Source organism: Vanessa atalanta, chromosome 2 (assembly GCF_905147765.1).
Source record: "Vanessa atalanta chromosome 2, ilVanAtal1.2, whole genome shotgun sequence".
Taxonomy (NCBI): Eukaryota; Metazoa; Arthropoda; class Insecta; order Lepidoptera; family Nymphalidae; genus Vanessa; species Vanessa atalanta.
Genome location: NC_061872.1, coordinates 89,557 through 377,914, shown reverse-complemented (window position 1 = coordinate 377,914; position 288,358 = coordinate 89,557). Strand labels below are relative to the sequence as shown.

Genomic DNA, 288,358 nt, shown 5'->3' with positions numbered 1-288,358 from the left:
AGCCGCTTGAAACATAAAGAAGAAAGCATATTTATCTTAATCTCTCAAGTATGCACGCCATGCTTGTGAAACTATTATACATCGAACCGGGAACATAACAGACCACTGCACCACTCAACTCGTGGCCCCCTTTACGTGGTAACGGTGTATTAGTGCTGGTTTTTGCTTGCGCATGCGCCGAAATGCTGAGGAATGTAGCTCGCAATAAAATGACTATAAATAAAAATAGCGTTATTTTGATCAAAGTGGTAAGTTGTATGTTATTTTTTTGTCGCATTATCGGAGATGTTTTACAGTAATTATATCTAAGATTATGAAAACACAATCAGATATGACAGATCAATAAATCGTATCATAAACTTATTTTATTTTTACACACTTTTTGTCTCTCTTTCGCTCACTTTATATTAAAATTTTAATGTATACTATATACTCACACCAAAGTCGCTTATCGCGTTTATTCATTTGTTTGCTTAGGTTTATTATTTAAGAACCTTAATAAGTTTCGACATTTTAAAAATCCATTAAAAATAGTATCTGAAAACACCATAAACCCATAAATTATTTTGGAATATTTATAAAGTAGTAGAGTCTATTATAGTAGTAAATAATTTATTTTGATTTTATATTCGTATTCATTTATAGATAACGTTTTGAACCTATATTTACTACCCGAAACCTAATCATTGTTATCTTAAAGAAGTATTCACCCATTAGAAGACCTAGCTGCTTGTACTCCAAATAAACATTTCTAAACATCTATATGTATTGTATTTACCAAAGATACACTAAAATATAATTTATAAAATAATTCATAATGAGACTCTTATTTTTTTTTATTTAATTATTGCATATATGTAAAAATAAAGAAATGCTTACATAGTGACGCGTTGAAATCTTTTCGAGTTGCTACGACGGTTACGTAGCGCTGAATATTGAAAGAAAATCGTTTTAGTCTTTGAAATTCCAATATTCCTTTACCAAATATTTTACTATTTGTTTTTATTAAGAACTTAAGTTAATATTAATATAATATTAAATCAATTTGAATGAAAATAAAAGTAGTATTAAATTTAGTATTGTTAATCATAAACAATACAAAATTTAATTACGCCACAACTGAAGCAACGAATACAAACTAAAATTAATAATAAACTCCCTTTACAAGTAATCCATATACACTTTAATATTTAAATTGTATAATTTTCTAACAACCGTCTGTGTAACAAATGTTTAAGTGCGTTTTAATGCAACTCATGTATACGACACGACACGTATACGACATTATTATTTACTTGTGATGAAGTAAAAAAATAATCTTCTCTTATATATTACAAACAACCTTCTACATTTCAAGTATATTTAGGTACTACATTAATAGTGTAATGAAGATGTCTTCCACGGTTGCTTATCTCAAAACAGAGTAACCAACGAGGTACGTGTAGCGTACGAGTGTACGTGCAAACTCTAGTGCACTTTATTCTATTGCGAACGTACAAATTTCGATCTTCTACTGAGAAAATATAAGGAAATAAATTCTTTTTTTGACTATCGGAAGCAATGGTCATTACAATTTGCAGGTTCGTGTGTCATGCGAGTACAGAGAATCGTCGATTCTCTTATAGAGAGAGTTGTTAGCTTAAATTATTAATAATTTATTTTAAATTAATTCTTACATTAGTACACTTTAAGTATATTTATCACTTCGATTTGTTTTAAATTTTAGATATTAATGTTTGCATACATTATTCAAGACTTTCTTTTATTAATAAATAAAATAAATATTCACTAAACATTCGTATTTGTATATGTTTAAGCGTTCTTATCTTTCGTCTTGAAATCAAAATTAAATAAAATTTTCGTCGCTTAAAAATAAACGTCTAAATATTTAAATTGTTATTTTTTTCTTTTAAAGTCAACATAAGTTAAATGTTGTTACGGTTAAATGAATGTCGGCAATAAAAAAATACCTTTGTACTGTTTCACTTTGGCGTAAGACGACCAATCTACTCTGCCTATTTAAACTCCTTACCACCAGCTAAATAGAGTTCAAAGTCGCCTAACTCGTAACAAATTTGTATTTAAAACAACAATGTTACACCTTCATAAACAAGTCTCTTATAACGAGAGTCATATAGTCGCAAATGGCACGAATTATTATTGATAAGTTATTGTAAATGATTCTATTAACGGTGGAAGTCAATTGGGCTTTCGTCATGGCCCTAAACTGCAGGTGCTATAAAATGTAAACAAACAGAAGTATCGTCTTTTGTTATATATTACTTTTGGCGTATTGTGCAGCTTTATTAATGTTATCTTTGGTTGTCGAAAACGTTCGTCCCAAAGGGTATTTATAGAACTGTAGGTGCAGTTGCATGTTTGGTTATGCCAATTATGACGACACATTTTTTTTTTTTAATTTAAAGGTACGTTTTTCGATATAGACAATTTCGATCTGCAAAAAGTTAAAACATAAAACCTTTGTTTTTTTAGGCTTTTTTATATTTAAAATATAAAAAAAATAATATTTATATCGAAATTTTTAAATGGATACTGTACAAAAAATGTCAATGGATGCCTCCTTTGACGTTGAATTTACGCGAAACCTACGAAACTTTCTTGGTGGTAGAGCTCTTTGTTAGTTGGTCATTCCTCATATATTCTAGCGTTAAATACACTACTTAATATTGTTTTAATCTTGTTTGAAGAAAGAATGAGCTAGGAGCCAGGGACGCAATGGACATTAATATTTATATTAATGTCTATTGCATCGATATCTAACCGCGATGGGAACCACTTGAGTTGCCATTCCGACTACATATATTCAATACAAATAAAGCATAAAAAACACCTTTACATAGCAGGTTAGCCAGCTAATCGTGAACCATCGTTGTTATTAGTTGATAATATAATTTATAGCTTCTCTCAATAAATATATCCGTTATTATAATTGTATCCGTTATTAATGAATGAAGTTGTTTACTTTGCAGCGTGTGTGAAACACAGTCAGGACGCGACACCGACTACAGACAAATTGTTAGCACGTGTATAATATTTCAATGAAAAACTCCCATTGGATATTTTTTTACTATCTAGTGCACTTTTGTTATTTTGAAGTTCGTTTTTTTAACGTTTCTTTTTATAACGTCGTATCTGAAAGTAATAGTGCAAATTATAAAATTGTAAATGTTTTTTTTTTTTTATTTTGAGAATACGTTTAAAATGAATATGTATGTTATTCATTTTGATAAGCATTAATAATGTGCGTCACATCACTTGAACTAAACTTATCGATTGTCATTAATCGAGCGACGGTAAGCTGCTCTACTATATTTTAATTATATAACGACTAAATATTTATCTTTACATTTAATTATATCATACTGATAAAAAAAGTCTATAAATACAATATAATATTAAAATCGATAAAAAACATCCTTCAATGACGTTCCAATAAATATGGTGCTTTATTTTCTTGGGCGTCATATCAGTCTCTCTGGGTTTGTACCAACCACTCATCACATAGCACCAAAAAGCAATACATTGTGTCGTTGTATTCCAGTTTGAAGGCAGTTGAGAAAGCCAGTGTAACTACAGACGTAAGAGACTTTACATACTAGTGCCCAAGATTGGCAATATGAGAAATGGTTATTCGTACGACGCAAATGTCTACAGACAGTGGTGTTCTTCTAAGTTTAAACTATCTAAATCTGTTTACCAATCGGTCAATCGGTAAGCAAACATATGTCCAAATATTATTCGTATATTTATATTATAACACACCTTGAGAGCGAACTTTTCGCCGCTAGGCAGCTTAAAAAAAAAAAGAATTCAACGTCATTTTTAGCACGCTTGTATATTAACTAAAACGAGGAAACAAAACTAAAATGAATATATTTGTGCCTTATTTATGGTTGTTATTTACGTACAAAACGCGCAACATACGTTATCGGGTCTGAAGTTTTGTTTTTCAAAACGTCAGTGCAAGTAAAACGGTAAAAAATATTCGTAATTGAAACTGCACACGTATGCGCAGCTTAAGGTATTATCAACGCTCACGGTTTTCTTTCCGAAATTGTATTTGCACAGTCGAGACTTATTTCTAACCGGGCTATTTATATTGTGCATATTTTTAAAAAAATCTTCCTTTGATAGTATCCAGCCTTTAATTATTCGCTGGAAAAACGCATTTATGCATTTCCCCCGCATGAAGCGGGAAGGGGGTTTGGACCTCAGTGGCATCCGAGTGGCGGAATACACACTAAAAACCCTGCGGTTCCGTCTCCGTCCCTTCAAAGAGCGCCACGGGATCGCTTGTGCATACAACCGTGACGATTGCATCCGGCATGCCCCAGCATCTGTAACACAGTACATAGTTGCAATAACATTGGTGTCCAAACTGAAATTCATTACTTAATCCATTAATTTACGGATGTGCGGATAAATCCAATGGGTTTTTGCTGCATCGCTTTTAATACAGTGGAACATCAAATGAAGTGTATATTTATTTAAATATTATTATATTTAATTAAATAAATTTGTTTTCTACAGTAGAGCTTCGGTAGGTTCGGTTCGATTTAAGTCGATCAACGAGACGTATAAAACATATGAAAAAAAATTCGACATTTAACAATTGTATAAGGATCTAATTAACTTTTGGTTTCTTTAATTGAATTTAAAGTCTGTTCGAATGTTTCGTTTCAGCAGTCGGTCGACAATCGACTTGTGTAGATACGGCCGAATAGTGACAAAGTAATTGATGTTTTAATACCTTATTAACGCCTACTTCTTTGTATTTCAAATAATTCCGAGCCTAGTTTTGCATATGACGTGCATACTATCTGTCTCGCTTCGAAGACTGCGCGGTATGGAATGCATGCGACCACTGTAGCGACGCAAGAACGCTTCAGAAGATGTATTCTCTAGACGCGGAGTCGTTAAAAGCAATGTAGCGTATACATCTTACGCCTATTGGCATACTTGATCAAGTGCTATTTCTAAGTAGCGCTAAATATCATCTTGTTTATCCGCTTATTAACAATGAATTAATCGAGAATGAAAAAAAATATATAATACACCACACGCTCACCGTTTATTCTGTCACAAAAATTACTTGCCCTTCTGGGTAGGTACCACCTACTCATCAAATGTTCTACCGACAAACAATACTCAGTATTGTTTTGTTCTGATTCGTAGGGTGAATGTGCCAGTGGAACTACATTCATAAGAGTCATAACATCTTAGTTCTCAAACTTCCCATCTTAGTCCCTTAGTTGGTGGCGTTTTATTGTTTTATAATTAACAAAGCAGTGTTGTACTGATTTGTTATGTTTGTCATTTAGTTATTACTTCATATAAAAATTGTTGATGATTTTATATTCGATTTCAACGATATCTACCATTTAAAATAACTCATTGTGACTCAGTAAACATTGGCTCACTTGACTTTCCATTTTCTTTCCGTTCCCACCCTTGGTCGTGAAAAAAATCTACTATCAGTTTTATTGGAAATTTATTTGCTAGCTGATTACGATTCATATATTCAACAGCAATCTGATGACTCACGGTCAAAGCCACGCCTGCGCCATTTCAAGTTTCATTACAGTCAATCATTTAATAAATAATATTCTAATCCGTCAATATCAATGATCTCTAAATCATATATTTTTCTCGAATATATACATATATAATTTAATGCCTTGCTACGGCATTTCTAATGTAATTTAAAATTTAATACTGTTGAAAGAATTTTATTAAAATGACTTGAAAATTTGAAACAAGTGCGACCAATACGCGAATGGAACCAACCCATGTGAAATTGAAGTGTGTAATTGTGTATAATGACGGAACCATCTCAACAATCCCTTAATTAGTGACAACATTATGTCACTTAAAACAACACTCGGTTAAAAAATACAAAAACATTTCCTTAAAAAGTCCTTTTCAACTCGAACACATGTTCATCTATAAGGCGTAAACGTTGTGTCACAACATTCGGTAAGATCATTGTCTTAGTGATAATTATTTTGTCTTTGTATAAAAGAGAGTTCGATTATGAAGTTTTTTTTTTTTTACTTAAAACATTTGGTCTAAACACAATACTTTAAATGTATTTTGTACAAAGTATGTATGTTTTTTTTTTATTTATAAATAGTTAGTTGGGAACATTTAAACTCATTTATTACAGTCGGTGTAATTACATACAACAAACATGCAATACATATTGTATCCTTCAGTTATTCTACTGGTTTGTTGGCACTTTATTACAATCAAAGTCAAAAATCTTCATTCAATATAGAAGCATTATTACTATATTACACTTAAGTACTTATTCAGTGACAAAAATCTGCCACCAGTGCGGAAAGAAACACCTCTGATCTGAGAGAAACCGAGGAAAGAAACGGAGTCTTAGTGAATAATATGAGCGAAGTTGACTGATCTTCTCGCTCATCAGCGATTTTTATATAAAATAAATATTTACTTATTTTTTTATTACTGACTGACAACGCACGGCCTAAACCGGTGGGTCTAAAAGTACTTCGAATGTGACATACTTATTTTTTTTATCTGAAGTGTGTAAAAGTAATAACAATCGTATAAAAATAATAAAGTGCATCGTTTTTTGCATGTAAAGCTATATTTGATCTTGAAAAATGATAACAGTTTTTAGTGACTTGCTTCTCACAGTGAAACATGAACACTACTCAAAAATTCAATCACCACAGATATATGAAAACTCTACCTCTAGCTGTTTTTTGTACGTCGGTTAATAAGAGTAATTTGCGTATAATTTATACTTAAACATTAACCTACTGACCGAATTTCAAGGCGGCTAGTCTCAAAGCCTAGGCTCTGCGCAGGGGATTATATCTATGATGTGTGCAAACACCGTCTATGTTTCCGCACACTCTCTTTTCCTCACGCTCATAGTTCGGAGACCATGAATGACCATTGAATAAATCATTATTTGTGTAAACTAGCTGCAATATAATGACGATTGTTAAAAATGGCGGAAGAAATCGACTGGACGAACTCCGAGCTTTGGAGTTTTCTGCGTATTACGATATATAAGGGATCATGTAGTTGGCACATATAATTATAAATAAATATGTATAAATAATTACATAATTATACCTGGTATATCTGTGACAACCCAAATAGGCCACTGTTACCCTATATTGGTACCAGCTTTCCGACTCAATGAGATCGCCGCGTTAACCTTAAATGCAAGTGGAGCGAGCGACCCGGTTTCAACAATTCGGAACCAGTAACTACAATGGTATTGTCGCGTTTTTTGGACCGCACGCAGTCTAAGAAGCATTATTCTTGTACTTAAGACATAGGTAAGTTTCTTGATTTTTGTTTTCGGATGTAAGTTACACGACTGCCCAAAAATGGAGCGTAATGTTTTCAGGGTTCTTATACGTATGTGACTATATTCCACCATAACTTTTAAATGCACGAATAAATTTTGACGTTACATCATCAGCAGGAAAAAGACTTTGATTTTTTACTTGTTCGATTTATGATTGTCGTATTTTTTATATCAATAATAATAATCACATTTCGGTTTTCACGGATGATACGTAAAAAATAGTCTATTTTAGTTTTCTTTCTTATTATATTTCGAAATCTGCAATTAACGTGATTTTTACTTCAATCACAACATGTTACTCACTTACTTGATAATCGTAGTTTGAAATAGTTATCTCAAAGCTCCCTGGATCCCTGGAAAATAGTATCACTTTTTGATTACGAAAAAGTAATGTTTTTAGATTTACAATTTACTTTATTTAAATACGCTCTTATGATTTTTTATGAATTATATAAGATTAATGTTGTAATGCAGGTCATACCGAAAAGACCGAAAGGAAGTTCAGTAATTTTACTCTTTTATTGTCTTCAATTTGATTTATACATCGCGAAAAATTAACAAATACTATCTTCACGCTTTTTTACCATTTATATGTATTTACAATCTTGCTTAAAGCTGAGTGAATTGAAGTTTGATCCTCCGTCCCATTGCGTTCGATGTATGCAATACAATAAGATCTGACTTCCTTGTCGAAAAAAAACATTTTCGTTACGCATAAACATCTAATATTTATAATTAGACACACGCACCTTGAACACGGGCCGACGTTGTCCCATTGCTTGACATTGCCTATTGAAACATTCGGAACATTCAAAGTCTTCACGAAAACAGTAGTGAAGTAAACAGTTGACATTGTCGGTATAAAAAATCGATATATTGTTTAGAATAAAACAAAGAGAATTCAGAGCTTTGTGCAATTGTAGAGCACAATACGGCGCGAGCGGGAATAATTGTACCTGAGTTTTGTGTCGTAGCGTGTGGTGCTGATGGCGACTGTCAGGAGCTGTAGTGAAGTATTTGCCCTTTTTCTACTTAACTAATCAAATATCGACAGACGTGCTGTTCGTGCCTTTGGTGTACCCTGTTAATTTTTTTTTTATTTAAGGTATTTTTAAATTCCTATTGTTCCTATTTCGTCTATATTTTTTGGCATTTTGCTGACTATACAAACTTTAATTAGACTTTAATTTTGTAAAATTTTATTGGCTGTAGGCAGTTTTCTGGTTATGTTTTTTACACACAGGAGTGTAAGTTTAACTTGTACCGTTGTAGCCTAGCTGAGCGACGATGTCCCGGTGATTAGAATACATAAATCTTAACTAAAGATTACGGTATCAAACTGAGGCAAACATTACATGAAATCTCTGTTCATATGCTTAATTAATAAAAATTCTACCTATCTATGGTAGAACTGCTAAAATGCTGCCACACATGTATCACCAAACAGCATCAGAGCAGACAATTGGTGGAATAAGCTCCAAGCCTCGTCTTCAAGAGGTCATGAGGTACCACGATGTCTGCTGTGGGCCCAAAAACGTGCAAAGCAAATGTCCTAAACTCAATTTCACGGCACGGACAGCTGCCTGTGGAAGTTTTTTAGCTAAAAAATAAAAAAAATTACGTTATGTCATGTCAAACTGACTCGTTCTGAAAACGTTTCAATAAAATACGCACCACGTTTAACACAACTTCGTGTTTTTTTTTTGTCAGACATAAATGCGTGTAGAGTAAGGTGTCCAGATTACTGACTCTCCGCATCACAGTCGTACTTGCACAAAATTTAGACAAAAAAAAAATCCTTTACAAAACCACCTGCCGAGGTAATGTGTCTGTTCAATCGACAACCAAAATATTTACCTCCATAAAAGCTACTGTTTTATCCAGAAAGCCTTTTGTCTCATTGTCGAACCTGTCGCCGCTGCACTTGCTTGATTTGAAATTTATTGGACACCTTTATTGCAACAAGAAACAAACTAAACTGACTCTTAAACACAATGAATACGATTCATATTTAAATAACACTGACGACGTAATATTATTTCTATCTATGATTTTGTAATTGAAAATCGACTTTACCTATTATATTTAAAGTCGATTTTTCAATTAACAATTATCGTTGGAAGATTCTTTATAATACAGATTATTTAATCACGCTATAATAGACTCTAATTATTTATGTATAAGGTCTACAATTAAATAAACGATGAAACATATCCGTGCTGCAGTAATAATTCGTACTTGTACAATAATTTTTGGACGAGATAGAACAATAGCAATTCGGTAGCTCGCTTATTCTAGGAATGGTTAAGATCAAGCGTAAAATCAAGTTTTGTTGTATGTTTTTATAAGGAATTTATACCAGGTAAGCTAATACTGGAAGTGTTGCCGTTTCTTATAACCAGAAGTTGAACTGTGACAGATATAAAATACACATAGCTAAAACCGACGGCCGTTGCAGCAGAAAAGTCCTCGAGTGGCGACCACGAAACGAAAAACACAGTGTCGGCAGGCCTAACAAGGCCCCTGGTGAGGGACGCGGGAAGCGACTAGATGCGAGTAGCGCCAGATCGGCTGATGTGAAGGTCTTTGGGAGAGGCCTTTCAGTCCAGCAGTGGACGTCTTCCAGCTGAAAATATGATGATAATGAATCATAAAATACTTTTTTTTTAATAATAAATAACACGAATATGTAACAATTAATAAAAGTCCGAGCTTTCGAAGTGAGCCAGTTTAATTAAGGACTAAGGACAAAACAATAGGCGGTACAATGACGGTATAAAAAGTTGTATACACTTCTAACAGTGCCAACATCTAGGAGCGAAGATTGCCGTCAGAGGGACAACTTGCACGTGATCATTCCTAATATTAGTAGTTACTAGTTACAAAGGATTTACTAGAATAAGTTTATATAAGGTTTTATATTCTACTTGGTGTTAAGACCGAATGCAAGCGAATCTGAGCCGGTAACACCTACTTATATCATATTCTAGTTGTATGGTTGAGTGAGCCATTGTAACAGGCACAACGAAGATGATGTCTTAGCGCTAAAAGTTGGTTTCGCAATGGCAGTTAATATTTGAGTTATATTTAAACATATGCACTAATATCTATGTGAGGTGGTGACCAGTTACAATCAGGTGGCACATTCGTCTGTGCGTCTAAATATTATAATATAAAAATAAATAAATAATAAAAGAACGAATCAGTGAAATTTGAAATGAATGAGTAAGCGGGATGACGTCATAATATATCAGCAAAACCTAAAACGATATCGAGATTTTATACTTTTTTGAATACATTCGAATAAACAAAATACAGAAAAAACTATTAGTATAGCTAATAATAAAAGTGATCCATTTTTAAGCAAGTTTTGAAGCGCTAATTGATCAATTTATTTTATTTTGTTGAACCATATCCAAAAGAACTTGTAATTATTAGTATATTTTATGTCAAAATCGCAAAACAAATCAACAGTTCAAATAATAGTAATACATATCTACCTAAAGAGTAGACGCTAAATAATTCAACTATTCAGACAGAGGCTAACGATATAACTAAGGCTAATTTTTAATTGAAATTCAATTAATTTAAATAAAATATTTCAAGATGGCGAAAAGAGCTCATAGGTCATTTGGTTGACAATATTAAGTTAAGCTTTTCTAAGCACATTATCTATAAATCATCTTTCTCGATTCACGAATTAAAAGATTAATGAGCTATAATGCCTCGGCTAACTATTATTTCATAAATTTATATTTTAATTAAAATGTATATGTAATGTTTCTATGACGTTGAGATGTTTTAGTACAGACGTAGTGACTGATATAAAAGTATGAGCATAAATTATTTCGTATACTTTCTTTTCACAATTTTCATATTTAATATGCTACTAGTGACACCTGTTGAGAATTACACGTACTAGCTTATACGCACGTTTTTCGTGTGATAGCTCCATAGTTCGTACTTGTGATGGTAGATGGCGCTATAAATTAATATATAAAAATATATTAAATTATAATTTCTTGATTTAAAATTATTGTAATATTAATATTATTAATAACATTGAAACAAATTCAATAAATGACCTTGATTATACAAAATAAATTCTTGTTATTTTCTCTTATATATCATAGATGGCACTACTAGTTCTTAAATTTTATGTTATGGAAACAAAATATATTTTATCTTTATGGTAATTATTTGATCAATTTTGTTACTTTTGCTTGTATATCGTTCTAAATAAACAGAAAAAGTTTGTTTGGAAAATCGACTTGGAATTTGAACGTAGTTTTTTGTTGTTACCCTCCTAACGCAATTTTTGAATAAAATAACCCAAAATTCTCATTGGGATCTGATGTCAAGCGTAAGAAACATGATAATCATGAAACTGTCCTATCCTCTAGATTTGTTTTAAAATAAAAGAAGACTTTGGAACATAAAAACTACAGCTTTAAAAGCTAAAGTTAGTTATGTTAGTTTTAACTAAATATTCAACCTTTCATTATCCTTTTGAATATATAATATTGAATCCATATTAAATTGTATTTTTTAATTAATTATTGATATTCTATAAATTAAAATTTCAAAATAATTAAGGTCATAATGTTAATAATTCGATTCTCAATTTTCTAATCTTAAATTAAGTTATGTTTAGGCCAATAGATGTCATTACTCTACCCGTTACATACCAATAAGACAGTTCACGTTATTTTCTGTATTTATCTGTCAAACTATCGTAGTAAGAAAATATCTGACTAAAGGCTTGATATACCGTTGAAATTAATATCGTATATAAATGTACTCACTCTGTTTCATATCCATTTCTAACTCTGGTAGTCGTAAGAGACGTATTTAAGAGTTGTTCGCGTTAATAATATTATCATTATCTAGCGTGTTAGTTCAGCAAAATATCATGAATTCATCAGACTATGGGTTACAGTAAATCCATTCCATTGTAATTATAAACCTCCTATCACGGCCTTAAGTAAATGGAATGAAGAGTTTAAAAGACAGTAACAGCGTGTAAATATATAATAAGCTCTTTTTTGCACTCCAGAAGTAGATTTGAATGCCACCCAGCTGCTCTTCACATGGTTGGTAGATACATATGGCAGAATTTGAAGAAGGTTTCTTCTTTATCGCCTTTCTAGAAGTTTTGATACAATGGCCCGGGTTTGAACCCGCAGTTATTTTGCCAACAAACATCATTACTTAGTAATGCTATGTTGCCTTTAAAGTGATTCAGCCAGTTTAATTACAGCTACAATAAACATATCATCTTATTAGATACCATGGTTAGCGGCGCACTTCCGGCAATCACGTATTATCACCACTGACCGTCTTGTGGCCCATTTTCCTGTCTCTCTTCCTGTCAGAGATCTATAAAAAAATCGCTTGTAATACAAAACCTACTTCCTCGATTCTGTACAAATATAATTACAAAAAAGCGGTTATATTCGATAAAATCTGTACCAATTAGTCGTTTTGTATATAGCCCGTGAATAACACGAGTAACGTCCGTTACCGAAATATTTGAAGCCAGATTAAAAACTATTTTTAATTATTCGAACAACGAATCCAAAAGCGTAAATCCGTTTTTAGATTTATCTCATAATTTTTTTTGGCGAAATTATATCCGAATGATACATACTATGACAGTTAGACTGAAAGAAACAGTTAGTTCTTTTTTAAATTGGATTTTATATGTGTGATGTTCTCATTTCCGCCGCGACCAATCTCAAGGGAGACTAGATAACCACGAAGGATATATTATAGGGCACAGATGTGTACGCAAAAACAAGTGCACTCTATTTCCTCATTCTAGTTATCCGATGGTGGATTATGGACCGGAAAGAGTTCAGGCACAGCACCAACGGCTTAACATTACTTGCAAGACACAGAAGTGTACAAAGATCCAACATCCAAACTCTATATTGAGATTTTCTTGAAAGTGATTTGAACCCAGGTTCTGCGGCCCCTTTACCCACTAGACCAACGTGGCAGTTATATAAGTGTGTGTTACCAATGTATGAAGCACAAACCTCAGGCAAACATTACTCATTTATGATTCACTCCTTATTTGCGACAATTACACATGTTACACGGTGATTAAGGGATTTGTCGAATGTATTACTAGTTCTATCATTTGTTTATAAGCTAAATTAATAAGATTAGATTGTATGAAATTATGATAAGTACGCTTCTAGAATGATATTTGACATCTTATTAAAAATGTGAAGACGTCGATATACAAGAAACTAATACCAAAAGATGCAGCACGTTTCGGATAGAACGATTTAGCATATAATACATAGCTGACAATCGCCTGGCGGTTTAACTGTAAGATGAATAGGTTTGGTTTAAATTAGTAAGATTTTTTTATGACGTAGGAGATATAACCACCTGGTAGTAAGTGGTCACATCCATAGACATTGGCCCTATTAATAGTATTACTTGATGTACATGTTATTCCCTTATATCTGTATCCTTACACTGGCTCACTTACCCTTTAAACCAAAACACTAAATTATACTAAATATTGATGTTTATACACATATCTGATGAATGGGTGATACCTGCGCAGACGGCTTTGCACAAAGCCCTACAACCAAGTAAAAGTATTCTATTAACGAATTAATTTTATTATCATGTTGTTCTATATATCTACTGTTCTATTACATAGTATCAACTCATCATCATTAAACACTTTAAATTCTGTAAGTGATTAAACTCATACGACATTTCTTAAAGTGAATATTTTGAGCTTGGCTAGCTTCGAAGCTTCGGAAGTAAATATGAGATATAGTTTAACCGTGATGTTCCGTTAAAAGATTCCGGACAGTCGTGTCCGGCTATACTCAACTGTGAAGGAGTTATTATTATGATGGAGGTGTTATATATGCCGACATATGTGCCCTCTTTTTCCACTCAATCTCATATTCTGATGAGACGGCAATGCTAAAATGTCAGAAAGAGTCCAAGCTTCACAGGCACGGGGAAAAATAAAATAAATAATAAGTAAACTGCAAATCCAAGCTGCAAATGAGAATAAGAATTTATTAACGAAAAATGCTATAACTTATCATTGCTTCGACCTGATATGGGAAAGCAGAACCTTGGAATCCGTAGCTTTTTAAGATTTTCGCCATGAAATAAATAAATAATGAACAGTATTTAATTTAGAATAAATATATAGTTGATCTAATTCTAGTTAAATAATCAATTTATTAAAATTAATATTAAAAGCGTTCGAATTTTCACATTTGTTACAAAGTAATGTAGTTACAACAACGGTTATACTCTGGTTCTATAAAACGCGTCTACAATTACAATGCGTTGTAAAATAATTGGTATTCTTTTATATCTAAACGGAACATCAGTAACGCTCGAATATCAAAGTATAAGATCTCATAAAATTAATTTTGTACGTTAAGTTTAGCAATTTGTAATGTAACCAGAAGTTGGTTTATAAAATACGAAGAAATTAAAAAGTAAGCTGTAAGAGGATCAATAACATTCTAGGCTTCCTTGGCCGGGAATCGAACCAGGTCGTCGCTATGGCGACAGAACCACAACACCACGGTATACATAAATCATGCACCGAAGTACGGAGAGAAGGTACGATGTACCTATAACTGTGCCCTTTGTAACTCAACGTACAGGATATTAATAAGGGAATACTGTTTTATGACAATACACTTATATAAATAATGTAAATGTGTTTATTTTGAATAAATGTCAGGCATATGCTTCCTCGTTTCCGTAGCGGAACAATGTGTAAGTTGAATGACTTTTTGGTTCAAAGGAAAGCTGAAATTTGAATTCAAATCATTTTGACGATTCATTTCCAAGACGAACTCACTAATAGTTTTTTGTAATCAAACGTGTCTGTATATTTATTTTTTAAATCCATTACATTGATGACGATGCTCGCCTGACCGATTTCGGCCACGGCGGCTAATCTGAAAGAAGAACAGCCAACTACGCAGGACATATTAAAGTGCAGAGGTGTCTGTGCAAACACAGGTGCACTCCCTCACTCACAATTCGACACAACCGGAAAGAGATCCGACAACACAGACTCCGGACTTAGCATCTTTCGTTAGAAAAACCCAATATTTTTTATCGGCCCGAAATGGGCTTTGAACCCATATCAACCCCTCGAGATCTGCAGTTTTAGCCACTAGACCAACGAGGCAATCAGTCCATTACACTATTATTATAGCTAAACTCTACAAAATGTCCTTAGTTTTTATACTCGTAGAGCTATAAGCTTACAGTAAATAGTGAAGAAAATTTATCTCATCTTCTTATTGGAAAAGTGCCCTTTTAATATATTTTTATTAGCTTGATCTGTATGAATCTATACAAAAGATCCTTTAATTTTTAATTTTGACTTAACCATCTTCAAGAAAAATGACGAACTTAAAACGTAATAATTACCAAAGGCAATATAATATTTTAATATTTTTTTCCTGACCGGGATAGCCCGGATACCAAGAATATAGAAAATACTGGTATTACAGGTACTAAGGTAAGTGTATTCTTTCGCGTGTTTCTTAAGCCATCATAATATTTTTATATTATTTTAATGAAACAAGTCTAAAAAATTATTATTCATACTGGAAATCCCGTGTAGCTACTCACCACCACAGAAAATCGAGGTAACAAAATTTAGTCTCCTCGGTTCAGTTCTCAAGATGACAAGTTTTAAAAATTAAACGTAATTATTATTTCAAATGGGCTATTTTTGAGAGCACGTGCATTTCTATCAAAGATTGCGAGTTAGCAAAAAAAAAGCAAGGGCTACTAAATAATATTAAATTTATATTAATATTTTATAAAATAGGAAGGCTGACGTTAGTTGTCACTGCCGCATATAGAAGCAACTAACTAATCCTGGTAGGTACTACCCACTCATCAGATATTCTGTCGTCAAGCAGCAAAACTTGGTATTGTTGTGTTCCGGATATAACATCTTAGTTCCCAAGGTTGGTGGCGCATTAGCGAAGTAAAGGATAATAATAAATTTCTAACAGCGCCAATGGATATGGGTGGTGGTGACCACTTATCATCAGGTGACCCATTTGCCGGTTCACCTACATATTATATAAAACACTTACACATACATCACTTACTTGAAGTCGGAACACAAGTACTGTATTGGTGGTTGTAGAAAATGTGATGAGACCAACTCACACAATCTTGCACGAAACCCAATACAATTAGACTGTGATCAATCTTTTCTTATATTAAAGTTTCGCACAGATGCTAATGTAAGCAATAACTTACTTTAATCAAAATTTCGATCCAACGGGGAAATGCAAACAAGATAAGATAAAGTTACAGGACCAAGTTTCTGACTGCAATGTAAATTCATCCTTCTTTGCAAGTCATATATTTAATGCTTATCTATGTATATCCAAAATACAATACTATACATGACTAACAGATTACCGTGACTCCTCCGTTTTAATATATTCTGACTTCTAATTAGCGATATCAGACCTTCATTTTCAATTTTATAACGATAATTTTAGTCGTTTTCATATGACGAAGTAACAGACAGATAATAACATGTATTCTTATTGGATTTTTTATGAGACCAATGTAACAGTTTGATGAAAAACGTGGAGTTATTATTTATCAATTTTCTTGTAGGATATAATCATTTAATTGTATATTTATATAATATGTCTTAGTTTAAAAATATTTAATAATAATAATTAAATGGGTAATTCCACCGTTTGTGATCCACACCGGCCATAAACTTTGGCGCTGCGAGAAATATTAGCCATTCATTACAGGAGGTACCAATCCGCCATCAACCTTGGGTGCTAAGATATTATGAATCTGAACCTGAAAATCTGTTGTTTTCTAGTGAAAAGTTATTTTCTTGTGACCGATATAATTATATTGTTGTCCTTTGACTTCCATAATTATTATAATCGCAAGGGAGACCAGCAGGACTCCGCAGGACATATTATTCTGCACAAACGCACTCTTTATACCCTCACTCTCATTATCCAATCGGACGGAAAATCCGACACGACCGGAAATAATTTAGGCGCAGGACCAAAAGCCTTATCTGAATTACGAGTCATAGCACTGTTACTGAGAATCTTATTATAGAAAAACTCACCCAGCAACCCAGAAATCTAGGACATTGGGATCTGTTGACTTCCAGGCAGGAGACATAACACACATATATAACTACCATGACTGTATTTGTAGATGTTGAAAAGAGTAACTACTGAGTTTCTTACCGGTTCTTCTCGGTAGAATCTACATTCCGAATCGGTGATAGCTTTACTTTATATAGTTTGTTAAATGACGATTCAAAAGTGCTTGTAAAAGCCTACTTGAATAAAGTACATTTTGATTTTGATTTTGCGACCTTGTATCTGCCATTTTTAGACGCACGACCAGCAGTTTTACGTCCTTTCTTTTTATCTAGCCACTAGGCCAACGAGGCAGACGTTTTCAGACTAAAAGCAAAACATACAAGTTCGATATAAAGATTCAACCTCATTTCAGAGTTAGCTCACACCGATATCGTAGATAACTTTTTATACGAACTTTTCTATGCTTTAAAATGAAACTTATTCGTTCGAATCCGAAGCTCGTCGAAGTTTCTCGTCGAAGTGCAAATAAATCGTTTCGAAATAAGTAATATGAGAACATTTCTATGGAATCGTTTAAGTTTTCCTTTCACGATTTACAATTTACATTTTATGTAGTGAATAGCTTGGCGTACCCAAGTTGAATGTATTGATGACGATGATGAAGAAGGAAATCTGCTAAGAGATATCGACCACTGCAGCAATTTTCAAAGGGGACCAGCAAAGTTTGCAAGAGATATTATTGTAAACAAATGCGTGGAAACCCAGCTGTAATCTCCTTTATCTCTCATAATTAGACTGTACACAATGGTCACATGAAATTCAATTATTTTATCGGCAATTACATATTGAATTATAAAACACCAAGGAAATCTTCACATGAATCACAATGCCGCCGTCTATCACCTAATTAATCAGTGATTAAACTTTGTTCTGAACCGACCTGTGACACTTTTCTCCCCAAACAAAGGACACAGAGGGTGTGAGATTTGCGCGAGCCACTTTTACTGGTGACGCTCAATCGAACAAGGTCAACTACCTCTTAAGAGGGATATACGTCGCATCCTGGCGACAGAGGGGCTGCAACGCGATTTGCGAGTGCTGATTATTTTAAAAAACTCATTAAATGTTATAATAGCCATTCGGCGAAAATTATCTTAAGGTTCCTTTAGTGTTGAATTATTTAAAATTCCAATGTATAAAAAAATATTGTGTCAAAAGGCATAGAAAAAAGCTATTAATACCAAATTCAGAGAGTACTTGCATATTTAATTGTTTTGATATTTTTCTGAAGAAGATGAAGTGCTGTTTATGATTAACATATATTTCAAGTTTTTTCGCTAACAATTACCGAGACAAACGAAATCAATGTTACTCAAATAAAGCAATTTCACGTGTATCGCCTTACAGCGTTTAGTTAATAACTAACACTACACTGAAACATAGATATTATTAAAATATATTATTATCTAAAACTTTAACGTCGGATATACTACAAATAGTTTCTTTAACTTTTTTTTGTATACAAAATGATTAATAGATTAATTAATTGTATAGAAAAAAAATAATGACATTAAGGAATTTCAAGATTTCGTCTCAAGTCGGTAGTAAGCTATAATAAGGGTCATATCGCTGTTTAATTTATCATTCTGAGCTCATTACTCCGCAAGTACAGCTATTATTCCGTCAGGACCAAGGATAAAGGTAATTTAACGTCGATTTCTCAAAAATTGCATCGGAAATTGAATGCCAATTATGTTTTAACTGATATTTAATCGTTCGTTTAAATTATAGTAACCTCACGGCCGTTGACCCCACGGACCTTTGTTAATTCTGACAAGGTTCAATTATAAATGTGGATAAGATTCCCGCAGAGGACTCCGAAATGTCATTTCATTATAAATAATTGAACTCCTTGCAAAGTTCACATCCGACGTAAAAAATCTGTTCTCCTCACAAAAGGTGAACGCTTCATTATTTATGAATATTCATTTTTTTGCAAATTTGCAGATATTTTTTCTGACATAAAGTAATCTGAGTAACTCTTTGGTTTGTGATGATGTCGTATCAATGTCGGTAACATCATCCTCAGCGGCCCCAAACCACCGAGTGGGAGATATTGAGTATTGTGCTCAAGTGTGTGCAACGACACAGATGCATCCACTTTCATAGTTGAAACAGATGAAAATCACAATCGTGAGGACATTTCGACGTATGGATGGTTTCGATTGAGACGGAACTTGAAATATTTGAGCTGTAGAGGTTTTGATTCTCTCTGACTGATTAAGACAGGTGAAATAAATAAAAATTCTGCTTACAGATAGTCCGAGAATACTTGTTACATTATAGGTGAATACTGCCTAAGATTTTGACTTATTGGATGATATTGTCATATTGAGCTCCGTAATATTGTTTTGATTATATTATTACCGTAAAAAAAGCTGGTCATTGGTCAGTTCTTCTCACTTACCAACTTACGTAATAATCGAATCTGAACTGTTACAATACAGATACGCGCCCGGTGAAGGACCGCCCTAATAGCTTCAAACGGCTAATAGTATAGTATCCAGTTGATAAGAAACAACTCGTTATTAATACGTCCCTCCCAAAGCTAAAAATTCGAGTAATAGTATAATTTTTGTGTATATTATATATAGTATATTTCATTGGCTATAGACTAGCAAGTCTCCCTATCGTTCTTATATAATGTAAAACTTTAACGGGAGTGCGAAGTCAGTACCAGTCGTTAGTGTAACAAAATTGAACGTAAATTCGAAAATATCTTTTGAAACTGGATGTTTCGAACTCGTATTCATCGAATTTGATTTTCGAGGACGGGTTTTTAAAATTGCAAACGAGTTTTATTTTGGTACTAAACTTTGTTTTTTGATTATCGACGCTTTATACTTCAGGTTTTTTATTTTATATTCGTATAGTATTTTTATTTTTATAGACAACTGTCTAGATAGTCTAACGGCTAGCTTGTAAAGGATCATGACATCACACGTTTTAAATCCCTGGTTTAGTTCATATAAGCGACTGAGTTTTTCTATCAAGACAATGTTGTAGTATCCCAAAGTTAATCTCATGTCGTAGGAAGTACGTAATCTCGGAGCTTTCTCTGATTTCGAAATTTAAGCTCCATCGGAGTATGAGAAGCAATAGAGGTGTGCATTTGTGATAAAAAAAGATGAGGTCGTTTTTTGTACTTATATGACTCTTTATTCTATTAAAGTAGGTTAGTAGGTGGTGTTGCTCATGTTTAAAAAAAAAAAAACATATTTTGCAGACTTCGTTACAAGTTGTTTTAAATAGTATAAAATTTTAAAGCGGTCACGCAGGCGCGCGTGCGCTGCACTCACCCGAAACAAGTGACAGATGTCATTTCGGTTACAAACATTAAAGCATATCATTGTCAGAATTAACCTGCTAGTTAATGTACTCGAAATTACTCTTGTGCCAACGTGATGATAGGCAAGTGATATAACTTCTTAATTCTATATTAAATCTAAGATAAAAAAATCCAATAAAAAAATTAAACCATTTTAAACACGTTGGTTGTCTTGCCCATTAAAAATTAAAAATTAATGAATTTTTGAAATTTTGAATGAAAAACGCTTACGTGTTCTAAGGTCTGATTTAGCAACGTTTCCATATGTAACGTCTCTAATGCGGGAATGTTTAATAACTTTCACAATATCTACTGGGTCACGCGTTAGTTTTTTAATGTAAACATTTTCACAATTACAGTATATTTTTGTTAATATTCGTTATTGATCAAGTTCCCTAGAATTTGTACCAGAAAATATAAATCTTAATCACATTAAAATAAAAAATAAATCCTAAAACACATATTGTTTTTTTATAAGAAAATGTTAAAAGTATACAATAATGAAATACTCAAGTATAACGGATTGAATTATAGTTATAATTATTTACAAACCCGTGCACCGTATCAAAGACTTCACGCAGATTTTGCACAGATTATTTCAGACAAAGTAAACTTAGCACGATACAATGTGTGTTTTTAATAATTTATAATAAAAATTTTTAATAATCGAAACGATGCACTCAAATTCGACTTACTGGATCTAAGTTAAGTATTCGTTAAACTACCAAGATATTCACGGGTTTTTATTTAAAAAAAAAATGAAAAACTATGAATCCTAAAAATCATAAAATAAATTTTGGCTTATATTATTAAATTTTATTAACATTAACATCCTGTAAATTTCCCACTACTGGGCTAAGGCCACCACTCGCTTTTGAGGAGAAGGTTTAGAGCATATTTCACCACGCTGCTGCAATGCGGATTGGTGAAATACACATGTGGCGGAATTTCGTTGAAATTAGACACATGCAGGTTTCCTCACGATGTTTTCCTTCACCGCCTAGCACGAGATGAATTATCAATACAAATAAAGCACATGAAAATTCAGTGGTCCTTGCCTGGGTTTGAACCCGCAATCATCGGTTAAGATGCACGCGTTCTAACCACTGGGCCATCTCGGCTCAACTTTACAATTGATTTTAAATCAATTTAATAGTAAGTTTTCAAGTCACCAGAATACGTGGCGTGCATTTTTACCTGTGTTTATACAATATATATCTATATTTTTTCCATGTTTGGGCCTTTGTTACCTAATAAATAAAGCTATTAATATTATTACAAATGCTTTAAATTTCTGAAAACAGAATTATTATATTGGTTAGTTCAGTTTAGAACATATTTTTTTTCTAAAATGTAAATTGATTTCTGATGAGATGTGGTCGCAGTTAAGAAGCAAATCTAAAAAAGGTGTAGTGTGTTGCAACCTATAAATACCCGCATTTAGGCAAAGGTAAAAAAAAGGTATACATAAATATTACTAACTAGATGACGCTCGCAGTTTCGCTATCGTTTTAAAGGTTGGTTATCTGGTTTTAGGTATAAAAGTATCCTGTTTCCTTCCTGGACTATACCAAATTTTATCAAATTCAGGTTGAGTAGTTTGGCGAAAGAGCAACAAACAGACAGACAGAGGTACTTTCGCATTTATAATATTAGTACTGTGTCATCAGATGTTGCTTCAGTATGGGTTAATGAGCAGCATTTATTCATACTTTACTGACACATGGAATCTCTTACGATGAAGGGAAAACCTTCGCCTTTGAGCCCGAGTTGATATAAACACACATTAAGCCAGTGAAAATTAAGTAATATTTGCTCTGATTAGATCCAACGATTCTAGTTTAAGATCAAGATTTTCTGTTCAGTGTATGTGACTTAAAATAATACTTATTATATGTGAATTACAAGTGATAAAGCTTCCTAGAATAAAAAATTCAACAGCGCCTAAATCTGAAACCTATGATTGTCATTAACGTTTATTAATCTAATTAAGTTTAATTAAAACAGATCGTAATTCGTAAATGACTGATCGTTGTAAAATGAATCAACTATTAATTAAATCCCTAATCTTTTGTTTGAATTCAAGCAGAGGCTACGGGTGCCAATGAACTGCTGAAGGCCGAAAAAAATAATGTTACGAATTTCAACTTGACATCATTATATTAACACTTCGTAAACGGAAACCATTATCGATCAGAAAATGGAATTAATTGAAATTCTTTCGTTTTCCGCAGTAAATGTATCATCATTATGAGAAAAAGAATGTTCCTGCTCGACACATTTAGTACTTGGTAATATCATTTTTAATTACATTTAAGGAAAGCCCTGAATTAAAAATAAACCATGTTTTATAGCTGCCTGAGCTGTCGGTACATTAATGTATACTCCTATTAATAACTTAGTAATATTGTAATAACATCCATCGCGGTCCATCTCAGCCTCTGTGTCAGAATCTGCTGTTTGTCCTAAGCATAGTTGACAACATTGCCGTACTTGTATGTAGATGTTTATCATTTTGTTTCGTTGTATTCGTGGTTTAAGTTTTTTTTTAGTACAGATTATGCTAAATCTTATTTTTTTCATCTGCAAATACCTCTGCCGTAAATAATCATGTTCTTAATCTTATTGAATATTTACAATACCTAATCATTTGCTTGACTGTCAGAGTTCATGTTCAAATAAATTAAACATTAGCTTGTGTTGGTTGGGCTTAAATTTTATTTTATTTGTACATTCAATATGATCAGACTTTTTAAGATGTAGTATGGTCCCAGTTGTCAAAAATGGAACATGTTTAAATAAGCAAGCAGATGGAAAAATATGCCACCTGATGGTAGATGGTCACACTTCACATAGACGTTAGTGTTGCAAGAAATATTCACAATAGCGTCGCGAATCTTGGGAACTAAGACTTTTGTCCAATGTGCTAGTCGGTAAACTTTTCTAGCAGTGTTTTACCCCTACGTTTTATCTCGTAACAAAATGGAAGCATTAAAATTGGTGCCCAATCACTGGAGACAAAATATAGTAATATAAAAAAAAAAAAAAATCCGAAATGTGAAGTTCCGTTTAGAATTTGTCCATTAAAACAAGTGTTACAGGTCCTCGAACTACGTTTTGAAACATAGTTTACCATGCATTATATACTTTGCGTTTCTATTTTATCTCTCTAAGTGATAACGTATATATACGGTAACATAATGTCACGCTAATCGAATACTCAGGTAATTGACAAGTTATATCATGTTTGGGTTTGCAGTTAGCGAGTCGTGTGTTCGTGTTCTTTGCACGGCGTAGATGTATTTGATGATAGGATAGGTATCTTAAAGCAATCGTGATCTTTATGATTTGATTAATAGACTGTATATAAACATTTTTTCCTCATTGATTATGAGGTCCTGGACTTAACTCTGTGGTAGAAAGGTTAAAATTTTATTGGATTTTTCCGAGGAGATTTACTCAGAAGTTGATATTGCTGACAATGTCATGCCTAGAAAACATGTAAAGCCGTTGGTCATTGGCACCTAGATAAGGTGGATCTTCTTGTGGATTTGTACACTGTAACATATCTTGCAAGGTTTGCTCAGTCTCAGTTGTGAAACACCTTCGTGGTCGAAATCGGCCAGAAGGTTATTATCATCATAAAAATATCTTTCATTAATAGAAATTAGTAGACTAGTTTTAAAGGCCGGCAAAGCATCTGCAAGCGCCCCGGTAGATGTCCATGGGCAGTGGTAGTCACTTTCCATTAGGTGAGCCTCCTGCTCGTTTGCCACCTATCACATAAAAAAAGGTATTCGTAAATAATTGATTAATGTAGAATTCGTATAAAAGTGTAAGTAATCAGTTCCTCGTCGGTTATTTCGGTAGAATAATTGGTACTTACTTATTAACTTCACCAGTTCTGTCCCTGATTGCAATAATATGTTTGTAGTGACTTGTTTTGAGCATTTTCCTAGAAGGATTAGATTCATACATTTAATTGCGCAAAATTTTTTTATTTTATTTTTTTATTTTTACTTTATTAGGGAAACAGAGTTAAGAGAGACGGTTTTGACACAAAACCGTCTCTCTTAACTCTGGTCTTATCCCTAGATTGTTTTTTAATAAGCCGAAGGCTCGAAGAGGGTGCTGCCGATCCCGTGGCGTCGAAGGCCAATTAGTTTCGAAATTGTTGATAAACAATTTAATATTAAGCATAGAATTACAATATTTATTTTTGCCAATATTTCAGGAAGAAAACGGAAACAACTTCAATATCAGTGGTGGTATTACCATCGGATGGTTTATTTAAGAAAACAAACGCCACTCATTTAACTAAAATTTTCATCAATAGTCGAGAGAGACATATCAAACTTGTCCAAACTTCTGTCTTCCTATACTCATACTATTCGAACTAAACCTGTTCCGTCTGAATATTAATGCGTCAAATGCATTAGGTATTCTGAATATGGTGTCGGTTGTTGTCTGATAAGGCGTAGACATTAGACAATACAGTCGTAACGAAAAAAAGTGAGTCGTACAGTCATTTACGATTGAATTATTAATATGTTTATTCAATAATATTTATGTATGTAAATGCTTTATTTTTATTCGGCTAATATTTTGTTGATGTCATTTATGATGTGGTAGGACTTTGTGCATGGGTAGGTATCATACACTCACCCATATTCTACCGCCAAACAGGAGTACTCAGTGTTGGTGTGATCCGGTTTGAAGGGTGAGTGAGCCAGTGTAACTAGAGGCACAAGGGACATAATACCTCAGTGCCCAAGGTTGGTGGCGCATTGGTGATAATATGAATGCATTTCATTATTCATCTACATACTTATTTTCTTATGATCTATATTATTTAAGTCATTGTAATTCTCATTAGCAATGACAAGGTACCACTGAAATTCAGTGACACATATTGAGTGGTTTAACTATTTTACGCATAATTTATTAATACGAAAATCACTTGTATAGTGTCTGTACATTATTTAATCAAATACTATTAATAAATAAATATTCATTAAATTTTTATATCATATTCTATGTATCCGGCTGTTGAGGATTAATAAATAATCTTTTCATAGTGACGTGCTGCGGTTTTGCAAGAGTGCTATTTATCGATCAAGAAAATTATATGATATAAGTATTATTTATCTCATTTATGTATAATGATGTTTCTATCAGTGAAACATACATATTTTACCTCTTTATAATATTAATATACCTACATGTAAAATATATATGTCGGAGGAGCAGGATGCCGAACAGTTGGGTTCGGGGATTGATCCGACATTTGGAAGACTATGTGAGCGTGCAATGGAGATATTCACAAAATAAGACGTATTTAATATCGTCTAATCACTGTATTAATTGATTCAATAATCGTACACCAGAATAATATCAAAAGATTACAATGATTCATCTCGATTAAAAGCAAATGGGTTTGCAAAGAACCATCGCATTTCAATCCTTATCAAAACATAACGACTCGCGTTGCCATGACACTTACAACTCCATTTGGGGTCACCCCCTCTTAAAAGTAAATCAGCCAACAAACATTATTGCCAACTATTCATTAATTATCCAAATCAACAATCAAAGTAATCTCGCCCCTTTATATATTATAGTTATAAAAATCGTATCTACTTGGAGCTGTTACAACAGGTTTAAATGATATTTACAACTGTACATTAGTTGAAAACTAAATCCTAAATCTTATATTCAGATTTACCAAATTATTAAACAACCGATTTAATAATCGTTAAATTATGATAGGAAATACCTGACGAAAGATATAACTTGTATAACCTGATGCTGATAAGGAAAATTAAACAAAATTCATTTTTTAATATTTATTATGTTTTAATATTTTCTGCACTACAGACGAATGAATGACCCGAGTAATAAATGGGAAGTGTATAACAATGGAATGTGTAAGTACCTAATGATCTTTTAAATATACAAAACAACTACATACATTGTAAATTTTATCTTAATTTAACGACATGCTACAAATGCGTATTTGAAGAAAAAGACATAATGGTCATCCAAGATAAATATAAAGACATATTAATACATAAAACTCCGATATTTTAATATCCTTAAAATAAAGTTTTATATTCTATATTACAATATATACAAATATCTAAATCAATAACATATCAACTAGATAACTAGATAAAGTACATTCAGTACCCTGTTATTTACAAATACAAAGTAGTGTAAGCTAAGTCTTAGTATAAAATTAGTATAACCGTGCATTAATGTTGCTATAAGTGATGAAGGGTTCATCCGCGACGCTTAGACCATGATCGTGTTACCGATAATACTCTCTTTGCCATCAAGAAGCTCAGAATAGCCAGATTCATCGCTGCAGGCGCTGTCGTTGTCGCCGGTGTTTTTAAAAACCTCTGTCTCCGTGCTCGAGTTCAAACTATCAACGTCAGTCAAATTGTCGATGAGAGCATCAAATTTGCCCTCGAAGCTATCGAGTATGCCGGAGTCAGCTCTCAGGGGCGGATAGGTAGATCGTCGACGGAAAGCGTTCTTCTCACCAATCGGCACATGACTTACTTCATCTGAAGTAACCGTGCTCGTTGAATCACTACCATCGTTAATAGCATGAATGGAGTTCGTGTAGCTCATGTGGTTTCTCATCGATGCACTTTCGAAATTGCGTATTCTCTCAAATACCGGTACTCTTTCTTCGTCACTATCAGTTTCTTTGTGCTCTTCCTGTGAGAAATGTGAAGGAAGCGATGACGGCTCCGCGTCAGATGAGGTGACCGTGCTCGCCGTCTCGCACCCTGAAGAAACCGACCCATCGTCGCTATCAGTGACGAGGTAGTTACTTTGAGCTACAATTAAATTCTTCCTCCCCTGAAACATAGCAGCATCGTTTAATTCGATCGTCTCTTCAATCGACTCCAGTGTTATTAATCTCGATTCCTCTTTTTCGTTATTATCTTGACTAGTTTCACTATGAGATTCCGACTCCTTATTTAATTTACTTTCATGAACAAGTAAGCCAATTAATTTATCGGTCGATTCTTCCTTGCTTTCTTCGGAGTCTAATCGCATTCTATCCATTACGCCTTCGGGGCATGACAGCTTACGTGGAGATTTCATCTCTTGTCGTCGTCTATCTAAAGACTGTGACGTGGTAAGACCCATTGTGAATTGACATTCCTTCTTTGAATTCATTTCTGCTTCTTCTTCATCTTCCTCAGAACAGAGTTCTTCGATGGCACCAAGCTTAGGAGCAGACTTTGATCTTTCAAGAGGAGGTCTGTAGTTCATGGCGCCTACACTGAGTAGTATCTTCCTACGTGGCATACTTGGATTATCGTAGACACTGTTAGCGAGACTCAGCCTTGCGTTCTGTTTTGAGATTCTATCCTTTTTAAACTCGACTAAGGCCTGTTTGAGTTTTATTTGAAGTTCCTCGGTTATTTTCTTTGATACGGTTTCTTTGGTGCAAAGAACAGCGTGACAACGGAGTTCATGTTTTAGTTTCTTCCCCTCGTGGCGGTACACCCAGCAGAATAATTTAGGGTAGTGTGGCGGACTAGCGCAGTATGTGATACGGTGGGACCAGTATTCGGTGAGCCCGTGTTCTTTGGTGAAACCTTTGAGGCCGGAGTTTGTGACGGATAGTTTCATCACGACGTCGGGCTTCGTGGACTGTTGGTAATTTCGCCATAATGTAGCAAGTGGCTTCTCAATGCAACTCTCACCTGCAAGCAAGAAAAGGAAAAATTTTAATATAAGACATATTACATTTGCCACTCGTCCTAACATTAGTATTGCAATTAAGTATTAATGTTTAAATTTGTTTATGAAATATTTAGGCCAAGTATCCGCGTGGGTGATGCCAACGCCTACATGATATATATCATCAGTCACTATCAAACTGATCTTAAATCAATCTACACAATTGTGTTTGTGTTATGTTCGAGGCTCGAGGCAAACATCTCGTGACATTAACCGATTGGTATCATGTTGTGGGGCGGCTGGTTGGCCGACACCCTTTGATTTCAAAACGTGCACAAATATTTGACTATATTATGATGTATGAACATTATAGAGCATGTATGTCTATTTTTTCAACTACCTATGTATGTGTAAGTGTAAAGCTGTGTGAGATCAGTGAAAAGAAAGCCTTAACCGTGGACTTCATTAACTAATATGTTTGTAAATATTGTCAGGAAAAACTGATTACAATAAACTTCCAGAAACTTCTATATACTTATTTTATCTTTTATTTTATGACCTTAGCTGCTAAATAAGTGCAACCGGGAAATGTCTTTTTTGCGCATGAGTTAGCCTATAAGAATAAAAAGTATTTAAATGTCGCACTGCTACAGTAAGGCCTCCGCTCAATTTGAGGAAAAGGTTTGGACTTTATTCAATCGCACTGCTGCAATGCGGGTGCAACATGGTTGAAACGCCTGTGACAGATTAAGACCCAGCAGAGCCTGGTTTCATCCCGATGTTATGCATCACGATCGAGCATGAGATTAATAATAAACACAAACCTATAACAATGATTTATAATTTTAAGCTTTTGATGTACTTCAGTATTAGTAGCAATGAATGTTTGCTAACAATAATAAATTAACTTTGTATATTTTTCCTAACATGAGAAGTAGACCTTGCTCATACATCGATCATTAAAGAGCGAGTAGCGTACTTACTATGATTAAGATAACAAAGGGAACCTAAAAACAACACGGCTAACAAACAAAACACATGACGTACTACGCATTAATTTATATAGTCTTCCATTTTGTTAAATGTTCATTAACAGTCTATTATTACTTCAGTAAACATGCCGTGTTTATTTAAAAGCTTTATAAACAATAAACAAAGTTATTTTTCGAATCTCGGTCTCTGTTTTTTTACAACCAAAACGTTTATTTAAATGCCTTTGATTATGGAACTAATATGTTTTCGTGTAATGACCTTAAATCGAGCTGTCGTTTTGAGGTCGTTGCTACGAAACTCATTCCTGACTAACGTACCGTGTCAGAGGGTGCGATTTAAATCCGTATAATAAATCATTAGGTACCTCATCTCACGTAAACCTTTTTTTAAATATGAGATTTAGCATTTTAAATATATGCTATAAATTTTGGAGACCTTACTAAGTTAATATACAACAATTTATACCAGAAGACTTAGCGCGTTTTGAAGAAGATTTTAGAATAAAATGTTGTTATACATTATGTAGCTGCATTTCGTAGTTTCACACGCTTTAAATTAAAAAAAAACCATTGACATGAAAAATGTGAATTTCTTTTCATATATAAAATATTACACGAGAAAAAATTAAAACGATTACTAGAAAAAATAATAAGACTATAAACAAAAAGAAGCATAAAAATTGTCCTTCCGAAAGACCTGGTATATGCACAAATAAGGAAGGCTTTGCTGAATCATATGTACTCGTAGAGTGCGCTATCTGGCATGAGAAAAATATGGATATGTCTCTCCAACATAGTCTTACGTTGTTCGTAAAGCTATAGCCTATTTCGATAGGAGAAAAAGACAAACATCCAACTTTGACATTGAATTGACGTAATATCATTGATGAGAATTTGTATTATCTGTGCACTTATGGAACTATGGATTTGTGAAAAAATAGCGTTTTAATTATATTACGTAATAGTGTTGTATTATAAATAAAGATGTATCATTCAAAGCATAATATAGCAAAGTTTTAGCATATAACATTGAATGTTTTATCTTTTATACTACTTCCATTGGCTACAGGCTATAGTATGTTAGTGGTGACTGGTCACACAAATATAATTAGTTTAAGACTGCTAGTGATTTGGTTAATCAATTCGTTCACGATAAATACACGGAAAAAAACAGTCATTTCCGTCACACACATGGCCTTATTATGTATTGCATAAAGAAATTACGGGCATACACATGTATGCTAGGGTGTCCATACCATAGCAATTATTGTAATATTTTATTATACTTTATTTTAAATACGAGAATCGTCAAGAATTATCCTTTTTCAGAATTAAATTTAAGAATTATTTTTTATATAAAAAATGCAATTTTAATCACATAATTTTATCAATTTATTTTCTGTTTTTTAATTTAGATCTAGATTATAGATTTAGTAGTTACCTTGTTAGAAAATTTTATTTTGAAATTGTTTTTATATGTGGCACGTTCATTTATTTTGGATACATACAATGCAATGCTAATAACACCGCCTGCAACTAAAATACGTAACAAATAAGAAACTTTTGTTAATTTTACTCAGACGTCACAAATAGATCGTTGCACTTAAATGTAACCTTGAAGTTTCCTCTCACCGCAACCAGAGGTTACACTTTAAAACTTATTTTGTTCACCCGTGACGTTTACGTCACGAACGATAAAGTACAAGTACAATACATACGTACAAGAAAATATTTCGGTATTCTTACTAAATAACCAAGTCTATTTTAGTGTAAGTAAGTATGGTCACCCTTTTGACGTTTATGAAGTACGTTACATCACGTGATGACGCTTGTGTAATCGTTTTCTCTCAATTTATATCTTACATACCTGAAAAGAACTTGTATAATAGTTATAGATATTTATCACAGTTTATGTTTTGCCCTTTTTTGGGATCGGAGCATCGAAACTCCGCGACGGGTAAAGCCGCAAGTCCAGCTAGTAATTAATATATAACATGACTTTATCTACGGGTAATGTCATTGTCTACATTATAAGTTGTACCTTTTTTTGCAAAGAGGCTAATTACTATTTATTTACATAATGTACCTATGGTTGACAAAAGCGTTACATTTTTACATTAACGTAGATATAGAGAAGGTTTGGAGCGTATACCACGCTGCTCCAATGCGGGTTGGTGGAATACACATGTGGCAGAATTTCGTTGAGCACTAGATGAATTATAAACACAAATTAAGCACATGAAAATTCAGTGGTGCTTGCCAGGGTTTGAACCCGAAATCATCGGTTAAGATGTACGCGTTCTAACCACTGGGCCATCTCGGCTCTTAAAACGTGACAAAAGTGTGCAAAAACGTAATTACGGTCATAGAATATAAACATTAAGAAGTTCGTGAATACGGAACTAAAACAAAGGTCACCTTGACATATTTGATTAACATTGCATCATATTAATTAAAATGTCAATTGACACTTAATTGATGTTGCTAAGACTATGTTCTCTAAATTTATCTATTATATATCTATATTTAGAAGCGAATGGTATGGAGTATGCACCTGGTATATGATCCACTTTAACCATAGAGTACGTAGATTTCGAGTATGTCGCTCATACACCATTGACTAATATTTGGTGATCAGTGCGTGGTACTCACCCGGGAGCACAAAACACTACCTTTAATCAAAAAATATTCCATTTGAAGTTAGTGCAACCGTTAGTTATAATTCTTTGACTTCACTCATAACTCACCCTGCACTTAATGGAATGAATTATGGAATATACGTACATAGGGTTTTTATCATGTTTCATCCACAAATCTATTCCATTCAGAGGTTTTCACGTCAGGCACGTTTCCATAAATATTTTTGACCCAATTTCAAATATATTTTTCCATGTTCGGCGTTAAGCCACGATAAAGCCGTGATAAAAATACAAATTATACGTAATAAATTTGGAAGACTATATAAGTGTCCCGGATTGTATAGAAATCAAAAAACAGTTGTTCAAGCGATATATATTTTAGGTATTAACTTGGGTGGCAACTTCTCTAAATACGTACAAAACTGGTTTGACATTAACCTTACCTTTCCAGTTTTTGGGAACAGATACGAGGAAAGTGTTCCCTTATTCGCAAAACTTTATTCAACATTTCTAAATCACGCTTACGTATAAGTTTCGATTCTTTTCGAGTATAACGAACGTAGTACGAAGGAGTCGGCTATATATTAGGTAATTACTAGAACAACAATGGTCAGACGTTTGCGCTTTCACTTTCATTGCTAAGTGTATTTTGACGCAGTTCAACGACCTCTTGACCACGGCTCTCAGATTACAAAGTTTACTAATAAAACTTGTTCTCGATTTTGTTTTTAATTTAAAATATCCATGCCTGGAAAAAATAATCTTCACAACATTTTGCGACTTCAATCTTTATATTTCACTTGGTGACAGTGACAGTGACAGTGACAGAGACAGTGACTTGGTGACTTTGGGCAAGCTCGTCTGGATACTTAGTGTTATTATATTTCGGTTTGAAGAGTAAGCGAGCCAGTTTAACTACAAGTACAAGTGTCACTAAATCATAGATCCAAAGTTGTCGGCGCTTTGGCGATATATGCCTACGCATATGGACAGTCATGATCACTGTTCATTACATTTTCAATTGAATATTAACATTTAAAAAAAAATGAATTTGTATTAGTCTCTGGAGGGTTTATTAATGAATAGATTATCTATCTAGTTTGTATTATAATCCAGAAAAAAATATTTTGTCGTAATAATAGACGATAAAATATGTGTTTATCATCAGCTATATTGATCACAGAAACATCAAAATCATTCAACACATATTAGCTAATATACTGAATCAAATATTCTTATCTGTGTCAGTGACTTCAGTCCAGTGTATGAATAAGCTTGATAGATAGATAGGTAATAACAAAAAAGACCCAGGAAGTAATTCGCTGCACTACTTTGAAATCATTAAGGCTTATGGTAATTTCTGGTGTCCAACAAGTTGATAATTGGGTCGGGCTTAGAGCTGACAGTCCTTGCAAAATATAGCCCAACATAGCTCGATATATTGAGATTAGTGAATGATGATTTTGAAGCAGTTTATATTTATGAATTAGCTCTCATAAAATTCTCACAAATTGATTGTTAAAAATAGATAAATATTTACTATTGTATATTAATAAAAAAAAAAACCTAAAGTATTAAAATTATAAAGCTTTCTTATAAATAAAATATAATTTAATAGAGTATAATGATACATTTGTAATGTTATATTTTTGTTGCTGTTTTATAACAATTAAGAATAATGGTAAGACGTAACAGAGACAATCTCTACTTTTTATTTCTAGATATATTTGTCCTAGAAGGCGCATCTCCGCGTTAAATTAATTGTTTTTTATTAACTGTATTTTTTTTCCGTCATTACTTGTTACTCTCGATATTTAAACGTGTAGCAGCACGAGTTCTTGATTGAATATATCTATATTCACATTTATTAATATGTATTATGAAGTATCTAATTTAATATTAAAACATATCATGTAAAACGTTGATTGAAAGCTTTTATAAGTCTTTAATAAAGTATTTAGATGCAGATTTTTTGATTTCTATGGATTAATATCCTAATTAAATTAATATTGATTCAACTTTAACGAAGTCTGATCAGTCTCGTAATTCTCTATGTCGCGCTATGTCATGCGATATATTTATGAACGATCAGCTTAAAGCAAAGGGCTGCTGGACCGGCTCGTACGCACGAGTGTAAGTGGGTGAAGCGCTTTCACCGTACCGATCTATACATACACACATTCACGCAAAAATAATTCATAATCAACTATAGTAAAAATATTATTGTAAAAATTACTTCAATTAGTGTTTTCTTTTGTTGTATTTTTATTTATTAGGAATTAAAAAATCTATATAAGATTCTGTGACGCAATGAAACGTCATTTTTAAATAATTTATTGTGTTTTTTTTTTCTTAGCTATTTTATCAAAGGCAATACAGGCAGTGCTATGAATCTATATTTGTGTGTTTTGTACGAGTGTACCGCTTGACATTATAAGAAATCAGCTTGAGTTCTCGTTGCTTAAAAGGAGGAGTTTTATAACAAGTTATTTAATCAGGTCAAGAACATCAGCAATTGTATGTATAGATTGAAAAATTGTTACAACAAAAGAGGCGTGCGGTATGGATACAGAATAATAATGCTAAGGTTCACAACGTTCATTGTTCTTTTAAAACGTACTTAATTTTCTTAAACAGAAACAGTTATTAGGAGAAAAAATGTAAACTTAATATGGAGCAGACTTCATTTTATTTGTTTATTTTCATTTGTATTCATTGCTTGGTCCTGGGGGACTTTGTACGTGTTTACGTATCCTTATTTAATTATCCTTTCTAAGTAGGAATCCTTATATTTCCTAACATAAGAAGTATTGTATAAATGAACTCGTGATATTTTTAATTCAATTTGGAATGCAAAGCTATCCCAGACACTCATTTATTGTTTATATTGGATCAAAGTATATATTTATTTTATAGCTAGAGAGGCTGGCAATTGGACTACCTGATGGTAAGGACAAGCGCCTACAAACAAGTAGGTACTGTAAGAAATATTAACCCTTCCTTTACATGGTCATTAGCTACTAACCTTGTATTTTTTTTAATGTTATAGGTGGCAAGCGAGCAGGAGACTCAGCTGATGGAAAGTGTTTACCACCACCCATATACATCTGCAAAACCAGGGGGCTTGCAGGTGCCTTTAAGAAATGAGTACGCTCTTTTCTTGAAGGTTCCCAAGTCGTATCGGTTCGGAAAAACCACCAGCGAAAGAGGCTTCCACAGAGGTTGTACGAGGCAGAAAATGACTTAAAAATCGCGCTGTTGTGGATAGCCATCAAGGTAAATACTACTAGACTAGGTGACTAGTACTAGGGTACTAGACTTTTCAAACGAAACATAACAAAACTAAGTATTGCTGTTTAACGGTAGAATAGGTTATAAGTGGGTAACCTACCTAAAACAGGCATAAAGACGTACCGCCAAGCACATTATTCAAGTATTCGATTAAGTAGCGAAGATTCGCCCAACTATATCTCATGTGCATCTTAGTTACTTTGATCAAAACAATAATTCAGCAAATATTGTACTAACGCCCACGCTTCACACGGGTGTAATTTTTGTATAAAGAAAATTGTATGATATAAATATAATGTATTCCCTTTAAAACTAAGGAATAATGTAGTCTTCTACCAGTGAAAATAATTTTAGAATTGGATCTTTAGTTCCGGAGGACCCTTACGTACAAACAAACAAATTTGACTTCTTCATAATATTAGTATATATATTCAATAGGACATGACCTCACTGCGGTTAGCGAATATTATTTATAATCACATAGCAGATATTTGTCAATAGCTTATGTAACAATATGTATATAATGTAAGTACATAAGTATATTTACATATTCCTTACAAATTAAGTAAAATTTACACTTGCATAATAATTGATGTTTAATAATAATAACATATTATTCAAATTTACATGTTCATATATATCCAGTAAATAGCACGCTTCACTGCGTCATATTTAATTTATATACAAAAATTAGAGAGATAGTGTTAATTATATAACAAACACATTAAATATAATATGTAAATGGTAACACATACTTTAATTCTGAATTATTACAAAACATTTCAACGAAAAAGCTTACAAGTTATGCTAATGTAATAAATAATTTACCTCATCTGAACGTTTCTACAAATTATTTTGATGGTTTGTTGTTGTTCACAATAATGTTCGTAAACATTGTTGTGAACAACAACAACAACAAAAAGATATATATTTATTAATAGTTTTTTTTCGAGAGTAACAAGTAATGACGGAAAAAAAATACCGTTAGTAAAAAAAAAAAAAATTTAACGTGGAGGGGTGCGCATTCTTGGACAAATATATATAGAAATAAAAAGTAGATATTGTCTCTGTTACTTCTTCACATTATTCTTAATTGTTATGAAACAGCAACAAAAATATAACATTACAAATGTATCATTATATTCTATTAAATTATATTTTATATGCGTAATTAATTACTATCTAGAGGAGTACCAGCTAGTATCAGTACCAGCCAGTAGATTAGTGACCGCCAGTACGGTTTCCGTCGAGGTCGCTCAGCCGGTGATCTTCTAGTTTACCTTACTCATAAATGGGCGGAAGCAGTTAAGAGCAAGGGGGAGGCATTAGCAGCCAGTCTGGACATAGCGAAGGCCTTCGATCGCGTATGGCACAAAGCGCTTCTTTCGAAGCTTCCTTCCTATGGGCTTCCCGGGAAATTATGCAGTTGGATTACCAGCTTTTTGGCAGATCGGAGCATCAAGGTCGTTGTCGACGGTGCATGCTCCGACCAAAAATTCGTCAACGCTGGTGTTCCACAAGGCTGCGTTCTGTCACCCACTCTGTTTCTTCTGCATATCAATGACTTGTTGCAAATCAGGAACATTCACTGCTATGCAGACGACAGTACCGTTGACACCTCATACACCGGCCGTGCTAATATTTCTCGGGAAAACGTCGAAGAAAACCGGAACAAACTTGTGTCTGAAATCGAGTCTTCGTTAAACGAAGTCTCGAACTGGGGCCGGCTAAACCTAGTCCATTTCAACCCCAAAAAGACGCAAGTTTGCGCGTTAACCGCTAAAAAAACACCATTCGTCGTATCTCCACGATTCGAGAACATTCCGTTAGCCGCCACAGCTAGTATCGGAATACTTGGCGTTGATGTTTCGAGCCTCGTTCAGTTCCGCGGTCAACTGGAAGGCAAAGCCAAATTGGCATCAAAAAAGCTTGGTGTGCTCAGCAAGGCAAGACAGTATTTCACGTCGGCCCATCGCCTAAGACTATACAAGGCGCAAATTCGGCCTCACATGGAGTACTGCTCTCACCTCTGGGCGGGTGCTCCCCAGTACCAGCTCCTTCCATTTGACCGTATCCAACGTAGAGCAGCTCGAATTATCGACGATCAAGCCCTTTCTGATCTGCTCGATCCTTTGGCGTTGCGTAGAGATGTTGGATCACTCTGCATCTTCTACCGAATTTTCCACGGGGAGTGTTCCGAGGAATTGTTTGGATTAATCCCGGCAGCTGAATTCCATCTTCGGACATCTCGACAAAATTCTAAATTTCACCCACACCACTTAGATGTCCGTAAATCCACAACAGCGCGATTTTTAAGGCATTTTCTGCCTCGCACAACCACTCTGTGGAACCAGCTTTCGCCGGCGGTTTTTCCGAACCGATACGACTTGGGAACCTTCAAGAAAAGAGCGTACTTATTTCTTAAAGGCCGGCAACGCACCTGTAACCCCCCTGGTGTTGCAGATGTCCATGGGCGGTGGTAGTCGCTTTCCATCAGGTGAGCCTCCTGCTCGTTTGCCCCCTATACCATAAAAAAAAAAAAAAACTATACATTAATTTATTCCAGAGTAATTAAATTTATTTATATATAATGTTTATCTATGCTAAGTGGTCTTCTTATTTTACTTCTGTCTCTTTCGTCTCCCTTACAGTTGCCTGGAAGAGGTCGCTGTTTTAGCGATAACTGCGTCTTCTTCCATGTAACTTATGCATGTGTTAATTGGTGTACAATAAAGAGTAATTTGATTTGATTTCGTGTTAAATGTTATACGAATTATTTATGTTAATAAACTGGCACACAAAACCACTAAACATTTCGATTGGAACATAACGATACAATAACTAATGAGCCATAACACCAATAGGGTTCCGTACATTCGTATTTATTTTTGGTAAATATTAGCAAGTTATACACGAAAGACTATAATATAGTACGTTCGATCATTTGAATTGCAAGATAGAGTGTCGCACTACAAAAGAACTAAAACAAACGAGCCAACTTTATTGCGTTGGTATGCGTGACATTACGCTTCCAGTGAGTACATTAGCGTCCGTGTGTTCAGTGGCCAACACTAACTCGAAAAACTAGCGCACAACGCATAAATAATCAAAGTATAATATTTATTCAGACAAATATAAAGTTCTCTTTTTTTATGAGATTATAAAAATAAATTAAAACTGTTTTTTTATTATTTTATTTATATGTATGTATGTATTCCATAACGGTCATGTCGTTTTGCTATTGTTGTTGTTGTTGTTTTTATATATCGACTTCCAATTGCGATCGATAAAATATTTAAATAAATATATTTAAAAACACATTAATAAATGATTGTGAATAAATACGTACAATATACATCAAAATTTATTTAATTTTTTCAACGTGTTTTTAATAAAATGTGAATAAACGTCAAATTTTAAACGACTCCACATAATTTTTTTTTCGCAGTTTTGTTCGATTGTGTAGAAATTTTTTCGTCGCCTACTACGTATATTATGTTAATAAACTCGTATACATTACTTAATTTTTACGAGCATATAATTATATACATATATATTTATTTATATATATATATATATATTATATTCAATTTTTAATTTTTCACTTTCGTTTTCTGTAGTCCGTTTTCAGTTAGGTCTTATACAATATCTGTAGAACTGACATGTTTCATCAGAGAGATACATTGAATGATTGAGCGTTGGGAAATCTTGACAATTTATTGAATTTCTAAATCTAGCAACGTCTGTGGCAAATTATTATTTTTATTATGACATGTTCGAAATGAACTGTATATACATATACAAAACAGCGTATCAGAATAAGTTAATTGACAAGCTTGACCACGCTAATTGCGTTGCGAATTGGTAAATAAACAGAAGTGTACACGAGATGAATTATAAACCCAAATAAAACACATGAAAATACAATGGGGTTTGCCAGGGTTTGCATTTCAGGTACTCTAAACTCTGGGCCATTGCGGCTCACTTTCATCTGTTTAAATTCAATTATATTACTTCTGAACCACGTGATAGCCTATTGATAAACTGTAAGTCGCGAGATTAAATCTGACGTCAGCGACTTTAACTTTGTTGAATTGTGTTCATACTTAAGTGTAAAGTTACATCCAGTCGTGAAAACCTGCATGTAGGAATATTAAATAGCAATTTGAAAATTTAACGTATTTTCACTAATCTTTTATTAAGTGAATTGTTTTACTATTTAAACAATAACAAATAGCCCCGGAATTCCCAGAATTCATAGAGCAGTCACAAGCTATCCATTAAATCAAAGCAAAAACAATTTGTTATCCGTTTGATGTATGCACAAAACTCCTAAAAACATTTAGGTCCTATATATTTTTATTTAAAACACTGCACACCAGCAATAGACCCAGGGATGTTCCGTTACGTTAGGCATTGTTAAAGTCGCTCTCGTGTGCAAAACATGATCGTTATATTAATGCACAACGTACGTACATTACGCGTTCACGGTTAGTTGAGCCAATATTATAATTTGACATTGTTCAGTAAAACCAATTGAATATTATATATTTATATATATATTCAGAATGCTTTTGTCATTACATTTATTTAGATAATTAAATGGCTAATTAAGGCTAGTTGCCGGTGACATACATATCGAATTGGAAAACGAATTGTAAAACAATTACTTTTATTACAATAATAATTGCTATATCAAGTTGTTACTTCTTAATTGAATGTTAATTATAAAAAAAACTAATTATTACAAATAACAATACAGCCTCATTCCAACGGTTAGTGGCGCATTGCTCTAGGAGCGGTGATGACCGTTTTCTTTGTCACGCATCAAATGAACTTGAGTGTGTTCACCTAGTACAAGATAATAAGCGTGTGCTAATTTAAAGTTGCATTTGAACTGGAATCTAAAGTGCACTTTGTGTTTAAATACACGTCATATGACAAGGAAAATTAGTGTTTCCTTGTATATTTTATTACACAAATATACGTAATATATATTGGATGAATAAAACGCTTCCTTATGATATCAACTTTCAAAATAAAATACCTAATTAAACAAATATTTATAATTATTTCCTTCTTGTCTTTACCCGATAAAAGACCTTCAAAATATAATTCCCAGCATACTTTTCATAATATCCTTTTAAGCCAACAGATCATGTTTAAAAAAATGTACAGAAAGGGTTGACACATCTATGTATAATATATAAATATATAATAAAATTCTAGTGTCTGTTTGTAACATTAAAATTACCGCGATTTACTAAATGCATATGTATGTATACACGGGACATATACCTAAATAAGATTTATTACAATTTTTGTTTGTCTGTCTGTCTGTTTATTCCGGCTAATCTCTGGAAGGGCTGGACCGATTTTGACGGGACTTTCACTAGCAGATAGCTGATGTAATAAGGAGTAACTTAGGATTTTTAGAATTTATGTAAAATATTAATAGTCTCGTTTTTTTATTAAATTCAATCGCGCACGAAGTCGAAGGCACAGCTAGTTTGTTATATAATTCTTTAAATAACAACGTACTTTCAACAATCAAGAGCTGACTTAGTTCTGTATACTTATATTATTTAAACGAGTATATATTTACTCGTCATATTCTAGATCAAACAGCAATGCTTAGTATTGTTGTGGTTGAGTTTGAAGGGCGTGTAGGTCAGTGTTAATAAAGGCTCAAGGGATATTACGTATTAAAGTTGTGGCGCTGTAAGGTAGGTATGCTTAATATTTCTTAAAATACCGATGTCTATGGGCGGTGGTAACCACTTACTATCAGTTGACTCATTTGCCCGACCACTTATATTGTAAAAAATATACATATGTATATATTTCTTTATTAATAACAAACATCCTTATGACCATTAATTAAGCATTATATACAATTAATATGTCAACAATTACTTCTGTTATGGATACAATTACATACAGTTTAACGGAAAAAGTGCAAATATTTTTTCATAAATAAGTGCTCAGTTAAATAAAAAAGACAGATAAACAGATACGCACGTGCAATTACGAATGCTTCTGTGCGTGGATGTATGCTTATAAGGATGTGGGAATAACAAGTGATATTTTATAGTCGATTGCTATTTATTTTACTCTAATACACTCTTTACGTATAAACTTAAAGAATTTCAATGCATGCCGTATCCTGTGGATTATGACATGAAGTCGTCATGCCCATTGAATTGGCATACATCAACTGGCTCACTGACCATTCTAATAGGAAAATAGTAGTCGTCCAAGATAGTATATATATTTTTTATGTTATTGATAGACGGTATATTGGCCATCTGGTGTTAAGTGGTCACTAATGACCGTAGACAATAGTACTGTAAGAAAAAATAATCTTTTATCAGAACATCAATGCGCACCTCCACTTATGTTACACTTTCTCAGCCTTCAAATTGGAGCAATACCCAGGATTGCTGTTTGGCGGTAGATATGTGAAGAATGGAACCTACCAAGCTTGAACAGAGCCCTACTACCAAGTAAATAATATTTATTCAAAGAGGCGGTAATTAATGCTAAGAGAGCGATCTCTGTCAGTGGACTTTATGCGGAAGCGGAAAGAAAAAAAGCATACATTATTATTTGGCGGTCTAATTAGTAGATGCTTACTTCACAGTTTCATATGAACTTGTTCGAGAGCGGTCGACGACACTTATGCGACAAAACACCCAAACAAATATACTTCCGTCTCGCTCTCTCGCTCGGTTGATAAATTATTTTTAAAAAAATCAGGTAAAAGTTTGTTATCGTCAACTGTTTGCTTACGCAAGCGACCGCGTCTTACACAATCGTGTAAAGCATATTATTCTGGTAGCGTCCATTGTTCTTTTTTGCGGAATTTCTTCGCATTGTTTTCAGTTTCCAAATTATTTTCATAAATGTAAATTACTATTTACTATTTAATTAAATACTAGGACAATGTTTATTATGTTTACTTGTACCCATTACCATACTTAATATATTGTTTTCTGATTTGAAAGCTGAGTAACCAGTGTAGCTACAAGGGGCATAACATCTTAAGTGCCACGTTTACTTTAGCATTAGCAAAGTCAGATGGTTTCTATGATATTTCTTAGTGGTAAGGTTGCAGAGAGCCTGCCAATTTACTTAAAAAAAACACATATAACATTTTAGTCTAAATGCTATCAAAGAATAATTGCCAACTAAAACATTTTCAATCCAATATGAAACCACTAATTACATATATTCTAAAGTCTAAAAATAAATCAAGGCACTTCTTTTAATGTTTTTAGGTCAGATAGAGAGCTATTGTTCTAATAAAGCTGCTCTTTTCATAGTTGCAGATAATAGTGATAGGAAACGGGGCTTGAGTGTATTTCAGTCTTCACAAACATGACCTACTTTAAACAAAACTAGAATTCAAATCAATCTCATGAACGTTATATCGATTTGAAAAGTAAGGTTATAAAATCTGTTAAAGAAAGTATGTTTACTACATTTATTATCTCTTTTAAAACGTTATTTTATAGATAACAGCACACCTTTGGAATGCAACGATCACCAGTCCGTTTCATTATTGGTAACAAAATCCTCAGATGAATCATTTTCATCATCAATCATCTGAGGTTTTTCGTTCCAAACAATTGCAATTTTTGGACAATCAACATGCAACTATAGAGCTTTTATATTGAATATAAATCCATCATAATCCATTAAATAAAGGAATGTGATGATGAGAATGAAAATAACCCGATCGGAAGTCCGTTAAAGTAATTGTAAATAACAAATAAACTCCATAGTTTTTTGTCGCTTAGCGGTACTCATTGACAATATGTATTTTATTGAATTAAATTTTGAATTATAATATTAAAATATATATATTGGATTGTGAATAAAAAAAGTAATCCAACACCAAAAACATTACGCCTACTGCTTGATATTTACATGATAAGTGGTCTATAAACTAAAAACTACCCACGGCATTCAATGTAAAGAAAAAAAAAATCTGAAACAAATGATATCTTTTATTCGTATTTAAGTTATTATAAAGAACTCACACGTGAAAGTATACAGTTCCAATAGACGTTTATTTGATCTTTAGTTTTGTAAATATTTTTACAATATCGAGGTACAGATGTGTATGTATTAAAAAAAATAGTTGTCCAGAACTCTCATAACAATATGTGGTGAATATAATACGTGATACATGTGTGTTTCTCCTTTTTCTGTCTCATTTTCGAAGAGTACGTACAACAGCACTTTCTTAAACTCATCGGTCGTGCTGGATCTCATATCATCTTATAAGAGAGTGTACCTTCCAATTAAGGTCTCTGTTGAAAATGACATCCTTAGATGATTTAGGAGAATATAATCATTTTCTGTCATCGCCATCAGTTTAACAGTTTTAATTTTAGGTTATATTAGTATAGTACTAAGTTCCATTTCTCTGTGTTATATAGCTATCACTATGTTTTTTTCTGTTTCTCTTGAGTGTTGTGTAGTTATCATTTAAAAACTCATTTGTAAGTAATACTCATGTTTTAATAGGTACGCTTAATCATTGTGGTATGTTATATGTAACTTATTAAGTTTTAATTAAAATAAAATATAATTTAATTATATGGTCTTAAATTATAGTTTATATATAAATATTTACACTTATAAGAAGATTTGCTTTCAGGGTAAATGTTGCGATAGTGTCCACACACGTCAATACATTAAAGGGAATGAACGATGATGGATTTTTGTATATAGAGTTAAATCCGTTTACACGATATCCATTACAGCCAGTCAGAAGGCGAGGCTATGTAAGGTTTGTTGCCTTTACTTAGTTTTAGTAAACTTCTTCAGGCCTAATGAGAGTCAAATTTCAAGGTCAACTTCGTTTGCACAATTCTATACGGAACGTTTCTGTATGAAACGTTTCTACACTTTTGCTCCTTATTGTAATGTTAACCATTTTATTAAAATTCGCCAACGCAAAAAAGACTAAAGTATATATAGAACCTGGAGGATTTTTATTACAGAGCATTTTGTAGACTTATATATATCATATTTGATACTTAAACGACTATACAGAATTAAAAATTGACAACAAAGTCGCATTTGCTGCGGAACACAAGGGATATATAGGTACTTGAATAGTTATAAATAAAAAGAGGAACTAGATTTAGTACGAGATGAGAGACGCTAGCCAAAAGCAGATGTTACTTTTATAGCTAAACATTTGTTTAAGCTTATAATCTGTTTGTGAACAAAACCATCACCTAATTCACAAAAACATTAAAGCACTCAGGAATTTCATATGGTAATGGGTACGATGACCTTTATGTCATCTATATGTCGCGTTAGAACAAATTTGTGTTCTAAAATTGATATAAGTAGAATTTAAAGCGTTTTCAACCCTATATTGATACGATTAAGTGTCATTTTAATTCTAATGTGTAAGTTTTTATAGTATAGGTCGCGTTCAAGTGTTATCCGTGACTGGACTTCGACATAAAACAAAATTATGCAAGCATTTTTATTGTGTATAAGATTTAACACTGTCATTTAGTAAAAAATATAATCATACCAATATTAAAAGAATAAGAAGATTTTATAATTTCTAAAGAAATCCAAACATCATTAAGATTTTAAATAAACTATTATATATAACAAATTACCTTATTACACAAATATCTAATATAATTTATGTTGTAAGTATTTCTTTTCCCCAGATTCCATCTTCTTTTTGGCTAGCTATTCTACACCAATGACTCAATGACTTTCCAACTCTGACTGACAATGAGTTCTTAACATAAATAAATATTAATTACTGAACACGGGATTTGAACCTAGGATCTCGGAACCGACAACCGATGTCTAGGCACTTAAACTAATTTATGTAAATAAATTACATAAGTCTAAATCCTTAGTATATTTACGGACTGCCGAATGCAAAAAGGGATAACGAATCCTTAATCTACTTATAATTGACATAAGAAATTATAATTACCATATTTACATCTTTAGTTTCCTACTGGGTATTAATATAAATTGTAATAATATGTGCCGCAAAACCACAAGCGTGGTTCACTTGATTTATAGAAAATCTAATTTTCCTGTTGGAGACTTGATCCCCGTTTGCGTAGGTACAACTCGTATCCTATTCTATTGCCAAACTGTAATGCTTCGTTTTGATTTAAATATTGAGTTAGTTAGTGTTAATACAGGCATAAGGAATATTTCAAGAATGGAAGCTACTTTTACGTAATGGTAGGGCTTTGTGCATGCCCGTCTGTATAAGTACCACACACTCGTATTCTACCGCCAATCAACAATACTTAGTATTTTTGTGTTACAGTTTGAAGTGTGACTGAGCCGTTGTAACTACAGGGACAAGGGAACATACCATCTTTGTTCCCGAGGTTGGTGGTGTATTGGTGATGTTAGGAACAGTTAACATTTCTTACACTGCAAATGTGTATGGGTGGTGATCACTCACCACCAGGTGGCTCATTTGTCCGTCCGCCTACAATAACATAAAAAATTGCATTGGTAACGTAAGAAATGTTGTTAATTCGTTGAATCTTCTTTTATATTGTTACAGTCACAAGGTTACCATAGCATCCACACACGTAACTCTTTAATAGAGCATTCAAATAAAAATCAAAGCTTAATTTAACGACAATCAATGTCGCTATAAAATCTCTGTAATTGAACATCTTGCGCGGGCGTCTCGTGTCAACGACACGCATCGTGAATTGATCTCGTCAGAGTCTAACAACTTTATTACTGCCCTTTGTTCCCGCAACGATTCTTTATTTGATTAAATGAAACTCAGTAAGAAAGTATTATTTTTATACGCATGGTTAAATTGTGAAATGTCACCAAAGTTTGCAGGTTCATATAAAGGGTAGTCAAACTTAGATTTCATGTTTTCGTCGTGGGTTGTTTATAGAATAGGTAGGCGGATAGGAAAAAGAGGTACCTGATTTTTAGTGATAACCACCGTCGTTAGTTATTGTGATTATAATTGTTAGCAATATTAACGGTCACTTACATCACCAATCTTTCCACTTCCACCAACCTTAGGAACTAAGAGTTTATGTCCCTCGTAGTCATACTGGCTTTTGTCTAAATTAAAGCCGGAACAGCAATACTAAGTACCTACTGCTGTTTTGCGATACAAAATTTTAAGGATGGGTGATACCTACCCACGTAACCTCTACTTATTACCAAGGATTACAATGAATCGATCGCGAGCTCGGCGGTGAAAAAAATTCTGAGTAAACCTACGTTTATCGACTAAAATTATGTCACGCTATGTGTACCAACTCTATAGACTTTTGACCCAACAGTTACTTCTCTTTAGTAAAGAACGTATAAACGTACAGCTTGAATGAAGATAGTACGCGAACTCATTAGACAATTAACATATTATATACCCGTGGTAATAATAAAACCACACAACATCGTCCATAAAACAGAGTCATTTGATACAAAATTAGTTATAATTAAATAAATCAACTTCCAATAACAACACTCACCGAATTCCGATACATTGGAACGCCATTTAAACTAGAATACCGCAGTTGGAATTTATACACGTGAATGGACAATGGTGCTTATGGACAATAGGCACTGCTCCATACCGAACGACGCATACCGACTCGACAGGTGAACCTAATATGGCATACAAGCTCGCAGATCCTAAGTTTTAAGATACAATTATATATTTTATGGGAATAATCATTGAGTTTAATTTGATTTGATTTACGAATATGATTTATTTTATTCGTAGTGCTAATATTTTTTTTTGTAATGCTATGGTCACACCTGCGCTGCATGAAGTGCTGTAAGATACGCTTTATAACAACAGTGTGACCGACCGCTTATTCCAGTAACGTGAATTAGCTATTATTAATTGGATAGATTTAAAATATATTTTCATTTTGTAAATGTATATTTATCTCTTACACGTACATACGTAGATATGAAATGTTTTTATAACACATATGAAGCTGGAAGAGTCACATATGAATATGTGTCCGTGTTTGTGTGTTACACCTGGAAGTATAATTGTATTTTTTACTTGATTTTCGTAAAATTAAGTATATATATACCTTCTAAAAACTTAGTACATGAATGCAAGTCATGTACGCATGTTATATATATATGGGTTTTCTGTTGTTCAGTTTGGGTTGTTTTGAGGATTATTATTTTTTTGTGTTTAATCCTAAGATTTCTGTATTTTTGTTTGTGGTGTACAATAAAGTGTATTAACAACATAATATGCAAATAGAATAACATTACGTTGTATGTGATTTGTGTTTAATGTTATCATAATATTCATATATCAATATATTGTGCTAATTGGAAGGGTACTTTGTATAACAAGACAGGACAACGGCTAACGAATACTTACAAAGTAGTCGCTTGCTTAAGTAACCCAAGGACAACAATATTTACCTGAAAACAAAAAAAAAACATAAATTAGAAATTGCATCCAAGTGGAATTATGCACATGAACGTCTGAAGCGGACGAGCGAATTACGCAACGATGTACGTCGCAATTAAATTATAAAGTTGCGAAACAATTTGTACGATAATCGAACAATTCGAATTGGCTTGAACTTGAATTATTATTTTGATTTACTTATGTATGTTTACGTTTGTTATTTAACGTGTGTTCGGGCATGTAACTTTATTGTTTGGGAATCGAGACACGTCTCGAAATCGTTCGTATTGCTCATTGTTAAGTTTTTATTTGAAACGTATGTTCAGGAAAGTCCAATGATCGAAGAATAATTCAATGTATTTGTTTCGTAGCTTACACTCACGGTATATTACTTTTTTGGGACGTAGTCGCAAGCATAAATACGAAGTATTTCTCTAATTATTTACAGCATTAGCGCTCGTTTTAATAAGTAATGCATTACAGAAATACCTCCACTTCTTCGAATTTTATAATATTTAATGATCACTAGAAGTATGAAAAGTAATATAAGAAGTATGAAAAGTAAGAATTATTAATGAGTGCGTACCAACGCAGAGGGCAGCCCTACCAGGTGAATTTTAAGTGTTATTAAATTCTATTTAGCAATTTATTCAAACGGTCCTCTTAAATATCATATGTTGGAGCTAAATTAGAAAACTAGGGGTAATGTAATGTACAGCATAGGATCGCACAGCTAGTTCGCTTCTTTGCAACCTTGTGAATTTTTTAATAGAATACAATAAGTCTGTGACATTAAAATTTTACATAAGTCATTAGAAAACCAAAATGGCTCAGTAGATGTTTGTAGATCTTAACCAAAATTCAAAAGTTCAAAGTCGGGTAGGCACTATTGTTTTTTTTTAATCTGTGGAACACCTCGAGAAAACTTTCATGTGTTGGATAAAAACGAAATACAGCCAGGCCGAATCGGAGTAAGTCAAACCTTCATAAGACAGGCTTTTGCACAGCAAATATATTTGTAAGTTAACTTTACACTTTAAGTAGAAAATATTTTACGGTAAAGGTATTGTAATAAAATCTAAAAATACCGTAAACTCTAAACAAATAAACATAACAACAGTATATGTAAGATATTACCATCCTCTACCATCTTTGACGATACGATTGCTTTTATCGTTCGAATAGCAGAATACTGCCTACATTCATAAAATAGCTGTATATTTTTTATATATTTTAAAAGCTCGCTTCTCACGAACGTTCAAACTTCTTACCGTACAGGTCCGATGGGGGTGATTTGGGTGCATTGGCTTTGGGCGTAATTTGGGTTGTGATCGAACCCGTGGCGGGTAATCGACCGCATCAAAGGTGTTTGAACAGAGCAAGGAACTTTTGTAAACTGGTTTTTCACACATAAAATCGCGTATAAATTGTTAGATTTTGATTCGCCTTCCACATTTGGCCAATAATTGGCTTTTGTTTGATCAAATGTTCGTTATCGATAAAAACGTTTAATTTGTTTCTCGTGTATAAACCGTATGAGTAGAACTGGCGAGTGGCGTATGTTTTATCGTGACACTAAAACATTTACAACCCAATAACAGTTCCAACGCCTGGATTGGTTTTATGAAGATTCTCTTAACGAGTTATAAACGTCGCGACTAAGTAAACATATTTAAGTTAGGGATTTTATTGGCAATGCTCTCGTTAGTAGACTTATACGAGCCCGTACGAGTACATGGCGAATGTAATTGTCATAAACACAAATAGATAAAATGGGATTTTATTTATAAGTTTTATTGTTACTCTTTCCCATCCCAACTACTAAACTGAATTTGATGTAATTTAATAGACAAGGAACGACATCGGCTCTTTTATGCCCAATATCAAACGAACAATTCCTAAAATGCGTTTTAAGTCACAGGCGATACCTAGATTTAGATGTTTCTTCTTCATTCAGGCTAGTGTTAGAAGTAAGGACTAATACAGTCAAAGGGACTAGAATCGATCTAGAGAGCCTATATAAAGTAGAGCTAGTGACGTGAGAAGGTAAAATTTTCACAAGTAATATACTATAACATAAATATATATTCATTTGAATGTTGAGAATCCGAGAAAGTACGGAAAAGACGAATAACAATACTTACAAAGTAATATCCAAAATAATTTTCAATCTCTTCCACATTACAAAACGAAGTTACCGGTATCTATTGTTTTCAGATATTTAGATATCCAGTAGGTGCAGATATTTATTTATAATTTATTTTTCAACGCGGTGATGATTGGTTTCTATTTTTAATCTGTTATTATTCAAATTATATAAATCATAATTTTATCGTCGTACAAGTCATCATTTAACATATCCTTGAAATAATTTCATAACTAAAATCTATTTTAATTATATTTTTATAAATCATATGTTTTTTTATAGAATATTTTATTTAAAAACTAATATTATAATTTATATTTTATGAATATTCATAAAAATATCGAATCGAATATAGTTTCAATTTAAATAATAAGTATAAAATAAAATACAACACACGCAAAAGTGAACTGATTCTTAGCACACTTTTGCCGGACTACCAGGTCAATAACCCGACACGGTGCCTTTCAAAATCTTCGTGATATCTCATATTTGGCAACTCGATGCAATGTCGATCGATAGTAAGCCGAGACTCATATAAATTAACTGTCCCACACTTCATAGAATATTAAAATCTTTCTACTCGTTATCTGCGACTTCATTAACTCGATTCGAGCTTAGGAGTAGTTCATGTATTGACACGTATAGAAGATTTATACATATATGTCAAGATTAAGCGGTCAGACAAATGGGCCACCTGAAGGTAAGTAATCACCACTGCCCTTAGACATTACCACTGTAAGAAATATGGACCACTTCTTAAATCATCAATGCGCCACCAGCCTTGGGAGTTAAGGAGCTATTTCCATTGTGCTTGTAGTTACACCGGTTCACTCACCGTTCAAAGCATAGCACAACAATACTAAGTATTGGCGTTTCGGGGAATAATATTTGAAGAGTGGGAGGTATCTACCAAGACTGGCACAAAGCCAGCACAAAGCCAGTAATTTGATACAAATAAATATTGTGGCTTTTATATCATTTATATTACACTCGTTATCCTTCAATTACTTAAAATCTACTCTCTAAAAATGCGAAAGTACGTACTTGTTTTTTGGTTTCCAAATACATATAAATTATTTCGTGGCTGTATGTACTTTTACCAGTAGTAGGGCTATGTGCCAGGTGTGCTACGACCCTATTATTCTAGAACCAAACGGCAATACGTTTTATTGTTGTGTTCCGGTTTAAAAGAGGAGCGAGCGTAATTACAGGCACTAGGGACATTAACTCATACCTAATGATTGGCGGCGCATTGTCGGTGTAATAAAAGGTTAACAGTTTTTAAAGTGGCACAGCTCACTTACCATAGTGGTTCAAGATCTTATCTATTTTCTGAAACATATAGTGCCGCAGAAAAAAGCACTTAACCAATATAGAACCAAGAATTGTTATATGCCGTCGTCTTAACGACTCTATCATCTATCCAATAGATTGGATCTATTCGCAACATTGAGTATAATTATACTTTATTTTATCCAATGCAAAAAACAGTCGAAAATCGTAATTATAATTTTGCTATCCAGTTAAACTCGTTTATTAAATAAAAGCAATTATGCCAAAAGATATTGTGGTAATAAATAAAAAAAAAACAATTAGTCGTAATGATCCTATTAAGTTCTTAAAATAATCGAATCGAATGAGAGACTTGATTTTGAGCGATCTGGTAACATTTCCGGCTAAGGTTCGCGTATAATGTTTACGCCTATATCATTAAAGATATACAGATCTTATATTTCGAAATACTTAATGAAAAAATCGTCCATACGAAACATTTTTTGCTGCTTACACATATGGCAGAATTTTATCTGATGTTTGTTACTTTCTGATAGGTGTTTTTATAAAAAAAATTTACTAGAAAAAAGACAAATTAATGTAATCTAACCACTAAGCTATATCGACTTTTAATAATCCCAAAAAAATATGATATTTCTCGCGAGGAATTCATTCTAAATTTTAACCAATCATCAGTCCTGCACGATAGTCAAATACTCAGTAAGAATTTTTTTCCGAAAAGTTTATTGGTCATATCAGTAATAATGTTAGTTTTAATTAGTCATTTGCAAAACACACGTCACTTTTGTAAACGGCCCCATTACAGTTTTGTTTCCACATGTAACAACAAAGAATATAATAGACACTCGTATAGAGAACAAACATTTACCCGAAGTACAATTACTCATAAGGTTACAGTCATTGGACAACGTACGTTGAATAGTCTAATTAAATTGTGTACTATTTAGTAGTTCGAGAAGATCGTTTCAACTGTACAATAGAATTTAAATTAAAAGTTGTCGATCTATCGGTAACTGTTGCATAAATCAATTAATTATGTTGATAAGTAATTGTTGCATACTTAATTAAACCGCAAGCACTCGCGCTACTATACAGTAATTAGAACCCATTTACACAATTTGTTTTTTTCAAAACTTGTATTGTAAGAATGAAGATGTATCGAGTAACTTAAACTAAACATCTCCGTAACGGCCAGTTTGACTTATTGAGAAAGTGAACCGGGTCAGTGGCGACGCTGCCTTATTGGGCGTTTTGCTCATTGCCTAATAGTTATGTAACTCGGATTGAATAACAATCTATAGACGAATGTAAAAACGAAAAAACTTGTTTTATAAAATGACTTACGAGGTTTTTATTAAGGTAATTAGAACATCCATATTAGTTACATTGTAATCCTTAGGAAATATTTTATGATTAAGCACCGTTTAAATTTTGAAATATGGATCGAAAATAGATGTTTCACATCAAAAACCTTTTAAATGTTAGATTTTGGAGCACAGACAATGAATGTCTTTGAGAGTTAAGTACTAATTCAGATAAGGCACATACCGTACGATGTGAGACTAGAATTTAATTTCATTAATGGCATCCGTCACTTTCAATGCAAAATATTGCAGCTATCAATCGCAATACTCTCCCGCCAGACTTATTAAACTCGTTACTTATGTATCAAAGTATTTTGCTTCAATAAAAGCTTAAAAAAAGAACGAGACGTTCCCTCGTCCAAAGGTCCATTCGAGATAACCTACGGATGCATCAATTGGACCTCATCATACAATGTATCCTTCGTGTCTCGAAAGGCATGAATCATAATCATTTATGCACTTGCGTTAATTACACTAAATTGTCCAACCAAGGTTGAGTTCAGGGGGTCAATGAGAATTAACATTGCAAAAGATTTTCAGAGCATTTCGGTACTATACTACACGTTTGATGAGCAGATTGTGAAGCTGAGTGGTTGCTAAATGGTAATTAAGGCTAAGGGATAATAAAATTAGATTCGTATGTAATTGTGGTATGTGGTAATGATATCAATAAATAGCGATTGTATTAATAATTGTAGATAAAGATGTATCTTATACATGACATTGTCTGCGTTTGTTCGTCTCGTTTTCTATACATTATATTCATCTGATTCATTTCAAACTTTGTATAGTGGCTGACGACAGTTGTGAGAAGGTTTCGGGTATGATCAACGTACAAGTACAGTACAAAAGGTATCTGATAATATTTACGTCAAATTGATAGAGCAAAGCATGCAGGGCATTCAATTTTAAGATTACTGTGTGAAGGGAGAGTAAGGTTATGAGATATCTCTATTCTACATTTCATTCAAGACCAGCCGTTTTGTATCTTTGAGTAACAGACATCCAAACATACAAATATTGTCTTTTGTAATATTAGCAGAATGAGATTTAAGTAATTTCTAAACTTCGCCACAGTCCGATATGAGATTTTAGTATGGTTCTCATGTACAAAATTAGTTTCACAGTCGACCTTCGGATCTCAATTCCGGTAGCGATCATTCGCACTCGAGTCACGAGCGCGGAATCTCCGTATCTGCAAGCCAAATTTGTACTTTCCTCGCCAACTGCACGAAAATAACAATGATATGGTCGAAAGTTTCGAGGAGAAATGTGAAGCGGAAGTCTCTGTCAGTGATTACTTATATTACCTTTAAAATCTTCCAATAAACGTCAACGTCACTTTTAATAGAGGATAATGATGATAAAATCAAATTCAAGGACAAATCCTATATGCAAACTTTCCGATGTTGTCAAAACATGCGATGGTATTATTGGAAGTATTCTTATATCATATTATATCGTTATTTTGATTTTTGACGCGTGTAATTTGTAAATGTTTTAATAAATAATTATAGTCAAAGTCGCATATCACTTCTTGACATTTCACGTTTTTAGCGATGAATTTCGAATTTATTCTTACAGAATAAGTCTGCTGGAAGTAAAGTTATATAAGTCTTTTGAATGTTAGGTACAATAAGTAAATTTTACGAGATCAAATCATATAAAAAAGTGAAACATTTGGGGCTGATGAATCGGTACCAGGCTTTTAATCTTAGAGCTAATGAGAATAATCTAGAAGATACATTAAAAGCTGCCATTATTTCAAATATGCGGGCGTGCGTGAGCAATACCTTACTCATTATTTTAAATTCATGTGCTGAAAAGGTCACGGTTTGTGACAGAGTTGGTGTTAACCAATAAACAAATTCTCGACTAGACTTTTATATACTTACAAAAGGCACGGAAGGTGAGGCGCCATTGACTTCCGGACCGGCGCGTGATTGTCAACCACGATTTACTAGCGACGATGACGGACAATAACACGTTATAGTTAAATAGCTAGAATAGTTAATACGTTAGAAGTACAATGTAGATAGGAACTATTCCAATAGCCTTTGAGCGCAGAGCGCACGTGACACGTATGATGCCATTGTTATGAGACTTCAAATTCTGCGTTTACTCCAGCGTTTTGTAATTGCGAGTTATAGAATACATATGCTATTAAGTTATCATTTATTGCTTCTGTGGTGTCGAATATATATATATACGTATCTACGGTACCTTATTGTTCGAAATTCGAAGCATATTCTGGACAAATTCGAAGACTTTATATTTCATAATTATAATAACTTTACTTAAAACTTATCTGTATTTTTTAAAAGCTTAAAGATTAGAATAAAGTTACTTCAAATGTATGATACTCATCAGCAAATGGTGTATAGTATAAACAATATACATATATAACACAAGTATATCTACATATTTGATCTACTTGAATAGTCGGAACTTGGCATTTGACATTATTTGTTAGCCCACTGTATGGAGCTAACGCAAATTCTCGTGAATTTTAAACTCAAAGCAAATACTTACGTGGAATAGTTTTTTCATTAAAATTAAACATTTATTCCTTCTACAACGTACGCGCATTATGTAGTACAAACTCCTCATATTTTAATTATACGTAGATTTTATACTCAGAAATATATATCAAACTATTTCCTAACTAAGTGCCCACATCCTCTTACAAAACGAGCTCCGCGCTTGAAGTATTACAGACTTCAATATTAAATGACTACAAGTGAAACTCGTGTGTTGATATCAGTATCTTGTTTTCCTCATAAAATTATATGTACATTTGTTCAAATATTCACTTCATCACGAAACATTTGCATACGCTTATAAAATTACATTTATAAATGACTTCACATTTGGCAATATCCATTAATTTTCGTTGTTTTTTTTTAATTACCAAAGAAAATATAAAAATGGATTAACTGATGGTAAGTGGTGATGTTCACCTTTAGACATTTGAACTGCAAGACATATCAGCCACTATATACACTGCAAGTGTGCTATGTATGCTTGAAAGGGTTTATATTTATATTTAAATTTGTAAATACAGCCTACGATCTATTTCATACGAAGTTGAAAAATTTGTAAACTAATTTATTATTTCGAGTACCAGTGGTCTATCTTTGCACAGGCTAGCTGCTTTCTTTCGGTTCGAATGCATAGTGGGTCAGTTTTACTAACAAGCGCAAAAGTTTTTATATTTTACAATGACTCATTAATATCTTTCGAAAAACAAATCGGAGATAACAATTAACTTATATAATAAATCAGGTAATCTTTATTCTAACGTAACGCGCTACGTCGCGTGATTTTTATAGCATTCACATAGCAACGTTACAGTTATTTTTAAGATTTCGTCTAGAACTAGTTATTGAGAAACTGTCTGTATTTCTAACGAAGCGTCGATGATCTCATTGCTACGTTATTTTGAAAGACAACAATTCAAAATAGTAGTTAACCGCTTATCGTGTGTGTGTGTTTTTTATATTAAATAATGTAGTGACATATGTCAATACCATTGTTGAGTGTCTGGTATTTACTCACCTGCCAATTAATCTACTGGCAATAAGCGATGCGTTAATGTAAGTTAAAAACGTCTTAAGTCGTATATCAAATAAGTCCAATAATAAACATTTAACATTTGTGTGTAGGGTTTTGTGCAAGCTTGCCTGGGAAGGTACCACCCACTCGTCATATATTCTACTGCCAAATGGCGTTACTTAGAAATATTGTTACCGATTGGAAGAGTGAGCGAGTCAGTATAGTTATAAACACAAGGGACCCTTTGTTGCCATGATAGGTGGTGCATTGGCGATATAAGTAACGGCTGTGGTGACCACTTACTTGACCAAATGTCTAAATAAAGTATTGTTATTGGCAAAACTCTCATAAATAAACAACTGAACGAATCAAATGTATATTTCTGTAATCAAATATATAAATTAATGACGACGAGGACAAAATGGCGTAATAAATATGGTGATAGTACAGGATCGCCAAAAGGTGGATTTAGTTTTTTTGATATCTCAAAAGATAGTTGCTGAATTATATTACCTACTTTCATTTAAAACACTTTTTTCATATTAATAGACAATGTTGTTGTTTCGAATACGATTTATGTTAATTAATTAAATTAAAATCATGCTAATGTAATTTGATACATGCTGTCCCGCTTGATGACAAGTCGCAATTGAGGTAATTAATTATTCACGTTTTCTAACGCTCGTGCCAGTTCAGACGAAGTAATATTTTGATTCGACGCGCCTCGCAGAAATAGCGCTGAGAGCATTCATACTAAACGTGTTTATATTACAGGAATATCTTCAACTGCATTATATTTGAAGTCGGTTACCAATTAATATCGATGTTATTAAGTGCAAATTTCAGAGCGAAATACTCGATATTTTATATTTATAGTGAGTCACACTTCATCCTAAATATTTTGTCTATGCTGTAGGTACGAAGTCACAGACAAACTAACAAATAAATAATTGAGATAATAACTGTTCTAGTATCCATAATAAAGTTAATTAAATAAATATATCCAATAATTTAAAAACAAAACTTGTGTGTACAGTAAAAATAAATACCGCTTCATTATATATGCTCACATAAATGTGAGTTGTACAAAGATTCATAAAATATACAAACATAAATGGATGAACTGCCAGAAATACTTCGGAAAGATTAATCAAAGCAGTTTTAAGATTCTACATTTCCTGTTGAATTTGACGCAGTAATTCAAAAATACTAGTTCTCCTATGGTCTAATTTGACGCATGTTTACAAATCAACTATAGGATATTTCGCATTAGACGCCGTAATTATTCGAAATTAATTTGTCAATATTTTGTCTTCGTTAGTTATGTAAATTTTAAATCTTACGTACGAAGTTATGTCACGAAATTATTTTAGACGCACTTTTGACATCATCGTTATTGCAAAAACTCCTAAATTCAAACAAAAACTAAGACTGTGTAGACACAATTTGTGGACACGTTCATAAATTGTGGTATGTTCTCTGAATTCGTCGACGATACGTAAACCGTTCACATTGTTTAATCTTCCTAATATTACGAATACGAAAGTTTAGATGGACGGATGTTTGCACCTCAATCATGCCAGAACGGCTGAACAGATATGCATGAAATTTGGCACAGAGATAGATTATAGTCTGGATTACACCTGAAATCCCTTTCCCCCTTTTACACCTTGGAAGATCCGCTTGTGGTAACTTATTTAAATAAAATGAATATTTTTTTAGAAATCATCTCTTTAGTGTATTATTACCTAATGCGGATTAACTTAACGTAGTTACGAACGAATGTTCTTCGAGTTTCGAGAAAACTTTGGCTAACGTCGTCATGAGATCACATTGCCCGCGGCGGGTGATCAATAAACACAAAACAGAAACAGAGGTTATAGCGCAAACAATTATGTTCATCTATATTTCTACTGTGCAGTTCGGGAATAACCTCCATGTCCGAGTTTCTTAGGATGATATTTTTTAATAAAATATTTTTTGCACAATTTTATTTCTGTGCGAAAAATTTTATTTATCACATCTAATGTAAACATTTATATCGCATCTTGCAATATATCGTAATGTTTGTTTTCAATGAATTCACTTGTTTACCTCACGTTAGTAATGAATAGAGAACTCTGAAAGGATTTAAACAAACGCCAGCTGTGCTGTTCTTGGCAGCCCACCAACTGGATTTTATAGAGCATTAACACATTGATAGAGTTTTTAACTTTCGTTTATAATATAATTAAAATTTTCACGTGTACGATTTTATGTGTCGACTATATACCACGAATCGCAGCTATGTTCACACTGGTAAACCTAGAAACAATCCTTCACGAAGTACCCTCGTTTAATATGTCCAAATAATCACAGTAGGTGCTATTACATAACATCGGTGTACGTGTGAGTACGACTTCACAGACCACATAAAATGAGTTTTACCTTATGTATTAAATATGCAATAATAAATAACAATATATGTATTTGTAACAATATGTGATTTTACATCATTAAATAAATATGAAAACTTTAAAGCCACAGTGTTAATAGTATCCATTACTTTGTTATGCGGGAGTCACATTCGCGTCGTGAACACCCATTTAACAAGGCGAATGTGAATTTGATAGATTTCGCGCCTGTTCATGCATATTCCTATCTTGTCCACCGCTCCGGGTCGGTATTTGAGTCGCGTAAAAGGCTGTGCAGGACTGAACACATGTCATCTGAATCCCAAATTGCAGTGTAACATAGTATCTATGTTTTTTTAAGACACATTAATTTAAGTTTAATTTAAGACGTAAATCAAGGCTCAGCTTAAACTATTCTACACAGAGACTTATTACTTGAAAGAGGTTTCCTTCTTTAAATAATAAAGAGGTTTACTAGGAAATAATTTTGATTGTCATGTACATGTGTGCCCCCTTAATCGATAAGTCCATATTATCGATCAGTTCAAAATATTATAAAATATAGTCACATATGTATTTAAGATGTGATCAAGTCACACAAATCAAATGAATCCGCAAAACTTGTTTATAGTTTTTTCTACTAGTAAGGTTCATTTTAGATACGATTAAGATAAATTAAACAAAACATTTTTAAAACAAAAAAAAAACGCGAAACTGTTATGTGCTATTAATGTAACACTGGTTTTGTAGCAGAACTCGTTACCAGCTGTATGACTGTAAGAGTAACAGAGGACGAGCCGCGGTCACGGCCGACACGTACCACAAGTGGTCGAGCCATTAACGACTTACCTCTTAATAAATAACGATTAGCTACAAGGAATAGCCTCTGATATTTACATAAATCATAATATCGAATATTCGGGAATTACGATATTGTTGATCGCGATCACTTCAATAAAAAAATTGTATAATTATTCATTTTTGATAACGAATATAAATGTTAAATTTAATTGACTGAGTTTTATAAAACTGTTTTATATTCTACCGATTCCAAATTGTCGACTAATATTGTATACGCGTATTTTTTTGTATTTAATCTTCATACTATACTTACATCCTAATTCCCAATACATTATATCCATAGTCCTTAATTTATAGACTTCCTCGGCCCACGCTTAGATTCGAAGCGTTTATTCTTAGTTATGTGACGAAGCCTTTATAATTGAACGAAGCAAGGTGTTCCGGTGAAATGTGCACAGAACTGCCAGCGGGGGACATCTGACGGTCACGGTCAACTTCTATCTTTCGAACCAATGAGAACGATTTATTAGCAAAATAAAAAAGCACTATTTCGATTACGTAGATTTTAACACTGGAAATAGTTTTTTTATTTCCTGGAAACCAGTTTCAATTATAAAATCTGTCATAAAACCTACAGTTGCAAATATTAATGATAGATCTGTTATTAATTGAGTCAGAAAATTATTATCAAATCAGTAGTTACGTCAATGAACATAAGGATAAATATTAACACATTTACTTGATTATGGATAGACACATTTCTGAATTTTACATACTTACAAAATGTATTCGAGTATTTTCGAGCGTCGTGCACAAAATACAGTGATAATACTATTATAGCAGTATTAATACAACACGTCCCCTCTATGACGATAATAATTACTGCACCGATTGATGTTTGAAAAGATTTTCGAGACAATGACTAGTTGTTGACTTTATATAAAATTACTACGCAGCGCGGATGTCATATATCGGCTATCGATATAAAGACGCAAAATAGTAATAATATATTAGATAAACATACATTGAGATATACTTTTAAATGTACACGGAGGTGTATTAGAAGTTTTTCTTAATTAGGTGTTTTAATCATTTATTTCATTGAAATTCATTAATGTTTTACCGATATTAATATATTAACGACACGTATTAACACAGTTAACCTCGATTATACTTTGCCCCCTTTTTTCAAGGATCTGTCACTATTTATACATTGTAGCATAGTATAAAACCTTTTTTAATTTTAAAATATCTAGGCAGCCTGATATTAGAATACCTGATGGTATGGGAGCACCATCGGCCATAGACATTGGCTCTCTAACTAATATTATCCTTCCACCAACACCAACCTTACTCATAGTACACTCATCCTTCAAAACGGAAAACAATAATTCTAAGCATTGCTGTTTGGTACCTACCCAGACCGGCTTACACAAAGTAAAGTAAATATTTATTCGGTCACATAGTTAATGTTATTACGGGGCAATTTCGTATGAATTACGTATTATGTAACTCACATGTCGTTTCTAAAATTTGTTTGATGAATTCACTGAGATCAATTCGCAATAAATTTAACGGCAAGTGCGGGTTACATTCCACGCGGGTTGCAATTTCAAGCAGTTGTGTTTGGAACATTTATTCTGATTTAAAAAAAATCGCATAAATTTAGATGTCACCATAATTTAAAAATATAAAATCATACTAATGTTATTTGATAATACGAATAAATATACGTTTAACTACTTAACATAATATTCAGGTTATATAAATATAAATACAAAATAAAATATATTATTTAAAATAGCTTAACTTAAATTTTACATAATATACCTACCTTACTAATAAACCTTCTGTTTTGAACGATGACGTCATTTAAATATAACGACGATAATATATGTAATTTATATATATACTAAATATACATAATTTTTGCCATTTATTTAAGGCAGGTTTATATAACGACTGAATTGAATCTCTTACATGGAGACATTCAGAAGACATATGTTCGAATACAATATGGTCGAATTTAACTGCAACGTTCATATATGTAACGTTTAAGAGAAACGTTTCTTAAGCGACACGTGAAGAAACTCAGTAGTTACTAAATACCACATACAATTTATCATTCTGCATCTACGAATACTAACACATCGTTAGACGTTTTTCATCATAAACCTTATAATTTGAATAGCAGAATTTAAAAAGCAATTTATTTATTAAAAGAAACCGTAACAGATTAAAAAACTTCCATTTTCATTAGTGTCTAATCCTAGGAGAATCCCTCCATTGAACTCAAACACTATTTATGAGGCTGTATTTGCAAGTGCTATAAAGTTATTGCTTTATTAAGAACGCTTTTTGATATTCCATCGAATATTCAATTAAAGATTTCAAATAGTCGATTCTCTGTTTCATTTTGTAGATATATATATAGTTAAAAAAAGTCTTATTATGAGCGTTTGTGTGGTGTGGAAACTGCATGAGAAGGAGGTTTATTGTGATGAATTGTACTCAACCATACGAGTGAAAATATCAACGTATATGATTCTACCGTATATCTTAATTGGGACCCTATACAAATACCGTTATAGTAGTAGTATTGTTAAGAAGAAGGTTCAAAGCTTATTCCATAAGCAATAATTTTGGAAAATGAGGCTTAAAGTTAAGTTGGTAGATCTCAATTCGCAATATTGATATTTTGGCGCTTTCGCTTTTCTTCCTTTCCACTAATGATACGTATGTGCTGGAAATTCATACGACGTACATGGGCTGATTTTCTCCTCTCACATCACGCGATCTTTGCTTCGCACATTCTATCTAATGAACTGACTCTTGGAATTTAAATATGCCATATATTAAAATACATAAATATAAACTTTATGTACTCATATCACATAGCCATCTATACTCCGGGGATTTGTGTGATGTGTGAAATCAGTCAGGACGATATTATCATATGGTAAACAAGCTATAAACCAGCACTATAAGATAAAGAACTTAAGAGAAGTTCATTCTATTAGGAGAGTAATTCTCTAAGCGACTTCATTGGCAATTACTATCTTAGAACTTATCGTACGAGAATGTTTTCCCGACATGTTTTTCTCCCTGTTAACAGCGGACACATGAGATGAATTACAAACACGAAGTACATTAAAGTCCTGCGTCTGTTTCACTATTCACTACCGCGCGGTTTACTTACATATTAAATTATCTTTGATGCCGCACTTATGCGCCGTACTTTTAAAAAATACTGTTTGATTCTATACGATACTGTGAGTTTTCGTATTTGTATGTTTTTAGTTAGCCATTTCTGGAATGACAAGCAATATTTAATCGTAAACAAAAATTGACACAATTCTTGTTATGATAATTTTATAGGAGTAGAGGCGCCATAGAACGTAGTTTGACATCTTTATTTGCGGAACATTTTAACAAATACCTAACGTATGTATGCTTAAAATATTTTTAAAAGATTTTAGCAATAAGTAGGTAGTTTATGTGTTTATTGTATTTTTAGTAATTAGTAGTAATGTTTTAAAATAATGTGTAATATTTTATTGACATATAAAATTAGACAATTCCGCAACACTTGGGTTCGTAAGTGTCCTACGCTAATGTTAACCAACTAAAATTAATTGTTGTGACAATAATATACCAAATAAATCTATTTAAATTTTTTTAAGATTTATTTATCGCTGTCCATACTATATATGAAATCAACTCTCAATCCTTATTGTAATTACTTTTTACAAGGTCTCCTGAGAGTACATACTTTATGTAAGTCTCTTGTTACTCAATTATCACAAACTCCCTGAACACTGAATAGTTTTACAATTTTCCACCGAAAATATTAAGAACCAGCGAAAAAATACAAATAATAAAAAAATCAAGAAAAGTTACAATTTTTTTTTAAAACACGTCAAAGAAACTAAGCTAAATTTTTAGCTAAGCTTTTTGTCTTAAATAGCCCATTTACGAACCAACGCGGGATGTACTGGGGGAATCTGCATTTGAGATACGGGATGATCTTCTGGTAAATACGCCCCATCGTATCGTACTGATGAGAATCCACTGTGAAGTGGTCTTAACACGTTTCTTTTAAACCTGTTTACCGTCATTCACAATGTCCACCGACCTTCACGGACGACTTGATGTCACTTTTTTAATCTTTTATCAAACTTCGCTAGTATCATATGTGTATTTAGTTCAAACTTTACATTTTATAAGGTATTCATTATCAAATTATTTTCAAAAGTATATTGTTTGTGTTTTTTTTAATTTTCCTTATAGAATTTAATTATATCGCTGATTACTGGATACATTTTGCTGGAGACTCAACAACAACAACAACATTATTAGAATACTTTTTAGCTAATTAATTTGCGAATGAATGTGAAATATAACCAATACATAAACGACTTTTTATAGACCTCTTTATATTTCCTCATAAACTAATCGTTGAATTAATGACGGACTTGTTTTACTAGTCACTGTAAATAAATTAAAACGACCCGTGAAATAGTTTCTTTGTGGATAAAAATATTGAGTTATCAAAATTGTGTTTAATAAATAAAAGTATCGTGCACATTTGTGCATTTAAAAATATTTCAAGCCCGCGAAGCTACCGGCATAACATTATTTGTAATGAATCACTTGCAACTTGTCAGCAACTGTTACATATAAATATCGTTATTATTCACAGATAATACTGACATTACAATATCTCTAGTAAGCACGTAATACGAATAGGAAATAATAATTCTCTCCGAGTTCAATGACTTACATGGAATCCTAGATCGAGGTTAGAGTTTAAGTATTTGCGCATAAATGTAAATGCGGGCATTCTATGTAAAGTTAATCTTTGTATTAACCCAATGCGTTCTACAAACCTTGCCCTAAGAACAGGGAAGGCTAGAAATGGTTTCGTTGGAATATAAACAACAAACTGGGGACTACTGCTATTCACAGGACTATAACAGTCTATAATTTATAATTTATATGTCATATGTATGTTAAAAATTATAAACAACCGACTTTAGTTTAAGTGTCATGCCCTTACTCAGTCACACACATATACTTGCCCAAACGACGTGAGGAAATTAAAAACATGTGGGATATTTAAAGATGTTTAGGTCGAACTCCATATGATATTTGATACCTTTTCTAATCGCGACCCTGTTCTGGGCCCTCCGATTAAGTGGTGAATGCTATGTTCCGCTCCCGTTAGGGTAACGGGAACAAATTCCTGCAAGCTATAGTCGCGTACACACTCCGACGTTCGCTGGAATATTTGCAATTTCTATACCCCTGACAATTTGAATGGATACATTTACATAAGTATGCGTTCAGCTAAGATTGTTTGAAAACATATACATTGTTATGGTTATACTTATAAACACCGGAATAATTCAAGTTGTAAATAATTACGCAATTTTTAAAAGTAATTTAAATTTAAAAGTAAGATTATTATGAAACAAAAAAGTTAATGGTTTAAAATTTTAGTATTTTTGTCGTAAACAAACGGAATGTAAGGTCTGAACGGAAAGTATATAAATGGCGTTGCTGGCACTAAACCGGCGAAGGACCATTTTGTATACGATGTTTTTATTATTACAGCAACTTTCCAAATTAAAAATTGTAAGCAATTCTGTAAAGCACAGTCGCCAATAATTTGATAATGAATTTTAGAAAACAGCTTATTATGTTATTTTTAAATTACTATCAATATTATGACGTATTATTTATAAATTATCTTACAAAATAGTGAATATTTGATTACGTAAACGCTTGTTGGTGTGCGCGCATACACGAGTGCGCCTGCTTGTGTATTTGTGCGTTTTCGTGTGCATGTGCGGATGTGTGTGATAGAAATAATAATACTATCATGTCGCAACTAAACGCGTTTATTAATATCTACTAATTGTCAAAGAGGTCAAAGGACTTCATTTGCACGTCATGACTTGTTTGCATCAAGAAATTGTCGGACGAAGAATTGACTAGAAAATGATATGAATCTACGTACAAATAGTCTAGAGGTCCAGAATCTTCTTGGTAGTCGCTGTCAAATTGATCTTATAAATGGAAATTGCTTTGAATTATTGGCGAGCGAGAATTTTACCCTTTAGACCCAAAAGGAACAAACAAGTTAGCGTTCTCTAGTGAGGACTTTCACTTGAACTTTGACAAGTAATGCTAACTCACACTGTTCTGTACTTTCACTTATCTTATACTTTGATATTCATCATTGAGACAAATTAATTATAAAATATTACGGATGATGATGCGATGGATTTTATAAAAGAAATAAAATATTAATGTAAGTTGTCATTACAAAGACAGGACACGACAAAAAGAGATCATAGAGAGAGCAACAAAATCGTGATCTTCCACCAAAGAACACGAGATTGGTTATAAATGCAGATTAATGTACCAAGTCCCTATAAATTTTAAATTTCGTGTGCTGTGAATGATAGTTTTAAAACCAGTCTTAGTTCAGCAAAAAGTGTCCATACGTCCTTGTTCTTCTGTAAAATAAATTGTTCTCGTCAGTCCGACCTTGTCCTTTGGACTCTTGTGGGACTCGTACCTTCACGCTTCATTAGAAATATAATATGACCCCGAAAATTCTTTATGAATCCGTTGAACTTGCCTCAAACTTCAATAGGCTATTGTAACTTTTATTTGGAATACCGTTAAGAATTAATTCTTTATGGAAATCGCCTGAACTAAAATTAAGAGATACAAATATATATTCATTCAGAATTTGAAAGCGTTAACTAATGACTGATTTATATAATTCGTGTACTTTACTTCGTGTACAAAAAAAGTATGCTAAAAATGCATAAATACGTCTAGAACTTTAATATACGTAAGAGTCCTACCGTTGGACTCTTGTCATAGACAAAGTTTGATTCGCATTCTTTCAAGCTACTCCATTTAGAACTAATGGATATTTCAGTGGATTTCAATAGGTGTAAGAACAACTATTCAAATCCACGTGTTCTTCTGGCCTTATGGTACATAAAATATTTACTTTGTGAATATATTTGGGTTCATGTAAGTAGGTTACTTACTCACATTAACCTCTTTGCCATTGTCCATTTTAAGAATAAACTCAAACGAAGTCACGAATAAATCTCGTTTACTTATGACTTTATTGATAGTGAAAGTGTCATTTCAACATTTTGACCATTTAAGAAGTGGAACAAGCTTAATGCACATAAATATTTATAATAATATGACAGCATTTTAATAAGGACGATTCGAATTAATGTTCTCATTATCTTAATTAAGCATGTGCCTTACCGCAATTTGCCTTATCATAATTTAACATTTAACTACCTCCGTAGTCGAGTAGTGTGTACACCGGTTTTCATGGGTACACCACTCCAAGGTCCCGGGCTCGATTCCCGGCCGAGGCGATGTAGAAAAAGTTCTTTAGTTTTCCATGTTGTCTTGGGTCTGGATGTTTGTGGTACCGTCGTTACTTCTGATTTTCCATAACACAAGGGCTTTAGCTACTTACATTGGGATCAGAGTAATGTATGTGATGTTGTCCAATATTTATTTATTTATTAGTTATATATTTACTTAATGAAAATTCTATCGAATATGTAGTTCGTGTTTATGAATATCGAAACTCGCCGCAATAGTCGATCGTAAAATTTCCGAATGTGAAATGCGATATTGACTATAACAATTGTAACACGCAAATGATACAAAAATCACGTTTGACCATAAATTGTATTTAAACATATCGTGAATAAGACACGAAGTGAGTGTTACACAGGTGGACCGCGGTTTTTTATCTGTATTCAAGTGGTTGGCGTTACCGCGTCATTTCGAGATGCGAGTGAAAGTACGGCTGCGCAGGACGCTGCATTCCGATGGACTAGTTGAGACTGTTTGAAAATATTTTACACTTTATCGCTTTAATAAATTCAAAATATATTTCATAATGGCTAAGCGTACGCACTTTCAGACTTGTATATTAAGAATTATTAAATCAAACGACACATGTTCAAATAAGCAATTTTAAATCAAGTAGTTTTACAAGGTGTATGTATATTCCAATAAGAATTAGGCGGAATTTTAATTATAATATATTTATATCATGGTGCACAAGACAGCAGCAGACAGTGCACCCATCTGTCCGTCGCACTGTCTGCTCCCTCACTTTCATAATTCGATTCGATTCGATCGGAAAGAGTTTAGCCTTTACGTGCTGTCCGAGGCACGAGGGTGTACTTCCAGCGTCCACACTCCCGGCTGTTACTGAGAATATTTCGAAATAATCTCCAATAATTTTAATCAGCCTGGGTTTAGAACTATGGGGGCTCGGGATCTACGTTATATATATCCCCTAGAAAAAGAACCTGAATAACAAAGACGATACTTTTTTTTATGGTATCGGTAGGTGGGCGAGCAAATGGGCCACCTGCTGGTAATTGGTCCCCACCACCCATAGACAATGGCGCTGTAAGGAATATTAACCATTCCTTACATCACCAATGCGCCACCAACCTTGGGAACTAAGATGTTATGTCCCTTGTGCCTGTAGTTAGTAACAAATGAGATACCATTCGTGATAAATAATAACGATTTGAAATAACAAATACTAAACATACTACTTCTATTGTTGTACCGATATTCTAGTATTCCTACAAAGGCACTATATAGCACGAGTTTTTATAAAAATACATAGAAGAAGATACATTTTGTTTAAGCGATGCGTACGAATTTAGTGACCTCGTTAATCTCATTGCGGAGCAGAGCATAAAGGCGCGTATGTTGTAAGGCTCTTTTCATACAGCGCGGTTGTGTATAATACATATTTCAAAACTAAATCTTTTCATTATAATGAAGGTTTGAGTTATTTACGTAATGCAGAGAAGCTTTACATATTTTTTCGTTTTACATAATTTGACCGACTTTAAAATGCAAAGAACCCTGATGTGTCAGAAGATAGAAGTTTTCAAAATTAACCGTAGCTAAATCCAGGCAAAAAAAAACCGTAGTAATTGATATCGTCTTTATTAGTGAAAGACAAAATAGTCTTAAAAACTTCATGATTTGTCTGATATTTTATCATATTATGTTACCTCAGTAGCGTGGTAAACAACAACCCATGCAAAGGCATTCCCAAAAATTATCCCAAAAATACTTTGCCGTCTAATGACTGGTCAACTTGTCTTGTAACTGATTTAAATGACTTTCGTGTTTATAGCAAACTATATAATGTTAATTAAATATTGTTCATTTGCGAAATATACTCTGCTGTGTTGCATTTTTATGAAGCTTAATTAAATTAAGCAATAACTGTAATTACGTATTAAATTTTGCAAACCGTATATTTAAAAAATATATCAATAAGCTTTTAGACATATACATTAATACAATTAAACTACATGTAGGATATTATAACTGGAAAATGTTAGAGCCAAGTAAACAAAACGAAAATATTAATTGCCTCTTAACATATACATAAATAATACATCATCATAATTTTGACCTGTAATGTTTATTTTAGCCATTCATCTTCCCACTGCGTAAAATGTGTAGCGGACTCCAGAGCCAACACTTGCACAGTGAATTACGATTAATTATTGCTTTTACAATAAACAAGTGCATGAAAATAACGTTACTCGCGTCAATAGACCAAATTTAAGGCGAATATAAACTGCGAAGTGCTCAGCGAAGTCTGCGAACTGCGAAGTATATACAATAATAAAATCTTCTCCGAGACGCGCTGAATCTACTGGTATGATTTTTATATATATTTATTCTATTGGTTTTATTAATTGGCATTACAAAATAACGTTTCTTCATTTGTTATATATGTATAGTATAGTAGTAATAATGTATATATGTATAGTAAACATAAGTATATTTTTACTTAGTATTGATTTCATAACATACTATTTTAGATATTTGATGGATAGTGTGTGTAGTGACGTCAAAGATTTCAAATTATATTCATGATAAACATCTTCTGCTTTTTCTGCCTGGTATTTATTAAGCCCGGCTATTGCCTGTCTACCGACTGAGCCACTCCACGCTATGCACGGTCTTTAGTATCATCCTGCGTCAGTCCATTTCCTCTCATGTCCTGCTTCTCGACATCCAGCCATTACTTCTTTGATGATATTCATTTAAATGTTAACATCGATTTAGAAATAAATCACTCAGACTGCTTATTCCCATAGGTATTTTTTCATACGTCTGATATAATTATGACAATCAATAAGCAATTGTATTTATGTATTGAATAAAGATGAAGAATTATCACTCGATAGCTCTTGATATTATCTCTGGAATCAAGTAGCTACTCATAATCAAGGGCCTCATCAATGTGTATGAAAATAACATTTATGTTTATTTATTTATAGACAGAGTTAACTTCGAATAACTTGATATTTTCCTAAACAAATAACATAAAAAATATATATATTTGTGATGTGTCTCAAATAATTATATACATGATGAAAAGTTCGCTCTTAATACTTAAAAAGTAATGCATGAAAATATGAATACGAAAAATTTACGCAATAATGAAATTGCAAAAATGTACTAACCTTTGCATATAAATGAAGGATAGAAAACCGCTATTTTTAACGCAATCGTACCCAATGAACTGCAACGCCCAGTGTGACGATAGCCCTAATCAGTGAAGCGTGGACGGTATGTGTGTCGATGCCCGTAGCAAGGACGCGCATCCAAACAAACTTCGATAAGGCGGTAGAACTCACACGCACATATTTAGACAGGTATTGACGAATTAGTCACAGTATGGTTCACTACTATTTACCTAACAGTAGTAGCAGAGAAACTGAAGTACCTCTGTATAACAATAAAGAGTAATATAACTTTCATTAGCTAGAAATAAATCACAAAATTTGTGCATAAAATACGTAATTGTGTATAAGTGGTCTGTTCATTTGCATCAGCTCTCAGTATTCCGATGGGACGTCGAGAGTTCGAATCAAACGAATTTCAAAAGTTAACGAGGTCCTTAAGTATCGTAAGCCGAGTTCCCTGACGGCTGAACGTGCTTGTTTTAATTTGTTTCTCTGTAATTTAGATTACCCTTAACCAAATTTTAGATACTGTATGTTTATGTCAAAATAATAATATTATTGTGTCATTTAGGAGTTACAGTTTTAGAATAATCTTAAAAGTTTTTATGATGTGGATAGGCGAATGAGCCAATGGGCCACCTACTGACAAGTGGTCACTGCAAGAAATATTAACTATTCCCTACATCATCAATGCGCCACCAACTTCGAGAACTAAGATGTTATGTCCCTTGTGCCTGTATTTACACTGACTCACTCACCCTTCAAACCAAACACAAAAGTACTAAGTACTGATGTTAGGCGATAGAATATCTAATGAGTGGGTGGTACCTACCCAGACGAGCTTGCACAAAGCCCTACCACCAAGTAAAAACTTGGTTTTGTTTTATCTCTTAGTTTTTTTATGATTTTTTTTTATCCATTTGTCTAATAATCTATGCAGTGAGTGGATTGTGCAAGGATTACTAAATCACAAATAACAATCCGAAATATATTATTATTCCATATCAATCTCATAAGATTCGATACCACGCCCACGAGATCGTGAGACCTTAACGAGAATACCTCTCTATCTGCAGGATAAAATGATCTTTTGGCATTCGTCGGAACGCATTTATATTCAGGTCAAGATCTATATATTTATATGCTTATTATATTTATATAGGAACCGCTTTAAGAGGATCTTTATACCCAACGATAATTTTTCAAACAAAGATAAATTTGTATTGAACATTCAATGAGTTGATATAAAAACAATCTTTATAAAAAACTAAATGTAATTTAATCCCTGTACGGACGCGAATTAATATGAATGTAGGTACTAATTTGTATTGACAACGCCTAAACTGTGAACATCGTTTCAATCTCCATGGTTTTTATAATTTGATTGTAAGATTTAATTATTGGTTATATTTGTATAATATATTGAAGTTAAATAAAAGCGTTTAAAGATGACGCGACGCTATTACTAATATAGATATTATTAATATTAAATATCACAATTTAATTATTCTAAATTTAAATTTACTTGATTTCAGTATTCGTTTTTACGTTAAATATAAAGTAAGTATCATTATTTTACTATTATTTATAAACTTTGACGAATTAAACCTCATACTGTTATTATTACAAGTCGATTCGTCCGCCTGTACTAATGCACCTGTCGGTAATTTTAGCTAATAATCTTATATTATTACGTATTATTGCATGTTTATCTTTAGATATTGCGGTCGTAGTTGCCTATAATTTATGTAATTCGTTTTTACGTCGTATATCTGTGTGCGTTGTTAATATATTAAAAAGATATATAAAACCTCATTAAGTCCTCAAGTCAATTTAATATTGTCGGTTCCCGATATTAAGTGACGGGTAATATCCTGTAACGTTTAGAAGGCTTCGATAAATGCTTGAAACCGTATAAGCTCCCTATGTTCTTTTGATGTTTACATTGCTTTTTAAATAAAACCCCAAAAGAACAAATAACCGCAAGAATAGCTTCTGTTTCAATTTAATATTGAAAATCTGATCTCTTTCGGTCACTCAGCTTATACAGTATGTGTTAGGAATTTATTTCTAATGAAATGCTTTTCATGAAAATAGTTGAAGACTAGTATAGTATTAATACTAGCGTTCTATATCTACGTGCGTCTCCTTTTGTGTGTGAGTGTGTGTATATTTGTGTGTTGGCGTGTATGCGAGTGCGTGTGTGGGTGTGTATTTGTCAGAAGCAAAATTCTGCCACATGTTTATCTAATGTGAATACTAGAGCATCGTGGTAAAATAAGCTCCTACTCTTGACTTTAAGTCGATACGAGATCTTCACGTACTAGTGGGATATTAAAACGCCGTTTCTTTAGATAAACAAACATCACCGTGACCGAACTAATGACATAAATATAAATACAAGATTACGTTTTGTTTATTAACGATTCACAGGTCATGAACACGGGCCTCGTTATCGAGATTTCCGTGTCATTTTGTATAATTACAGAAGTTTTTTTTTTATTTTATATAGTTAGAATTAAAACACACAAATGAGCCTCCATTGAAACAAAACAAGACGATTATGGTTAAATAAAGATAAAAGTGCACATATTATTGTTGTTACACGAACAATGTATCTACGAATATAATATATATTTTTTACCCAAATAATATAACAATGGCGACGTTTGCCGTAAATGATTTTGATTCAAATCTAAGATCATAATTGTTATTTAATGGTTGAAATTCATACATCATTAAGTTTTAGGTTTTTGTGTTGTGAAATAAAATTACTAAAAAATACTTGACAGTATAATTTTCAAAAATAATAATAATATTTTACATTAACCAATTTTAAAGGCTTATAGTTTGTACGAGTTTGTTTGTTGTTTGTCTTGTGTAAGAGACATTACAGCTTATAGTTAGTATTCATTGAGTTTTATAGATTTTAAACTCAATATAAAGAGACACCTGACTTGACGAAGTTTGGACGTCTAGTTAAATTCTTTAAAGTATAAAGTTACGTTGACGTGAGTCTTATGATTGTTGAATAGATAAAGTCGCGACTTAACGAAACTCACACCTAAATATGTTAGAAAAAAATGTAAAATGTGTGACTTCGTTGATACACTCACATTGTGTCTTACTTGTGATATATTGTCAACCGCATACGTTGATACGCTAATTTGATGCGTATATCCTTATAACGTAATGTTATTGAAGTCAAAGTCGCATATCTTGTCTGACACTGACGATTATCAGATGAGTTCATTCTTACAGAATAGCTTTATTGAACACGAACCAAAATAAACTCTATTTATTTAACTGAAGTATCGATATAAAATAAAATGTAATACATTGATTGAGGCTCATTTTATATTCCATTAATTAAAATGTTCTCTAATGCTGCATCGTTACGTAGATAACGGTACTGATGATAAGAGCGCTGAAGGAACTAATTACTCGCTTCTCAGTTGCAGCTTTTCATTTCGTTCGGGTTATATCTATGTACCGTGTAATCAGTGGCGATAAGCTACCTATCAATTTTACTATTAAAAGAGAACTCATTAAACGTTGGAGTAATAAGGGACTCAGAGATAAAAACTCTTAGTTTAATCACAATCGTTTAACGGAGAGCTATCCTTCTGGATTGAAGTTAAACAAATTGACTTCGCTCAGACGGTGAATATGTGAATACGTATACGTCATGTGTCATTACGTATGGGATTGACATTTTCGCGATGACCAATTTACATTTATATAATAAATTTCAGTCACAATCAGATAACGGTGCAATGATAATAAAATATATATTTAAAATTACATAAATTCATTAAGTATAATTATAAAAATATACATTGTTTTAAAATACACACAAATATCATTTATAGCATTTATTATTGCACGTCAAAAAGCGTAGACTCAATCGACACTTGTCTTAATTGTCACGAGATCCCCAATCTTAAAGCCGAGTTTGTTTCAGCCTTGATCTTAAAAAAATATCACAATCAAATAACGCTTAAACTTTTTATAATTTTTTAGTATTTAAAATCCTATTGAAAATGAATTATCAACATCCGGAAACTGATCTGACAAAAAAATCATTCAAAGTTCACGGACAGATATACGCACACGAGAAACACACATTCTATCATGAATGCGCTTATTATCATTGAAAATTCACTTGTTATTCAACGGGGTAACAATACAGCAGTCTATCTATTTCCGTACCAATGATTAAAGCATACAATTAATGCAAAACGACACTTATGTCGAATACAACAGAACACAAAACGCGCACAGTTAAACTACAAACACCAGCGTATGTTACTAAAATATATTTCAATCTATATCGTCTCTTATTTCCCAGTCAATAAAAGTGATAATGCTGTAAATTTATGAGAGCATTGCAAAGTTATGTCGCCGCTTGTAACACTCCTGATGAGAAAAGGATAAAATTTATGTGTATTTTTAAAACCTTCATTGACAAGGACCTTGAATTACTCGTATTTACCTTTTATATACTTCAATATTATCTGTACGTACAATGAAACGAATACAACTGTGGCTGTTAACGTTTATTTATTTTTTTATTGCATCACTTAATCCACTTGACGAATTAAGAAGAGTCAACTTACAATATTTAATAAAACAGCGAAAATAGTTTAGAAAAATAATAATTTTTTAACGATTTTTTTTTTATATTAGAAGGTCAGGCAAATTGGCCAACACCACCTCATGGCAAATGGTCTCTTAATCATCAACCATTGACATTGGCACTGTAATAAATATTATCCATTCCTTACATCGCCAATGCGACACCAACCTTGGGATAAGATTTTATATAGATAGGATATTACCCGTCCTCATACATATATCACAAATAAAATTACGCAATAACCCATGGGGTTGAAGTAGTTACGATTCAAGCGGGTGCAACAGCTCGTATCAGCTAGTTATCAATTTAACTAGTACGAATATTATCACGCTATTTAGATAAAAGTCATAAATTCGCCGTCGTTTAAATAGCGAATATGAATTCCTATTGAAATATTATTTAAATAAACAGTATAGATGAGGCGTTACCGTTACATTCAAAATTCAACTGAAGAACTAATAATCACTTTTTTATTCGGTTCATCCATTTTTAAAGAAAACACGATGTAAATACTTCGTGTAAAACTATCTTTATTTTTATTTAATGTACGATACGACTTGGGAACCTTCAAGAAAAGAGCGTACTTATTTCTTAAAGGCCAGCAACGCACCTGTAACCCCCCTGGTGTTGCAGATGTCCATGGGCGGTGGTAATCACTTTCCATCAGGTGAGCCTCATGTTCGAAGTCAAAGTCAAAATCAAAGTCAAAAATCTTTATTCAATATAGAAGTGTTTACACTTGCTTATTGATTGTCAAAAATCTACCACCGGTTCGGAATTTAGCACCTCGGACCTGAGAAGAACCGGCGAAAGAAACTCAGCGGGATATATTTTTTTTATTTTTTTTAACCATTTTCCATGTAGGGATAGATATTTTCCTCGTTTGCCCCCTATACCATAAAAAAAAAAAAAATTACTTTCTCCCACGGGCGCTGGCATTGCAATAAGTTAATTTACACTGGCTTAATCACGCTTCAAACAAACTCAGCTAGAAAAATAGATATTTTTGGGTAGAATAATTGACGAGTGAACTATTGACATCCACCCAAGGGGTAACATAGCCCTATTTAATACCTATGACATTTTTTTGGGGTGTGACTCCTACGATACCAAAAAAGAGCCAATTTAGTCGAAGTGAGTTTCGGTTGCTCACTGGTCATCCGGCTTATGAATAACAACGATTTTCATCATCAAAACTGCTCATTATATATCGAATTACAGTAACAGGTATTAAGTATTATTACGTATTATTTCATACAAGATATTATTCCTGTTTCGACTTCGACTTCTTAAGCAAGATATTAATTACAATCGTCACATAATCCAACTGACTTAGAAAATCAATTATGACATTTATGTGTCCATATTGATGTTAGGTTTATAACAGTTTCACGTAACAAATATCTTTTGATGATTGTAATTAAAACTATTAGTCAGGTGAACTTTTACAAAATGATAACTATCAGTTTTCATGTTTAAAAACAAGATAAGACAAGTGAATGCTCTCCTAGACGATATTTTAAGAATATCCATATCTATATTGTGCCAGTTAAGTGTAAAACTTTAGCTGGGGTATGACAATACTCCAAGAGTCCAAGAGATCAGAATGAAACCTGCGAATTCTGCTAGACGTCATATTTTATGTTTGGAGTTAGAAATAAAGAAATTAATATGATGTTCATATGTACAAGGTAGTGATAATTATTATCAGTCTAAAATAATGTTTGTTTGGAAGATTGTTATAATGTAAGCTAGGAATAGTAAATAAAAATCCGTTTAATTCACTACCTATTTTTTTGATAATTCGCCTTAAGGAAGTTGGTGTTATCTGTAGTTAAAGCTTTTATTCTCATTTATTTACGCCGAACTAACTTACTGCTAGACAAGAATGTAAGAGGGTATGGTCAGAGAAAGTTACTTCAAAACTCTAACACTTGAGAAACGTCTGATGGTTCCTGATAATATATTGGCAATGGGAAATCCGCCGAGGACGCGGCTAGTTACTATATAAGAATAATTGTACTGTAAATGAATGCTTGTTGACTTCCAGGCAGGGTACATAACATGCATATATAATTTTATTTAACTAACATGACTGAATATTTAGATCTCGAAAATGAGTAACTACTGAGTTTCTTGCCGGTTCTTCTCACGGAATAAAGTATATTTTGATTTTGTATAATGCTACTAATAGTAAAAGTATTTTATTATTTATGTATTGCATTCAATTACACTCGTCTTCGATAATCTTATACATTACTACGTTATAAAGACAGAAATCGTATTGTATTTAAATGTCTCCAGGTCTGAGTGTTCATTGAATACATTAAAATACGACATTACCACATTATAATAATTTACGTAACACCATTGTTTTGTAGATAATAAAATAAATAATCTGACCACAGAGCTGTAAATAACAAGTCGTCAGATTCCCTTTACCGGACAGACTTATCTCTGATTAAGATCAATTCGGAAGCAAATATTCCGTTCTATTAGTTACGTATACAAAGTTCTTCTCAAATCATGGATCTCATAAAAGATAATTGAATTAAAATGATTAAAGATTAATTTAAATGTAAAGCTACAATAAAATGTAGACTCTACCAATAAAAACCAACTAGAAACTCAGAAATGAGGGTAATATCTTATTTAAAAAAAAAATTAACAAATACATTTTTATATCATGTATGAGGATATATAACTTACAATACATCCAATACTCATAAATAGCCACGATACAGTGTCAAAAAGTGAGTAATTATTGCTTAGTCTAGTCCGCAAATTCAGTTAAGTACCTATAAGTAAATACGTTACTCTCTTAGCTTTGTAGTTGTTGGGAAAGCTCTAAAAATGTAAATGAACGTATACGGGGAAGGAAAATTATTTACAGTAACAAACAGTAATTACTGATACCAATTTTTGCATAGCAGTGTTATCGTATTTGAGCTCATTAAATTTGTCTCAATGAATATGTTTTAGGTATACTTCGTACTGACTTTTTTAGTCTTTTTAATTTAAATTCTTATCTCGTGACAACCTAATATCGCGTGTGGCGAGCAACAAAGTTACAGTCGGATTTGTAATACGCAAATATTAGCCAACCAGTTTGAAAAGTTGTCTTAACGTCAATGTATTTCCTTCATCAATCTAATTAATACAGAAACATCCTTTCGAGTTTTTATAGTCGAGTCGCCAGGCGTCCGTCTTTAACCGGACATGATTCTGTCGGGCTAAGTTTTTATACCTGTCTGATATGTCCGGATTTTGGTGACAGTTGAGTGCAACGGTCATTCCTGCAACGGATTCTCCCGCATTAACACTTTGTTTACTTAAAAGTAGTTGTAAATAATGTAGTAGTTATCTTGATATTTTTATATATAATTTGCGAATTTTGAAAACGTTTAAATGTTCTGTTTGGTTGATTAAACTAAAAAGAAAATAACTCAATTTTTTTCTATATATTTAAGTATGATGTTAAAATTCAAATCAAAATGATAGCACGATGTTTGAATGATGATGATGTTGATTCGAATTACCACCCAACATCAGACGAATTTTAAACCCAAAATTGAACACGTTAACATTCAGAGTGAACCCACTTCTTCGGTAGAGAATGTGTTCTAACCACTGTGCTCTCTCGGTCACATACAAGTACGTAACTATGATTGCAGCGATGGCAACATTACAAGGAGAGTGAAACCGAACTGCTATCGACAAAAACCTCGTCCGTTGACCTTACATGTGTAACAGCAGTGTTATGACAACAGTCACTCAGATCGTACTGAACAAGATTGAGAATTTATTTATCTGTCAAACTCTGTAGCTGTGTATCTGATTGGATACTTTCTTATTATTGCGATCTGTGCGTGACTTCATTTGTAAAGAAATATTAAAATAAAAAAAAAAACTAACCCTTTAATAATTTATATTTAAAATATTTTCGTTAATGTTATTGCAGAAAAAAGGTGATATATATATATTAGTATCCGGCATAAAAAGGAAGAGGTTTCCTATTCGTCCATATATTTGTTGCGCTCAAAAGAATAAACGCAAGTGACAAAACAGCTCACAACTCGTTGCGGACACCAAAATATTCAAGTCCCTGATTTAAGTGACAAGTATCACGTAATCAGACCTTTTCTGTATGTAAAATTATAGCAACAGTTTAACACATTGGAAAAAAAATGACAAATTTAATTACTATAATAAATTAATTTTACGATTAAATGCAATTGAACGTAGTTTCCTGATAGGTTACCGGTTACATAACAATCGTTAACGAACGACAATATGGTGTTTTCCATATACATAAACACGTGCATATTTTATCACAAATATTTCCGTATACGATTGATTTTAATTCGTTTATTTATTCGAATTTAAGTTAAACTTAAACATGACAAAATTCTCAACAACACAAAATATTTATATTTCATAAAAAAAAAATCTTGACTTCATGTTTGTTTAAATTTCTTGCAAGCCTGTAGATTTTACAAAGATAAGGCAGCGATTTAAACAGAAATGTTTCAGTAATGAGGTGTAACGTTGTCAAAAGCCTCGAAACCAGCCGAGTAGTAACAAGATTCGTTTTATGTATGAAATAATCAAAAATGTACTTTACTATTGTTGATATATAGTTGATTCTACCTGCATTTAAAATTGGTCGCGAACACGCCGCGGAGCGTGTCTGTGGGAGCACGCGAACAATGATGGTTGGAATGTGATACGAAAAAAAACGTGGGAGCGAGACCCATGGAACAGAGGGAGACGCAAGATTCAGTTGAGCGAGTACACTTCCGCTGTACGAGGGGGACTCAGGTGTTATTAAGAACTCCCAACAGGTTACTAAATTTAAATTTTAAATATACCAAACTCTATATTCCTAAATAATTTACGATATCCACGATGCAGCAAGTAATGTACACATATATATTTATTTGTATACTTCTGTTCTAACTAAAAAAAAAAATCCTGTAAAAATGCTGACTGATCTCGTAGAATTAAAATTCAAATATCCATTACTCACTAAATATAAAAACAGCTTTAAATAAACAACAACAAACAAAACATCTAAAATCTATACTAATGTCTTAAATGCGAAAGTTAGTCGTTCAGACCGTCTGTCTGTTACGCTTTCACGTCCTTACCACTGAACCGAATTTGATGAAACATGGTATAAGGCATAAATTCCAACGAAAGACATACAATACAGGCTACTGTTTCATACTTAACACCTAACGACTAACCCCTAAAACGCGAGCGAAACAGCGGGCGAAAACTATTTATAAACAATAAACAAATAAGGAAACAATATACATAGGATAATAAAAATATTCTCACGTAAATATCTTTTAAAACTTACATATTAAAAAAATATATATATAATTAATTATATCTTTATTCAATATCATGAAATGTTGTTTTCATGATGACTGCTGATCGATATGTATTACGTCATTAAGACATAAATATGGCGAACGGCAACTTACAAAAATGCATTACAAACATTTATATGCAAAATATCCGCATCGAATTAACACTAGTCCTCAAAATGATCGCCTGTAAAATTGACAACATCAAATATTCGATGATATTTCTATGGATCGAGTCCATTTACACCGTGAGAATATCAGAGGAGAATATATTTCCTCAATAGACAAGTACGGGTGACCTCATTAATATCACTGGCTGGCTAATACGATCGGAATCGTGATTTATTCAATTCCGGCTCAAGTTGACGACCAATCAACGATTACTAACCTAACTTTTGCAAAATGTAACGAGGCAGTTAACATTTAAATTTAGGTTGCGCGCTCAGTTTCGGCCGAGAACAAGAACAGGTCTGATTATATCAGATCAAATCGCACACATATCACACACAGTAGTCAACTATTTCTGCTTCAAGTTTCATCCAAATTCGTCCAGACGTTTAGCGAGATTGTGTAACAAACATATAAACTTTCCTAAATATTATACCAGTAGGATAAAGTTGTCAACCTGTTATACAACGAATATGTATTAATCCCTCAGGATTTTTGTTACACAATCTCGCTAAACGTCTGGACGAATTTGGATGAAACTTGAAGCAGAAATAGTTGACTACTTTCTCCTACCCTGAGCTGAGTTGGCCCAGTGGTTAGAACGCGCGCATCTTAACCGATGATTTCGGGTTCAAACTCAGGCAGGCACCACTGAATATTCATGTGCTTAATTTGTGTTTATAATTCAAGTGCTCGGCGGTGAAGGAAAACATCGTGAGGAAAACTGCATGTGTCTAATTTCAACGGCATTCTGCCACATATGTATTCCACCAACACGCATTGGAGCAGCGTGGTGGAATATGCTCCAAACCTTCTCCTCAAAGGGAGAGGAGGCCTTTAGTCCAGCAGTGAGGAAATTTACAGGCTGCTAATGATAATGCTCAACCTTCTCCTACCACCAGCATACGCTGGCGAAGTTACAAGAACAAACTTTACCAGCACTATTTGTCATTCAATAATTTTATTATTTCTTGATAAAAAATATTTAATTAATTTTAGGTTTTTTAAAGGATGTACATAATTATCATGTTCTTGGAACGAATGCTAACTGGCTGATACGATAGTGATGATCACTGCTTGTGTCGATAAAGAATCGTTTTGTCAAAATCAAAATGTATTTGTAATCTATAATCTCATATAAAACGACTCAAAGTGCTTGTAAGAGCATATTTCAATAAAATATATTTAGAATAAATAAATTTATTATTTCGAAATTAGAGAGAAAACTGAGAAAAACCGGCAAGATACTCAGTAGTTACTATTTACTATTATAAAATACGGGGTTATATTTAATAACGTTTAAGGATTCGGCAAGCTAAGTTTAACGAATCTCTCTCAAATGATATTATTGTTTACATCTCAGATAGACGGACAGACAGTGTAAGATAGAGTTCAGTTTGTAAATTTATAAGTTATTTTATAAAAATTGCGACATTTATAAAAAAGTAGATGCAGGTTGAAGTTTCAACATTAGCCGTAAAATTAAAAGTCGGGAGCAGACAATGTTTTCACCGTAATTTAATGAAATTCGCATGATGACAAATCTGTTTGTTATATAGAAGGATTATCGCAAAGATTCGCTAATCAAGTGAAGTGTATGATCAAATATTTTTATCAAACAATGTTATCTCGCAAATAAGACGCAGTGACGTGTTTCTGTCGCCTTGATCTTCAGAATTATGATATCTTCTTCTTATACTAGATAACAACAATTACTCATATACGTTATATATTAATCGAAATGGTTCAGTAAATAGATGGATCTTTACCAAAAACAGTGGGTTCTTTCGTAACATAATATCGAACATGAACTCTTAAAATGTCTAAAGTTCAGACTTGGGACGTTAGCGGACTGTGTTCAAACTGAGATGGCCCAGTGCATCTTAACCTATGATTGCGGGTTCAAGCCTAGACAAGCACCACTAAAGTTTCATGTGCTTCATTGGTGCTTATAATTCATCTATTGCTTGGCGGTGAAGGAGAACATCGCGAGGAAACCTATATGTGCCTAATTTCAACAAAATTCTGCCACACGTGTATCCTCCAACCGGCATTGAAGCAGCGTGATGCAATATGCTCCAAACCTCTCAAAAGGAGAGCAGGACTTAGCCCAGCAGTGGAAAATTTACAGGCTGTTACTGTTGATCAAACTTATTGTGTGATATAACCAAAGAAGCAGAACGAATACGATATAGAGGACGAATGTAAAACCACAAAATACATGCACACGTAATGTTAATTTGACAATGGCAACATGTACTTCCACTTATTATTTACATGTATTTACATATTCTCCGAGTATTTTGAAGGAAACTTTCAAGATCTTCCGTGATTTTTAGCATTGTAACCATTGAGTAAATACCAAGGAATCGCTCGGCTTCGCACATAAGTATTCTGAAGATATCGTGATTAATAAAAAGGTGCATCCATATTCCATGACAAACATAATCGTACTAATCACCCCGAGAAAATACCTGTCAACATGATGACATGCACAAAAACAATAGATTATGAAATGTTTTCGAGAAAGTCTTATTACAAAATTGTATAATACAAAAACTCGACCGAATAATGTAGCGGGTTCGTATATTTAAATTATTTGTTCATTTAAAAAAATATATTGAGTTTTCAGAGCAACATATTTGCCTAATAAGCGAATAAAATTATATTTATTGGTTTTGATATTCTAAAATTAATTAAAACTTTAAAGGGTTGAATTGAATGTAATAAATTCCTTACTTTGAACCCGTGCGTTAATAGTAAATCAGTCTAGATATTAGATGACATTATTTTGTATATATAATTATTACGTGTGTTTGCTTAATGGAAGCGTTTTCAGAACTCTTATCGCATTATAATCAGCTCTGTGGGATTTTTTATGACAAAAACAATACATTTTGATAAATCTATCACGATGATCAAATGTCAACATGAGCGAAAAACGTGCTCTGCTATCTTAATAACAGAACTCTTCCAACTGTGACTTTTACTATCAACTGCGATTCAGAGTACCCCGTCTTATCCGATGACCGGAAGGACCTTAAGCGAGTAGCGATTGAAGCTAATGATGCCGTTGAAATAGTACAATTTGATTCGTTGATATTTGTGATATTACTAATGTTTTGATAAATAAGTAAAGTAATACAAAGTATACCGCGTTGTTTATATATTCGGATAAGATTATGATATTCTTGTTAAGATTGATATGAGTGTGCAGGTTACAGACAATTTCTTCACCAGCAAGAACGAGATCAGATTTGAACACAAAATAATCCAATAGTGTTTTAAATAGTGTGTTAAAATTATTTTTCAATGTTATTTTAATTTTGTAAAATTCGAAACAAGTTTTCATTGCGTTTATTACTTTATATGAAGAATTTATTTTTCAAAATCAATCAATCATTAAAAATCAATTTTTATTCAATTCTACGTAAATATTCCTAAACAATGTTTAATAAATAATAATAAAAAAACAGTACATATTTTTACACTTTATCGTTGTTGGTATATATAATATAAACCGCTTTATGTTGATTAATATGCCATTGTAATTTAAATAATTTAATATTTAATTGAAAATTTAAATATATTACTGTAATCGAGATAATATTTTATTACCACTGTCGTCATCGTTAAAGAAATAAAAGTCTTAAGTATATTTAACCTAGAATTATAAATAAAATAATATTTAATAGAGTATTTAGTTTGGCTACTGAAATCTATCTAAAACCATGAAGGATCTAGCTGTGTATAACGATGAAATAATATCGCAAGATACAACTAGATTCATTATAATATGTTCAAAGATAATAAATAACATCAGATGACCCAATATTGATGACTTAAAACAGATGTGTTGGTTCAATAACGTTGATACTGCTATCAGCAACGTTTTCTTCATAAACAAACTGTTCTAGAAAATAGAGGTAATCTATTTACTAAGAAATATTCCATTGCGAATTTAACGATTATTGCAAAGCTTTATCAATATGAATATAAAACGAGAGTTCAAAATTTATGTAATTAAAATATGTAATGAAACTACTATTGTACGTCCGTGATAAGAATGCAAGATGGACAATCTCAAGGCAAGCTAAGAATAGTTAACTTTAACTTATTTAAATAAAATGTATTTACAACACAAGATAACACGCAGGATTAATCACAACGATTTGTACAATTATCATAATAAAAGATAAAAATAGAAACCAAGTAACAAGCTACTTAGAGATAGCGAAAGTAAACAAAAAAAATATCAGATATTATTATTTTATCGCAATGTGGGTCAGGTATCTTATCGTTAATAATAAATCTGTAAATGATAATTCAGTTTCACTCAAAGTTGTTTCAATTAATGATCGTGGCGTGATGGACGAAACGAAAGTCCGCGGAATGTGAGCTGGTCACTTTTCGTTCCATATCATTTATTAACAACATTCAGTTGCCAGTTTATTAAAATTCTTTATTTGACAAATTAAGAAGATAAGTTATTTCACGTGATTCATTTTTTAGAAGACCAAACGGTACGAAACAAAATTGTTTAGTAAAATCAACATTCATTGTTTTCTCATCGGTCCAATAAAAATTACCATAAAATCGTTTACCTATTCAAAAATTCATTAGAATCATGAAACAAAACTGCTCTGGTCCAACAAATATGCCTTGAACTACTTACGCAGAGTCGGCCTTTACTTCGTAAACCCTCTACTTGCATGAAGGTTTCACGAAATAACGATATTAACTCGTTTAAATGTTCAGATAAACGTGCTCAGTCTCTTTGAAAGTTATTTACTAAGAGAATGTGAAAACTTAATTTTAAATTTTATTCATCTCGTCTTTAGTTCATTTCAGTTCAATATCAAAGTACTGAACTTCGACCACAAAAAATAAAAAAATAACATAATGCAAATAAACATTAGAAGACGCAGCGAAAACATTTTTGTTAATATTAAATAACTGGATTTCAATTACAATTTGCGTTAAATGTTTGGTTAAGTTATCATATTTGCTGCACGAGTCTTCATCAAATAGGAATGTAGTAACGCTTTCGTATTTAATGATAGCAGTTAACATTGAATCATTAATTAAACAGACTCTGTTAATAAAATTAAATTGAAGATTATTATATCGATTGTAAATGAATATTAAAATCTTTGTTACCTATAATTGGCTTACTGCGTAATTATATATAATATAGCAAAAACGAATTTGGTAATAAGTAGGTGATTTACAGCAACATAACTAATGTTATTCAGGTTAAAACATCATCAAAGACAATATTACCTATCTATAATCATATTAAACCAACATTGTACTTTTTCTCGCTTGCCAATAATGTAATTGATTTATGCTTGCGATCAACTTCAGTTGAATTTATGTTATTGTTACTATCGCAGTTTGATAGCCCGGTCAAAGGTCGTGTGGTTATTACAAGGTAACTTTTATTTAACTTATTTGTAATGACTCACCTCTAGCCCAGCCGGTGAGCACGTTCCCGAGGTATGCCACTTTGTATACCGGGTCTGGTTCACTAATTCGTACGCTGTTTGTACGTCGCAGCAACCGGCCCAAACCACGAGACAGTCTTCCTATAGCTCTCGCCGTAAAGTCTTTTCCAGAAGCGCCATCCGCCAAACAGACCTCATTTGGCAAAATTGATCTTCCTTGGACATTCTCTCTGTGAGCTATCAACTTTGGAATCGTCAAGGGATTTGACTTCTTGCGCTCTGGAGTCAGGGTTTTCGCCTGATTCACACTATACACGTTGCAATTTTTCTTATAAATTTGGCTCTCTTTGGTTTGGTCCGCTCCGTAATCAGTCTTGTCGGAACTTTCAGTGTTTCCCGATTTTCCGTTTAGGTTCTCGCTTTGAGAATTGTTATTTAGAGTATCTGTTTGGCCGTCGCTGTATCGACGCTCCAAAGTCAGTCGCCTCTTAAGGAGAGATGGGTTTCGTAGCAATATGCTAGTTTCACTGGAACTTCTGTTTTTTAGTATATGAATTTTTTTCACCCGAGAGACTGCGCAGTCGACCGAATCAGTGCTAACCGTCCTTTCCGTTTTCCCCTCCTCGTCCAGGAAGCGAACTCTCAAACCGTTAGATTTGCAATCATTAATTGTTTTTTCCGCATCTTGCAATCGCTCCGGTTGATTTTTTGCGCCTCCTTCTAAGCAATGGCGTTCATTTTCACTTAGAGTTCCGCGAGCCATTTTCGCGAAAAAGACTTTACTTTTTTTTGAAAATTTTACATTCTGAGTATTCCTGCCTCGTAGAGCAGTTGCGGTCGTAACTCGTTTAAATATAAATTGTTATCTAGTTCACGATACAAAGCATTAAACCAGTCACTTCTTAGCTAACTTACAACACACACAGTAGTAACACACTTCGTCCATTAAAGAACGACACCGGTTTGGAATGTAGCTTGCACTTACTTAATACACTTGACGGTTTGTTGGAGAAATGTTTACAAAAACCCGTGCAAATAAGAATTCCTTCGGAATCACTCGGTTACGATAGTATTGCGAATGGCAGGTGATTATGATTACAACACCAGTGGATATTCCGCCACGGTTGCGGCGACGTGCGGCGCGGGCGTGCGACTCGCGCGGCTCGCGGAGGAGGTATGGCGCCGACGCGGGCGCGCGGGCGCACCACGACCGGTCACTCGATCCCGACTTTGATTTTAATGTTCCGACTTATGTTGCGGAGCTAATCCATCGTCAGCAACCTGTAGGCAAACATAAACTTTGTATTAATAAAAATTCAATTATTTTAAATTAGGTTCATCGTAAAATCAAGTAAATAGGTCTGTTGCAATAATCTGCATAAAATAAAAACGAAATTAATGTTTTCATGCTTCTCGAACACGAAAACAAGCTTAAATAATTTGTCGGTACAAAAAACATATCAATAATAGAGAAGGAACCGCTGCTCTTACAAAAACTGTCTAGCGTTCTTTAAAAAAAACGCAACATACATATTTAATGATATTATATAGAGCGGCATTTTCAATTAACATAATGACTATAAAAACGTCTAATCGTTCGATTGCAATTTAATCGGAAATTATATCGAAGTGCAAAATCTAAACTAGACAATTACTTATCGACAGAGAATGCGTTTTTCTTTGCAGATTGATTAGGAGTAACGACTTTTTTGTCCCACTTTTTACTGACATATATCGTACATGTCGTGTGACACGAAATTGGATGTATAAACTGATCGACGTGCAGTTTTTTTAATTCTTTGAGAATCCTTACAGTTCTAAAGGACTCATTTCAGAAATTTCCTACTTGACAAAGTTGACACCGAAAATTGTCAAAAATTGTATTATGATTTATTCATTGATGAAGTTATCTGTGAATAATCGTTAATTAATATTCTCATCCTCATATAAAATATTCGATATAATTTAAAACAGAAAAAGTAGTCTATGGTGTTTGTATTTAAACGCTACACACCCGTAATATGTATGTACATATAATATGTGTAGACGACAGTGGATAGTTTGAAACTTCCCAAACCATCCGCTGACGTCTACACACCTGAGCATTTTTTATGATCACTTTCGAAACTTAAAACTATAAATTATTATTACACTAGGTCTTAGTTAAAATCTTTCCTAATCAACAGTTACAGAAATTATAATAATAATCGGAGTAAATAAAAAAAATAATTTGGGCATATATTTTTAAAAAATAAGTTGGTGCTTTTACAACTTCAACCCTATTGCAGCTGAACGTGTTTTCCTTAAGATGTTGTCCTTTATTGCAAGTACGAGACGAATTACAAACAGAAAAACGCTTGGAAAATTCAATGGTGCTTGACTAGTTTTGAACTTGTGACCTTCGTTTAAAATCCACGTGTCTCGACATGGCCATCAGAATACCGACTATATGTAACTTTGTTTTTGTCATTGTAAGTAATAACACACAATTTTATTTATAGTTGTATAACCGTAATTGTTTTGTTATTCTACCTAATAAGTAGAATTTATATCGAATTCATTCCCCTTTTTAAAAAACAACTTTAAAAACAACAATTAAAAGTAGGAGCCTCTATATGAACCACTTATAATCAAAGAGTATTCTTGTGAGAGTCTTAGTGCTTATTGCCACCAAAATGCTTCAATTTTTGTCGGTAGATAAAATTTCATACGTCACGAGTTTCCTTTTACGACGTTTTCCTACACCGCCGAGCATGAGATGGATAATTCTCATGTTCGGCGTTAACTCAAATTTAACACACGAACTCAGCTTGCGCTTGGGTTTCAAGGTTTTCAGCGGACTCCAGTTGCACGTATTCTTGCCAGTCAGAGAGACTAAGATCTAAGATATCTCTGATCATTTTTTGGCTTAAACTGGGTCACTTCAAATCACAAACTATCTCTATGTAGAGATAATGTCGATCGGTTGTTCCGACGCTGCGTGAAAGAAGAAAAACTAACACACATAAGGTAGCATACAATACTAGTAGAATTATACATAAAACATGTAATTTTATATATTAACTTTGTATCATTGTACTATGTCATGACACTTTATAATTAGGTTGAAATAAATATGCATGATAATGATTATGATGTCTTCCTGATCGATTACAACAATTAATTTTTTTAAGGAATTTGAAGCTAATGCACACTAATGCTCAACAGTGTGTGCACAAACTCAAGTGCACTCTCTATTCCCTTATAATCCAATGGGACTATTTTTATTTACGACGGGAAACCTCCATAATGTGAAATCGGGTTAAGTGAGATTCTTATCCGCTACAAACACTGCGATAGCCGTCAACGTCTCTAAGAGGCTATAGGATTTTTTCGATACAACGCATCCAAGCGCATCCCCAAGGTTGTGATCTGCTCGTGAATACGACACTAATTGAGTCAGGCCGACATTTAAGTCGAAAGTCACATCACTTTTGTCTTTTTTTATATGACCTTGGGAGCTATTGCTACGTTATCAATTAAACATAATTATAGTAAAAAACGTGACTAAACGTTAACTAACTTTTATAGTATACATTTGTCATGAAATATTAATTACTAAAACAAAAAATACCAACAATATAACAGAAAATTTTGAGTGCACTCATCATCATCATCAGAGCCGTCTCAAGCTACGCTGGGGCCCTTGGGCACCCATGAATTTGGGGCCCTTTTGATCGATATTTTTTGGTTTAATTTGGTAAATTGTTGGTTCTTCGGGGCCCTCTCAGGATGGGGGCCCTGGGCACGTGCCCCATGTGCCCTATGGTAAAGACGGTAATGATCATCATCATTAACATCATCCTATTCTTTAACTAGTTTTATTTCAATCATCCTATTCCTAATCTTACGCTACTGAGCTTTCAGTATCCATCCGCTGCCAGTCACTACACTTAGCTAGCAAGCGTCGGACACTATGCTCTCCAAGGCGTGGTTTCCATTCCAGAACACATCTACGCCTCCAGTTCTCGGTGCTGCGACATATGTCATCGAAATGATGATGACGATGAATTGAAAACGCACTAAAAAGTAAAAAATAACTCAATTGGTTTTTATCATATGTGAAGTTGATGCCATGCCGAGAAATAATGTTTCACTTAGCAATTTAAACAAACAACTGTATTCGTTAATAACGGCATGTAATTAAGTAATTATAAATAATGTTCTTGAATAATGACGATTACTTGAGAGTGGTGAGTAGACCTGGTAAGTAAATGTTTAAATTACATGTTACAATTTATATAATTTTTGGCTGCGAGTTCAATCATTTAAATATAATAACAATAGTAATAGGGAAATAAATTGAATATAATTAAAATGTATTTTTTTGAAGTCTACGTAACGTGTAAAAATAATCCTGTATTATTTTCACAAGCATTTAAAAATATGTGTTTGCGTGTGTGTGCGTGTTTCGATGTCGAATTAAAATATATTATATAAGCACACATCGAAGTGTTACGGTTTTATTAAACTTATAGATTGCGTAATGCGAGTTTATCCAGTGCGTTGTTTTGAGACGAGCTCTAAAGTGCAGATCGTGACAGCGGCGTAGTTGAGCAGCTTAGCTAGGACGACACTGGGACTTGCACGGATACATTTATGCAAGAACTTTGACAACGAATATTTTTATTTGCAACGTTATTTTACGTAAACAAAAAGTAGGTAATATTTTTCTGAAATTCTGAAATAATAAAGCTAAGCAAATCATTCGTATTGGTCGAATAAATGAGATAAATATGTAATATTCAATGAAAACCCGGCTTCGCTCGGGTGAAATAAATAAAACTAAACAAATACGGTTTATCATTTACTTTTATAAACTAACAATAATCATTCTTTACACAGCTTTCTGAAGCCACCCGCAAACATGGCCACCGGTTGAACTGTCATGTCATTGTATTTCATGGATGTTGTATTGAAATATCTCGATTATATATTTTGTTGTCGACTAAAAATCGTTATATTTTAACGATTTATAATTGTGGATAAGTTTCGATCGAGTCTATGCCAGCTTGGAATTATTAATATAGAAGATATGACTGTATTCATATTAAATATATATAAGCAAATGTTGCAACATTCTCTCCGCTATGATTAACATTAATTATAAATGACAGCGTGACGCAAAGTCTAAGTACGCGCCTAGTGTAAGTAAACTCACTTTGTTAATTAGTGTTAATTATACGACGCCACATTTGTATTACAAATTACTTGCTACTCCGAATTGTATATACGATCTTAACCTACAAGATCCCGTGACTTTATGCATTAAAATGTTACATTTATAAGTATATTAACGTCATATGAAAGATATAATAAATTAAAAATTATGCCCATAAATGTCCCACAGCTGGACAAAGGCCTCTAAAGGTTAGAAGCGTATTCCATAATGCTGCGTCATTGTAGGTTGGCGGATTAATATAAGCACAAGAGAAATAGGAGACTAAGATGTTATTTCCCTTACGCCTCTGATAAAATAGCTCTTTTATTTCATAACTTAATAAAAAATTACGTTTAACAAAAAATAAGTGATTATATTAAATAAAAAAATACTTTATTTTAAAAGACTTTATTAACATTTTTGAATCGTTATTTGTTCTAGATTTAATGTAAAGCTACCAGTAATGTAGATTCTATAGAGAAGGGCCGTCAAGAAGCAGCCGTCTGAGTAGTTACTGACTCTTTTTCTGAATGAATTCGGCCAATTATGTACAATTAATTTAATAGACTCTTTAGAAAACAACGAATACCTACTCCTGGATTTTTTATCATCTATATAAATTCTTGTATTGTATTATAAGCATTGTCTAGCAATTCTAGCATTCGATTAAATGACTAACTTATACAAATCTCTACATCTAATGTCTGACCGAGAATGACACCTGACGGATCCGAGATCAAATGAACGATGTAACTGGAACTGATATTAATAATAAATTAACGATAAAACATTATTATATTTTATTTGCGAACTGACGAATAATATCATAAGCAACTGTGTAATTACGCTATGTCTTACAATAATTTTGTGCCATTAAATAAATAATAAAACAATAAATTCCGTATTGCACTCGTACAAGCCGGTTATGTTAACTTAGTGACCAACTAACAGACGTCAAGAAAGCATTATCTTTAGAATTTCAATTAAAAATTGCACGTGTAAATGTTTGTAATTAAAAATACCACAAATTAATTAAATCAGCAGTCTCGTAAGCATTATGAAAAGTAACGCTTACATAAAAATATGTGGAATTGTAGGTTGTCTAATCTGCATAAATACTGCGAGTAAGGATTTATGTAAAAGTACAATGAACGAATCGAGTATTCCACGTGTGAAATGAAATTACGTCATAATCGCTTTGCTTTGTAATTTATATGAAAATTATGTTTATAAATTACATATAGTATGTATTTGTCTGTTGCCTTCAGCAGCTTGCGAAAAACTTCTTAGTTCGCAGTGAAAGTCAATTTTCAATATTTAGTGGGAGAGCAATGTCTACGTGTAACATTTGAATGGAATATTACCAATAGTTTGTATTGTTATTGTGCCAGTTTTGTTATTCTTAGTTATACAAAAAACAAAATTATTATAAAAAAACACTAATAACCAAATTTTATGTAAAAGTCAATAAATAATTTTATTTATAAACAAACTATAAAAGTTTGTTTTTTATACATCGTCCGATCAAATTACACGAATTTATTTATTAAAATAATTACTGACAATTTTATTCATAATAACCTAAAGGTTGACTGAAAGTCATTTTTTTGCTCATACTAAGATACTCGATATATTGGCACGCGCATTTTTTTTAATAATTATACATAAGCATTGAACTCTTCTTAAGGTAAAGAATTATACTAGACAGCTTTGCTTTTTTTCATCATCATAATTTATAAAGTAAAAAGCATCATATTTTATAAAGTAAAATATAAAGTATAAAAGGTGATGCTAATGATGACAAAAAATATACAAACACTTTTGCCATAATAGTGCAGTTCACCGCCACCACACATAAATGCCATACTAAAATACAAAATGGAAATAAATTGTATTCAAGTAGGCTCTTACAAGCTATTTTCAATCATCATTTCATCAAAAACCATTGTTTAACCATTGGTTTCAAATATGAACGCGTATGTTTTAACCAATTTTTTTATATATATAATAACTAAGCTAAACGTGCTTCAACGTCTTCGCAATTAAAGAACTGCTCGATGAAGATCATTCACATCGATAGGGTTGCAAACTTAGCGTCAGAATGAGTCACTACCAACCCTCCTGAGCATCGATAGTAATAACGAGGAATCAGGCGCCACAAACAGCGACTCGGCGTTCGAAACAGCTGTAATCTGAATTTCAAAGAGTTTTCAAAAGTGTACTTAAATATGTTCCACATTTACTCGTAGATATATCTACTAAAAAAAGAAAACCGTTTGACAAACAGAAGAGAAAAGGGCGCTGAACTGTTTGTATTTGGCAATTTATATATAGATAATAATTTAACCATCTTATGAGTGTTTGGTTTATTATGTGGCCAATGTAAGCTGTGAGCCAGGTCCTTTTTATAAAATTTATGACTATGACAAAGTTAACGTATAAAAGCTATACGTATCATCAACTAATTTTGTCATAGTGTTCATTGTACGACATAGTATAATAATTAGAAAATATTGATTAATTTGGTCGATGACAATTTTCACTTTATGTATAATTTTGTGCGACGTTTCCAAAGATTTGTACGTATCGTCTTGAATCTAAAGTGTCCGATAATTTTCCTATAATTCAAGCATAAACTTATGTACGTGTCCTAATGGATGAAACTCCCATCCCCAATCTCCAACGGCTGTCATTAAGCTTTGCATTCGAGTGACTGTAATTACAAAATTCTTGATGTGATGCATCTGCGCCGTCTTAAGCAACTGTGGCGCCATTTGTGGAATGCTCTTCATTTTACAATGAAATATTCCACGAAATGATATTAACGCTATTTATAATTATTATATGAACATAAACTTAGAACGGGTACAGTTAGCGCATTAATATTTACATTCGAAATTGGTATCAAAAATGCAGCCTTGCCGAATAATTATATATCTGTTGTATAAAATATTTAAAAAAAAAATGTTATTTCTATCTGTTTATCTATTTCCTCATCTAAATCAAAATCCTGAAACGATTATAAGTTTTTGAAATTTGATACAGAGATAGCTTGGAATCTACAAGATAAATAACCGAATTCTATGACTACTAATTCTAGTACAACAGATTAAGAACGCTTCAATTACACAGTCGATCTGATTTAATTTATATCTTAGTACCTACAGTTTCTTTCTTAGTTTAGTGTTCAGAAATATTAAATCACACGTGTAGCGGATTCATTATCATAAGTCATGCCATTTGTAAATGAGATAGCAGTACTCGTCGCCGTTATATTAAATTGCTTTAATAATCTAATTAAATATATTATATATATGTATATGAATTTAATTAACGAGTTATGTAACGCTGCTTCACGTGCATGCCTTTAAAGTAAGATTACAGACACTTTTCAAACCCTTGTTAATGAGTTAACGTAATTATATACATAAATACAATTCAACTACATATATCATAAAATGATTAAAGAAGACGGCGTATGAAAAAGTATCGTGAGAAAATTTGTATTTTTTTTTTTTGTTAATTAAAGTAGATTGATTTTTTATCTGGTTCTTATGTTTTTGTTAAGCGTGGCTACCAGATTTAGAGTCGTGTTACACATATGGTAGAGTTCTATAGTTAGTATTTATATAGTTATTCAAATGCCGTTATTAATATAATTGTGTTTATTCAAATTATTATTTGTAAAATTTTAAGTCGATTAGTGATAAGTATTATATAATTAAATTATTAAATACTTTATTATGCGTATAGATATAAAACGAATACCAAAAAAAAAATTAAAAGTTCTTACATACGCTAATAATAATAATATGTATATTAAGTATCCTAGTACCTTTTAGTCTAGTTTCAAGTATTGTCATTGATTTTATATGGACTTTAATTTTGTTAAAAAATTTCAAATCGTTTCAGTCTTATCCCAGCAGTGGTTTTCTTTTAATTTTTTTTATATATTATGTAGAATTTTCCCTCTAGAAACAGACAATGATGCTTTCCTATAGCTGATTAGTATTTGTTTCTTTATATGGGGCAATAAGTAATTGATATTTTTTTCCAGCGTTTTATGTTGTTCAAACTTAAATTAACCAATTTATTTTTTTACTAAACTACTATGGGTTTTATTTGATATTCCGCTTATACAATATAAAATGAAACTATTATTTTTTACGCACACATTTTATTTTTTACAAAACTTCCATCATCGGCCAATTAAATTACTTTAAAATAAAAAAATAATACTTGAAAAACGTTAGAATGATTACTAATTCGGAAATAGAACTCGCAATCATCTTCTATCAATCAGGCCAGGTCGACACAACTAATCTTATCATCGAAAATGGGATTTCTAATAAACATAAAACAAGTACATGTTATCAATTGACTCATTCAATATTTTGATGAAATTCGTTAAAATTTGAAATGATTCAGCGGTAAGAGCACGTGATAATAAAGAGAGTTTGCACATTCAAACTCAGCGAGCACCGTTGAATTTTCATTTGTTTTATTTTTGTTTGTTATTGTCATGTTAACCTTTGAAGGAAAACTTGTTTCAAATGTAAAGGACCAACATACAGGGAACAAGTGTTTCCACCAGCATAGGGACAGTGCCTCCGCTGTAACAACGATCACGTAGCCTCTCCGGTCCGTTAGCAGACGCCCATCGCAGGCGTTTTACTCTCCCACATAGCTCGGTTCCTCAGGACACGGATGTTTTTCAAAATAAGTGTAATAGGCTCCAAACCTCTTCGAGTAGTAACTGGGGTCATTCCGTTTCCCATCTCCCATTTACTATTGGACTTAGGCCTAATTAACACACTGTTATCGTCCTTTTAACACCCAACGCAAAGAGAGTGGTTAGGGTTATAATAATTATTATAGATTTAAAATGTTATTTGTTACTTTTTAGACTTTATTGGATGTTATTGAGTCGGGGGATTTTTAAAATTTTTAATTTTACCATTATTTATTAAACAATTTGCATCGAATAAGAGATATGATTATCTCTCAATATTGGCATTATCTCTATAGAATTTGGATCGCGTTAGAGTAATGTAGGTCACTGTTATCGCAGTTCTGAAGTGGATGATTACGAAATATTTTTTTAGGTCTAGTTTTGAAGAGTGCTTCTGCCTCTTTGTTTTATCATCGTCTGTGAAAATATCACAGATATAATAATACATAAACTAGAATAACTCTGGTTTCATTAAATTCATTTGATCAATTTTATTCCAAATCCACACAAAAACATAAATTTAAGAAAGACTTTCAATATAATAGTTGTAATATTTAGTACAGAAGTGCGTTGTTTTCGATTTCGTCAACAAAATAATTTATAAATGAGTACCAAGTTGTAGATTATGAGAACAAGAAACATTCTAAAACGTAATTTCTAGTTTGCTATTTGATATTGTAACTTATTAAATTCAAACAGCCGAATTATTTGAAATAAAACTAGTTTTTAACGGATTTAATCGCATAACAGTGTTCGTGGTCACGGGCAGACTGACAGACCACGAACACTGCAAAGTGCTCGAAACGTCGGGATGTTAAAATAATTAATATACGCGAGTAAAACCGTTAAAAACTAGTTTTATTTCAATGTGTAATAATCGCGAAAATCTAAGACAACATTAGCCGAATTATTTACACAAAACAAGTAACTGAGGATATCAACCATTTTCACATCTGCCGGAAGATACTTGGCGGCCACAACCTTCTTCGGTATTTAAAATTGATCCTCGTTTTCTAACGTTATAATATATTCCTCTTAAGTAGTCAAAGTTAACAAAAAACAAACTAACTATGACAATACAAATAATACATTTTCACGACATAGTAATTCATGAAAAAAAATAAGAGAAAGTTGCTATTAAATAAATAAATAAAAAAGCCTTTTCATACCATGCATAAGTCTATAGTTATAAAGTATTTTTCTTTTTTTTAAAAGTTATATAAAATATTTTTTTGAATGTTTATGTAAAATAAAGCCAGTAAGACAGTAGCCAGTTTGTTCCTACGATCTTTTTTATGTCGTCCTCCCATCTTGTGTAAGGTCTTCCCACTCTCCGTTTACCTCATGGGCCCTTCCATGTAGAGAGAGTAGCTATTAAATATATACATTAGTTTACATACATAAACATATAATTGAACTAATTTAATGTAAATGCCAAAAAGAAAATAAGGATTACTCGCAAGAGCAGAACAGACAGTCAGTCGGAGATGACAGACCGATGTAACCGATATTACGATATGAATAACTTTTTGTATGAAACTACATTTCACTTTAAATGACGAAACTTTCGACGTATAAAAATAACAATCTTAATTTAACCGTACTCCTATTATTAAACGTATGTTTACAATTGATCTGTCACCACAAGATACATCGGTTGCGGAGGATCTATTGTCATGTACATCATGTTTGAAACATCACGATTAGCATTGTGTCCACGATCACACGTCCTATTGTGCAACATACGTATAAACTTGTTCCATTTATACATAGGCGATTATACGCTCTATCACAAAGTGGTAAAGGATATATTGGTTCGGTTGAAAGCAGTTCGTTGTATCTCACGAGTATTGACACAGCGGACTACATACAAGAGGCTTCCAGATTAGGTTTTGGCGTATATTGCTATCGGTATTGGCGTGTTTTGCCTCCGATATATGTTTTAATACACAGTAGTACCTTTTGAACAACTCGATTGATCGTATTTCTTAATGCGTATTAGTTTTATATAGTGTGTAAGAATAAGTTTACTATCAACAGCAAATCTTCTGGTGTAAAATTTCAAGGTCGAATTTTAATTTACAGGAACATACTAAGACTGTAAATGTATCATAAAACATTTATATAAATATGCGCTCTAGTATGCGTGTGTATGTGAATGTGTGTGTGTCACATGTTACTTAACAAAAACTTAAATAGTAAGCATTATAAACTCATATCATTTATACTCGACGAACGCGTTCAACGCCGGAGGCAGCCACTAGTACAGAACAATCTAGTCGCCTAGATCTCCATTGACAGTTAGCTATTGTTCTCAGCCGTGTCAGTGAACATTAACTCATCTTTGAACTAACATCATTTCCACTCATAATTTCTAAAGAAAGTAAATTACTTATCGTGTAATGTGAGACGAAGTAACCACTGTTAGAAAAATCGACGTATCTTGTGATAAGCGAAACAACGAAACATAATTATTTAACAACAGTTATCTCAAGTCGAAGCGGAGGAAGTTTTCTGTTGTAATTTTCACCTGCAGGCAGTGTCATCATTATTCAACATATTTTTTCTTCCGTTGTGTTATGATTACTTTCCTTAACTAATTTTATTTGATTATACTTATTGAATGATGTAAAATAGAGTCGTCTCAGTCTCGTGAACAAGACATTCGTAGATAATGTCGAAATATCGAGATCCACCAAATAAACATAAAAAACATGGTAAACATCCCGTTTTAAATACTTAGTATTAAAAATAACCATGTTAATTTAAAATCTTATATATAAAATAGAGCAATTTTGCATACAGTGGCTACATTAAGTTCTGACTACCGTCGGCTTGAAAATAAAATTCTCAGTCTTGGGAAGAATGAGCGAAAGTACCCTATAATTTTATTTATTATGCCCATGTCCATTTTTGTCGTATTTTATCGGTTTTCGCTGTATAATTTTTATTTTAATAATATGTTTCACGACGAAATCGCGGAAGTTTCCCCGTAAAATATAATTGTAGGTGTTTTTAGTTGAAGCGATAAACAACAGTCCGGGTCCAGATAACCTTTGACTTCCTTCATTTAACACTTATACGTAATTTCACATATTAGCGCCTTTTATTGCCAGCACTGAGAACGCGAATTTTCCTTGTATATACTATGAATAAAAATTAAACAATCGAAGTATATAATTATAAGCAAAGAAACATGTACTCATTCACGTGCTTATTTCGTTATGAATATGAATCTAATATCGGAGCTCCTATTCACAGCACGAGATTAATTTATTGTAATATTTAACATCCGTAGTTTAAAGATGTAATATGTACCGAGGTTCTTTCTATGCAAAGTTCAGGAACAAAAACTAAAAACATGATTATCACAGTCAGATAATCTTTTACATGAAAGTTCAGAATTCTCAGTTCAGTTTTTTCTCCGATTCAATGAGAAAATCTTTACATTCTTGCATTTATTATATTCGGTTTATATTTATACAATAAATATTTTTATCTTTTGTCATGTTATGCTAAATTTACCTGTAAATGATTAACTAATTATTATTTTTATGTCAATATTAATTACTCTAAATTCTCTTGGGTAAGCGTCGTCAAATTATTGACGACGCTTACCCAATACTTATTTAATTAATAGTGTAAAAAAATAGTATTTCGGATATAGTGACTAAGGTCGGATAAAGTTGAACTCTACTAAAATTACTATAATTGTCTAATCACGTTATTTTGGAATTGGAGAGGGTAGGCGGTGACTTGGTCTAGACAACTTTTTTGAGATATAGCTCATTGAACTCCTCTTGGTAAACACAGGCAAACGGGTTGGCCTTACGCTGCTGTACTCACTAACTGACGTGCATGGAATCTAGCGTGGATGGAATGAAATAATGTTAAGATGATCTTGCCCTAATGCTTCCGAAACACTGCCAAAGAGGTCGCTTATAGAGTCGGAATATAGAATATTTCTGAGTAATTTAATGCTGAGTACATCATAGAAGACGCTATAATGGTCTATATCAAAACAACTTCGTATCCTCTGGCATGTCGTATGAATTTCACATACACAAATACTATATCTGCGTCAATAGCCTGTCAATATAATTGTAGTACGTGTGTAAATAGTAGGTAATAGGGCAATAAGTTTAATTTAAACTAAGTCATCCTGAACACCTGTCCTAAGCATAATAACTACAAATATATAATGGCACCGCGTTCTCTACAAGTAACAATGGCGTTCAGAGAAATACAAAGCGCGTCATACCGGGCCAGGGCTGTACTGTTATTAAATAAATATATATATATATATATATATATATATATATATATATATTTATTTAATAACAGTACAGTAGTAGTATATATATATATATATATATATATATATATTTATAACAGGATCTGAATAAATAGGCCCCTTGATGATAAGTGGTCACCGCCGTTATACATTGGAACTCTAACCACAATGACACTCTTCCCACAAAGGAAGTCGTATTATAAGTATTTCGTTTGATAAATCTATTTGTAATTTGACCATCCATTCGTCTATACAATAATAATAATAAAACCAATAGTGTTCGATTAATCTTCAAATTTTATTATTTGATAAATATGAAATATGAAATGATTAACACTGACAGCCCTATTCAACGCGTATCCGTTCGACGCGCGAATCCATCGCACCTGTCACATCTTTTAGACACTAGTGGGTCGCCCGCGAAACTTCGCGTTTATTTCAAAGATTTTTTAGGAATTTCGAAACCTATGACAGGTTATGTTTTGATTTAATTTCATTGTAAACTGCAAGTCACTCATCTACTTTTGGTGCCAAAATGATGAAACCTTTTATAAATGAAATTTTTAATGTCAATAATTTATGTTACATGTTAGTACATTAGTTCAGTTACAATTGGAGTTTGTCGATGACAATTTACTTTAATTTTGGTTACATTTTTCATTTCTTACACAGCTGTAGTACTGCTCTCTAACCGGCCAGTATATTTTTTCCGGTCGCTAAAATGAATACTTTGTTAGATCGTAACAATTTATTAAATTGTAACAAATAATCCACTTTAATTTTATGCACAACTACGGCTGGGCTCTTCAAAATAATACTGTAACAGTTTTTTTTTATATGCAGCCATCGTCCTGGGACAAAAGTCGGCTTACGATTAATATATCAGATAATACTATATGTATTTAATTACGTCTACGTGCTACTGTTTTGTTTTTTCCCGTTATTCAAAACGACTTCTACAGATTGCTCCAAAATGAATTCTATTGGTTACTTAAGTGTTCAATAATTTATAGATATGCTGATCGTGATACGCAATTTGTAGAAATCCACAAGTAACAGCACTTAAGTGCTTACCCTAAGCCAATCATGCTTCTAGGTAGAAGGGATTTGTGCAAGGGTAGGTAGCTCATCTCATGACGTATGTCGTATCCTACGGCAATACTTAGTATTTATGTGTTCCAGTTTGAAGGGTGAGTAAGTGTATCTGCAGGCACAAGGGGTATTTTAGTTTCCAAGATAACTTCTAGTGGCAATGATAACTTCTTACCATCTACCAACTTCCACTGGTAGGCCAGTGGAAGTTGGTTGAGCTACAGATCAGCTAGAGTAACAGCTCTCCATTCCGTTCCATCGTTTTTCAAATTGAAAAAAATTGTCTGTACAGTTATTAGTGCATATTATGTACCTAAAGACGTGGTTACTTCATACATTACAATCAATTTTTGTCCTTTTTTACCGCTGGCAAAACTGGCAATATACTGTATTTTATGCGATCTATGTCACTGATAGACATTGTCACTGCGATGAATATAAGAATTTATTCACCGTCAATGCGTCACAAAAAGGCCGATACCAAGTTGTATTGTTTGGTGGTATTCATAATAATAATAATAATAATAATCTTTATTTTGAAAAATATAAGCATTACAGTAATTACACCAAGTCGCTTATATCTACACTAATTACTTAACAATTTTTTTTCTTTTTTTTAAATATTCATACTAATTTGACTAAAACATACTAAAATTTAGTAAAAATAAAAATATAATTTATAAAAAAAGTAAACAAAAATAAGCTTAAATCTATTTAGGAACTACAAAACATCTTTAAAATTCTGGAATATATAGAATTGTTTGAATATAGTATAAAAGGGATCACAAAATATGTCTACATCTCGACAACAAAGTAGTAAGTTATTTAAAAGTTTAACAGCCCTAGCAGTGGGGCTGTTGCTAGCTTGGGGAGAATGCCACATAGGTGGGTAACAAAATAATCTATGTTGCCGTCTTCCAACACCACGCATATATTGGTCGGGAACATACAAATATATGGATTCACGTACAGCAATGCTATCCACTCTATTCATTAGAATTAAATAGTAAAATTTTATATGTGCGGATTCCCGCCTAAGCTGAAGTGTATCTAAACCAACCATACCTGACACAAACATAGAAGGATAGAGAAAAGGGTAGTATCCATATTTACGTTTAAATAAGTATCTACAGAATTTACGTTGAATTTTTTCTAGCATTATAGTGTACATGGCCTCACGCGGACTCCAAACTATTGAATTATATTCTAATTTACTACGGACATATGCATTATATAATTGTTCTATTACTTGGGTATTCTTAAATTGTGATGATATTCTAATAATGAAACCAAGGCTTTTGTTAGCATCTTTGCAAGTTTTAATTATATGGTCATGAAAATTTATTTTGCTATCCATTATAACTCCTAAATCCTTGATTTTGATTACATGTTCCATTGGTGTGTCAGACAGATTATATACATTTTTAATAAGCTTACGAGATCGAGAAAAGGTGATAGTTTTACATTTTGAATTATTAAATGATAATTTGTTTCTTATAGTCCAGTCAACTACTGCATCGATATCACGTTGTAACGCTACACAGTCTTTAGTCTCAGTTACAGATAGGTACAGTTTCAAATCATCAGCAAACATAAGGCATTTGGCATTAGAGATAACACTTGGTAAATCATTTATCATTATCAAAAATTGCATAGGACCCAAGGTACTACCCTGACTAACCCCTGATCGAGTATAATACTCTTTCGATTTATAACCGTCTAGCTTAACAAACTGTCTTCGATTTTTTAAGTAGTGAGCCATCAATTTTAAGAGAGAAGTTGAAAATCCTAATACAGAAAATTTGCTTAAAAGTACATCATTATCTACGAGATCGAATGCTTTCGTAAAATCAAAATAGGCGGCATCTACTTGACAGCCAGACTTAACTTGAGTACTTATATAATCTATAAATTCTATATGATTTGTCAATGTGGAGCGTCCAGGACGAAACCCATGTTGGCAATCACTCAATTGCCCCTTTATTTGTTTATAAATAATATTATTAAGGATCGATTCAAATATCTTTCCAAATACACATAGTACAGCTATAGGTCTATAATTTGTTATATCCGTGGACGAACTCGATTTTGGGATAGGTGTTACTCGCGACACTTTCCATTTGCTAGGGTATAAACATTGTTTAATTGAAAGATTATATACATGAAGTAAGGGCTCTTCCAAAGCCGACAAGCAATCTTTTACTAGAAAGGGAGGTATGTTGTCAGGACCACAAGCAGTTGAAGCTTTTAGTCGCCGTACTGCAATTCTGAGTTCAGCAACTGTCACTTGTTCAATGGTTACCGTAGATTGGCAACCAAAGCGATTAGCCTCTTCCTCAGCTATCTTCACGTCTAACAGAGGAGAAGTATCATGAAACACAGAACTGAAATATTTAGCAAATGAATCAATGGCTTTCTGCCCCTGTATGGTTTCATTGTTATAGGTGTATGTTTTTATCTGCTGTCTAGTTTTACGTTTTTCCTTTACAAATTGCCAAAAACTTGATGGTTCTATATTTATATTGTTTTCAACCCTAGATATATAATTTTTAAATTCTATATTTATGAGTTCCTTGACTTTAGTTCTATAGTATTTAAAAAGTTCTTTATTAAACTCTAAATCATAACACTTAAACTTTTTTAAATTAAAATATTTTAATTTTATATAATATATTATTTGTTTGGTATACCATTTTGGATATGTATATTTATTATTCAGGACTATTGTTCTTGTAGGAACGTGTGTACTAATAACACCATTAAGTTTACTATATAGTATATCTAAAGCTAAGTCTAAATTTAAATGATGTTTTTCAAGTAAGTCGGTCCAGTCAATATTCGCAATGTCAACGTACAAGCTGTGCAGATCTGCTTGCCGAAAGTTCCACTCCGTGATTAAATATTCTCCTGGTGCCAGAGATGCTGGATTTTTTGCTGTTCTAGGAAGTGTGAGCAGTATCTCTAAGGGAGGGTGGTATGCATCCATGGGAACTAGATGTTCCGTATCGGACGATATTTTAATATTATTGTGATCCAGAGTAGTTAGTACTAAATCTAAGATACATCCATATTTGTTGCTAATATTATTACATTGTTGTAACTTACTATATTCCATAAAATTATTAAATTGAGATCTAACACTATTATTGCACGAATTTAAGTTGAAATCACCAACTATCAGAAATGGATATTCAGTATACATATTAATTGCATTTTCTATACATGTTAAAACATCAAGATATTGTTTACTGCTGTAACTGGGTGGTAAATATACTACACATATCATTATCTTAATATTTTTCCAGGTAATAATAGCAAACAATAATTCTTTATCATCAGTTAAGTTATCTACATTTGTAATTCTTTTTATATTATAACAATTTTTAGCTGCCAATAGAACCCCACCCCACCCGACGTCGCCGGGCCGGTCTTTCCGTAGGACACAGTATTCAGGTGGAAATAGTTCAGCGTCATTGATAGAGCTATTGAGGAAGGTTTCTGTAAGGATGACAATATCGCTAGTTATTGTTCTAATATTGTTATAAAACATATTAGTTTTCGTACGGAGACCTCTTACATTTTGGTAATATAACAATATTTTTTTAGTACGTGTAATTTTGGTATAAATCTTTTTATTCTTTTGTTTATTTCCTTTCTTTGGATATTTAAAAGTACATCTGCTATAATGACTAAGCGAGAAAAAACAGAGGACTTCTGTCCTCTATATCTGAAGTTTTAGGCCTAGGTACTAAATACCCATAATACTTGTAATCAGCCAAAATTTTACATAATATATCATTGTAGACATGTTTTAATCCCAAATTAGTGAGCTTCCCAGTTATTAACGAAAACATATCAAAAGTAACTGTGGCATTGGAATCATAGAAATATGCATAAGTGTTATTTTTAAGTTCTAAGTATAAAAGGTTATTAAATAATTCTATTTTGTAATTGTATATAGGAGCGCCACACACATACGTAGGTGTACATATAATTATGTTTGTATTCGAAACATACTGTATAGCTTCCCTTAAATATACAATCAATTCTGCATAATCATTACAAGATGCCTCAAAATCTCTTTCTCCCAACATTATAATACAATAGTCAATCATACTATAATTACGTAATTTGTAGTCTAAGTTCTGAAGTAGAAGTTTTATGTTACAGTTTGGTGATACATAACGAATATAATCAAATTGGTTGAATGCTGCATCAACAGTTTGTAATGTACCGCAAGCACTATTAGTTAAAATACATATTTTTGGTTTTCTGCCTTGTTCTGTTGTGTTTTGATGATTATTTCGTACAGTTTCAGTTACTGGATCTTTACTTTTCACGGCTCCTGTCGTAGTATGGTTGGAACAAGCAGTTTTACTTGGAGGGTAATATGAATATGAATCACTCGATGATAACTGATCGATTTGGTTCTTAGATTCGTTAAGAGATGGCGTTACTTGTACTGTTTTTTCAATGGATTTTGTTTTGTTCATAAGTTTATTTTCAGTACCAGAATAATCTAACTTGGTTCGCATTTTACTTATGTTCAACTGTTCACTGGATTTACACGAAGATATAGGCTTTCTTATATGTGTAAGTTGCTGAATTTTCAATTCATATTCACAAATTAGCTTTACCTGTTTATTATTTTCGAACAGTAGGTTTTTAATCTCGTTTTCCGCCCTTAATAACTTATCCTGAAGTGCGAACAATTTGTTTCTCATACAGTTCATGTCTTCTATAACTTTTGCGCTAGAAGAAGTAATACTTCCATTTAGTTGACGGGACGGGGTCGAGCTCATAAAAGACGAATTAGTATTATTTTCATCTGAGTACACCTCGGTTAGGCCTTCAAAAGAGTTATCTGTCGGAATGTTAGTTATGCATTTACGAATTGTTATATTGTTTCTTTCTGTCTCAGGAGAAATAGAACCTGATTTTGTCACAGGTGTACCGTGTTGTGTAACAAATTGATCCGTTTTTCTGGTTACTTTCTTGCTTAAGTACGACATCATTTTCAAAAATTTATATTTAAATGTATATCTAACCAATAAACAGTTTTTTTTTTTTTTTTATTTATTTATAATTTTTAATCGTTATTTCTTACAGAGACATCTATTTTTTAATAGTAGTAACTCAATTGTTATTCGATATATTAGTTGCTAATATCTTTATTCACTCTTAGATGGCGTTAGTGAGCAAAAATTTTTGAATAAAAAACGGATTTGGTCTATTATTATTTGAAATATGGCTGCATTTAATAATTATTCCGTTGTTTTTACACTAAACTTAGGAACACTTTGTTGTTACTATTTTTTAATTATTTTTAAATATTATTCAAGCACTATACTCACTTGTTCAATTTTAATAGGCTTAAATAAGGTGTTTGTAATCATAGGTCTTTATTTTCGTTTAATCTGCACTAATATGTTGTCCCACAATATCACTTATAGAATCTAAGTTTGTTATCACTTTTATACACAAACAACAACACTTATCGACACTTAAATATTTTTATGAATTATTAATTACAGAGACAACTTTGGCTTGTATGCACTAGATGAGCGCCAATATGATTGTGTGGCACCTAACGTACTACCCGTAAAAGTCCTAACGTAAGGATTTCTATAATAAAGTTTAATATTAATATTTTGTTTAATTTTTAATTCTTATTTTGAATATTGCCATATTAATTGTTTTCAAATGTAGATAAAAAAAAATGGAGAAATTTCATTTAAAGCTAGACTTAAATAGACAACAACGTGCAGGTTAATTCAAAACTAAAGCGTGTGACAGACGGATAAACGAGCTCGATATATCACTGTCAAACGAGTGGCTGCGTGTGACATTCATTATAATGCTATATGGAAATACAACATGCAATTTAACTATAGGTAATTTGGGAGCCGCTTCATTTTCCGAGATATAATCTCACCAGTATCTCGTATGCAGTCTCAGGATACGAGCTATCCCTAAGGTACACAGCAGATGTCTCATCACTCTTCTGAAACGACGGTCTTAGAGTTTATCCTGCGGATTGCTGCATATAAAGAGGCGGAACATTATAATATTGCAAGCGATAAATTAACAACACAAATTAGATACAATGCTGTTGCTGCTGAATAAGTCTATTTTAATAACATTGGTCGGTGGACGGGTTATTGTACCCTCTGATGGTGCTTGGTCACCGTCTATTGAGATTGGCACATCGCCAATGCGTCACCAATCTTGTAAACTAAACGTTATGTCCCATAAGGCTGTAATAACACTGTCTCACTCACCTTTCTAACTGATACAAAAAATACCTAGTATTGCTGTTTGGCAGTAGAATATGTGACGAGTTCGTGGGTACTTAACCATCAGTCTTACATCCGTCTGGAATTGAACCCTTCACCTTTTCCACTGGCTAGTTAGCCACTAGCCACTAGGTATATCATACTACTAAGCCAAGTTTAGTTAAATTACGTGGCAATCATACTTTACCCTTAATATTTACAAAAAGCAGTGTTACATTAAATCATATGGAGACCTTATGAGTCATATTACTTAGAGCACGCGACCTAACTTGACTTAAGACATATGACAAACTGCTGTATGGATTCCTATCATATGTCATCCGAGCCACACCCACTAATTGAAACACGCTATGCAGCCTACAGATGTACACAGGTGCATTTTTGATATATTGTATTCTTTCACTTAAACGTTTTATTGGTGTTTGTTAAATCATGAGGTTTTTCGTTTCGAATTCCAATCCAATTTGTCGTGATTATTTTTCGGTAATAGCTTTGCTTGGAAGCTTACTGCAAGCGCCAATAAGTTTGAAGAAGTATTCTAATTAAATAAATATACAAAAATATAACCTTGCTAATCTAAATAAAAGTAAAGGAGCAGTCCAATATTGTCCGAAAAAAATCGGCGAATTACGATCACACGCGATAATGGTTCTTATAGCGGATATAAAACCTAGTTCTTTATAATTTAATTTGAATTTTTTTATGTATTTCTGGATTTCATATAATTTATGAAGTTAGTAACTACTGATTTATTGGTAAACTATAATTGTAACTACTTATGTGCGAATATCAGGGACTAATAGAATAAAGTATATTGAGATTTTATTTTAAGCCAGTTTTCTTAGTGCACATTGATATTAAATAAAATACTAAGACGTTACATTACATTTTTTACACAGATAGAGATATGATATTGTATCCCGCTAAATAACCACAGAACTAAAATAGCTCGACAACCACTAATACAACATATACATTATTTAAACATATATATTAGGTTATTTTAAAATATAATCGTAAACTGTGGTAAATACGACATGTGTATTTCAACAGTTGCACTTTATACAATAATGGTCGTATAATTGTAACAATTGTCGTTTATATATACTACCTCTATTTATAATACCTATTTTCCCATTCACGATAAATAAGTTATTAATATCTGTCCTTATTTTTAAAAGCAAATTAATTACTTAAATTAACTTTGTAACTGAAAATTATTAAATAATATAGTAACAATCTGTAGATGTTAATATAGTAACAATTTTTTTTGGGAGGGTTTTTTTATACCACCTTATACATTATAGGCAGTCTTCGAATGATATTTAGTAGAAGAATAAATGGGGAGTGCCCTCCCCATTCAAGAATCACACTAAAAAAACAAACGTAAAGTGGAGTATTGGATTCATATAAAATCAAATATTAGCCAAGACTTGAACTTTTGGTTCGAGTATTTTTCTTAGTCTTAAAATCATAAAATTCCGTATGAATAACAAATATAAACGAATCCGTAACCTTTGGAAAAGATCCAAGTTTCAACCACAAGACTATCGCGGCTCTAAATATTTAAGGTAAACCATAATTATTTACTCGACCTAAAACGAATTTGTTATTGACCTATAATTTAATCTCTACCAAGAAGTTTATCCAAGGACACAAAATAATTTGAATAAATAATACTGAAACAAAGCTGAAAACCCTTTTTTTAGTATTGTATTCCTATTTAAATGGACAAACTAAATCTGTTAAAAATGACATTACTTCTTAGTTCCTATTCGTGACGCATTGGTAAAGCAAAGGATGGTTAGACTACCTATCTATTTTAAATCTTAAACCAAATAAAAATATATGGATTATTATTATTATATAAAAAAGTTTCGATACTATTATTAATTGTTTTTAAATTAATTACGCAACGTGTAAATGCAATCCAATCATATGCCGCCGCTATAACACCAGAAGATTCCTCCCAGAGCTTGTTTTTATATAACACGGGTTGAAACTTTACGAATTTCGTAATAATTTAAAATATAATAACCTCAATGTTATCTTTTGAATCGATTTAACACGATGACTTCATTTGATAATTATTTATGTGAATAGTAAATGGAAGGTCCATTTTAATTACATACAAACACTCAGTTTATGGCTAAATAAATATTAATATAACTATGTTTATTTACGAATACAATCGTGATTTATATTCTAGCACACATAGTCTTCATATGAAAATATATATTCCTCTGTAATCCGTCAAATATGATCACGTTGTAATATGACTTTTAGCTTCTGAATCAGTCTTATGTATCCCCAGAACACTTATCGTGGCTTCATAGAGCACTAGTGTTCCACCAACGAGTTCAAAAGCCCTGGACTTGAGTACTTCGTCACCATTTAAACGAAAACATCTACAAACTACTATTTACAAGGAAAACCGATGTTTATTTACCCGCGTTATAATATTATGATTATCGTCTGCCAAGTTAATTGTGAATTATAGGTCGCTGGATTGTTTCAATGCGAATATTGGCAGAGCCAGAAGTTTTTAGTGAAACTAAATAGCTTTAATTTATAAAAGCAACACATTCTTTAAACAGAACTGCTTATTATTTTTATTGAACTTACGCTCGATTTGAAAAAACAATGCAATTATAATTTCAAAGGTGATTTTGTTTTTATTAAAGAAATAAAAATCTTGTTTATGTATGAATGCTATAATCATAATCGTTGACAAATCATAAACATTCGCATGAGAGTATGGCCAACTGCACAGGAGATACTATGATGTATAAATTTAAAGTCCAGCCTAAAGACCAAACCCAAGTAAACAATTTCCTCATTATATAACTTGGATAGAGTTTAAGCGTAGGACTTACGTGTTTTCCGAGATACGGGATTGCTTACGCTGCCGACTTTCAAACTTCGGGCCGATACTAAGCGCTCCCACGACCTTCGTAACTAAGCTTAGCTTATTAACTATAATATAGCTTAAAGATAACTAGACTTAGTAAAATTAAATTAGGTATTATGCTCACTTGTACTAATAAATAAAGAGCCGCTTCTTTCGTGATGGCAAACCGAAAAATCTTCTAAGCCATAAAAAATAATGACATATATACCAGAATATGCAGCGCGCTTCGGAGTATACAATATTTTTGTATAAATAACGGTACTTCGTTACGTTAATAAATTTCATATTCTAACAATATACCCATATACTTAATAATCCATATAATCAATCACTAAGTCCTCTGATTATATCGATATTATATTACACAAATAAATACAAAGCTCGCTCCGTACTCCCTTAGCGGATAAACGAGTGAGCATCATCGATAAATAACAAAGCTATTCCGATACTCGATTTACTGATAAATGAAAACCATTCCATGATATGATAAATCCGTGTTCAACATATTAATTATGCGTAGCTTGAAAATTTGTTTCGATATGCTAATTAATGATGTGATTCAGCGCGGCCTATCAATAAATTTAAATATCATACTAAAATAAACATTAACAATTAAGGTTTATCGATAAAAGATACGAATATAAGTGACCACCGTCCCGTCGTCCACTTCGTGCGACTAAAATAAGAAGCTTATTCACTTCCGCTTAACACAAATACATATATATTTTTGTATGTATTTTTAGGAGTAATTGAGTTACATACACGCATAAACATAAAAAGCGTGGAGTTTGTTTCCGTAGATTTTCATGAAGACATTAAATGATTTCATTGTGTTTAATTAACATAATTTTACAATTAAATTTGTGGAATGTATAACTACATTAACTAGTAGACCCTACCGAGACGACCCTCGATAGAATCTACACTCTGAGTCGTGATAGCGTTGCGCTTGACTAAAAACGGGACAATTTGAAGTTGGTTATAAGAGTCTACTTTAATAAAAATGTATGGTTGATTGTGTATATTTTTTTTTTTATTTGATTGAAAGATGCTGTCACCTCTTATTATGTACGTCAATACGAATCCATCTAAACAAACGTAAAACTAATCGTAACGTATTCTGCCACCAAACATTAACATTGTATTGCTACGTCCACTTTGAAACGAATGAGACTAAGGGTATGTTTAACAGTAAATAAAACATTTAAAAACGATGTAAATCACACGTGCGAAAATAATTTTTCCATCTTCCTAATCGCTTGCACAGTCTTTTCCTACACTTACAGTAATTCTCTTGAAACTAACTTTGCCTAACTGATTACTCCGACTGTCGTAAAATTTTCAGCTGTAACGAAGAACGCCATTCAAAAACTTCCACTTAGTAGAAAAGTTAGGCTTTATAGATATGATCTTTTGTTATTTCATTCCGTGAGGTTTAATGTTAGGCCTATTTGATATAACCTTCGTTAAATATTATACTGTAAAATTATGTAACATTCAAATTTGAATAAACATTCAAACTATTTTTATTGCTATCGAATTTTGTTACATCATCAAATATTTAGGAATAAACCAATAACATTCATATAAAACAAATGAACCCATTCCTACGAATCCTTATCTTAATGCAGTTACACATGCAATAGTTGGATCTTATAATAGTAAATCTTAACTCTATTTCTGTGGCCATAAAGTTTAAATTCATTCGGTGATAGTATTTTCTCATCCGATTTATTAGAAAAGCGGGCAGCCGCAGATGCTCTTACAAGAGGATTTCAACTTATACGTAATAGCGTGACGTTATTTCTAGCGTAAGCGTTTATCGAAGTATTAACTTGGAATTTAACACATCTACTCAACTACAATAATAACGCTTACAGTAGAATAAATAGCGATAAAAGAAGCCTATTTAACGTACTCTATGCAGTTCGCTTCTTTCCTACATTCGTTCTTACACTTGTCAAATATAGTAGGTACCGTGACGTCATCAAATCGTCATCTTCGTATTTAAATTACTTCGTATAGGAAAATACTAGAGCCAGTGTCACAACATGTACTAGGGTCAAAACATCTTAGTTCTCAAGGTCGGTGAGGCGGTCGGTCGGTATTGGAGTTTATTGCCGCTTCTAATTTGTTCCGCTGGGGCAGTTTTTCGATAAAATAGTACAGTAAAAATATTGACAATAAACAGAATATGATATGATTAACAAAGAGTCGTATCGGAAGGATACGCCGAGAAGAACTCGTTCTTCTATCAATTACTTGGAGACATTAGTGAGTGTTTAGCGTCATTATGCGGCACGATGCGACTCCAGACACGTACTCACACTTCTCGCTATTGCAATGATGAGGCAATCAAGACTACGAGTCTAGCATATGAATTGAATTATGGCGAAGTGTTAGACGTATATGGAAACTGGTGGAAATATTTATATTTTGAAGCGAACAGACGCATTTATTTATAACTCACTCGTATTTGTTGTTCTTTGTTTAAAAATAATTTAACGCAATTGATTCTTACGTATCATTGATAAACTAAAGTAACAACCGAGTTTCTTGTCGGTTCTTCGTGGTGGAATAATGTTCCGAAGTGGTAATATCTTTAAAGTATTTAAAAGGTTCGGCAAAAGCCTACTTGATTATAGCAAATTTTGATGTTGCTGATGATTTTGATTTTGGAAATACTTTTTAAATTTGTATGAATATCTTGATTATTTTTTTTTGAGTATGTTGCTTTGTGTTTCGTAATAAGAATATAAACAAAATAATGTACTAAAAACATAAAACTGCAAAAACTATTTGCATTAAATAGCCCGTTTAATGAGGAAGTCTTATTACTCCGACCTAACTGTACTAATAACAAGAAGAATTATAAACTTGTTACATCTGCCACCCGACAAAACCTCTGTGTTGTCTCGTAATTTTTTAATGAAACAATTCATATTATGTGCTTTAAAAAAAGGATCCCAGAAAATGTTCAGAAATGTTCAATAGCAAAATAAAATAAAACGTTACTAATTTTTTTGAACGTACATATATTATAAATGTTATTAAAATTATCATAAACATCAAGTATGGCATAAAATATTAATTGCCCAAAACTTTTCCGAATAGGTGATAGACTTCATCAATACAGTAATGTTAGTATATTGTATATAAATTAAAACTAAATTATTGACATCACTAAACAAGTAAAATCCTACTATATGGTTTCAAAAATTAGCCTTGACCGTAATATAGCAGACTGTAACAATATTTATCTAAGAAGTGTATCAGCACGTTACAGTGTACATCATGACGCGTACGAAACAGACATGCATAATCCAAATGTAACGCCGGCCATAACCAGTGAATTACGTTTACATAACTAGAGCCGAAATGATCCTGAGGTGTTCTGTCGCTTTTGCTTGTAGTTACGCTGCCTCACTCACCCTTCAAACCAGAACACAATTATACTAGGTATTGCTACTTGGCGGTAGAATATATTATGGTGGATGGTTACCACCTACTAGCGGTAAAATAAACTCCAAAACCTTCTAAATGGAAATGAGGCCTTTACCATGACAAGAATATCAGTAAAGTAACCAATACAATTTACATTAGAACAAGCTATACGTGTTATATCAAATACCGAGGAAAATACAAATCAATGACTCGTAGATATACATTACATAAATTATAATTATATCTAAAATAAAATTTCCGGCTGAGCTCCTTTCGCAAGTTCTTCTTAGATATTATATTTCGAATCGATCGAATGGGTCACCTGATGGTAAGTGGTCACCACCGCCCATTGACAATGGCGCTGTAAGGATCATTAACCATTCCTAACGCCACAAATGCGCCACCAAATTTGGGAATTAAGATGTTAAGTCACCTGTGCCTGTAGTTATACTAGCTCACTCACCCTTCAAAACCGGAACACAACAATACTGAGTGCTGTTGTATGGCGGTAGAATATCTAATGTGTATGTAGTACCTACTCAGACGAGCTTGCACCAAGCCCTACCATTGAGTGACAAATGAGTTTTCAATTAAATTAAAGTCAGTATAAACAAATAATAAATATTGCATACGAATATTGCTCGTATACAAAATTATAACAGTTTTTGCGTGCTTCGTTCTAAAGTGCGTTTTTACAAAACCAAGACCGTGATCCCAATAAATTGACGAAAAGAGAACGAGGTCACTTCTACTACAAGGGGCTTATGGTTTATTCAAATTAAGGAAAATACTTTGGAAAATATGCTAAAGTCAAAATCATTTAACAGTCAGTATGTAATTACTAGGTAATCTTTCAAATCTTAGTTCGACTATTAAATATATAAATTACTAGAAGAACTAGTTCAACCGCTTTTCTATACAATACTTGACCTATTAATCTATCGCCTAAAATTTATAAGTTGCTGCGTGATTAGTGAGTGAGCCAGTGTAACTACAGGCACGAGGACAAAATTAACTTAGACCACATGGTAGTACAATGCCAGTTTACAAGTAGTTTATATAGTAGCAGTGTTTGTGTTTTCATATGTCATCAGATGACCTGTAATTAACACATCATTTAAACATCGTCACATGGTGAGTTTGTAATTAATAACATAAGATTTGGCTTAAAACATCTAGGAGTTTATCACCTATATATTTTTGGCTTAACTGAAAGATTGCCTTAGTCGAATATTTGCCAGGAGATATTATAGGTTTGTAACACTGGATTTTTTTTATGCTTCTGGGAAAGATTTTAAAGAAAACCTTTAGTGGCCGACGTGGAACTTAAACTCAGGAGGCTCACGATGTGCAGCCTGCGAGCCGCCGAAGTAACGAGTGATTGTTTGTTCAATGTACATACAAGAACTGTTAAAGATGTATTTAGAAGTAATCTCACTTCATTAAAATAATTATTCAACGTTTAAAAATATGTCACCGTAAATTATCCCTCATTCAGTATTAGTGTCAAGTATTTGAATAAAACGAGTGCCATTCATTGTACGAGTGTGTTTGTTGGCAGGGAACCGTCGCAATATCATAACGCAATTGTAGCGACGTGATTTGCATGAAAATTAATGCAGATTTATCATACACCTAAATCATGAATACTTGTAGGTACTTGTCGCTTATTTTTGATAAAATTTTATTGACTCACCGGGTCATGCCAATAGGCACGTGTTAATAAACAATACTCGTGAGAGATGCGGAAAATTTTACGGCATCTAAATGTCCAACTATATACCTTTGAGGTGACCACCAATGTAGTTTGACAAAAACATATATAGCAAAATAAATCTGTCTCAAGATATCATCGCAGTGAAGCATGAAATTTAAAACAAACACAAATTAAATGACAAACTCATTATTACTCGCCTGAATTACTTAAAAACACCCGAGATTTCGTTTACGAGCCTCATCTTTAATATAGCAGCCCATGTCAGCACACGGTGAAAGGTATAAATTAAAAACTAGTGTGATTACGGGCATATAAGATATGGCACTTTAATCCTATATCTGCTTATTATAGTATTATTTTCGCAGGAAAAACGCATTTAAGTGTTTCCTTCCACATGAACCACTCAAATAACTGATGTACTTTTAATTAAAGAATATAATGTTAAAAATAATTTAATTTACTTTAAGACTTAGGAATGTTCTCCTATACGCCTGAGCTTTACGTATTCGATTGTCTTTATTATAACAAACTATAACTGTATTGCTAAATGATTGTATTTTGAGCTAACGAATGTCAAAACGCAATTGCACACGTAACGCAATGGCGAAGACGAAATGTACATACAAATTGCCGACGAGTTAGGCGGGTCACTCATCGAATGAATAGCGATATAATATATTCTGTTGTATTTCGAATAATTAATAATTGCTGTTTTTTATTCAATTAATCATATAAAAGAAAAAAAACTCATTATTAAAGAAATAAATTTTACTTGTAAAGTAACAATATTGAATGTTTTTTTATGCAACACTAATGTAATAGTGATGTGATATTAACCTGTTTATACATATTTTATTGCAATACAGTGCAGTCTTATTGAAAAGCTACTATTTGCTGGTTTATGTTTTTCTAACGCTGCAGAAAAGCAACGAGTCGACTTGTTTTTTTAGCATGATTTCCCGGAAAAGATCACGACACATAACTGTTTTTATTATTAACTACCATTATTAGTAACCTGTATAGAAAATACATTGTACGTAAGTGAAGCGTTAGCGAGGATATTTATAGCTATGCGCAAGGTGAATGATCTGCCTTAGTGAGTGCGGTTAGACGCTGCCCGCTGAGATTTAGTTACGTAGTAATAAATATCGCTGTTGAAGGTCCATGAGGAAGTATAGCCTTTCAATGCTTTCGCCTCAGGCTTCGTAATACCCTTTAATGATACCAACACTTTCTGTCGTAACGAGATATTTTGAAGAATTCTAAAACGAGGGATTTAATAAAGGTACAACTTGTTGGGTTGGATTACTTACTTTAGATATATTTTACATAACATACGATATCTATATATCTTACAAAAACCAAAGAGAAAATTGTAAGCTGCGTGTAATGTTGACAGTTCTAGATAATTTTTATTTATGTTAAGTTACCTATTGAGCTGACATGCGCAATATTATAGTTTATTTTGTTTATAGGAAAACGAATAATTAAATTTCCTTATGGCAATTCAACCTTCATCCATAGACATTGACCCTGCAAGCAATATAATCGTAACAGTATAAATGCGCCATCATCCATTCAATCTGAGGGATGCTATATCCCTTGGGCCTGTATATAAGGGTCTAAGGAAGCTATATAATCCGGAACAGCAATAGAGATTATCCTTGTTTAGCAGAGAAAGATTTAAAACTCCGTTTACACATTTTTTGTTGGTTTACAATTTTTCTAAACTTGTTATTCAATAACTGAACTTCATAGTATTCGATGACGTATTATCACTTATTGGATTATAATGAAAGCGCATCTACTTGCATTGTTGGTAAATAATGCACCATACGACAAAAACCTTGCTAAATAACACAAACAATTTAAGGTAGTTTCTCCGTACTAGGAAAAGGGAAAAAAACATCTTCAGGTACGAATACCGAATACTACTCGGAAGTTCCAGTGATTAAGTAAATCATACAAATTATTTTCCTCAAAGACACTAATACGCAATACCGAGAGTGTTGTAATGTTAAAAATTAAACTGTCGATTTGTTCGTTTTATATAACAGATATATAGAATATAGTAAAAAGTAGAAAAAATGAAAAATACCGCTTCGGCTAAGCAGGGTTTTGTATACAATATCCGAGCTTACAGAAGAGACTCCGAGACTGAGAGAAAAGCCGAAGTAAAGAGACGCCGTTGGTTAAAATTAGAAGTAATTTATTTGCATTAAAGACAAAATACGAAAAGAAAATATAGCAAATCGCTAAATAGTTCACAGAGGTCCAGAGCGCGGCTGTAACAATATTATATGACAATAAATAGAAACTCCGACGCAGTGGGTCGTTGTGCGATTTTATTGTCTACAACCGTTTACAATAAACGACCAATGTAACGCATAAAGATTTTTTTTATCGACTTGCGAGTATCTCAAATCAAGAGACATAAGTACCATTCAACAAACGAACTGCTTTACCATAATAATCTATAGAGCATGATAACTCCAGAACTTGTTATTAAGGCATCGTTCATTTAAATCATTCGACGATTTGTATATTTAAGAACACAATTTCGTCAAAATATTTATAAAATGAAGTCGGGTGAAATAATAGTATTCTTTATGTAGATTCAAATGTTCTTGGAACAATGGTATAAAAACCTCGTCGATGTGTTCGAAATTTGAATTACGGCTTATCAGATTGCACGCGACGAATGACCATCTGCCGTCATCGAAATTGTCTTCTGCATTAAAGGTCGTGTAATATTTATAGTACAATTGTTTTGATTTAACATTTAAAAAAAACTTCATTTACTTTATAAATAACCTAACCCAACTCTATTGTTTCAGTCAGCATATATTTTTCCGACATCTTCGACACTCACGTATTCTTCTCATATTGTAATCAAAACGAACCCTCAATAAATTATACAGATAAACCTTTTTTTCATACATGACTCCTCGTTTCGAGTTTCTCCTTACAGATTAAATATGAATCGATATTATTGTTTGTAAGAAGAATTCTTTCATCAAAAATATGTACCATCATTTACTAAAGCTGTCGGAGATGTGGTTAGTACACGTACATTATGAGTAATGCAAATATAATAAAAGTGTAATTGTTTTCACTGTTGCGGCGCCTCTAGACTCGTCTGTGTAACTCGGTCATGGTCTTGGCCGATAAGTGTTTTATTATAAACATGTATATTATTTCATTACTCACAGCTTATATTTTAAACTAATTGAAATACGGTACAACAAACACTTGGGTCTGGGACCCAAAACAACATAGAAAACTAATGAAGTTTTTCTACATCGACTCGGCCGGGAATCGAACCCGGCACCGTGGCGTACCCATGAAAACCTGTGTATACACTACTCGACTACAGACAGACAATTGCTCGTAGATATAATTATGTCTGCGAGCTTGCTGGCTCTAGACAGACCTGCTCGCTGTAACATGCAGTATTAACAACAGCATTCAACCTAACACAAAGCAATATTCATGATAGAGGGCGATTCCTATGAAGCGATCCATTTTGTATGAAAAACAATTTTGTGATCACACTAATGTTGGTCTTGCACGTTGGAATCAATTCGAATTCTTTGCCTTATTTTACTTGATGGCAGAAGATCGTAAAGGCTCTTTCTGGATACGACTATATATTTAAAAAAAACTTCATCTTCATCAATTATTCTGCCAAAACAAAATAATGTTAATAGTACTGTCATTATTAATAGTATTGTTGTAAATGTCTCTGTTTGTATATCATACTAAAGGTATTTTTTTATTAATTTGTAATTATAACAATTGTGTTTCTTAAAACAATAAATAAATAAATGTCTTTAATCAATGTTTATACTTTAATGTATAAACTTATTAAATTACTTTACACAATCAACGTAAATGTATTTCTAGCAAAGTTTTAATGTAAACTCGGCGGCATAGCCTAATGTACAAGTTGACACGGCTCTCCGCACGGCCTCTAAATAACAGCCCGAAGCTAAAAACTAAAACAATTACTCCACCAACCCGTCCACTATTCGTTCTAGAAAATACAAAAGCTATTTATTTTGAAAGTTTACTGATGTCCGAATAAGCTTTGTTATTATTAGAGGTCCATTGAAACGTTTTAGCGAAACTACGAGTTGATACAGGATAAATATAAACATGTAAAGATCTATAAATACATACAATTTGATGACTAAAACAGTTTGATAAAATATATTAAATATATAATATATTGGACAACATTATATACATTATTCTGATCCCAATGTAAGTAACTAAAGCACTTGTGTTATGGAAAATCAGAAGTAACGACGATACCACAAACACCCAGACAACATAGAAAACTAATGAACTTTTGTGTACATCGATTCGGCCGGGAATCGAACTCGGGACCAGACCTAAGAAAACTTACATATTTATTCAACGATATCACCCGATTAAGCCTGTTAAGCTCTCCGTATTAAGTGATAAATTATTTTAAAAAGTAATTGAATTACAACCTACCTCAATATACAAACACAGTTACAGTAGAGCTATTCTATAAAAAGTAACTCGAAACTCACGTCAGAACACGAGCCTCAAATACCAGAAAGTGGTATGAGACGTTGACTATAATAATTATAAAACTTGTGGTACACGAATCGAAACGGTAAGCCGGTTGTCAACATTTCACGAGTGAGAGATGAAGTGAATTCTTACAAAATCGCACTGCTGGGTCGCTGCAAGTAGTTTTTAAGCATTTGTGTCCATATCATTGTGAAATGACAATGTCAATTCTCTCATTACAAAAATCGAACAGTCGAAAATTCCAATTTTAAATTGTATCCCCTCATATTATTAATGATCTTCTAATAATAATCTAATAAACAAAAAAATTGGAAGATAAAAAGGATCTTCAAAGCCCTTACATCCTACCAATCGCTCGGTCCTTTGGGCCTCATTTACATCGACTGTATAAAGTTATCACTGACCTGAATAAATTAAACAAGTAACGGGGTAAACGACCCCATCTTAGGTAGAATTAATTTAGGTAATTATATCTACTAACAGACAACTTCAACGCACTTCTGCTTACTTCTATTTACTATGTATTACATAATACTATGTGGTGTCCTTTGAAGTAGAATAAAGCAACGTCATTATAACCCTTGGAAGACGTTAAAACCCTTTAAGGATTTTATTTTATATAAAAACGATTTTATCACTACCAGCAGTGCTTCAAAGACCCATATGAAGGATTAAAGTAACCCCACAGCCAAATATCAAGATGGGACAGTGTACAAAATATATAATATCTTCGTGACCGATTTTGGCAATCGCAGCCTTTCTGGACGGAGAATTGCGAAATTTATATAGAATTTACCTGTATTAACTAATTTATATTAGTTAAAGCACTTACGCGAAAAATCTTATGTTATTCATTTAAGTATAAATTACAATTAGCTACTTATTACGGATCTTAAAATAAACGCAAATATAATTGATTGAAATATATATACACAATTATATACGTTGAAGCTTAACCGAGTACGACGTCACACTCTCTGAAGATGACCGGCGTCCCTGTAGCGTGACCTGCACGGTGAAAGTACTTTCTATGGAAAATTATAGATTATTATCATAGCATTAACTTACATTTATCAATAATTTTAATACAATGTAAAAAATAATACTTAAATACTTTCTTTCCAGGTTTACATGCACTTTTGTGGCCGAAGAATCACCGAGAAGAGTGGTCAGAATATTAGAATTTTCAATGTAAATATGAATATTTAAAGTTGAGTTGTAATTAATTGGTCGTAAGGCTTTGTTGAAGCCAATCTTTCATGAAGTGTAACTTAATTTCAAACCGTCAAACAGCAAAACTTAATATTGTTGACCAAGCCTGTATAACTATGAATCATATAGCCAATCATTTGCCTGTATGATCCATATTTCTTCTTCACGATTCCCCTTTCACTCAGCTTACATCTGATAAGTCGGTGGTAAATCTAAGAAACGAGGTTTGGAGGTTATTTCGCCCCGCCGAAGACAGATTTACATCTGATACATTTACAGGTTTCCTCCCAATTTTTTTCCTAAAAGGCCGTGTACGAAATTAACTATAAACACAAATTACATTAATTTTTTGTGTTTTAAACGCGATATCTTGGGTATAAATTCCGGTGTTCAACGACTGGGCAATCTCGACTCTAGTAATTCTATATCTCGGTGAAATACACAAAGCAAAGCTGTAGATGGGCAATTAATATATCAGTGAGTAACTAAACGCGTAAATCTGTCAACGTAAGCCGAGTGCGGAGGAGCTGATATTGAATAACTTAAAGATGCGGAGCGCTTGTGTTGCTGAACGAGTTAACGACTTCTAGTTAGTTCTCGTTGTAGCGTGCGGCCTATACGCATGATATTTAATAGTTGAGAAGTTATTTTAAACTATTAAAAAGAAAATTGCGACTGATGAATAAAAAATCTAATTATATATTCAAAGTTTCTAAAGCGAAAATCATTGTAAATATAATATTGAATACATTTTTGTATTCATGTACTAAAATTAAATATTATGAATATTATTGAATCTCCTTGTGTATTTAAGATTCAGCTGTCAAATTTAAGTCATTTATTTAATAACCCTTAATAGCACCAACGAGTCGAGTAAAATCTTATGTAAAGGATAATTTACCAAAAAAATTCGAATCAAATAAATTTTTAACTTAGTGGCTTTTAGTTGTGCCAACAGGACAATAATTTCGTCAATGACGTGACATTGGAAGATATCGCGAAGACAGGAAGCACATATACGAAGTTGATCAGTGTACTAAGTAGCACAAAATACCGAATATAATACATGAATCAGTTTAAATCCGACTGTAACTTTTAATCTCGATGTTTTCTTTCCTCTACAATAATACTAATAAACTCAAAATATTTAAAACAATCTGCAAAGATTCAAGCGTGAAACATATACCCATAACATATACAACAAACATTATTATTTATAAAACAATAACGCACTGTAGCCGAGATGGCCCAGTGGTTAGAACGCGTGCATCTTAACCGATGATTTCGAGTTCAAACCCAGGCAGGCACCACTGAATTTTCATGTGCTTAATTTGTGTTTATAATTCATCTCGTGCTCGGCGGTGAAGGAAAACATCGTGAGGAAACCTGCATGTGTCTAATTTCAACGAAATTCTGCCACATGTGTATTCCGCCAACCCGCATTGGAGCAGCGTGGTGGAATATGCTCCAAGCCTTCTCCTCAAAGGGAGAGGAGGCCTTTAGCCCAGCAGTGGGCAAATTTACAGGCTGCTAATCCTAATATGCTAATGCTAACGCACTGTAAACCATCTTATCTAAATATACTTAACATCTGAAATGCTCATGAAACTAAACTTTAGTTCAGCAGCCGTGTTACCGATTACAAAACGCCTCGTAAATCTTTCGATGGAGCGCAGCAATAGTAGTAAATCTTCTAATGAGCAAATTCTTGGAATAATATAACTACCTAGAATCTATTAAAGGAATGCTTGAAACGAATTATGACCACATTTCGTTTTTACATTCGCGTTTAGCTTTTCCTAACCAATGTTTACATCTTATTTTATTTCAATCGGGCTGGCAGACTTGCAAATTGAATACCTGATGTATGTTCTGATACATGTTCATCACCGCCCATAGACACCAAAACTCTAAGGAACATTATCTACCTAACTAAAATGTTATACTCCTTGTGCAGGTACATAGATACACTGGCTCACTCACCCTGGAAACTGGAACACAAAAATAATAAGTATCGCTGTTTAGTGCCAGAATAAGTGGATGGTATCTACGCTGACGAGCTTAAACTGATTTGAGCCCAAAGTCTTAAGGCTGACTAATCTGGCTACTACTAGTGGCTTTACTGATAAATAGGAATAAAACAAACTAAAACGCAAATATATAGGATAGCAATCTTAATGTTTTTACAAGAATCAAATGATGCAGAGGTTGAGAAATGTGAATCTTAAGCAAAGAGGTTTCAATCCGAGCTAGCGGCGTTCAGTTCATATGCTTAACTTTTTTTACTAATTCATCTTCTGGTCGGTGGTGAAAGAACACGGCCCGGGGAAACGAAGGTAGACATTAGCGCAAAAAAGCATTTTCGCGTCGATATAAAATTAAGTATTTCTTATTTCCGGAAATAAAGAGATCTAAAGTTGATAATAAAAGTAACTATTTATTAAAATTATAAATTAATTTACAAAATTTATATAAACGACTAGCTCTTGTATACATATATCATCAGAATACAATGGTGTAAAACATACCGCTCACAAAATACATACACGCTATCCGAATAGAATAGACACCCCACGAAACAAAGACTACTCATTGCGTCCCGATTCCAATCACAGTTGTGGTCACTTCAGCCACTGGAATCCAGTATATATATAGTGAAATGTGGCATCACATCAAATTAATTAAATAAAATACAAGCAAACTATACAGTGTTTTTAATGCACTGGCTAATTTATGTCTGAAATAACCGCTCGTCCTCACTTCGATTTTATACTGATACATGATAGAAACATTGGCAAACAGATTTATTCGCTGGATTAATTATTGCATACTCTGTGTATTTTTCAACGCGTTTATTTTAAAAAGGCGTCGCTCCAGCGATCTAAATTCTACCCTAATTCATTGCTAAATATAAATGAAAATGAAAAAGCCGAGATGGCCCAGTGGTTAAAACGCTTGTATCTTAACCGATGATTTCGGGTTCAAACCCAGGCAAGCACCAGCAGTGGGAAATTTACAAACAGTTAGTTTAAACAAAAATGTAAGATTTATTGATTTGAAAGATAGGAATGAGGCTCAGCTGATCTCTCAGCTCATCAGCTCATATCTCGTCATTATTGCAATTAAAACAGCCAAATGTCAAGAAAGTTTCAATGTTTTTTTTAAACTTTGACAAGATAATGTGTCAGTAATTATTATTGGTAGTGTGAACGCATAGTATAGATGTGTCATATTCAATATGTACGTATGTATGTGGTGTGTATCACAGGCATGGCAGTGTGTGTAATGTTTTTTTAATTAATTTAATGTATTTCAATGCATAAAATATAAAATTATTAGCTTTTGCACTCCATCTCGTCTTCTAAAAGTTAAAGTTTATATCAAATCAAATAAATCAAAATATACTTTATTCAAGTAGGATTTTAAAAGCACGTTTGATTCGTCATTCAACAACCGGTTCGGAATGTAGATTCGAGAAGAACCGACAAGAAACTCAGTAGTGGTATAATTTTAACTATACCAAAATTCATACCCTACATCCGCGAATTTTTTGTAAAAAGGATATCACTTTAATTAAAAAAAATATATAAAAAGGAAAAGGAGTTTCAGCTTCCTGTATTAATTTATTCTAATTATAAATGCGAAAGTAACTCTGTCTGCTACCCTTTGATGCGAGCAAACCACTTATTTGATGAATTTTGGTTTGAAGCAAGATTGAACTCTTGGAGACTTTTTTATACTACTTCGAATTAGAGCTTTTAGACTAAAAACCCCACCACCCCCTACCGCGGGTAAAAAACGAGTATAAGAATATCGTAATATTACTTCAAATATCAGTTAGAATTTAAAAGTTTTGAAGACAATATTCATCTACAAAAAACGTTCAAAATTAAAATTTTATTTATTTTATTTAAAAACAAATGTAAATATATATATATATATATATATATATATATATATATATATATATATATAAAATAGTTATAGTATTTATTTATTCAGGTAACTTAACCGATGCACAGAATAATTATAAGTGTGATTTACTACCAGAATAATTTGAATCGTTCTATGACGATATTATTTTTATAAAAATATTTCAAATTTTAATCGGCAGAGGATAATAGTATTTATATTTATATTTTGTATTTAGTAAATAAGCACATCGATATTAATACATTAAACACAAAAGAAGCACTCTTTTATATGTTACTTAAGTTATTTTTTTTAATCACAGCTTGGAACGTTGATATAAATTCTAGCAGCATTTCACCTCGGCAAAAATTGAACCAGCCCTCCTGAAATCAGTGTTGGCAATAAGGCGAGGTGTTATACTTTTAATAAAGTATTTTTTGCTATTACTCCAAGTTCAGATAAGCCACTTAAATATTTTTCCTAAAATTTAGCTAACACGGTTAGGAAAGTTACAACAAAAGGATACCAAGCACTCTTGGTATCCTCATATCATGTCAGAATATTACTTTGGTGTATCGCTGTTCGGGGTATTTAAAATCTCATTGCTCGAGACTCGCTTGGAGATGTTTTTAATGCAATTACCATAGCCATCTCTAATAGGAAGAAAGGAGTATCTATTCACTTTATGACCAGCTCTTTTTGGTATAATCTACATTTCAAACCGTTGAAAAAGTTACGATTAATAATAATAAGAAGAAGAAGACTTAACAAACGCTGCGTAGACAAACAAACGCTAACGATTTAGTTATAAACAGTTATCTCTTTCTTTACCATTGATACACCATTCGTTAGAAGCAGACACATTGTTAAAAATAAATAATCACTCCAAGCAACGTTTATATGTGAAGCTGTAAGTGATTTACATAAGAAGGATAATATCTAAATATATAATTTATATATCTAGATATTATGCTGATGGCGTGTGCTTGCAACTTAGCAACGCGTAATATCCGTCGGCCTTGCGGCTAGATGCTGCACTTACGGATGCGTTTATACGTTTTTACCAACTTCGTCGTAGTCGTGAAGAGTACGACTTTGGCATTTTTTATATTTTTATTAAGGGGTCAAAAATAAAATCAATAAAAATAAAAAAATAAAATACTCATAAGAATTTAATAATTCCTTTAAAATTGTATTATAAATATATATAAAAAATAATGAATCAATTAAAGAACTCGTTAGTCGATCGCATGCGACTCCACTTACAAAAATAATAGTTAAATATTTCACAGTCACGAGTATTGAAATTTGGCTTTAACCTATAATTTTAGTTTATTTTTAAATACATTTCTGCTTTCAAATTCTTTCAAATACTTTATACTTTGATAAGCTGTATGTATGTAGCTGCTGATGTTTACGTAGTATTTAAATATATTTGAGAATTGATTGATTTGATGATGATGAAGAAGAAAACCATACTCTTATATTTACGTGCATATATTTTAAACATAAGAACGCATCTGCTGTACAAGCGGAAAGGGATATGTGTGATAAGTAGTTCATCGCCTCCCGACGTCTACGAGACTGACATAAAAAGTAAAATTTAATCGTCTACAACATACAAGTTGTCGCCCGCGGCTTGGCTCACGCTTTAGCGGTTGGTTCTCAAGTGATAGGCATAAAAAGTAACCCATGTCCCTTCTTGAAGCCTTCAACATAACAAATTTCCTCAAATTCGTTTTCTTTTGGTCGTGAAAGAACAACAGACAGACATAGTTTCTTTCGCATTAATAATATTAGGTACACATATCAATTGAATTTTGATTTATATAAAATTATTTAAATGTTTTATTTTTATACATTAAAGAGTCGGATAAATCGCCCCAGACATTTCTCTCTGCATTTTATAAGACAAGTAGATAAAGTCAGCTCCACAAAGATTCATTAGTACTCTAATAAAGCAAAGCTTACAGCGACAAGCTCTGCAAATTTTTATACACAACGACGGTGGCGTTCTCTGTTCAATTATAAATTAAACAATGTTTTTCATAAGCCGTTTTCAAAAAAATGTCATACATATGTTAAAAATTCATGATACGTCATTGATATATAATGGACTACGGTAAAAGGAACTCGGCTCTTATTGAAGAGTAAGTCTAAGCCTCATGAAGCTTAGATCTTATTTCACGAATCTCCACAGCTGTTCGTTGGCTCCAAATATGGTAGAAAGATGTATGATGTGGCGCATTGGTAATGTAAGGAATCGTTAAAACTTCTAACGGCCCCGATGTCTCCGGGAAGTGTTGATTATTTACTAATTGGCCAATTTGCCAGCCGCTTACCAATGTTAAAAAAAAGTTAATGTGATCATTATCTCTCGCTTTTATGCAGTCTGTGATTTATAGAAAAGTGACGGAAATTTGTAAAAGGAAACCGATTCGTTTGACCACTGCCCAATGCTAGTGTTGGCTGCCAGATGATCGCAACCCGCGAGAAGATATAATGTTAATGTTGCTTCTTAACAATGAGTTCTCAAATATAAATATATTCATTATAAAATATTTCTTTACGTTTATATATTAGGCAAATATAAAAATCAATCCTAAAAGTAGGTACTGTAAAAAATATTATTACCCACTCTGAAATTCCCAGTCATAAACTTAAGATAAGAAAAAAGTTCACAGCGTCAGTCACAAAAAGTGACAATGGTCATGAATCTGACCACAAAGTTATATATAACATATAAAAGTTTAATGTATATAATATAATATCAATGACCTCGCCGTAAGATGCACTTGTAAGACAAAACGGATATTTATTTTAAATAACAAAACATACGAACTGTAAAATGAAAGTGTTTAAATCAAGCAATCTGCTGAAATTTTCTGATTCGTTCTGAAATACGAGTACTAATTATATTTAAAACAATATAAGAGCCAAAGCCAAAATTGCTAAGTACTAAAAATATATTAATATTCGTATTCAAATATCGCACGGTACCAAAATAACTTTTCTTATCATATCAATCTTGAGAAGCTGTCCGCACGAGCAATGCGACAAAAAATACTTATCTAAAGATAATCAATGTTAGATTTACGTGATAAGGACATAAAATGTCAATACACAGACCGACGGACACACCTAATAACAGGCTATTCCATGGGGGGGGAGTGAAGACAAATGAACTACTTTGACCTTGAAATATAAATGAATCTATGGATTCGTGAAAAAAAATGTCTTTTATACATCGGCGAAGTTGTTATCGAAACCTTGCAAGTAAATTATAAAAAATAAAGGGAATTTAATTAGAGAAGTATAATGTCGTATTATAAATAGAGATATAATAATCAAGGATGTCGGTAGTGCGAAATTAAGCTACCCACTCGCATAGAATATGTAAATGTAAATCTCTTGTCTTAGGCTACTGTCGCGTATAAAAGGAGAAGATTGAAAGCGTGAAGTATTAAAATCAATGTAGTGTAACGACCACTTGCGTCATATCAGTCAATAACTAGTATAACTATACTGTATAAAAGTACGTAATAATTTTATCTCGCTCCGACCTAGAGTCTATCACAACCTTCAACGCGAACAATGTCAATGGATGTTCCGACGTGTGCAACGTGCTGTGACAATAGTTCGTGACAATCACTTTGCGTCATTTACCTCACAACCATTATATATGGATGAGAATATTATTTTAATTGACTGCACGCTGCTGTCAACATTGCAATTGTATATATTTTATTGTATGCCATAAACATAAAAAATAAAGATGGAGTGGTTACCCGATGCATATATATGAATGTGGAGACGATATTTATAATGCCTTTCATTTTTTGATGTTATAGACAAGTGGTCTATCTGATGGTTACTGATCACCACCAACCATAGACAATGCACTAAGAAATATAAACCATTACTTATAACGCCAATGTCCCACCAACCTTAGAAATTAAAAGATTATTATATTATAAAGGTCCCTTGTACCTGTAGTTACACTGGCTCACTCTTCAAACACAAAAATACTAAGTATTGCTGTTTGACGATAGAACACTTGACGTCTGGATGGCACCTATCCAGATGGACTTTCACAAAACTCAGTAAACTGAACAAACTACTTAACGTCTTGAAGAAGGTTTTAGTACCTACATACTATTATAATACAACCAGCTACGCTACGCAATTTCACTCGCTTTAAATTCTCTCTATTGACGCGATAAACATTTCATGTTCTAATATTTTGTAAAATATAAGATAAAAATATTGGAAGTTCAGACCCTTTTCACAAGACACGGATTCTAATTGACTTTCGTCTAGTTTTATTACATCATCTGTTATGAAAAAGTCCCTGAATATTTGCTAGATGTTGCTTTTATAGTTTTTACATAACTGAAGGAAGAAAAAAATACTTTACACGCTTTATTTTTTATTTGTATTGTATGTGTCTTTTATTTTTTATTGTATGTGTCTTTTGTATGAGATCCTTGATCAAATAAATAGATAAACTAATGAATGGTTTCTACTGCAACTCAAGTTTTACCGTGTGTGTGTGTGCGTGTTTTCAGTGTTTTTAATTTAAAAGATTTTTTTCACAATTTCCTAAATAATTATCTCAATTTTATCTGTCTGTATGTATCGATATTACGAATCCGAAAGATAAAAGAATAACTAGATGCTTGATACTCTTCATAGTTTGTTTAATCATTTCATCAGAAAGTTTCTATCTCAATGAAGATTTGGCACGAAATGAACGTTTTCGTCTACACTGATTTACTTATATGATATAATTTAGAAGAAGATTATTTTTTGCGAAGGAACAGCCAATTTCACGAATCAGTAACTTCTGATAAATATATGAAAATGCATTAAAATCAATTGTTAAATGATTTCAAAATAATATCAATTTTCTATTCCATCGAGCGCTAATCTAATATAAGTCATTGAAACATTGTGACAGTGTGACTTTATAAAAATAAGTCAAGTAAAAAAATTGTCAAAACCTCGTATTCGTAAAGTCGGTTACGGATCGTAAACTCATAACTAAACATAGTGTTACTTATCTGTTGTTCAATCTTCATAAATATACGAGCGTGCAATTTTCTCGTTATTGGAACTATTATGTATTTATTACTCGCGTAGTAAATAATAATTACGATGAACACCTTCAGCGTGTATAATAAACTTTGCTAGAGATTATTTCGATAGTCGCAATCGCTTTCGTTATTAACTGGTTGGATGTGCGCGATCGCCTTTTTTTCACTACACGAACAAACAATGCTAACAGCAACGTCCCAATTATGCCCCTCCCACCTCTGGTCATCATTTTTTTTTATGTCATTGGTTGGCGGACGAGCATATGGGCCACCTGATGGTAAGTGGTCACCACCGCCCATAGACAAAGGCGCTGTAAGAAATATTAACCATTCCTTACATCACCTATGCACCCCCAACCTCGGGAACTAAGATTTTATATCCCTTGTGCCTGTGATTACACTGGCTCAATCACCCTTCAAACCGGAACACAACAATACAGTGTACTGTTATTTGACGGTAGAATATCTGATGAGTGGGTGGTACCTACCCAGACGGGCTTGCACAAAGCCCTACCACCAAGTGAATCATCATCTCGATTCATTCATTAACCGTCTCTCGTAAGCCTTATTATCTATACTAGACTATGTATATGATAAGAAGGTCTGGCCAGGGTTTGTCAATTGTATGCATGATGTAAATATATTTAATTTGATTAGCTAATAGAGATATTATTATTTAATTATTTATGGGATTGTATACTGTTTAAACGTGCGCAATTGTGAAGTTGTAGTCTAGGTACCCAGCTAGACACGCTTGCCCAATACGGGGCCACTGGATGTTTTGTGACAATGTTAATCTTTCATGTTAATAAATTTATATTTATTTTTAATACGAATAATGAGTTATTTTGAGGAATTCAATTCATTCAATCAGCAGTAGTCCAAAGTATGGTAGTTAGCGATTTTTGCATTCCTGTGCTTGAATAAGAACGTACAGCGGTGGCTTTAAGTACGTTTTCACATTCACAAAAATAAACCATATTGCTGTTTTTATTCTTGATCTTATTGGAATGGATCTCCAATGAATGAAATGAATGAATGAAAACTTTCTCAAGAGCAGAAAGGATTAAGATCAATAGGAAATATATGGCTGCTAGTGACTACTTACTGTTTACTGCCTCCATTTAGTTTTAGATTATATGACATACAGAAACATTCTATCACCAAAGAGTATGTGTCTTATGTGTTAACCTATTAGCAATTCGTTGTGTGTGTGCACACATTAAATAGATAGATAACAAGGATCAGCCAATAAGGTGAAATCAAATTATCAATGTATGTAAATTATGTTTTTTTATCAAATACATAACCTCAAATTTTCATTTTGTAGACTATATTTATTTGCACTAATTATACACTAGCAGTCTCTACCAGTCTACTAAGTACTATTCATAGTGAAACGAAGAATTTAAGAAAATCAAGGACAGAACTTGAATATCGTATCATTAAAATGAATATGAATTTACCAACATGACAAAAATGAACACACAACTAGAGATTTTTTTTATAAAAAGAACTCATGGGAGCAATTGCATGTCCACGTGTAGCTTCATTACAAAGTACTATAAAATAAAATCTGATTTAAAATAATAAATAATAGTATTGAAATAAAACTAGTTTTTAACGGATTTAATCGCGTATATTAATTATTTTAACATCCCGACGTTTCGAGCACTTTGCAGTGTTCGTGGTCACGGGCAGACTCGTCGGGATGTTAAAATAATTAATATACGCGATTAAATCCGTTAAAAACTAGTTTTATTTCAATGTGTAATAATCGCGAAAATCTAAGACAACATTAAATAATAGTATATATGATATTTGAATATATCTCGTATTAAAGGAAAATTGTATCTACTTTTTTTGTATAATCAAAACATAATCTTGTCACATTTCATGGCTGTGGAAAAAACTACTTAAGAGTTTGAGTCCGGCTATATGTTCATTATTCAAGGTCACTTATCTCAGGAGAATATTTCAAATGTTTGGCGCGTATTGGCCGTGATGGCTGAATGGTTGGAAAATGTGCGTCTTAACCTGCGATTGCGGGTTCAAACCCAAACAAGCACTATTTAAGCAAATGGAAGTACCCATTTGCTTAAATTGTGTTTATAATTCATCATGAAAAAATCATGAGAAAACCTGCATGTGTATAATATGATTGAAATTCTCCCACATGTGTATCCACCAACCTGCATCGCACCTTCAAACCCTTACTCCAAGTGAGAGGAGACCATTGCCTAGCTATAGGACATTTGCAATTTACATTACTTACGTTATCTTTTGACAATTTTGCATATCATCTCGATATGCGAACACACTCAGCCATGTGGCGACACATTGTTGTTTATGAGCAAAAACAAAACCAGTAATTTAAGGCCAAGCAAGTGGTAGCGACGCCTACCCTTTATTTCTCACGCATAAATTATGTACATCATCATATATTATTCAAGCAATGTTTTTTTAATAAACTAATTAAAACCAAATGACAGTCGAAACAAAGGACACGACGCGCTTATCATGGGATTGAATCTAAGCCAATAATTACATTAACGGTATTTTTTTCCACTAAATAAACAAATAAATAAAATGTACAAATTTATCACACCGTAACGTTAACGACTTATCCGCTTATAAATCAAATACTTAAATATACAATTGATACACGTACAGCCAGTGTAAAGTGCTTTTGGGAAAAGAGATTTATAATTAAGTTAGTAAACCTCATTTCCCAAAAGAACAATTTTTTCACTTCAGCCTTTCTTCCTTTCCACTGACGATATAATTCTCGGAATATTGATTTAAATAGAAATGGCATTCCTGGAATGATTTTATACTCGACAAATATCTGGAAATACGGTCCGAGATCCGTGGGTGTAACACATGAATCTTATTTCATAGCCGCGAAAGAACAACTTATTTTTTGTCTGCTTTATTAAATCAAAACAAATCAAATTCCTTTATTCAATATAGAAGCATTTACACTTACTACACTATTGATTGTCAAATTAAACACTACCACCGGTTCGGAAAAGGAAACACCCTGACCTGAGAAGAACCGGCGAAAGAAACTCAGCATATCTTATTAATCTCGTACTCGACGGCGAAGGAAAACGTCGAGAGAAAACCTGTTTCGAAGGAAATTCTGCCATTTGTGTGCCCACGAATCTGGTCTTCGAGAAGAGAGAAAATTATTGCCCAGCTGCGGAATATTTACATGTCAATTTTCTTTCTGTATACCGTCACAATAACCAAGACAAACTAGATGAGTTGAATAAACTCAATATAAAAGTATAAGCGATAGACAAGCGGTATTCACATACGAACGAGCGCTATCAACTTGGAAAATGAGTGACGACTTTCGAGATTGTCATAAAATGTATTCTCCAAGTCCACGTGGACAAAAACTCTAAATATAAAGCAGAAAAGACGCGCACAGACATCGCTAAATATAAAGTACATTACTGATAGCCAGTACAACGTCAGTATCGTACCTTTGTTTAATGCTGGAATTACAAATACTTATTGATAGTCAAAGTATGAACTATATGGTAGTTTGGATATATCCAGATGGATATAAAATATCCAGATTTGTAAATAAATCGGAGGGTATTTCAAAACTAGTGTTTTAAAGTTTATAATAAGCGATTATAGCAGTAGTGTATGAAATGCCGTTGAAATGTTCGTTAAGTTTTATTTTCGGTATGATGTCATCGATAAACTCACCAATCGTTTAGGAACTAACGAATATTTTATACACAAATGTGTCTTTACAATATATATAAATGTAAGAAACAACTCAAAACTCGTCGCGTAACAGATATAAATGAACTATCGGTATATAGACTAAAATTTAAGATGAATTTCATACTAAGAATTTACCTATAAAAGTACGGGGTTCGGGCAAAAAAACACGCACTGTTTTCGAGATATTACTTGATATTGGATTAATACTTATAAAAAAGTCATTAAACCTAAAACTCTTTAAACAAGAAAACTGGAGAATTCTCCTGACAAGTGCGTTTAATATTAGGTTATATTTTATCTTGAGACGTATAAATAAACAACATTAACTTACCATTTAATCTCAACTTGGCCCGACGCGTCGTCGTTTTCAGCGATCATGAAGCGTGCTAGCTCCACGGCGACCTCGCGCGCACTGAAACCCTGGAGCTTTCAGCTTTTAACTTACAATTTTCAGTCGTCCAGTGGGGAATGTTCAATAACTGATTGAATAGAGCTTTGTTGGAAATCATGATGCGATCACAAGCATCGATGAAAGTATTATGTAATCATGAAAATAGTATGCTCTTTTGTAGACTGAGTAATCAAATACCTCTTCAAAATGTATAATGGTCACTTTAATAAAACTTCACTTTATCCACTGACGTATTGTTCGTGCTTTTTGTGTATTCTTGTAGTTAATTTAAGTTAATTTTGATGAGAATACATGTTTTAATTTCAGCTTCCCAATCTAATTTTTGGGATGATTGATGACTTTACAAATTTTAATTGGATATTTCTTCGTTGACCTAGAATGTTGTGAAGCAGCTTTCTTACTTGAAAGGGTGTTATTAGTTTTTACAAAATGTTGAAAACTGCATTCCAGACAAGTTTGGATAATATCGTCATCGTAAGTGCCAAATATTGGTTGTAACTTATATAATTTTGATAGAAAAAGCAACTGTACAAACATGAAACCTTGTAATCGACTCCGAAAATTCAACACATCCTTCATCGTAATTGTTTTTTGAATTCCGCAGATATAATAAATTTAAATATTATATCGAAAATGGATAAAAAAAAAAACAAAACTTACTAAGTGTTATTAGTTGGTTAGTATTGATTTCCATGCAGAATATTAAATAATAACAAATATATTGGTACAGACATTCTTTTTTTGTTATTTGAATAGAAGATAAAAATAATTACTTTGTTTCTTGCTGGAATCTCTCAGCAAAATAGTGGTTTCAAAGCGTTAATAACTTTATATAACATGACGATTTAAACGTACATAAGAACCTCCTTGAATATATTATATTTTGATGTTACTTTGATATCGTTTTTATAAAAAAAAAATGTCGTTTATACATTTTATAATTTGAATGAAGTGTTTTTTTATGAACTAATTTTCTAATTATATCTTCCACGTAGGAGTAGATAGCTTAGGGCACATTTTACAGATCAACAGAAATATTTAATAAAAAAACTTATCTTATCATAAATTTTCTTTATTATTAATACGTATGCTGCACAAATGCAAGCAGTTTATTAGTATAGCAGTAAAATATTAGAATTAAATATAAAATGATTTGAAAATTTATAACTTTTATCTTGATTTAGAGCAAAGAGCAAGAATAATTTATGCAAATGAATAAAAATATAAACTTATTAGATTCGTAACTCGAACAATCTTTACGAACTTTGCATAAACAGTCTATCCTTTGTGCAATATTTCTAAATATTCATATTGTTTTTAAGAAAACTTTCTTTGATTTCATTTAAATTAAATCATAGTATTCCATATGTTGTGGAGCTGCGATAGCTCAGTGGTTAGAACACATAAATCTTAACAAAATATTACAGATACATGTTCATTTATTTACAATTTATTTCGTGCTCTTTTAAGTAAAATATATCAAAAAAACACGTATCGCTTACAAATTACAAGCTATTACTAGTTTTATATTTCGGATTTACTTATTTTACCGACACTTTAAAATTAAGTCATTCTTTGTCGAAAATCAGCTACGTGCTATTATTTATTAGGCCACATGGAAGCGGTTTCGAGTATCTTGAAACATTCTACCAAACCAGGAAATGTACTCGAATTCCAAAATTAAAGGTTAGCTTAATTACTCTGTGAACTATAATATAATTCCTACATATACCGGTACATTTATTTCGTATATTTTATGTGTCGTAGACAATGGTGAAAACATTTCTCAATCTCACACATTTGCTTGTGAAAATTGATTCTGACTCTATATGATCTTGTCGGTCTTACCCCTGGGGTGCGAATTGGGTGCTGCTTATCCTATAAAGCTGAAGATATCGCAATTGTTTAATTATCCAAGTTCCCTTTCCCTTGATTATTGCAAAAAAATTTGAATTTCGAATTAAGAAATTATGCTGTCCCATAATTTTTAAAAGAAAATTGTCAATACTCTAAGAAAACATAAGCGATTCACGAAATGAATTCATATGATTTGTACGACTTTTCTTGATTGTAGCATTAAAATATTTTTTTTTTAAAATAGTTTACATAACTGTCTTAATAAAAAAAATATATTAATACAATTTTTTTCTGACGAAGGTTCTAAAACTACATTAAATATTTGAAACAGCAAACATGTTGGTGTTGGTAAATTTTAAAATAGGTAAAAATACTCCTGAATATACGAAGTCTATATTCTGATCGTGCAATTTTATTTCACAATTTAAATGTAAACGATATGAAGCGTCAAATAACGTCGGGATGAAATAATGACGTATTTTTATAATAATTTTTCGTAAAATACTGAGAACACAAAACTCTTTTTTTTTAAAAAGTTTCGTTGGAAATTGCTTCTGGCTGTCCTTTTATTTTTAGCAAAAAAGAATAATTATGTTTTACACGTGCAAAAAGTAAAGACTTTTCAGAAACTAGCAAACTAAAGTTTAATTTCTATTTGCAAGCGTGAACCGAAAACACTTCATGTAAGGTAAGGATTTGTGGTTAGCACGTACATTCTACCGCCGTCAATAATAGTATTATTGTATTCAGTTTTGAAAAGAGAGTGGTTATAGTTGGTTGCGTATTTGCGATTTAAGGATTGGTTAAAATTTCTTACAGCGCCAGTGTCTATGGTTAATGGTCAGTACTTACCATTTGCCTGCCGCCAACCAATGAAATAAAAAATTAAGCATACGACATTGTTACGTTCCTATGACTCCGACGACACTAACGATGCCGCTGTATCCTCTCTAATCATGTTAAATTACCTGTCCTTATAGAAATTTAAATATACTTGGGTTATAAGCTTTGATTGCGTGATGAGAATCTTGCATATCAATTTTATACTAAAGACCCGACCACTATTAGCTACATAAAAGAGAGAACTTTATAAAGAAATAGAAAAACACAGTGACATCATGCTATAAAAGGCAGAATCATAAATCTTAGGAGGCTTTCACTCAATAGCGTAATATATTAGATTACAGGGAATACACTAAATTAGGTCGCTGCGAGGTCACCTAGATGTCCCTCGACAACGGAACGCAACTGTCGCCGTGTACAAGCATAGTGCTCATTTTTACACAAAGAAACAATATTAACCACGTTCGCCCACGGCCTCAACCGCCGTCTCATATTGAGGTAACCTATTCTCCTCTCTTCCCTTGTAAAGTATAACCAAAAATTCACGATGTTCGGTTGATATGTTAAGACGTAATACTTTAATTAGAATATTAAATCTTACGAAATGTTAATACGTTCTGTGTTGATAACAATCTATCTTTATAGTCTGTGTATTTTTTGTGTTACTCGCATTGTCTTTGAGGAAGACAAATTACCCTTTTATGGTGAGTGGTTACCTTTTTCCTGAGACTGCGAGATGCATTAACCATTTCTTACGACATCAGTGCGTTACCAACCTTGAAATTCAATCACTCGTAATATGGTTTTGTGGTACTAGGAAGTGGGTGGGCTAACGGGTGGTACCCATCCCGAAGGGTGAACATAAAGTCCAGTGACTTCACGCGAATAACATGTTTCTATTCAAAGGAATTCGCTCCAGTTAAGTTAAGATAGATTTAGAACATTTTCCACCACTCTACTTTTTATTTATTTTTTGATAATTACACTTATGGCTAAACCTTAATAATGGTCTAGTTTAAATGTTGGATCTTTTACGTGTAAGGAATAAACACTATGGCTCCCGCCCGTTCTACTATCTGTTTCTATACGGTAATCCGTTTTTAATAATATTATTTAAACTTTGTTTTAATTAAAAATGTTATCGTTGTTCTTTAAATATTCACTAATGCCGTGAAATTATTTTATTGTATCTGTTTGTTGTATTTCGAAAGCAACTTCATTCCAACCAGGTGTCTCGCGAATCTTTTCGTTATACTTTTTATTTTTTGTTTTATAATTTATTTTAGGAGCCAAGATAGCCCAATAGTTAAAAGATCTAATACTTTGATCCAAGATCGTGGCTTCCCTGAGCAAGCATTACTGAATTTTCATGTCCTTAGTTTATATTAATAACTCGTCTCGTGCTCAGCAGTGAAAGAAAACTTCGTGTGGATCTAAAAATTTAATACGTCTGTATCCACCGTTCCAAAGCGTGGTGGTATTAAATCTCGTTATCTTTTCAAACAGAGAGCAGACCTTCGTCCTTCCTTTATTTTCATACATTGCAAAATGTCAAGAACTGATTGAACAAGTTATTCAATTATTACTTTCCCTTAAACTTTGTATGCAACGTGCATAAATAAAATTTGTTCTTCGTTCCATCAGAGTTAGTCTGATATTGAATGTACACGACAAAGTTTCATGAACTACAAATATACAACTGAGAAAATACATTAGCAAAGCGCATTTATATTTCAAACTTTTCGACGAAAGACATCGATCAATCAACGGTTACGCGACATCTTCCTTCGTTCTATAATGCTTACACTTATCTCAATAAAATCAATCAGTATAACATTGCGAATTGTGATATATTTTCTTGGATATTTAAAAGAGCAAAGCCGTCCTGTCTCTTCGTTATTTGTTTTAATCAGACTTGAATAAAGTTTTGTTACGTAATATATTTGTTTATTTAACTCGTTTCATAACAACGTTTTAATGATACTTCTTTTGTAATAATTCTTTTAGACTTATCGTTCATTTTTCTTATTGTGTTTTGTTACGCTGTTATTAAAATATATTCCGTAAGCTACAAAAGGTATACTGTGTATTCGTATCTCCACTTTTATGTAATTAATTAATACATTTTATAACGTATCTACACCTACATAGTTACATATATTTAGTATTCCAATGTTGTTATACTTTGTTTGTTATATTTCGCCTTTGTGATACATCCTATTTTAATACTATAATAAATCCTGACTAATTATTTCGGTTGCCGTGGCTTAATTTAATCAAAACAGAAATACAACATGTTATTTACACGTGTCCAAAATGTATACGTATAATTTAGAATGAAATTTATTTTAACAAAAATGTAGGTACGTCGGTTAAAGTTTTGTAATTTAAGTTAATCTTACAAACGAAAATCATGAGTCATGAGTCTACGACGTGTCTACGATAAGGTGCTTCTGAACTAAGCGCACGCTGATTTATTCGCTACTAAAAATTCATTTTCACATTTAATAATTATACAAATTTTCGTACTATTTTAAGAATATAGAATGAAATTTATGAATTTTTAAGCAATCGGTCTGGAACTATGAAATATAGAATTCTGTTTACATTAGATCTTGAACTTTATAATAGCTTAAAGTTTGACCAAAGACATCGTTACGTTTGCGTTGTTGATATACATTTGCAATCGTAATGAATAGTGTAACATAATATGCAATGTTGTGTATTGTATAGGGTCGAATATATAGATTCTTATATTCTCAAATATTTCAAAATGCGTAGGAAAACAGAGTGAGGTACTTATATAAATAAAATATTAATGTCCTCTTATTATCGCGGTAAGAATGTGAAATCGAGTGACGCATATTCATTTCGATCAATAAATGAAATGCATTCACTTTACAAGCCCAACTGACCACGGTCGTAATGTTTGTGACGTTTACATTGACGTCAGTACATACAATAAGCGCATATTGACAGGTTTCTGGCAACTAATTGTGACCGATATCTCGGCATACAATATCCTCTTATGGTATATACTTGTATCGATGTTAGCGCAGTGAGTCCGCCCGATTGCACGCCACCGACCAACCAGTGTGTCTACCGCCAAATAGTAATACTTTTTATTTGTATATCATTCTAAACGGAGAATTTGACAGTGTGCTTACATGTACAAATTAGATAATTAGATTATATTTATTTCTATAGACAAAGTACTACTAACACTACTCATCAAATCATTTTTTCGTAAGGCAACAATTTTATGTTTGTATTTATTGTAATTTTACTTATATTAGGTCTTTACATATGAAATTAACGTTCTGTCGCATTGACTACTTTGATTTGAAATATCTCCTCTTTGGTTAAGAATTACAAATCCAAATTTATAAATTAATTTAGCTGGTACATTACAGGTACATTAGTTTTAAAAACAGTCAATAATTTATTTTTCCTCATTATTTTTTTTATTACCGCACAATAGAAAAAAATAATATCGGAATATTTACGAGTACAAGTTCTATCGTGACACCGGTGCTGCAGAAACGGCTCGAAGGATTAATGATTTGTACGACGCTGATGTCGCAAAAAAAAACACTTTACGTTTTTGGTTTTAACGTTTTCGTTCTGGAAATCTCGACCTTCAAAACCAACCCCGTGGTTGGTTCTTGGCCTTTAATAAAGAATTAAAGACTATCTTGGAAGCGGATCCATCACAACGCACTTCCGAGATAACTGCATACTTCGGGGTAAGTGATGCTAATATTTATAGGTATGTTAGAATAGTAAATTATTATATTTTGTACGCGGTATATTATTTATTCGCAATCCAAAATAATGTACCTCTTCCCACGTTTATAAAGCGATAAGGCGGCTGTTGCACCTTATGCGACTTTTATTAATCCAAATGTTAAATTTAGTTTTAAGTATTGTTGTGCAATAATTAATCGTTATTAATCAATCAAGAAATTAAAAAAAAACACATTCTCAAATAAAATCTACTAACCATTTAACAGAATACAAACCAGCGCACATGAAATAAAATTACTATTTGAGTTATTTTAATACGTCACATATAGAACTCGAACAGTAAATTACTGTTGTAAAGTGCATACTGCTAAAAGAAGTTTCATTTGTATTTCAAGTAAATATATTCACTATATTTTTTGTATCTGTCTCTGTGTTCGCGAGGCAGACAATTAATTTATTCCGTTGCCATAATTATTTATTATTGTTATTTATTTTAATCGTGTTATTTATGTATATTTGTTTTTTTATTATATTATTTAGCTTGTCTTATATTTAATTATAATTTATTATATTTAATTTTTGTCTCGATAATTTATGTCCATGCCTTTTTGGAATCCCTTTTTGTTCTTTCATGGCTCCGTTTCATTCTGATAATTAAATTGGTTGTATATAGTATATCGGTATATAATAAGACGTCAATTTCATCGAACAATACCGATAAATTATAAATAAATAAACAAATAAATATTGGCCAGCATCACATACATTACTCTGATCCCAATGTGAGTAGCTAAAGCACTTGTGTTATGGAAAATCAGAAGTAACGACGGTACCACGGTACTATAATTTTAAAGTATCTTAAATTAAAACTACTCAATTTAATAAAATTATGTTTTATAAAATTGGAATTCCTAATATAGTGAGTGATTGAATCGCCATCTATTGACCAAGTGCTGTGACAACGACAATATGTAGCTTGGAAATAGTTTGGGGCACTTTTCGGCTGATTTTTGGTTAAGAAACATTTTTAGAAGAATACAATATAGTGATTTTTACTAAAATGTGATTTCATTGTTTTAACTAATAAAATCTATTTACTTCAAGTATTTCACTTAAAATTAAATCTGTAAAAGATATTTTTGTTAATTACTTTTTCACGTAGTGGTTTAAATGTAGGTTTGGTTGAAACTATGTAACAGGTAATGATCTCGCATGTATTTCGCTTTATTCGCGATACATACGATATAATGAAACTCATCAAGTAAATAGCTTGAACGAATATGCAGATTATTTCGGGGATTGAAGTACTCCCAGGGCACAGATAAACAACAATAAAATATCTAAGTTCAAAGTCGACTCGGATGGACATGAGCACCACTTGTTCAATAATTAATTTATTATATATTAACTCAAGGAATTAATAATTAAAAGCATGAAATAAATAGATACATTGTTATTATTAATATTTATTTATAAATAATTATAGATAATATTCTCGAATCTTAATATGTTCGCCTTATCAAAGTACGTATGAATAATTTAAAGAAATATTTTTTAAATCCATTTGCAATTAATGTTTTAATAACTATTTTAGCTAAACTAAAGGGTGGACGGTGGTAGATAGATATCCAGACGGGCTGGCACATAACTCTACCACCAAGGAATATATTTACAGAACTGACATAGTTAAAAATCATTTCCATCAGAAACCGTCTAGCCACGACGTTTGAAACTAAAATAAGTCTATAAAACTGAAATCGATACGTTTAAATATTTTTGGCATAGTATAAAAGAAGGGAAACAAAATGCTGGCTTCTTCAATAGAGTCAGAAACAGATGTTACGGCTGTAGATGCGTTACCAAAAAAATATTGATAGCGATTGTGAATATAAACCGTTGTAAAACACGTTGTTCTGCTATAGAGGTGTATTAAAATTAATTAATATTACGTTTTTATTTTTTATTACATTTCGTCCGCGTGTTTTAGGATTTTTTTACACATGAATATCTGTATAAATTATAGCCCACGCGTTATTCTGGTGTATAACCTATATTATTGCGAAGTTTCTTTGAAATCGTTTCCGTAGTTTTGCGTTAAAGAGTTAAAAAACATCTTTACTTACAAACTTTCGCCTATCCAAATCTAAATCAAATTATTTAAGTAGGTTCATAAAAGCACTTCGGAATCGCCATTAAATTAATCTTTGAATAAAAGTAATGCTACCTCCGCTTTATAATATCAGTGAGGATATATATATATAATAGTGTGTGGGTATATCCAATATATTTTAATTATTTCAGTAATTTATTATGATTCATGTATTTTTGTTCTCTACACAATTGAAAATAATACTGAATAAATAATGTAATAGCATCACGATGTTTAATATCGATTAACTTGACTATCGTCTTTGTGATTACGTGTAGGCAGACACGCACACAAACTTCAAAATGACAGAAATTGAGAAGCGGCAGTTGGAATAAGCGCTCCTAATAATTTTCCCCGTTTTTTTCATTGACGCTTTTCTCCTAATGGTTGTAGTGTGATGGTATATAACCTATAGTCGATCACTACAAATGGGTATCTAAAACTGTAAGATTTTCAAATCGGTTCAGTAGTTCCTCAGATGAGCGCGTTCAGCCAAATAAATGGACTTTATAATATTGGTATAGATTTGTGACATTAAGACATCCATGCCTCGTGCCAATTTTACGACACCTCTATGATCAAAATCGGTACGACAAACATGCAGGTTGAGTGTGTTTGTATCCGCCTCTATGTTGATGATTAGTTATTTCCCGCATCGTTCAGTATAATGAAAGTTTACTACAGTTTTTAATTTACCTAACCTAACACCCAACTTAATCGATTTATATTTGACGACCTCCATGGTCGAGTAGTGTGTACACCGGTTTTCATGGATACGCCATTCCGAGGTCCCGGGTTCGATTTCCGGACGAGTCGATGCAGAAAAAGTTCAGTAGTTTTCTATGTTGCCTTGGGTCTGGGTGTTTATAGTACCGTCGTTACTTCTAATTTTCCATAACACAAGTGCTTTAGCTACTTACATTGGGATCAGAGTAATGTGTATGATGTCGTCCACTATTTTATGTAAAATTATTTTGAATCTATCGATACTTTCGATTGAGATTCTGTAACAAATTTTCGAAATTCCAATTATACAAACAAAATCAAAATCAAATATTATTTATTTAAGTAAGCTCAATAAAGTATTTTGGTAATTATCGGACTATAATGTCGCATGGTATAGTCTTTAAACTAGAGATTACCTTTGAGATGTTTTAGCGGTGTACTCTCAATAATTACACAATAAATTGACAAAAACATTTATATCTCCAAGGACAGCAATTATTTTGATACAAAAAGTGATAATTTATAAACACGTGTAGTAAATATATCCTTGTAACACAAAGCCTTCGACTTCCTGGGACAAGAAATTCGACTCTATAATCAAATTCTGCGAATCATTTTAGATATAAAGCGGATGATGTATTTAGATAATAAAAAGCTTGGAATTACTATTCATACAGAATCTAATAAATGATGTTGTAAATGAAAATTGCCTGTAATTATGATTCAATAAGATTAAATACTGAGTTTTTTATACTGACGACAGAAGATTTATATCGATTTTTTGTCACAAAATGTCGATTCAAACTTATGAGAGCTTATTTGAATGATATACTTCATTCGATTCATTTCATTTTGATAATAGGGTACGATTTATTTATTTGTGTACACGATTTATGTTGTTTTATTACATACATAGGTACCATTAAAATGTATTACAATAATAGTGCCCCGCCACCCACATCCGTGCGACACGCCTCTGATACGACACGTGTATCGTGACACTAAATGACTGTTGTTTTATAAACTAAGTACATAGGTTTCATGTACATTAACTTATTTCAATATTCAAATATATTATGAAGGAACAATTTACTCTATAGTATTATTATAAAATATGCTCGTAACAATGTTTTTTCCCTTACCTCATCACGACTAAACCAATAAACGTACGGTAAAACTTATAAATTTATAAATAATAAATAAATAAATGTATATATATGATAGAAAACCACAATTGTGAATTTAAAACTACACTTTATGGTAACACTAGCAAATATTCGGAAGACGAACTGAGTTTTTTCTTAAGACAAACATTGTTTCTATTCGTAACTGCTTTACTTTATCCATAATATAGATTTACTATCAACGTCTGCGCCTCAGAAAACTAGTATGAGTAATAGTTATAACAACCATCCTTTCAACATAAATATCATTTTTAAGATACATACCGGATTCGAATCCTTTAAAACCAAGAAGATATTTAAACACAATTTTCGTAAATTGTATTTTTTTTAATATTCAGAAATGTAATAGAACCCCTGGTATATTATACAGTATACTCCAATGTTTCTTATAAATCTCAACCTCGATAACGTATTCGTGCTCCTATCTTCGAGAAAAACAAATATGTTAATATTATGAAATATGTTACATTCATAATAGAGTTGTTTTGATTTCATACTTTCTTGGCGATTTAATCGAAAGTATGTCGCACACGCTACATCAATTTTATAAGGAATTAGAGACGCGATTTCATAAAACATTTTATATCTTACGCAATGAAAGGAAAATCCGTTCTTAGTATTTATTTCTTATATGTTACGAACAAAGATGAATGTAGTGGGCTATTGGGTATTTCGATACATTTGTTTCATTAAAAATGATAAACAATAATGTCGCAAGCGTCAAGGTTATTTGAACGATTTGTCTCTTACTATTGTGAGATGCCGGTGAATTAGGTATATTTTATAAAAATAAAACTTTTTGAGTTTGAATAATAATAAGAATACTTTTATTTATAAAAAATATATGATACAGTAAAACAAAATGAACCTATTATAATTACGAAATAAAACTACCACTATTAATTACTAACCAATAATTATGAACTAATATTTTATAAATTGTTAGGTATACTCAGTACAGTAATATACATTATAATATACAGCAAAGGCAAAACTGTTCAGAGCCTTATTCTTCTCTGCTTTATTGTATATTAATAAATGAGAAAATTTTAATTCATATGCCTTCCTTCGGTAAAAAAAATATGTTTGAATTTCACTGAGTAAAACCTAATGTTGTCTTAGATTTTCGCGATTATTACACATTTAAATAAAACTAGTTTTTAACGGATTTAATCGCGTATATTAATTATTTTAACATCCCGACGTTTCGAGTACTTTGCAGTGTTCGTGGTCACGGGCAGACGCGATTAAATCCGTTAAAAACTAGTTTTATTTCAACGAGTAAAACCTAGTTATGTTTATTAAATGTACCTACATACTCATAATGTAATAAGCTGTTTTTTATTAATAGTTAAGTCACTCAGAATTGCAATTACAGAATTAAGTAACTAAAATTGAAAACAAATAAAAAATATATAGTATATTAAGTTCAGCTCAATCTCAGATGGAAACGTTTGAAAATTTAGGAAGACTTATCACACACCAATACATACCAAAAGCCTAAACTGCCGGTGTTATCTCCATATGGAACAAGTGACCGTTGATAGCTACGAATAACCCTTGGCTAGTTTTTCTCAACTATTTTCACATGGTTACGACTCCAGCACTCCGGCTGACTCGGCTCAAACGATCCACGAAACGATCCGTTTAATTGAAGTTGTAAAACCGTGGAATTCTTTAGATGTAGTAATGAATTTATCGTTAACAATTTCAGTGTATGGATAACGCCTTCGCTAGCGCAGTGTAATAAAATTACTGCTCCATTCTCTTAGACACTAAAACGGAAATATAATTAAATGGTTTTATACCAGGGCTCCTATCGAACACTAGCATTACACGTCACTGCTTCGCCCGAATAAAGAGAAATATAAATATATACGTGTATGTACTCAGTGCGTGAAAGATTGATGACTTTATCTGATGGTGAAAAACAATGTTTTTTTTTTTTTTTAATTAAACAGCTGCTCTACTGGAAATCATAATAACTCAACACTCTTTTTGATTGCGTCTATTACCTTAACAAAACGCAAGTTCCTATTAAAGTGAAGTCTTTATATTTTTATATAGTTGATAAATAGTTCGAATCCAGTCCATTGTATTGGCTCCAGAATCCAGTATATTGGCTTCGCATTATGGTGAAAGAATTTTAACGCCATAAAATTATTAGCATTAGCATTAGCAGCCCGTAAATGTCCCACTGCTGGGATAAAGGCCTCCTCTCCCTTTGAGGAGAAGGTTTGGAGCATATTCCACCACGCTGCTCCAATGCGGGTTGGCGGAATACACATGTGGCAGAATTTCGTTGAAATTAGACACATGCAGGTTTCCTCACTATGTTTTCCTTCACCGCCGAGCACGAGATGAATTATAAACACAAATTAAGCACATGAAATTTCAGAGGTGCCTGCCTGGGTTTGAACCCGAAATCATCGGTTAAGATGCACGCGTTCTCGCCACTGGGCCATCTCGGCTCGCCATAAAATGTCCAAACTGAATTCGATTGAATAAAGGATATGTTGAATACAATCTCAAAAACAACTAGAACCTAAACTAACTAACCTAATTACGGTGTTTTTTTTGTTTAGAAGTTCTCGACCAACTTTCAGCGAGTCAAGAGATCTTTTATTAAATACGCTTCCTAAGTAAGAGCCTCCAGCTGAGCAAATATATCGTTTACTGTTGAATTTTATTTAAAATAATAAAAGATTTGCTATTATTAATCACTAGTCATATAAACACTATTCAGCTCCGAATTAGTAACTGTATATAACTATTTAATTACAAAGCTATATAAATATCAAATATGTTTTAACAGAATTTATAAAGGGAATAAGTTCTAAATTTGGATGTTTATATGTTTTTATGTACATACATACAGACATAAATCCGTCATACATAGATGAATTTGCAAAATTGTGTTGAAGTCGTTTTTTTATAAATATATCAAACCCATTTCGATGACATCATATTGATATACACCATATATCAATATGATGTCATGTCATGTCATGTCATGATATATCTGTTAATGTTTGGTCAAGTTGACCCCGTAAACATTGGTCAGATCCAATTCAGATATTGTATCAGCTTGTAAGATACTGTTTTTATACCGATTCCTCGGATGTATTTCGTCAGTTATAATGTCAAGGATTTACCTAAAACCAGTATAAACGATTCACATAAAACTTCTTTTATCTTCCATGATAGTGCTTTAGGGTCGGAGAAAATAAAGCCACGGCCGTACTATTACGTCAAAGTTGTCAGAGTATCATTACAATTTTATCTATATGTATTAACTTCGTGCTGGTTTACGATAGACCCGATCGAAACCTATCCACAATAATAAATCCTTAAAAGAATTATTTTTTAGTCGATAACTTATATTAGCGAAATTCTAATAATAAGGATATTTCGATATTAAATTCATGAAATTCAATGACATGAAGTTCAACAGGCGGCCATGTTGATGTTTACGGGTGCATTCAGAAAATGTGTTCCAAATTATAATAATAATTTCGTGCAGGAATACGGTAGGTAGAATAATATTTATACATTACATATTTGTAAATGTTTCCGAAATGGTGAGCCATTTCGGTTTGGAGCGCTTGCATCTTAACCGAGCTGCGAGTTCAAACACACACAAGCAACATTAAATTTCCATGTGCTTAATTTGTGTTTGTTTGTTTGTCAGCGGTGAAAGAGAATATTGTAAGGAAACATGTGTCTAATTTCAATGAAATTCATTCCGCATCCACCAATCCGCATTGAATTAGCTCCATGAACCTTCTCCTCAATGAAAGCCGCTCCCCTTTGCCCAGCAGCGAGACATTTACAGTCTGTTATTTTTATAGAAGATATATATATATATATATATTTTAATAATATGAAGTATTTAAGCAAAGAATGGACATTATGGCATAAAACCCTCGAGAACGCCAGAGGTTTTCATGAAAATAACAGCCCATAACTTAAGCTCCTTTTCAAGACAAAGGTTTGGAGCGTACTCCGAATCACGCATTGATGATGCATGCATGAAATAACGGCTAATATCTCTCTCAGTTGTAATATTTTCGAAGAATAAATAACTAATTTTAACAAATCAAGCAATTTATTCAATCATCTTTATATAGATGAAAGAATTAGTAATTTAAATATGTTAACCCCACGCTCCCGCCCTTAGCATGTAGGCGCTTAACTAAATATTCTGAAGGGATGAGTTAGCATTTAACCTCTTAAACACGGTCTGCTATTACTTTTGAATAGAATGTTATGAATAATCTTGATATTCTCGCACTGACACCTTGTAATTATAATTGTAATCTTGGGCGTAATTTCGTAGACTTTATGTCCCTCAATAGCCTGTCACAATTTAATTATGTAAAAAATCACAATAACAGAATCCTTGATTTAGTTTTAAGTACCTGTGAGGATATTTCCATAGAAGAAAGTATTAAACCTCTTAGTAAAATTGATTTACATCATCCTGCTTTAGATATCGATTTAAAATTAAATAAGCGTTTACTAACTATTAGAAAACAATTTGCGTCTTATAACTTTAGGAAAGCTGACTACACCTTAGTTAATGCTAAGTTATGTCAAATTGATTGGGAATTGGAGCTATCTCCGTTTAAAGATGTCGATATGGCTGTAGCAAAATTTTATGACTTACTGGAAATTATAATTCAATCTACTGTACCCAAAACAAAACCTCGTAATTTAAAATATCCTTCTTGGTTTACATGTAATTTGATTAAACTTATCGCTGAACGCAACAAAATTCTCAAAAGGTACAAACTATACAAAAACCCTAGAGATCAATTAGAACTTCAGTTGAGCAATGATAGGGTGGAGTCTTTGACAGCTTCTTGTTATCGTAAGCATATCCTAAGTATAGAAGAATCGGTTCTTAAAAATCCTAAGAAATTTTGGTCTTTTGTAAAGGATCATCGTGGTGAATCTTCAGATCTTCCTAGAGAAATGTTCCTCAATAATAAGACAGCAAATACAGGAGAAGATATTTGTAATCTTTTTGCTTCACAGTTTGCGTCAGTCTATTCCCCACATGATCAAGGTCGTATATCATATCCAGCAGATTGTTTTCCCCAATTTTGCTTAAGTAAAATTCCTTTGACCGAACGTGAAATATCTAAAATCTTAAAATCGGTTGATATTAGCAAAGGACCCGTTCCTGATGGAATTCCCCCATTATTTATTAAAATGACTAGTAAGTACTTAACACTTCCTTTAAAAATCCTTTTTTCAAAATCACTCGAATCTGCTAAATTTCCTACAATATGGAAAGCTGCCAATGTTGTTCCTATTTACAAAAAAGGCGACAAGCGTAATATCAAAAACTATCGACCTATTTCAATTTTGAGCGTTATTCCAAAACTTTTCGAAAAGCTCATCTGCCCAATTGTAACCAAATATTTCAAAAATATCCTCTCTACACAACAACATGGCTTTATGCAAAATAAATCAACATTGACTAATTTATTAGACTATGTTATAGATCTGTCTGAAAACGTTGATCACAAGACTCAAATTGATGCTATTTACACGGATTTTACGAGTGCATTCGACAAAGTTAGCCATACAATCTTACAATCGAAGCTTATGTATTACGGAATCCATGGTAATTTGCTGAATTGGTTAGTATCCTACTTAAATAACCGATCTCAACGGGTGATTACTCACGGCTATTCATCTTTTGCATTTGTTCCCACATCCGGGGTACCCCAAGGATCCCATTTAGGTCCAATACTTTTTTTAGTTTTTATTAATGACATAGTAGACAGCGTTAAATTTAGCAAATGTTTAATATTCGCCGACGATCTCAAAATCTACAGACCTATAAAAACGTTATCCGATTCTGACCTTCTCCAAGCAGATATAGACGCTCTCGCTAGCTGGTGTAATAAAAATAACATGGAATTAAATGTTAAAAAATGTCTTCATATAAAATTCACAAGACGCAGTAAACCAATATTATCTAAATATTCTATATCTGGCGATCCTCTATCCGAGGTTAATTCAATTCGAGACTTAGGTGTACTTATCAATAGCAATTTAAATTTTATTAATCATTTAGACAAAATAATATCAAAAGCTTGGAAAATGTTAGGATTTGTTAAACGAACATGCAAGGATTTTAAGAATACTCGCTCGTTGCTCTGCATTTATAATTCTCTTGTACGTTCCAATTTAGAGTATGCATCAAATATATGGAACCCATTTTATAACACTCATATCGAAAGACTAGAGCGAATACAACAAAATTTTACCCGTTTTCTTGCATACAAGGATACTAGTTGTCCTTATCGCGCTAACTACAACAATAGGCTAAAACATTTTAATATGATATCACTCAAAAGTCGCCGTGAAATCAGCGATGTTTTGACCCTACACAAACTGATCCATGGTCAAATAATTTCACCTGAACTACTTCAGCAAATCAATTTAGTTGTTCCCCGCAAAATTCCTAGACACCCAATAAAAAAACCTTTTAGAACTACAGCTTTTAAAACAAATTTAGGTAAACATGCACCCCTCAACAGAATAATTAATTCTTATAATGAATATTCTTCTAACGGCAATATCGACATCTTTGCCCAAAGCTAGCCAACTTTTGTGAAGCTCTGTAAAGATCTCATAGTATAACTTTAAAACCATTTTATTCATAAATTAAATTATGTCAACCCTTGTAGATTTTTGTTGTTGTATTTAAATTATATTTTATGTTTTGTTTAATTATCTATAGTTTATTATTTTTTTTTTAATTTTTAGTAAAGATATAATTAGGTTAGTATAGTCTTATCTTAAGGTCAATGTTGTTTACACCTGTAATGATTTATTCACCTAGATTTAATACCCTGTATCTACTGCTAAGTGAATGTGCTAGTGATAAGTCGATGGTGTAACTATTTCCAATAAATAAATAAATAAATAAATCTTGAAACGGAATCCTAAATATAACAACTTTATCAATGTATCCTCAAATAACTCAGCGCCCGCCGATCGACCTGAAAGTGGCTCTTTCGTACGACCCTTTTCGCTATTTTTATATCAATTTCTAACGTAAAGTTTACGCTTAAATGAAAAGGAAAATTGGTATTTTTGTAATTCATTCAAACCCACGCGCCACTAGCGTTTAAAAATATATACTTAAAAATACAATAAAATAAACATAAAACAACACAAAACAATTCGGCGGAGTTTATCGATTTAATACACGCAAACGATGATAGCCTAGGAGATGACCTGGAACCTGTTATTTTACACACAAAAACATTCGCACTAAGTATGTTTCAGGTTTATTGTTTGTACAAAAACATGTTGAGTGTTTTTACATTAAGTAGCGACTGGCTTTCTGAAGGGGCGTTCAAGTTTTGGCTTTAATAAATGCACTAGCCGGCTTGACTGCGTCATACTAGGATAAGGAAATTTGATTCGCAAAACATATCATCATAAGGTTCATAGCTCATTAAACAGCTGAATTGCTAACGTATGCTGCGAAGATTCGCTTCAAATGATGAAAGACCGAACAGGAAGGAATGATCCAGGAAGTTGATAAATTGCTTTGAAGATTACGCCGACATTAGACATTAGCGCAAACACTTCATACATGTCTATGCACCATTTACGTACAACGACAAAATATACGCGCGTGAACTTTGAAGATGAGCTCTCCAAAAGTTGATTGGTTCTGTGTTTATGTTACGTCTAAGTTTTTTCACATGAACGAAGTAAACAAACAAACGATGTATGTATGTATTATGCAATAGGTTTAATTTATTTACACAATACAAAAATATATGGTACTTTTCCATTGATAGGACACACATTTCAATAATTTATACTTGACTATGTATTTTATAAAAGAAAGAGTAAGTACTTAAATTGTGAATCGGTAGAATGATAAATTCAATCCTTCAACATGACTTGAATATGTTTTTTTTTATGATAATGGAGGCGAACGTGCAAATTGGCCACCTGGTAAGTGGTTACCACCGCCCGTAGAGATTGGTCCTGTAAGTAATATTAATCATTCCTTACATTGCCTATGCGCCACCAACCTTCGAAACTAAGATGTTATGTCCCTTATACTTGTAACTACAGTTGCTCTCACCCTTTCAACTGGAACATAACAATACTAAATATTACTCATAGTAAGTGAGTGAGGGTTTTGTGCAAGCCCACTTGGGTAGGTACACCCAAGTGGGCTTGCACAAAACCCTACCACCAACTGAATATTTTGATATTGATTTGAAAATGTTATTTTTCGTTAAGAAATGAATGATGATATAGACTCCACAATTAATTATATGTAACGCATAATTTGATTGCCCACTTTACTAAATTTTCTTTACTTTAGCTAATGTATGACGCATTAGAATGGCAGATTTCTATGAAACTATTGGTTGATGTCATGGAAAGTGTCCCCTGACAATAATTTGGCAAAAGACTGTTTAAGATTTTACAAGAATCAATCACGGTAAGTACCGCCCACACATCTCGTATACCACCACCACCACGAAACAGTACTTTATAGGACGTACTCTAGCTTTCACACAAAGTGAGACAATTAAAAAGATACCAAAGGATCGTGACATCTTATGTATAAAGCAATATGAATATTTTCACAGTGCCGATGTCCCTGAGCATTACAACCTGCATATAACCCATTTGGACAACGGGCTTCTGATTTTAAATTGAAAATAAGACCGACATATTTATTTTACTATTTATATGAGTTTTCGTTTTTAAAAGCGAAAAACACAGCTTGTTTGTATGAAATGTGTATTGCGTAACAAAGTTTGTCGCCTGAGGGGAGGTAGTGCCGCATCGTGACGACCACACACCGTGTGATTGATCATTTACCCGCACGAAGGTAGATGAATAAATATAAACAAGCACTTTGTATAATACTAAAAAACAAAATGTTCGTAGAAAATTACATATTTTTTGAAGAAGATCTCTGGGAAAGCCCATCTCAATCCAGGGTGTAAAGATGCAAAACACCCGTACTCTAGGGGTCCCTACCGATGGTGGTCAAGACTTGGACTATCGGAATTGGATCATAGAAATTTTATTTGGAAGGGAGGGAGGATCTCCAATACACTGCTTGCACCCGGGAAGTTATTGTGCTTAAGACGGAACTGTGTCTGGATGCTTTGAGAATAAAATTTTACGAAGAAATGAATTGCTCAATTTTTTTTATTTCAATTTTATTACATTTCTCTATATGGGGCTCTTGCCATCATCGACGTTCCTGCTCTTACTGAGCTCCGTAAAGTTAGTCGTGATGATGGTAAAAGACCTGATGGATTGGTTCCCTGGAAAGAGAAAGGCCCCTTAGGTATGTGAGGGACGCTATATGCGTTGACACGCTGGCTCCGTCTTATATCAGACAAACAAGCCGGTGTCGCTACGGAAAAATCTGAAGCGAAAAAACGATGCCAAATATTCGTCTTATGTCAAATTATTTTTTGTCCCATTTGCTGTTAAACACTTGGACCTTGAAGCAGTAATGAAAAAAGCTTCATTAAAAGTATAACACCTCGCCTCATTATCTCCACTGGTGACAGGAGGGCTGGTTCGTTTTTTGCCCAGCAGATCGGAATTGCGATTCAACGGGGAAATGCTGCTATAATTCTTGCCACCATTCCACGTGGTCAAGATTTATAGAGTACCATAGTTTAATTAATATTTGTACATATTCAAGGACTTAATGTTAATTTGAAACATATAAAGTTTGTTTAATAATTTGAAAGGGGTAACATTTTACACAACCCAATTTAAAAAAAAAATGAGCTTTTTTTTTTGAGAAAGACTTATTAGCTGAAAAACATCAGACAATTAAGTGGATAAAACCACTTATAGTAGTTATTTATTATTGTTACGTTAAAATATGACGAAGCATATTATACAACGGTTTGAAAAGTACTAGATTACTTATTACGTAAAAATATAAACATAACCAAAACAACCTCAAGAAAAACTGAAGACTTATAAATATTTTTGTTTGGAATTAGACATTTAAAACCATTTGAACCCATTGTTTCACTTATTCTCGTAATTTTATAAATATGAATAACTGTGTATTTATATGAAAAGAGGGTTCTTTCCGAAACGTTGGTAGAGTTTGAACCATTGACAAATGGAAAATGCTTTATTACAAAGTTTACTTGGATAAAATACATTTGATTTGAACTGACTCTATATTCCAACATTTCACGGCTACAATAAGATGAGTGCTATGTGGTTTCTGAAAATTATATGATAAACAGAAATAGTTTCGAGTCATACAAATCATATCAAATACCATTGTACGCAGATGTTATATATAGTATTTGTTTTTTTTTTTTAATATTCAAAAATGATTGAACTTCATACCAGTAAACGATGAAGACCGTTGAAAATAATCGCTATATTCAGTATTAATCTCTGTCAAATGTATTGAACTTATGTGGTCCTTTATTATATCATCTTAGTTAGTTTACTTATTTTAGTTTAAAATATTAATACTGAGGAGACATTTTTTTTGTATTACTGAACTGAACAACCTAATACTACTAAACCTAAAAATTGGTTTCAGTATATAGCAAACAACGGATGCCGACGTTTTTTTCTTTGTAAATTATAAAAATCAGTCATGGCATAACTCAAAAACAATTAACGTTCTTGAAAAAATATTTTCAGCGGACTGTTCTTGAACTAAATGCAGAACCTTTCAAGTCCCCGAGACATTATCTTCGAGCACGTTATAAACATTACTAACTTGTCGTAAAGTATCGTAAACATTATTACCTTAACTGTCATTCGTTAAATCAATGTAACAACATAATTTTGTTATTCCGAATAAATTATATGGAAAATACCAGAGAATTGTCTGAATACAGTGGAACTCGAAATAATAGCTTCAACTTTGTGAATAAAACTAAATGGACTCGCTAATGCAAACCACTCGTGGAGTATTAGAACATCTCAAATTCTTTGCTTGAATCTCTCGAGAAAACGAGCAAAGGTTGTTTTTGTGTGCGTCGTGGATATGGTTTGTTTACCTTCACATTTATACTAATCAATGCTGTCTGTCAATCTCTACTTCAATATACATATGAAATCTTTTTTCTCTGTGCATCAATCACTTGAAAACTACTGAATGTAAGGCTGAGACTGACCAATCAAAATATTCTTTAATCAATGAGGCTCACAAAAGCACCTTTGAATCATCATGTTACAGTATTGAATCAAATTTAAAGCTACCACCGGTTCGAAAAGTAGATTCTACCGAGAAGAATCGTCTAGAAACTCAGTAGTTACTCTTTTCCACCATTTTAACTACAGAGTATGTCGGTAAAGAGAAATTAAATTTTTATATAACCTGCCTAGAAATCAATAAATACTAAGTCCACGCTTTTTTATTTTTAATATGACCTTGTACTGATACATCGTTAATGCACCACCAACCTTGGGAACTAAGATGTCATGTACCTGGTGCCTGAAGTTAAACAGGCTCATTCATTCTTAAACCGGAAAACAACAATGCAAGCTGGTGATAAACAAAAATAGTTTCAATATCAAATCATACATGACGATAATATTTTATTGTATGTATGTACATTAAAGTACAGCATTTAAATTAGACAGGAAAGTTTGGTTATCCATGCAACGTAAATCAAGATACAAACGCCACACAACACCATCTTGTAGTTCATCATTTCGTTTTTAAATTCGCGTGTATTTTTGTTTTCGTGTGTGAATATGAAGTTACTCAATAGTTAGGTAATGAATCGTATCGTGATTAAATCTCGTTCATAGTCAAGAGTTATAAGCCTTTCAATCAATAGTTTCCTGTATAGTCATGGGAGAAATATTTAGCTTTTATTTAATACCATTACAAAGATGATACGATTGCTTTGCATATATTAATAGTTAATAATAGACGGTATCGCTGAGGCCGAGTTTATTTTCCTTATCTTTGGTTCCAACCTTATTATAGACGGGTGATACATTAGTGCTCCAGTGACGCTGGTGGCAAACCCATCCCGAATCAAACATAGGCTAGACGACTATATATTTGGTGGAAACTATTAATTTAATTATATTATATTTTATCCTGTTAATTGTTGCTTATTGATTGTCAAAAATCTACCACCGGTTCGGAATTTAGCACCTCGGACCTGAGAAGAACCGGCGAAAGAAACTCAGCAGGATATTTTTATTTTTTCCCCTTTTGCATGTACGATTAAATTATCAATCGGAATATCCATAAAACAATACTTTTGTAAGTACTTTTGGATCTCCTCTTGAGTCCATTTAGTGTGCAGATTTCAGAAAAAACATCATTTTAAATAAATTTTAATTTAAAGTAAATATAGTTGTAAAGGCAATCGCTATAACATACTAAAACTAAAGATGAAATCATAATATTAAAATGAATAATAAGACCGCGCCCGCGAGATGCATCACTCGCATGTTCCTACGCATATAGGAATGGCAAGAACAGAAGCAGGGTCCAGACAGTTCGGCCTCGCTGCTATTTTTAGTAACAACATCCTTCATCGAGTAATCAACTGAGAGGAACTAAAATGCTGCGCAGAATACACAGTTATGACTCACGAACCAAATTCAAGAAAGAGTGAAATGACATCCTGTTAAGGTACCACTTATTCATCAATTATATGACACGTCTAAACAACAATTGTGTTCCGCTTTTAAATTTTATATATACCTTAAAACATTTCTTATTTTGCAAGGTTTATACATGATTTCGACTCAGTCACTGACATAAAATAATACCCAAGAGCTGATACCTCGTTACTGACTACTTGGCAAGCGAATCACGCTTACATATTATATCTTGGCTACATGGAGAAGTCACACTACTACTACAGGGACACACTGCAATACCTATTACAAGGAAAGTGATGTTTTATTTAAACTTTTAGCAGACTTTATATTTTAGCAGAATGAATACTATCTGTTTTTAGTCGAGAAGTTGCAATTTAAGTGAATTAAAAAAAATTATATGGGTAGGGGGTGGGCAAATGTGCCACCTGATGGTTAATGATCACCACCGCCCATCGACAAGGCTGTAAGAAATATAAACCATTCCTTACATCATCAATGCGCCACTAACCTTGTTATTGTGCCTGTAATTACACTGGCTACAAACTCACCCTACAAACCGGAATACAACAATACTGAGTACTGCTGTTTGGCCGTAAAATATCTATAATATAAAGTGTTTCTTAATTTCTAGAAATATCTTCGCAACCCTTATGTAATGTATTTTCGGAAAACAAACCAACAAACAAGATGTTTACACAACTAAATACTATTTGTTACTTGTCACTGTTTCACGAAACGGAAAGTCAAATTTATTGAAAAAGTTATTTAAAAGATCGTTTACGAATATTTATCAACAACAACAACACTGATGTAGTAGTGTTGTGTTCCGGTTTGAAGGTCGTGAACGCCAGTGTAACTACTGAACAAGGGACATAATATCTTAGTTCCCTAGCGTGGTGACGATGTATGTTAATACTTCTTACAGTGCAAATTATAGAATTCTTACAGGGCAAGTAATGAGCACCGCTTCTATGATTACATGTCATTCGGTGGCCTATTTGCCAGTCGGCTTGCCTATTTTAAATTAAAAATCGCAAATTGTAGTTAGTCCACATATCTTTGCTCCCATATACCAAAGGGTAGGGGACACTTTTGTCTACCTGGTGTATGGATTGGCTTGTATGGATATATGAAATTTATTGTCCACTTACATCTGCCATCAAAATGTATACCACACAAACACACAATCAGGTCTCTTTTGAAACAACTCTTCCTTCATTCTATTTACCTTCATTCGTGACAGATTATTTTTTAGCCCAAATTTTCAATAGACCATGTTTTGTCTCGTATAATGCTATCGTATATTATTATTCTATTATTAAAAAGAAGCAGCCTTCTAATGCTATACAATACAGGATTGACGGTATAGCCCAGCAACTCTATCCTATACCACCATGTAGTTATAAACATGATTATTTTCATGCGACACCAACAACTAACACATGCCAAAAATAAAGTCTCACTTTAAACGTATAACTTACGTAACACATGCACGTGCGATTACCCAAAGTCTTCTTTCTGCGACCTTTCTGTCCTCTGTTGACCTTTGTAATCTTTATAGTTGGCGAATTATCCGTGACTCCGTGTCCGTACCACTCACGTCAACAATATTCTGTAGGTATTCTTGAGTTATGTAATATTATTTTTTAATAAGCAAATTGACTTATCAATTATTATTTTGAATATAAACATGCTTCATTGGTCGCGACATATAAATTATTATTATAAAATAAAAAAACCGGGCTGCGAACTAACAAGATTTAAATTGTTCATATAGGTTAGAAATAAATTAAAGTTCGAGTAGGTATTTTATCGGTCTGTATTCCACTGTTCGGGTTTAAAGAGTGTTTATAACTTGTTTTTATATTGTCTGATATTTCGACGGAGTGGCACCTGTATTGGCGCGCCCTGCCTCGTCAAGTTAGGAGGAAACTCGTACGCGTCTCGCAGATGCGACGTGAAAATACCCATTAGTTCATAAAGATATTATTTCGCATAAAACTTAAACATTATATTTATGTATATGGGTAAAAACTAGCGCGAGAATGTAGAGCGATTGATATTATTTTTTAAAAATAATGCATAACGTAAAGTAAGAGCTTGTTAATGTCCTACAACTGGGCTCATTGTTTAAGGAGAAGGAGCTTACCCCGCCACGCTGCTCTAATGTCGGTGCTAACCCAGGTGGATTTCGTTCGATGTAGATTTCCACTCGATGTTTTTCTTGACTACCGAGCACGAAATCTCTACTTAGTATAAAGTCGCTTTGCACCATTTATTCGCTCAGATCTTTTCAACTACGCAACGGATCTTAATGCAGTTTTCAACAATAAACAGACTGATTTAAGTGATATGTAAATTACACGCGTAAAACGCGTGTCATAGTAGTGAAAAGAAAGAATTTAAACATTTCCGAGCCGGAGGAGGAAAAACAATATTTTTATTATTTTATGTTAACTCTTCACTCTAAAAGTTGTGTATAACCCCTTATTGTACCCGTGTGACGCCGGGACGTTTAGCTTGTTAATTATTGATAAAAATTAAGCAGATTAAAACTCAGGCATGCATCGCTGATGCTTTCAGCTTTCAACTTGTAAGTTTTCGTTAAGACATATGTGTTCATGGTAGCGTTATCGCGGCTATGTCTTGGGTGTTTAATTAAACTTTGAATTTTCAATTTTTATTTATTTTTTGTTTATTTTTAAATATTGTTGCACTGGAATATTCTTAACGTAAGTACATTTTAGCGGCATTCCTTATATTGCGTTATAATCGGAGATACGCAAATGTGCCGTGTTTCCTGTGAGCTTACTGCGTATTGCGTTCGAGATTTCTAGAAATAGTTTAAAATTACTGTGTTTGCAATTTATTTCTATATACGTGTGTGTACGTCGATTGAAGAATTCATTTAAATAAACTACATCAGGTTTTTTACTGTGACTTAAATTAATTGTGGACCTGTAATTTGTTATGTATTGAATATAACTTTATGTTTCCTTTATTATTAAAAAGATTGAAATTCATTTTAATTTAAATAAACAATACTATCGGTAAGTCATGTTCTCTGGTCATTTCGCAATACGTGTAACGTGAATTTACAATTTTTATCTCTGGCTGTTAGTTTTGTAAACCTCAGCGGTAATATTAAAACATTAAATAAATGGTGTCTGTATTTCGTTCTATTCATGTACTCGTATAAAAACGAATGGACGGCAATATTATATAAGAGACACGGAATAAGTATCCTCGCTAAATTCCTAGCATTAGATACATGTCTAGTGACTTTCCAAATTGTACATCACATGTCTGCTGTTGATGAATTCTGGTGATGTCATAAGTATGATTTAAAAATAATTTACCTTAAAAATAGGACTATTGGAATGAATTAATCTTTGAATGAATCTTTCGGGTTGATGTAATGATCCAAATCTGGTATACACATTATATTTATATAATGAAAACGTAAATTTCGACTGGTTTAAGGTCCTACGACTGCGAGAGACATCTTAAGGAGAATGTGTGAAAGCAGTGTCCTGGATATCTCCTCTCCCACCCTAACAAAAAAAAATTTAAGAGTCTTTCCGATGATCCAATATTTGACCACTGGCCTTGAGCCTCCCAACGCCTGGGTTTTATGTACACTGCCTGATGGATTGAGACGAGGATGACGCTTCATTTTTTACGCTGCTTTAGTATGTGCTGATAAAGTACTTATGTGACAGATTGTAGTCTGATAGACAACACATCCTTTTGTTACGAGGGTCACCGCCGCCACGAATTATAAATACAAATTAAGCACTTGAAAACTCAGTTCTTACTTAGATTTCATGTCACGATCTTCCTTTAAGATCCACGGGTACTTCCGTTTCGTGGCGTTCGTACAAACTATATTGTAAGTTTTCTTTAATTTCTAAGACAATATGGAATGAATGTATGTATGTAATCATTCTGTCCCGACTTCACACGGGTAAAATTCATACATAGTTACCTCCCCATTGAAGTAGAAATTTCCAAAAAATCTTAAGAGTGCGCATTTGCGTCACGAAAGGGGTAACTTTGCTAAATTTTAAGACAATCGAACTTATAGTTTCAAAAATCTTATGATGTGTTTGTGATACCAAATTTAGACAATGCAATCGAAAGAAAAAACAACTTTTAAAGTTTCAATACCTCCTGGCATTTCGAATAAAATAGAAGCAACGTCATCGAATCTGTATGGTATTAGGAAATAACTATTACATAACAAGAGGGAAATTGTAATGAAGCCATAAAAGTCTTCAATTAATCCAAACGAATTACAAACACGATATTTTACGGCTGATATCTTTATAGATGATGCTGCAGCGTTACTAAGTACCGACAGTCACGAAAGTGCAGTTTTACTAATTAAACTCCTATGGTTGGACCACACCTGCGACATGCCAAGGATTTTATACTTGCATAACATTAAATTATTCGTTTGAAGGGTCATAAAATCAAGATAAAATAAATTGAAATTGTACCACAGCATTTATAGTTCAAAGAGTTCATTGCAAGTTAAATGTTATGTTGGGTTTAGAAATATCTCCCACTAAGAGTAAAGTTTGTATTTTTAAAAGAGGATATAAGCGGGATATTATATTTCTTACTTTGGGAAATGAACGTATTCAGGTAGTGAACCACGTTAAATATTTAGGAATGTGGTTGGATAGGTCGCTGAATTGGTCTAAACATATAAATGAAACTAAAGAAAAAGCTTCAAAATTTTTGAACATCCTTAAAGTTTTAACAGGGTCTGGATGGGGTGTACATCCTTGCCATTTAAGACGTTTATATATGGCCGTTGTGAGGAGTAGACTAGAATATGCTAGTTTTCTTTACGATACCAGCAGTAAAACTCATTTAAACAAATTAGATGTTATACAAAATCAATGTATGCGAATTATCGGTGGTTTTATCAGATCTACAGCTATCAATGTGATGGAATCGGAACTAAACTTACCCCCTCTAAGTGTACGTCGAAAATATTTGGCGGGAAAATTTTTATTAAAGTGTAAATCGTTAAACAGTCAAGATATTTGTTCTTTGTTAGACAGCTTAGAAGAACGGATTAATAAAAATTTTTGGAGACATAAAAAGAAACCTCTGCTTCTTCAGTTACATGAAATTTTACGAAATAAACCTATTTTTAAAAGTAAAAAATTAGAAATGTTTTCTCTTTCAACTTGGGTCAGCAATATGGATCTTGGATCAGCTGTCCAGTCAAATATTGATTATGTCACCAGAGCAAAGTGTCATTATAATCCGATTTCATTAGGTGTTTTGTGTAATCGGTTCATACAGGATCGTTATGATAATTTTTATAAAATTTTTACCGATGGTTCGAAAGACCATTCAGGTGTAGGTGCTGCCTTTTATGATGTTCAGAACGACAGTAAAGTTTGTCTTAAAATGTCACCAACCATTTCAATTATGCGAGCGGAATTGATAGCTATAGCAGAGGCTTTGTCTTATGTTGGAGATATTAAAGGTCAAAACATTGTAATTCTGTCGGATTCTAAAAGCGCTGTACAACATGTGGCTCGGTGTGCCTCGACTGTTCGATGCCTTCCGATAGCCTATTCAATCATGCAATCCATGTATGAATTAATGAATCATAATAAAAATGTAATATTGCAGTGGATACCTTCGCATACCGGCATTCCAGGAAACGAAAAGGTCGATATTTTGGCCCGAAATGCTACGATAGAAGGCGAAGATTTACATTGTGTGCCATATTTTTCAGAGTTGCTTGGCTGGTTGAAAGATTTGTGTTGGAAGCAATGGAAAGAGCATTTTGATGAAAGAGCCTTAAGCAAAGGAATATGGTACAATACCATCCAGCCTAATTTGTCACGTGGACCTTGGTTTGCCGATAGTCGTATAAGTAGGGAGAATATTATCATAGCCCATAGGCTCCGATCTGGTCATATTCCACTGAACAGCTTTGGTTTTCTTTTGAAAAAAGTCAACTCTCCATTGTGCTCAGTATGTAACCGCTTAGAAGACGTGTACCATGTGTTAGTGGAGTGTGTGCGTATCGAAGCCGAACGTAAACAATTTTTTTTGCATTATCCACAATACAATGTAAACAATGTGGGGATATTTAATAGTATCCTGGCCACACCTACCTCCAGAGAGGCTAGGCATTTATATAAATTAGTTAAGATTTATTTAGATAGAAGAGGTTGATGTAGTTTGGAACGATGGGGGTGACATGGTCATTATTGACAAAACCCTCTTATAAATAAAGATAAAAAAAAAAAAAAAAAAATGTTATGAGCTAAATATTTATCAAGCAATGCTTTAGTCGAACAGGAACTTATAAAATTGAAATCATACAATAACAAATTAATCATTAAAGTCTTTAAAAAGTAATAAAAGCAACGGAAGTAACAAAGAATAAATAGAACACACCACTTTTTATTGAAAATTTATTAATTTTATTAAAAAAATAAACAAACAAATTATTAACAATTTATTACAGTTGGCTTAACATATGCGCTATATTTTCAAAAATCTTATATTATAAAGTACTTCAAAGTAAAAAACTTTTTTTAAAACAAGTTTTACTCTTTAATTTTTTTTTACTTTTTAGTTATTAAACTCGCATTCGTATACTCAGTAAGTCTTTCCATTAGATACCCATATAATAGGCAAGTGACCTGACGACTTTATTGGTTTTCACTTAATTTTTTGACTTATGCTCAGTAAGCCCTTTCATTTGATACCCATATTGTAGGAATGAATTTAAAAAAAAATATCCGCCATCTTGGCTGTTCCACCATGCAGGATTTGGAATGACGTCACACAGTTAACCATGCATAGTCATCCAAACTGAACGTGTATACAAAATTTTAGCTCAATCGGTTAAAGATATCTGCTTCTAAATTGAGTTGCAAGATATCACCCACACATACTTACATAGCAAGTTAAATAAAAGCTTGTAAAATAATAAAGTATTGATCATATTGATGCTATATTACGAAACGAATGGCACATATCCCGCCATCAGCTCCTGTAAACGTAATATAGTCTAGTCTAGTTTGTAAGACAAATATAGTCACGTTTAAAAAAAAACAATAGACTGCGTATGAAACCTATATCTATGAATAATAATAATTTAACCGTTTACTACAAAATAATTCACCAATTCCAATGTAGCTTTCTTGTCTCCGCTCATCTTATTATCTAAATACTAACGTTCCTAGTAATATTTTCGGCTCTAATTATAGAGGGAACACTGTATAAACATATTCCGTTGTACATATTACATGTTTACATAAGTAGGTACTAATTCAATTACCTAGAACACAATCGTTATTCTAAATAATAAAAGCGCTTTTAATAATTTCCCCTGAGGGTATAAATCGCCAAAAAGGCCGTGTAATTCGTGTATTATGAAATTGAATTTTAAATATTATGTATATTGATTAGTGTATTGTAACTCGAAACCAAAGAGAAAATATATTGAAACACAATAGTCTTTATATAATATATACGTTACTAAAAAGTAACGTCTATATATATAAATTAAAAAACCACGCAAAGCGACTAATCGATACAGAAAGTATACAGAAAGTACTTATTCACTTTCGTAACTAACGGGGAACACGACGAGAGTAATCAAACGCAGGACCAACGGCTAGACTTGGTTTTCTAACATTAAGCCACTGAACATTTTGACAATATATTGCTTGTGATAACTGAGCATAATTGAGTTTTAAACATGTATTTCAAACAAAGGTGAAATGGTCTCAGAAACACACGATCGCATCTGCCCAATCTTACTTTTAATAGCTTTTCAAAAACAGTTTAAATGTTTTTATGACAGAGAAAAATATTAACTGAGATTCTTGAGATTTTATAAAAGTTTGAGCTTGAGATTTTATAATTTTATATTTTAGAGAATCGATAATACGCGGGTGAAGAATATTTTACGATAAGAAAAACCTAAACATCATCACATTTTCCGACTATGACCATGTTTTATGTTTTGGAATGAGAATAATTAAATAAAAAGTAGTTAGTGTGTTACTGATCAACTTGCTTACTTAAGTAACAAATATTACAAACATGAAACTTACAATAATATGCGCTCAAATTTAGCTATTCCAGAGGTCAGGAGATATGCCAGTCAGTTGTCCACGACGATTTGTCAACGACGGACCTCGCCTTAAAATAACAAAATTTAAATATTTTTTCTGATAATATCAACCGTAATTTTTTTTGTTTATTATGTCAAGTCTAGTAATTATTTGAAAAAAAAAACATTATGTACTCATGTTGAAAGTATTTATTACATAATGTTCTGCGTATTAATGTTTCTGCGATACTCAATCGTGCATCTGATGTACGATACAAATAATAATCGTAATCGCCGGAGCCAAGCAGCGTGTAAACGATAATAGCATACACTTAGAGCCGTCATAATTGATATAAACTGTAACTGACTAGTAAACTAAATTATGCTAAATTAAAGTAATTGTTTTATTGAGTTACGTAAGAAATAATTAATACTTTTTTAAAAAAAATTAGTTACCTGATTGTGAGTGGTCACTACTGACCATAGGAATTGGCGCTGTAAGAAATATTAACCATCCCTGATACGACTACAACCTTGGGAACTAAGATGTTGCGTCGCTTGGGTTTGTTGGACTAGAGTGACACTATATACATACATATATTACACTAGCCGTTCAAACCGAAAAACAACAATACTAAGTATTGCCATTTTGTGTTAGAATATGTGATGAGTCAGAGTTACCAAGTAAACAGAAACGCCACTTCACGCTCGAAGTTTGCAATGTACGTCTATGTCTGATATTCTGATATTTTATATGTTGTCTCTTGCCGGCTGTCCTCTGCCAAGAAATACATTATACACCAAGCTGTGAAACGCGCTGCGGGTGGCACGGGGATTTACTGCTGAACAATTTGTGGGTATTGCGCTCTAAACTTGACATTAAATGAGCTTAATGACATTATATTGATTAAGGTATCCCAGTGCATAAGTGAATCAGAATTCACCTCGTGACATATTGATTATAAAGCAAAGCGATCTTTCTGGCCGTACTGCAATTCTTCTCACACGACATGACACGTGTTTCATGCACTTATTCATATATCTTGTAACATCTTTCAAATATTATTGTATATCGTGCTTCAATATAAAAACTCTGATGAGAGCTGAATTATTCTCGGGAGGTTCCTTTACTACCGGCTCAATACCCGTTTCGAATTGATTTTATATATAAGTATAAACTTTAATAAGAATCCGCAGATTGCTAGTTAATAATTACAATATATTTTCGTTTGTCTCTGGGCCGCAATATATTCTCGTTTCAAATCACACGCTTCTAAAGACGTTTGTCTTCTAAATCTTATATTAAGGAAATATTAATAGCCTACGTTATAAAACTTATAAGGAAATACAATACATTTGTAATAAATAAAAAAGTCGAGTTTTGCATATTTATTATTTTCGGTTAAGGTAAAAACTATCAACGTTCGTGCTGCCACAGTTGACCGTTTCTTTTGGAATTTTAATGTTTAAATAAAATTTTACCTAAACTTTTTATATACCTTAGAATAATATAATAATATTTAGTCTCGCCTTTAAAATGTTATGATTAACAGATTTAATTGCCAGAGTGTCACTGATTAGGACATTATTTTGTTTGTTTTTGTTACACATCGTTAGCGAGTGACAGGTCACTCAGGTCGACGCTGAATATGCTCGTGCCCGTCACGCGTCACGCGTCGGACAAACGTGACAGACGATGCGAATATTTTAATTTTATAACATTAATACCCATCGTAGTAACAAGTGGCGTTTTTCATTAAAATAATATTCAATGAGGTAATTAAACTGGCCAGTATAAACCAGACTTACGTTTCAATTCATTCTAAATTCAATATAAAAATAAACATAATTCAAATAGGCTAATGTTAGAATTAACTCTTCCTCAATTGAAATACTTCGACAACTAATTACATATACAATTAAATAATAAATTTAAACTATATATAAAAACTCGGACATTTTATTTTCATGTGTATGGTTTTTTTTGTTTAATAATTGTAAATTCCAAACCTTCTCTTCATTAAGAGAGGAGATATTAGCCTACTAATAAGTCATTTTCATTCAGTCATACTGATTTTATATACTTATCTATTTTATTTACTTGAGTGAACATCTCACTAAGACGTGGGTATACCAACAGCGAAAAACGACATACAACCGTTTTTCGGAGTAGGTATCCGTTAAGGAAAATTTTAAAAATGTATGTTAACTTATATCAATATGGAAAATCCTCCTCTTCTAAAAATATGTAAATAAGTATTTAAAATAAAACCTTCAGAACTTGTTGCTATTTAATTTTTTTCTCTAAGCTCTCTATCTCAAGTTTTTTTTTTTATTTACATTGGAATATTTCGCAAAACAACAATAAGGTAACCCGAGGCTTATTTTAAATAAGTATTGAATATTTTTTAAAGATTTTATTACGTAGTTGATATGCGCCACCTCTGTTGGCTTAGACGGTGCGCGATGAGATGTTGTGCAGTTTGTTGAACGGATCTCTGACACTGCTCCGCACAAGAGACAAGGACTGTGAGGATCTTAACACGTACGATATTATATACATTAGACCTTAAACACAACATTTCATGATTTTAACCAAAAATTTCCAGACAATCGCTTTATTTTAACAAGAAATAATAATAGATAGATATATAACAAGAAATAATAATAGATGATATCTTATGTACACAATATGTGTACATAAACACTTAGCAGGTTCCGTATTCAAACGGCCGATGCAGTAGTTAAACAATAATCATGAATCATATGTGATTTACGAATATAAGAAAGATATTAAAATTATACAAATACATAAATTGATACAAAACAATGCATCGATAAATTCAATAACTCGCATTCGTAAAATCATGCGAAACTACTAAATCATAGACGTCGCGCGTCGGTCGGACTCGTAAGAGCACCGTGATCAATGTATCGGTGCGTTGCGTAGCGGACGTCATGCATACATAATAAGTGCTCTGGATGGTTCCGTCGGCGGGAAAGTTTATAAATAGAGCGGAACTGGGCTGCAGACGTTGTTGTGTAAATAATACTAATTGCCTGAAGGTGAACTAATTACCTGACATGGGCATTTTAAGGACACTACACTGAATGACAAAGTACACCTAATGTCTTGTCTTACTCTATATATTAAATTGCCTTGCTGCTCTTAAATTTAATTCGATCTCAGTGAGGTAGTAAGCTTGAACTCCAAGAAGAAGAAGCTACTATTGTATGCCATAACAATGACGGTCAACCTCTAAAACGCGAGCGAAGCCACTCGTTCAATATAATTTAAAACCTAGAAAATAAGATACACATACGTTATAAGTTAGACTTACACATTCTACCGTAGAATGAACCTGGATTCAAATGCGAGCGAGCGAATGCCGAGCATCAGTTCTCAAGTCTCTTTAATTTTTTTTGCAAATATTTATTGTTAAACTAAACTAATTCGTCTTCGTGCGTGTCACGCTGCCTTCTCAGAGGATTATGAGAGTGACGGAATAGAGTCCATCGCAAAGAGTGCATCTGTGTTGACGCACACATTGGTCCACTATAATATATCATGATTGGGTTGTCTAACATCATAAGGCGTTTATTCATTTCAATTAATTGATAATAATATTCATTTATGGACAGCAGCCCCGCTTGGAATTAATTAACGTTTCCCGAGTACACTTTTTAACCCATCGGTATGCCTTATCACTGGTGCCGGTTAGTACATGGACACTCGTTTATTGCGTGTTGTAACTTCAGTAGAAAAATTAATTAAACATATTTAATATCTGCCTGAAAATAAGTCTAACAGTTACTATCTAAGAGCTGAGATGACAGAGTAGTTTGGACAAACTAACGCAATCTTCGGTATAGAATTACATATTCTTTAGCGAAAATTGCGTTAGGTTAATTTAGTTCGATCTTGGAACCCGAGCAAGAACCACGGAATATTTATGTGATTAACTCGTGTTAACGCATCTCGTGGTTCCTAATAAAATGAAACATCTTGAAGTAACATGCGCGGTTGACAATCTGCCACACTTGTACCCACCAACCCACATTCGAGCAGCGAGATGGCTCAGCTCAAACGTTCACCTCACCTCAAGAGTCCCTTGTCCAGTTGTGGTAGTTTTTTTGACAGGTTGGCTGACAATATTATAAATAATCGTGTTTTAAGGTGTACTAATTTCCCATTTCATATAAAACAATAACATTGTTTCCGTTATAATATGAATACTACTTACACTGCAAAACATCCCCCGGCGAGCTCAGAGAACTGTCCGTGCATAAAAGGTATGAATAAATAGTGATCGATAACCAGTAAATAGGTATCGGTGTCACGGTGACTCCCCGTCGTGCCACACTCCCGGTGTTGTCTATAAGCCTGACGTCACCCACAGCTACGGAAATTATATAAAATCAAAACAACCTATTTTAATATATTGAATATGAAATCATATCACTACCAATTACATAAGGTTACCGTATAAAGACTTACAAAAGAAATTAATTTGACTAATAATAAATACATTCAAACATTTACTTTTATATTAAACTATTGTAATAATCTTAATATTATATAAACAAAATATTATTTAAAATATCAAGCGAGTTATTTTACATAATTACACACATTTTATACCAAGTAATATCAGAGGATAGCGGACGGATTTCTGAACGAATCAGGAGCAACTGCCGGTCCGTTACCGTAAACGGCAACGGGACGATGCTGTGTCGGCGTGGCTAGTCGGTACGCGCGCGAAAACAACTATGGCGTCCGATCTTGGGCCGACAATATAATTGTTAAATTAAGTTATCTCAATTGTTTAATAATTTTATTGATTGCTTACAAATAGTAAAGTGTATTTTCTTAAGACAGCTATTATTATTTACACGTCTGCTATAAGAGTATAATTTAAAAACTGCTCCTTGAGTTAGCCTATAAGTGTGTACACAATGTTATTTCATCATTAAATATCTTTGTAATGTAGGTAATCATCAGAAAATAGCTTCCTAATAAAACAAATAAATTTTATTATATTTAATATTTCGAAACCGATAATGGTAATGTCATATTATGACATTATAGCTTCTTTCATATTGACATATTATCTTATCAGATTACATGCATATATAATAATGTTAACATATTATAATATTGAATATTATACGATGCGCAAAACAATAGACCACCGATCGACACATTTAAGGAATGGAATTATTTATAAGTATATAGACATTTTATTGCCAATATCAGGATTGCTCATGTTAAGCGGCCGTATAGTCAAATTATTGTTCATCAATTTTCCAACCAGTATGAAAAAACAAGATGGTACACCATGCGCCGTCAATTATTTTATTTTTAAGCTAATTGACAATACAAACGAATGACGTAGGTGAAGCATTAATGTATCGAACCGTGAACATTAACTAGACGTGACTTAGACAAAATACCACAATCGAAAAATTACAGTAGACACAATGAGAATAGAATTTATACAATGGTTACCTTGAGAGCACGTTACACTCAACGTGTATGTGGTGCAGATAGGAAGATTCCCCTATTAAACAATTTATAACAATTTTCCTCATATGCAAAACACGTTACCCATAACTTCTTGGCTTTGTGACGTGTTATTGTTAAAAAAATCGAGCAGATTTTTTTATTTAACCTAATTATTTTCATAGCTTCTAACAAGCGTCGTAGCCATGAGCGATCAAATATTCCATTACTAAATAAGTAAGTAAAATTGTTGCATACCAATTACAAAATAACATAGGAACTCACACACCCAGAACTCAATAAAGTCAGTAACTACCAAACCTAAATTCATGTCACCTTGATAAATAAAAAAACAAATGAACTTGTCAAGAAAATATCTAAGTTTAAGTTAGTAATATATATTATGATTTTTTTTATTTTTATAGGTATACGAAATACTTAATAAGTAACTCCTACTAACTGTCGTGTCGCCGTGGTTTTATTATCTTATAAAATTAAAGTACCTTATTGTAAACTGAGTTTATATATATTAATTTTTTTAAAAGTACTTAGTTTGGTAAATTATTTACAAAACTTCATAATATGCCAATATTTCTGATTAGCCTAAAGGTTGACTAGTAGAAAATGTGTTCTGATATTGTGATATAGATATCCACCATATCGGTCGTTGACGATTGAACATTAAAGATAAACCTCACACCCCTGTGAACTGTAATTACGCAGCAGAGTGTAGCAGATCCCTTCAGCTCAACGTCTCATCCCGCTCGGATATTAGGCGACGGAGGGGTTGTATCGCGGTTTGTACGTATCGATCTCATTAAAAAATATTGTTAAAAAATATTTAATAAGATAATCTGCCATATAACCCGAAGGTTTCTTCAACATTGTTTTAATTAATATTGAATAAAAATAAATTATTACCAATTCAGAAGGTAATTTACATATTATTTATTTCTACTATTGGTCGCTTATAGGTCACTACGATAAATTGACATTATATTGTAATAAATGTCAAAAAAGCATAACTGCTTTTACAGTTTGACATGACGTGTGTTGTCATTGGCAGTATGTTGCAATACTTAGTATTGTTGTGTTCAGGTATGAAGGGTGCGTGAGCCAGTGTAACTACAGACACAAGGGACATAAAATCATAGTTCCCAAGGTTGGTGGCGTATTTGTTATATGAGGAAAGATTATTTTTTCTCACTGTACCAATTAGTATGGACCGGTAAAGGCACCATGGGATACCTTCATAGAATTAGAATAGAATAGAATAGAATAAGTTTTATTCGGGAACATGTACACGTATACAAATTAAGGAAATAGACAAAAAAGCATAAGAAAAAAAATTTAAGTAATCTTAACAAATCTTAAAAGAGAAAAAAAAACAACATACAATCATTAAAAAAAAACAATATACCTAAAATGATGAAAAGAAAGATAATAAAAAACTATAATAAAATATGAAAAATAAAAAAAAAACATTAGGTAATGAAATAGTATTATTAACTCTATAAAAGCTATTTCAATATTAGCTTTCCGCGTTCCTGCTCCGTATCCAAATTAAACAAGCCAAAGTTTTGATACACCTCCACGTAATTTTCCTTAAAACGCGGTACAAAGCCTTTGCATCACGTCTTAACATATAGATTACTGCTAATTGTTTTTAATTTTTTGAGTAGTAGAGAAAATGCTGTATGCTATAATAGGAAGTACTTTAACAGTGAATTTTCCGGTAACAATTACCGAAAAAAAGGGAATCAATGTGACTCAAGTAAAGCCAATTAGCGGTCAGCTTTTGGTATTCATCTATAATTTACTCAATCGAAACTGTCATGTGATACAAAATAGCTAAAAAAAAACATTTCTCCCCAATTATAGGATAAATAAATAACTTAATTAAAAAATATTAATAACGATATAGCGCCCGCCGCTCTTCGTTGCTATTAAAGCTGTTATATCCATGTTATACGACATTCCTGAAATTAAAATCTGCAGCTTCCAGCAAAATTTTGGATATATTAATCTTTACTTATTAAAATATACAAAATTACTTATTATTTAAAATATCAATAAAATTGTAGTAAAAGTCTAACTTTACCTAACATACTTAAACACCGCATTCATAAAAGTTACTACTAATACTGGCTAATTAAAACAAAAAATACTAGTAAAACATTAATTTCAAAGACTATAATAATTATAATTTGAAGAAGTAACAAAAAAAGTAAAGAACTTAAAAATTAAACTAAATTAAAAAATATATATTAAAAACTTTTCTTTACGTATATTATTTAAATAAGAATTAACTATCTAGGTGATTTGTTAAATAATTTTAGGACGATGTATAAATCTGAGACAATTTAATTTAAAAGATTTATCGGTTCTATGTCGGTCTCTCTTTAGATATCTAGTATAATATAGTCTATTTAGTAACTAAATTACTTCACTAAGCGGCCCCTGGTACAACTAAATTTAATTTAATGAAAAAAACAATATAGGAATATTGACTGGAATACGAACTCAAACTGACATCATTATACTCTTGTAACGCATTTACAGGTCCGTGTCCGTGATTCGCCTCGTAAAAAAATTAGGATTTCAAAAGACTATTAAATAACCATAAAAAAACCTACGCCTTACTGAGTTGAAAATTAAAATCATAGTAAATATTAGTGCTATTTTATTTTTACAGGCGCTACGGAATCTACTGGAGGCTGATATTATTAAGGAAAGATTTTTATTTTGGATCTTCGTAAATACGATTAGTACCGGGTCAGTATGGAAATTAGTACAAATATTGATGATAGTATTATGTTGATTTTATTTATTTCTAATATTATGTCAAAATAGTCGTAAGGGAAAACCTATGAATAGGTCCGGAAACTTTTCAGGTATGGTAACGAAACCATGCCAGCTATGCATATAGCCTATTCCAAACGAAGTAGGAATAAGGATAAAAAATGCTTAGAATTAGGTACGTATTTCATGCGATTTGTTTATAACTCAGCTAGATTGTGCACTACTAAGAGTTTATGATTAATATATCTTAAATTATAATACAATACTGTTACACATACCTACTTATGTATACCATATTTAATTTAATTACAAAATTCCTATAAGTTTCGTCGACCTTCGAAACGCCATTTTTTCGCAAATTCTATACATAGAATAATCAAGCTCTCAACCAATAATGCCATGAAGGACCGAATTAAAATTGCTTTGCGACCCAAAAAAAGGCCACTATTTTATTGTTATACTCTTGTAGTTCACGGAAACATACTTTTATACAGTTGTTAATATTATTTACCAAGATCAACTGTTTTTCTTTAACTTAATAAGGTAAAAACATCAAAGTAATCCAAAACTTTAATAGTCAGTCAAGTATGAAACCTGAAAAGTCTAACTTGCGAATAAAATTCACTCAATCTTTATTATTTTTATAGATTTCTGTTAAATAGCTAACTGTAATTTCCCTTTTTGTTAGCTCTTTAACAGCGTCTTTTAATTATAATTAACGAAAAACTAAGACTATTCATATATACCTATAATTTTGTTTTATGTCTTATATTTGGCTGTATGTCGATATTTTTTATTCGATTCAATGTGCGTGATAAGTCATGCACTTTTGAATTTGATAATTTCTTATTTTTTAAGCACTACCACTTCGATTGGTGTTTGAGATGTACATTATTTACTGACCAGCTGCTAGCAAGGTAATCGAGAACTTAGAAAAATGAAACAAAACACCAGATATCATATCCGTAATATTATAGACTATAGTATTCAGATTCTGATCTCGATATTAAAGTGTTATATAAAAAAGCTTGAGTAATATTTGTTGACTTTTAGGCAGGCTTAATTGTATTTAACTAACCTAACTTTGTGTTTTATATTTCAAATGTTGGAAAAGAGCAACAGCTGATTTTCTTGTCGGTTCTTCTGTAAAATCTTCTCTCCTTCAGTAAAATCTAAATTCAGAACCAGTGGTAGATTTAGGTTTATACAATTCTGTGAAAATTGCCTACTTAAATAAAGTATATTTCGATTTTTAGTGATACACGCAGATGAGAAATCATCAATCTAATATACAACAAAAATAAATGATTGCCATTGGCATGAGATAAACTAATTTGGATTTTCATTAGAATAAAAATACTTAAACTCCAGCCTGTTTATTTTTTTGTAGTTCTGTTTTGATTTTTTTAAGTTGTAGTTCTGTATTTGGCCAATACTTGTAAGAAAAAAAAATCATTAAAACTTCTCTTGAAAAACCTCCAGCCAGCAACTTCTAAGCTATTAAATTTAGACTCGGTAAAACAAATCTACAACTAATTATGTAGCCTATTTACATTGTTTTGCAACATAGGGTTTCCATTAGTGAAAGGACATAGAAATATTTTGCCATTAAATTGAGATAATTCCTTGTAGCTGAACATCTCGTCCATCTCAAAATATCATTAAAATATTTTTATTTGCAGTTAAATTAAATGGCAAATTATAAAATAAAAATACATAGCTTTTGGGTTTTGTTTTATTGACTTATATTACAAAGGAGTTCTTAAATCCTCGATGGATACAACATCTGAAACAATAAAGATGTGTTTAAATACAATACATTAGTAAATAAATTTGAAAATATACAGTATAAAAATCAGTATGAAATATTATCCACATAAAATTCAGGTTTCAAATGTCTAGGCATCATTTTATCACATTCATGAACTTAGAATGTTGTAAATTCTTTTGTTTATGACCATGGTCACTCAAAGTATGGTACATACTGCAAAACTCTTTAATAGTGTAGTTATTATGAGTATAATTATAATTGTATATTTAAGAAAATATTAGGAAACAAGATACACATTAAAAACATCTACTTACCACTCGTATCCTGTGTCCCATAGCCTGAGCGGGCAGATTAGACTTGAACCTAGCTCGCACACTGCCAGAATTACCATGTGGGCGGGTCACCTTGCCCCAGATCGCACGAAGCTTGGTCTTCTTGCCACGGGGACCTCCGGGAATTGGGGTCCTTTTCTTGGCTCTGTACACAAATACGCACTTCTTGCCAGCATAGAAAATCGCATCTTCACGACCGCGAGCACCTTCAATCTGTAAATTGTTTTTACTGATTTAGTGACATTATAACATCTGGTTAAATAATATAATGACAAGTTAATATCAGAAAATTTTTCATCCACATGATTGTTCAGGTTTCAAATGTCAAAAGCATCATTTAATTATGTTGTTTTAAACATTATTATATTGTCATAACAGGTTATACTCCAAAAGAGCTTTTTCATAAAATTATGAACACTCATCTATCATATTCGTTCATATTAGGCTTTTATAATAAATCCTCTACGTTAGCAAAGTTAAATATGAAATACAACAAACATAACCTCAAACAAAATATATGTATTGACCAACCTTCAACAGAGCAGTGTTTTCATGTTGGTTTCGGAGACCACGTCTGTATCCTGTAAAGACTGCCTTGGCGTACAGTCTACCGTGACGGGGCTTTGAAGACACTTTACGCACAGCCTTTGGGGGTTCTGCAGGTGCAGCAGGGGCTGCCTTAGCAACTTTCTCTTTAGGAGCCTTAGTTTTAGGCGCCTTTGCCTTAGGCGCAGTCGACGGCGCGTCAGCCATTCCTTAAAATCACCGATTTAAATTAGAAACTATTCATTTACAGGTTATGTTGACATCTCCGATAGTGAGCAAGACATATAATCTTAATGTATCTTTACGAATATAACCGATCCATCACTTAAATGTAATATAAATTAATAATAAATAAGTTTCGCATATAAATTTACGTTTATTTTAAAGGATTAATTTCATTTTATTTAAAAAAACACAAATTTATAAAACTAACCGGACACTATTTTATTAGTCGAAATGAAAGAAAGACTGTGTTGCCATAAAACTCACTGCGAGTTACCAAATTACCACGATTCCCCCATATTCAAATTGAAATCATTTTTTTTATTTTATGTTTTAATAAATTAATATTATCCATTATTTCATAGGAAAAATAATATTCAATCTTCACACGATAAATTCACTGTAATTTGTAAGAACTGTTAATTTAAGGAAAATTATTACTATTATATATCTTAGAAACATAAAATGGCAATACTTGTTTTGCTTTGATAACGTTTTGTTACTAAAAGTGATTTGAAGCCATTCATATAGAAATGATTTAATAGACTACCTAAATACATTTAATTGTTATGAATCATATAATTCTACATATTTGATGACAAATTATAAACTGACAGATGATGTTTTAATAAAAAGTTTGTTGTAATATCTGTGATGTCTTTCAAAATTATCTGATTTGGTCCAATCAGAACAGACCACGAAAAGAGACGAAGGAGAGATGGATTGTGGCTCTGTCAAATAATTAGTTTATATGGAAACCTTTAGTGCTTTAATTAATAATTAGTTCTGTTATTATAAAAATAATTGTAATGATGGACTATTTATCAAATATTAATTGGAACAAAGTCACGCCATGCCTAGTGTTGTTAGTTTTAGAAGTTTTATTAGATTGTAAGTGGCAGGTTGAGTTTTTGTAACTCGTTCGGTATTTCCATTATTTATTTTGTTTCTGAGTGAAGAGTTGTTGTTGAGTGTTTTTCTGATAGTTTCAGAGTGCACGTCACAAGCTGAAGTTAACAAGCACTTGGAGCTGGGCCGCGATTTCCTCGCTCGCGGTCAGCTGTCTGACGCACTTACACATTATCATGCCGCTGTTGGTAAGTTATCAGACCTTATTCAAAATCATATGTACACTCATCTTAGTAACATCAAATCCTAATTATAAGATAATAGTTATTTATTAATACTTTTCAACACAACAAACCGCATCGAACCCAACTATCGAAATTTTATTTATATCCGTGGAGAACTAAAATATTCTAAATCACTGTCATGATTATTGGCAAACGGCATGCAATATACGAGTTAATGAATATGAAGTACTTGTTATGTGGCAATTTTATCACCACATAATATCAATATTGTTTCTTTTTTTTTATCATACATTTTAAGAGTTTATTAATAGATATTATAAAATCATTTTGCAGAGGGCGATCCACATAACTACCTCACATATTTTAAACGAGGCACTGTCTATTATGCACTCGGCAAAGCAAAATTTGCCTTACAGGACTTTACAAAAGTAAGTTTTGTTGTAACTGATATTTAAAAGCCTAGTTGTTATCAATATATATCTACAATTACAGAGGACTGGTGCATCATAAACAAGGCTGTTTTCCTCAAATGTTAGCAGGAATACTGTAAACATAATCAGTTTTAATTATGTTTTTGTAGGTCCTGGAAATTAAGGCTGACTTCACAGCTGCCAGACTCCATAGAGCCAATGTCTACCTCAAGCTAGCACAGTACAGAGAGGCCAAAGAGGACTATTTACAAGTTGTAAGTAAAAAACATTTTTAAGTTAAAGATATTCATTTTAATATAAAATTTTTATATTATTTTTATAATGTAATTTATCTTTATCTGATAATGTGTTTTAATTATCAAGTAAAAGTTATAACTCTAAACATAATGTAATATCTAGCTTATACTTGGAAAGTCATGCAAGTGTGATGAAATAATTTTTGTTATTAACAGAAATTGTATATTATATTTTCACGTAGTAGATAAGGCTTAAGTAGTGATAAGTGGCTGTTGTTTTACATTTTAATGCAATAATCAAAATAATATATTATCTGTGAAGTTGGACAACATGTACAATGTATCATATATTAATTAGGGATTGTTGAAATTTAAGGCTCTTCGTTTTTATTAAAGTTTATATGACAAATTAAATCTAGACAGAGTGATCTCAACTATCTCATCGACAAAGTCCTTATAAACCTTCAATTTTTAAATTAATTTATTGCCAATTGAAGTTTATAAATGCTTAGCAAAACAACCTGCCATCGAATGACAGGCAAATTTCATAACCGTCTGTCTGTTCATATACATATGAGTCAGTATTTAAAGTAGCTCAGCGAAGTCATCCGGTTGGTTATAATCGATAACTAGAAATATATAAAGGAACCTTCCATATCATCAGACATACAGTGACCCGTACAACGTGGAGGCGGCGGAAGCCCTGCAGCGCGTGGACGAGCTGGCGGACGAGCTGCGGCTGGCGGAGGCGTACTGGCGCGGCCGCGACCACCGCGCCGCCGCCGAGCTGGCCACGCACCTGCTGGACGTGTCGCCCTGGTCGGCGCAGCTGCGGCAGCTGCGCGCCGAGTGCTACATCGCGCTGGTGAGGGCTGCGCGACTCGGAGACGATACCTGTATCCCGGCTCTCGTGCTTAAGGTTTTACGCGCTTTCGTATTTTCAGAACGATTTATTCTCGGCGGTTTCCGACATACGCTCGGTGAACCGTCTGCAGCAGGACTCGACGGACGGCTACTTCCGGCTCGCCTCGCTGCTCTACCAGCTCGGGCACGTCAGCGACGCTCTCAAGGTGGAGTATACGTTTCCGCGCGGTCGGTGGACGTGATGATAGATTTTGCTCGAGACTCCAGCTGATGAAAATTTTTAACAGGAAATCAGGGAATGCTTGAAACTGGACCCCGAACACAAGTCGTGCTTCCCGTTCTACAAGAAGCTAAAGAAAGTGGACAAACTGCTTCTCGACTGCGAGGAGAGAAGTCAGTCGCGCGACTTCCTCGGCTGCGTCGACAGCGCCAACAAGGTCCTGCGCATAGAGGACCAGGTCACGCTCGTCGTGTTCGAGGCGAGGCGCTGGCTCTGCAGCTGCTACGCCAAGGTGAGCGCCACCCGCCCCGCTCCCCCCGCCACCTCCCCCCGCCCCCTCCGCCGCCAGCCGGCTCAGCGAGCGCGCGTGTTGCAGGAGGAGGCGCACTCGGAGGCGCTGTCGGCGTGCGCGAGCGCGCTGGAGCTGCGGCGCGACGCGCGCGTGCTGTGCGACCGCGGGGACGCGCTGCTCGGCCTCGACATGTTCGACGACGGTACGCCCTGCGCTCTCTTTTGATTTTGAATAGCAACTCGTTCGACTATTGGCCTTCACGAGTGAGGGGTGCTAGTGAAAGTGGTAATATTCACCCTAGCGGGCGGTACTGCCCGCGACTCGGGGTTATCCTATGAAATGTATTATTTACTATTCTATGTTGATCTTGCAGCTATCCAGTCGTTTAAGGAGGCCCTGGAGCTGGAGGAGGGTCTGCAGCGGGCCAAGGATGGGATCAGCAGAGCTCAGAAGCTACAGAAGCAGTCGGAGCAGAGAGATTACTACAAGATCTTAGGTGTCAAGAGGTAAGAGATACGGCTCAATAGTCACCCAGTCGAAAGCTCAATCGACTCATCACAAAAAGTAACTCAGAAAACGATAACATCGATCAGGACGGCGACGAAGCAGGAGATAGTCAAGGCGTACCGCAAGGCGGCTCAGAAGTGGCACCCGGACAACTTCCAGGGCGACGAGAAGAAGCTCGCGGAGAAGAAGTTCATCGACGTGGCCGCGGCCAAGGAGGTACGGTCCGAGCGGAGGGTGAGTGTGGCGGCGGTGGCGGTGGTGGCGGTGGTGGCGCTAACGGTGCGCGTGCGCAGGTGCTGACGGACGCGGACAAGCGCGCGCAGTTCGACGCGGGCGCCGACCCGCTGGACCCCGAGCGCGCCGCGCCCTCGCCCTTCGCGCACTTCCAGCACGGCTCGCCCTTCCAGTTCAAGTTCCACTTCAACTGACCTCATCCTCCGGCTCGTCCCGCTGCTCCGGATGCGGTAATCGACCCGACGTCTGTTTGAGTACAGAGGCTTCCTTGCGCGTACTTATTTTTCCTCGCTTTGTGGACGTCTTTCTTTAATTTCTTACTGTGCTAAAAATTTTATTGTCGTTGATTAAAAACATGCATAATTTAAATGACGGGAGGACGGGTGTGTGATGAAATATAAGATATAATATGCTAGAAATGATTTATTTTTCTCACAGATTTTGCCAGTTACGATCGCTTAAAACTAGTCTTAAGTTATTCAGAGAAACAAAGAGTGTCAGATATTATTTATTACTTTTAAATAGAATATATTAATGACAAAATTCGACTGATAGGAAATAAATTACTTGTCATTCGAATTATGTTTCACAAAAACTCACACATATGTATGTAATATTAATGTTAACAGAACATTAGCAAAACATATACATTTATCTCATTCTTACGTTATCAACTCTATAGTTATATTGAGGTGTGTTTCCACTGAAGTAATTTCTACTTAAAATTGTTCGTGATTCTTAAATATGACTCACACCAGTTTCCGTATTATTGGAATCATACCGAACAAGTGTACACAGTAACGCCGTGTTCCTTTTACGTTTACCGCCTGAAACGTAAACACGATCCGTGTGCTTAATTCAACTGCAACTTTCCTCATGTGGAGACTCAGCTTTGCGTTATAATTCCGTTTATTTTATACATAACCTCATGTTTATTTATTTATTTCAGAATTATCATGTTAATATCTGCTAGTAGCCGTGCCTTTAATATATTATCGAATCATTAAAATTCTCATTTTTGTGTGAAATAATTTATTTATTATTATTTAAATTTTATACTAAATGGCGTTTTTAGATGTTATCGTGCATTTTGATAAATGATTGTACAAAATAAGATTATGAAAACATTCAAAACGACCGAATTAATTATTTTCCACCATCGCTTTTGATGCAAAACATACGTCGAAATATGCTCGTTTTGAAGGTCTTCTTGAATTTTGTAAAAGTTACGTCGACGCGAACCGCGTCCGCACGCGGCACGCCGACACGCCGACGTGCGGCCGACGCAGGCGGCGTGCGGCGATACGGCGGCGACTGGAGCGAACGCGTTTAGAATAGTTTCGCACACGGTTCTCTACTTTAAGACCATTTCGTATGTATATTGTAAATATTACGGAACTTATACAGGGCGTTCATTCGGGCCGTTTTCTTTTTATCTTAGAGTAGAGAATTTTGTGTAGGACTTCGGTCCGACTGTTTATAAATATTTGTTTTAAATAAGTTATTTTGTTGTGATTTAAACCAACATTGTAAATATTTTAGAATTAAAAGATTTATGATATTTATTGTTTTTTATTACGTTATCGAAACCCAAGTACTGTTTTCATGAATAAATATAAAGAATGTATAAAGTTGTATACTACGTAGGTAACGTAGTATACAACACTGTTCGGGGTTTTTGCTGTCTTCTTCTATCAGGTAGTAGTAGTAGTAGGTAAAGAAGTGAATCGATATTTTTTTTTTATCTTTAGAAGATTTTAAATTCAAAATCATTACGTTTTTACTAATTTCTGCTCAATCGTTGTCTTAATATTTTGGTTTTATTTTGGGCTCGCTGGATAATTCGTAAAATTACAATCTTTTATTTGTTAATCAATGATTCCAGTTCTTAGTGGGCACGTCGTATTTCATAACTAGGTATCTGTACTAAATTTAAAGTTACATCAAAAATTATGATCGAATCAAACTTAATTACGACTGAGACTAGAATATAGCAAAAGCGGTAAAGCTTCTCACTAACACGCGGAATTCGTAGATCCGAATACTGCGCCGCAAACACAGATAGTAAAGTGCATTAATTTTGAAGGTAATGTACTAGGTATTCTTTGAATACTACGTCACGTGCTCGGCGCCGCGGTCGAGTTCGTCGCGGGGGCGGAGGGGTCGGCGGGCGCGGGGGCGGGGCCCGCGTCGCGCGTGCTCGGCGCCGGCGCGTCGGGCAGGCGCTCGCACACGTAGCGCAGCTCGTCGGCGCAGTCGCGGCCGCGGTACACGTGCGCGCGGCGCGCCGCGTCCCACACCAGCGCCAGGCAGCGCCCGGCGCCCGGCACCGACACGCCGGTCTGATTGCCGCCGACGCCGTTTTCGTCGTCGAGCGTCAGCGGGCGCGCCGAGTGCGACCAGATCCACAGAAGGCCCGGGTTGAGACCGCCCGTCCAGTAGTCCGAGCCTGGGGCGAGACGCACGATCGATCAAAAACTCATTTCGAAACATGTAGCCGAAAAGGAGCCCCGGGTCGGTCGCCTCGTACCGTTCTGCCCGTCGGCGGAGAGCAGGTGGGCGAGCAGCGCGCGGCGCTGGCCGGCGGCGAGCAGCTCGACGAGCGTGGCGCGCAGGGCGCGGCAGTCCTGCGCGGCGCGCTTCCAGTCGCGCGGCGCGCGGCGCACGCTGTAGCACGCGGCGCCCGCGCGCGCGAACGGCGCCGGGCACGGCTCTGCTCACGAAATTACACTTTTTTATTATAATCGAGTTACCGTTTTCCGATTGTGTATTTCGCTCGTTCGATCTCGGCGACGACGAGCTATTTAAGACGTCTTTAAACAGATTATATAAAGTGTGAACTTGTAGCTCAAACGGCAGACTCTGCTGAATGGAGTATTTTTTGTACAGTTGCAATACAGCGATCTAGTGAACAGTGATATGAACGCTGACCGTGATCGGCGCCGGGCGTCGGCTGGGCCAGCAGGTGCTGCAGGCCGTCCTCCACGGCGCGCAGCCTCTTCTCCATGAGGTCGGCGCGGTACACGAGCTTCTCGATGGCGCTGAGCAGGAACAGGTCGGTCTCCGAGACGTGCTTGCGCGGCGGCTCGTCCACGCGGTCCAGCGCCTGCGGGCGGCACTACTCTCAGTATTCTGGCGCGACACTCGAGGAGCACGTCTAATGCGCTGCCGACCGAGTATCCATAGGTCGCTGCGATTTCGTCCGTCTCATCGGACGTTAGTGATTGTTGATAGACGGCTCAACACATCATAGTTATTATTTAGGAGTTCAAACTAAAACTAAATATATAAAATATAAAATATAATATATAAAAAATATAAAAAGCATAGGCTAAACGCGAGCACAGTCAGTTCGGTCTGACAAGAGCATCGTCACAATCTTACGGTACATACAAAATAAACTTTAACGGATTAAATAACAGCCTACTCTACTCACGGGCGGCGCGGGCTTCGCGGGCGGCCGGTTGACGATCTTGCCGGCGCCGGGCGGCGCGTTGGCCCACTCGGCGTAGTGCGGTGCCTTGCCAGGGGGCTTGGGGACTTTGCTGTGGGGCATCGGGCCCTGGTTGGATGCGTGACTGGAGGTCAGAGGGATGTGGCCCTGGGGCGGGGACTGATTCGGTGGCATGTAGCCCTGATTCGAGGAATATTGTCCCTGATTCGGAGGTCCGTGACCATAGTTTGAGGACATATGCGGGTGGGGTGAGTGGAGAGGAGGCGGAGGTGACAGATAAGGTGCGTCGATACGTTCCGTCACGTAATATCCTTTTGAAGATGGGAGCGCCATAATTCGACCTAAAATTTATATATACACGGTAACACAATTTATCATACAAAAGATATAATGAAAATATAGAAGAACGCGTACCATGTCTATCGGAGTGCGCGGACGTAACCCAGTCCTCCAGTGCCTGACTCCATGGTCCGAAGCCTATCGCCCCACATGTGTCCGATGCCCCTGCGTCGTGTGACAACGTGGAGTTCTCAGCATTCACCCTGGTGGTCAGCAGTGCTATAGCAATAAGTACACGTTCCATCTGAAATTGATCGAACAGACTTATTAATATGTATGTCTGTCTGTTTTAAATAGTTAATTACTTTTTAAATCGTTTTAATAGCAGAAATCCAAAATGAGCTACCGATATATTGAAAATCGCTAACCGTTATCTATTGTGACCTTCAATATAATATGAAGGCATGTGAAGACATCGAGTTACTAATCATATCAACTTTCGCTTTATTTACTATTTTCAAATATAAACTTTGGCATTGCAACTGTAAGAATTATATTATGTATAATAAGATTGTTAACAAATTGAGTCGAAATCCGTTCGTTGGTGTTTTGTCTATACTTATATATTTATAGTCGTGTTTATTTTTCTGTGAAACGATTGTTTACAAGATTTAATTTTGCCAAACATCAATAGCAATATATTGATTCATGAATATTCATGAATATGTAATCCGCTCATATCAATAATTTTAATTAAAAACAATTGAGTATCGAGTATGAGATCCGTAGCCAACATTTAATGATACTTATATCGTGACGTTAAGCGATATTATGCGTGTTCAAGTACATAATATTGTAATTATGTTAGCTCAATGTTGGAATATACAAAAATTCAAGCCTCTATACATAATAGATTTCTCTTTCATTATATTATTCAATCTTTCACTCATTCACATTCGCTCACCACTCATTCAATCAACGAACAGCTTTACTTGATTATTTAATATTCATTATTAAAAACATTGTCAAACAGTGCAGACGTGTCTTATTATACCTACCCCATTTCCCTTCAGGTTATGGGCCCAGGTCATGTTTAAAGTTGTTTAAATAATTAAAATTAATAGTAAAAGTGTTACTCAAAATGGATTCGAGAAGTAAAAGAAATATACAACAATTTAACGGTGATCGCTATAGTACTTGGAAGTTTCGTATAAGGTCACTACTAGAAGAATATGCTAGCAAAAGGTACGATTGTAGATTACTTGGGTGACACATTTTTAAGCTTTGCAAGAGGTTCTTCTACTGCAAAATCCATAATGGCCGAACTAGACAAAGTATATGAGCGGAGGAGCTTAGCGACTCAATTGGCTTTACGTAAACAGTTACTTAATATGAAACTACAGCCAGATGTGACACTATTCGAACATTTTAACAATTTCGATAATATCATTACTGAATTAATATCGGCTGGTGCAAAATTGGATGAGATGGATAAAATATCACATTTACTTTTAACTCTACCCACATCATACGATGGTGTTATAACGGCACTGGAAACACTTGGAGAGGAACAATTGCATCTATCTTTTGTAAAAACTCGTCTTCTAGATCATGAAGTCAAACTAAAGAATACCACGACGACAGAACTCAAAGTTTTACATACATCAACGAATAAATTCAAATCGCAGAACAAAATTGGATTCGATAAAAGGAAATCATATAATTATTGTAAAAAGAAGTCATACGCCGGAAATTCATCATATAAAATTTCAAAATTATATTGTGATTATTGTGGACGACGAAATCATATGAAGAAGGATTGTCGATTTTTCAAAAAGTTACAACAAAATGGAGGTAGTAGCGGCAGTAAAACAGCAGCTGCGAGCGCTTTGCAAATCAGAAACGATAACGAGGACAGTTTCGCATTTATGTTTTCAACGTGTAAGTTGTCAAATTCTTATAAATATCATATTAATAATATTGTTTTCATTTTAGATTCGGGTGCAACTGACCACGTTGTAAATAGTAAGGAATTATTTTCTTCCTACTCAGAGTTCACAATACCGATTAAAATTGGTATAGCTAAGAACAATGAAAGCATTCAAGCGTTTGGTAAAGGTACAATAAATGTCACTACTAATTTAGGTTTTCAAGGGGCGATTAATAATGTATTATCCCATCAAAAACATAAATGTAAAAATGAGAGCCAAGTTAAATATTATGATATATACCTTGGTTGTTGTCTTCAAAGACAAAAGAAGTGAGATCTAAATTTGTGCCAAGTTAAATAGTCCTTCCTGAAATTTACTTATAACTACATAAAATATAATTTCTTCTTATAACTTGGGGTAATATATTGTTGCCTAAGGTCTGACTTGGCTAGTTCTTATATGTTTATAAACACAAATTGTAGTTTGTGTTTAGAATATCGCATATCGAATATAGTTCGCAAATTGAATTATGTTTTAATTGAATTGTTATTTTACGTGCGCTATTGCTGTTGTCGACGACCCCAATGTACTTTCTCTATTTTTCCATTGGACCCATTCACCAGTCCTTTGCTGACATCAGCATGCTTGCTCGATACTGTTCTTCCAAGCAATAAGGATCCCCGTTTGTAGCGCTAGAGTGCAAACTTAAATCATTCCTGTTACGATATACATACTCTACTACAGTCTCACGAAACCTATTTTATTGTTGTATACTAGTATACTCAAACAAAAAATATGCAGTCGAATAGACTAGGCAGCTTCCATCGGAAGGCATTGAAATAATTCTTATGCCACTTGCCACTCGCTCAGACACGTCCGCGTTAAGGTTTAATCGCAACGCTCCTATCCCGCTGTTCCGGCGTCGCGTCGCGCGCCGTGTACCGAAATGCCTATTATGATTATTTTTTTAAGTATAATGATTTTGAACCATTGATGTGCGCTAAATGCTAATTAATAACGTAATAAATACGAAAGTCGGCTATACTCAAAAGTAATAAAACGGAAATATTTGGATTTAAAAAACTTAAGGGTGGTATTCAACTTGTTATATATTCACGTGAAGACCTTAAAATCCACATTAAGACCAGCTGTCATAAGTTTTGATTGCTGGTTCTTACATCATTTTTTTTATTACAGTTATTACAGGAACTAAGTATATAAGTGTTCCTATAGACCCAATAAAATGAAAAATTATAATAAAATGATAAAAAATTACCAGTTTCAGATTTTTTCCTTTATATTGGCCTAATTATCTACCTGCATGCCAAATTTCAACTTTCTAGGTCACCTGGAAGTAGGTTATAGTTTTGATCTATAGGTCAGTCAGTGATAAAAATGACGATTTTTAGACGTTAATATCTAAATAACCATTTGAGATGCGCTTATGAAATTTGGAACACATATGTATCTCGCAAGTCTCAATATATGAGCCAAATTTGACACATTTATGTCAAATAGTTTTTGAGTTATGAGGAGGTCAAAAGTGGCTCCAAATGGTTCGTGTAATATTACACACGGTGCTGCACGCCAGTTCTGCTACTAGAACTTGGCTGACACGCTACCGCGTGTCTAGATATGCGCCGGACGTGCCATGTAATTTAATATCTGTATATCGTATTCAACAAGGAGGTATGGTTGTTATATTTAAAAATAACAGTGTTTATATTAACAATAGTATCAAGTGTTTAGTATCGAGTGTTATCAGTAATAATTTATTTAAATTAGTTTTTCAAGTGCATACGCGATCTCAACATAATTTAAATTTGTCTCAAACTTCTACATCTTACGAACTATGGCATAAGCGTCTAGGTCACTTAAACAAAAATAAATTTAACATTCTAAAAAACTTAATTGATGATAGTTACCTAATTAATGATATTATGCCTAATGATACATTATGTGAGTCTTGCATACTTGGTAAACAGTCGCGGTTGCCCTTTGCAAAATCAAAAGATAAATCAGTCAGAAATAGGCCACTTTTTATAGTTCATTCCGATATTTGTGGTCCTATTACACCACCTACATTTGATGATAAAAATTATTTTATTACTTTTATTGACGATTTTACTCATTATACAGTAACGTATTTGATGCATTCTAAATCTGAAGCATATAAATGTATGAAAGACTACGTAACAAAATGTGAAAATTTATTTAATTCTAAAGTTGTTAATTTATATTGCGATAATGGCCGAGAGTACCTTTCAAACGAATTCAAAGAATTTTGTGTTGACAAAGGGATAATGTATCATTTAACGGTTCCTTACACCCCACAACAAAATGGTGTATCAGAAAGAATGAATCGTACATTAACAGAAATGGCTCGAACATTGGTTACAAGTGCGAAATTAAATAAAATATTTTGGGGTGAAGCTGTTTTAACAGCTACTTATTTAATTAACATACTACCCACTAAAACTCTGATAAATAAAACACCATACGAAATGTGGCATGGTAAAAGGCCGAAAATAAATCATTTAAAAATGTTTGGATCTACTGCATACGTTCATAACAAAGCTAGAAAAACTAAATTTGATGAGAAATCTTTCAAGTCAATATTGATCGGTTACGATGCAAACGGTTATAGATTATTCAATATCGAAAATAATCAAGTTTTTATAGCTCGCGATGTTATTTTTGACGAGTTAAACTTTGAAAAATCACGCCCTACACGTAGCAGTAGTGACAACATTGAAACCCTTTCAAAATTTAGTAAGCCCGAAATTGATTCGGCAAAGCTAAAAATAGATCAACAACAAGATTCTTTTAATGACAATTCGTTGGACGGTTCATCGAATACCACTAATTTAAGACGTAGCGAAAGAATTCGAGAATTACCCCCAAAGAAATATAAGCAAATGCACGATCCTGATTTATTTTTATCTCTTTTTAATGATACGCAATCTTTACCTACATCATATAAGAATATTTTCGATAGGCACGATTCTGATAAGTGGTTGAACGCTATACAGGATGAAATTGAGTCGTTTCGAAGCAACCAAACGTGGACATTAGTTATTAGACCGAAAAATGTTAATATTATAAGTTGCAAGTGGGTATTTACAATTAAAAATAATGAATTTGGTGAACCTACACGTTATAAAGCTCGATTGGTTGCTCGAGGTTTCACTCAAGAGTATTTACAAGACTATCACGAAACGTTCGCACCAGTGGCTCGGATAACTACTTTTAGATTTATATTAGCACTGGCAAATCAGTTTGATTTACATTTACACCACATGGACGTTAAAACCGCGTTTCTAAATGGTATATTGAAAGAAAATATTTATATGGAAGTACCGGAAGGTATTTTAGCAAGTAATAACCAGGTTTGTAAATTGAATAAAACATTATATGGCCTAAAGCAGTCGTCCAGGTGTTGGTATGCACGGTTCGATCTCATTCTCAAGGAAATGGATTTTAAGAACTCTGAATTAGATCCTTGTCTGTACATATTAGATAAAAATTGTATAGATAAAAACGTGTATATAGTTCTGTACGTTGATGATTTAATTATTACTACTAAAAATAGTAATTTATTACAAGCGTTTAAAAACAGTTTAATGCAAAAATTTCAAATGACTGATTTGAAGGACTTAAAACTATTTCTTGGTATTAGAATTCAAAGAACAACTAATACAATTTCTTTAGATCAAACAACATATTTGCAAAATGTTCTAAATAAATTTTCTATGAAAGATTGTAATCCATCGAATTCACCTTTTCCTTCTAAAATCAATTTTGTAGCTTTAAATTCAGACACTCACTATGATGCACCTTGTAAAAATGTTATAGGATGCCTTATGTATGCAATGCTTTGCACAAGGCCAGATATTTGTGCTTGTATTAATATATTAAGTAGATATCAATCTAAAAATAACGAAGAGTTGTGGAAATATTTAAAACATCTCTTACGATACATTAAAGGTACAATTAATTTAAAATTGGTTTATAAAAAATCTGAATATAAAGAGATAATAAGTGGGTATGCAGATTCCGACTGGGGAGGTGACGAGAACGACAGAAAAAGTACAACTGGCTATTTGTTTAAGGCTTTTAATAATTGTACAATTTCGTGGACCACACGAAAACAAAATACTGTCGCCGTCTCTTCAACGGAAGCTGAATACATGGCTCTCTTTGAGGCTGTGAGAGAAGCAGTCTGGATAAGGTCATTGTTAAATAGTATTTCTATACAAATAACAGAGCCTATTGTAATATTTGAAGACAATAATAGTTGTATATGTATTGCCAATAACCCCACAAATCACAAAAAATCTAAGCACATAGATATAAAATATCATTTTATTAGGGAACAAATCGCTAATCAAATAATAAAGCTAGAACCTATTTCCACAGGAAATCAACTAGCTGACATGTTCACAAAAGCGATACCCTCCAAGAGATTTATAGAATTAAGAAAGAATTTAAATTTGTTTTGAAAAATAATTCATGTTTTGTGTTAATCAAGTAAATGAAGGAATGAGTTTATTTAATAAATAAAACTATGGTTTATGTAACTAAATAGTTAGTATTTTATTTGTAAAAATGAGTAATGAAAGAAATTATGTTATGGTATTGTTATATTATATTAACTTGTATTTTTGAGGGGGACTGTTGGAATATACAAAAATTCAAGCCTCTATACATAATAGATTTCTCTTTCATTATATTATTCAATCTTTCACTCATTCACATTCGCTCACCACTCATTCAATCAACGAACAGCTTTACTTGATTATTTAATATTCATTATTAAAAACATTGTCAAACAGTGCAGACGTGTCTTATTATACCTACCCCATTTCCCTTCACTCAAAATGCGTGTACTAATTATATTCGGTAGTTCCTTGACAATTAGTGGCATAACCCACACGTACTTGGGCCACTTCTAAAGTCGTTCGACCGTCACTTGTTTCATAATGAATCATTCCAGGCACGTCGCATCTGACATAATATGGATTTTACTGTTGTGTAAAGTTTTAACCATTGACAATAACAACCACGACTACGTCATAGGCATTGTTAGATATCAACCCATTTTTTATAGAGTAGGCGCGCGCGAGTTAATGGTGCAGCAGTGATAAAACATACACATCTGTTATAAAGTAGATGTTTGTAAAAGGTATGTTTCGTCTTTCGTTTGCCCTTTGCATGATAAAAGTATTTGACACTTTGACCACCGGTGCCTGCCTGTGGCCATTAACTGATATACTTAACATAAATTCTATTCACCCCAGGCTGAAGATAGCCAACCCATCTCAATCTGGGTATGTTCTAATTCTTCTCTACTAGACTCATAAGGTTCGCCACGTATTATAAAGTATGTGTATTTTGTATTTATAATCAAAAGTAGCAGTCGTTACAGATTTTCGGCAAAAATGGTCAGGATCATCAACTTTAGGCCGAGAATTTCTTGACAGAGAGTTTTAATTTAAACACCTTTTTCAAGTAGCGAATTAAAGTTTTAGTTCAGTATGGTTCAGTTAAACCGTAAAACTAAATTAAAGTTTAAGTAGGTTAATTAAAGGTAATATTGGTTTATAGATTTAAACATTTTTTTAATTAGAGTGTGTTGCAAATATATGCAATCGGTTTTATTTACTTTTTGCAACATAGTATTTAATAACATATTTAGGTAAGTATATTCTGTATTTATAATTATTATTATACTGTATTATATGAGTATGTATTACTTATAAACGACACACATTATTTTGTTAAGTCTATGCGGGCCTTCACAGAACTCATTATACTTGAATGCATTTTTATTATTTTCCTCAAATTTAAATCTGTATGAAATATTAAAATTCGAAAATATTAAATGGAGACATAACAGTATGTACCCATGCCTACCAAGATCCAAGAAGGATGTTTGTGCGAGCACATGTTGGGGTCGCGAGGGTCAGGGCTCGTCATCGCCGCGCTTGCGTAAGAGCGGAGAAAGTGGTCGCAGCGCGCTGCGATAATAAACAAGAACACGATTTCTATATCCGCTCACTAACAGGAATTAGGTGGCAGGATTTACTTTAGCATGTATTCTGGACTTTCAAGTACATGAATAATAATAATAATAATAATAATTTGATACAGTAAAATATTGAAGTTTAAATAAATATGAGATGTTGTTACCCAGTTAGGATTTATTTAATAATACTCCAAATAGTTGCTAAATGAAAGAAACAACATAATCAGGAGATTTGAAATCTCTTGTAATAAAAGTTTACTCTGTGTTTATTTACTTCGCTTATTACTATTTTACTTATTACTAAACGTTTCCTAGAAAATAATATTTTCTGAAACAGCAGAAATATTATTTTCTATCCGAAACACTAAATATAATTGTCACTTTCTAAAAATATAAACAAGTTTTGAAAGATTTTATATTTAAATTTACTCACTCTGCAGTATCAGCGAGAAATTATAACCACATAAAATTATTTCGTAGACCGTATTCACTTTTACCGCGCAGACAAGCACACGTCAAACGTCGCGTGCTCACAGATGCTGACTGGCGTCAGGCGTGAGCCGTCTGCCGTCAGGTACGACACAGCCACACGGAGAAGCAGACTCTTCTCACTCGCAAGTGATATATAATATATATGCACAATTATTCGGTACAGTCGAAAATACAGGTACAAACCATTTTTGTCACATTACTAACATCAACTTGTACATAACGTAATTTACTATAAATGTTTGTATTTAAATTGTCAAAAAATGTCTCCAAATCTTATTGTTGTGTTCCGCTTTTAGGGGAAAAGAACCAGCGTAGTTACAGGCACAAGCAGTTCCGAGCAAGACGAGGACAAGAACTTTTACATGGGTAAGATCAGGGTATTTTAGCCTATTCCGAAGCCTCAGTGAATACGACAATTTGCCCTCGAAATCATGGATAATCTTTTTTTTTATTGACATAGGTACATATTTCATTTAAATTAATGCAAAAGTATTATATGTAAGTGCATTTATAACACATAGAAACACTCATGATATTATACTCATTCGTACTTTACAGGATATTTTTATTAAAATTTTCAATCTCAATAGATTGACATATCCAAACATATGACAGGTACAAACCGTAGCGGGTGGTTTGTGGCGCGCCGTGGCCGCTGCACAAGGGAAATACCATTTTAGTTTCCTAGGTTATTAAAATTCCCCCGGATAGACTCTTTCGAGTTTATTTTTAGACAATATGGTAAAGTGATTCCATTCAGACATTCAAAGTTCTAATAATGGCGCTAATATGACGTAGGACCCAAAGGCACCAAATAACAATCTCGCTCTACTTCACAGATACCCTAACTAACTCTTTTTTTCTGGTTATCAAATTTTATTAAATATAGAAATAGTTTTTTTAATGAAATTTTACTTTAACGTGCATGATCAAATCAATACTAATTATATCTTAATCAATTTCATATGCAACAGACTCATTCATCTCCTCGCATTGTCGCCGCGATGACACGGCACGAATAATATATATATCGTATGAAGTGAATGTTGAAGCACACGAGTCACTTTCGCAAGTCGGAGAAAGCGCTGGGATTTAATAAAACACATTTTAGTCAACAGAAGTTTATTAACGATCATTACTCATTTCGTAATTAATATATCAATCGAAATAACATATTATTAAATAATTCAAAAATATACAAGTAACATTTACAAAATCTTTCAAGTATTATACAATTAAATATTTATGAAAAAAATATTGGACCATAAAGATTCAATAGAGGTACTGATGACAAACGTTCAAACTTAAAATACTTGATATAAATTTATTTACAATGGTGCTGATTTTGCTGTACGATGTTTTTAAGGTTTTTTCATAATCCTGAAAATATATATTTTTGCCAGAACAGCAATTAAAGACAATCTTTGGGTAGGATATATCACATCAAAAAATGTAGGCGGCTAGTACAAAAATGTAAACGGGTCATCATAACACAAAAGTCGAATGGAATGCGATGACATCAAGCAATAAAAGCGAATACAATATCAGAAGCGAATGAAAATTCTCGGTGGTGTGTTAATTAATAATTTGTTAAAATCGTTACGTCGCACATGACATTGGCGAAATAATCTGTGCCCGCTTAACACAAATAGTACACACAAAAAAAATTAAGCTGCAAGTGCTTTTGACGTGATAACGATAATACTTTGCATAGCTTTTGATACTTCACTATATTATTCTATGCAATCGGATTCCTGTTTATTGAACTATGAATAATTAATAAATATGAGTAATATATGGAGATATATGGTCACTTTTTGTGTTGACCCTTTATGGGCTTGATATCACACATTACCAATCCACGCATATTAAAAAAAGCGTACAACACTATCGGCATCATTATTTTAACTCTAAAACTTTATTTTTAATAAATAAATAAAGCACATATTTAATGTAAACAGTATCTGTCCGTTACAATATTATTGTGACAGTTATAATACTCTTGGTCCAGTAATTATCTTTTCGTTTATTTTACAGCTATTTATCACTCTAGGCTGGTATAAAACTTACCTAAGATATTATAAAAGACATTTTGTATTATTTGTCTACCTATATGTACATGTATTACTATTATTGCTGCGTCATTTATGAATCTAGATAAGGTTAGCAAATTCAGGATTTGTCTAAAGAATATTAAAATAATACAAAGCTCAATATATCATCCGTCTCTAACGAATAGAGGAAAACAAAATCTGACAAATTATAAAATTTAAGATTAAGATTGATGTCAGAGATTATTTGAAGGCATTTGACTCTGGCTAACAAGTCATATTATGATAAGCTATCATATTCTATCAAATTTAGTAATTCTCTATCTGATATCCATATTATTATTCTGATATTGGCAAGTATAGTTATAGTGAGATTGATTTTACTTATTTTAGTTATTGTTAAATTCTGAATTCGTTGCCGGTGTTCCACAAGGCTCTCAAATAGATCACTTTATTCTTAATATTGTACAAAAATACCTTTAAGCAGAACGCAAAGGAACCAATTTGAACATTAATGACTATATACAAACTAAATCTTTACATCTTATGTACATTGAAACGAAAGTACTATGATAAGAAAGAGCTCGCTCGGAAATCATATAATACTCACTTTTAATACTTAAACACATCTTTTGATGTACATACATTCATCTCTCACATCAAATATGAGAGCAGTCAAAGGTTCAATAACGAGGACGGCGATGCAGGTTCGCGGATCAGATCAGATCGATCAGAAGTAAACGGTGAGATTCATGTGTTCGGCCATCGCGGAGTTCGTCGTCTCCGTCACCTCGCGACGGTTCTCGGCCGCCTGCGGAATACGAGAGGTTACATGGATACATGTTTTAAAATAAGTTTTCCCATCCCACGGAGCCAGCGGGGGACCTACTCGAGTCGTCGCTCGGCGGTGCTCACCTGCGCGCCGTCGTCCCAGCTGAGGTGCTTGACGCGCGCGGGGATGGTGGCGCTCGGCCACGCCACGCCCGAGCGCCCCGCGCCGCCCTGCAGGTGGTCGCTGAGCGCGCCGGCGCCCGCCCCGCCCGCCGCCCCGCCCGCCGCCCCGCGCGCCCGCAGCGAGCCCTCTGCAACGACCGTAACCTGTGTGGAGCCCGTGCGCCACGGTAGGCTCCGGGCCCGCCGCACTTCACACACGCTCGCAATTATACGAGTATATTGCTGCGGCGTCGAGATGTTTAGTGCGATGAGCTCCTCGGCGCGCGGCGCGGTGTAGGTTAAAAGTGACGCGTCACATGAAATTTATACTGACTGGTAAATTATTTATTCATGTAGTCGGATGTTGGTGACGCATCAGTTTTACACCCTTCTTCGACGTCTAATAAGTGGACTTCGCTCTCACCCGATGACGACATGACGACCCTCGTCTCACTCACCGGCGGGCAGCTCCAGGCTGGTGCTGGAGGCGGCCAGGATGCTGCTGGCGCCGGCCGACACGCTCTGCAGGGATCCGCCGCTGGCCACGCTGAGCGCGGCGGGCTTCTCCGGCGTCGACGATTTCACCGTACTCGTATCCTTAACCTGTCTTCTGCGCCTGTTTTATTTTATTAGTCCTCATAAAAAACCGTCACAGTCACCACGAGAAACGTCACGACCGACGCACGTTACATTACTATTCGAGTCGTAAATGTACACAACACGGACGATACGCCTACATCGCTACTTATGCTCATAGAGCGTATAGAATAACAGAGCCGTTGGGATCGGCGGGCCGTGCACGGCGCGGTACGCACTTGAGCCGGCAGAGGTACGCCAGCAGCGCCAGCAGCAGCAGCGCCAGCAGCGCCAGCGCGCACGCGAAGGCGGCGAACAGCGGGGACGCGTGCGCGCGCCACACGTGCGCGCCCAGCAGCGACTCCGGCACGCGCACCACCACCGGCACCGACGTCTGCGCAGAGCGGCCCGTTAGTGGCGTGTGCGTGGCGTGCGCGCGTGTGCGTGCGCGCGTGCGCGTGCGAGCGTGCGTGCGTGCGTCACCTGTCGCGGCGGCGAGCCCGAGTCCTGCGCCGTGGCGACGACGTGCAGCGTCGTGGAGTTGAGCGTCGCCAGCGCACCCTCGCGCAGGTACAGGTCGCCCGACGGACTCACCTCCAGGGCCCTGGAACATCATATATAATTGTGTTTTTTATAGGTGAAAAGCGGAGAAACACGTTTATATATTCCGCTGGCAAACGTCAGGCGGGAGACTCACTCGGCGCCGGGCCCGGCCAGCGTGAGGCGCACGGCGTCGCCGCGGTCGCCGTCGTGCACGAGCAGGCGGCCCAGCGCGCGCCCCGCGCCCGCGCCGCGCGCCTCGAACTCGTACTGCGCGTGCCGGAAGCGCGGCTCCCACTCGTTCACGTTCTGCACGCTGATCTCCACGGACGCCGTGTCGTTCTGCAACCGAGCACCCCGACCGGTCAGGCGCCTGCGCGACCGCACTCGCCGGACGCCCCGCACTCCCCGCGAGGGGGATACGCACCGTCTCGCCGTCCGTGACCATGACCTGGTAGCGGTACGAGTCCTCGACCTCGTAGTCGAGCGGCTTCCGCAGGAGCACCTCCCCGGCGCCGTTGATCGCGAACTTCTCCAGGAAGCTGCGCTCGGACACGTAGAACTGCAGGGGGACCTGAAACGAGGGCGAGAGTCAGGTCGGGCGCGCCGGGGGCGGGGAGGCCGGTCGGCGCCGGGCGGAGCGGCACTCGCCTGGTCGGCGGCGCGCGTGGACAGCGCGGCGAGCACGGTGCCGGGCGGCGCGTCCTCGGGCACGCTGACGCTGAAGGCGCGGCGCGAGAAGCGCACGCCCCCCGCGCGCCCCGCGCCCGCGCCGCCCGCCGCCTCGGGCCGCAGCGACACCGTGGCCAGCGCGTACCGGTCCGGGTTGTCCACCTGCGTCGCCTGCGGACGTGCGAGCGTTAGAGACGTCTCCCCCGTCGCGGCCGGCGGTGCGCGGGAGCGCGGGTCGGGAGCGGCAGACCTTGATGACGACGGTGACGGGGGTGGTGGTCCGCAACAGGGCGGCGGTGGCGGCCAGCGCTCCGCTGTCGCGGTCCAGCGTGACCAGGTCGGCGCCCTCCCCGCTGACGCTGTAGTAGACGGGCGCGTTGATGCCGGTGTCCTGGTCCGCGGCCGATATCGGCCCGGGGGACGTCTCTAGTATCGTACCCTGGATTGCGGAGACGTTATTTCGTTAAACGTTTCCGGTACTCACGGTGCTCGACGCCGGTTTTTCGTGACAAAATGATAGTTACCGGTCACGTCGGCTATTTGAGTCGGATTTAAACACGTAACATGACGTCAACTCGTCAACAAAATACTCGGGAAGGTAAAAGCGAGGGGTCACCTCCTGCGCGTGGCGCGGCACGGCGGCCACGTAGTGCTCGGCGCCGAACTTGGGGTTGTGGTCGTCGGCGTCGAGCAGCTCGACGCTGAGCGTGGTGTCGTTGTGGCGCGGGGGGGAGCCGCCGTCCTGCGCGCGGAGGCGCACCGTGAAGTTGCGCAGCGTCTCGTAGTCCAGCGGCCGCTTCACCACTATCGTGCTGTCCAGCTCGCTGAGGAACCCGACGTACTCCTGGAAACGTAGCCGTATTCGATAGCGATTACCTCTATTGTTTAAAATCACAATGCCGAACTAAACAAATGACAGACTATTATTATTATATATTCAGACTCATCTCTGCGATTGAGTAATTTCTACGTTGGAACGGTTACTGTAAAAGAAATAAATATATATCCAATTTTAATTTTTTTAGACATTCTTTATATTTCAGAAAACGATCACGAAACGGTACCGATTACTTTTTATATAAATAAATTACTTGACTAATAAACGACCGTGAGAACGACTCTCTCCGAAACAGAAAGAGAATGAAGTTTTCGCTTCCGTTACGACTTGGCATGATTAACAAATAGCGGAAGGCGCTCACGCTGGCCGGGCCGGGCAGCACGGAGTAGCGCACGGAGGCGTGCGGGCCGGGCTGGTCGGGGTCGGCGGCGGGCGCGGCCAGCACGCGCGCGCCCACGGCCGCCAGCTCCGACACGCGCGCGCGGAACGGCGCGCCGCGCCACGCCGGCGCGTTGTCGTTCACGTCCCACACGCGCACCGACACCGGGATCACGAAACTCTGCCGGGTACATTTTCGTTGCTTCACTTTTTGTCCATCGATTACTTTATTTGGCTCGATCGATCGATTAAATCAGTATAATTATCAGAAAAGATGATCGCTCCAGAACGCTCGACCGACCGGATCTGCCGTGTGTCGTCTATCGCAGCGCACGTTGACGTAGACGCTGGACGGCCCGAGCCGCTCCTCGCGGTCCAAGACCCGAAGTAGCGTAAGATTTTTGGTGCCGGGTGCCAGAGCTATAGGCGGGTTCTTCTCTTGTATGCGCAGCGAGATGTCACCGTTTAGATCGTTCGGATCTCCATTTACACTTAGTGTACCTTGAATTTCACATAAAGAAGTCGTTAATGACGAATAATATTTAATATTTAACAGTACAAACGTCGTTGAATCATTCGTACGTAATTAGATGTACATAAATAAATATTCACTTACACTACTATTATAATAAACCAATAACCACGCGTAAATGGATATTAAAAAGATGAATACATAAACAGATTTCACAATGAAGTTAGTAATATTTAGTAATTCACCTATAATGCTGCCGACGGGTGTATCCTCGCTTATGAAGAAGCTTTCGACTGCTCCACCGTTCATCAAATAGCAACGACTATCTTGGATAGCTGAAAACATTTCATTATATTAAACATATAACACCATTTATTACCTTGCAAGTTCTTCAAGTGTAGTTTTGCCAGACGGACTCTGAATTAGATTAAACCATTTCGCAATACTTTTCTAGACATCCTGGCAAAACTATTCGAGAGGCAATCCATAAATGTAAAGTGAAAATCTATCGTCCCTAACAATAACTAAACTTTATGACAATAAGCAAATAAACTACGATAATTTACAAATTTGAATTAAAAACAAAAAAGAAATATAAAGGTATATTAATAGTGATATGGCCGAGTCACGATACGAATCAAATTAATTGCGATACGAATGGGCCTCGACCGTGCAAATGTAATTGGAGCGAAAGCATGTCATGGTCTGGCGTCTACTTGACTCCCAGGAAGTCTCCCTAGACTTCTTTAGATTTACCAAACATGTCCTCCTAGCTACTAGCCAAAGATTCTTTAAACATTGAAATACATTTAAATAATATTTTATGTGAAATTTAGAAGAAAAAAAATCAAGAATAATAAGACTTATGTAAGTTGAATAATAGTTTCTCTTTCGTTTAAACAAACTTTTCATGGAATATTTAAAAAATAAAATTAAGTGTTGAATGCCGAATAATAATATAACATTTATCACTGAAAGTCGTACGAATTTTGAAGAGTAAGGAATTGAATACTTAACTATGAGAACATTATAATAATAGAAAGACTAAAACTATAGAGGCATTAACAAAGTATTAAGAAGTTGGAATCTTGATCCGCGTTGAATAGAACAATAATAGGTGCTGTCTGTTTATGTAAAGTATATGTCGTGTGATTTTAGATAAACTAACAAAAATACTGATTACATACAACTTAGCGTGATGTCGATTGATAAATGTGCAGACAATTTGAAATATGATTGCAAAATAGAGATAAACGAATAAAAATATCACTTGAGGACGTTTATAATTAAAATAACTAAATTTGATAGGAGTTTGCAATATAAGCGGTTATTGCTATACGTCAGTAAATCGTCATAGACAATGTATAGCCGCGGCACAGTCGGGTGACACATTAAATACTGCGATTATGCGCGTTGGTTTCCAGAGCATAAAAAATCATAATTGAACAAAAAGTAGGTGCGATTAATTGAAACATTTGCGACGGAGCGTTAAGTGTAAATTGCGTGATTCTATTATATATCAAAGCGTCACTTTATCTCTATAGTAATTTAATTAAAGTCATATAAATCGCAAGTCGTTGAGCGTTCGTGTATAAGTAAAACGAAACTAATCCGAAACATTAAAAGTAATTTTACTTTACGAATGAAATGGAAACCACACATTTAACTGAGTCGTTAGACCACTGATTGTGGTCAAATAATTGAGATAAGAAAGCGAATTGCACAAGCGGATCGAGTATCATTACGACAATACAAGTAATTCATATTTTCGTTACTTTCTCGTGACCTATGGGGGCATCTGCAAATAATTTGACTAATGTTTTTGTTCTTTCACACGGTCACTGTGATTAAATTGCGCTTAACTATTGACTTTCGGAAAAATGTTCTCCTTTATGTCAAAGCGTGTCTAAATTTCAATAAACTACATTTATTAAAAATTTACTAATAATTGTGAATAACTTGAATACGGGCTTATTACAAAAATGCTACATTGTATGCAGTGTTCTTTTAACGTCCACTACTGTGATAGTGATCATGCAATAACAGATACACTCGGTGCAGGCAGTTCATCATCTTGACAATAATATGGGTGCTATGGTCCTACGATAGTTACTCACCCCGAGAACGTATGGAGAGCGCTATAGCTGCGAGTGCAGGTGGCAGAGTTGGCCCTGTATATATATCACTGGTATGTTTATGTCGGGCTATTTCAATTATTGAGCAGGCATGAATCCATGTATATTCGTTTATAACTTAATTCGAAAACTATCAACGGCAGGTGCGTGGACAAGTGGGGCACCGGACGATTGTATCGCAATGAATCCCCCTCGCAACTTCCGACTTATTTAAAATTCAAAATGGCTGTGTCCATTTAAATTTACGGGGCGCAACCGATTGAGGGTTTCATACATATTTTTTAATTTCCTGTGAAAATTATTAAAATGAGACACCGTATCGGTGACCTACTGACAACAATTTGTATAAGTTTAGGTTGGTACTATTGGTTACGTTGTAGTAAGAAATTAATTATGGTAAATGAGACACGGTCTGTTGGTAAACTGTGGTAGTGTGCTAGCGGAACTTTCGAAGTAGACCCATCAAATTGGATTTGTTTTACTTTTCTACCAATCGTAACATTTAAAAATATTTAAGTGATATAATGTCATAAAAATTGAAAAAAAATAAAAGGTTCATAAAATATATTATATTGCGATAAATAAGTATGAATTTGACGAATATCGTCCACAGGCATATATTTCTATAAATTTGTTTTGTTTTGAACTAATTCTTATACAAATTTTAATTCAGTGTTTGATTTAGATTCAATACTTAATCTTGGAAATATTTGAATTTCTTTATATATATAACTAGCGACCCGGGAGTTTATTAATAAAGTAAATGATATGATATATTTATATAACTAAAACATATACCCTACATCACTCGTTTGCATCATTCGTTCTGGAGATTACCACATACATACGAACAAAAAAATAAACTTCTTTATAGTAGGTCGATTAAAAAAAAAGAACTTTTAAAAGACTATATTTACCATACATATATTTTACAATATATTGAAACGGAAAATACATAACAGCGCTATAGAAAGTAATTTATATTTCATGGCAATTGAGCAAGAGAGTGATATTTCCCCAATCTCCCCGTTGTCTCGACAAACCATCTGTCATGACTTCCGATCTAACTAGCAATGAAATAAGAAGGAAGCACCGAGTGCTATAATTTTCACTTCCATTAGACATAATAGTAATAGTAAGTAGCGGTTATTTAAAAAAAAAACAAATGACCTCACCGAATGTAATTGTTTTTTTTTTATTATAATTTAAAGTAATAGGAGACTAGATAACGAAACAGTTGTCAGGAAAGTTAAGAATTTTTAGGAAGTTGTATGTAATCACAGTTACGTCAATGTCTGTGTAAGTCGGGGTTGTGTCGCTGCGGTCCGCGGTCAGCGCTGCGGGGTCGAGTCACCGAGCGTGCTTCCGCTCCGACCGCGCCGCCTCAGCCCTGCACTCTGCACTCGCTGGATCGGTGCCTTCCTTGACATTGTCTCCGTGTCATTATCTACGTTTTTCATACCCTTTTGCCTCAATAGTTTTATAAGTCTAAGATTCAAAGTGGCAGCTCTGATCAGCTATGATCCCAATCCTAACCCGAATTACGCTTACGCAGTTACGTACGCTTAAATGAACGATAAACAGAAAAATTGGACTTTTGATTGATTTTGACTTTTCAATAGATTTTTTTAAAATATAATGTAATAAAAAACAATTTCTTTTTATAATATCTTCAAATTAATTGAATATGATGACATAAATTGGAAATTGTATGTGTCAACAACTTCGCTCGAAAGTATTCTGTATAGTCTGCAGCGGCAGCGAATTGAGAAAACAGAAGATCATTTAAACAAATCCAATTGAAAGTTTTCACCACGAATTAGTTACGGAAGTATCTTATTATTTACAGGCCGTTTGATGCAATTATAATTTGAATCTAAATAAAATGGAACCGATTTCCACAGACTTTGCGGCAAACCCAAGCAATTTATGTTAATAATCTCATTATCTACGATTATGTAACTTAATTTGCATGATCAATATTGTCGATTGGGTTTTTCTTATTTCTTACGGTAACTGCTCTAAATTATATGTAACTACAGCATACAAGTTTTTGGTAAAGATTTTTATTGACATGGTCTCAAGTAAGGCCTTTAATAAAATTTGTTTTAAGCAATTTTCGTGACGCTCTAGCGGAGGACGCAGAGGGGAGATTTGCTGTTGTATAACGGGTATGTGATATTTTAATTCAAAAGTTTGCACGTAAGATCTCCACATGACCTTGAAGTAGGAGATATTCATAATAAAAGGAAACATCACTTATTGTGCAGGTGTACAGTAAGGGCATGCTTGATGGCTCACATCCTAACGAACAATGCGTTTCCGACACGTAATTACTAATGCAATTATCGTTATCCGCAATGATAGAAAAAATATTTAATTTGGCGATATTTTATTCATTTAGGCCTTTGTTATTTAATAGGGTTGTCACTCGGTAGTAACAACTTTGTAGAAGCACTTCTGAGTAGGTACCGCCCGCTCAACAATAATTCTATCGCCAAACAGCAACTACATAAGGGACATAACATCTTAGTTTCTGAACTTTATGGCGCAATGGCGATGTAAGGGGTGGTTAATATTACTTATAGGGGGGCCCGTCTTAATAAAGGGTTCAGGGGATGCAAAAAACATGCCTCGCCCCTTGCCGATATGGACAATGCGATAATGCGCGAGGCGCTCCAAAAGGTTTCTTAATCATATTTGAGGGGAGGGTAGATCGACCAATCACAGCTTCCACCCAGGCGCTTGTTTTAAGGCGCCGTTGCTTAGGTGGTATATTTGATGGTAAGTATACCATTTGCCAGTCTATTTGCCGGCCTGACTAACTATAACTTGAAGCGGTCAATGTAAAGGACTAGCAAATTTTACATATGATTACATTATAATGTACAAACGCGCTTCAATCAAGGCTGTATAAGTGCACCCCGTGTATAATTATGAAATTAAAACCAACTATTTAATGGGCCAAACAATAGAGACCTACAAGTTTTTGCGTTATATTATGTATAGAAACCAATATAATTACATCAAAGGAAGTTGCGGCCCTGCAACAATAGCCAGCGGAGCAGATCAGGAACCCGCTACTTACCCGCGCCTGCTTACCGGTGACAATAATTATTGAAATCAATGGACTACCCTCTGGTCTGGCGTAACGTCCTATGCTGCAATAATGCCAACTTTCGTTGATTTGTAATTGACGTCGAACAATACACTGTCCGATACTTAATTTTTATTATTAACTTTACTTTAAGTCTTGCCGAGTTTCTTTTGCCTGTTTATTTCAGGTTTGGGGTGTTTCTTTCCGAACCGGTGGTAGTTTGACCATCAATAAGAAAGTATAAAGCTTCTGTTGAATAAAGAAATTTCAATTTGAATTCACGAGTAGAGACTTTTAAATAGAAGAAAATGTTGTTGGTCTGATCCAGGTTTATAGCTGAGAGTTTGCAGCCATACAACTTAAAAAGTAGACCATCGAGACAGTTAAAACATAACTAGTAATCGGCGCAATAAAAGATAATACCGTTACAAAAAAATATTATCATTCATTCCTCATAGAAAAATAACTTATTAATAAAACACAAAATAACCGTTAACGAATATACTCGACTTTCGTTTGTTTTTTTTCATAGCTATTGACGAACGAATTACGAATTAAAATATTAGAAATAATAATGGAAAAGAAATCTCGAGACATGAATATTTAATACGTATATATATACGTTTTTTTTTTCAAATATATTAAAGAAACAGTCATTAAAAATATAAAATAACTTATATTTCGTCACGTGCAAGTTTTATTAGCATTACCGTTATAACATCAGGAAGTGTTAGAGGAGCGCCATTTGTTAGAAGAAAAATACGATTTTAATATATTAAAACAGGTAATATGCAAATGAGTTCTACGGGCGGTTGGTTTGTGGCGCGATGTCCTGCATATTACGTATTGCAGTATAATCCTGTCGTGATAAATCCCCTACACACCTACCGAACTGTGTTATTAAAATCTAACTACATCGCGTTGATTTATTTTCAGACTTCTTTCTATTACGTCGCTTAAATTACAGCGAGCACTTTCAACTTTTTCATTATTGAAAACAATATAGTTTCCGAACGTTTGCGAAATTCTCGACGTTGCAATTTTTCGCTTATTATTTCCTCATTACGAAATTATTTACAGCACCTTAGAAATACATAAGCAATGATTTCGTTTTCGAAGCAAACTAAGTAAGCCTTAAGTCTGTGTAACCCGATACACGGTACATCGGCATTGAAATGTGTCGAGACTTCGAGAGTCGAGAGTGACCTCGTTGTGTAAACGGAGTGAACGGCCGACGATCACCCCCGGGGTGGCGAGGGTGCCGTGATTCATGCGGCCCACGTGTTAATTATAGCATGAGATTTTTGTTTATAACCTGCTAAGAGGTTTTATCAACATTATATGGGATTTCTCAACATAATAATATTGGCAGCTTCCGTAAGTTTTTTTACGGATTCAAGTTAAAGCTTAATCCGATTGGTTCAGAACTCTCACATATTACTATACATTATTATAATATTAAGACGCATACATATATCATATTTTATATATTTTTTGATCAATTACTTAAGCTCAATCAAAGGAAAAAAAAGGCGAAATTATTTATATAAATATATTTGCCAAACTGTATCTCAGTAATCTAAATCAAAATATGCAACGAATTCGAGCGACCTCAATTATAATTCTCTCTTCTGTACCTAATGTTATGTACCTACCATTAAATATGTCAAGTTATTTTGAGCAATATTCACGTATGCAACTGACATATCGCTCGTTCCAGATGTCTATATGAATACGATTAATCGATTACTCGTAACAAGTGACCCGACATAAGTGTTCGTGGCGTGCGGTAGGCGCTGGCGGCTAGAACCAGTAAAATATACTACGACTGTTTAGACACCGGCTCGGCAAAGCAGCAATAAGAACAATGGCCCGCCAACAAATGGCCTATTACAATGTCCGACTGTCCATTAACGGGGCACTTTTATATCGATCTCTCGCGATGTTAACAATGTACCAAACACCGAAATCTTTATTTTATGTAAAGTAACATGTTTTATTTTGCCTTTGTAATTGTAATTATCTTTGAATGAATGTTATTTGATTAATAGGTACTCCATAAATCAATCATGTAGCTTAGCGCACTTCGTTCGCATATCGCGTTATAAATTTTTTTTCGTAGTCGTTTGTAAATTACTTGTTTTCAATGTCTGTGTTACATCTAAAAGACTATTTATTTCTAAAGTTATTAATATTCACTTGGAGTTAGATGTTTAAATAGCATTTTACCATTAGATAATTCAACTTCTCTATTAATAATAAAAAGTAAAATATAACTACAAATTATTACATTACACAACAGAATAAAAAACCATCTGTTGAGTTTACCTTGCGATAGCGCCGGCGTCGCAGTGAGCGCGAGCGCCGCCAGAAACAGCGGCGCGGCCATGCTGCCGCTACCGCGCGCTCCGCATGCCGCCTGCACGTCGCACCTTCGCCTAGGCTTCGCCGAATCTCTGTTAACAAACCAATACAAAATATTAAAACTAAGCGATTTTAATGCGCAATAAAAATAATTGTAACAGAACAATTTTTATTATAAGTTTTTATACATTTTAAAATTATAAAAAAAGATTTTTTTTAATAAAATTAAACAGCAATAAAAATGTAGGTACGTAATTATATAATTCAATACTATAACTATATAATTACTTATACTCTTTATGCCTATCGCGAAAGTTGAGAAAGTATTTACGTAAGTTAAGACGTAGAAAAATTTAATAATCAAGTATAGAGTCATAACGGCTAAGTGTAAATATATTAAAGGGGTTCAGTAACGTTGTAATTAAATCATTCCATTGATCTGATATGTCGGTCCATGCGCTTGTCTGTTCTGCCAACAACAAGCAAATTGCATCAGATTACGGTCGATGATTTGTGAAGACATCCATAATTTACCAGATTCGAGACATTTTTATAACAGCACTATCAAACTTGGGGTTTATTTAATCAGTTTCAAACGCTTTCTTTTTCCAGACAATTCTCATTATTAATTGATTCTCATTATAAAATCAATGTGTGTGGCTAAAATTTTTCCAGTTATTTGTATATATATAGCTCAAAATCTACTTAAACGTAGTTATTGTATTTACTTCATGTGTAGCAAAAAGCCGCCCTTCTACACTCACATTTGATTTATTACCGTACAAAATTATAATTGAAATTCGAATTTATTTTTTGAAATTCTACTATGGAGCTGCTTCTACACTGGATACGTATATTAAGAAGGGTATCCCTAGTTCCTAGTTCCTTGGCTCATTCGAGCGTCCACAATCTCATAGAATCTAATCGCCTCCCTGAGCTCATGAGGCTCTTCGTATTTAGAAAGCGGAAAAAAAATCAAAATCACAGCGGGCTGCGGCTAAATTCGCTTTCTTTCGAGTAATTTACATGTAACATGCATTGTTTGTGAACATCAGCACAATTCGTCGACGGCTGCCGGCCTTGTCTGTGTTCCGTCTCTACCGCGCTTTGAATAATACCTTTAACTGCAGTTTTGTGCAATATTGTTATGTCGGTATATATTTTTTTGTTATAATTTCATCATTTATTGTTTGGTTTTCTGTCGTATACTCATAAATCCTATCATATTAGATTGTATGAGCTTATTACGGGATATTTAGTAGTTGTCATCGATATTTAATGAGTGTTAAACTCATAACTATATGCGTATTTGTATTCTTAGGCAAGGTTCTCCAACGGATTTCAAATACCAACAATACGCGGAGAGAACTGCATCTAACCCATTATTATCACCGTGATATCACGACTGCAATGCAATTAATTAGTGCTGATGTTATCCTCAGCCCTAGCCATCTGCTCATTCGTGCACACGTGAGTTTGCAAATAATTAATATAATCCAATTGGACGATAGACAGACCAAAAATAATTCAGGCGCGGTAACCAAAGACTTTACGTGCTTGTCGAGGCACGGAAATGTAAACAATGCCAACTTAACTCGTCCGCTGTTACTGGAAATCTCTCGACAGGAAAACCCAATAACTTTTTTTCTGGGTCTTATGTCAAAATAAAAAAATATAATTTATTCAATTAAGCTTTTACAAGCAATTTTGAATCGACATTTTACAGAAGTATACTAAAAGTGAAGCTACCACCGGTTTGGTATGTAGGTTCTACCGACAATAACCGGCAATAAACTCAGTAACTACTCTTTTCCAACATTAAAGATACATTATGTTAGTAAAATACAATTATACATATAATATATGCTGCCTAACAGTTAACAAGTATTAGCTCGGCACATTTTTATGATTTATATAATCTTGTGTTGAATAATATGCTTCATTTATTGTTTCTTTAATAAATGACTTGAACTTATGAATCTGCACAAATTTTACTTTAACTCTGGACCGTCGGGTATGCGGAGTACTAACTACCAACACCACCAGACTAATGTAATAGTTTTGATTCATGAACCACATCGTGAGTTTACCAGAATAACTCCGTTAATATTACATGCCCAGTATTATTAAAATATATAATTATATATACAAACCATCATCACGCATGTAATGCTTTCAAAAGGTGTGTTCACGATTGTGATTTTGCATGGATTGAACTTATTTCTTACATACAAGACATTTTCTAAGTATAGATACTTTATAAGGCATTTTCCAAGCAGGTGCTAAATTAACAGTGAAGTGGTTCCGAGCGAGTTGAGGCGGCGGCGGAGCGCGCAACGCGGTCACCGCCTCGTGAACGCTTACCTCAGATGTCGATTTCATCACAAACCTTCATAAATGCACATATGATTTACTCTCGGATTGTTATCACTTTTTTATATTAACCGCGCAAATTCGAGAAGATATAGAATCAATATTGATGGTATATAGACAATACCATGGACACCGAATTGTCATTGTTTTGCCAATACAAAGCCAGTCCTGAGAACTGAGCTGAACTCGAGTTTAAAATTATATTGAAAAAAAGAGTTTTTGAACAGTATTGCAATATTTTCACATTGAAAGTAAATTATATCGGTTGCGAAAAGTCACGCAGAAGTTAATTTAAGTAATTTGATGTAAGTTTATGAATGATATGCATTAAATGCAAATTTACTTATTGTTACTATCCTTTTGAAAAGTGGTATATTTTTGGAGGCTAGTGTAAGTGCACAACGCATCCGTGACGACCCCAGTAACCCCAGTAAAAGCTGACCACTCAAGCGTGAGCGCGACAGGTTGTGCTTCCTTTGGGTTTAGAGAAAGGGTGCGTCGTGTACATGTTATAACTTCTCAACGGTTTTGTTTACTAAATATACACACGGAAATTTACTAACAATATGTAAAATAACTCTATTAATAAACAGATTGTTATTATAGATTATACGAACATGTCATTTTAATATTATTATATTTGATTGGAAAAGGATTCAACCATATTTTAAAAGGGGTAACTTTTCTTAAACAAATGCCATCGTTACCTGGATACATGGCGCGTTAGATACTTACTAGGTAAAAATATAATTAAAATGTATTTTGAAATATAATAGTTCACCGATGTTATAAAATATATTGTTCATATCACATTTCGAAAGCACAAAAAATACGCTCTTTTAGTATTACAATTGATATCATCTCGATATACATATATATACCTAACACTAAATATATACTTATACGAACCTATACGAAAATCTTTACCATCGTTTTCGTTTTTTATAAAACGACACGCTTAGTAACTTTAAGCATAGTTAAGGTTTTGTATTACTTGCAGATATCGGTACTTGAACTCATTTTAGTATTTTATTTATTTTTATTGTTTTTTTTTTTCAAGTATAGACATTTATTTAGTTAATAGAAACTGATACCGTAAATATTATACATATTGTTAATAATGTCTGGAACTTAATTCAGCACAAAACAGGTGGTTTTATACTGAATTAAGTCTTCTTTCTATATTATAATATTCGTTAAAATAAACCGATTTTTAAGAAATATGGTAATATCAACATGTCTGTATCTGGTAACTAGGTCTGCCCGTTGTCGCGTCACGCACCGTGGCTGAAGCTACACCATGCCTTGTATTAATACTGCGTAAAGGCAGCACACCATGCCGTAGCTTAGCGTATGAAACGGTTAAAAAGTACTTTTTTTTTCGCAAACGATGATACCAAATCACTCGGGTTCTTTTATACGTTACTCTTATTAATAATAATGAAATGAGTCTTAGTATAATTTTATCGGTTACAGTTACGCATATCAGTTATAATTAAGAATGCAATGTTAGCGATTAAGGTTAAACTTCCAAATTACTGCTTAAAACATTAATTAATTAAAAAATATCGTTATAGGACAGGAAAAACGTAACAATTAAAGAAGAAAATCTAATACGCGCCTGAAGAGGACAGGTAACAATTATAGTGTTAATTGTTTTAAAAAAATTACCCGTATGAAGATTCGCGTTGGAAATTTTAAGAACTAAGCTGTTACGTCCCTCGTGATATTGTAATCAAACTGTCTCAATCACATTCTGAATGGAACGCAGCACCACAAAATAATGCCAAAGTATTAGGATGAAAATAATGACTTCAAAAATAACAGGAAAAACAAAACAATAAGAATCCTAAACATATTACAAAATTATTTGAAAACAAATCGAAGCTTCAGGCCACAATAAGTTTTGTTATGTGAATTGCAGCGCAATGTATGAAGACATAATATTGGTGCGAAATAAAACTTTTGCAACGCAGTGTAGTTTACAGGCGCTGTCTGCACTCGACCGTAAACTAAGCAAACATCTCTGAATACACCAGCACTGCAGTATGAATAATACTGTTACCAGTTACTTACATCTAATGTAAATTTTAATTAATCCACACGAAACTTACGAATTATTCTATGTTTGGTGTTACTCTTTTATATCTTTATTTTAACACTTAATCTCGACAATGGTTATTGTAGTAAAATAAAAAATACTCCGACTGCAGTAAATAATAATTAAAACTACTAAAGATTTTTTTTATTTCAATTAGTCGTTGCATAACAAAAGAATATGTGAATGTTACAATATCAATATAATATGTATATGATGTTTAAGTTCATACGTAATATATCATTTATAAATATATTAATTATATTCTGTACTCACAGGTTCGTCAAAAATTATACAAATTTTTAGTTGTTCGATCTCCCTCCAAAATTGACAGCAAATGATTAAATAGTTTAATATTTAACTATAATAAATAATTTTGTACACAAAACAAGACTAAGAAATCTTTTTTTGTATTATTCAAATCTTGAAATAAGTCTTAACACCTTTTATACTATATTTAATCACTTTATCGTTATTCCGCGTCGCGAAAGATCAAACGTTCCAATTTTCAAATAACCGGACCATGGACGGACAAAGTATCGACACTAACAGTGCTTACCGTAAACTAAACTGAAAACTAGCCAGTAGCTAAAATCCAAATTTACAATATTAATATAGTGTTGCCATTGACGATTATATTAATATATTGTAATCAACTTCAATTCAAAACTCTTTCTACCTAGTAATGTAATAGTTTCAATTGATACTAACAACATTTATAATTGTTCATAACAATGTCAATTTATTTAACAGAAACACCCAATAATCATTTATTTGCATGTTTCAACTCAGAATGTATTGAGTGTGACTTATTATTCGATTCGATATTTACCATAATTAATGAATTGAATTTTTATACATTAATACATTATATTACAAGTGTATGATTATAATATGGGTGTTAAAAAACCCTAGTGTTGTTATTTATTACTTGATTTGCATGCATTATATGACATAAATTTAATAATGACTGAGTTGCTATTGTTAGTCTAGTGGCTAACTTTATAAAGCGAAAACGCAAACCAATTCAAAGCTCGAATTGGGCCAAAAAACAATATTAGATATTGTCGTTCTTGCCAATAAAATACGAAATTACTTTTTACGATTTGCCGTTCCATCGGATTTGCTACCGTTGATCATCTTATTACAAATTTAATTCTTATTATTAAGTGTATAATAATTACAATGATATAACAGTAAAACAATCAACTCAAAAAGTATTAACTAAACCAAGACAGTTTAGGTTTTTTCCTCGATATTATATTTGTACAAACTTTTACGGTTTGACGAAACTCTTGAGTGAATGGTTATTGGCTACACGTAATATATAATATATAAGATATTAATACGTTGTCAAGAGAAGATAAGGTCAGTTGTTGAAGAAACTGTTCGTTATCTGTGCAATGTGCATTGATATAGCCTGTTTATATGAAAATGTCATGTAATTGTCATGTCACTTAAAGTTTAACAAATCGCTAGTTTTTGTTTTTCTTCCTCTTATTATAGTAATTATTAACAATCCAATTTATTCGTTATGATAATATTTTACGAACTACATTTGTGTAATGATTCCACTGAACATAATTAAAAACCGGTTGCAAAATGACTGAAGTCTGCTCAATGAATAGCAACAGAGATGAGAACAAGAGCTTACCGAAAGATAATGGAGTTTTGGGTGTAAAAGAGGAACAAGAAATAACCGTAAAGCAGGAACTAGTCGACTGTTTGGTGTGCCTGAACCGGACGCCAGAGAATTGCGACTTGAGTACCACGAATACCGCTGCGGGAACTACTCTCTATGATTATTTATGTAAATTTACACTAAACGATATCGGGAAATCAACAAACGGTTCCAAGTTCATTTGTAAAACGTGCCTCAATCTAGTTAATATATTAGAACGCGCAGAAATAGAATATTTAAAGTTAAAAGAGGAGTTTCAATCCATACTCAGCAAGAACCCATTATTTGTAACACAAAATATACAAGTATCTGTGTCACTCGATCCTGTGAAAAATGAAAGTTTGGATATCGACAAAAATTTCGATGACGACTCGGAAGACGAACCTTTATCCCTCACAAAAAAGAAACGTCATAGAAAACTTGACAAAAGAAAAAAGAAAACAATCACAGATAGCAAGCGGAAAGTGCGCAGCAAACTTTGTGATGACAGGTGTGGTGGTATTCATAATATTTAATAAGCATTATTAGTTATTACACTTATCTGATCATAATTATTTTTATGCTGCAATATTTTTTCATAATATATATGTTTTTTTACTAATTTTAAAGTACAACTTTTTCTTTATAAAATGAATAATAATTTTGCCCAAGCTCATTGTATAGCTTACCTTCAGTTTTATACCTTCTTTAGAATGCTATGTATTTAAATATATGTAACAAAATTAAAATTATTAGCTAGTTAAAAATATTAATAAAATATGTATAACAGTTGGCAGTGTACGGAATGCGAGGTGAGTGGGGAGGCGGGAGGCCCAGAGGCCTTGGCCACTCACATGCTGCTCTTACATACTCTACCAGGCTCTATACACATTGAAAAGGTCAAGAAAGAGGAGTCACCAGACAGGTGAATAGTGCTTTGTGTATGATATATCATTCATTCTTTGTGTTAAAATCGATGATATACAACCAGTTATTTGTTTAAAGGTATAAAAAAGTAAACAAATTTATAATGATGACATTATGTTCTTTGATATTAGATTTCAAGACATTTTGCTTTTTTGTTTCGAGTTTAGATATAGATTAATGAGAGAAGTACGTCATTGTCCTTTTCATTGTATACCAAGTTTTTTTAAAGGACATATTTGTGATTTCAGATCCCAAAGTCCAACTTTCAATAATTTTGATGAAATGTTTAAAGTTGAAGCTGAAGGTTTTGATGATGATGATGAAAGTTCAAACTATGTACCTGACGAGCTGAGCAACGGCAAGCACAGTAAAAGAAGCAAATTGCTTGGTCGAGGTAAACGAAAAAATGGTAGCAGTTCCACTGTAAAGAAAAAGAAAGATCCAAAGATTATTCATCAATGTGATCAGTGCAATGCTAAATATACATCACTCGGTAAGTTGGCAATTAACTCATATATTATTAATTCACCATCACCATTACATCATTTTGGTAGGTCTCTTAATTTTTATTACCATATAATAGAAGTTACATTTATACTGACCATCATATAATAACAATAATGCTAATAAAAGCTGAAGCTTTATTAGCATTATTGTTATTAAATTAAATCCTACTGAAGTAGGATTCTACTTAGTCAATCAATATCTAGCTCTGCACTGTAAGTGAGGTTGATCTATGTAAATAATGACAAGTTCTTAGATACTTCGATTTTTGATATTCTTGTGTCAGTCCATTTTCTTATATTTTTCTGATGTTGTTGCTTGGAGTTTCAAATCAGAGTAAAATAATTCGAAATATGAAAATTCATTATGTTTTCCTATTCAATTATGGACGATTTTCGAAAAAATTATAAAACACTGGCTTAAATTAAAGCTGTCATTGTGTGATTCAGTGAGACTGGAGCAACACAAGCTGAAGCACGACGACTCCAAGCCGCCATACATCTGTGAAGTGTGCGGAGCGCACTACAAGCACAAGCGAGCCTGCGACATACACGTCGCTATGCACAAAGGTATCCCGGCGTGACGGGGTCTGCTCCTCAGTAGATCATTTTAATTACTATTGACGACGAGCGTAGCACCGATTCATTAGATAAAGGATTAAATTCAGTTCGATGTACATTTTAGGTATCAGCGACTGGAAATGTGAAGAGTGTAATAAGCTGTTTCCATCCAAAGGTGCCCTGCAGAGGCACAATAATATCCACACGGGAAAACTCAACTATCAGGTGAGTCCAGCGTCGGTCCTCGCCGGTTTCACCCGGTCGGGTTCGAATCGGTTCTCCGGTCGATACTGAGCGCGCCGTGTCCCCGTTGCAGTGCGACCTGTGCGGCAAGTCGTTCATCCACACGTCGTCGTTCAAGATGCACAAGCTGTCGCACTCCGGCGTGAAGCCGCACTCGTGCGACGTGTGCGGGCTGGCGCTCATGACGCGCTCGCACCTCAAGCGCCACAAGCGCGTGCACTCGGGCGAGAAGCGCCACGAGTGCGGCGTGTGCGGCAAGCGCTTCTCCGAGCGCTACAACCTGGCGGCGCACGCGCGCGCGCACGCGGGCGAGGGCGCCGCGCTGGCGCTGCAGCCGCGCCGCCGCCTCTTCCGCTGCGCCTTCTGCCCCGAGCGCTTCGAGCGCCGCGTGCAGCTGGAGCGCCACGCCGGCGCCGCGCACGGCCGCGCGCTCGAGCGCCCGCCGCCCACGCCGCGCAACACCATGAGCAAGCTGCTCAAGGCGCAGGCGCAGCGCCGCGAGCCCGACTGCAAGCCCGAGCGCAGCCCGCCCGCCGCGCCCGCCGCGCCCGCCGCGCCCGCCGGCGCCGGCGCCGCCAGCTCGTGGGCCGGCGTCTACGCCGTCGAGTTCGGCCTGCGCGCCGACTACTCGCACTAGCACTTACCTCGGCTGGACCACGTGTGTGCGTATTGAGGTAAACTTTTATTCCTACTGATATGAAATCTTTCCTAGACTCACTGAATCATACAAGAACATGCTCACCAGATGGGTCCCCGATTATGAGACGAATTTTCTTCTTTATTATTTACATGATATTTATGCATTTTTCAATAAATTATGCTCGTTTAGAACTAGCTGCGGTTCTATTTGTAGACAGTATTAAATCTAATGAAACAAATGAATATGATTGACTGTGAGGGCAAGAATGTCATAAAATTTCAGGAACAATCAAAATATTAAAATCAGAATAAAACAAGAATTTTAATGTTACAAAAACATACATATAAAAAGCTAATATTTTTGTTTGTCCAAATAAGCTTCATGGCTTAATGCGGTTGTGTTTAAACTTCCCAAAGTCGTTGGTACCAGTGAAGTGAAGGTATTAGGTAGGACACACAGTACAAATGTCTGGTGTGCAAATTGTATCCGATAATAAATGACAATGTCATGGGGTATTGAATGAATAAAAAGGGTTTAGTTTGTTAATAAGATAAATCTTTTTCATACTTTTTTATGTAATAACAAATCTAAACTATGTAATCTATACATAGTCAACTATGTTTTAATTACACAGGATACATTTGAAAAAGCTCACAGTGCATACACAGTTATGATGCACACTGCACGGTAAAAGACCAATGACTTGTATAATTGTTGTACATTATTATCTCCTTTGTTGTCTTAAATGAAGATAGTACAAGTATGTGGTATTTAAAAATGAAATTATTATTAAATATAAATAAACCATTGTTAATGAAGTAACAAAAAAAAAAAACAAATTATTATTGTATCATATAATGAAATGCATATTCAAGTTTATAGTTTATATTTCTTTACAAAAGTATTCATTTAGTTGTATTACAATCATTCAATATTTTTGGTGAGGACTCATAGTGAGATCTCCTTTAAGAAATGTTTAATTTGATTTTAAATGTGTTACAAAATGTGTTTTAGAAGAGGACATTTGACTATTTGTTATTGAGAAATATTTGTATACTTCTTTTATTATGTATAAATATTTCCTGTGCAATATGAAATTGAAAACAGAAAATTCAGTTGAGTAATGATAAAATGTGACAATAGGAGTTAAGGTGAATTATCTTTATTATTTTATATTGCATGAAACTCATATTATGTTATAACAGTCACTTTAATTAAATGTATATAATAGGTAGCGCTAAGACGACAAAATGTAAGATAGGTTATGTTGACTTTATTCATAAGTTTATTATCAAATAAATATAATTCGAATAATATTTTTCTACTGGTATCGTGTACAGTATATTATACGCTAGTGTTTCTTAAGTTAATTATAAAAATACAAACATTGTTAATATTTTACATGATTTGAATTCAATATTGAGTACATAGCCGAGAGTCTATTGTACTTTATATGTTATTATTGTTTATAATAACTAAAAATTATAAATCTAAACTACGAAAACGTTTGGATGAAAATTCATAAAACATATTTTTGACTCAGACCAATAGTAAAAGGTCGACAGCGATTCGCGATCAGGGTAAAGGAAGCTAGATTGGGAATAGGAATGCGTTCGCTTTTACAGCGCGATACGAGAATCAGAACACTGATGGATGTCACAACCAACGATGGATTAATTATTGTCTTAAAATTAAGTAAATCGTTAATTTAAATAAATGTATGCGAATGCCGAATGAATTTAAAAATAAGTGCTTGATTTTACACACAATCTTTGTAGATGCTTAACAAAAATGAACATAACTTCGAGAACGCTGGTAACCTTTTACTGTTGGTCTAAAATTATAATCAAAATTATCCACATACTATTATCTAATTTATTATTTCTATCTCCTCCTCCGTGTACGGACACGATATGATATTATATCGTGTTCGTACACTTGAGTTCAAGCAGTTACGACACACTCGCATACTCGCTTATATTATTATTATTTAAAACCATCAATCAATTAATGTTGTCGAACGTTAACAGTACACCCCGCTCGTATCTGTACATTATAAGGCGACAATATTTCTCGAACATGTAACATACGTAACTGATATTATATTAAAATATTTCATTAAATTCTGTGTTATTTATTTATAATCCTATAGAACTTTCTTGAGCAGTAAAATGAAAGTCATGAAAATTTTGTCATGTCAGTCAGTCATGCTAATGCCGGTCATTATTTGCAATGCCTAAATTATTTAATTTTTTTGTAACTTAATTAATTAATAACCTATTCCCACTACAAGAAGACTAAAGATAAATTCAAATACCAACACTGATACTTCAGAAGAGAACCCTCTTATTTTTGAATTAGCGCTTGCTTTTACATTACTCTTGTCATGTTCTTACTGTTCAATCTTTACTTATTACTACCAAAATATATAATATATTTATTTCTACTTAAATATAAAAAAATAAATAAAGGATCCAAATATGGTTCAATTTTTTTTTTTATATTTAAGTAGAAATAAATTATATGAAATTGAAAATGAAATATAGCCGTGAACAATGATATTTTGCTAGAACATCATTGGCCGTGAATGTAAATTTCTCAATTTTTTAAAAATAAATCCAAGTTATTTAAACACTTTTGCCAAACGGCTCGAACGTTATATAATTAAAATAGAATTTTAAAATCTAATAATAAGTTGAAAACTACTCGGGACAATATAGAATATAGTTGAGACACTGGCTAAATGAAATTTGATCTTGAAATTCGAAGAGTATTTTTTTTAATATTCTAGTAAATGCCCAGTGTTGCCCTAGGCTTACGTTCCTGAGAATAAGGTAAAATTTAAAAATAAAAAAAAACAAAAACTGAGAATAAGGTAAAATAAAAAACAAGAATATAAGTTTAAACAATTTACTAACAAACCAAATAGTTCTAACTTCGAATTTATCTTAACATAAATAAATCACGAAATCATACTTTTGAAGTAAATTAATTGCTCAGTTGAGCTTTACAGTACAAATAAAACACAAATAACACTTTTAACAAATTACAAATCGCGCCAATATCGACCTTACTGTCCGCGACCGAAAAGAAATAACAAATAAGAATGGCGGTTTAATTCGGTTTCGCGACTTTTGTTTTTTTTTTGTTTTAGCCAGTTGTATGGATAAAGGAATCTCCTAAATCTAAAATATAATATTGTAGTAAAAACTTTAAAATTATTGAAATTGTAAAACACAAGCAATTTATGGGCTTTTCAGTTAAAATGATTTACGAAACAGTCGATTTAGCTGTCATTTTATTATCATATTATAAAATGTCTAAAATTTGATACTTTTCCAGATCTATTGAAATTAAGTAAAGTAATTTCATTATTTAAGTCTGGTAATAAAAACGATCAAAATATATTTTTTTATAAGTATTACGTTAATATATATATATATATATATATATATATATATATATATATATATATATATATATATATTTGAAAAAATAAATTTGGCACCCTGGCACGAATAGTTGTATCACACGGTTCAATTTTAAGACCTTTGCTGTTTTTAATATATATTAACGATTTCCCTTGTTTTTTAGAGTTCCGAACCTAAAGGGTATACTCGGGACCCTATTACTAAGACTTCGCTTTCTGTCCGTCCGTCCATCTGTTACTAGGCTGTATCTTAAGAACTGCGATAGTTAGACAGTCGAAATTTTTATAAATTATTTCTGTATGTATTTCTGCTGCCGCTATTACAACGAATACTAAAAAAATATTTAAAGAGAGCTCCCATACAACAAACGAGGTAGGCACTAGAAATATTCATAAAATACTCAGTTGTATTTTTACTTTAATAATAGAAAATAAACAATAGTGCGAGTCCAACTTGCGACTATGTACTGTTTGTAGATGATAAATCGCTTATTTTTAAACTTGACGGAAGGATAAACAACGATGACATTGCTCTGCCACAGGTTCTTGGTTGGTTTGATATAAGTAATCTAGTCCTTAATGCAAAAAAGACTAAATGTATATTATGTTCTTTTCGCTGCCAAATGTCAAGTTAAATTATTTCGTGGTTCTTTTTAATAATGAAAGGCTTGAGTTTGATGCGTCGACTGTCTTTTTAGATATTGCTTTGTATTATTCCAAATTTCAATGTAAGTGATCACGACAGCCAATAGACAATGGTGCTTTAAAATACTAACCATTCCTCATATTGTTAATGCGCCAGCATCTTTGGGAACTATGATTTTATGTTCTTAGTGCCCGTAATTGGCTTACTCACCCTTCAAACCGCATCACAACAATACAGTACTGTAGTACGATTATATAGTATTTTACTTTCGATTTTATTCTGAGTAAGTGAGTACTGCTGCTTGGCGATAGAATATGTGATGAGTTGGTGGTAGGTACTCAGATTTGACAAACCCAGATTGCACAAAGCTCTACCACAAAGTAAATTAAATGTTGTTATGGGGTAATGCTGCAGATATCGAAATTGTTTACTTTTTCTGCGGAAAACAGCTCTTTGAACTATTTATAATATTCGTTTTAGGATATCATTATGACACAATATATTTATTACATGAAATTTTTATACGGAAAAATCTACAAAAATATTTATTTTATTTCAACGGTTGGTCTATTTTGACCAGTGAGTTATTTAGTATTTAAGTAACAATATCTCCAATGATGTTATAGGATGTAAATTTATAAAGTGAAATAAATTGTCTGTCTGTAGCTAAGTTAATTAATGTATTTAATTATTTTTTGGACTTAGAATATATATATTGTTAGGGTATCATACCAAAATATTAAAATACATATTTATGAAAAGATCGGTGATGGCAACTCAAAATTGAACGTCAACGTCATTTCAATTTCATATTTACTGTCTTGTGTCAAAATACTGGCCCAAATTTATAATACGGTCTATAACTATATAATTATGTCAGATGTATATTGTTATTGTATTCTGTGATTTGTTTGACTGAATTACCACTTGGGCACTTACCAACAATCAGCTGTTTATCACTTCTACACTTTCGTTATGACTTATAAACTTTTAATCATATTAAGATTGATAAACTCAGTATTACGATAGCAATTTATCGAAGTTACAATATTTGAAATCTGTGGATTTTTACATAATTATTAAAAACATATGTTTCCGAAACATTTACTTTATTCAAGATGAGTAAGAAATATACTGATATTGAATTAAAAATCCGTCGCGCTGAAAAAGATGATATGTTTGCTGTAGCCGAAATGATTCAAGTGAGGAAGTGAGATTAGATTAATAGATTTAATTATATTTTCATCGCTAAATCGACTAAATTATGCTTGCAGGAGCTTGCAGATTTTGAGAAAATGCCAGATGGACCAAAGATATGTGTGAAAGGTTTGTATGTATCGAAACACATTGGACTGTTTCAGTAGTACATTATATGTATACTGTTAATAGTAACAATAAATTAAATATCCAGATTTGCAACGTGACGGATTTGAAACACAGCCACCTGCATTTCGATGTCTTGTAGCAGTATTGTCCAAGGCAGAAACTGACTTTATAGTGGGCTATGCGCTCTATTTCCCGACGTATTCCACATGGGAAGGCCAGTCTATGATGTTGGAGGATTTGTACGTCCGGAAGAGTGAGCGCCGTCGTGGGGTTGGGCATAAACTATTCAATGCTGTTGCCAAAGTGAGTTAATTTAAATAATTATATGTTGGTTCTTAGTTATACACAACAGAGTAGAGTAGTAGAGTTGGTACTGTACGAGAAGTGTTGAATTCATGTTATACAATTTTTATATCTTAAATCTTTGAAAATGATTAGTACCAATGTCCATATAAAAGTGCTATAAGTGAAGTTTGCAATTGTTATTGAAATGTTTGTCATTAAATCTGTTTCAGGAGGCTATAGCTTTAGGCTCTTCCAGGTTAGATTTTCATGTTTTAGAGTGGAATGATGCGAGGGCCTTCTATGAAGGTAAAGGTGCAGTTAACTTGACCAACGCGGAGAAGTGGTGTTACTATCGTCTCACAGGAGAACCATTAAAAGTATCTGCACAATTAGGAGAAATGAAATGAAACCAGTTTGTCAGTGCATCAATATATTGGATATAGATATAATTTTACATATTTCCTCAAAATATTCACAACTAATGGGAGATCTTGTTTGAAAAATTTTGAAAATTGTTTAAATAAAGTTTTGCACAATGCACTACTACGTTTTTCATTATCTAAATTATTTATTTACATCTATCAATAAATGCGATTTATTCTTACATCTAATTCATAAGTTTGCTACAGTGAGTGTATGAACGACCAATTGTAGTGAATGTGTGGAAAACCTTTACATAGACTTACTTCATGAACAGTAGTTTAATTGGTTATAAGGCTTGTTGCATTATATTTACTGTTGGCTTATTCTTATTGTACATAGGAGTATTCTTATCACTATGATGTTATTATTTTAATAGTCAAGTAAGACTAGTTTGCACTGTCATAAAGATAATGAGACAAAGGAACTTTTTAGTTCTTTTTATTTATTGTTTAAAATATAAATTAACACATATTTTATCTTATATGTTGAAATGGCAAGGTTTAAACAATGTATCCTAACACAAGTCTGCACAAATAGTATCCGTAACAAACTTCGAAGTGATTCTTTACCCTATGCAGCCACGATATAATACACGGCAATGACTACTATTCAGTCGAAAATACTTAACGTAAACATATTTACACACTAAGTACATTAATACCTACGTTTCTCTTATCATCATTGAACTGTTTCTAACGTCTAATTTATTTATACAAATAAAATAATTATGACATTGTAGTAAAACTAGACAAACACAATGACTAGTCAGTACCATCGAGTCTAATTGTGCTGACGTCGCTAATTATCTACAACAAAATATGAACGTAATTCCATCGACTGTTCAATAAATTCGCATAGTAGAGTGTTTCATACTATCGAACTTTCAAAGTAACTTCGTGTAAAGTGTAGTCCTGCTCGTTGTTTTTTTATTCTTTACTTTGTTACCGAACAGGGATCTAAAGTTCTTCGATCGGCAGTTATTCGAAAACGCTACTCGCCACAGCTGGCTAGATACAGCATTCGGTAATACTAATCATCTTCGGGCGTCGTAAGATGTTCGTGTTTGGCTATGCTACGTTGAGGCCATTAGTTTTGCGTGTGCGGTCACGTTACGTTGATGTAAGAATCCACTGCCTTCCTCTTCTTCGCCATTGCTTAATCCGTACTGTAAAAAATAAAAAGTGTTTATTGTAACGGATGAGATGTACGCGCTGTAGTTCGTTTTTATACTATAGGTAGAGGGACGGGCAAAAAGGGCCAATTGATAGTAGGTAACTGGTCGCCGTCGTCGAAAGATATTGGCGCTGTAAGAAATTATAACCATTCCTTACATCGCCAATGCCTTACCAACCTTGGAAAATAAGATGCTATGTCCCTTGTAGCTACCTACAAACCGATACACAACAGTATAAAATATTGCTGTTTGGCCGTAGAATATCTGATGAGTGGGTGGTACCTACCCACCTACCCTAAGCTTGCACCGAGCTCTGCCCCCATATAATTCTATAGGGTTATAAGGGTTACTATAAAGTGAAATTACCTGTAGTGCATGCAAATAATGCTGTTGCGAATGATAAGGTCCATTCGAGCTGGAGTGGGAACCATAGCCTTCATAGCCGGTTGCGGCGTTGGGTTCGCTCTTGATGTTAAAGAGCGAGGGGTTGGACAGGAAGGCCGGTGCGGAGGGGATTCCCAACGGGTACTGCGAGTTCTGTGCATGCCCGTGGGCGTGCGCGTGCGCATGTGCGTGCGCGTGCGCGTGAGGCGACGGCGCGGGCCCGACTGCCTCGCGCGCGCACTTTCCGGCACCGGCGTGCGCCGACATTGTTGCGGTAAGTGGCAGCGGAACCTCAGCTATGCTGGGCTTGCTCTCTGTAAAAGTTTTATACAATTTAGTAAATAGTAGAGAGCTACGTACCCTACGCCGAATCATCTTGTTAATTAGGGAAGTAATTGGAAGTATTTAAATGTAGAGTCTTCATTACGGAAATATTTTCCCTATGTGCTATATCCCTAAATGTGCCTTGTTTAATGGCCTTTCATAAATTGTGTCTTATATATACAGTACCTATATATTTTTTCATATTCATGTTTCTACAAAGAATATCAATGACAATTTATTGTTCATTGTAAAGGTACATACCTAGTCCAGACAATATCGTTATGTTAATTCACTCACTTTATTCCATTTTTATCTTATTTTTTTGAACGTTTCATGATAATGAATAACAAGTAAGTAAATTACCTGACAAAACTTACGGAGTACGTATATACATATTTGGGTGAGTTATCGTAACATTTGACATGAATTCAACAAAAATATAAATTATATTGCAGGTACCCCTATCGTGAGCAATGTATGTTATATTTTGTACTGACTAATAATTTATTTAAATATTCTCACCGTCGATACCTGGCGAATTCTGACCATCTTTCTTAGCAGTTTCTTGCGGAGGCTTTACACCGTTCGATGACTTCTTCGGCTTTCGTTTTCGCGTTTGTATTCCATCTTTTCTCATCGCCAGGGGTCTGAAGATTACAATGATAATAAGATGCTATTTTTATGTAAAATAGCAGATACTCCGTACCATAATGTCCTATACCTAACCGGGCCCGGATTAACTATTTATAATTACGTTGTTATTTTACTATAGGTACGACGAAAATTGCCCACACCTCATTTAAATAAGAGCAATATTTGGTCACGACATTTTTTTAAAGCCTTATTTCTTAATTTTGTCTGCTTAGGGGCCCGCATCGGCTAAGTGCTTATTTTTCAATTCTATTTGTGGATAAGTACCTACAGCTGTAGATGTGTGTGAATTTTTAGGAATAAAGACCTAATATTTACACGATTATGGTCACTGGTTCATAAACACTTCGTGTAAGAAGATAAACGACGACTTTATTACTTATTTTATTTTGGTTTACCAAAATAAATACTACTAACTACCGGTCGGTGTCCTGGCTGAATTAAGTTAAGCTGTTAGATGTTTTTTGCAATGATACGATAGCAATTGTTTTCATTGGTAAGAAAATGCACTTATAAATAAACTAAGTACGTTATCTTAGGCATTTAAATTTCCAATATGATTGATGAATCGTTACTGGGGTTTTATTTTGTTCTCTTAAGTTGGATTTAAAATGTTTTGTCTATTTTGTTTGTAGATGATCAACTACACTGGATCACTCTTTAATAGGATATATCTGTAGGATAAAAAAACTAGGCACAGACAGAGCGACTGGTTTGTTGGTACCTACTGAACTGACGTGCAGAAAGTTCTACTATCGAGGTTTTACAATACCTATATATAGGTATAGAAGTTATTTTAAACACAACTAAGTAGTCTATTATTATCTATTACCTGTTAATGCCGTGCAGCTTGTAATAAAGTCCGCAGGCGTTGCAAACCGGCTCGCCGTCATTGTTGCGTCGCCACAGAGTCGTGTTCCGCGAGCCGCAGTTCGTGCAGCACTGCCCATGACGTCTCGCTGCCGACTGACATTACATATTCACTATAATTCTTAATCGAATTGTTTCCATAACATCTAAATTATAATACAAATACTACTTAAATGTAAATGGTAAAAAAACAATCAAACTAACATTCAGTACCTATTTGCTGTGGAAATCCAACATTGCCAGTAATTTGTATTTATGGAATCTTAAATATTTATTATACTTACTACATTTATTTGTTATTTGTATACTTACATAACGTATACAGTTTTTAACTACTATGTAATATCAAATTTAAGCACCTTAGTAATTCTAAAACTATTTCTACGTATAAACTACACACCTACTCGTAAGTCTAATCTACATGTGGATTTTAAGGATACAGTAGGTAAGTGATATAATACAGCATTAGTTTTTATGTTTTGATTAAATTTAAGTGTCTGAGTATTAATATTCCCAAATTAATAAATCCCAAACGAATGTACCTACTTAGTAAATGCAGGCAATTTACTTTAAGAAGAAATGAAAACAAAAGAATAAAAATGGTTTAGCTGCTTCCCGTCACCACGCTAACTACTTATTACAAAACGCGCTGCGGCTGATAGATAGATATAATACACTTATATTGGTAGATAGCTCTACCGCAGTACAAGTGGTATCATTGTCCAATAATAATGGTTGCGCGCGACGCTACCACTGGTGGCGCGGGCGCAGCACAGCGCGGGCGTGGCCGCGCCGCCGTCGTTGATTGGACGATGCTACCTGCTAGCACAGCGTATACATAATGCATGCCCGCATGCTGAGCGCGACTCGTCTCCGAGATAGCTCATCGTTCCTTTTAGCCCCGACTATATAGCGCGCATTGGATTCAAATTGCCGCGACACCGGTCCCTCGGATCTATCGCTCTCGTGGCGAGCCGTGTTCGCGCATTATCGGCTGTGTTATCTCGCAACTCGGCCCCTTCCCGATGTGCTCGGCGATTAACAAATCCTCATTACGCGCTACGCGCTCGCGTCCGCGTCCGCCTGCGTAACACTGGATGTGAGCGGCTCCTCTGAACTTGGTCGGTCGATTACTCGACGATAAGCTATCTCGGTAAACGAAGAACTTATTCTAATTTCGTATCGGGAACATAGCCAAGAGTAAATAGAGGCGATCGGTATTAGATTCAAATTCAGAGTGCTCGAGTTAGGCGCTCTTCGCCGATCGAAGTGGGGAGCGGTAGCGTGTAGTTCCCTAATCGGAAAGCGAACGCGGCGAGATGGGTATTACAGAGAAAGAAACGCGTGCTGGGTGAAGGCAGGGTTACGTAGCGGGGCGGGGCACATGCACTAGTCTACACGCCACCGACTCACCTTCTTCATGCCCCTGGCCATGCCCTCCACACTCATCCATCTCTGCACGGAGCCGTCCTTATAGAAGCGGGTGAGCAGCTCAGCGTCGGCACCTGTTCGCAACAGAGAAGGTTACTGACGGTTTCTAGGACACTCACCAGCCGCTTGCTCGGCTTCACGAGCGGGCGGTTGACGCCGTTGATCTTGTGGTACAGGCCGCATGCGTTGCAAAGGTAGTGGCCCGTTGAGTCCCGACGCCAAAGCGGCGTGTTGTTGGCGCCACAGTTCACGCACTCACGGCCCTCCTCGTACGCCTCCAGCACGCCATCTGTGCGCCCACCAAACGTCACCACACATACCATACCCTAAACCTATCTATTATACTGATACTAAACATCGCATAGTTTAGACTAAATAATTTTAACTTTGTTTATTTCGAAGTTGCAGGATCAGCATTCTTGTATGCCGTCACCCGTGCAGTGCAGTGTAGTATCTACAATGTTGATTATCCGTTATCAGTTCTGAGAAGGCCTACAACAATAACAAGCGAAGGTACCTAGCAACGCCACGACCTGCTGCTATCGATATCCGTTCAATACAGTTGCATCTGTTCGCCGACCTAAATCCATTAATTTGTGTATTATTGTTTATATCGTTGGCATTAATTGTCGGCATAACGGGTGTAATTGGGCGCTCTCGTTATATATTAGCAACATTCGACACATGGTTAAAGCGATAACGAAATTAACATTCGTTATCGTCGGTATCCTCGCCTGGTGACGTTCTGTTATTATCTATATAATAGTTGTACCTATTCCTTATCGTCTCTACGTTATGTAAAACAAAGGCTCTTTGCTCGCGGATCTTAGATTACTCGAATACAATGAATTGTTACGTTACGATTGAGTTAGCATTGAGTGGAGACAAAAGGATGCTACATTATTTTGTCGAGAATAATCCGCGGGATAACGCAGCGAACTAATGAAACTGTCGCATTGCGGTCGGGGATTTACGTCGATCAATCGTTAGGTATATTGTTTTATATAAATATTGTTGCCACTAGGAAAACGTATCCTTAGATTTAATTCGTAATATTAGGTATATCCTTAAATAGATAATAGAAGATAACAACGGGAAGCACAATTGGGTGCGATGATTCATTTAAATTTATAAACTTATCGGTTGGAATAATAAAAGGGTACACGAGAGATAAAAATCCATACGAGTAGGTATATTTTTATAAAAGCAACATCGTCGAATCGCCCACGTTAGACGGAGACAGATTATAATCGATGTGTATGTAATGCGAGTTCCAATTGAGTAATTATTTGATTAAGCATTGATAATTAAGTTAGCGAGATACCTACACTAACGCATTCGTCCCTAGTGTAATCGCTTAGGAGAATGTCCGCGTATTCAAAGTCTGTTTAAATATAGCATTAGATTTGGAGAGAACGTCAAACTAGATAAATGTTAACATTATAATGCAATTAATGACAAGCTTTAATTCGAACGACATGAATAATATTAGGTATTTGTTTTTATAATCGCAATACGAATATAGAATCCTCGCAAATCTGACGTCAATGCAAACCGCGTGAGATAATGGCTGATTCATTGATTCAATTTAACAATAAATAATGTTTGCTGTATGATTCAATAAAACGCTGCAATTTAATTCTGAATCTACAAATTGTTAAGTTTGATTAAGCAAGCATGGTGCTATTATTTATGCTCTTCCGAAGAACGTTCGCTCGTTGATCCGTAATTAAGCTTTCATATGGCGCACGACATAGGTTTTATATAATATTTGTTCTTACTCGAGATTTTCTTTCGATTCGATATTATATATGAATATTTATAAGTAACTCTACGAGTAGAGCAAGTTTTAAAACCTGAACAAGCACCATGGAGTTATCGAGTGCTTTATTTATGTTTATATTTCGTCTCGTGCTCGGCGGTCGAGATAACATCGTGAAAACACCTGCATGCATGTTTTCTGCCATGTACATGAGGATCCTCGAACTGCTTTAGTAGCAGCTTGGCAGAATAAGCTGTACCCCTTCTTGAATAGAAAATCTCAGAATAGACTGTTAGGGCTAGGTTTTTAATCAGGTCGTGGTAGCCTTACCGTATGCGGGTGGTCTTTGCAGAGCGTCGTAGGGCGCGCACCAGGAACCCATCACCATGTTCTGCCCGTACAGCCCGCCGGCCACTGAGCCGACGCCGCCGACGGCACCGACTCCACTGCCGCCTGCTGTCGATTAGAATATAAATTAAGCAACAAGATAAATTACTGTTAAGACTTTGGGCCTTTGCAATGACATAAAAATATACTGATTAGTGAACTGTAGGTACAGTCGTAACATAAACACTCTTGTTTAAGTTTTGATAATCTCTTATATTAGATAAATATTTATGGAGTGCACTGGAGTAAATATTTATGTCATCGAAAATAATATTAATAAAAAAAACAAATACACGAGGAACTTTAACATCTAATTATTAATAATTATTAAATCTAAAATCTATCTAATTAAGATCTTAAATCTAATATCTAAAAAAGTCACTATTGTCAATTATATCACTAAAATACTTTACTCTGCTAAGAGCAACTCACAAGTCACGCTTAGGAAATATTTATATCATTAAATCAATAATAAGGCCCATTGATTTATCCATAAATTTAATAAGCAACACCAATATTACAGTCAAATACCTAGATAAATATAAGGAATTATCGAACGCTATAATTTGTTAGCAATAATAATGATGCAGATAGTGAGAATGAATCAAACCTGCAAGTATCGCAATGTTCTGCAGCCACGTCTGTGAGAGGGGGTTATCCATGGCTAGAGGAGGTGTGTGTTCGTCTGTACGACTCCGCGGTCAGAGGTCAGCGCGCGGACTGACGGGCGGCGCGCGCGCCTCTTACACGCTTATCTGCCTGATTCACGAGCCCTATTGTTACGCTAGTCGCTACCGTGCAAGTGACGTGCTCATACTCCGATTGTTGTGTAGGGTCTTAGTTTCGTATTGGATTACTTTTCGTTTATGTAATCTTACATTACAAAAGGTAGATTAAAACGACGACACTGGCGCTAGATTGATTTAATTACGATTTTATTGTGAAAACACAACCGCATCGTACTAAATATTTTTATGAATAATTAGTTTAAATCTAAGCGTAAAAAAACAAGCATATTAATTAGTATCTAGATTCTTGATTAGGAGTCATTTAGAGTTCGAATCAATCCTAAGCCCTAAAAACGATTAAAAGGTTTCTCAAGATACGTTGCTTAATCTTATAATCGCTAATCGCGTGTAACTTAATGTACCTTAAATGTTGTCATCGAAACTGATTTGACAAAAACAATACTTTATCCTGTGGAAGGGAAAATCATATCGTTCTGGGAATGACCGTCGATGGTACCATTGATTCACGGTCCTGTTTGCGGTTGCGCCTGCGCAAGTACGTAGATAACAACATCATACGTACATGTCCGAGAAGTTGTTCCACTTTTGTGTGATTAACCAAAGGATTCGTAAACAACACATCCAGTTATCTAAATGTAACAAATATTTTTAAATACACATCTGATTACATTGGATTATTTTTATATATGTGTCGACCATCATATATGTTTTCATGTGCTTCCGTTGACCAGTCGCTCGATATTAATAATTCCAAAGTAAAGTAAACTTACTTATTGCATTGAAAACCCGTGTCACATAAGCAATCTGCACGTTCTGCAGAAGTAATTTTGATTATACGCGTGATTATTAAAAATAAAAATAAATAACAACATTAATTTTATTTTATGAAGACATTAAAATATATTTTTAAGCTACCTATGTGAATATTTTATACAAAGTGTAAAATAAAATACAATCAAGTTAACAAAACTATTACTATTAATTTTTAAATGAAATAATTAGTTTACGAGGCTCAAAAGTTTTATTGAGAGCCTATTTGAATAAAAAATCATCAAACAATATGTCTAAAAAATTATTAAGATATATATATAATGATCCGTATGAAGATTTTCTCTTAGGTAATGGATGCACTGATCCAGACGCAGTATTCGGAAATGAATTCTTACATTTATTGGTGCTTAGTAAATATGTTTTCTTGCAAACTCGACAAAGAAAGTGACATGACGTACAATTAAATTCGAATGAGTTTTTATAGAATTAGAATTAGAGTGTAGAAAAGGCGTAATGTATCTTTTTTATTTAGATATTTTAGACATTTACCTGTAAACAAGGGACTCAATTCCTTTAGACTACATGTTCCCGAATGAAAGTATTATAATATAAAATTCATATTATGATAAAAACAATTCGGGCCGTCGTTTCTCTCATCGTTGTTTCGTGTGGCGATAAAAAAAAACTCCTAAATCATATATTTATATATCTTTTTGACAAAATAATGACGAGCGTGTGACTAAGTATCATTATCAAGTTATCATCAGTAAATATTTAAAATAAACAGTAAAATAAATGTATGTATTTTTATAGTTTTTACAATAACAATAATTAGATATACTTATTAATTTCTATTGAACTCCATGGTTACGGATATGAAATGACTTATGAAATTATTTGGAAATTCAACTGTTGCAAGGCGGCGGCGGCGGCGGCGGCGGCGGCGGCGGCGGCGGCGTTAACAAATACTGTTATGTATAATAATATATCAGTTATTATACTTACAATTTGTTTCCATGTATTGTTTACGGTGTACGACACAACTTGACTCAAAATTAATATTCATGACATTTTAACTTGCGATTATAATATATTAGCATATTCAAATTTTAAAGTTTTATCATACAATTAGTTTGCATTAAGTCATTACTACGAGAAGTATAACTTAAACTATCCGATTTGCATACGAATAAATCATCATTATAATAAACTGTAAGTCGTATTTGCGATGAGACTGAAAAATATTGACTTTGTTTTAAACAACACGTTGCAAACAAAAACGAAAACCACTTACTTAACAATCAACTGAATTGTTTGTTAAGTCGTTTTTGTTTTGTCGGGATTTATTATTGACTCATAGTTGAATCTAATTATAAATATTAAAGTTTTTTCTATTATATATAAGTCAGTCCGATAAGCTATTTAAAATGTTAAGGTAAAAGTTGCAAATTTTTTTTTAAATACCTGTAGTAATTAGACACAGGGAAAAGGGGGTTCTCCAAGGGCTTATTGATCTTATTCGAATATACTTATTACTCCATTTCGAACTGTCTACAGAAAATTCCGCGACAGATTATACAACTTACCGATATAAAAATAAATTCTTAAAGAAATTACCTTTTGCAAATCATCTTTCAGTGTATTCCTTTTTCCAACATTTAGTGTAGTCGAATGGAGGGAAAGCGAGTAGTACTGTGGAAACTTAGGGAAGCAATTTTCGCCGTAATATAATTGAAGTGCATTGTTATCATCGTAAGAAGTTATCTGAATAGTTATGTTTATATTTTGACACGTAAAAACGTGCCGTGCTGCTTTTAGTAATCAAGTAAATAACCAAGTTATCAATATATAACAATCATCATAATCCATCCGTCTGTATATACCAACCGTGCTTATACCGTCTTACTACAAGTACCGCGTATCTTCTACTATATTTACAAATACAATCTCATATCTGTATATTTTTATATATCTACGTTATATAAAAATATACAGATATGGGATTGTAATATTTTAAAGCATTCCGCGTCAAGTAATCAAGCCTTCCGACCTTACAGCACTACATACGCCTTACATACTTTTATTTAATGTTTTTTGATACTTTGTGTAATATAGGTATAACGAAAAGTATTAGTTCATTGGTACTGTGTGTCGTATAGTTTGACCTAAAGTTAGTGGCTGTGGGCGACAGTGAGTGTTTATGTCAGCAGCATTACCAATTTATTTTTATATATTATATATATTTTATATACCTCCTAAAAAAATCCGATTTTAATAACATACATCATTTTGTTCAACTCTTTGTAACTATGTATTTTTTTAATAAGTGGTACCTACATTATTACGTACATTTAGGTCGATTGTCGCTCTCTATAGAAATGTGACAAAACCCAAGAAAAACATACATTATTTTTCCTACCTTATTAGAATAAAGTTGAAATCATCGTCCCCATCATCAACTCACTTAAATAGAACATTATGGACTATATTTAAGTGGACTCCTTCGTGCACTTTTGAAAGATCATTTTTTTAAGATTTAATGAGATATATGTAATCTACCACCGAGCTTGTGATGTATTTTTATATGATATCAGAATATTTGTTACCGTAGGTGTCGTGGTGCGCCGCGTGGTGATGCCAAGTCTGGTGAGGCGCGAAGTGCGCGTACTGCTGCAGTCGACCGCCGCCCGCCACGTAGCCCAGGCCGTACCCGTCGGCGCAGTCGCCACCGTACGCGCCACCACCGCCGCTGCCGCCGAACATCTTCTCTTGCTCGTTAGATCCTTGCTCTGACTGCACGCTTCGCTTTCTTCAAGCGATCATTCTATGTCTTGCTTCAAATCTGTCAACAGACATTATAATATGAAAAAGTCATATAAGCATTTTAATACTGAAAAACATAAGGACTGTTTAAATTAGGGACTTAAATAAGTAGGTATATACAAATACAAAATAAATATGGCTAGATACTGTAGAAATCATGACCGCGTTGAATTATGGCTAAGTAATTTTGATTAGCTGTTAGCAATTTATCAATCTATCTATCACCGTGTCACCGGTGGAGGCAATAAGACGGGGCGTTTTATATTTTAGAAATTTTATCATATTTTTAATCGCACGTTGTGATTGTGAGTGGTAAATAGTGTAACATCTACTACTACTTACTCGTGCTACCTTTACACACACGTGTGCTATGTTTGTTTTTGAATATTATAATTAAATACTTTAGGGACTAATTTTCATATTTTCCATCCAACTAAAAGTTAGACTGAGCGGCTCGTGTACCATTTAACTGTTATTTATTTTTCATGTTCCATTTGGGAGTTATTGTCGATGAGTCCATATTGGCAATGAAGGCATACCAGTATATTTTTAATATATTTTTTTTATTTTTAATATACTATATTTGGATTCAATTTTCAAAGATCCTAATGTGGACGAAAGTTATACGATAACAAATAGATGGTTAATTAATAACAGCGGCGAGCTGTGTACATTTGTTTCAGTATTTCTCTAATTTTGTCGCAAAAGATAAACTTGACTTTGAAATAAAAGATAAATGATATTAATTTTATTAAATCTAGAGCTATCCAATTACGGCGCTCCAGGAACGAAAGTCTTCGGCTTAAGATAGTTTATTAACATTAGAGCGCAGATACGCTTAAATCATGCCATGTTGATATGCATTGAGTTCCTGAGGTGCTTAGTTAATTAGAACGAACGATGGAGCGATGGCGTACAACATAATATCACACAATGTTGATAGTTGCGTGCGGGAAGATAGAGCACGCGCGCGTTCACACGCTCTCAGAGCGTTCTATTGTGACGTCTTGGACGACTGTAAGTCTTATGCGATCGTAATAGTGATCAACTTAGATTCTGCGACCGTAGACTTATATTTGTAAAGAGTCTTGCCACAGTGACTCAGTTTCCCAATATCGCAACATTGAAATCATATCGTTGCGACAAGTGGCATTTTTATAGTTAAACAATTGTTTCACTAAAATGTGTTTCTACTTATTCTAGGTAATATTGCAGTCGCTTTGATAGCTCGTCGAATGGAAACACTCGGAGGGTTTCAGGTTTAATGCTGTTATTGGCTCAGCGTTGCGATACTCCATAAACAATAGATTCCTATCGATAGTATTCAGAGCAAGCGAAGTGTTAGTATTGATCATCGATACATTGTTTAAATTATGCAAACGACTCTGCGGTACAAAATCAAATTATTGTGTAGGTAATTCCCTTCGAGCATCGCTATGCTTATTCTTTTTCCTTACTTTAAAATCTTATTTTTTCTTTCAAACATAATCCTCATTTGCTTATATACTGTGCCATTGAAATGGCACAGTATATAAGCTGCATTTAAAAGCTATTTCGCGGTTTTGCTGCTGGCTACATTTATTCCTGGGTAATGCTGATGGGTTGCCACACAACCAAGGTTTTATTTAATAATATAGGCAGACGGGCGGGCAAATTGGTGACCATAAGATAAGTGGTCACCACCCCAAAGACAGGTTTGATTGTTGAATACACTAAAAGCTAAAATCTCCTCTATTCAAATACTCGAGTATCCTCCGGTCGAGGCTGTTCTTCAAATTTTTTTAAATTGACGACTGCGGGCGAGCATTTGCACTACCAACTATCGGAACTAGAATAGGAGAGGACCTCTCAAGAGGAGAGGAGGTATTTGGTTTACTTTACTTTTCTTTAAATAGGCTTATTCATTTAATGAAAATCAATATCATATAGTCATGTTTAATATTGATGTGCACGATTATCTTCATCATAATTTCTGAAATATATATTATGTTATAATATTTTTGTCAATAAATGCTAGATTTATACGATTCTGGATATTAAATATATTTATATATTATTAGAGGGGACATACCGCTTTTATTTAACTGAAATTCTAATATTCCTTTTATATTTTGAAACGATTTATTTAAATTATAGCGCTATTTTACATAGTGTACGTAAAGATGAGCAACTTATTCAAAATCAAAAATACTTAATCGAGAATCGACGCACGAGTGAAATGTACTCCACTTATAGACCAGCACCGCTTCGAAATGTTGATAGAGTCAACAGAGGCGAACCAGCTGGAAATGCAATACTAAGAGCTCAACGCTCTTTCGCATCTACATAATTCACTTCTTATAGGCAAACATGAATGGCGCTGGCTATAGAGCGGTTAACATAAAACAGTTACAAATGATGAATGCAATCGCTAAAATAACGGTGCGCATGCGCCCCTACGTCGACACCGCTATCCGTATCAGCGGGCGGCCGAGCGGTCCCCGGCGCCGGAGCTATATTTCAGCGGTATCTAATCTCGCGGCAGATGGCGGCACGCGCCTTTTTTCCTATCTCCCCACCCCGTGATACTAATGACGCTATTACGATCTATGTCTAGATCGAGATAAGATCTGACGTTTTATCACTCAGTCATTATTAGCGGTAATTTGCCATCTTTGAGAGTTATTTTATTGGTCGCAGTTAGACGCGTTCATATTGACTTTTTGTAGGTTTTTTGCTAATTGAGGCTATCAGTTACGATTCTATATCTCAGAGATGCTCTCAAACAGTGATACTGTAGACTATTCTATGTGCTACACATTATATATTTTTATTAATTTAATGATTCTCACAGCGTTAATTTTATATAACACGAATAATCTTTATTGCTTATTAATATAATAGTATTTTACACAAGGCCTGTTGGAATATACAAAAATTCAAGCCTCTATACATAATAGATTTCTCTTTCATTATATTATTCAATCTTTCACTCATTCACTTTCGCTCACCACTCATTCAATCAACGAACAGCTTTACTTGATTATTTAATATTCATTATTAAAAACATTGTCAAACAGTGCAGACGTGTCTTATTATACCTACCCCATTTCCCTTCAGGTTATGGGCCCAGGTCATGTTTAAAGTTGTTTAAATAATTAAAATTAATAGTAAAAGTGTTACTCAAAATGGATTCGCGAAGTAAAAGAAATATACAACAATTTAACGGTGATCGCTATAGTACTTGGAAGTTTCGTATAAGGTCACTACTAGAAGAAATGCAGTTATTGCCTGTTATTGACGAAGAACCACCACCAATACCAGATAATGAGTGGATTAAGAAGAATATGCTAGCAAAAGGTACGATTGTAGATTACTTGGGTGACACATTTTTAAGCTTTGCAAGAGGTTCTTCTACTGCAAAATCCATAATGGCCGAACTAGACAAAGTATATGAGCGGAGGAGCTTAGCGACTCAATTGGCTTTACGTAAACAGTTACTTAATATGAAACTACAGCCAGATGTGACACTATTCGAACATTTTAACAATTTCGATAATATCATTACTGAATTAATATCGGCTGGTGCAAAATTGGATGAGATGGATAAAATATCACATTTACTTTTAACTCTACCCACATCATACGATGGTGTTATAACGGCACTGGAAACACTTGGAGAGGAACAATTGCATCTATCTTTTGTAAAAACTCGTCTTCTAGATCACGAAGTCAAACTAAAGAATACCACGACGACAGAACTCAAAGTTTTACATACATCAACGAATAAATTCAAATCGCAGAACAAAATTGGATTCGATAAAAGGAAATCATATAATTATTGTAAAAAGAAGTCATACGCCGGAAATTCATCATATAAAATTTCAAAATTATATTGTGATTATTGTGGACGACGAAATCATATGAAGAAGGATTGTCGATTTTTCAAAAAGTTACAACAAAATGGAGGTAGTAGCGGCAGTAAAACAGCAGCTGCGAGCGCTTTGCAAATCAGAAACGATAACGAGGACAGTTTCGCATTTATGTTTTCAACGTGTAAGTTGTCAAATTCTTATAAATATCATATTAATAATATTGTTTTCATTTTAGATTCGGGTGCAACTGACCACGTTGTAAATAGTAAGGAATTATTTTCTTCCTACTCAGACTTCACAATACCGATTAAAATTGGTATAGCTAAGAACAATGAAAGCATTCAAGTGTTTGGTAAAGGTACAATAAATGTCACTACTAATTTAGGTTTTCAAGGGGCGATTAATAATGTATTATATGCGCCGGACGCGCCATGTAATTTAATATCTGTATATCGTATTCAACAAGGAGGTATGGTTGTTATATTTAAAAATAACAGTGTTTATATTAACAATAGTATCAAGTGTTTAGTATCGAGTGTTATCAGTAATAATTTATTTAAATTAGTTTTTCAAGTGCATACGCGATCTCAACATAATTTAAATTTGTCTCAAACTTCTACATCTTACGAACTATGGCATAAGCGTCTAGGTCACTTAAACAAAAATAAATTTAACATTCTAAAAAACTTAATTGATGATAGTTACCTAATTAATGATATTATGCCTAATGATACATTATGTGAGTCTTGCATACTTGGTAAACAGTCGCGGTTGCCCTTTGCAAAATCAAAAGATAAATCAGTCAGAAATAGGCCACTTTTTATAGTTCATTCCGATATTTGTGGTCCTATTACACCACCTACATTTGATGATAAAAATTATTTTATTACTTTTATTGACGATTTTACTCATTATACAGTAACGTATTTGATGCATTCTAAATCTGAAGCATATAAATGTATGAAAGACTACGTAACAAAATGTGAAAATTTATTTAATTCTAAAGTTGTTAATTTATATTGCGATAATGGCCGAGAGTACCTTTCAAACGAATTCAAAGAATTTTGTGTTGACAAAGGGATAATGTATCATTTAACGGTTCCTTACACCCCACAACAAAATGGTGTATCAGAAAGAATGAATCGTACATTAACCGAAATGGCTCGAACATTGGTTACAAGTGCGAAATTAAATAAAATATTTTGGGGTGAAGCTGTTTTAACAGCTACTTATTTAATTAACATACTACCCACTAAAACTCTGATAAATAAAACACCATACGAAATGTGGCATGGTAAAAGGCCGAAAATAAATCATTTAAAAATGTTTGGATCTACTGCATACGTTCATAACAAAGCTAGAAAAACTAAATTTGATGAGAAATCTTTCAAGTCAATATTGATCGGTTACGATGCAAACGGTTATAGATTATTCAATATCGAAAATAATCAAGTTTTTATAGCTCGCGATGTTATTTTTGACGAGTTAAACTTTGAAAAATCACGCCCTACACGTAGCAGTAGTGACAACATTGAAACCCTTTCAAAATTTAGTAAGCCCGAAATTGATTCGGCAAAGCTAAAAATAGATCAACAACAAGATTCTTTTAATGACAATTCGTTGGACGGTTCATCGAATACCACTAATTTAAGACGTAGCGAAAGAATTCGAGAATTACCCCCAAAGAATTATAAGCAAATGCACGATCCTGATTTATTTTTATCTCTTTTTAATGATACGCAATCTTTACCTACATCATATAAGAATATTTTCGATAGGCACGATTCTGATAAGTGGTTGAACGCTATACACGATGAAATTGAGTCGCTTCGAAGCAACCAAACGTGGACATTAGTTATTAGACCGAAAAATGTTAATATTATAAGTTGCAAGTGGGTATTTACAATTAAAAATAATGAATTTGGTGAACCTACACGTTATAAAGCTCGGTTGGTTGCTCGAGGTTTCACTCAAGAGTATTTACAAGACTATCACGAAACGTTCGCACCAGTGGCTCGGATAACTACTTTTAGATTTATATTAGCACTGGCAAATCAGTTTGATTTACATTTACACCACATGGACGTTAAAACCGCGTTTCTAAATGGTATATTGAAAGAAAATATTTATATGGAAGTACCGGAAGGTATTTTAGCAAGTAATAACCAGGTTTGTAAATTGAATAAAACATTATATGGCCTAAAGCAGTCGTCCAGGTGTTGGTATGCACGGTTCGATCTCATTCTCAAGGAAATGGGTTTTAAGAACTCTGAATTAGATCCTTGTCTGTACATATTAGATAAAAATTGTATAGATAAAAACGTGTATATAGTTCTGTACGTTGATGATTTAATTATTACTACTAAAAATAGTAATTTATTACAAGCGTTTAAAAACAGTTTAATGCAAAAATTTCAAATGACTGATTTGAAGGACTTAAAACTATTTCTTGGTATTAGAATTCAAAGAACAACTAATACAATTTCTTTAGATCAAACAACATATTTGCAAAATGTTCTAAATAAATTTTCTATGAAAGATTGTAATCCATCGAATTCACCTTTTCCTTCTAAAATCAATTTTGTAGCTTTAAATTCAGACACTCACTATGATGCACCTTGTAAAAATGTTATAGGATGCCTTATGTATGCAATGCTTTGCACAAGGCCAGATATTTGTGCTTGTATTAATATATTAAGTAGATATCAATCTAAAAATAACGAAGAGTTGTGGAAATATTTAAAACATCTCTTACGATACATTAAAGGTACAATTAATTTAAAATTGGTTTATAAAAAATCTGAATATAAAGAGATAATAAGTGGGTATGCAGATTCCGACTGGGGAGGTGACGAGAACGACAGAAATAGTACAACTGGCTATTTGTTTAAGGCCTTTAATAATTGTACAATTTCGTGGACCACACGAAAACAAAATACTGTCGCCGTCTCTTCAACGGAAGCTGAATACATGGCTCTCTTTGAGGCTGTGAGAGAAGCAGTCTGGATAAGGTCATTGTTAAATAGTATTTCTATACAAATAACAGAGCCTATTGTAATATTTGAAGACAATAATAGTTGTATATGTATTGCCAATAACCCCACAAATCACAAAAAATCAAAGCACATAGATATAAAATATCATTTTATTAGGGAACAAATCGCTAATCAAATAATAAAGCTAGAACCTATTTCCACAGGAAATCAACTAGCTGACATGTTCACAAAAGCGATACCCTCCAAGAGATTTATAGAATTAAGAAAGAATTTAAATTTGTTTTGAAAAATAATTCATGTTTTGTGTTAATCAAGTAAATGAAGGAATGAGTTTATTTAATAAATAAAACTATGGTTTATGTAACTAAATAGTTAGTATTTTATTTGTAAAAATGAGTAATGAAAGAAATTATGTTATGGTATTGTTATATTATATTAACTTGTATTTTTGAGGGGGACTGTTGGAATATACAAAAATTCAAGCCTCTATACATAATAGATTTCTCTTTCATTATATTATTCAATCTTTCACTCATTCACTTTCGCTCACCACTCATTCAATCAACGAACAGCTTTACTTGATTATTTAATATTCATTATTAAAAACATTGTCAACAGTGCAGACGTGTCTTATTATACCTACCCCATTTCCCTTCAAGGCCACCTTCTGTAAGATATTTATAAAAATTCACGAGAAGTTTCTTCTAATTGAGGGCACCGTGAACAAAGACGCGGGCAACAGCTAGTACCGTCGACGGCCTAATACTTCGATTAGATCTTACGCTAATTGTTGTGAAAGCATTATAATTAGGACTAGTTGATATTCACCCATAAACATTTTTATGAGTACATTAAGAAACCATAAAATATATTTCACAAAACATTAAGGAAGTAATGTTAACCAGAGTACAGGCGAGCGTCATAAAATTTGCAGCGCTTGATAGTTTTACGACGGTGTCATATGCTAATGGCCTTTGTATGGACGTAATGTCGGTACGCGTATTCCTGCAGCGCTGCGAGCGTGTAAAGGTTAGTTGAGGCAAAAACTGGAGTGCGTGGGTGAAGAGCATGCACCTGTGCGGCTCTGTGTCGGCTGCGTCGCCACTTGACACCACATGCGCAGAGCGGTCCACTGCAGCGACTATTTCAATCCCTAATACAAAGACGTAAGGCGCTGATGATGGGAATACAAGAACTTAACGAGACTTTTTGTGTGGGAACTCGTTGTAGGAACCGTTATTATTGTACCTAAAAATGTTATTTTCTGTTTGAATCGTCCCTACCTACTCACTCTACAGACTACCTAATGGTTTACTGTGCGAGTTTTTTGGTTTCGATTGTACACGTCCGTGGGCTTATAGTAAAAAACTAATTTCGGGTATTTGTTTATTATTAACAATACACTTACAAGTACGCGCTAGACGACAGACGATAATGAGTGAAGTTAATCAAATGCTTCTAATAAAAACAATCGACAAAAAGTGTTCATCTTCGTTATAAACAATATGCGAGCTAAAAAATTATCCACAATTTCCTTTGATTGAATAATTGTCGGTAACAAAGATCAGCAGCGAGCATGCGCGTAACAAGTGCATTAAGTTGTTCAATATGATATGTTGCAAAATAGATCAGAGATGCGAGTGTGTGAGCAACATTGATTGATTATCGAGCGCGATACGCCAGATACTGGATCACGTCACCTCCCGCTAGGGGTGGCGCTGCCGTATTAGAACATTGTACAACATCGTACGTGATTGTATACTATTATAGGATTAAAATGTTTGATATGAAAAGTTTATCAATATTATACAAATCCTTTGTTTCTTTATGGCATAAAGCGGATATTGCCCCAAAAAATATTTCCTTTTTAAACAAACCTTCTGATTCGAAGTTTAAGTATCTACTTAATAGATCCATTTTGAAAATGAAGATATTTTTAACGATTAAACAATATGAATAATAAAGTAAACAAGAACTCGAGGCTGCCGTATTGCCACGAAATAAACACAAGGTCGTGTGTAATGAGGCGGAGATGCGGCGCCGCGACATGTTCCTACACCGCGATATTAATTACCACGCGATAGTCGACAACTCACCTGTATCTACCTTATTAATGTGGCCGATAGCGCGAGTTAGCATTACTTACGTGGACGAACTCAGTCAATTCGAGCACAGCTACATAGATAACTCAGAGCACTCCGGTAGTTTTAAAATTAATATTGCTTAGCTTCATACGGGGCGGTGTCTTTACTGTCGACACACAAAGGTTTGTGTTTACTATAAGCCTGGTGCCTCTTTTTATATTCACCGCTGTCTCTAAATAATAATAAGAAATAAAATAAAATGAACAACTGTGTCGTGATATCGTCATCCCTAGGCAGGCGAGTGGGGCTGAGTGGTGCGCCGGCGCCGCCGCCAGACGACTCAAGTGCTCTAAAAGCGCCCGCCGCCCGCCTTGCCCTAGGTCAGACGTACAGACGTACAGGCGAGCGCGATACAAATAGTACCAGAGCACTTATCGACTCAATTACACCTTGGACACTTGCCTGGTATTTGGTTCTCATCAAAGGGAGTTACGTTGCGAGCTTGAGCTAGGCCTAATTATAAGCGGCGGTTATCGCTTCATTACTTACTGACTTATATAACTGGTTTAATCTCGCAATGATTATTAGAACCGAATTCTCGTTAAAATTGCCTGCCAATCTAATGAGACTAAAAGTAGTTGTACCCCAATATGTTCGTTACGAATTCACACCGTAATCGAGTCCGCAGAATTTAATTAACATTTATTACATGTGTAACGTTTGTGTGAAGTTCACGTCGGTGTTTATAAAGTCTTATTAAATTTAAAATAATATATATTTTATACATATTTTTTTATTTATATACCTTTTATTATTAATAATACATATTTTGTTAACTTGTAGTATTGTCTTCAGAATGATTCTAGATAGGTGCGAAGATGATAATTTATTATATAAATTTACATAACATGTAAATGTACACAGATTGTTCCGTCGCTTCCAGATATCTTTTTATTTATCACGTTTGAATGATAATAATAATATCTAAACATTTTGCAAACCTTCAAATAAACATTTAGTAATCAACGGATTTTGTTACGTATAAAATCATTACTGTTACTATTGATATTTTTGTACACAACAATCTAAAGTATTTCTACTACTTAACACTTTGTATAAAACTACTAAGGAAAAATATGTACTTTATGTTTTAGTTTTACAAAATTCTAAGGATTGTTTAAAATCGTTATCTACGAGTCCCTCCATCAATAAAATATCATCGACGACGAATATATTAATATAACATTTTATTACAACAAAAATGTAAACGAGTAAAATATCAGACGATAGGGCCGTTATGCTTGAATTTACGATTCGAAGGCGAAGCGGCCGGCGCGGGCGCAGGCGTGCAGCGTAATGTAAGCCGTGAGGCCGATGCATAATAATTTTTGGGAGGCGCACATAAATCGTGCGGGGCCGAGCGAGCGCTAATGCACCGCATAAATCCGCGCACCTAGACGCGGCCGGACGCGGCCGGACGCGGGACCCGCACTTGCAGATTGTCAACTTAGGGAACTTTATGTTTCCATATTAATGTTAGTTCGATGTGAAATTATACAATTGTATACGGTATATTGGAATGACATAGTACTCGATACGACGAAAATATAATACGAAACGTAGCTGCAACTGTTATAGGTAGGTAGTTTCATTGACATGTAAAACGTATAAAAGACATTACGAACATATTTGCGTCTTATCAAGTTTTTATTAATAGTTCTCATTATAATAAACTGTTTCCATATATCATCACCTATAAAAATGACGCATATGGAGGCGGTAAACTGTGTTTAGTAAATAATTGTTATTACCTTCCATTTGAGATAAATTCTCATATCTAGTAACAATAACAAAACGTATGCATGGTGCAGTAAATCGTAAATATAATGATGTCAAAGTATAATTATAGCTGACAAATAATCTCAGTGACCGTAAAGAATTTTTCAGTAGCAGCTGAAAGTTTTAAAGTAGGCAATATCACACTCCCGATCTCTGAAAAGCAAGGAATGTAATTTGCTCTCAAGTCTTTTCTAATTGGTCGTCGCATCGGATATACAAACGAGTCGAGCAACTGAGACCTACGTCCCGTTTCGAATTGGTAAGCCTCGTCTGTAGTAGTAGTGTTGCGAAGTCTCACGAGTAAATTAATTTTTTGCTTACTTTTTAATAGATTTTTGGCATAGAAGTATTGCTCTCATTGCAACATTCATCATTGCAGATTTTTAATCCTATATTATACAGTGTATACTTGTAACACATAGGTTTATCATGTACACTCAATACTACAAATATTTTACATTTTGTTGAAGCTGAAGGCGTGTTGTTTTTCCATTGGTACCATTCTACGATATAACACACAATCTACACCACACGTTTCGTACGTATTCACTTACCTACGTAATTAATTAATTCTTGCACATACAATAAAGTAAGAGTTAAATAGATGTTCATTAATTTAAATTGTAATGTGTAGGACTATGTTTTTTATGTTATTCTTTGATTTATTAATGATTTTCAGCGCTCTTTAGAGTTTAATTCTTCATTATGAGTGGCTCATCATATATTTTAAAGCCAAGCAACAATCATTAGTGCTTAGTTCCGGTTTGAAAGGTGAGCTAGCCAGTATTACTACTGACTTGTAGTAGTCACAGTTATGTGTACATACAAAGGGACAACTCAGTTGTAACTTGTAGGCGATTTAGGGAATGACTTAATTTCTTAGTCTATGTTCAGTGGTGACAACTTAAGGTGAACAATTGACCGCCGCCCGCCTATATTATAAAAAAATATAACCTTATTGATTGTACGGCTGTATTTTTAATTAAAGGTTATAGTGTCAGTAATAAAGCAAAGTAAATTTACAAGGAGGGGCTCGGCAACGTCATTACCCGGCATCAGCGCGCCGACGCGGATTCCTGCGCCTCGAGGTGTTGCGTGTCTGATTAACTGCCTCAGAAATATGTGTCAGCACCCCGGAGATCACTGATGATATATGGTAACGTGCACTATTTCCAGCTCACTCGCAGTTCACCCTGTCATTCTTTGCATAGGTACTCATCTTATTAATAAATCTAATTGAGCGAGTGTTACATTTATAAAAGTATAAAATGTATACCTACAGTAAGAATTAATATATGTAATTATTTTAATGAATCAAAATAGTTAATGTGTAGCGTTATTTGTTTTAAGAGTCTTGTAAATTTTTCACTGCGTGCAAAGCTAATGATCTAAATATATTTTATTAAAGTAGGGTCATTCAAACACCTTTGACATGCCGCCGTGTTTAAAGATTACCTGTTAGTAATATAACAAATATATATATATATATATATATATACAACAATATAAGTCATTTCTTGGTTTAAAAGAATAATAAATTGTTAAAATAAACATGTATATCATAAAACTTTGCCAAGTCTCGAACTATATAGTACATAGACTTAAATAATACACCATGGTATCGTATTGAATATGCCACTCCAATTGTATAAAATTGGACTCGCACATGTGTTTTTTTTTGCGCGCACATAAATCCCGGCTCGGGCGACGAGCGACGCACTAATAGCGACAAATTTCTATCGACACCAACATGTGTCGGCGTCAGCAAGCGGACACCGGGTTATGAATAGCGCTGTGTATTGTGATACGTTTGCGTCACCAATATTTCATAATTATGCCGTATATTGGGGTCGGAAGACTTAGCTTATAAGCATTAGTACCCGCACCCCTGTTACTAAACTATGGGTGTCTTTCTAGCATTACGCATACGCATTACGATGCTCACGTCTGTGACAAATAAATAATAACAATAAAAAGTCGAAACCAGACGTTCGTACGGAACCCTGAGAGCCATTGACTAGCATTTAGGCGGTTTTCATTTTAATAAGCGAGTGGAGGATGAAGAAGGGCACAAACAAATCTTTGGGCAATTGTCGTTTCGGAACCTCTTCTGCAACTAAATCTTAAACTAACTAAACTAAATAAAAAATATTGCTCGCCTCTAATTCGAATGAATTAACAGTAGAAGTTCTTATAAAATTTTTTGTCGCTCAAACTTGATACAAGAAAGAGGAATTAAGAATCGGGTTAAGTTAAAAACTGTGAAATTGGAATTCCAATAAAAGACACAACGATAAATGTAAACATAATATGATGATTTGTTAGGCACGTTCTGATTGTTGTTTGTCAATTTGTAGTGCAGCGTCTCTCTTGTTTCAGTATAGCGATGTAGGTACAAAAATATTAGTTATCGAATCGGTTTGTTTCAATCACAACATTCTTATAAATCATTAGTTACGTTAGGCTTGTGTATTATTGCTATTAAAAATATTTTGTATTGATTTAATTATGAACGAATAATGATTAATTGGTTAACGATTTAATAACCTTTTACCTAATCAGTGCCGAATGAGTTTCCCCAGCTGCTCCTGGCGTCTTGCTCGCAATGCGCTTTACATCATCATAAACCGTGTATTGGTAATCAAATCGTAAAACCGTTGACCAATTACCGAGCAGCCGTAAACTTGTAGGATTGTTACGTTTACGCTTGTTATGTTATATTACTGCAATTTCGTCTACTGGGCCGGTCACCGATCAGCTACTGGCCTTTATAACTTAACTGCTCCATTTGATAGCTTAATATGATCAAAGATTTACGATGTAACTGCATCATTTAAGCTTTCGATACATCTCTATAGACATTTATAAGTATTCAAAATTTTATGACAACGAATATTTACATAAAATATGAGCAATAAATAGGTAATAATCAATAGTCGCGTTATGCGAGTTGAGTTGCTTAAGGGATACCTCTATTTGCAATACACTGTATCGCTGGTGAGAAATTATTACAGTGCTTTGTATCGAAATAAGTAATAATCTACATTTACATAACATCATAATTGTCTATCTAACTATAAAATTACAAAACATGTAAGATTGAGTCACACTTCATCTATTGCAACATTATTGAAACGATGTCCGGAGAATTCAGCGCAGTATTTGTTCGATGATATTTTGAACAGATATAATTATTAGCATTGTTGTGCAGCGGCCGCACGTATATTTCGTGCACGTTCCCCGTGAGCGGACGCGGCTCCAGGCGGCGCGCGGCGTGGGCGGCGCGCGCGGCTTTCATTAGTTTCTACATTACTGACTCCACTTTATGTTCGCTATATGAAGTCGCTCTTTGATTTATGGCCCCATAACATAGCTATGCTTTTGCCATTAACTATCCAAATTATTAATAATTAACAAGTAATCTTTATTAGTCGGATAGATAAAGAAAGTTTGGGCATTTTTGATAAAAATCAAATTAGTATGCAAATGCGCTCGTTCATAAAAGTCAGTGAATAGCGTGGAGTGGTTTCGTCCATTAAAATATAATGGACCGAACAACAATCAGCCCGAATGTAGATCGCTGGTCGCTTATCTCGCGCTCGAGGCGCGTCTGCACATCACAGTTTTATGAATCATGAAACGTTTTATTAGACGAAAGTGGAGCTCGGCTGAACCGCACGTCTATGATTGTATATTACTTAGTGTCGCTGTAAACCCTAATTATTATTTTAATATCAGAGTTGGCGATTACCAGAAAATTATTAGTTTTATGACTTGAGACTTTTCAAGCGTCGGTAGTCGCGGGTTTCGTAAAAAAAAGGTGCCAGCATAAACATTTTATAAATTGCCGATATGAAATACATACAACATTTTGAACTATAGGTCTATGGAGAGTATTTTAATAGCAATGTTTTTTTTAGTATCTTATATGTATATAATAATTTCTAGTCAACAACAAAGCGCCGGCAACCGCACCTGTGTAATCGTACGAAGTAGCTAACGGACCCCACCCACAGGACTCAGTACTCCTGAAATTAAACAGCAAAACGAACCAAAATAAGGCAAGCGATATAATATGAAATGCCATAAGAGACCAATCTGTATTTTGTAATACACGCTTCGAAACCTAAAACAATGATTAAGTACCTATTATTAAAAGTATTGTATAAAATGTGTTTTTGTGTTAATTTAATGCTTAATTGTTCAAAGTCTTTTTATGGACCAGCTAAGTATTTTGTCAATTCCAAAAGTCCCGCGATAGCAACTGAGTGGTACAATGAAGGTTACGAGCAACCGAATTCAATTTAAATTTTGGTGTCTCGTGAACGTAGACCTAAGTTCCTACCTACCTAACATTCGTAATAAGTGTTTTGAAATAAAATGTTGATTCTTTTTAAAAATAATTGAACATTTACTTTATAAACTGAAGCCGATGTGATTAAATGGCAAAGGTAAGTGCTTGTTCTACAATTGTATTTGTAAATGTAAGTGTCATATACGAAATTATTTGCAATTAATTTGAAAATAAATAACGAATAACATGTTATTTTGAAATAAAACAATGTTTTTATCAAATGAAATATAACTGAAACAAATTACAATACACCTGCCGTACTTAACTAAAACAACCCTATTATTTCTTTGAACTCGAAACATAAGGCCATATTTAAAGTTTAAGTATATAAATAGTTGTCAGAGTGGAGGGCGCGCCCCGAGTGCGTAGAGCCTATGGCCCCGCCTCCCGACCACCCGCCCACGCACACGCCCCGCCCCTACAGCCTTCGAACGATTAATGGCGATACTCGCCCGCTATTGTCATAAGTTATTGTACGGGAGGTAAGGGTGACCACGCAACCCCTTGTACTTTTATTATAATACACTTCAACTCAACTCACTCAGTTGTAGGTTCTGTAATTATAGTCGTTCTCTGAAGCCTTATCGTGCTCGACTGATACTGTATTATTTTGGTTTAACAGTACCTTTGTTAATTAATAAATTGCTGGAAGTAATGAAACGCCTCGTAACGCTTTATCTCGCGAGTGACACATGTTCGTATTTCATGTCGCTCATACATAATTAATATTGTTAATTAATACTCTCAATAGCCAATTAGTAAAAACAGGCAAATGCAACATATTTTTAAGTGTCATCTGGTCTGTCATGTAAGCAAGCTGACGTGACGTTTTGCTTCGATAGCTGTGGACTGTTTCCAGTCTAGGCCCAAACTTACCATACTGTGTCTCTCTTCCACATACCAACCGTGCAACATTTTTGACGTTTTTCCTCTGGCTTTTATGCAATCTGTGGGATTGATTTCGTGAGACGAAACGAATTAGTATGAAGCCAGGAAGTCACGCGCTATTAGATTTGACCAATTAGCGGCCACAGTGCTAGACTTGGCAGACAGAGGGTACCAACCCATTTTTCGAGAGAAAACAAAATTAAAGTTGTTTATCAACATGGTGGATGTTACACATCACGTACTTTAAGGCTCGCTCGTTTTTATGTCACTATGTTACTTTCTGCAAAAGTTCATTCATAGAACTGTCATTAATTAAAATATTATGGTGATAATAAAACCATCTATTTACTCCGAGTACTTGAGTATGTTCTGTACCATGACCGAAATTGAATGTTGTATCGTTAAATAGTTTGTGGCTTAAATTTATTGTTGGCTAATTAATAGGTTCCAAATTATTATTATCACCTATTTATCTTTTTTAAAATTATCTAGACGTTTGAATATTTATTTTAGTCTATCTGAACCCATTGTCTACTTGGTCCAAAATTAATGTCAAAATTAATTTGAGGTTTTTAATTTAATCTAATAAGATTATAAAGTAGACCTTAATTGTTAGGTTTGGTTAAGTTACCGTAAATACCTAATTCTTTTTGGTATTCGATATGAATGTCTTAATATAATCATATATCGTGAATTCGTTATATCTTAATAAAAACTAAACATGTACCAACGTACACATTTACAAAATGTAGGTACTTATAGTAATATCACGCAAAGTTGTTCCAACAAATATTATTAAAGAATACTTTTTAATAAAACACATGTTTTATTGTCACCCTAGTTGGCGCTGTATTCAAATAGCCGATGCATGTTAATTACAAGTTAGTGTGCGTGTTAATTCGGCGGTGTGTGTTAAATAATAAACCGGTCCGTCGCGACTTGACTCACAGTACCTCGGTACAGTGCAGTGGGCCGGACTCTACCTCTAGACACGTCTACTGACTCTAGGCCTTTGTATGAACTTAAATGAAGGTACACTAGAACAGCTTTCAACTATGTATTGTATAGAATAGTCATATTTTTAGTTTTCTACGTGAAATATAAGTTTAAAATAACTTATTGGATTGAGAACTTCGATGATCCTAAAAATCTTTAAATGTTTAAATTTGTGAATGTTAAATCTATATTTGTGTATCTTGTATCTAATGTTAACTTTAAATTTTGTGTCTAAAACAGTAGCAGTCATATTTATATATTTAAAAATAAAAGCAACAATTTCTTAAACACACGATTTGACGTGAATAATTGAATTATAATTCTCAACTTATATGTAGTTTACGAGTACATCAAGACTGTCGTACGATGTAGGTACCTAGGACACTGTAACAAGTGTAACATAATATCGTTAAAAATAAAAATGTATATAGCGTTCATGTAAAAGGAAAGGCAGATAATGTTACAGTATAATAAAAACACTTTGAGGCTATCTGGTAACGTTGAAATGTTGAATTATCTGTTTGTATATCTAGTAGAAACGTTGGCCGCCCCGTGGTGTTTCTTTTTTCCTACTGTTATGGTTTATGTCATACATTAAACTCATTTATCAAAAATTTTTTTAAAAGTCTAATATCAAAATTCTCAATCGTATAGCCAGTCACCGGTCGGTGTGGATACAAGCCACTTCCACGGGTCGCTGTTCATTGTCAGTGCAAGTACGAAAGTTAATGAAGTCTAAGGCAAGAACGCGGTCAATTAAAAGTTTATGGAATGATTGTTTAGATAAACGAGAAGGCATCGGTAGAGAAGGTTTACGACGCGCCGTACATCGTGTTTCCTGCGGCATGTTTTATGGCGCTTTGCGTATTTAAATTAGTTATTACAATAAATACAAATTAATCTCAGGTCATTTGATGGCCGTGCTAAATTACTTACTTTTATCTATACGTGTTCACTTTTTATTGTTTTATACAACGTTGATTTTATGGTTTCAGATATGATATCAACAACAAACAAGTTAAGACTTGAAGTTGATGATTAAAACAGAGTTTAACTACCATCATATAATACGTACAAAGAAAACGACAATACAATTTATCACTAAGTATTTCCTCTTCGCTGTAAGGAAGTCTAGTTAACAGTGCACGTACTAACTATATAAATATATATAGGTATATTCTTTACAAATCGAGTTGATATTATGTATGTATGTATTTTTTGAGATTTCAGACGTATGTCCACAGTCTTACGCATAGCGACGTCTAGTTTTAGGTCAATAGTCAATAAACTGAACTCTAATGTAAAAAGTGCAACCGATGAACTCGTAATTAATAAATATATTCAAAGAGATGCGGCGCATCTGATGTCATTTGAATATATTTAAATACCTTTCTCACGTTACACATAACATAAATACAGACACCATAACATCGAGAATCAACGTGGCCAATCACGGGTAGCACACTCGTATAAACACTGTATGTTTTACCAAGAGGTAGCCTCCAATCCTTATTGACCTACTCACAAAGGTACCATACATATCGTGACGATCAACTAACAAAAACACAGTCATGTGTTTTGTCTTTTAAACATACACATGTAATTCCAATTGAGTAAGTATACTAATAATTCTGTACCTACTCTTTTCACAATTTTATGATATACCTTTAGGTATCATTTCCTTGTTAAATAAGTTGATAATTAAATACTTAATTAAATACTAAGAATTCAGGTCAATGTAGCGACGAAGATGTGAATCAGATCAAATTAATAAATTTATTCCGTCTGGACGACCACTGTATGTACTTACACATGCATACCATGCATGCATGCATATAGAGATTTTACAAAATTTGTAGTTTACTATTTGGTTTCTGTGAAATAAATCTTTGAAATATTTATAAGTATTAAAAAAGTGTTAAAAATGATACCTTTGATATTTAAAATTATTTATAATGTCGGACACTAACGGTGTTTTAACTGAGTATAGTTCTTGTGTTGCTTTTTGTTTATATTTTTATCGTTGTGTGCATCGCGCCGTGACAATGACGTCTCACTATGAATATTATACTTCTTAATAACTAATTTTGTTTTATTAATAACAATCACTTAAATATTAAAATCAACCGATTGCTAGAACCTAATGAAATAGGTACCTATATAAGTACAAAGTGCGAACTCGTCATTTTAAAAATACACGACCACAACAAACAGTAAACATCATTATGTAGGTAAGTATTAAGTACTGAAAGATATTATTGAAAATAAAAATCAATAACTGTATTGTACAATATGTGAATATAATAAATAATGTGATCATAGTGTACAAAAACTCAATCTTCTTCTAATAACAAGAGTTCAAACGGTTTCCCGATGACTGAAGGAATGTATCGACAAGCGACGGAAGCGTTACGGGCTACGTGATATATAATTTTAAAAATAAGTAAATTTTATATCAATAACATTACAGTACCAGCATCACTTGTAGCCGAAATATACGCATTCATATTAATACATTTTCCATTCCTATTTACCGTTTTTTTTTAGAATAAAGTCTTAAAAATAAACCTCAAATTTCAGTGAAAATATATTTAAACATGTAAATATTAATACTATATTTGTTAAAAGAGGAGTTAATTTTTTTAATTTCATGTATTTAAATACATATCTTAATATTATAATTGGAAAAATAATTATTCTGATTTATTTAATAAACCACGCCTGCACCTTTCCATCTCTCATCCGCTCGTCTAAAATTTCATATCACTCGTAACTTTATTAAGTACTTAGCAGAGGTTATAAGGTTTAAAATTGTTTCTCAAAAACTTTTAATGAATATGCGCTCAAAGAAATTGTCGAAGGTTGTCGTTAGCCGTGTCGATAGCCGCTAGCGGCCAGCGGCCACGGTGACTCGGTGAGCAGCGCGGAGTCGATGTCGCGCGACGCGGACACGCTGTCGGACAAGCCGGCACATGTCCGACGACACATTTGCATTTTATGTGCCCTTTGCGTCTAACTCAATCGTTATATTATTGCGTTATGTGCACGCCGCGGCAAACCACTAGCCGGAATTATTATGCATTCATTCCTATAGATTCTCCTACGAGAGATAAAACAAGTCGGCACGGCTTGTAGCCGTACATACGGACAACTAAGTATATATTTCAGTAAAATGTGACCATAATGGTATATATAACATTTGCAATTTTGTTCTTGAGTTTTATTTACAAGATGGTGGTGTTTATATATCTACATTTAACAAGGTACCTAGATCTGTGTGTGTGGGTTCTGAGCTGCACGAATATACGATGAAGTTAAGTATTTGTCAAACTATAATATCTAAGTATTTAGAGTCTTTCATATGATGATGATATTTTCGAGTACGGCTAGACAACTGCACCGGAAACATTACTGTTAGAGTCCAATGCACCTATTCGCAAACACAGTGATACTCTCATAATCCTATTGGTCGGCATATATGAGGCACAGAACCAACGACTTTACGTGCTGTCTGAGGCATTGAAGACAAAATAGACAAATTCGAAGTATTAATGTTTTTTTTCTGAGTACAGAAACACCAAAAACCTTCAGGGGAGATGGTTTTTCCTGAGTGTGGTTTAGTTCAATTCAAACTTTTTCTATTTAATGCCCTCACATCACATGCAACGAAATACTAGTAAATATTTAAAAAATTACACAAAGTGAAAATCTTCTTTATTAGGTGACACATATGTCTATAGATATTCCTTACTTAGGTATGTCTAACACAGACATTACAAAAAATATCGAAGGTTATAATCGCAGCAATGTGAAAGTCTGATGAATAGTCCACACATTCGCATACCGGGTGTAATGCACGTGCAGTACAGTCGCTACACAAACGAACTTGCTCAATACGAGACGAGTCGCGCGTGCTCGCTATCAACCTTTTCATAGTGGTTTCATGACACGCCATACATGCTGCGGCGTTATTGTTTTACATACAAAGAGATTTGAATTCATTAATTTAGCTCTATGAAGCCATTAAGCGAATCAGTAGAAAAATATAATATGGTATTAGCTACAAATATACTTGTAACTATGTTGTTTGTTAAACTAGGACGTAATTCAGCCGGGACACGCGAGACACGCGAGCTGTCCGACTAGCAGTTCGAGTATACAGGCAAATGTTTCCTTGCTAGCCGTGGCTCACGGTATAACGGTGAATACTTTCGATGAAATTGTGAACACAGTGCTCCACCCTGTAATAGATATGTGCACCAAACTCACATATTGATGAATTTCATTGTATTTAAATATGCAGTTATCATTATTAGCGAATAGACTTTTTCTCTCTCTGAAAACGAAAAATTTACCAAAAAATATATATTTCAAATTTTTTTCTAGCCTTATCATAAATGTGTATGCAGTAGCTTATTATTTAGTGTATATGAATAAGAAATATTCATAACAATCGACTCTTAAAAAACCGACTCTACAAATGAGGGTCGTCAACGCCATCTAGTGACGAACCGAATGACTGATACAAAATATACGTAATAACAAGTTTTTACGGTAATTATAACGTTTGACCTGTCTGGTTTTTATAATTTTCCCTTAAAGTAACCTCATATTAATAATATTGTACGTCAATGGTTTAAAATTGTAATGTAACTGAATTAAGCGATCTGATACGGTGCCGTAGTATTTCCGAAAGTGTCCGCTCACTTTATGTTTGCATTATTAAAATACTTCAGAAATATAATATGAATATTATGCATTTAAAACGCAATGTTTAGCGTGCGCGTGCCTTGAGTGAACGAGTTTCCGTTCATTAGTGTAATGCAATATTGAGCTAATTTGCCTATATATTATATCGTGTACTTACTGCCGAGCGGATATGTCTCTCTTATAACAATAATTAGCAGCAGTTGCGATACCTATGTAGGTATATGACAGACGATTAATCATCTAAAAGTAAACAGGAAAACAAAGTTTCAACAAAAAACCTCGGCTATTTGCAATCATCAAATATTAGTATGACAGACGATTAATTGCAATGATTTAATTACATTAACAGCCTGTAAATTTCCCACTGCTGGGCTAAGGCCTCCTCTCCGTTTGAGGAGAAGGTTTGGAGCATATTCCACCACGATGCTCCAATGCCGGTTGGTGCAATTGACAAACTTTAATGATTACATTAATGTTTGTCAATTGCTTAAGATTTAATGTCCTGTAAGCGGTCGACCTAAACACGTTAAGTAGGTCATGGTAACTTATAAAATTATTCGTTACAGATAATTTTTTCTTCTGTTTGATTATGTTATTTTTTAATAGGTAATTATATTTGGAAGGCAGACGAGGAATTCTGCTTCTTGATGTTGTTCACACTGCTAATAGATCCTGAAAAGTAGGTAAGTCACTGATATGTGTTCTATATCCGAAGCCCTACGATTCAATTTATAAAATGTTAATATCTGTTTATTTTATTTATTTTTTGTTTATTATTGCCAAATAAGTAGTATTTGTAAATAATTGATAGATTCATGCTTAGTAGAGATTCGTCTTTAAGCTAAGTGAAACCAACGGGCAGCATGTACTTAGTGGTTAGTACAAAATATAAATATTACAAATGTTGCTGATATTATTTTTTCCGATTAGCAAGTATTTACCTAGATGTATGAAACTGACGCAAAATTTATAATAAGTAGCTGAATGTCTAGTTAGGAATCAATAGTTTTTACTGTTTTAGAAAAAAACAAAAAACAGTCATATGAACAAAAGATTACTCGGGTGAAAGCGAGTAGTGACTCAAATTTAACAATGATTGTGTTGCCATCGGGCGGACTATTAGCTTATCTGCTTCACCACAATAGACATAAAGTAATCACAAGTAAACATATCTATGAGCGGCTATTTGAATATACGATCAGATATCGAGACATTTGATAAAATAGCGGAAAGGCAACCCTACTTTCTTGTTTCCGTAACTTTTGAATAAAGAAAAATGTATTAGTTTTAAAATTATGATCCTCATTAAAGGGAAATATATATTTTCCCCATACTTTTAAATGAATCTAATTGCCCAACCCGAGTTAGGTGCATGACATTTCGGTTAAAACGACTGCTGTTGTATTACAATGCGTTGCGTAGTCGTCTTGCTGCGCTCAAAGGATTTAACATTTTGAAGATCGAGAGAATTCAACCTTTCGTAAAATTCATTCCTAATATATTACATTACAAAACAAAGATTATCTCCAACTTTTAAATATATTATAGCTTGTTCTGAGCTGTCTGTCGATCCTTCGTGTTCAAATATTTTTTGGGCATTAACTTTAGTTACTTAAAATATTCAGTTTTTTAATTTGACAAATTAATTTTTAATATTAATTTGTCAAACGTACCTACTTAGTACATACTACATCATCATCATTATATCGAAAGTTTGCCTCATTAATTGTATCTAGATCAACATTCGATACAAACTTGAAGAATCAAAGATTTCATAAATTTTCAGAAAACACTTCTCGAACAGTAAATGTCACTTTCATCGACACCTCTCCTAGACTCGTATCACTAACTCCCATAATGTATGTCTATAATGTCTAAATCGCCCTCACGAGCCCATCAGCGCACATGGAATTGCTTCAGCACACCAGAGGTATTATAGTAACGAGGTTCTGATATTGGCCGGGACACTTTCCCATGCATCTCTTCTTATCGGCGCCTGCATTAGTGCTCCGTCCCCCGGCCCCCCTACCCTCGGTCTCCCTGGCGCAGGCGCGGGCGAGTGGCGCCGCCGCTCTTAGCCTCGACAAGGTCCGAGTTTTTTTGTCAGCCCTCGATGTGTAGAAGGTAATTAATTAGGGCGGGCTCTTTGGGAACTGATACCAGATTGATTCGCGATCTTCCTTGATGGTGTCATAGGTGTGTTAATGATCGCTTGAACGCGGGATCGTTGAGTTACGACGCGCAGGCATTAATATGATGTAGTTAATTCATTTGTGGCTCTTAACTGGTTTCTGTGCATACTAATGCAATATCGATTACGCTCGAAGTCTTAGACATCAACTAAGCTTTAAAGCAAACTAGCATTTGTTTTCAACAAATCAGCAAATACATATAAATAAGTCGCGACCAAAACTAGCATAGAAAAAATGTACCGCACTCTCTTTTGTAATTTGCTGTAAAAAATCCGCTTTGTTAAAATTCGTTTGTAAACAAGTACACGAAATGTCATCTCTATTGTCACGTCGAGCGCGCCACGTCGAGTGCGTCACGTCGGGGGGTCACCTTTAGCTCGTCTCGGCGATTAGGACTCGCTACAAATGACTCCCTGAGATGCTGCGATAACGGAATGAGCGAGGAGGCAATTACTGTCCTGGGCTAATCTATCGAGCTCGTCGCGCCTCGCATCTGTGAATTGATCATTTAAATATCATATCTGCAGGTTAACTTGTGAAATCAAAGGCCGTCTCTCTCTTACGCGCGTATAAGGCCGCACGTGCGAGCGAGACGGAGAAGTCGTGTTGTTTGGCTATTAATAACAGAAAAACAAGGCAAACGGATTGGATTAACACATTAACAGGTCTGCCGTCGCTGGTATAAAAGCATTCCCGGTGAATGTCGGGGCCGAGGACGAAAAAATTTGGTGACAAGGCTCTTAGGACGGACCGGCGCGGGTGCAATTAGTAGGAGTTGTAACGGAGCCGGCGACTGCGAGCACTCACCAGTCGCGTTCATTATGCATTGCGTCACGTTATCGCGGCCATAGACAACGATCTTATATTACTAGTTTTATTGTCGTTACAACTGAACTTAGCAATCTATATCGATTTACGCAGTTTAATTTGTTCGTACAAATTACTAATACTAACACAAACTTACTAGTTAATGGCTTTGAATTCTGCCGGTATTTCTTTATCTGTCTACACTAGTTGTATCATCGAGACTTCTTTAGATATTCGACAAATATATTCTCATAGTCTACGTACATGCAGCCTTTCCCATAAGTTATATTTAATTCTGCGTTCGTTATACCGACGACGCTAATGGACACAGAATGCTAAGAACTGCTTAGTTTAGTTACATACACCACATTTGGAAGTGACCGGCCACTATTTATTTATTTTAGTAAATTTTAATGATATCTTAAAGAGCTACAAAACCGCTTACATTTTTATTACCTCGAAATGAAATAGAATTTAAACTTATGTTAATTCGAACATTTAACGGAATCAAATCTTTCCGTCAAAAGAGATTTTATTCGAATTTAATGGGCTCTACGCATCTGTTTGTATATATATGTTGTCAGTTCATATTCCATACGTACGTACATACGTAGTGCGGCGAGAGCAGAGTAACTATATCGAGGACAAATGAAATTAGTCTGGACGCGTTATCGAGACGTAATAATAATGATCCGGCGACAGCGCGTCACGATTAACATACTTTCTCAACTAAAATGTCAATAAGTAGGTAGGATTGAAATTCATCGGTGCTTTGTGTAGGGTAACGAGGGGCCGGTGAGGGGGGTGAGCGCGCGGGGAGAGGCTGGGAGGGAACGAGGCCGCGGAACACGGAAAGGCTTTCGAGGCGGCGCTTCAGAGGCTACGAGCCGCCGCGTGTTAGTCCCGGGGCACAACGAGCCACCGCAGGCAGTGCAAGTAGCGACACCGAATCGACCTAAACAACATGAGCACCCGCATACTGCCAATATTATCACGAGAACTGACTTCTAGTTGCTCAATTTACAATTTAATTTATATAACATCGCTATTATTCATACAACATTAAAGTATAAACTGACCCGCGGCCACATATATACTTTTAGTTATTAGTGTTACAAGTAAAGAAATACAATGAAATGAAGCAGATTACAGCGCCGCGCCCAGTGTGACCCGTTCCTGTGCCGATAGCGCCGGCGCCCGCGCTCCCTCGCCAGTCGCCACATTACGCTCGACGTCCGCTAATGCGGGCGCTGTGGTGTCGTTTCGACTCATAAATACGATCACCAAGATTTTTATCATTAAAGGGAGACTGTAACTGACGAATCGAAGTCATTTGTGATATTTTTTTAAAAAACTATTTTGATTCAATAGTATACAGACCCATGTTATTGATTCAATTCCACATTTCCGTGTAATAATAGTAAGTAAGTCCAGTTGACACGCAACATATGTATCTCTAATTTAATTAACGTGACATGCATTTAATGAATTCTTGTGTTAGCGACACAAGTCGTTAATGAAATCAAAATCTACAGCGCAAGATCATCGAATTCTAATTATTATATGTCAATTTATCACACACTCGTATCCCGATGCAACATAAGTATCGCTCTCGGTGTAGAGTAAAACAAATCCGAGGTCAATGGACGACTCCTCCATCAGGCCGACTCATTGTCACCGTACTAATAACCCTAACAACGCCGCTCACCTTAATCGATGTCCCCGACGTGTTCGCGCGGTGGCGGCTCGCTTTATGGCAGCGCGGCACCACACCTATATTGTATTCCGATGTACCGACCACTTCTCTTTTTGTGATCATGAATCATCGGACGAAATTGATTATATAAAGTAGATTCTGACTGCACTGTGGCGTTTTGTTTTCTCTCCTCTTTTTCATGAATACTCCCTACTCCTGGTTATGAACGATTGTTTGCAGATTCTTACAATACACGCTTGGGTATCTAATGCTTAATAAACGCGCTATCTTGCTCGGTCGATTGCAAGAGCAATAGTAGTAATGATCTAGAAATACAAATATTTTCATACATAATTTGCTCCTCGGGGCACATATTTTGTTCATTTTTATTTTAATGAAATAAATTAAATTAATAATCTAATTAAAGACGCAGACGGATCTTTTGAAACATAACTGTACCGAAATTAAATAAAAATATTAATATGATCAAACATTAACAGGTATTGGGAGAGGTTTCGGTATAAAAAAAATTAATAAGAAAAACACCTTTAACGTAATTAATATTGAAGTCGTTTTTCAATGTACTGATTGAATATTAATACCTCGCCTATATATTACATACTAGATGTGAAACTGTTAGAAATTAGCCACCGACCGGCATGACAAGGGTTATCATAACTATAACAAATATACCAAGCTCAAGCACTATTGTATCTGAGTTTTTTTGGTTCTATTTTCTCAAGTCACTGCTATTCAATTCTAAACTATGGTAGATGTTTGACAAATAAACAAATTTATCGCTTCTATATTCAATATAAATTTTGGCGGTGACTTTGAATGAACATTTAATTTAAGCTGTTGACACAAACGTTTCTGCCAACCTGTACTTATATCTAATAATTAGCTTTACCTACTTATAGATACAGCAGATACATAATAGTTTTTGAATATGGAAATTGTAGTTTTGAAATTATTACATAAATATTGCAAAGATATAAAAAAACCTATTCGAGTTGCGTGCGACAAGATTACTATCGCGAAGCTTTACATTTAATTCGATACTGTAACATGGCGATTCAAAAAAGCTTTTATGATCCAATTTGATTAAGAATATTTTGTATTTGAATCAAGTAACCGAGTGCTTAAATTTGGACTCGTACGACCGCATGTACTGATTGTTGTAAATATTTGCATATATCACTATAAACCTCGTTAAAAATACATTTCTTGATAAAACCTGTATCGCGCTTCGCGAAGTTGCGACGGGAAGCTAATAGTACGTAATTACGTTCGTACTCAATTTAATTTGAGGCCACAGGTTTCGGCGGAGGAAATAATTGCTTATTAAAAACGTTAATTAAATATCACTGTCATTCGCTAAAGAGACGTGTCACGTGGCGCGTGTTAAGAATTAAGGTGAGCCGCTCTGGGCGCGATCTAGTTCGTCAGCACGTCAGATGGATGCTGGAGTCCTGACTCGGTACAAAATATTAATTTGTTCCGTCGAGCATTGACTGCGCGGTGACTTATTTTGGAAATGTACCATTTGGACTGATATTGTTTGTTAAAAGATACGAATACGTTATTTCCTAAGATAAAGAGCCAAAACTATTAATTTAAACGTAGAAGAATATATACTAAGTGAGTTTTCGGTGTACTCAGTGCAACACAAAAATCCCTTAAATTCAAAATTTCTTCAAATTATTCTCAGTGTGTCTCTACTTTACGCAATGAATGCCTCCTCCAAACAAGGTTCTATCTTCTATGGTTCAAGCTCAGTGTATCAGTTTACTTGATATTGCTTTTTAATTCAGAAGTGTAATTTCGCGGACGACTTCCACCGTTTATAAGTTTTGAATATTTCTGTTAATGTTATGCAGGAGCGGCGAAATTCAAACGTTTTTATTAATGTACGCTATTAAAAAGTGATTAAAATGATTTTAATGTGGTCATATTTATCACTATGAATATCTTGCAGCGCTAGAAGTTGTTTGTGAGAATTTAATTACTCTACGAATTATACAGTTTCAGAACTAAGTTGAATTTTGACGTAACGGTATATTCGAATTGACGGACTGACTGATTCTCTACTCTTCAGGAACCGAAATTTATTTTACAAAAACATAAGTGAAGATAATATTTTTCGTAATATATATATTAAAGTGAAAATATCTTTATACAGGTAAGTTGATATACAAAAATTTTACAATATTGATATTTAATTTATATTTTTTAAATTTAGTAAATAATTGTAATTATTTATAATAAAGATAATAGAACAACATAAATAAAAATCAAGAATGGCTTTAAGTCTCTCTTGAGTTTCATTTATGTTCATAACGCTGGTAGAATAATAGTGTCGGCCGCGGACACCATCTCATTGCTTAGCTATACACGAGTATCTTAATACTGAAACTGCAATCGATTCGGTAAGGCACTAAGCTACGTAGGAGTTAGGTCACCGCTTACAGCTCATGTATAAGCTGTTAGTTAGTGAGCCCACACGCAGGCAGGAACCTACAAGGCAATCCATTGATGGCTGTTCTAACCGCTTCGTGGTGCTGTCTCGGGTCACATTCGCATTTCGACTCGACATCCGCCTACGACGCGTTATCCTTGTCGTTTGCCAAGCAAAGCTTACAGACTTACACTCTATGTTATGTTTCATCTAACGTAAACAATATTCAAAAACATTTCAGATTAGGTTCTCGTTTCATCACAAAGATGCTTCAGGTTGATGCAGTAAAATTTCATACGATATTCTGCCTGGCGAGGTTTTCAGCGACCGCTACAGTTTAAGGACTTTAAAAAACTAAACCAATTTACACCCGCTTTCTTCGGTTAAGATCCACGTGTTTGATCTTAACACCCGTAATACAAAATCATATCATAAGTTCACATAAATACATATTCAAGCATATTCTCAATACTTGACTAATTATTTTCTAAATCATTGATTCCTAGATAGATATTTAAGATTGTACACTAAAATAGTGTACACTTTAAATAATAAATTGCGTGGTAACATTAAAAATAATTTGAAGTTTTATTACTCAAGCGCCAGTGAATGGATTTCCTTAATTAATTGACGGACACACATACAGAATTACTGGCAGTGTTGTAATTACATCGCCGCGCAAAAACTAATATTCGTTGTGCAAATCATTACCGCATTAGAATTGAGTCACTTCATATGTATATCCTCTGAGGACCCGCCCCGGCTTCGCGCGGACGAGAACATTTATGTATATAGGTATATTTATTTTATTATTTTTATTTATTTATTAGTTTTAGGGAAATGTGTGCACGGTTTATATATATAGGTAGGTGTATATCCAAACGTGATTTGGATTTCAACACACGAGGTCGGAATTTAATTGTTACAGTCAGTTCCGAGCAGTCGCTAAGCAGCGCGCGATTTTATCGTTGCACATAAAATGCCAACGATGATATCTTCTAAACTATTCATTCGATTGTTTGTGTAAAGACAATTATAATCCATATTAAATTCCCAAGGTAATTGTCAACACATTTTTCTGATTTAACTGAAATTGAAAAACATCGTTTTTTAATAAGTAAATAAAAATTTGTTATGTGCGTATCTTAGAAAGCAAGAATACCTATATAATATAAATATTACAAGTTAATGTCCCACTTTAAGAGTAAGTTGAACCGAATTATATTATATTTAATTATTAACTTCTAGACTGTCTTTTCCTTGAAGTGTGAAAGTTCGCTTTATAACGACACGTGATGTTAAAACAGCTACCAGCGAAAAAAAGGTAAACTATAAACAGTTTTCTACAAAACTAAAACAAGGTGTGAAGCAAAGTCGTTTGCGCCTATATTACGTTGGACAGACGTAATGCTTCAGTTATTTGACATGTTGTGCTGGGGAATTAAAGTGTTAGCCATTAAAGTGTTAGGCCGACTCACACTTCGCCTGTTTTTACTTATAAATTTTTATTTGTTTGGTTTGAATTACTCTGCGATTAATTGTAATTAAATCTCAGCTAAATTTGAGGCACTGTTAAATGGAAAAGTCCGAAATGGATAAAACCGGGAGTCGCCCGAATGCGAGCGCGGTGCGTCTAAAGCTGAATAAAGTGATGCAAGTGAGTTTATATTTTTGGCAAATAAGACATGAAGTTGTACTAATAAATAAAGTGCTAATTAATATTTTATTAAAGCGCCTAATTATCGTTTAATTTCATATTCGCGCAGGAAACCACTTCAGAAAGGTCATTCACATGGTTTGGCGTCTAATAAATATGTATTTTATAAAATAACTAATTTAAATTAGTTCGCGTCTTCTAATTATTAATATTATCATCACGAAGAGCTTTTGTTCTTGTATAGGGTACATACAAATGTAAGATATGTTTCCAATAGTAATTGCTTATTAATCAATGAAATAAAATTATTACTAAATATCAAAACAAAAGCAATTAATGATAACAAGTACAAATTATATATTTATATATATTGTATTAAGTATAAGAGAATTTCTTTTAATCGACCCAAATTGTGAAACATGATGCTAGGTGCCATGAAGTTTTAGATGAAAGGCCGCTCTTTTTTCCTTTTATTTACGTAAGTAGGTATATATACATACAATACAAAATATACAACACATTTTGTGTTATTTAATTGTAAATCTTTTGTTAAGTATACTTTGACCTTCTAGATTTCATATTTGTGTTAAGTAACAAACAATAAATTTTGCTATTAACCGTCATCGCCTGTTATGTACAAGTGGAGTGTTTACTCGTATATTCAAAGTTACTGCTTGTTATTGCACACCAGCAAACACGAGCAGCGTCTTTAACGAAATTAAACGAAGTAAATAATTTATTTATTTATTTTACCTAAGGAATAAATTATATACTGAGAAAAAAAATACATAAAATAAGTTTAAAGCAATTACCAATGTACCTAAATAAATATATGTATGTATTTAAAAAAATCTGATCACCAAAATCAAGCAACATATTTCCTTGGATGTATCATCATCACTTCTCTACTATTGATATATTATAAAATATATATTTTGACATATATCAGAGACATATGTGGAAGGCTACGAATGAATTGAAGCATTTGTATTTAAATGGTTAATGTTTTCCACACAACATGCTATTTGAGTTGGACAAAAAATTATACATGTTGGACTTATATAGAAGTTACGTAAAGAAGGTGTCTTCAGACAACATTGACGACTACAAAGGTTGTATCCACATGGAGAACGGACAGGTCTCATGATTAAAAATGTATGAAGTTACCCTACGTACCTAAGTACTTACTAATAGGACCAACTGTAAACAAATCTAAGCTTGTTATTTTTGTCATTCATTTCGTGCATAAATTATCATAAACTCACAGCTTACTTACAGTTCGATGTGAAAGTGTTACAATGATCGCCTTACGTAATATATAGAATAGTGTAATAAAAGTATCGGAAGAGCCTTCGCCCGCGGAAATTAAAAACATTGCCTCTTATATGTATAGAAAGATCGTTTGAGTATCGTGTTAAATCAACCTACATGTTATTATAGAGTTACCGCGACTGGTGTACAGTAACCAGATAGTAGAGTGTTTGTAACCAATAGCTTCCGAAAGGAAATGATTCATATTTAACTACATGCTCTCCTGGTAGTCGACTGGTGCGCTTATTTTAAGTAAATAATATAGCCGAGGCGAAGTAAATGTCACTACAAGTTTAATTTGCTCCATTTACGTAAAGCTGCGAGTTGAAAGTATTACCATTTAGTGCGGACCGCGCGCGTAATTAATGTTAATAATGAGGTAAGGTGCTCCGCAAATGACTATATATTTCACTCGCGCGACTAATTAACCGCCCGGCCGCTACGAGTGCGAGGCCTCGCGTTCCTCCGAACCTTAAAAAAGGACACGTAACGTAAAGTGACTTTAATCATAAACCGAGCCGTAACATATAAATTAGACTAAGCTTCTTAAGCGAGCGGAACGAGAATGCCTCGACCGCCGCACGGCGACGGTATCGCCGCTACCTCGGTGTAATACGCCGTCGTGCCTATCAGCGCATTTATCGGCCGGACACGCAAATAATAATGCGGGGTGGCGTCTCGAATGGCAAAAGGGTCCACAGGAATGCCATTAGTGGCGCGGGCGCAGGCGCCGGCACGAGCCACGCTTGCGTAAACGTCACAACAGAGCCGGGTAAAAAGTGACACATTGTCCCCTAACAGAATTATTGAGCTGTCGGTGACGGGCGGGTTGGCTAATTGTTTGCTCGTAAGGGAGTAGTATATACGTGTGGTGTACGAGAGCGAGCGAGATGGCAGACAACCCTAACAGCACCACTATAAATAACCCGGCTCCTAATGTACAGGCGCCACGTTCGCCCTTATACTGCAACTGCACCAACTTAATCTTTGTAATTGTTTTAGTTTGTATTTTAAATTAATTAATCTATATTCTATGTAGTTTATGACTCTCGTATTTATTCTAATCATTTTGAAGTTCAATTATTATTTTATTATAAGTGTAAATTTATCATTTGTTTTAGCACTTTTTGTCACAATAACTAAACTTAAAAAGTGGCTTGCTCTTGTATAGGTCTTCCCATTAAGCACTACGACAAAAAAAGAAAACATTAGCTCTTAAAGTTATGGGTAATTTTATGCAACTAAAGTCTACATATTAAGTTAAATCGAGTAAGTAAATTACGAATAAGTATCGTATTCGACGACAATATTGCAAACTTCGCATCTTGAAAAAGGATGTGTAATATTTTCACGGGCCTCATTATATGTACTTTTTATCACGTCGAACAACTGAAAAAAGACGGTCATAACAAAGGCACTTTATGTAATGACGTCACGAATGCTAATTTTATAGCTTCGAGACTGTCGGGTCGCGGTACACGGGGTCCGAGAGAGCCTAAGTGCGAAATGTCTGGCCCCGGCCCCCGCTTTTTGTGTGCTTTACGAGTCGAGGGCCGGTAAAAAACGAAGCTAATGCGACTCTCTGATGTATCAATGACGTGGGGGCGGCCCGTCGCGCCGCGACCGCGCTCTTGACACCAGCGTTACGCAGCACTTGTATTGTTTAGCTCTACTTGTTTATTATTTACTTGGCAGACGCCTTCCCGCACAGCTGCCTAAGTGACCGTCACGTGACGCTGCAATGTAAATGATAGTTATCCCGATTCAGTAGATAGGATCTATTAACGGAAAACGAACACGTATTTATGTTTTTCGCATAAATTGCCCTTTAAAAACCAGATATATTTTTACATATGAGATTCCCTAGCGATTATAAGTTAGTGATGAGAGTTCACATATAATTAAGGCTTTAAATTGAGCGCAATCTTATTGATAGATTTGTCTCAACATCAAACGACCGGAAACTGAATACCAACGATAACAATCGGAATATATTTGGTTTTTAAAGAGTCCACTCGATATTAATCGAATTCGCTAATCGTTTACATAAAACAGTAATCATTTGAGCGATATTATATTTTGACAAATCTTTACATGGCCTTTATAATATAAAGACATTACCGAAGTATTTAACAATATTCGATGTCGCGATGACTCGTATCGGGCTTGTGTGGGCAATTTGTCGCAATAATGATGTACAGGAATGTGGTCCAGCTGTTCTAAATGCTAAGAAGTGGTGATTACCGACGGTATAGATCGCTATCGGCGGCGATCGGCGGCGATCGGCGGAGATAACCGCGAGACCAGCGGAACTGAGGGCCGGCGATATATCGACGCCTTAATGTTTTCGCGACGGGACAGTTGTTAAGATCGTAGTGATGAAGCGATTATTGAGATTCATAATTTATTGTATTTGATACGAATAATTGTGGTAATTATGTTTATACTAATGATCCAATATTAACAAACGAGAATTGTGAGAAAAACTGCACCTCGATGGTCTGATTAAGGATTTATATTACGTCACTGCGTTGAGGCTACGGCTAGATTAAGTATTTAAGTATATATTAATAATTAATGAATGAGTCCAGAGCATGTATTTGTGCTCGAGCGAGCATTCAATTCAAAACACGGTGCGAACAATCCGTAAATTTATTGTTGAATTACTGTTATGTGCCGTAATATTCCAATGCACTATTCAATCGGCAGCGGTAAATCTATCTTTTCGCTTGTTAGTGCAATAAGGTTAGTTGATCTACTATGTTATAGTACTTTTATGTATCGAAGCATCATTGTAGTTTTTTTGATCAGAGGGTTCAAACCGGAAGTGGAGTCGTTATTGAGAACCAAATGTATCCGTTGTCCCGGGCCACGTCGAGCGTTGATCAGGTAAGAAGCCGGCGAGGTTTATGGTGGCCGTAAACAGGTCTCGTCGGGCGTTGCGCCTTGTCTTGTACACCGCAAGTGCTACCTACTTAAGGATCTTTTTTTCCCATTGCCTTCGTATATCTCATATGTCTTATAACAGTTTTATTACGAACGTATGGAATGGGTTGCGGAGTTTTCGTGGGCGCAGTTCGGCGTGCTGGTTGATGATGATATGATATGATGATGATATATATGATATGATGCATGTATGACGTTCATGCACGGATGAAAGTAGGCGCCGTGTCGACACAGGCACGTCACCAATGAATGTAACTAATATTAGAGTAACAGTGAGTTTAGCAAAAATAATAATCTTTAATTTAATATATTCAGTTTATCATATATTACCGTTAGTCACTAAATCTCACGACTGTCCGCACGCGTGACGTTGTTATTCATATTATTAAGGATACACAGATTATAAAACAATGCGAGTGAGGTTGGTTTTATAAAACATTACTTATATTGGCAATTGAATAATAAAGCTCTGTTCACGTTCACTTCCTTCATCGCAGAGCACGAGAAGAATGATTACAAACTCTGTCGCGGTCTAGATTAGTATTAATGTAAGTGACGCGGAGCGCGGGCGCGTCGGGCGGGGCGCTCCGCTGTGACCTTTGAGCGTGATTTATTATTTATCTACTTAATTATTGTTCGATTTAATGACATACCTTTAATTTCGTTCGGTCTTCGGAGCTCGAGAAAATGTATTTTTTTTCGTCCGGACCCTTAAATAATACTAATAAAACCCATCATACTTTGTCCGGGTGATCGATTGAATAGATGCTATAGAAGTTGACGTGCTGCAGCGCCATCTATCGACGAGTTACAACAAAGTGGATAGCATAAATAAAATTAATAAAATAAAATTCTCACCGCTTTCAAAGTTATGCGCGCGTTGTACAGACAGACGTGTGTTTTGGCCAACCATGTACACAGTGATTATTCTCGCCGTATGCACAGACACAGCTTCGTTACACTTTTACTATTTCTATATGTATATATTTACATATCATAAATTTACATGAGACGATTAACATATTATATAAGTAACATTCGAATACTCGAATATCAGATATAACATTAATTTTTAAAAAGGAAGCCGCTTTGTTTTTTAGGAACTAACTTTGTTTATCAGCTGGGAGACATAGATGATCGTTTATAATTGCGAATGTAACCAGTGAATAGTTCATCACGATTTAATTATTTAAACAAAAACAAGTATTCAAGTAAAGTTCAGCAGTGATGGGCAGTTGCGCGGCGCTAGCACGATGCTATGAATTATTTAAGTTGTTATGCTTCTCGGTGACGGCTGGGGAGCGCATCGGTTGTTATCACTCTTAAACATTACTTTTGTATAAAAAGCAAAGAGTTATAAGTATTTGTAACAAATACGAATACTCAATAACATGTATTTCTCGAACCAAGTAGATAATCATGTAAAAATATTCTACGGGAGATTTTTGCCAATTCTTGTAAACAAAAGATGTGTTAATGAGTAAGGGGTGCGCTATGCTCGGAATGCGATCGGAGACGACAGCGCCCGCTCCGGCGCCGGCGCAGGTATGGTGCTCCCCGCCGCACTCCATCACCCTGATACTGTCACTCATTACTCACTCTATTACACTTACAGGAGTGTAAGATGCCGTTCGGCTATTGTTCTTAGGAAAAAAGAGCGCGCGCAACGCATTTAGTACGTGGCAGAAGTGAAACTTCGTATCAGAATCGTTACAGTTCGAAACGATACAAAAAATCTTGTTTAGTTGTTTGCCGAGTTTTAAAAATGTCATATAATCTCTAAGTTTGAATCAATCGAAGCTTGCGAGAGCATCCACATGCAAAAGCGAGTGTTTAGGTACTGTGATATAATTACAGTAGGCGATAGTGAAACAGATTGAGCAGTGAAGTCGTAGTAACGTTGAGACGGACTACGTTCAAGCACAGGTGATTAAACGATCCACTTATTTTTGAGTACATTTATCGGTCTGTTGATTAAGTAGCTAGGGACGTAGATTGTTATCGATAAGTTATCGATGAAACGACGGCCAAAGATAAAATCTGATTTAGTAAATATGTTGATTAGTAATATATACATAAGTAATTACATTTTGGCGGGAATAGATTTTTAAATATTCAACAGAGACGTGTCGGAGCATCGGCTGTTATATTCGTTATAATATTATGAGTTTCGTAAACGTTCCGTTATGAGCGGAATTAATTAAGGATTATAATTTATTGGCGAGATAAGATATACGACTTGATGACCTCGAGATGAAAAGTCAAGGAAACAGCATCACAACACGTCAGGACCGAAGCGAGACTTGCGACGAACAGTTTTCACCATATCTTATGTTATATGAACTAGTACACTATATCAAGATGTTAGTAGTAATGAAGGCCATGAACGCCTCTTAAAGTTGTGCCAAATAACTTTTTCATTAAAAAATATTTCAGATTCGGTTAAACATGACAATCAGTTTACACATTTAATATTATTACTTATTCGTTACTTTAAACTTAATTCGATTTTAGGTCTTCCCCGACTTCCATCGTTCCCATTAGACGCTCCGCGTGGCTACGTCACTAGTGAGGCACATCACTAGTCTCATCTATCGCTCGACTCTGTGCAATCTCAATCAATATCGTCTATCTATACTCATTATCATCAAAATCTGTTAACTCGAATATAAAAAGCGCCATTAACTTTGAGTTAATAATTCTTGTTATAAATAGTATAATTTTCGAATAGTCGATTTCCATAAATAAGTCGACGTGCCCGCTTCGATGCGAGTGTCGCGTCGCCGGCGGACAGTTGTTTTCGGACAGTCCGCAGTCGGCTTAGCATCGAGTCGTCATCGAGTCGTCGAGTTACGAAATGTCTCAGGAATTTACATAAAGATGCGACCAGCGAACTGCGGCCGTTTGATCGGACAGATATTGTTTTATAGGACGCGTGCTTTATGGAGTTGACACCTCGAACACACGTTACAAGGCAATTATAATAATTATCAATTATTGTTGTAATAAGTCACCGCGATCTCGGACGATGGGTATTTATAATGGAAATAGAAAATGCTGACTACCCTGGGTGAGTAGGACCGAGGATTTTATCGATATCGGTAAAATTACACGCGACATGGTATTATTAATTTCCAAAAAACATGGCAGGTATATTTTGATTCTGTATCACTGATAATGTTTACTTATTCATCGTTGGAATTGTTTCATTCTTTTGTATATTTTGTACTTGCACAGGAAAGAGAGCGGAAAAGAAGCTATATTGAGTTCAAATATGACTACAGGACTGCCTGCCTCGTATTACATATCACCATATTTACATAATAAACATAGACATCAGTTTTGAACAAAGAGAACAAGTTTTATTAATGTATTATTTATACTATAGGTATTATAAATAATACATTTCTATAAACATAAAACCAAAATAATAACATTTGTTTAAACATCGCATTCCATATGACAGTACCTCGTGTGAAGACCTACACTCCTAATTAATTCGTCAGAAAATGGATTCTCTTCAAATGTAACTTTCCTTTTCTGCTGACGATCTAGAACTCCCCGCGGGCGTCGCGAGTCGGTCTGATGAAAGTAGGTCGGAACCGCTTACAATGGCAATTGACAAGACAACATGTTCCCCTCACGTAATAATGAGGTGAGAACTTTTAATAAATAATTTTTCATCAAGGCCTAGAGGTCGTAAGATTTTACTGAGCTTTACTCTAATTTAATCCTTATTGACTACATATAAGTTCCATATTCGATTGTACGGATTGCGTAGTTGTTTAACTTTTTAAATTCACTTAAATTTTTTCGTGCAGAGCGGTTCCGCGCGGCCGAACACATTCCCTTGTTTACTCCGTCGGTGGTTTTGTATTAAACGTTTTATTTTATTAGAGCTATAAGTAGCCGTAATGAGCATGATGTGTAGATATACACCTAAATTACGAATTATTTCAACCTTTTTGGTCGAAGTTAGGACGCTCTGTAAAAAGGACCTTTAATAATACCATTAAACTAATTACCATATTGTATAATCATACTAATATCGCTCATAGGTTGCGTTTGTTTCCAAATTCACGTAAGACTTTGTAAAGTTTCAAAGGACAGTCAGTGAGAAGTACAGAAAGTGCATAGAAGGTATTACAATGCTCTAGCATCTCCTTTCGGATAACGGATTTCATCATACGGCTGCACACGAATGTGACGAATACGAGTAAAATTTATAAATAACTTATAATCATTAGGATATAAAATCTGTTTTATATGCATGGATCCTTACATAACAATATATAGGTACATATAGTGTATTTTGTAACTAAGTACACACACATTCATGAATGTCATGCAGGATATATAAATGGAATGTTTGTAATTATCACAGACACCTACATGTGTTATTTAGCTTATAATCACTACACTACGTATCGGTGGCAGGGTTAAATTTATTCTTAATGTCTTTACTAACGATTCAGAAGTGCTTTCTAGTTGTACTTGAATATTGACTGATATTTAGATTTAATATACATATTATACCACAAGTTATTCAAAGGTATATTGTAAAATATAAGAAAAATCAAGTTAAAAGTTACTTTGACGGCATAATATGTATTTGGCGTAATTTCCGGCCGGAAACTAAATTTAGGGTTATCAGAAGATAAGTAGATATTTGGTCAGTTTGATAATGTATTATATGTTTGTAGAATAAATATTCCTAACACATAATTATTAATTTGTAGAATCGCTTGGCATGAACATAAGATTTACAAGATATAATCTTTATGTTCGTTAGGTATTTACTTGATGAACAAAATTAAATATATTGCTTACTTTACCTTTTCAATGACGGCCATATTATACTGATTACAAAAAATGTATTCGACCTGCAGTGGAAACGGTACCGCTGAGAGCTACGGAGTATAAGACGCAGATCACGCAGGTACTGATTGTTGGTAAGGCTGTAATAGCTGTACAATAGTACAGGCTGAGGTATTATATTTTTCAAGTTTTTATCTACGACTATAGCTTAACATTTCGACTCGTTTAATGCAATAACATAACGCGGGACCGAGTAGAGATGGAGTATATGAGTATATAATGTAATTAATACTAATAAATTAACAAGACTTGTGAGACTAATTTTGGTTTTGTATTTTACGCACTGAATTTGTTTTTCTGTTTATTCTTCGTCGTACTTAGGAACAGAGATTTCGGAAATAGTTGATCATGAGACATATTCAAAAATATCGTTGTTCATAGTAATCGGACAGAAGGACTTTAATATGATTAGCAAAGAGATTGTTGGGAGTTTTATAATGAGTAAAAGAATATCTACATTATATCCGTTATAACGTTAGAGTAATTTAAGTAAACGTTACAAATTATTTTTGTAGAGATACAAATGATATGCCGAAGCTCGGATTAAATACGTTTTATATATTTGCTTTCCAATAGTAGGTAACGCTTTACCTGAGTATCATGTGTCTTTTCGAAGGATTCGGGTAGTTGTACCATATCATCATAAGAAACACCATCCGCCGCCTATCGGAAGCCAGAGCAATTGTATTTAGCGTTAAAGTTAGAGCCACACCTGAGCGACCCGGTCAGACTTTGGTTAACGAAGATGCTTTGTTCTCGGTTCGATTGGAGGCCGATCCCCTATATGTTTTACTCGTAAGTATAGAAAGTGAAGTTTTCAAAAATGGGCACGAGGCGGTGCGGAGCCCGCATTGACTGGTTCTGTTATGCCTCGTTTAACTAATGAAGTTGTTTTCTCGCTCCGACGCGTCTCTACACTCGATTTATTCAACAAGCTTTAGTTCTACAAATATTATCAAAGTCGATGCAACAGATGGTTTTCAAAGTGTCTTATTTTTACAACGCTTAATAATCTTTTAGAATCGAAATCAAATGACCAAATATATTGTTGATGTGAAACAAGACGGTAAGTTAAACGATCTTATCAGATAAGATCTAAACGAGTTCCTTATCCGCTCCATCTACATCTACATCACAATTATGGAAAATTGATGCAGAACATGTTCACTGGAAACACAAACGTACGATTGCTCACCGATTGAATGTTGTATAGCGGCTGTCTCATAGTCATAGTGGACAAATTTGTTTGAATGTGTGAAAGAAAGTTTATAGTTTTAGTATATAAAATGAAGCATAATCCTCCGCCGGCGCGTATTGTTCATCCGATTAATGATCAAACTTACCTGAAACTTTTTGCGTAGATCTAGTGAGCAATAATATTAAGTAATAATACTTGTGAGAGCTCTTACCACACAAAGTGCGCGTCCTTGAAAACGTTAAGTAGAACTTAAATCATTATATCAATTTTCTGAATAAAATCTGTATAGATAAATATTTTTCAAAATTGGATTGTTGACCCGTTTATAATAAAGAGTTAACTAAGAAATGTAAACATTTCAGCTTCCTACCGCAACGTCTAGGTAGGTAGGTGGTAAATGGACATTCTTGTAAATGTGTGTGTGTTGTGGCTTATAATATAAAAACTATTGAGAGGTTTTTAATATATAATATCACTTTATACACTATTTGCAAATTTATAAGATAAATAATATTATCTTTAATCCAGATTTTTCTTTTTCAAACAAAATAAAAGTCACATTTAATTTTACATTTAATACATAAAAAATTAATCTTTATATAATTGTCAACATCAACCGGCCATTCATTCATTCTATCGAATGGATTGTAGTGAATTTAAACAGTGTCGAATCAAAAAAGGCTAATAATAAAACCTACTAAGGTTGTCCGTCTGTACGTGTAATGTTCGATCAGCATAATTGATGCGTAGTTTCCGTCGTGCGACAAGTTCTCTGAAGCTTTCCAACTAACAATTTATATGTTAAGTTATTAACATTCGAATGTTAGCTTGTAAGTCTATCTGTTCGGTTTCATGACGACTCGTTTGAGAGCAAACTTCGAAGAACAATGACATTGAATTGTATTTAACAATAGCAGACGATAATTTTAGAGATTATTTACGTCGACTAAAGACTAATTACTTATTGACGCTATGACCTACTTGTATTCATTGTATATCATTATAACTCTATGAACTACTTGTTCACAAAGGCCGTCAAACAAGAAGGAACCTTTTAAATATATGTAAACAATGGGTTTTCATTTATTACTATGTATTTAGATTATGAGCGCCATGCTTCTCGCCGCAGCGTTTGCACTGGCAAAACAGGTGAGTATAGTTAAACTAACCTAACCTAACACAAAAAGCCTTATTTTTACTATAAGGCGCTGTAACAGAGCCGTGAACATGTCCAAGATTTAGGTGATTTTATCAGATGTAGTGCCCTTTACGAGTGTTTGTTTCTTTGCAGTAGCGAGAAGGGATATATTAAAATGTTCGTATTGTCATAGAAACGAACAATTCAGATAGAGGAAATATTCATACAGAGGATATATTCATACAAAGGATATTACAAGCTACGGAGAGAATAGAAGCGACTTACAGTAATCCGATGCACTTCGACGATAAAACCTTCGGCGTCTCAGATCAGGAAATGCAACTGTCACTAGTGTTATATTATATCACCAACACTGCACGTGTCACTGAACCGGGCGGCGGGCACGAGGCGCGTGCGTCTGAACGGAGACGCGGGAGGCTACTGGCGCTGGCGCGGGCGCCGGGGCCGCCGCCATTGGCCGCCGGGGCGGGGCCGTTTTCCCGCTTTTCCATAAATTATCGGGAGAGCGGCGGGCGGTGGAGCGCGCGGCGGGGCGGTGGGCGGAGATTTACGAGCGGGGTCAGTCGGGCCCTAATGGAATTACCGGCGGGTTGCGGCGGGCGGCGGGCGGCGGGCGACGGCGGGTTGTTTATGGGTCGCGTCTCTCCGCTCTCTAATTAATTGGTGAGCCTTGCTCTAAATCAATCGGACTTTAATTGCGGCCGGCTAATAGCCGCTACGCCGTAGCTCGTCGTTATCGGCCGGCTCCTGCGCGTAGGCACGCCGCGCCGGCCGCACTCCGCAAGCTCACGTGTCACAGATAACGGAACAACGAAATGCATGCCGGTTGTCTAGCCACCGATATCTCTCTCAGTGCGCTCGTAATTGTGACTTTCCATTCGAATATACCTTTACCTTCTCATTCGTCGCGAATAATTAATGGGTATTATTGTTGGTCTCTGAGAATAGAGATCGCCTTTTCATAAAGGTGGGTGAGTGTTTGTAGGCAGCCAGCCAATGAATTGACGTGATGCAAGTAAACTAATCATAACAGACTAAAGCAAATAATACACAGGTTTTATAAATGACATACCTTTAATACCAGCACTAGGTAAAGTGTGTCCAGAAAAAATAAAATATTTTAAGCATTAAAATATTAATATTAAAATATTTTAGTGTTTCGCTCAGTCGTTTCTACACACTTCCTAGAACACATTATTCCTACTTACCGCCTTGTACTAACTCACCTCTGTACATGGAACTATGACGTCACTTCAAAGAAACCCCTTTGTGTTGAACAAAGCACGAATAGGTATTATCTACAACCCGAACGAACTTATGTATTCCAAGTAACTCATTAATAAGATCAGCCAATCCGTGAGAAAATTTCAAATTGCCCAAAAAATATTACGTTTGTACATGACCTGCCTTTATTTTAAATTAATTCATAGTGTTCACTTTAATTAAAAATTAATATGTTTCTATTAATATTATAATAATGTTTTTTTATTAATTAATTTAAAAAAATGTTGGTTCTGTTGATCTTTGGAAATAATTTAAGCGTATGAAAGATTAGTAGGTGGACACGTCTTAGGTAGGTAACCTGTCTATTTAAAGCTATAATCGAAATAAACTTTGAAAATATACTGAAAAAATATAGAAAAAAGTTAGAATATTTTTCTTAATAATAATAAGTTCAAATACTTTATTCAAGGCTCTTACAAAAATATTAAAAGAAAAATTTAAAATATAATTTTATTAAAAATTTTTGTTTTTTAATTATTATTTATTTTATGAAAATTATTGGTTCGTATGGTTGATATTAAGACCAACGAGTAAATAAGCTAGGTATCTGATCGTGAGTAGTCTTACCATATCTTACAGTATCCATAGACTCTTCAAGAGATATAACGTCCTCTTCGAACTATTAACGTACCACCAACCGAAGATCGCCTTGTACCCATGACTACACTAGCTCACTCACCCTTCAAACTGGAGCACAGCAGTCCAACGCATTGATGTTTTTTCAATTGAATAACTCATGTGTGAGTTCTCACTGTGTTGGTTCTGCACAAAGCCCTAACTCCGATGAATATAATGGTTATGTTGTATATTGAATATATTGTTATTTTTAATTTTATAATATACCTAAACATATTTACAAAACAATTGTTTAAATTGAGATTTTATTTAAATATGTACAAAATGATATATGCTACAAAACATGATCGCGTGGAACGGTGGCAATTTTGCAAGTAGCATTTTCCTGTCACAATATCGATACTCTGGAAAAAAATAGCCAGAGTGAAATCACATCACGTTATCAAATAAATGCATAGAATATTAATTAATTCGGGTTAATTCGACTGCCCTCCGAACTATTTATTATCTTAGCTCTAGGATATCATTACGTCATCGAAAAATAACGAAATAGGTATTGTTTGCTTCACAATACATTGAAGGTAATATAAACACTATACCATTAGTTTATACGGAAGAATATAAAAATTATTATACCTACATAGCTGCTATTAAAATTAGAAATAACAATATACTTGTAACCTGCAATTGCATAAAACACAGAGAACTTTTTGGTCAGTGGTATACTTATAGTAAATTTCAAAATCTTATTAAAACGCAAATAATCAACAAAATACAATTAAAAAAAAAGTTATTCGGATTTGAGTTCAGGTTGCAACGCAGGAGAAGAACTATAATAGTGAATAGATTGACCTGCTCGATTCGAAACGGCGTTAGAGTTAGCATGCTTACCTCGTTGGTCTAGTGGCTTGTTATAAGGCCTCTGATCTCGAGGATCTGATTACAATCCCCAGATAGTATCGATAAACAGCTCGAAGACAGAAAGTGTGTAGTTACACTACCGAGCCTCGAATCCCACTTAAGCCGTTGGTCCTGCGCCTGAAATCAGTCCGGCCGTGTCAGATTTGCCGTTACATCGAATTATTAAAATAGGAATAGAAACCTGTGTTTGCTCAAACACTTGTGCATTTTAATATGTCCTGCATTGGCCACCGAGACCATCCATTGAGATTGGCCACCGCGACCGAAATCGATCAAGACGACATCATCATAAGAATCAACATATATGACAACATATTGATGATCCAAACACTTTTTTTTGTAAATTTTACTTAAATAAAATAAATTTGTATTGATTTGATTTCTCGCATTCCACCCCCAGTAGAAGCCGGGAGTGGATTCAATGATTTGATTTAGATTCAGTAAGTTTATTTTTAGAAGTTATCTCCGAATAGCAGGTCATATAAACGGCAAATTAAAATTTTGATATAAATTTAATCGAAAGATGCTGAAAATCTTTTTATAAAATAAATAGATAAAACAAAAAAAATCAACGATGAAATCTTAGGCACGATCTTTTGGCGCCATTTATATTAGGCGGAACGTCAACTTTTTTGTTACCGATGAGTACAAACGAGTCTAAAGTTTTTCACTTTAAAATAAATCTAGTAGCGTCAACGGGAAGCTTATTTTATTCTAGTAGGTTATATTATCGTTATTCATCAGTAATCCGATTACCTATAAGAAAGTATTATAAGAACTAAAATTAAATACATAACACTAATACTGAATTTATTAAATGTTACGTATTTTACGCGTGTTAGCTACCAATGCAGGGTCACAGAATCAAAATCAAAATATACTTTATTCAAGTAGGCTTTTACAAGCACTTTTGAATCGACATTTAACAAACTATTTAAAGTAAAGCTACCACCGATTCGGAATGTTGATTCTACCGAGAAGAATCGGCAAGAAACTCAGTAGTTACTCTTTTTTGTCAGAATCTGGACATCCACCTGGCCATAATGTCGCATCTCATAACTTCAATGAAATATTAAAATTAAAGAACGGATGCAACGTCAGTCCTAATCCTACAATTAATGCTCCATTAGACGTTGAACCATTCAACTTTTGTTATAGCGAGCAGACTGTGCTGATGACTCACGTAAAATCCTAAAATTCAAAAAGTTACTAACGAATTGTATAATCCCGAGCTAATCTAAGCGCTCAGCTGATGTGACAAACTTTTTAAGAAGTGTTTAGTTTTGAACGTACACGTAATTTCTTCGTACCAGTAATAAAAAGATCCTGATGCAGTGTCTACACGTTGGAATTATTATTTGTACCACTTTTAACATTTTTACTTTTAAATATTTTTTTTGTTAATTAATGAAATTACAGCTTTTTTTTTTTTTAGAAAATACGAATGTGTGTAACTTTTACGTTTGATACTGGCGCCATTATTTAATTAATATTTTCCGATTGGGTAACTAAAATTTTATAACACAGAGTAAATTAACTTACATTGGGATCAGAGTAATGTATGTGATGTTGTCCGATATTTATTTATAATTTATTTAATAATTAATTATATTCCATGATTAACATAGTTGGACTACTATTGAATCTAGAGTCTTACAACTCGAGTAAAATATATAATGAGGTAGGAAACGTAAAGCAAGACATAAAAAGTTAATATATACCCAATAGATAAAACAAAAGTAAGAGAATACGGACAGGTATGTAAACAAATGAATAAAATAGACCTGCCGTGTTAATGTCCATAAAAAATCTCGCTTAGTCTACAATACTAATACTAATTACTACTCAGGTCATCGTATCTGGAACGAACTTTAGTTGACTCTAAACAGTAGGTACTTAGTCATGATTGAAAGTTCTCATTAACATTGGAATCACTATTCTTGATGTATTTTTTTGATTATTTTAATTGTGTTGGTAATATTTTATAATGTTACCAGATCTATGTAGACACAAGTGATAGATATAAGGTTCTTTGTTCAGTTAAAAGATCACATTGTAAAGTGCAGAGCTAATACTTAATTATGTTTAGTTTTGTAGTTTGTTAAACAAATATCTGTGAGAGACATCAATTAGCATCACGTAACGATATAAATTAAGTTGTTTTATTGCTTTACTCAGCTTCTATGAGTTTTCAAAGTAAAATATAAAAAAAAAAACTATTTTAAAATTTCGGTTTCTATACTTATTTCATATTAAAGATTAATATGAACTAATTTCACTAAATATTAATATCATAACCATATCTCTTGCAGTAGGTATACACTCAATTTCGCCTAGAAAATGCTAATGCTTCTTGCATTCTTAGTTCAGGAAAATAAAAACAAAGAAGAAACATTACAAAAATATAAGGGATTTTATACGGCGCGTATTATTATTTTTTTTAGATTGGTGCCATTGAGTATGATACTGCTTATATGTTTGAAAAATTACTTTTTATATTCTCTATCGTACAAAATAGGTAAGAAGTTATAAGTTCACTTTACGTAGTTGTGACCTCGGTCCGTTACACTTACGAGTTTGACTATGATTTTGTGCTCTGACATTGTTAAATTATACAAAATATTTTATCTATCTGAAATTTGCAGCAAACTTATCTTTGCTTTGTAATACGTGGAGTTCAGTCAAATACTTAAAATAATCTTAAAAACATTAACCCAAAATCCGATTAGTAATTTCTACTTAAACAACAAATAAACAATAGGGCTCTTGTCATGACATCGCCAACATCTAAAGCCTTATCTCCGCGACGAGTGTCGACGGCGCACAACCACAATGGTCAGGCGGGTCAACAATAGCGAGGAACTTGACTCGGGATTACTGCTATCTGTTACCTCGAACTGTTTCACAATAACAGACTTACGAGTAGAGCTCACTAACCTAACCTTTGTTACCACGAACTACTGCTCCATTTTCCCACGCAATTCATTTACTTACTACTTATTATCAGTAAACATGTTTAAGGACAAATGGCCGCCTGATTAAAGCGATTACCGTCCCTGGACTAAAAATTATTAGCCCCCTCATACTCTGCAAGCCACGGGACCTATAGTATCTAATGTGTTCCTTGTGGCTGTAATGACACTGGCTCACCAATACAAATCTTTGCACATTGTTGGTGGAATATTTAATGTATTTGGCATTCTGCCCTGTAATCCTGTAAAACAATTAGGCACTTATATCTCAAAAACTAACTTTGAACAATTTTTCATCAACATTTCAATCTATAAGTTCGATTAAAGTATGTGTGTATACTATTTTATAGACGCACATAAATTCTTTAAATAACTATTAGAATAGTTACTATAAATAATTTTCATCAAACTAATATCCTATTCATATCGCTAACAATAGGTTTTTATGTCATTCATTTAACATATAAACAGTTATTATATTTTTTTTTTTTTTAAATATTGAATGACCTCTCACTATCTATTGGAACATTTTCAATATCTTTCGCAGACTAAAACGCTACCGATATCAAAGATCACATCAACATAAATGTTCAATATATCATTTAAAATATTTTTTATTGTTACTGTCTTTTTGTTAATGATCGTTGATACAAAGATACTGAGACACAGGCCCAATCGTGATAAGTTAATACGCGGAGATAAGTTTTATATATGGCGTATTTTATATGCGAATTATTAAAATGCAATAAATTGTAGACTATAATAGTAAAATAGTAGTCAACGACGTTTATACTAAAACACTTTGTCGAAAGAAATCACACCAATATATGAATTTCATTCAAAAGTACCTACTCTTAAATGTATTAATTGAAAGCATTCTACCAGAAAAAAATGATATGAAAGTCTACACAAGAATTTAAATGTACACAATTGTATACAAATACACCTCTAAGTATAACTAGAAATATCTACGCGAGAACTAGTAAACTTGAATTTCATACATTTATTAGATATGTATTCTGTTTTAAGAGTATTTTAATTATAAATGTAGATACATATTTATATTTGATCGCGGAATTTGATTACAATCTAATCGAATGTACGTGTGTACCATTACACAACTACGGTGCTGTATGGCGATGGAAATTCAAACGAAGTCTATTTTACACGACGTTATTTATCAGTCTCAATATTTCCATTATGAGAGCAGTTCCGTGCGGTTTTGTTTTATCGCGCTGCGGGACCATAAACTTTGCGAACTTCACTGCAGATATAGACGGGCCTAGTCTAATACCCAGTAGGTATAATGTCGCGAATCTCGGCTTTTGTTACAAATTTGTATATATAGCGTAGGTATATCCCTGTGTATGCTTAGATCTTTAAAACTGTGCAGCGGATTTTGATCCGTTTTTTATTAGTAGATATAGTAATTGAAGAGGAAGGTTTATGTATATAATAGATGCATAATATAGTAGAGAAACAATAATAATAATTTAACAAGTTTTTAATGTGATGTTTTAATAAACACTTACATTGCTAAGACTGGCTGAACCCTGCGAGATAGATCAAAATAATGTACTATAGTATTGTAAACCTTAAAAAGGTCTTCAAAAAAGATGGTAAATGTCTGTCTCTTATGATTAAGATAACCGACAATAACAATTTTTTATCCTTTACTTTTTACCAAAACTAATAGCTTATTTAAGAAACGATTTAAAGCAATACAACATTAGTCATTATCCAATTAAGTACCTTAAATACATTGTGCATTTAATATATTTCAGTATGGCACTTTAGAACACGTAATTTAAGTGTATATTTTTGGATTTAAAATGGAGAGACATAGCGGCTTGTATTTTCTATTGATAAAAAAACTGTGTTGTATATTGAGGCATTCTATAGTATATTTAGTATCAGTATAGCACCCGTGCGAAGCCGGGGTGGATCGCTAGTTAGGAATATAAAGTAACAAAAGCGTATGTGTTTGTTTAATATAGTTGAGCTTTAATAATTTCAATGTCATTTGATCGGCTCTCGTATCCTTTATCAATAGCTTGTCTCGCCATTTTATTGTGGTCAGCGTATTGTATAAGCTGCATGCTCGTAACGGCCGGCCGACTGGCGGCCGCCGACGCTCTTTGGAAATTAATTAGATAGAGAATTGATTCCTCGTTACTGTTTTTGAGGGAACATCGAAGTGCTTACGTGCTCGATTGAAGGATGCGCTTGACAAAATTGGACTAAGTACTAACTACTTAGTCAAATTTTGTTGAAATGGTCTTGCTCATCATGTTCAATCTATAACAAATTCTTAAAACAAAAAGAAATGCAAGATATAATCAATGAAAATATTTCTACAAACAAGAGAAGAAAAGGTAAACTTATTAAAAGAAAGAATGCGACTCCGTCAAGCCCAAAATAAAAAAAAATTAGATCAATAATAAGTAATTATGTATTTAATAGCACACGTACCGTAATTATTTTATTTACTTGGAAAAAATAACTACTGAGTTTCATGTCGGATGGTAGATCTAAAATTATTTATCGAGAAATTTCGATTGAAAAGAGTTTATATAAGCGTATTTAAATAAATTATATTTTTGAATCAACGATTGAGCGGTCTAACTATATGTACTATAAAGTCTATTGAATTAATATGACTGTTGTTACACAAATAATCTACCCCAGTAGGTACACCCACATACTTGAACATCAAATTGCATGACCGCGCGGCCGCTCCCCTTCACTTACCGGGGGTCTGTCCACTGTCGTAGAATTATTTTTTAGGGGAGAAATATTAATTTACATGGATTGAAGTCGATGTAGGTATAATAGCGTGTTAGGTAGGTAACTCTCGTGTAGGTCCGAACAGAGTACTTATTTTAATTTTTATCGATAAATGTTCTTTATTTGAAATAATTACGATCGCAGAAAGAAAATACGAAGAGTTTTTGCTTGATTCAAAAGGGCCTAGGTAACATTTTATATAGAATCTGTTCAATCAATTTTATCAAATCGCGCGCAAAGAAGTTTTGTAGGACTCTGGACTAATTCACATCACATCAAATCACTGGAACTTTGCTAATTAATAAATATATTCATAACATAACATTTATAAATAAGGCATGTTACTTAAAATCAGGTTAGACAGACTGGATGTATGAAGAGCATTGTAAGACTTGAATAAAGTATATTTTCGTATGATTCCGTTGCGTGACGGCGCCTTTAGGCGTGTCTTTCGACACCACTAGCACTGTCGATACACGCGGCAAGTTGAATATCTTCATCCAAACCTTACACGAGTCGCGCTTCTGGAGACTTTTTTGTCACGTCATTGTGCACTTGATTGTTGACATGTTTATCACATTCGGCTCTCCAATATAAATTGGTGCTGTAGGATGTTTATTAGGTATATTATGTATTTTAATATTATCGTTTCAACTGTTGTTTAATACTATAGAGTTTACAAAACGAGTACAAAAATACTAAAGTATAATAACAACAGTAACATTATTTTTTTTATTTTAACCCATTGACAACTTAGCTTGGTACTAATATTGACAATAAGTACATGTAAGAATTAATTATTATTATACAAGGTATACAGTAGAAAAATATAATTTTAAGTTATTAAAATATATTAAGCGTATAAAAATCCAATAATTTATCGCTTAATGTTACACATTTACATGCCTGTCATTAAAACGCAGGGTCGGTATTGTATACAGGAGACGGGACAGGCTTGGTGAAAGATTGGTAAGAAATTTAATTTGTTTTTTACTGAGTAAACCACTATATTTTATTTAACTTATGAGTAACATTACAATTAGGTACGTATTTATTCGATGGATACAAGCGCCTCAACTAAGCCGAGCCTGTGTCTCAGACGATAGTCTCTTCCGATGACGCGATACCATTTTAAAAGGGCATGCCAAAATATAGTACATTCTAATATTAGAAAAGTAGCCTATTTTTTATTATATTAGAGTTTATGATTTTATTTTTTCTTTATCTACCGACTTATTTACAATTTGTTCGGTTAGACTACAGCAAATGCGAACTTCTACAAAGAAAATGTTTGTATGTATAAATATAGATTACATATGGATATGTCATTAAAAATTATGAATGTAGTACCTAAAACTAAAAAGAAGACTAGACACGAGACTATTTTTGTAAGACTTTAATTACATATTTAATTCTACTATGGGTATTTATAAAATTATATTATTATATTATGTTCTTTAAATATTGGAATTTTATTTATTTATGTTTTTTTTTTTATGTTTAGACTATATACCAATTTATTTAAATTACTTAACAGTTTTAATTTTTTTTATAGTCGTGTGTTTTAAGCCATGAAGTACTGAATAACCATGAATCTCTGACATAGTACGTACCGCACAACTAAGGATTCGATTTCAAACAGTCAAAGTATTCGTGTATGCAATGCCGATACGTAGAATAATTAATACGACATTTTCCATTCCTTTAATTAAAGGGATTTATTTTTAATTTGTAAGGTGATCACGAGGTACTGTGATCTGATATGATCATTTTAATCATAATTTATTAGCTCATGTTGGGAACGACTGTTTTGCTGCCTCGTGTATATAATGCAGAGGTTCTTCGTTCCTGTTTACTGTAACATTAATTTTGGTTTCATTCTATTGTTGGGTCGACCACTAGCGAAAAATACTGCTCATTAGTAGTTACCTTTACGAAATTCTTGCGAGGTCAGACGAGGATATATTGATTCAGTTTGACGGGACATTGGTAACAAAATATCCATTTTAAAACTATCGATAAAGCTAAATAGTGTAGAACTATAAGGGTGTCATTTTCCTGCTAGAAAAAATCCTCTTCAATGATAAGGGAAAGAAACCATCGTTACGAAGACACCTGTCCAACAGCGGTACGGTAAATACATTTTGAGTCTATTTAAACACATAGATAAGTATATTATATTGAATCTATTATTTTTACTTACATTACATTTGTACTAGGTTGTATTTGCCCACAGTAGCCCCGAAGGCACCGTGAGCTATTTAGCGGACTATCTGTCATATCAAACTATCTCTGCACGACAGTCGACACACAAGACCGATTACTTATTCGACTACGTAAGTAACAAGTAGTGTTGTTTTGTTCTGGTATCTGGTGAACAAATACCTACTTATTTAACATTATGTTGTAGTTCTATTACCGTCATACATCATACTTTAATAACCTGTAAATTTCCCACTGCTGGGCTAAGGCCTCCTCTCCCTTTGAGGAGAAGGTTTTTGGAGCATATTCTATATATATTATATATATATATATTGATGTAATACACGTGTGGCAGAATTTCCTTGAAATTACACACATGCAGGTTTCCTCACGATGTTTTCCTTCACCGCCGAGCACGAGCTGAATTATAAACACAAATTAAGCACATGAAAATTCAGTGGTGCTTGTTGGATTTGAACCCGTAATCATCGGTTAAGATGCACGCGTTCTAACCACTGGGCCATCTCGGCTCGCACCATCCATCCACCATCAAACTATCAAAAAAGGTTTTTAACCCAGGTCAAATTAATATTAGTAGTTAAAAGTTCAAACACTAATGTTTGTACATTTACATTGAGCCGGGCCCTGCTTTTGTTAATTAATAGTCCCTCTCGTTGGCCAACATACGTTGACGAAGAATACGCGTCGTATAAGTTGTAACATGCAGCATTTACCTTTTACAAAGCCGACGTGCAGTACAATTACACGATGTAACAAAGTTTTGACACGGTCATTACGTTTAATGGTGCAACGGACACCATAAACTTGTGCATTACTAGTTCCATATGAAAATAGACTGTATCTGCTCACCATAAGAATCAAACTAGGATAACGATTGTACTTTTGTTAAGACTTTAAGAAGTGATGTAACTATTTTGTAGATCTTATCTTATCGATCTATTAGATTTATTCTGTTAATATCGGAGGAAGGATCAAAAATATTTAGATATAGTGTTGCTATTAGTAAAGGAGCTTCGGATTATATTGTCCGTCTTGAGTTTATAAAAGGCACAGATAACAATCTAAATTATAATGTAATCAAGTCATTATAAGTTATATTACATAAAAAAATGTTTATCACGTTCAGTGACGTGCAATGTTATACATAGTTACATAGCCAATGATATAATTTTGCTACAAACGGTTTATCTTAAAAACTATCTATAATATATTATATTGTATGAATTAAACTTTATTCAAGATATTTTCACCTAAAAAAAAAAAATCCCGTAGAAAATGAAAACATTGAGTTTTTCAAAGTAAATAAATACAAAAAGCACCCTCTTTGAAGAGTTTGCGCAGAGCCGTTGTAACGAACACATGCGAAACAAAACCCTAGCCCGTGTCGAATACCGGTCTCGAGCTGAGGGTCGCCAAGTCGCTGTACTACCCAATCAGGGCCGGGATTTATTATCAAATCATTCAATAAAACTGCATAAAAACTGCTAAGAATTTTTTAATCGTCATGGATTTTATAAAATGAGGTTTAATATTTTATATTTTTTATAAATAATTCTAAGTAGGTTTTACGAACTGGACTTACCTACCTGGTTACTTCGTGACCGTGTGTCTTTACTTCGTCAAAAATACTTGTAACCTTAAAAATCTAAATACTTAGAAAGATGTTAACATATATGAATATTCTCAGACTCTTATCTTAATTATTCTCAAACTTTTATCTGAAATCATAATATATAATATAATGTTAAAAAACAGCTGCACACTCTAGTAGAATTTTCATTTCAATTGAGAAGAAAATATGATGAACTCAATGCAGTCTGTGTCAAATGTAAAGAGAATCCAGTGATGCAATTACACGCTAAGGAGAATAAAAATTGCTTTAAATATAATAATGCTTCGTAGCTCCCACGATAGCGGCGTATTGACGGTGTGGGGAGTAAGTAATATTTGATATAAGTATGTAAGTTGTACTTACCACCAAGTGGCTCAAATGTTCGCTTGCCCTTCGGCAGTACACAAAAACGGAGCAGATGATTAGCCCAAGTCCGTGAGTGCGTCGGTTATTAATAAATACAGGAGTTAATCTCACCGCATCGAAATAACAATTATCGACATTTGCTTATCTCCCGAGCGTAAGTGCTTACAATGATTGATTACTGAGCATTAGTTGACTCTCCGCCACCAAACGCAAGAATGCTTCATGTATAATGAGCTTGTTGTGATTTTTGCTTGTAGCCCATAGGAATCTATAAAATATTA

General features: G+C 34.0%; 8 protein-coding genes across 10 annotated transcripts; 3 read left to right on the top strand and 5 right to left on the bottom strand.

Annotated features, from left to right (window-relative positions):
* Positions 1-26,744: 26,744 nt before the first annotated feature.
* Positions 26,745-86,899, bottom strand: LOC125070969. Its single transcript, XM_047681005.1, has 2 exons — positions 85,726-86,899; positions 26,745-28,617 (listed from the first exon to the last, which is right to left on the bottom strand). Exons 1-2 carry the CDS (start codon positions 86,465-86,467, stop codon positions 27,182-27,184), a joined length of 2,178 nt encoding a protein of 725 aa, XP_047536961.1. The 5' UTR covers positions 86,468-86,899; the 3' UTR covers positions 26,745-27,181.
* An 88,705-nt stretch (positions 86,900-175,604) lies between these two features.
* Positions 175,605-177,034, bottom strand: LOC125069752 (60S ribosomal protein L35a). Its single transcript, XM_047679323.1, has 4 exons — positions 176,966-177,034; positions 176,518-176,741; positions 175,969-176,199; positions 175,605-175,669 (listed from the first exon to the last, which is right to left on the bottom strand). The coding sequence occupies exons 2-4, from the start codon at positions 176,737-176,739 to the stop codon at positions 175,646-175,648; spliced, it is 477 nt and encodes a 158-aa protein (XP_047535279.1). The 5' UTR covers positions 176,740-176,741; positions 176,966-177,034; the 3' UTR covers positions 175,605-175,645.
* A 411-nt stretch (positions 177,035-177,445) lies between these two features.
* LOC125069741 (dnaJ homolog subfamily C member 3) lies at positions 177,446-182,193 on the top strand. The gene is made up of 11 exons (XM_047679311.1): positions 177,446-177,645; positions 177,741-177,851; positions 178,182-178,276; positions 178,429-178,533; positions 179,180-179,380; positions 179,460-179,585; positions 179,667-179,891; positions 179,976-180,093; positions 180,265-180,397; positions 180,485-180,614; positions 180,692-182,193. Exons 1-11 carry the CDS (start codon positions 177,564-177,566, stop codon positions 180,824-180,826), a joined length of 1,461 nt encoding a protein of 486 aa, XP_047535267.1. The 5' UTR covers positions 177,446-177,563; the 3' UTR covers positions 180,827-182,193.
* Positions 182,194-182,314: 121 nt separating this feature from the next.
* On the bottom strand, positions 182,315-192,867 carry LOC125068815. The gene is made up of 6 exons (XM_047678138.1): positions 192,758-192,867; positions 184,501-184,669; positions 184,069-184,427; positions 183,564-183,738; positions 183,163-183,345; positions 182,315-183,081 (listed from the first exon to the last, which is right to left on the bottom strand). The coding sequence occupies exons 2-6, from the start codon at positions 184,667-184,669 to the stop codon at positions 182,750-182,752; spliced, it is 1,218 nt and encodes a 405-aa protein (XP_047534094.1). The 5' UTR covers positions 192,758-192,867; the 3' UTR covers positions 182,315-182,749.
* A 1,214-nt stretch (positions 192,868-194,081) lies between these two features.
* On the bottom strand, positions 194,082-211,879 carry LOC125068805 (protocadherin-16). Its single transcript, XM_047678126.1, has 15 exons — positions 211,620-211,879; positions 206,837-206,964; positions 199,522-199,611; positions 199,106-199,305; positions 198,788-198,985; positions 198,205-198,432; positions 197,839-198,027; positions 197,577-197,759; positions 197,344-197,490; positions 197,074-197,258; positions 196,860-196,980; positions 196,616-196,770; positions 196,259-196,416; positions 195,783-196,009; positions 194,082-195,678 (listed from the first exon to the last, which is right to left on the bottom strand). Exons 2-15 carry the CDS (start codon positions 206,895-206,897, stop codon positions 195,598-195,600), a joined length of 2,223 nt encoding a protein of 740 aa, XP_047534082.1. The 5' UTR covers positions 206,898-206,964; positions 211,620-211,879; the 3' UTR covers positions 194,082-195,597.
* A 909-nt stretch (positions 211,880-212,788) lies between these two features.
* On the top strand, positions 212,789-217,982 carry LOC125072567 (zinc finger protein 239-like). Its single transcript, XM_047683200.1, has 6 exons — positions 212,789-213,514; positions 213,794-213,928; positions 214,179-214,423; positions 214,884-215,003; positions 215,119-215,219; positions 215,311-217,982. Exons 1-6 carry the CDS (start codon positions 212,946-212,948, stop codon positions 215,872-215,874), a joined length of 1,734 nt encoding a protein of 577 aa, XP_047539156.1. The 5' UTR covers positions 212,789-212,945; the 3' UTR covers positions 215,875-217,982.
* Positions 217,983-220,780: 2,798 nt separating this feature from the next.
* LOC125070591 (thialysine N-epsilon-acetyltransferase-like) lies at positions 220,781-222,107 on the top strand. Its single transcript, XM_047680519.1, has 4 exons — positions 220,781-221,155; positions 221,228-221,279; positions 221,365-221,582; positions 221,795-222,107. Exons 1-4 carry the CDS (start codon positions 221,072-221,074, stop codon positions 221,969-221,971), a joined length of 531 nt encoding a protein of 176 aa, XP_047536475.1. The 5' UTR covers positions 220,781-221,071; the 3' UTR covers positions 221,972-222,107.
* LOC125070570 (GATA-binding factor A-like) lies at positions 222,050-275,750 on the bottom strand. Of its 3 annotated transcripts, none has more exons than XM_047680498.1 (8): positions 275,601-275,750; positions 233,097-233,332; positions 228,914-229,036; positions 226,804-226,895; positions 225,353-225,486; positions 224,392-224,516; positions 223,528-223,859; positions 222,050-223,152 (listed from the first exon to the last, which is right to left on the bottom strand). In XM_047680498.1, exons 2-8 carry the CDS (start codon positions 233,251-233,253, stop codon positions 223,060-223,062), a joined length of 1,056 nt encoding a protein of 351 aa, XP_047536454.1. In that variant the 5' UTR covers positions 233,254-233,332; positions 275,601-275,750; the 3' UTR covers positions 222,050-223,059. The 3 variants fall into 3 exon arrangements, with proteins under 3 accessions (XP_047536454.1, XP_047536446.1, XP_047536462.1); XM_047680490.1 differs by lacking the exon at positions 226,804-226,895 and adding an exon at positions 226,941-227,110 and having other exon boundaries at positions 222,051-223,152; XM_047680506.1 differs by lacking the exons at positions 226,804-226,895; positions 233,097-233,332; positions 275,601-275,750 and adding exons at positions 226,941-227,110; positions 229,581-229,738 and having other exon boundaries at positions 222,051-223,152; positions 228,914-229,039.
* Positions 275,751-288,358: the final 12,608 nt, after the last annotated feature.

Excerpts from the sequence above, each read along its gene's own strand:
- LOC125070969 (XM_047681005.1), bottom strand. The coding sequence starts at position 86,467 with ATGGCTCGCGGAACTCTAAGTGAAAATGAACGCCATTGCTTAGAAGGA. Across the intron at positions 28,618-85,725 it reads GCTCACCGGCTGGGCTAGAG|GTGAGAGTTGCATTGAGAAG; the intron begins GTGAGTCATTAC and ends TCTTGCTTGCAG.
- LOC125068815 (XM_047678138.1), bottom strand. The coding sequence starts at position 184,669 with ATGGAACGTGTACTTATTGCTATAGCACTGCTGACCACCAGGGTGAAT. Across the intron at positions 183,739-184,068 it reads CCGCGAAGCCCGCGCCGCCC|GCGCTGGACCGCGTGGACGA; the intron begins GTGAGTAGAGTA and ends TGCCGCCCGCAG. Across the intron at positions 183,082-183,162 it reads CTCCGCCGACGGGCAGAACG|GCTCGGACTACTGGACGGGC; the intron begins GTACGAGGCGAC and ends GTCTCGCCCCAG.
- LOC125072567 (XM_047683200.1), top strand. The coding sequence starts at position 212,946 with ATGACTGAAGTCTGCTCAATGAATAGCAACAGAGATGAGAACAAGAGC. Across the intron at positions 213,929-214,178 it reads AAAGAGGAGTCACCAGACAG|ATCCCAAAGTCCAACTTTCA; the intron begins GTGAATAGTGCT and ends TTGTGATTTCAG. Across the intron at positions 214,424-214,883 it reads TGCTAAATATACATCACTCG|TGAGACTGGAGCAACACAAG; the intron begins GTAAGTTGGCAA and ends TGTGTGATTCAG.
- LOC125069741 (XM_047679311.1), top strand. The coding sequence starts at position 177,564 with ATGATGGACTATTTATCAAATATTAATTGGAACAAAGTCACGCCATGC. Across the intron at positions 177,852-178,181 it reads ACATTATCATGCCGCTGTTG|AGGGCGATCCACATAACTAC; the intron begins GTAAGTTATCAG and ends ATCATTTTGCAG. Across the intron at positions 179,586-179,666 it reads ACGTCAGCGACGCTCTCAAG|GAAATCAGGGAATGCTTGAA; the intron begins GTGGAGTATACG and ends AATTTTTAACAG.
- LOC125070591 (XM_047680519.1), top strand. The coding sequence starts at position 221,072 with ATGAGTAAGAAATATACTGATATTGAATTAAAAATCCGTCGCGCTGAA. Across the intron at positions 221,156-221,227 it reads CTGTAGCCGAAATGATTCAA|GAGCTTGCAGATTTTGAGAA; the intron begins GTGAGGAAGTGA and ends TTATGCTTGCAG. Across the intron at positions 221,280-221,364 it reads ACCAAAGATATGTGTGAAAG|ATTTGCAACGTGACGGATTT; the intron begins GTTTGTATGTAT and ends TTAAATATCCAG.
- LOC125069752 (XM_047679323.1), bottom strand. The coding sequence starts at position 176,739 with ATGGCTGACGCGCCGTCGACTGCGCCTAAGGCAAAGGCGCCTAAAACT. Across the intron at positions 176,200-176,517 it reads AAAACACTGCTCTGTTGAAG|ATTGAAGGTGCTCGCGGTCG; the intron begins GTTGGTCAATAC and ends AACAATTTACAG. Across the intron at positions 175,670-175,968 it reads TGGGACACAGGATACGAGTG|ATGTTGTATCCATCGAGGAT; the intron begins GTAAGTAGATGT and ends TTATTGTTTCAG.
- LOC125070570 (XM_047680490.1), bottom strand. The coding sequence starts at position 233,253 with ATGTTCGGCGGCAGCGGCGGTGGTGGCGCGTACGGTGGCGACTGCGCC. Across the intron at positions 225,487-226,940 it reads TGAAGCCGAGCAAGCGGCTG|TCGGCAGCGAGACGTCATGG; the intron begins GTGAGTGTCCTA and ends ATGTAATGTCAG. Across the intron at positions 223,153-223,527 it reads ATTATTTGCATGCACTACAG|TACGGATTAAGCAATGGCGA; the intron begins GTAATTTCACTT and ends TATTTTTTACAG.
- LOC125068805 (XM_047678126.1), bottom strand. The coding sequence starts at position 206,897 with ATGGCCGCGCCGCTGTTTCTGGCGGCGCTCGCGCTCACTGCGACGCCG. Across the intron at positions 198,433-198,787 it reads TGCTGCCCGGCCCGGCCAGC|GAGTACGTCGGGTTCCTCAG; the intron begins GTGAGCGCCTTC and ends CTACGTTTCCAG. Across the intron at positions 197,760-197,838 it reads CCGTCACCGTCGTCATCAAG|GCGACGCAGGTGGACAACCC; the intron begins GTCTGCCGCTCC and ends GCACGTCCGCAG.